This window comes from Copadichromis virginalis, linkage group LG20 (genome assembly GCF_057382275.1).
Source record: "Copadichromis virginalis isolate Kocher_CV1m ecotype Utaka linkage group LG20, C_Virginalis_male_GT1.1, whole genome shotgun sequence".
NCBI lineage: Eukaryota > Metazoa > Chordata > Actinopteri > Cichliformes > Cichlidae > Copadichromis > Copadichromis virginalis.
Window position 1 is genome coordinate 22,910,878 of NC_140637.1, and position 254,313 is coordinate 23,165,190.

Here is a 254,313-nt window from a genome sequence, read left to right on the forward strand (position 1 = left end):
ATGAGCATCAGTAAGAGCAATGCTTTGAAGGGAGGTTAAACGTGTGCCTTTGTTTTCATGTGAACGGTTGACATGCAAGATTTGTGTAAAACTCACCTCAGCACTGGCGTCACCTCTGCTCTCTATCTCAGTGTAACACAAAAAAAACCCGTCTTTACTGCCACAGTGTTACATTCATTGAAATTTGACTTGTTTTACAACTGCCACTAATGAATATCTGCAGAGGCAGTTAATGTTCCTCGTTGTTCAGTGTGTCCTTTTCAGGAGTCTATTTCCTCTCCAGACTCCTGACTGCTCAGGCTGGAGTACATGACCCAGGAGCAGCTTTAGTAGTGTGCAGGCTAATTGCAGCATACATGAATGTATGAGAGTCTTGTATAGACATATGAGACATGCAGTCAAATACAATTTTGCACCACTTAAGCGCCATTTACATGAAGTAACATAAGGTGTTATTTCTGATCGAAATCATCACACAAACACTAATTGTGGGCAATATCGATTACAGCCTTCTCTATCTTTCCAGTGATTACAAACACACACATTTGGGTTCTAGAGATGAATGCTCCTGCACACACAAACACACACACACACCTTCAAGGGAGAGCTGAGATTCAGCAGACTTTTAAACATGCAATAAATGTATCGAAACAGACAGGATAATGACCCTTTTCTACTGGCTGTGTGACAAACAGATCAATGCAAACAGCTCGTGACATTTATCAGATAGAGTCAAGGACCTCCACATTAGCGTTGATGCGCACCTCACTTGTCAAGTGGCCCAGGATTATTGATATGGAGTCCACAAAGCAAAGGACAAATGTAATTCATCTGTAAAACATCCAATGAGGAATTGCCACAGACTGGTGTTGGGAAAATGATAATTTGAGGAGTTGTGTTTACAACATGCACACAGCATCATGCGCGTGTGAGTGTGTGTGTTCAAGTCATTGTTCTAAGCCACACAAAGTGACAGTCCATCTCTCAGCAAATGCACAGTGCAATTTTTCTCATTGTGAAATGATGAACAGTGACATCGTAGATGCTTTTTATTTGGTGGGTAAGAGCTGATAAAGTTTCCTTTTCACTGTACCAAGATCACTTTTAGGACAACTTTAATGGGAAATGCATAAACCTTTCTTTGCTCTTATATTTTCTAATTTAATTTGCAAGTTATCTAAAACTGTGTGGGTGCAATTATATATATATGTATATAATATTTTTAATACTTAAATACAGCAGGTTGCAAAGAGATTCCAAAACACTGCAAAAAATTAAATATCCAATCAAACAAAAAAGTTGGCAAGAAATAACTAATTGCAATTTAATTGATCCGAAAAATGTCTGGAATAAGAGTACCTTTATAGTGCAAGGGTAGGCCTTTATTCCTATTAGCTAACATCATATTATTATACAGCTTCACGTATCATATGGTATTTTATATTATTATATGACCCTTAAGACAATTACAGTAACAGACGAAGGCAATTATGGATATCTGTTTAAATTTAATTGTCTAGAGCACTAGAGAGTTATATGGTCAAGTTAAAAATAACATAACTTGTCAGGAAACAATTCAGCATTAATGGAAGCTTACCTGTAACCATGTGTACCACAGCTTCATAACTGAAGTTTGAAGGGGGGGGAGTGAGGTTTACTCTGAGCGCAGGTGCAGCCCATTGCATCCAAAGTACAGTAAAGTGTTCTTCAAACTTCCAGCTTCCACCTTATCTTTCTGTCAACTGTGTTTGTGCTTGCATTTGTACAGAACTTGGTAATAGCACGGTTTAATATAGGATACTGTTTGGAGTATCTTGCCATATATTACCATTTCTCCTTGGAGGGGCCCCTTGCATTCAAATCAGCGGCTGGCTGCCTGATCGTAGAGGACAGCTTACTAGGACCCTTGAATTGTTCACCAGGAACAATGGATTCCTTTGTCAACGTGTTTCTCTTTCTCTCCCTGGACAATACTAGAGGGTCCTTCTGGCTCTGTGCACTTAAGAAATGTTTGCAAAATTACACCTTTTTATATGCCTCTCAAAACAAGTAGCAGTGCCAGTATAAAAGTGTGGGAGGTTTAGAGGAAAATGCACCGGACACTTGTTTTTTTGTTTTTTGCTTTTTGCTTTGTTTTTCCCCCTCTTTGATAAACCTCATGCAGCGTTTTAAAGGAAATTTCCAGCATTTAAAGATCTATTTGAAACAGTTTTTTGTGTGTTTTATCCTTTTCTTTTCCTTTCTTTTTTTTTCTTTTTTTTGGGGGAAAACCCCGGCGTCTTTAGCTGAAGTGTAATGTGTTTGCTCGTGATTAAAAACTATATAAAACAAGAAAAGAATTAAAATGCAAATGCTAAAAAAATATGAATATTATAAACAAGATAGGAAGAAATGAAAATGCAACTAAAAACACAACTAATACAAGACGCAAAATTATATAAGTGTCATTACGGGGTTTTTCTTGTCGCCTGGTGAAGGTAATTTTTTGAAAACACCCTTTTCCCTTATTAAAGTTATAAACTATAAGCTGTGCATCTGCATAACGTGCTTATAGTGCAGAGCTGCCCACGGAGCAGCAGTGCTGACCTCTCCCTCCTCTTGATGAATAGGCCCATAAGCAGATGCCCAGCTGTGCCTATTCGGGCCTTCAACAGCATTTCGGAAATCGGTATGATTTCCCTGGGAAAGTTGTCTTCATCCGGACTATTTCTCCACAATCGAACTGTTTTCGCTTATTATTAGTATTTTTTTTATTATTATCATTATTCTTATTGTTATTGTTGTTGTTGTGGTTGTTGCTGCTGCTGCTGCTGCCGCTGCTGCTGCTGTGTCAGATTTTATGATGACTGTGGATGTTTGTTTTCTTGCACTGGTCATTACTGCAGGACTTCCAGATGTTTTTTTTGTTGTTGTTGTTGTTGTTTGTTTGTTTTTAAATTAAATTTTTGTTACAGCACAAAAGCTGCTAATTTTTAAATGTTACTATTAGCATAAAAACATGTTTCATTTTAAAATTACATTTTTCCGCAATGTTTGCAAATGCATTCATTTTTAATTGATTTGCATTCTGATTTGCAATTTCGCGCAGAGAGCGAGAGAGAGAAAACTAAACTTCACGCAGCATGTGCATGAATATGCAAAACTGTGTTTGAAACTGATCTATAGCTCACCTCTCTTTGCGCATTCTCTCAGCATTTTTTTTTACCTGTTTGCGCCAACTTAACATAAGTTAACATTAACATTAATAGGCAGTTAAATAAGAGAGCGTTTTGTGTTTTACCTCATAACTGCTTTGAACGTTTATAGGAAAGCTTGCTGCACCTGCTGCAGAAAAGGTCAATATGTTAAAAAGGGATAGGCATTGAGAAATTATAAACAGCACGCAGCATACAAACCGTTTATTTTTGAAACGTTTTAATGGCGTGTTCACGTTAAACTCCACCGCGGCACGTTTCTTAATGTAATTCACATGCACAGGAATATTTTCCCAGCATACCTCAAAAGTCCAGGGGCCGCAGCTCGCACAACTGGGGCCGACTCTCCTCTCTCTTTTGTTGGGGCTATTGTGGGGGGCTCCATGTTGGGATTGGGGGTGTAATGAGGGGGCTGCGACCCCCCGATGGGGGTGCATTTGCTGTCCAAAGACCGTTAGACAGTGGCTGAATGAATGGGGCCTGAATGTCATTGTAATGCACAGGGACAACTCCCCCTTCATTCAACTTAAGATGTGGAGGCCGCTTAGCTCGGCAGAGGGAGAGACGAGGAGGGAAAAAGCAACTGCAATTCAATTCACAATCTAGCTGTCTTTGCTTCTTCGTCCATGTGGAGAGACACGGAGGGCATTTCGTTCACGTTTAGGCGTAATTCCCGCTCTTGTATGTATTTTTCTTTTATTTATTTATTTATTTATTTTGTTAGAGCGTTTTTTAAACCGTGAAGAAAACCTGCGCTGCACAAAGTGGAGAGAAGATATGATGGAGCCACACTGTGGTGCATAGCTGGAGGATGCCAGGAACGACGAGAGTAAGACACTGAACAAAGGATTTCGAGTCCAAGCCGACGTGGATTTATCAGTATAGGCTATATTTGGATAGAGGACGCATCTCCTGTAGCAGGTGGCCGCTGTGCTATATGGGTTATTGCATTTTGGCATCAGGAACCAGCAGGCTTATAGGCCTAACGAATTAGGTGACTTGGGGAATTGACTTGAATTAAAGTAAATGCTGGAAGCTTGTTTAGCGATGCAGATTGCAGCGGGGGCTGGGATGAGTCAATAGAAAGCGCCTGGTAAAATAGTTAATAATTACATGTGCTCGAAAAAGACCACATTTGCGATTCTATGGGCTCAGTTATCGAGAGCAACGCAGCGGATTCTTCCTAAACAAGGCTGACGGTTCTTCCTCTCCCTGTCTTTGTTCAGCCAACAGTGGGAGGTAGAGCCACGCTACGGAAGAGGGGAGAAACATTTGAAAATCCAATGACATTTTCTTCCGGGACAAAAATCAAAATAGTGAAGGATTTCATGGGAATGGCGTTTAAATGTATAATATGCATACGTGTTAGTATGCGGCACTATTTAGGGGACTTGTGTGTTTACGCAAAATTGCGATGAAAACAATCATATAGATTTAATAACACTGTTCGATGCTGGTATGGAAACGGCATCTAAAATAATAAAATAGATCCAATGGAATACAAAAAAGCAGGGAACATTTAATTTGGCCCGAATGATATTAAGAATATTTAAAAGTATTTTACAAATAGGAACTGCAAGATGGAAAGTGAAGGAGGAAGCAACAGGCAAAAATATCTCCTCCAAAACAAGCAAACCAAAAATAAATAAATAATCAAACCTACCTTTAGGGTCACTGACAAATATACACCTAAAAGGCAGACAACCTAACAAGTCAACGCCTCTAAAACTAAAACATAAAAAATGTTTAACGAGACTGCTACAATACTATCAGTCAGGCTAAAGAATAAAATAATAACCACTTCCTAGTGTCTTGTACACCATTTACAGAGTGTGCATAATGTCGTGGAACATTATACACTGCGGCAGCATGTGATGATGGCCCTGACCATCCAGGATCACAGACCGCAGACCTTAGAGGCAATAACCGTGACTACAATCACAGTTTTGCAAACTGGCAAGCACCGATTTTCTGGATAAAACGTTTAACACAGAAAGCTTTACATGCTGTGTGACTGTTACATTTGCAACATGCTAACTCCAAAACCAGTGGTTAGTTTGCAAAGCAGAAACCCCTTCACCGTTTGCCACGGTTAACATCTCGTTAACATCTCCTAATCTAGTCATAATTTAAGATTAGACGCCAACGAGCTGTATTTTGGGTCCCTGAAACAAGCGAAAACTTCATTTTGTTGCTTTAGGAAATTATGCTGAACTCATAATGACAACAAAGTGCTGGTCACGTTTGAGCATGCTCAAATTTAATTATTTATTTATTTATTTTTACCACAAGCCTGAAACATCACATGAAGCAGGAATTGGCCGCTGCGCCTGCATCTGGAAGGAAAACCTTCAAGGGGTTCAGGTGCACACAAGCGACGCTGGACATCCCACGTATATTTGGCTTCTTCGGTAACCAGGCTAACTTGGATTTGTTAGTAAATTCTGGCTATGGACTACAGCTACTCTATTATCTGTAAGCATACACAGTAAAATGCACCGATGCATGCATGCATGACGCGTTGCAGAAAGTCAGGTCGGTGGTTTCAAGGACATTTGGGGCTGATGAGGATTTGGTTTTAATGGGGGGAGGTGAGGAGAGAAGGGGGGCGGGTGGTGGTTTGGGCCCAGGGCCATGACGTCATTGTGCGCCCATGTAATCCTCTTGCGCTGAAGCCCAATCAGCAGAGACTCGCGATTGTCTAGGATGGGAAGAGAGGGGCGCTCTAATCCGGGAGACAGTGGATCACACAGCCCGAAAGAGAGAGAGAGAGAGAGAAAGGGGGGAGCGAGAGAGGGGGCATGCATCCAGGGCTGGATTGTGCCTGAAATGGGTCAGATTAAAAAGACACGAAACGAAAGGAACCGACTGACTCTTGGTAGAGGAGGACATTTCTGAAGATGAAGAAGCCATTTTCCCCTCACCTCAAGCACGAGAAAAGCAGCCTGCCGACTCAACGAGCTTTAGGGATATGCTAGAGTGCTGTAGAAGAAGCGACCTGGGGTCTCAAGATATTCAGTAGCCTATTGTAAAACTAGCCTTCTGTAGTTTGTCAGCAGCAGAGGAGACATCGCGCGTTTTGTCCGAGGGCGTTGATCGTGGACAAGTCGAGGAACTGCACTCAAGCCAAAATGAAATGGAACATACAGTACTCTTCGCACTGGGATGTATGACTTCAAATAGCACTGCCATCGTGGTTGCTTTCTTTTACATTTACCTCTTTGTGTTTTTGGTCAGGCTAATGTAAAATGAGTGGGTTTTCTTTTTCTTTTTTTATGAGGAAGGACAAAGCGAGAGGCTGTGTAGCTTTGAGGTGTCAATCTGCGCGAAGTATCGTGCCAAGAGATGCGTAAAGACTCGCAACCCGCCGAATTAGACAGTGCAAGTGTTTGCAAAAACGTCACGCTAAGGTTTGTTTCTCATCTTTATGGATCGTATTCTGATATGATGGGGAGAGGGGGAGGAGGGAGGAGGGCTCCGAGTTGTGGCGCAGTGATATCAATATTTCTTTGCGTGCAATCTAAAGAGGCGCGGGGGAAAGAATGTGGCGGTGCGCATTATTGCTGGTGTAGGCTACAAATCGGCTTTTAGATCTGAGTGTCCGAAATGCTTGTGCGCGCGCGTGATTGTGTTGCAAATCGGCTTTACTTTTGCCTGTATGTTTGTGCGTGTAAGAGAAAGATAGAGAAGATGCGTACCTGTGTGTGCGTAAATGTGTGTGTGTGTGTGTGTGTGTGTGTGTGTGTGTGTGTGTGTGTGTGTGTGTGTGTGTGTGTGTGTGTGTGTGTGTGTGTGTGTGTGTGTGTGTACACCCGAGCGCGCGCACGGAAACGGGAGCAGTACTTAAATCGCAGTCAGGCAGTCTTGCATCCTCCTTGGCAGAAGATGCTGGGGGTTTGAGCGTGTGGAGGTCAGGCTTTCTTAGAAGCTGCTTGCTCGTCTTCATTCTGCACCCGTCGGCGGGGTGAGAAGGCGACTTCTTAAAGGGTTGTCACTCTGCGTGTTCACAGCGGACCTTGATTTAATGTCCATACAATTAAGGCACGCGGTGAATGCCAAGAGAGGAATCTACACAGCATCATGCTTCACATTTTATTCCTTCGTTATTTCATCAGGTTGTCGGCTTAGAGTGCGCTCCTTTGACCCCGAATGCTAGGAGGGGAGGGGGACAGGCCCTGACTGCCGACCATAGCAGCAGGATAAAGCTGACTGCTGTACTGTCACTCAACGGCGCGTGTGTGCGTGCGCACGCGGAAGCTCGGATGTGTGTGTGTGTGTGTGTGTGTGTGTGTTGCTTTGACTGTATGGACGCAATGCGTACTTTAATAGGCCATTTTGGTATAGAATTGGGATAGTCCAATCTAGCGTTTATTTCAAGTCATTGGTGAGAAACGTATTGCTTTGAAATCCCTGATTAGTCCGGGATGTCCTTTAAATGCAAAGTGTATCTGAAATCTGGATACGCACAACGTAGTTGCCAAGTCAGAAGTCCACCTCTTGGTTTTATAAAACACTCTCGGGAATTATTTTAAAATATGGTCTTCTTCAGCCTTCTTCTTCTTTTAAATTTAGTACTCAGTGAAAGGCTTTCATTTTTAAGTGCGCCAATCCTAAAACAAAAACACAACAACAAACAAACACATGACATTTCTAAACCCAAGCGGGAGATTTGGGACCAATTAAATAAAAAAATAAAATAAAATGTTTTTATATTTGTTGTACTTTTAAAATTAAGCGAGACCGTTAAGCAGCAAATTGTTTTGGTGCACCAGCTCCGAAGCTTGCCAAGAAATCGCCAAACTGTATGTCTGACAGCGGAAACAGCTGTGAGCGCATGAATGCTAAATCCATATCGGTGGGATTCTGTGCTGTCCTTGTGTGGCAATTTTTTAAAGGTATTTTACCAAATGTAACAGAGGCCACCAACGAGGTGTTGTGGACTTTACTAGCTTCAGCTGGGGTTGGCGTCTGATATATTATTTCTAGAGGAAAAGTAGGACAGCAGTTCCACTCCGACACACCTCACGGTGTGGCTGAATCCTCGGGCCCACAGCACAGGCTGAAGAGCCTCGAAGGGATACAAACTGACCATAGCGACAGGGTTTATTCGCACGGAGTCAGCATATAGAAATATAGGCAATTCAATGCCACCTACAGGCGTCCCTCAGACAACGCATCGCGGAAGCTGTTTATCACTCAGGGGGCATAGCAATGAATACTAAATAAGATAAAGTCCCACAAAATAATTGAGTGCTCCTTTTAGACCAGCTCGGATTTCACTCTGCTGTTAAACAGGCCATTGATTTACAACCAGCACTACAGAAGAATAGTGCCTGTGATAGTCCTTGTCTCCACTGGATGCTTTTGGTTGATACCTCGATCAAATTTAGCTCAGATGGGTATGCTTCTAATGATCATCTGAAGGTCTTCAAAACATATTAATAAATAAAAGCTTCATTAGATATGAATAAATGAATGGTCCAACATTACCACAAAGAGCCAAAGGTCGTGTTTTCTGTCATTTTCCAACACTTTTAGTTCAGTATTTGCTGCTGTCATGTAACTTGAAGCCTCAGGTTTGGAGCTTGTGCCACCTAATAAAATCTTTTTTTTCTTTAATTCACTCAGAAAGATTTCCAGCAAAAAGAACTCATCTCATTCTATTAGCAGTTATATAGCACCTTTTGCTGCTTAATCTGTATAGTCTGAAAATATTGTTTGCCTGTTGTTATAGCTGAAATTATATTTTGTAATGATGCAAAACAAATAAAGAATAAGCTGCACTGAGTTTTCTATCTGTTCTTGTAATTATTTTATTACCGATTGTATGCCCTCATCCCAGTTTTGAATCCATGGACTGTTTGCATAAGCATATTTTATAAATGTAGAACTAAGAGTTACACATTAGCAGTCTTGTGATTTAGGTTTTGTTCCACAGATCTTCCCTGATGATCTGGAAAGGATTCACTCATTTGTCCACACATCCTTTAAAATGATCACATTAATGTATATCTAAGGTAGAAGAAATTCTCCATTTCAGAGTGTTTTCACGCCAGATTGTGACTGGAACATCCTACCAGCAGGTCCTTCAAATCAAGAATTCAGCACCACGGAGAGCTCCTGTCAAGGGAAGAAAAGAAAATCTATTGTGGATCAATTATATCATTAACGGAGTTTCAAAACAACTTACATTTACAGCAAGCGAAAAAGACATCTCAGACTAAACAACTAGATTACCCCCACCCTTTTCCTAATTCAAACCTAAAGCCTCTATCTTGTATTATTTTAGAAGCGTAAAATGGCTAAATCAATTTCAATAAATGTCAAATCTGTTTTTATTTTTATTCCAGGGTGCAGTAACTCCATTTGTGCACTCAAATTCTTCTCTAGACTACTTGAAACTGTGGACACATTTGCCTTATACTACAATAAAGTATTTACACTGTTGTCAGCATCATGGTGAAAAACACAAAGAAAAACAAATTGCAGCAAAGAAAACCTTTCAGTGACATTTAAGCTCTGCAGGCTGCACTACAGAGATTTCACTCATTATATAAGGCCACATGTTTGTTTAGTTACTCACAAAGAATTCATGAGATCAAGACGAAGTAATTTCTGAATGGACAGTTTATTAAGGCTTGATTTTTTTTTTAAGATAGAAAACCAAGATAGATCTTTTGAACAAGGTATCGTCACTACAGCTGTGGCCTACAAGATAAGGTTTATTTAGTACTTTGTATTTCATTGATCCTTTAATAAATATAATTTCATGGCTAACCTGACATCCCTCTTGCAGCAAACATTTCCTGACAGTTTACATTAACATGCATTTAGGCCCTGTCCTACAATCACAACCAGTCGCTTCCCGAGAGAAAGACGGCTGTGGCTGCGATGGGTTGGCGGCGGCATCCTTAAGCTTTTCCCTGCCTTTACACTACTTGGTGAGAGCGGTGTTGGTGAAGTTAAACATGTTCACCGTATTGCTTATATCCACCTAGCTATTGATTAGTGCAGATTTAAAATAAAAAATAAAAAAATGAGGAGACAAAGAACAAAGGCTACTGTTAGATGGCAGTTCTCTCAATGATTTTTTTTTTTTTTTTGGGGGGGGGGGGGGGGGGGTTACACTGGTCAGGTGCAAACACACACCTGGAAAATACTGCTGTGAAGCAGACAGTTCAAATGATTTGAAGTACCTCAGCACAGTGCAGCACTTGTGCCATTTCAATGTTTTAACGGTGTTAACAGTCAAGACAGATCGCACAACACTCACATAATCTAACATAATCTGAGAATACAAACAGCTTATTTCCAGGACATGTTTACCTGACATTACTGTTAAGGTGACACGACTTCAGAGAACTGTGAAGTGGAATCTGAAAATTGAATTAGCTCACTGTAAAATCACAACAGATTAAAAATAAGAATTACACAGACGAGAGAAACAAAAATAAAAATCCCTTAAAAGGCAAAAAGGCAGTCATGAATTCCTCTCTTCATCTTTGTAATCTTTCAGTCCAAGATTAAATGACAATCTCAAACTAATCACGAGGCGCGAACCAACTGATCTCACAAATAATCTTGCTGTGAATGCTCCAAAACGGGCGTCTGAACACCCGTCATCACCCGAAAAAACAAGCTGCAGAGTAAATAATACTTCAGCCATCCCCAACAGACTTCCATTATGCAGCTTGCCATGCATGGGCACACACATCTATTAATATTTTTTATTTTTTAATATCCAATCTTTTTTTTCTTTTTTAAACATACCTCAATGTAGTTTACAGTATCATAATCAATGGCTTCAGTCTAGAACAAACTATAATCGCAACATCCAAAAAACACACAGAAACCACATCTCATTCTTCGTATTTTTTTCTTACTTGATATTAAATCAGTTACATTAATTTTTAGGTTATACATTTTTAGGCTTTCTCCATGAATATATAGGCTCCTACGTTAAAGCTTAGCATTATGACCAACATGATAGACTTAGCGAAACCAAATTAAAGGAAAAAACAAAGAAAGGATTAAGACAGAATGACGGTGACTAGACAAATATCGGAACCTTCCCCCTTTTTGTGGAACAAAAATATGATAGCAACAATTGATTCAATGCAGCACTTACATCATTACATAAATCTGATAAAGTAATTTAAGGTGGTGGATGCGACAATTCTCTCAGACTGGGTTGTGTACACAAGCAGAATCTCCTGATGAAACATACAAAGGACCCCTTCACGACAAACATCAAAAGAAAGCAAAGCAGAGGGGTGTGAAGGATGTCAATAGTACAATTTTTGATTTAAATGGTGAGAGTTCTGGTTGTGGAGGACACATCCATTATTTCTTTCCCAGAGGCCTTTGCAATTCCTCCTCTGAAATGTCTCGAGTCCCGTGTGACTTCACACTATCCCTGATTTCTCCAGCAGTGTCACTGTTTGAGCAGTTCTTTTGAGAAGTCACCAATAATTAGAAAAAAAATGTTAAGGCTCCAGAAAACAGGTTTCTGAAATGAAAATTGTCAGTAGTAAGCCAAAAAATAGAGATTTTGTTGATCTGAATGAAAAATAGATAAAACCTTGAAGAAGTTTTATTATCGCACAGTTCCAAGTCCAACATTGCCTTTGTGATCCTCCAACCCTGTTGGCACAGTTAAACCTCTGAAGCATGGCAATGTTGCCCCCAAATGGACAAATAGGGGCAGGACACATCCGTTCCTGATTGTACTGAAATATAAAGTGGCAGATTTATTTTTTCCTCCATGGTGCAGTCAAACCCTGATTCAATTGTAAAGAGGGGGGAGTGGGTGGGCAAGAGAGAGAAAACCAGTCTGTTGAGAGAAGAGTACGTCATGGAATGGGAAGAAAAATGTTTATAAAAAACTGAAATAAAAAGAGTGGTGGTGGTGGTGGCTAGGTAATACATTAAATCAGCTTGTTATCCCTGCACAAAACGTGGTGGTACATGGGGCAAAAAAAAAAAAAAAAAAGCACAAGTGTCAATGATGGCAGATTCACCAGGATTAAATTAATAAAAATAAAAAAAAGAAGGGTTTGCTTGCATTTTCATAATCTTCTGTCTTTTTTAAATCAAGTCCTAGTGTAACTGTTGATCAAGCCAAGGATAGATGTCTTCTATTGTTTATTCCTGTTCTGGCGCTCCTGTTCAGAAAAAAAAGAACAAAAGCAACAAACAAACAAAAAATTACTCAAACATTACTCATATGATCATTAGACAACAACAAACTAAGTGCAGCATTTCTTGGTGAACAGATGTCTGCATGTATTTAAAGTGCTGATCAAACAGCAAAAAAAAAAAAGTCAGCTTTTTACCTGATCCAACCAGGAGCGGTTCTGTATCTGAGCAGGTTCAAAAGTCTGTCAAAAAAGAGCAAAGAGGAGACAGACAAAAACAAGATCAGGAACAAATCAAGAGTCAAATTATCTAAAGAAACTTTCACCAGTTTTCCACTAAAAAGGTACAAAATCCTATTTTTAAGATAACAGAGAGATGACTGTACCCACCTTGCGCACCTCTTCCTCTTCTTCCTGTCTCTTCTCATAATGGGAGAAGTCATCAAAGATGGAGGTTGTGTGTTTGTAGGTGGCAATGATTTTGAGCACCTGCTTGGCCTTTTCCAGGGGTACCTCCTGGGTATCACGGGAGTTGGTCACTGGCTTGTTGTCGTTGTTCTCCAAGCGGATGTGGCGCAGCTGGCTATTAGGCACATCCTTAACAAACAACCAGTCCACATCAAACTTGCCTTTCCACTTGTCCTGTGCCCAAACACCAGCACTGGTCCCATAGTCCACTGGTGAACGCATCTCTGCCACACCACAGAAATGACCACTGCCATTGACACTGAACAGGAGGTATACAGGACCTTTACCATTCATGGCCCGGAAGGCTGAGTCCAGCCGCTTGTTGCCATGCTCAGTGCTGCACCAGATGGAGTACTTGATGGAGCGATGAATATCATCCTCAGAGTAGCTCTTAATGATGAAAACACGGCCATTCTTCAGGTTCCAATCAAAGTCCTTGGGGTTGTAGCTATGGGAGGCCCGCAGCTTCTCCAGCACTGGGTGCGACTCTCCACAAGGTCCTTGGCTGGAAGATGCTTGGGGACCATTGTTCCCACTACCAACCACACCCATCACACCACTACCATCATGGCCAGGTCCACCCTGGCCATAACCTTGGTTACGGTTGCGTGGAGCAATCCAGCGGGTCTGGGGTTGTGGGGGCTGTGTGTGGTTTTGGTAGGGCTGGGGTGGTGGCTGGTGGTGATGGGGGGGCTGGGGCTGTAAGGCCATAGGTGGCATCTGGGGTTGCACCAAAGACTGAGGAGGAGGGGGCTGCATGGGTCCTTGCTGCATGGGGGGTTGAGGTGGCATGGCATGAGGCAGGCCAAGAGGCTGCTGCTGTTGCTGCAGTGGAGCTGTGGCTACTTTAGTCACTGGGCCCTTTTCCCAGGTCCCAATGTTCATGTTGTGTTTGATGGGTGGTGGGGGAAGAGCTCCCCCTGGGTTGGGCATCCCTGGCTTCACCTTAGCTTTTAGCTGCTGTGGTTTGGCAGGCTTGCTGGCAATGGCCGCCCAAGAGGTGGGTTTAGGTGGGGGCATTCCAATCGGCGTTGCTCCGTTTCCTGTGGCTGCCACTGCAGGTCCACCAATCACAGATCCTACAGCCTTTACTGCTGACCCCTGACCAGTGACATCCCCACCGATCTTCAAGCCAACCATACCCTGCTCCAGGCTGTTCATACCAGGGGCTTTGTTCAGGGTGTCACTGTGAAACCCTGTCTGACCATCAGGCACCAGAGTGCCCCCCAGGGAGCTGGGAGGATAGCTATAGCTGCCACCATAGGCTGAACTTTGAGTCTGCTGGCCCTGGGAGCCACTCGTCCCCCAAGCAGAGAAGGCAGGGTTTTCAGGGAAAAAGTTAAACCTGTGGGGATAGATACTGCTTCCCAGGCCCCCTGGCTGGCCAAACACTGTGTCCGGCATGAAGTGATGGTCTCCATTACTCAAGGGTCCATATGGGGTGAGGTATGGAATAGGGGGGTCACCACCTGTGGACCAGGGAGCCTCACTTAGGGGGTATGGAAATCCAATGGAAGGAGCGTAGTAGCTTGGCAAGTAAGGGTCGGTGATGGACTGGTAACTGTTGTTCTGAATGAATAGAAGTCAGAATCACAACATTAGCAAATAACTGAGTTAAACTTAAAAATACCCCACAACAAATTAAATACAACTCTGCTAGTTGTGGATTTTTGATAGGTAAATAGCTAAAGGCTTCTTAACAAATCCCATTTCATTGCGTAGGTTACAAGGTTCACTTTTTTATAAAAAGTGACTGTGCATACATTTGCCATGCTGTGGCATTCGATAATGAATAACATTCTTACAACTCATGTGAGAGAAGCTGAAGAGCAGACTTTACCTGAGTTGATTGACTAGTGAGGTATGGCTCAAAGTCATTGTCATGGACAGTGTCCTTCTGATGCAGTGAACCATTTTGCACTGCAAAAAAACAAAACAAAACATTAATGGATCGTTTAAACTTATTTTGTACTGAGGATGCAGTTATGTTTTGAGGTCTATATAGCAACAGCTTTTTTAGCTTTCAAGATGTAGTGTGTTCAGGGATAACCTTATGATTGTATGAAACTCTTAATATATTTTTACAAAATCAAAAATCAAATCACACTGATGCTGTCTTCGATTTCTCAAACATATTAGTTCTATAAATGTTAGTTTAATCAGTTTTTAATGTCTCTGCTTTTCCAAAAGCACCCCCCCCCCCCCCCCCCAAAAAAAAAAACCCCAAACATTACACCAAAACTGCCAAACCATGCCAGACAACCAGATGTGGATGAGCTTGTGGCCTGCTGCCAGCCAGACCTGAGATGAGCACAATTTAAGACCTGTCTGTCCAAAAGCTGCAGCAGATCAAATATACCAATATCAGTGTTCATGAAGAACCAACAATAATAAATTGCAAGTAAATCTTTCTGTGTAATAATTGGTTGGGATAAAAAAAAAAATGTTCATTTACACAAATCAGCTACAACATTACAGTACAAAGGAGTCATTGTTTTGGACAGCTGCAGTAATAAGAATTTTGAGGCACAGGTGGAGTAATAATGTAATAAAAATGTGATTTATCGTCAAAAACTACATTTTGATATTTAAGGCTCTGAGTACTCAGGACTTTTGTGTTTTACACTGAAAATACCAAGTTTCTGGAGACACAAGTGTGCCCCTCACCTGTGAGATGAGAGCAATTTTGAAGCAACAGGAAGTTCTTATTGTGCCTTCAAAACAATATTAAGCAGGTTCTTTTCAAAATAGCTTTTTCATTGCAATTTTTAACAATTTGGTGGTATGATACAATTCACTCTGATTACAAGGGTTTCTGATTATGTTGGCCCATATGGAAAAGAAATAGAAAAAAATTATAAAAGACTTGCATCAGATTTGGCTTGCTTTATATAGTGAATCATATAAGGCTTATATGATTTACTCATGAAAGTGGCCACTTTCTCATTACTTTCATATATTGTTTTAGGAAGTATCCAAAACATACAGGTTTCATTTATATAATTTTTCAAGGGATTTTATATCTGTTTTCACTCTTGTGTGTTCATACAAGTTTCACACAAGACAGATACAAACTTTATAAGATTTATATATATATTTTCCAAATGGGAGTATTCACTGGAAAAAGACTGTTAATGTGGATGGAAAGTGTGTGAAGGATGTGAAATTTTATCAACATGGGATTTAGGAAATGTAAACTGGAATATAGTGCATCTCCAGTGATTGGAACCTTTATCCCCCCACCCTTTATTATATTGCAAAAATTTGCAGGCAATTTTCTAGGCTATGGGTGTGTGTGTGTGTGTGTGTGTGTGTGTGTGTGTGTGTGTGTGTGTGTGTGTGTGTGTGTGTCATACTGCAGAGATGGATTTGTGCCCTTACTATAAAATCATGAACTAAATAAATGCCAAACCATAAGAGACATAAATCATTGCATTTCATAAATATCAATCTCGTATGTAAACATAAAAATAAAACACGTTCGCCCAAATGCCACATTCTTCAAAAAATGTTACTGAATCCACAGGAAAGGGAGGATGTCAAATTTTACATCATAGGCCATATACACAAATGTAAGGCCACAAATGTAAGAGATCCGTCTGTACAAATAAAAACATTCTGCCAGCCAACTGCCAATTAAATGTCCATCCCCGGGCCGGAACGGGGTCTTTGCCAGACTAATTCTGACCCATGGGCCTTGTGTTTGACACCCCCAATCTACCAATTTAGAGGTTTCTGAAATTTTTATTTTTAATAGCAAAGGTATTCTAATCTAGTATGTCCCTCTGAATGTGAAATAGTACAATATTTTGCCATTTGGCTTTAATATTATTTGTATTACATGTTAACACTTGACTTATGAAGAATAAGAGCATAAATTTTTTTAAAAATCGCTAGCGGAAAGGATATCACCTTTAAATGTAGATATTCATCTACCAGTGTCAAACACAATAAACAATGTAGTTTGACAATCCAATTAGATAATTTTAACTATAAATTTTCATTACACTGTATCAATCTCCAGCATAGTGTACTAATTACTCAGAAATATGGTATTGCACACCACAGAGAGGACAAGGATGCCAATCTCACTGGTTTAAGTAAAACCAGACTATGGTTCTTCGGTCTGTTGTAACACAGATGTTGTTACAGTGTTTTAAGTAGTACCAACCTGGGAAACTATCTCCTTTAATTGCTACATGTGGAAAAGGACAATTTTGGACACTGACCCAATCTTAATCTGCCAAATTCTAAAGAGTTCATCTATGAAAGTTGGCATTTATTCTAAAAAGTGTCTGTGTCTGGGGGGTGGGGGACTGTAAAAACATTGTACTAAAAGATATTTAGTGTTATGATAATGGTGATGGTGCACTGTCCAAGACATTGGTTCAAAAATCAATCATATGCTACTTGTGACATGGCTCTGGTAGCATATAATTTATATTTGAGGGATGAGGGTACTATCATCCAAAAAAGGCCACTGACATCTAATTAAACTTATTCGTCATAGAACAAAGGTGATCTTCAAGAACAATATTGTAGTAATTCAGATACTCTTCCCTCTAAGGTGATAAGTGGACTCAAACCACAACAGCAAAACAGATCCACTGGATATCTCCAGGCCAAGCATTTAAAGTTTTCCTTTAATTTGTCCTGGTCTTTAGATGTAAAAAGTAATTATCTTGATACAGTCATCCACAACTCACCTTTAGATGCTTGTCCCTTTGATCTCTGTGTCCAAGTAAATCATAGGAAAGGGGGGAAAAGAAGACCAAAAAGTTATTTTGAGTCGGCCTGAGATATCACACGTAGCTTGTGAGTACAACCCATAATGTTACCTATCCATTGCCTAGAAACTGAACATGAGACTACTTCCCGAAGAGAGCCATCTGAAACACTTGCCTTACGCTATTCTATATTAAAAGGTGTATAGTAATTACACTTTTATTTGACATATTGTACAATGTAATGGTCTATGATTAACTGTTTATTTAAATAACCAGTTTATGATAGCTCTAATCCACATACAACTTTGCTAACTACCATAGCTCCCTTAAAATGGCTCTACAAAAGCCATCAGACTTAATGCAGCTTTCAGCTTAGTGTTTCTTAGCAGATTCAAATATTTTTCACAGCCCAGACACGAGAAAATATTCCATTATAAAAGTTACTATTTAAAGAATAAGTTAGCCTGAGCCTTTATGTAAATCTGTTGACGTTAACTAGCTTTGGGTTTCACGTATTCAGGTATTGGCTGCTACTTTTTTCCCCGTCCCCAATAGGCAACAAAACATATCGATTCTGTTAAAGATACATCTGACAACAGCCTGAATATTTTCGCAAAAGTGTCATCTTTCTTACTCGTCCAATAAAACATTTAGCAATTTCACGGAAAGTGGCTAACTCGCTAGCTACAAGCACCGGCCAAATGCTAGTGGCTTGCTAGCACTTCCGAGCAATAGCCATAGCCCAATAAATCGTTAACGTTAGCGGGTGAGGTAGCCTAGAAGCTCTCTACAGACGAAGTAAGTCGTCCTTCCTACCTGAGGGTCAATGCTTGTGGCAGACATAATTCATTAAGCAAATCCCTGGATTCTCACAGAGCCTGAGCTTGTGACTGAATTGCAACCCCCGTGATTTGAAAAGCAAGTTCACAGCTCAGTTACAGTTAGCTTTGTGGCTAGCTGCGCCGCTTAGCGTGTGGCTAGCAGTTGTAGCGCAGGCTCAGCTGTATATTTTCCACTGTGTGGACGTATCCCAACTTCCACAGTTCAAGTCAGTCGCTTCGGATACTGCGTCCGAAAGCAGTCAAGTCCCCGGTAAAGGTATTCAAGTTGATGGTACGTGTCGCCGAACGGGCCTTTCCGACCGTGAATATTTTCGGTCGCCTCTTACTTTGTCTTTTTTTTTAATTCCACAGAGGGAGAGAGAGAGAGAGAGAGAGAGAGAGACCTCCTCAGTTACGTTAAAGCCCTGTACACTTCCCCAATGGCTGCTCCATCCGGGCTTTGAGCCGCCGCTGTAGTTCACGTCGTTCCCCACGGGGTGGCAAAAGTTTGAGGCATCCTTACCATCGGCAAAGTGCATCCATGGCTGTGATTTAATGGTAGCAACGAATAAATCCAAGTCGTTTAACAAAAAACAAAATAAAACAAAAAACACAAAAACATAATTCTAGTTCTATAAGTACTATTCCAGTATCACGAGTGCTATTTTCTGCATCCCCTGTGGGTGTAAATAGCGCCAGGAGGTGTCAGCAGACTGCTGGTGGTTTTCTGCAGGCCCCCTAGAACTGACAGTTCAGTCAGACACAGCGCTCATGTGAGACTGTGTGCACAGCGCCACTGGTTTCCCATTGTTATGAATTTGGTATATAATCAGCCTGAAACACAGTGAGGAAAACAGTTGAGTTGTCATGATTATTTTAGTATAGCTAATTTTACATAGATTAGAAATGCAATTGTGCAGTAAATGTTACACCCTTTAACCACTAGGAGGAAGCAACGAGACATACGCAATCCCCTAAACTCAGTCAAAGGTCAAATTTATTTACTGTGTATAGTGTAAATAGATGGTGAAATGTTTGATTATCTATAATCAAATCAAAGTCGCTATAAGAGCTGTTTTATTTTCCCCATCTTGTGTAGGTTATGTTTCGACTTGGCTTGCCTCGTGGCTCATCATCTAGATATTCAACATCCCATATATTATAGACTATTTAGATAGAAGGTCTTTTAATTAGATTTAAATGTACACTTTTTTCCTTCCAAGAAAGAAGATGACACATCTTATTATTTTGTGTATTTAAGCAATTTGTTTTCACATTTTATTGTGCAAGCTCTCATTTTTATTTACCTGTATTCTCATGATCTATACATTAAGTTGTTTTCTGCTATTTTGTTTAAAGAAAAGCATCCTTTTAAAAATTATTAGTTATTAGGGAAAGGCATGCCGCTGAAATGTTTTGCAGTGTTTTCCTAAGAGGCGGAGCAACATGGCATGTTCAGGCTGTCATTCATTCAAGGATCAAAGAGCAAATATTCTGGCATTTGGGGGATTTTCTGGAAAGCAGTCTCCTGTAGGTCACTGTGCAGGCCCCCTGCAGCTGATCACATTATTTTCAACTGGATGTGCTGCGCTGACCTTCAGTGTGCACTCCACTATGGACCGCAAAAGGGATGACTGGCACAGAACAAAAAGGGAAAGGGAAACCTATATGCTACACAATGATGGATGACAGGCAAGCTATGCTTCACATCCTTGAGGAGCCTCAGATGCGAAGAGAAGGAGAGAGACTTCGAACTTTTCACAACTGGCCAGCAGATGCACCTGTCACATCTGGAGATCTGGCCAAGGCAGGGTTTTTCTTTCTAGGCCCTGGGGATAAAGTACAGTGTTTCTGCTGTGGAGGGATTTTAAGATGCTGGGTACAAGGTGATAGCCCAGCCACTGAGCATAAAAGACATTTCCCTGCTTGCAGCTTCATTCTGGGTCGAGCTGTAGGAAATATCCCACTTCAAGCTGACTCCTCAGATTCTGTGGATGGACAGCTTTTGAGTCAGCTCCAGAGGATGACTATGGATGACCAGGGAACAGCTGGGCAAGCAGTCTACCCAGAGATGGAAGCAGAGGATTCGCGGCTCACCACTTTCCACAACTGGCCCACCGAAGCCTCAATCCAACCCGATGTTCTTGCCAGAGCAGGCTTTTTCTACACAGGTACTCAAATGTCTGACTCTAAAGCCTAATAATGCTGATCACCTCTTGTTTTTAACAAACGATGAGCAAAACTATAGTATTTACTCGTATTTGTAAGTAAAATATCCAGCACAGATCTTGTCACTGCTAGAGTGACCAACCCCACTGTGTGAGAGTTCATGGTACAATTGTCCTGCTGACTCATGATGTTGTGGACAGAACAACCTAGACAAAGCTGGAGCTGCTAAAGAGGTAGGATGTGTACAGCTTCAGGCAGTACACAGGGTGTGGACACAATATCATGAACAGCATTCCAAGTAGTTTTGTCAAGACAGTATCAGGGAAGGCTTGATTAACCTTCATTACAATTTGTTCAGGTTATAGTTTTTGCATGTATTTTATTCCTTTGGTGCGTGAGAGATTTTCTGAGTTCGTTCTAAAGCTGCGAAGATTAAGTGGGCGTGTGTCATTGCTCCCTTTTCACAGCCGTCTTATATTATCGCAGGTCACGGTGACAATGTCAAATGCTTCTACTGCGACGGAGGGCTGAGGAACTGGGAGCCAGGCGACGACCCCTGGCAGGAACATGCCAAATGGTTTCCACGGTAACAACAGGACATTTCCAGGCAGATATTGAAACATCAGCTGAATGCTTTTTTTGTGTCATGCCATGGCAATATTTCTTTTTATAACGAGAAATGTGCAAAGGTTTTAGTCACTCTGGATGTCAAAATTCGCATCACATAATATCATCAGAGATGCACGTGATCAGTCCCAAATTCGTTCTGCAGCATGACCTAATTACCACAAACCTACAGCCAGAGTTATCAAGATCTTTCATGTTTGATTTGAGAAATGAACTGAAAAAATAATTAGGTGGTATTATATTTGAAAAGATGCTCTTGGCCAAATCTCTGACATACACATATACACCATATGCATAAATGTGTGTCTGTATATTGTAGATTATAAAGCAGCTTTTGTTTTCAGATGTGAGTTCTTAATCCAAACGAGGGGGCAGGAATACATCAGCAACATACAGGACACTCATTTCCACCTGGATGACACTATGGTGAGACCTTTTGCTTCTTATCTATTTGGAACATTGGAGATATTATAGCTGCACATTAATGAGCTGTAGTTTGTCACTGCTGCATTTAAATCTGTAAAAAAAAAAAAAAGTATATTACTTCTCCAGGGAGGATCACAGACCTCCTCGGGTAGAGATATCAGCTCCAGAGGCGGTAAGTACTATAAAAAACAAAAATCTAACTTTTGCTGAGGAGATATGATTAACAACATAGCAGCCTTCTGCTTTCATGTCTCTAATTATATATGTGTACTCTATATATAGCAAAGATTTAAACCATCAACACTCAGTCTTGCTTGTTCACACAAGAGAGAAAAAGGGGGATCAAACATTTCTGTTTGCACTGCAAGTCACACAAAGAGAGAAAAGAGGTCTGCGGCCACTTGATTGATTTATTCCTAAGTCAACCACTTTTGTTGAAATACAGATCTGATGGATAAAGGCATACCTTTCACAAACTCGATTTAATACCTTAAATTAGCCACTGAGTAGCAGGTCCATTTCTTTCTATTCTCATTGCTTTGGGGGCAGCTGAAAATGAAATTAATGGGCGATCAATTACCTGAGCTAATGTTTGCTCTAAAATTGAAGTAATTAGGGAGAGCTATGGAAGCCATTTGACTATTGCTCATGGTTGCAGGGCAGGCATGACAGGGCAATTATTCCATACAATGAAGGAAGCACAATTATAATCCATAGCAGCTGAAATGCAGAAGGGGTCTGTGCTTTGAAATGTTTATATATTGGCAGACGGAGGTAAGCTTGCACAATTTGGCAATTATTTACACATTATCTTATAGAGGGTAGAGTGTGTGGGGTGCTTAGACTAGTATAAAATTCACATAGTGTCCAGTGAAGGCTGCTGCTTCTCTAATCATCCTGGCATCTCCCTTCCTCTGATCCCCAGATCTGGTAGGAGGTCTGGGAGCTTCATCGGCCATGCTTTCTCCTGTGGTACAGTCTGTGCTCCAGATGGGCTTTGAAGCCAGCCTGGTGGAGAGTCTGGTCCAAACCAAGTACCTTCTGACAGGCCAGCATTACACGTCTGTATCTGACCTGGTTACTGATGTACTGCAGGCGGAGGAGGAAGACAGACAGAGCAGGCCTCGAAGCAGAGGTAGCTGTCATTGTTAGAAAGCAACTAAGTTTATTTACATACATTTTCTGCTACTGTATATATTTCCACTTCACAATAGAAAGGGGGGGGGTGGGGGTTTCTACTTTTCCTTTCACTGTATTTGTTCAACAGCCATTGTATTTCAATTAGAATTCAAATGGTTTTGTTTTTATTAAGGAAAATTCACCATTTTAATGGATCCTTAAGTTCCGAATGTATCTGACTGACTCTTAATGTTCGCATACATCAGACCCAGAGATGAGGCAAGGCTCCAGTGCTGGAAATGTAAGAACACAGACACCTGTCAGAGAGAAAGGTCAGCAGTCAATATCTCAAAGATTTTCAAAAAAGATCAAAATTTTGTGCTTGTAGTAGTTTTATTTGAAATCAACCAATTAAACAGTAAATGTGTATAATTACTATAGGCTTGACTTACAACATTGTGCTTGAACAAATAGTTTGTGTGTTTGTCTTCATCGGTTTCTCCCAACAGTTAAGGAAAACAGTCCAGAGGAGCTGCTGAGGCAGCTGCAGGAGGAGAGGACCTGTAAAGTGTGCATGGACAAGCTTGTGTCCATTGTCTTCATCCCCTGTGGTCATCTGGTGGTTTGTGGTGATTGTGCTGCCAGCCTACGTCACTGCCCCATCTGCAGAGCTGTCATCAGAGGCAGCGTCCGTGCTTTCATGTCCTAAGGCTGTAGTGAAAAGCCACCCCTATACAGGTGTTGCATGAGTGGCCTTGAGTTTTCCACAGGCCCCAGTTTCTGTTGTACTGGAAAGAATAAAGAGTGCTGATTGCTTATTTTGTCAGGGTTACCAGATCATTTTCTACAATAAACAGTTCAAGCTGCCATCATATTTATAGCTTCTGGATTTTATTTTTTATTTTTTTACAAAAACAGAATTACCTACTAAATGACACATGGGACCATCAAAAGAGCACATTCTTTTATTAACAAACACATATTTACATGAGCACAAAGCACAGTTCTGGATAAATAGGAATACAAATTCAGGTCACATCGGGTTGGAGGAACACAGGACGCAAAATTGAAGAGAAAAAGAACCATTTCCACTTTCTATAAAAACAAAAAGTATCTACACAGAGATAGACTCTTTTCAGTGGAAATTTAACAAATATAACATGTTTCAACTAATACTAGTCACCAGGTTAGGAAAAGGCTGTATTGCACTGAGAGGAAGACCTGTTTTACATTAGGATTTTAGAAGCATTTTCCTGTTAATACTGATTATGTTACAATATGAGGTGCTTTGTGTTTTTACTCACACGCTAGCTGGCTTCCCAGGAGTGTGTAAACTTTAAATTATAAAGAAACAATGACACAAAAATTATTGCATCTCTCAGACAGCGAGGTGATCAATCGAATGGAAACAGTATTCAGATCATTTTAAGAATCCTAACAGTTGAAAAACTGTTTGTCTGGCAGTAAAGCACATTTAAGATCACAGAGGACTCTGACACGCACTTGATAGCTGAAGTTGCTGAAAACAGAAATGAAAAAACTTCCACAGAAAACAAGCCAAGTGGCCAACTATTCCAATCAATTAACACAATGCAATTACTTTCAAATGGACCAAATCTCAGTCTATATGATGTAGCATACAACTGAAGGCAAATACAACTATGACAACACAAAAATAAGAAACAAATCCTGGCCAGGGAAAGTGCTAAAAAAAAAAAGGGAGTTTTATGGAAGGTTAAGCATGCAGCAGAAACTCAGTAGCCTTGAAATTTGCACATGAATACTATGAACACCAGGGGGCAGTAGTGATTCACACAACCAGTAAGGCGTGAGCGAATCTGACTTCTTGATGACACTAACAGGAACAAAAGAAGTGCTACCAATCAGTATGGGAGATATGAACTTTTTCATTTAATTTCATTTGAATAATTGTCGTTTTTCTGGGTCAGAATACAAGAAATTTAAGTTGCCAGTTTATATAAAGCAATTTAAAGACACCAGTTTTGCTTTTTACTTATTACTTAATATGCATAAAATTACAAAACAAAAAAACACCCCAACATGCTCTCAAACAATCACAGCTGCGACTATTAACACTGACAATTTAATTTAAACTGCTGAAGTGACAGGAGAAAACTCTCTGATCTATTCATGTATATGCCACGCTACTTCTACACTGAAGACCATACCCAGACATCTCAGCACTGTTGTGCTTAAATATGAACAACGAAACAACTTCTATTGTTTTCTTCAAGTTAAAAATATGCTATGTAACCTTTGTTTGAGTGTGTGTAATGATCACCCTTGGCAGATCTGTCAGTAGTTAGAGGGGGACTGACGTGAAAACAAAGCTTTCAGCGTATCATCGAGCACAAACACCTGACACTTCAGAAACACCGACTTTGTTGTTGGTGAAAATAGTCACAATAATAAGACTCCCGAAATAAAACTAAGACTCGCATGCCATCCTTTGTGTTTGAATGCCTCTTGCAGGCTCACGCTATTTTGCATTCTTGATAGCTCACATTTTCAAACTCTAAATCAAAAGCTAATTTTAACCCTCCCACTTTCATTATTTACATTTTCTATTTTTGACAGATGCCCCTGTAGGTTTGGTGCTTTTGTTCCCTCCCCACCCTCTACCTCTACACTCCCCTGTCTCTTCCTGCTCTGCTTCTGTATTTATGCACACACATCCTGGCCTAAAGTAAACAGACAGCACACAATAGCTCATTCCACAGGCTCCACTGTAATTCAGCCCTCCGGCTAAGATTTGAGCCAAACCAGCAATAATATGCTAAATCAGTGAGTCCTCTAAGACACAGCACCACAGACTGGCAATGATGGGCAGCCCCTGATTACATCCACAATGTATTTAATAGCTGTACATGTTCTATACAGTCACAGTCTGGGAGGGGGGTATTTGCCCATTGTGGGCAGGTTGCAGCAGTGGGAGCACAGCAGAGAAATCAACACGAACAAAATGATTGATACTTGCCCAAATACACAAATACCCCTAAATACATGCTTTGTTTTACTGCAATTCCCCAGCTCCCTAAACCCGTCACGATGGACCCTTACAGAGAAATGTTGGCTTTTCTGGGCAGTACATCAGCAAATTACACGTTTAAAGGACTGAAATCAAAAGAGGGAGGAACGTCTCGTGCACCGAAGCGCACTGGGACGTTTGTGTCAAAGCAACCATTTTGTCTCTGTAGGAATTTGCTGCATCACCTCCCCGCTGGATGTTCTCCTATTTACGTAGACCTGGAAGGGACAAAAAGATAGACAGAAAGGGCATAGCTTTAAGACTTGTTGAACAACCAAAGGAAAAAGATATTTCTATTCACACAAACACACACACACTTAGAAGAATTTCTCCAGGATATACAGGTAACTCTCAGTAGGTTAAGAGGGGAGATGAAAACTTCCTCCTATTAGAGACAGAGTTGATTAAACTGTCAAGAAGCTAATAAAATATTCATTTCATGTTGGCAGAGAATTATTACATTACTTCCCAGGCTTATTTTTATTAATTCCTCTGCACGACTTAAGTGATTAATCCAATTGTAGACATATTTTTATGTGTTTTTCTACCAGTAGCTGCCTGTGGACACACACACTTACGCACACGCACACAGTGCTATGAAAGGTCTCCATATTCCCCAAAGCACACTGACAGGATGTACCATGTTTCAGACACTAGTTTACTCCCCAGACATGAGTCATTTCTCCAGATACTGAGTAAGCAACTCTGTGTAATCTCTGTCAGTAAACGCTGTGTTGCAACCTAGAGATGCTGACACTAAACTCTGGCACGGACATGAAAGTGGAGATTATTTTCTTGCACTTTCCAACGCATGTAAAAGTTTCACGATCACAACTTGCACCAACAACAATGTGAAAGGTCACATAAATATGCTTCCAACGCACAGAGACAAATACACATGTAATGGGATGAGAGCGCACTCGTACTTACGGGTACATGGGCTTTAAGAGGAGATGAGATGATTTCTCATTGACATGGTAGAGTGGGAATGGGTCAAATCCTCCAATAAAATCAACTGAAAACAAAGTATTGAACACATAAATCCCGGAGTAAATCAAAAGACAGACAACTAAAAATACATGCACGATTAAAAAAAGAAACTGAATGAAGAATGAAATGGAAACAAAAAGACACAATGGGAACAAATGGAGTGCACAGATGTTGTAAGGTAGCTTGTGAACAACAGTGCAAACTTTGAGTCTCTTTTAGTTTGACAAAATCTACAAAAGTAGAAGAGAGAGAAAAAACTGTTTTTCATCTGTGCATCTGCCTCAAGCCTAAGGGAAAGCTTGGGAACAGGTGAAAGCTTGCCAGCTGTCAAAATAGCTTAAGCCTTTTTATCGCTCAGAAACAGAGGTGACCTTCAGCCACCAAATTGATCCTCAAACCTTTCTGTTTAATTTCTCAGTTAAGAGTTCAGACTCTAGGCGAGGTGCAGATGAGCGAGCGAGTGTTATGTCATGCGAGAAACAGAAGGACATGCTGGTACCAAAGTGCAGTGTGTTTTTCACACATGCGGAGAGAGGGATTTTTGAGATGGATGGAAAAGGCTTGGGGCTTTTGAGGGGACATAAACGGCAGAGAGGGAGACCGACAGAGAGGGGAGGAAAAAGGAGGAGAGGACGGGGTGCGTCACGCTTGTCGGTCTGACTGACAGGGAGCCAAGGAGATTAGGGAGTCCGTGTGAAAAAGGCCAGCGTGTCCAGGAGCTGCGAGTCTCCTCTAAACACAGCGAGTGGAAGAAAAGTAGAAGCTGCACCCTATTCAGTGGGAAAAGACACCAAATATATAAAGGACCCTAGCTGAGTGAATAACAAAATGAGCACATCTGTTTCTTTTTTGGAACCCAGCACCTGTGGTGGAAAAACACACATACAAGCCAGCCATAGAGACTAGTGGAAGGCCCAATCAGTTCCATCCAGATAAGAGGAGGCAGGGGTGGTCTGCTAAATGCTGATAGGTAGACAGGATGCGCACACCAGCCAGAGGGGTTGTGCTGTGTCACCCCTTTCCTCTGACCCTGTCCCGGTTTCCAGGCATTCACTGTTTCATCTGCACACCACAAACACACACACATGCCACCCACCCACCAAAAGATACAAAGATGCACACACTCACACACACACAAAGCCCTCTCCCCTGCTCTTTTCTGTACGAGTGATTTTCTCATTATAAGCAGGTGGGGATCCATCTCCTGCCATGATAAACCGTGCTGAGGAATACAGCTGGATGATAATCATGGTTGCCATTTTTAGACACGCTACAGCTCGTGGGATAGCAAAGCAATATCGCTCGGTGGATCCCTCCACCAGTCTGTGAATCTAATACTCTGGCTCAGAGTGAAATATCAGCTTGACTACTGGATGGATTGCCACAAAATTTGACACAGATATTCGAGGACTCCGGAGCAGAAATCCCAATGACTTTGGCGATATGTGTGCCTTTCATGTAAAACTACAAATAGGTCAACTTCTCCACTTGGAAAGTATTTGAAAGTCAGATTTCTGTAAAGAATCTTGTGACATATGCACTGACCAACCTAAATTTAAACTGGGCCCGGTGTGTATGATGTACTATTTTGTATTATATCCTTATTTTCTGTCATGTATATACACTGTTAGGATGCTAGTCTCTCTTATTTAGCAAAGCCAGAGCTAAAAATAATAAGCTCGGGCATGTGCAAGCAATCCACATAAGCTCTTTTCACAGTAGTCTTTTCGCATATAATTGCTAAGTAAACACAGGTATTACTAATTAACCAGTAAGATTAATTATGGCTCTGTTTTTTAAGACAGGAAACAGCTGTGAAACACTAAATAGAATGGGGCCGCTTCTGTTTAATCAACCTGAGCTACAATGCTTAAAATTGCTGCTTAGAAAAGGACCTATGAACTAAAAACTAAGGCTTTTACAGTACAGAAGCCCCACCCACCTGCTGTTCAAACCTTTTGTTTACCAGGGACAGCCAATCATAAGAAAGCTGGCTTAAAGGGAGGGGGAAGGGTTGTGAAAGAGATTGTTGCATATAGATGATGAACTGAGGGGCTGTGTCTGCCAGGACCCAAATAAGGATTATTTTGTGTGAATCATTTAAATCTGCTTTATTAAGATTTCAAGAACGAAAGAAAGAAATCCTGGCTTGGGCATAATAGGTTGCCTCTAAAGCTGCCTCTTTTCACTCTAATGAAGACATTCAGTGTGTCAAAACATTACTTTGCTCTCTATTAAATGCTTAATTTATAACCCCGACCTCTATTCCTCCTACAGACTATATTGTTTTTCAGCCAGTTAATTGCTTGTTCCATGTTGAATCATTTCCCTATTAATTACAGCATGCATCAGTCTGATCCTGCTCTGAGGCCGGTCTTCTGTGCAGCTCACTGATTCTTGATGGTTGAGAAATTACTGGAAAAAAAAATCCATATGACTGTGTTTTCAACATTAAATCTAGTAACACCAGTGCAAACAGAAAACCTTTAACAGGAGAGATTATTAAAACAGATACTGGCGGTTTTTTGACACCAACACTGACAGAAGCAAGATCACTTTCTTCCCAGCAGATTGAGCAAGCTGGGTTTTTTCCCCCTTCTGCAGACACATGCAAGATATGAAAGGTATGTAGGTCAGTAGTTAAGGCATCTAAGTAGTGCCCCCAAACAAGCAGGGAGTAATGTAATGTAAAGCAGAGATACAGACAGTCAGCAGACAGTGGTGTGTGTGTGCATGTGTGTGTGTGTGGTGGGTGGGGACAGCGGGGCTTCGCTTGAAAAATTAGACTAAAACAGACAGAGTATAGTGTAAGGAAAATCATGAAAAACAAGGGTGAGAAATGGCAGAGACAAAGACAGAGAGAGTGATAAAAGACTGGACAGCTCATTCAAGACTTCTGTAGAGAGAATCTGTAATGATGGAAGAGGTCAATTAAAAGACAGTTGTGGTCCCTTTCACACACACACTCCTAGCTGGCTCTGCATGTCTGCATCTCTCGCCTCACACACGCAGCCATCTTTGCTGTTTTATGCATTGTTATTCTGCACATAAAAATGTTGGGTGTGTTTGATTGAAAGTGCATTTAAATTTTATGATCCATGCAAAGATGAGTGAGAGTAAGATGTTCAAGGGAGAGATGGAGTCTGTAGAAACTTTGTCTGCATTAATGATGTTTCTAAACTCCAACATCCAGCACCGTCTTCACTGGTTTTCACTGGAATTTGGAATTGCTTGCGCTTATTATGAGCTATTATTATAAAGTCTTTGAAGATAGTATATCATAAACAATTCCATTAACCGTCTAGCTTATGTTATCATAGTATGACCAAAATTATTGCAACTTTGTTCAATGAACTTGCGACTTTGTTGCCATTTTCAAAGGCAGGGACCAGATCTGTGATGATAAATGGGAAATGAAAAGAACAATTCAGACTGATTTCAATGTGTTGGCAATTTGTCTGTACTTATACAGTAATGTGCAAACCTGTCTGAGAACAACTGCAATCACTGGTCAACCACTAACTTTTACTAGTCGCAAAGAGGTTGCCACTGTAATTTTACTTTAATGTGACTGCTGATCCATTAAGCATGTATTGATTTTGAAATTTGCTGACCAACATAATAATATTTGTTTTATTATTATTTTTGCTTCAATTGCTTGTTGGGCAGCTTATAGACAGAAATTCATGCATCTTTGCTGCCTGGATCCTTGATTAGCATATATTATGGGGCTGGCTAATCACCCCGAAACACTTGCTTGTTGGCTTTTTGTTTGTTTTGGCAGATCACCCCCATTTCATTGTGTTTCTGCAAAAGACCCTGGAGAGCACACTTGTCTACTGTAAAATTTGCAATATTTAATGCATTCTCTGGTTCCAGCCTTTCCATTGTTTCTTTTTGTTTTCATATGTCTGGGTATTTGACTCTTAGTTGGGTAAAACAAGACCTTTATATTAGAAACTGATTTGTCATCTTGGTTGACTAACTTAAGTTTATTTGCATAAACATCAGCTATTAGGTCAATGCATCAGTGGAGCGATGTTTGATCCTCCAGTTTCGGGGATCTGATGTTGAACATTCTGACCCAGTGTCACACTGATGAGATGTTCATAGGTACAACATAAACATCAGATTAATATCAGCCATTATTTAGTTTGAACTACAGCAAATGAAAACAGCTTTGGTGAAAAGGGACTGTAGTTTAATTAGCACAAAATCTCTGACAGTATTGATTTCCAACTTGGTGGAATGCCACAGTATCATTAAAACCTCCAACTCTAGTGTCAGCTTTAAAAACAATGCATTTTATAATTCAGTTCAGTTTTTATATATTTTATTGCTGTGATATTTTACTTGTAACCCACCAAGGGACTGCAGATGCAAATTAGCTCTAAGCTAACTCTGATACAATGCTAATGTTAATATTAAACATGTTCCCTTAAAAAACAAACAAACAAACAAACAAACAAACAAACAAACGAACAAGCAAACAAACAAACAAGCAAACAAGCAAATAAAAAAGAAAATTAAAAATTCTTATCCCTAAGCAAAGATCTGGGCTTGTCCCTACTGTTTATATCAGGATACTTTTGATGAACATGTGTCTCTGCCTCACCTCACACTACCAAGCTATGACTGGCTTTGTTTCTCAACCCATCATGAATCCACAAAATATGTTCGATCTCCTCTACTTAACACTTTGCTACTGTTTTAAAATTAGCATGTTTTATTCTTTTGGTCAGTTGCTTTATTTTCATGGCATAAAAAATAAGATGGACAATGAAGTACAGGTACCTCAGATTTGCAATATGAGTAAGTTAAATTTCATTTGTAAAATTGTGATTGGGATACTGTTAAATGTCAATGGAAATTATCTTAACGTTACAGTGTGTAAAATATCATTGCTAGTTGTCAGTAGATTGCAGACTGCAGTTAACCGAGTTCTGTTTTTTTTTGCCTACTTCAAGGGTATAATGGTAGTTATGGTGGCCACTGTTCATCTGTACTGACTGTAGGCTATAAGTCTGCTGTTCACCTCAGCTGGTGTCTACATGTATTTACTCTGAAGCAGGCTGTAAAACTGTGAAGAAATTCTGATACAAGTCAATGAGTCAGTGAAGTTCACTTGTGTCTATGACAACAACACTGAAATGAGTCATTGAGGATATCCTGAACTTTTCTCTCGGTACGTGAAATTTTCTTTGAAGTCGACCTATCATTGTTGGACTCTGACGCTTAGTGAATAAACTCTCATATGATGTGAGAACGTAATCAAACTGTTTATCAGAGGGAACGTGTGATTTTTAGGACACTCAAGCGTAACATTAACTGTCATAACGTTAACTTAAAACTAGCTGTTGTTGTTTAGTGGGCTCATTGTTGAGTTTCTCATCTGCTGACAGTAACTTTGTTATTATCAGGAATAAATCAGCACGCTTATACAAACTTTCACGTGTTAAAGTCCTGATTTCAAGAAGAGGAAGATTTTTACTTCTTTAGTGGGGGGGAGGGGGGGGACCCTTTCTTAGACGATAAAAATATGAACCTTCATATCTGAAGTCTGAAGGCCTTTACTCACCAGGCGTGTAAAATTCATGTGAATATTTTGAAGCTTAAAAATATTTTTCAGACTAACCTATTCATTCATGCCGACCACATAGTTTTGCTGGACCAATTTGTGGCATTTTTCTTAAACCCAGCTTGATTTTCCAGACTTTTCGGATACGAATAAAGATAACGGACCAATCTGATCACTGCCTTTGGGAACAAGTGGACTCGTAGCTCAAAAATGCAGTGGTACAAAATATACAAATAGTAAAATAATACTATTTTACCTCAGACACACAGCTAGACGCTGCTCGAGTCAGTCTGCACTGGGAAATCGTTTTTCTGCGTCCTCAGGTGTGGTCCTAACTCTGCCAACAAGAGCTTAACCTGCTCCACTGACATCCTCAAATATGTACTCCCGGATTAAACCATGAAATTCTCCCTGCTGCTGCCTTCTCATTAGAATTGGATGAACCAAGAATTTCAGTTTCTTCCTTTGCTTGTTTAGAAACATCAGGACCAGCTCATCATCACTTGATGTCGACTTCATATTCTGTGTGTTCTTTGTGAACAGGTTTTCCAATGCCTGCTCCTGTGTATTTTTAATGGATTCATTCAAAGTTCATGAGAACACATCAGTTTGTTGCACACTAATTAATGTATTTTTTTTTATATGTACAATATTATTTTTTATGTATAAAATGACCTCAAAAATGACTGACTGCACTACTAAGGTTAGGTTAAAGTATTAAAAAGGTCCTGAACACGTGCATCCATGTTTTTGAAGATACTAGAACTTTTGTTATTTTGACCTTCTCACACAACTTGATGATACTGCCCCCTGTGCATCCTGCCGTATAGCTCCTCTGTCTGTTTTTAGAGCATTTTCTGCAGATGTGACTCAGCACAGAGGGCGGCAGCATAATTAGCAGACAAGCTAAAGCAAGCTTATCCCAGTGCTAGGCGGCTAACTCCATGACCTACTTTACAAAGAGGATTTTCCCCACCACTCACTCTGCTGGTGTGTCTGCTCACCGCAGATAACTCTGTGTAACAAATTCATGCACACAAATATAGACAATCACCTACACTCAGTCAGTCAGTCACACACAGTCAGCTAAACGCGCACACAAACGCATCCAGGTACGAACGAGTGCGCGACCACGTATAGATGCACTTGTGAGTGACAGAGGGAGAGAGACTCACATCAAAAGGGAGCTCACTCATGCACACGCATACACACTCTATCAGTAATAAAGCCTGAAAGCCATGTCAAACCCTGAGCTGATGGTATATGATGCTTGTTATTCTCCCCATTGTGTCTTCTTGGCTTTTTGCGAGTGTGTATGTGCCTGTATACACGTGTGTGTGTGTGTGTTCATTTTGCTAGTCTTTACGCAAGTCTGAGCACTCAAATCCAACTCAGTCCTGTCCCTGGAGAGTGAAAGAGTGCTTTGCGTGAAAGGAATTCCTCTCTTATCTCCTTATTCATGAAAAGCTCATCATGTCTCTTGTTGTTTGCATACTGGGTCCTTTTTCTCCTCCCAACTTGCTCCCGATAAACACCTCCCTCTGCTCCCCTAACGTATGCCCACTCTTTCTCGTTCTCTCTCTCTCTCGCTCGCTTGCTTCCTTTTCTCTCCATCCCTCCAGAGGATTGTCTCTACCTTTCTTCTCTCAGTAAGGCGCAATCAGCCGTGGAAGTTATTGACCAGCAAGGCGCTTAATGAGGCTGATACAACGAGTGACCAGAGACCTTTAACTTTTTACAAGCACACCTCATTAAAGTTCAAAAGCCAGATATGGTAAAAGAGCGGGGGAAAGAGAGGATTTCTTAAACACAATAAACCTGGGCTATGATATATTATCATTCCCTAAACCTGTGAAGAAACTGGGAATTGAAATGAAGCAAATGAGAGAGAGGAATATGGAAGATATACTTCTGAGTAGGAGGAGAAATGCTGAGACAGCCAGGGAGCTCAGTGGAGAAACTGGCTTTAATCTACACATCAAATAGGAGGAGAAAATGAGCACAGAAAGTGGCTTAGCTGGTGTGTGTGTGTGTGTGTGCACCTGTGTCTGCTCGAACAAACATGTGCATATTGGTGGGTGCGTACAGGCAAAGGGCTGATTACAATAACAAAGAGCTAGCACTTGGAAGCGATGTAGCAGCGTTTCACTTCAACACAGCCTGGGCCAGATAATTAAAACCAATAAAAATCACACCACAATCTTTTTTCACCCCAAGCTTTTTTCTTTTGCCATCCTTTCGCTGTTCGTTTGGGTTTTTTTTATCTCTTATTTTTGAGAGAGGATAACTATCCACTTCAGTTTTAATGGATGTTCTCACTGGGAATGAACAGAATTCAAAAAAGAAGGAGTTGCTGAGGGAAAAAACCCTACTTTTTTTTTTTTTTTTTAAAGCCCTACTTGATAGAACTGGTTTTGCCTTCAAAGCAGTACTTATGGTTGACTGCTGATTAAGTTGTACCAGCTAGAGCTAAGACTGCAAGACACTTGGGTGGTGATGCAAACCCCTCACAGCCTTTGGTATGTGACCACCTAAGAACTGCTTAGACACACACACACACACACACACACACACACACACACACACACACACACACACACACACACACACACACACACACACACACACACACACACACACACACCTCAATTCCACCAAATTACAAGAGCCTGCAGTTTTAATTCAATTAGTGCATGTAGTGTTTTGTTCATTACTCTGTTTTCAAATCACATTAAAAGCAACAAAAGAGACATGAACACAGCCAGGCTCTAGAAATTAGTATTCTAAAAATCGTGTACATAACTATGCCAGTGGTCCATTTAACTACTAAATGATATATTTGTGAGGACAGATTCTCAAGCTTGTGGACAGGCTTGTGTAGCTATGAGAGCTACTGCAGAACAAATCAGAAATTTATGACTACCATTGACCCTTAGATCAAATTTTTCCTGGCCTGTGATTGGCTAACCTCTTGCAGGACCTCCAACCTGCTGCCTATGAGGTCACAGCAGCTGCTGTCAAAAGTGTCCGTCTCTGCTTCCCCCCATCTTCTCTTATTTATTTCATGGTTCCCTGCTGTCTTTTCCCACACTCTTCACCAGCTCTGTGCTTGTTTATGCTTGACAGGAAAAGAATGAGCCTCTCACCCTCAACTAACTTTAACTTAAGGAACTAACACAGATCAGCATACACCAGAAGAAAAAGAGCCCTGAGATAGCACATTGCGAGGAGCCGCTTCAGAGAAGAAATCTAGATGTTTCAGTTGCTCCAAAAGAAACAGGCCTGGGGGGGGGGGGGGGGGGGGGCAGAAGGTTTGTGTTTGTTAACAAGAGCCCCATCTCACCTCTACCAGGTATGAGACGGCTGGAGTGTTAAAACGTGGGGCACACAGAAAGAAGAAAGTGAGAAAACAAAAGGCCACAGTACATTAAAGGAGGGAAATAACAGGTTTCCAACAACAGCAAGGATGACAGGCTGCGAGAGACAAGGCGCCCAGCGTACACGTGAAAGCGAAAGGAGAGGAAAGAATGGGCTGAAGGAGGTGTGGAGAGTAACACAGGGCTCCTTTGGTTCTGGAGGGAAAGAAAAACAAGAGGGCCCAGCTGGTGTGGGGGAGGAAGGAGGTACAGATAGGAGAGGTATAGGGTGGGACAGGAAAAGAGGGAGAAGAAAGATGCAGCTTTATTCCCCTCAACTCAGGCGTTTTCGTCTCCCTTGTGCGAGTGGCTCTGGGTGTGATTCACTCATTGTTGTGAGGCTCCTTTGCAAGAATGAGTGTGTGTATGTGTGTTTGTGTGTGTGTGTGTGTTAAGTCACTCACAGCTGTCTTCCTCCTCAGTGATAGCGCTGACAACATAGCAGGCGTACACGAAGCCAAGGAGCTGCGAACACACAAGCAAACATAGGAGGTTAGACACCACAGACCTGCAAGGCTGAAGTTAAGCTGCTGAGTGCTTTCCTCGATAGACAAAGAGACAATAAAGGAGGAAAATGGGTTTGTTCTCCGCATCCTTAAGTAACTGGTGATGCAACACTGCTCAAAGAGCAGGGTCAAAGCCAGAATAACTTGTTCATTAATTAAATCTTTCTGTGAACAAGAATATCGAGTAATCATTAAAGACATTTATTGAGCAAAAACATTTTAAAAAGACACCTTACAAATTTGTGCTTTACTTCTTCTTCTTTTTGCAATTTTGTACAATTCTAATGAGCTTGGAAGTAAATATTTGGTATGAACACCTTTCTTCTTCTACACAGCCTGAACTCTCGTTCATTTGTCAAGATGATCCCACACTGCTTTAATAATGTTGAGGTCTGCACTCTGATAGTGTTCCATTGTGTATCCACGTATGGCTCTACTGCAGTGCCAGTATGGCGTGCTGAAAAATGAAGCCCTTGCCAATCAGACCCTTTCCAGATGGCGTTCCAGTGTGGCTCAAAATCTGAAAGAACTTTTCTGAGTTCATAATTGAGATAACTGTAGCCCCAAACCGTGACACATTGCACGTAATGCCGAGATATGAAAAGGTTTTATGGTAACAGCTCTAAGGGAATCACAAATATTTGCAAAATAATCTTTTATGCCTGGCAATTTGTGCTATCATTAGTTTAATTGTAGGTTCAACTAAAGAAATTAGATCAAATGATGTTTTTTTGCAACAGACTGCTTGTAACAAAGTGCCTAAAACTGGTTCTTTGCTAAGCTGTCTGTTTATGTGCAGACACAACACTGATTCATAACTTGAGTTAGATCCCTTTTTTTAAATGCTTGAATGATTCACAGGTCAGTATTAAGTGGCTTAACAAAAAAACCCAAAAACAACATTCCTCGGAAAATGATCAGGTACAACGCCTAGACTGAAAATGACTAAATAAGCAGCCAGTGTCCAAAGAAAAACTTTGGAAGACCTCCATAAAGCGTCTTGCTTTATATAACTATTCCTCAAGAGCACTTTAATAAAGACAAACAAGTCCTGCTCCTTGGAAGTAAAGTATAAAGACATGAGAGGTGTCTTAAGCACTGTAAATACCTGCCAAAGCACTTAGAAATTCTCTTTTGATAATGTGATATCCCTGTGGTGAGGAATCCTCAGAGAACTGCCATCTGACTCTACAGTTTCCCTCTGCTCTACAGAGCTTCATAGCGCCTCTCAGCAGTGTGGCTGGAGCTTTACTGTTTTGGACCATTCTTACTGCTGATACTAAATGTTTTTCTTGGGAACCAGGCAGCAACAATAACCTCTAAAAACTCTTTGCCACAATACCTGCCCGGCATAGAAAGGCAAAGTTAGTGTCTGGCTGGAATACACAAAGGAACATTTAGTCAGTAAAAGATACTGCAGTCGAGGGTTTCTGCCAGAAACGTTGTTAAGCCCAGTGGCTGGATTTGGCCCCACAGTGGGAGATTTAATGTTGCACTCTATTAGCACAGTTCTATTCACCAGCTGCTTCTGGTGAAGAGAAAGAGTCAAACACAGGGGAGTTTATTTCCCCTTTCTACCAAGAAACGTAGGATACAGCAGGAGAAAAACACCAAGTCACGGTTTCCCTGAGTACACATTAAACAATAACTGAAGGAAAAAGTGTGTTTAGTCATAACACTTCCCCATTTCTTTGTTTTCCATTTTATTTCTACTAACACTGCAACTCTTTGAGCTTTTAGACACTTATAAAATACATTAAATAACCCAACAGCTGCAACTTTTGTCACCAGAAAAATGTCCCTATGCTCAACCCTGTCCAGGATTCAACCTTGGCTGATAGAAAGAAAAGTTCCCTCCCAGAAAATAAAAATACAAAGCCATTATTATGATAGCATTTCTCTATACTGGCTGTATATGAATAAGTGTGTGTGTGTTCGCTCTAACTGTAATTTGCTTTACTTTGGCCGTAGGTTATGGAGTGTGCATAGAGTGGTTGCCCGTGTCCACAAACACAGCAGAAAGCAGCAGAGCCAGCACACAGCTGACTATAGGAGGAACACACATGTGGGGAAACACAGCACTGGGAATGGCCCGTGGCACTGGCAGATGGCTGTCATCAACTCAGAAATATACACAGCGAGTCTCTGCACCCAGCCACCCATCCATCACTTGGCACTCTGCCATGCCAATTAAAACAGCGTCGGGCACGCTGCCCTGCTCGCACACTGGGTTCACAAACACAAAACCCGAGGGGGTAATGACTGTGCGCGATGATATCTATTTATGTAAGATTCATTCAACATATAACTCAGCTTGGCTGATGTAATTATAGATGAAACAAAGATAATGTGCTGTTCGTCTCTGTCGTTTGCGTTTTTGCTCCATTTTACGCACGCACAAAATCTGTTGGACCTTCACTGAAGTTCCAGATGTAGATTAAATGTTTTATTTATGAGTGAAAAGCAGGTGTCACATTTAGTATAAAAGGGAAGGTCTCTGTCTCTGTGTGGGCTAGATAAGATACTCTTCTTTCTGCTTCGCTGTCACTATATTTTTTCTTTCTAATATCTAATTGCTGGTCTCACCCCATCCATTACACTGGCAGTGAAATGGAGGTGAATTAGCATATGTATAAAGCCAGTGTCAAACACAAGATGGTGTTAACAGCAGGGGGCACACCCCGTTTTTCAATTTTATTGTGTCTCGGTGTGTGTGCCCATGTGTGTTTTGCCTGTAAAAGTGTGTGCTCTTATGAGTTAATATATGCATGAGTGCATGTTGATTTAAACTTCATAAAAAGGGCCCTGATTTCTCCAGTCTGGGGTTGACCCAAACACAGGATAGGCAAAGCATCAGCGTAGAAGGCCAGAGCAGGAAGCAGATGCCTGTGTAGCATACACAAGTGAGTCGAATTAAAGTGCGCGTCGACATAAACTGTCTACGTAAGGTTTGTTGGATAACTGAGCTGCCAGAAAAGCTTTCATGTGCTGCTTCATTGATTTTGTCGGTGTCTGGACATTCTTTCACGAATAAATATTTTGCCATTTTGATTGAATACCTTTGCTGTTATGATTATGGCAGTGAAGAACAATCTAATAGTTCATGGTCAATTCAGCGATAGCAAAGAAAATATGGGCAGTAATTTTAAAGCAAAGCTATGTGCACTGCAGTGCAATTACCCACCACTGCTTTTGCCTAATACATGTAGAAGCAGGTTGCTGGTGGTACAGATGTCTGGCAGATTACACTGTAATGTGAACAGGGTAATTCTAGTGTGTACCTTTTGACAGATGAAAAATATTTCCTGTCTCTTAACAATCGAGAGATGCAAAATTGTGATTCATAGTATCATAAAATGCTGAGATGTTTTGGTGTCTGATATAACAATTTTACTGACTATCAACCGAAGCCAAACACTCAAAGTGTGCCCATCGAACGGTCAGGCATGGGAAATAAATGCTGACAGCAAGACAGATCAAACACTGCATGTTACAGCTGATTTTTATCTTCCATTCCTCTTTTATATGGTTTCCACTAAATTTGGACAATTTAGGAAGAATCAGGTCAGGATATTTTTCCCTGTTGTGCTTTCTCAGATTTAGCACACAGCAGGAAATAGTCTGCTTCAGATGCGTTTGCGCTTCTTCAACTACTCGGTGCGGTTAAAGCGAGACTGCTGCCTGCAGGCGGGAACACACATGATTCCAATTCACAAACAGTAAATGCACAGTTTTATTAGTTGCGCTATTCATGCACTGGTTCAATCCCAACACCACACAGACTTTGCACAAAGGAGCTACTTAATGTCATAAGCCTGAACCAACTCTGTCAGGTGATGTCTAGAAAAGTCAGGACTGCAGCTTTGATTTTATGTGTAAAAAGCCGAATTTTGGTGTCTGATAGAGCTCTGAAACTCCCACTGACAGCAGACCATTTTCACAAAAGCAGTTTGCAAGTACTGACGCGTAGCTCACAAATGGGAAAACTTCATGTGTCAAGAGGCCAAAAAATTCCAGCAGTTCTCCTGTTAACAATTAACAGCTAACAAATTACATCTCTCTTACTCATTCGCTCATAACAACTGGCTGCAGGAAAGTCGGACACTGCATGTTAGAGCTAATCTTAAACCGATCTGTCTTCAAGTCCTTTTTTATATTGCTTCCATGCATTTAGTGCGACAGGAAATGCAATTTAAAAAAAAAATCAGAGACGCGAACGCTGGGCGGCTTTTTGCTGGAGGCAGCAGCCAATATAGGTCGGTGTCCTCAATAACAAGTGACAGAGCTCCACTTATGTATCATTGCATATTAAGCGTCCTTAAATGAAGCTAATAAAATGCCTGTCTCTCTGTGTCTCACACTCAAACTTACACACACACACACCAACACACTCAGTTTTCGGCACCTATGTGTAGAAATGAATGTCATATTAATTAAGCACATAAAGCCCCCGCATGTCCTCGGTGACTTGACCTCAGTCTTTCTGTGAAGACGTGCCACACTAAAGCCAACTAATTTGGCTGCCAATCATTTTTCCTTCTCCTTTGCGCTGTGCACTTTATGTGTCTTTATAGTAGTCACTTTTCTAAACACAGGTCTATATGTTCCTGTCACTCTGCGATCTGCAAACCTCCTCTACTCTCTTTCTCTCCAGCCCTCGGTGATTCCCGATTTTCGGCTCTTCTAACACTAAATACCACTCTCTTCTTTGTTTTCTCTCCTTTGTCTCCGGGGCTGCTGAGCAGTGAACAGTGATCTCCAGAATTAATAACACAGAGAAAGAAGCAAGCAGGCGGACAATTGGATACTATAACTTCAGTTCAGGAAAACAAGTAAAGATGTCCTCCAGTGGGTCTTCATTAAGCCGAGTGAACTAAGCAGGTATTAATAGTATTTCAGTGCCATTTGCATTTCTTCTCTCAGATAATGAGGCCGAAGAGAAGTTAAAGGCTCTGACATTAATGTGTGTGTGAGTGAGAAGATCAGGCACAGAGCTAGAGAAAGGTTACTTTTATTTGCATAGGCTAATGAAGGTCAAGTTTACAATGAATGTGTCTGTCCAGAAAGACACAAAGCCACCTTTGAAAATAGACTTTCACTCATAAACATCAATCCACTGGGCATGCAGCTACTTTGGTCAACCGCTGTAAAATGAATGCAAAGTGCAGCTCACGATGCTCTGGTGTCAGTTTTTCAGGAAACGAATGTCAGGAAATCACTAATGTTATTTAATTTTGATCGAAATCATAAAACATCGAGTTCATCACTTGGAGATTATGAATGTGGATGTTAACTATAAAATCGGACCTGCCTGTGGTTTTCCAGTAAAAAAAAGTACATTTGTCGTTGAGATATTTTAGTCATGCCTGATTGGAGCTGGTAGGATAAAAACCACTTCATGTCTAATCTGAGTCAGACAGTTGTGCTCTCGCATGCAGCTCAGCCAGGTAAAGTTAAAGGCTGCAGTTCATGTGTGATAATGACTTAGGAAGGCATTCGTTAGTTACAGCTTTTCTAACTGGAAGAAATGCTGCTTTACTATTTCAAATAAGTAATTTGATATTCATATAAATGACAAATATCAACAAAGGATTTTGTGAAAGATAATTAAGACTCCACAAAAAAAATATTTGACAGTTTATGAAAATACTGATCATTAGCTTTTTTCGGTCACATTAGAGTAGGTAAAAGGTAGCCTCTTTGCAACTAATGCTGAAATTGTGGTTCACTAGTGGTAGCATGTTGGGAGTCCATGGATATGAGAGGAGAAAACATCTGTGGATGGATAGAGTGCATAAAATATGTGGTAAAACTGGTCTGTGTGCTACTACTCATCTTGTTGTTGCTTTTTCCAGGCGGCTGGGTAGAGAGTAAAGTTATAACACACAAAGAACTAAAGTGAAACCGAGTGTTAAAAACAATGCAAAGTGTCCACAGCAGCCCCTGTTGATACCTTTTTAGTCTTTGATTCTTTTTAAACTTCTTCCTTTCCTGGTGATTTCTGCTGTTGGTTTCTTCCCTGCTCTGGTTCATTTGTCAACCAATCAGCATCCACAGCATATACAGCATCATCTGTGTCCAGCAACGTGCAATTGGGATTTTGAAGGACTTTATGGAAGCACACTTATAATGTTTCAAAACCTCTCTGTATAACGTCCATCGCAAAATACATACGCAAATTTGCACTATTGCGATACTACAAAAAAAAAAAAAAAAAAAAAAAAAAAGGTTGTGGTTGTTGGGAAGCAACTTGTCACCAAACAATTGCAGTCTGCCTTGGAGTGACTGCAGTCACTGCCTGACACAGTGCAGTTTGTCAAAACTATGTATGTAGACGTGCTGCCAGCATGTTGCAAGCAACTGGAGTCAATCTGTGCTGAGGACATCAGCCCTGCAATTCATTTTTCCAACTCAATTAGTTGCCAGCAGGTCATATTCGAGGGTTGCCTGGTATTTTGCTGTTAAATAGCTGTTTTGCAGCAATTGCATCACTTTTTGTGGAGGAATTTCAGTTTCAAATCTGAGGCTCTGGCTGGACTCTGCATTTCCGATGAACATAGACTACAAACGAGTCGTAATTTTTCCAGATTTATCAAAGTTAATCACCATATTATCACAAACAGATTGCATTTAATTGCCAACTTGTTCCCATTCAGCCACAAACTGATAGAAGACTGACTGTCTTATTGCTGTTTTATCACCATCCATCACTTTGAAGACAGCAACTGACTGCAAATGGTCACAGGCCTGACCCCCTCCCCTTCAAAGCAACCATTTCAAAGGCAACAAGATCTCAAGTTGTCTCCAGCCACTGTTTTGCCTTGCACAACTTCAGCCTTAGTTAACAGTTTTAGCCCCATATACTGCTCTTTCCACCATGCCACACTTAAATTCAGTTTATCTCAAGACGTCGTCAGTTCTTTGCTGCCTGGTTAATGCATGTGCTCGTAACGACGGATATCTGGGTCGATCTGACAGCTAATTAACACAGTATTGACTGTGGCTCAGTGTCAGGAGAAAACTCACTGAGTGCACTACAATTAAAGGAATTTGCAGGTAAAACATACCACATGGGAGAAAGGGGGAGGGGATGCAGAGAGGCGCAAAACAGATAGAGAGGTGGTACAGATGTCCTGTAGGTTAATTGCACAGGACTCTGCCTGACAATAAGGTGCCAACTCATCTGCAGAAAATTAGATGTGTGTGTTCGTGTGTAGACAGCTGCATGTTTAATGACAAACCATTATAAGGGAGTGCACAGTCCACATTTATCAATGTTTTCTCCCACATACGCAAGAACACGGGTCTGTACAGCTGACATACAACCACAAGGCATTGGGAAGTGTCTGCGGTGCTTATTTGCATCTTCCACATCAAGTAACTGCACTTAACAGCGTGCTAATGTCACACAAACACAACAGGCTTACCCAAGCAGAAATAAAAGCTGCATAAAGAAAGCAAACACAGGCTGTTCTTCACACGCTGCCCCACACAATAGATTTTAGATGAAGTCTGAGTGAAGGAAGGAAAAATGGGGCTCTGTGGGATAAGAAACGAATGGACTGAAGCCGAAACAAGAAGGTAAATAACAAAACAAGTAGGCGCTCAATGAGCAAACAGGTAAGCGAGCATCGCACTGGAGATGAAGTTAACTCATTTAAACTTGCTTGTGTTTCACTTCCACGTTCTCCTCTGTTGACTCTTCTTTTTGCGCTCTCTCTTAAGTTTAAAAAGACCAAATACTATAATAAGATAATCTTTATCCTTCACCCTGCAAACCAGATTAACAATTAAAGCTCTTGGCCGAGACAGCCTTTGAAGTATAACAGTGACCAGTTGCTTTTTTTTTTCTCCCCTTCTTCTCCTCTGGTCTTGAGGTCGTCCTCTTCTCCGCTTCGCTTTTGGCTGCAACCAAATCAAATCAAATCAAATCAAATCACTTTTTATTGTCACATCACATGTGCAGGCACACTGGCACAGCACATGCGAGTGAAATTCTTGTGTGCGAGCCCCACAAGCAACAGAGATGTGCAAACACAACAACACAAACGAGCAAAATACAAGAATGGCCAACCTGAAACTAATAAATATATGTACAATATATAATAGTGTATGCATTTCTGGATGTGTATACTAAATATTTTCCTACGTGTGTGTGTGTGTGTGTGTGTATACACATTTTTACAAATTAAATAGTAAAAAAATAAAATAAAATAATAATAATAATAATAATAAAATATATAAAATATACAGAGTTGAATATGTGCAAAACAAGTGGCATTTATATACAGTGTGGAGTGCATAATGTTGAAGTTCCAGTAGTGAAGCTGAGGTGTCTATGACGTGTTCAGCAGTCTGATGGCCTGATGGAAAAAGCTGTCTCTCAGTCTGCTGGTACGGGACCGGATGCTGCAGAACCTCCTTCCTGATGGAAGCAGTCTGAACAGTTTATGGCTGGGGTGACTGGAGTCCTTGATGATCCTCCCCGCTTTCCTCAGGCACCGCTTCCTGTAGATGTCTTGGAGGGAGGGAAGCTCACCTCCAATTATCCGTTCAGAGCACCGCACTACTCGCTGGAGAGCTTTGCAGTTGTAGGCGGTGCTGTTGCCATACCAGGTGGTGATGCATCCAGTGAGGATGCTCTCAATGGCACAGCGATAGAAGGTCCTGAGGATGCGGGGGCTCATGCCGAATCTTTTCAGTCTCCTGAGAAAGAAGAGGCGCTGCTGCGCCTTCTTCACTGTTTTGTTTGTGTGTACTGACCACGTAAGATCCTCAGCCAGATGTACTCCAAGGAACCGGAAGCTGCTCACTCTCTCCACAGCAGCGCCGTTGATGGTGATGGGGGTGTGTACTTCTCTGCACCTCCGGAAGTCCACTATCAACTCCTTTGTCTTTGCGACGTTGAGGGTGAGATGGTTGTCTTGACACCAGTGGGTCAGGGCGCTGACCTCCTCCCTGTAAGCCGTCTCATCACCGTTGGTGATAAGACCCACCACTGTAGTGTCGTCCGCAAACTTCACAATGATGTTGGAGCTGTTAGTGGCTGTGCAGTCGTAGGTGTAGAGTGAGTACAGGAGAGGGCTCAGTACACACCCCTGTGGAGCACCAGTGTTCAGTGTGATGGGGGATGAGGTGATGCTGCCCAGTCTGACCACCTGGCGTCTGTCAGACAGGAAGCTAAGGATCCAGCTGCAGAGGGAGCTGCTCAGTCCTAGATCCTGCAGTTTCCTGTCCAGCTTCGAGGGAACGATGGTATTGTGTACAGCCCTAATAACTGCTCACTACTGCATTATAAATCTTTTAATCCCAGAATCTTTATAATCCTTTGAGGCAGAAGCTGTAAAACTTACAGTGCAGCTAAAACGCAGTGTCAATGCTGACATATCAGAGAGGTGCTTTGTGCCATTGTTATACTGGACGATGCACAGCTATTTAATGTTTTTGGAGAAATCCTCCACATGGCTCCCAGTGCATCTTACACAAAAACAGAAAAAAAAATGCATTCCCAGTAGTGCTGCTCAGCACGAGAGCTGGAATAAAGAGCATGGACTAAAGGACTTGCCAGAGAGAGCACTCTGACCTCTCCGATGTATCAGGGGGCAGCCTGGGTGCCCGTGATGTTTTAACGCTGGTGAGCTGAGAGATTCTCAACAGCCAAAGAACACACACAGACCCTGTAGACAAACAGACCCCAGAGTAGTGATCACAGCGGTCTACTCATGCCAACCCTGCTGAAAATACCCATCTAATCAACTGCGGCTGCTTCATCCACCATATTACCCTGCCCCCTGGTGCTAAAGCAAACTGCGCCTTTAAAACAGAGAGTAGACCGACATCACAGAGCTGTCAAAGCGCAAGAGAAAAAGGAGCACAAGTGACACTGAGTGAGCAAGAAATGCATTGTCATCGTTTGTTGTTTAGGTTCTTGTGAATTTGAATGACGTGAAGGTCAAACAGTGCGAGATCTGTTCAGGAAAAAGACAGGAAGACGGGCTGAGCTGTGAGAATGTGATGTGGGAAAAACATGAAAACAGAGGAAATGAGCAATGGAACGAGAGAATGACGCACACTGCCGATTCTCCCGTTATCATCTTCCACCCATTGCGGGTTTCTAGGGAATAGAGATGCAACAGAAGAAAGCATTGCCTGTGGCAGCAATAACCTACGCTAAATGATATGATATCTGCGTGTGTATGTGTGTACACGAAAGCACTTTCTCCGGCTGTTTTATGAGTAGCACAGCATCTCAGACAGCTTTCACTGTTCCCTTTAAGCTCGTAAGAGTTATGTCTACAGATGTAAACTCAATTTCACATCCTGCACCATTTTTCTTTTCCTTTTTTGGCCGTCTTCCTACCCACACTCTACCTACCACACTGGAAATGTTTTCTCAGACACAACTGTTTTATTTACCAGTAAAGCAAGTTCACAGGAGTGAAAGAAGAAAGACGGAAGACGGGACGATACAGAGAGACGACAAAAACAACTGTGGGTTTTCTGCTGACTGCATTGATCTTTTAATGACTCATTCTTATAACGGTACTATGATAACCAAACCCAGTAAACAGCGATGTGTACTATAATATCGATTTAGTGAAGGCAACAAAGAATAGAAGGACAGAGATGAAGGAAAATATCCCTCGCAGTGATAAATGAATAATACATTAACCCAGTTCGAAAAGGTTGCCTCCACTTCAAGCTCATCCTTCAAATCTTGAAGTTCCTTTTTTGGCTGAATGTTGCCTGCAGCAGCAGTAAGCAACAAAACAAGGCAGACTCCCCCTAACCCAAAGCTTTACTTCTGAAGCCCTTCCATCCAGCTTATGACAAATCTGAGCTGATAGATGACAGCGATGCCTCCATTATTGGCCGATGGATCCACATTTTTCAACTTAATGAAACATGCTCCTTGGAGCCCAAACTAAATATTTAATGGTCTCTCACTGCGACCTTGAAACCCTTCTAACAAAGACAAAGGGACACCCCACTTTCTTCCTTTTCTTTTCAACCATCCCTTCAGCTCTTTCTTTTTCCCCGTCTGGCCCCGTTTTCCAGCGAGAGAGGAAAAGGGGACTAACCAAAACAACAGTGGACATCTCAAAAGGATTCAATTTTCCTAAGCAGAGCCCTGCATTTACCCGGAGAGGAAGTGGGGATACAGGGAAAACGATGTCACTCGTGACGCTAAGATTTCAGTACCAATTTCCCTGCTCCTCTAGGGAACGAGTCCCGTGGAGTTGCAGTTGAATGCTTGGTTGAACAATTTCATGTAAATTGCAGGCAAAAGGGTGTTGCCATCTCATGTGGAGTAGAAATCCAACGAAGGCGAAGGATAAACCAATTCACTGTGCATAATGCAAGTAGTAATGAGGTTCAGCGAGAGTGCCGGGGCTGTAAAGTGAGGCCAGCCATTTTATTATCCTTCTCCGTGGGGGCCATGGGATGAATGGTAAAATCCAGTGCTTCTCATGGCTGGGTCCCTTTGCTTGTTTCCAATCTATCAAACTGCATTCACGACACTTTGTAAATAAGTGTTGTAAATAATTCCAGCATTAGATAAAATCAACAGGACTCTGAAACACACTGGTACATCGTAGTTCAAGGCTGACAACATCACTGTGTGTTCACTCTCTCTTTCTGTCTGTCACCTACTGCCAACATTAACTACTCCACATGTATTAAAGTGACAATAACTGTGAAAAATAGGTGTGGGTGTGTCACGGTGGAGTCAGAGGGTAAGTGACTGTTAGTGTGAGTAAATCTGTGCCATTGTGCGTGTCTTGAACCCAAAACTTCCTGCAGAGCTGGTCACCAAGAGTGCCCTGGCACCCATCCAGGATTGGGGCAGTCGGTCATATATGTGTGTGTGTGTGTGTGTGTGTGTGTGTGTGTGTGTGTGTGTGTGTGTGTGTGTGAGAGAATGTCCATGCTGGCAGGATGGGAGTTTTTGGCGAATTGATACAGAGCTTATAAAGAGAACAATAACAGTCCTTCCAGTGTTTGAGTAACCTGTTAGCATCTGGCAAGTCTGAGCCTCAGCAGACAAAACAACTGAGCAATTTTTCATTTGGAGACCAGGGCAGAGGAAGCTGTCCCGGACAAAATAACTTAAGCTTAAAGTAAGACAAAAACATCACCTTCCTTTCTATTCTGTTCACATTTAACTCACAGATATCCAACTTACTGTGATACAATGAAGTCCTGGCCATCTAGACTCAGCGTATGAACGGTATTTTAATGTGCATAATGTCAGCGGGTATTGTTAACTTGTACTCACAGCAACAAGAATCTGTGCCCCACTGTGCATGACCTCAATGTACTGATAGTCCACGAAGCAGCCCATGACAGTGATGTAGGAGTGGCTCTCCGTGGTATGGACCCCAGGAGCCTGTGGCATCTCTCTCCGCACACAGCCGGGGCCATGTTCACTCCACCAGGAATGATGAGCTGAGATGTTAAATGTTAGCAGGTCACTGTCCTGGAAGGAGAAGGAAAAACATTAACTTCTTTGCTAGGACTGTATTCTTTCGTTATTAAGCACATTCATGTATTTTTTATAAGGAATCCAAGGCTGGCTTTCAAAGCAACCAAAGCACCGATGCTCAAAAGGCAGGGAGCTTAACTTTGGAAACTTACAGAAGCTGTTGGAAGACTTTTTATGATTGTAATCCTTTGCTGAAAGGGTTGGTTCATAAAATTACAGACAAGCATCTTTAGACTGCTAATGACTCTCCAAAGCCTTACTTATGTTAGCGCTGCATTGAGCTGGTTCTCAAAACACAATATAACAACATGTTCACCGTCTTTCCTTAGTGTGCTAGCATGTCAACGTTATGCCAGTGCAGCTTTGACTAATAGAAAATCACAACCAGGAAAATGTGGTTTAAAAAACCCTTCAGGCAAACATAGTGGTGACAATTATTACACTTCATCCAGCTGCAGAGCATCTGGTTCATTTGAAGGCAATCCACCAAATAACTCAACACTAACGTTTTAGTGCAAAAATTCTTAAATTTTGACCTCGCTGTAGCATTGAAGGGATTGCGAAGGTACACTCATCAACCACTTTATTAGGTACACCCTGCTAGTACCAGTTTAGACCAACTGATGCTTTCAGATCTGCTTTAAGTCTTTGTAGCATAGATTCAACAAGGTGCTGGAAACATTCCTCAAAGATTTTGGTTTATATTGATGCATTACACAGTTGCTGCAGATCTGATGCAAATCTCCCATCCCACCACACCCCAAAGCTATTGGATTGAGATCTTGTAACTGTGGAGGCCATTTGAGTACATTGGACCAGTGTGTGTGTTTTGAGTTTGTGACATGGCGTGTTATCCTGCTGGAAGTAGCCATAAGAAGATGGGTATATTGTTGTCTTAAATGGAATGGACATGGCCAGCAACAAGACTCAGATAGGCTGTTGCATTTACATGATGTTCAGTTAGTACTAAGGGGTCTAAGTGTGCCAAAAAATATCCTCCACACCATTACATCACCACTACTCTTAAACTTTGATACAATCCAGAATGGATTTCATTTTTTTTATGTCAAATTGTGAAAACAAGCAGTCTAGTCATTCTCCTCTAATCTCTGTCCTTAACTAAGAACAACCTCCCAAAGAACTACCATTCACTAGATAATTTCTCTTCCCAGTACATCAGCAGTTTCTGAAATACTCACACCAGCTCGTCTGGCACCAACAACCGTGTCACTGTGTGTCACATGTCACTTAAATCACCTTTCTTTCATACTTGGATTTGAACTTCAGGAGGTTGTCGTGACCATGTCTGCACACAGATGAACACATTCATCTAATACAATAAGTGACCGTACATCACATGTATGTCAGGTATTTAGTATGAGCACATTTTCATGGCATTATATACTGAGTGGACTGAACTTGTCATACCAAAAAACACATTCTACCACTTAGAAAAAGTGCGATCTCTCCATGTAAACAGTTATTGTTTGCATTATTTTTTCAAATGTCTGCTTCCATCACTATATTTGACGTAAATAAAATAGCATTTATAGTTTAAAAACATTAAAAATGTCATAATTTCAAATCATCTATGTGCCTTTCCAGAAGCTGCTTGTTTCTCAGGATAACTTGGAAACATCTCAGTCCCTTTTTATGGAACTACTTTCTGAAAAAGAAAAAAAAACCCAGCATAAATGATAATATTAATGCCATCTTTCTGTTGACATCTTAAAAATGCACTCCTCTCTCTGGACCTCAATTGTCTTGGGTTGAACAGAGAAATCTTCAGAGGCTTATATCCTACATTTAATCGAGTAAAATCAAAAACAACTGCCGGACTAGACAAATAATATTTCAGAATTTGGCTGAACTAAATATTATTAATATGTGCATAAGTCTCAGCCAGGAGATCTGCTGTTTATGTGAGGTTTATAAATTCTTAAGCCATACTACAGCAATACTGCAGCTTTTGGAGAAAACTTTTTTATGCATAGAAGTCTGCACGGTGTTGCTCAATTTTTACACAACCATATGAGCTCATGGACACACACACAACCAAACACACACACAAATCAATACCCCGATACAGCAATCTAACCTTGCATCTGCCCCTCAGTGACAAGACATGCATTATTAACGTTGCCAAGTGCTGTCAGGAAACATCTGATTCCTATCAACCCCCACTGGCACATACATGGACACATCAACAACACATACATCATAATATAACCAGATTATAAGAGCAGGGGCAGAACTGGCTCAGGAACACCGATCTTCCGGCTCAGGATTCAGATGTTTAGGGGTTCCAGTCCCCAGAAGCTGTAGTCCACATGCCAAGATATCAAATCTAAATGTGCACCTAAGACAGGCATTTGCGTGCATAGAAGAAAGCACAAAAAAAAAAAGTGTGTGAATGTGGCTCGCAGTGTTAGAGCACGTTGAGTGGTCAATAACACCAGAAAAGTGCCACATAAACACCAATCCATCTGTGCAGTCAGTAGCAAAGTCTTCAAGGAGTCAGAAAAATATTAATCATGATGCTGATATTATCACTCTTTCTTCTTGTAGATTACCTATCATCCCCCTCAGTTTCTTATTTTATTTTGCCATCATTCTGTCATTTTCTCAACAGTCACAAAAACAAGGACAGCTGAAGGTCAATAGATAGGATTGTGAGGACTAATGACTTGACAGATGCCACTGATGGATCCTGCAAGCGAAGGGAACCATCCCTATCCCAGCTGTAGCCATGCTCACAACTGCATTACGTCAGCAGTCGATACTGAAGAGGCTTTGGGCAACTTACTGTCAGGAGTGTTATTGTTATGCTTCCAGCACCCCAAAGCAGAAATCAATCCCCCCATATCATAGATTTAAGATTAGTCTACTGATGTTACTCAAACTATTTTCTCTAACAAAAGTCAATAGAGATTTAGAGACAGCTCTGTTAGAGGAATACTAGGAACACGAGGCAGTCTATGAGGCTAAACGTCGAAATGATTAGGCTCTTATTTAATTTGTCGTTTGTGAAATAAAAAGATTAGAAACTATGCTTGAGTGATCGCATTGGGGAAATAAACCTGCTTAGATGCTTTAGATTCTTCTAGTTCTGATTAGTCTCGAATTTACTTAAATTTCACAACCGTGAGCACACACCGTGAGCCGCATATTGATTCATGAGCTGGAAAGAAAGTGCTCGCGGTGGTCTTCTATCATCTCTAAAACACAGTCAGCAGACACAGTGTGTGCTGGGGATGAGTGACAGAGAGAGGCAGAGGGTAAAGTTTCACGCTCCGTTCACACTAAGGTGGATCGGTATGAAAATTTGTCCGAGTTATTGTTTTAAGATAAGAAAATAGAGGAGAAAAAAAACACTAAAAATTGATTTAAAAAAACCAAAACTAATGGGAAGTCGAGGGAGCTCACACACAGTCACATAAAGGAGAACTTAATCCCATTTGACTAACATCTGTCCAATGCTGTAGGAGGAGCAGGGATTTTTGTGAATTGCAGAAGAACGGACAACAGACTGAACATCACAAAAGCTCAAAAACTGTAATTTGTGATCAGCTGCTTTCGTCAAAATAAATTAAGCGATCACAGAGGTAGGCATATTTATGATAAACACAAAAGTAGAGTTTTCAGATTTCTCTACTGTGCAGCACTTTTATTCTTACAGGAAGAATAAATAATTGTCCTTTCACTTTCCGACCAGATAAAACTAAGATTAGGAAAGTATTTACTGTAAGTATTAGGCAATATTAGTCACATGTCAATTTCGGACAGTGTCTGCAGGTTTGGACACTATCTGAGCTGCGTTAAATCTACAGGTTTGATTTAGGCGAGAAGCTGCCAGGAATGAGTCAGGACAAAATGTTTCCTTTATGAGTTAAATTGAACATTACACAGATTTTGTACTAGACATCTGGCTGGCTGAAGTCTTTTTAATGTGTGGTCCAACTAATTTGGACACTGCCATTTTTATGTACAACCCCTCTGAAAAAAATTCAGAAAAAAAGGGTAAAATGTCAATTTTCTGTGAACCAGTGTCTCGTGTGCAAAGCATGAGAGAGAATTAAGACTGTGAATGACCAGGGACTCTTTAAAACAGAGGTGCGTGCAGAGTAGCAGGGGTCTGTCTGTCAGTCTGTGCTGTACCATGGGGGAGGGGATAAGGGATCAATAGGAGGTGACAGAGCATGTGGCATATGACTCTGACAACCTGCCCCCTCACTTTGAGGGTCTGGCTAGCACACACCACTCACACAAACACATGCACACCCTCCAGTAAAGTTCTGTCAACATCACTCAGAGCAAGCCAGATAAAATTAGCTGACGCTGTTTTATGATAAAATGTGTTAGGGTCCTGTGTGTCAAGTTTGGCCATGCATGTGTGCATGGGATATGGTTGTGTGCGTGTGTGTGCTCCATTAGCCAGCCTTTCTCCTGGCCACCATATGCAGAGCTTGGAGCCCAGGCCGGCTCCATCTGTCGGGTTAATGCCCAGCCTCAGCCCCGAGCAGCTGTCCCCTACAAGCCTCATTATTCTAGCAGGAACCATGCAAAAAAAATCACAACCGCCACACGCACACCCAGCGGACGCACAAAGACATTCGCAGTGAGAGACAGACACAATTGATGGAGCCAAGGACTATCACACAATGACAAAGTCGCCAGAGCCTGCCTGGGAAGGTGTTTCTGAAACTCATTTTGGCTGTCTGAGCAGGTGTCAGATGAACACTGCCGACAAGAATTCATTATTCTCAACGGTCAAGCCTGCAACTGGACAAGCTACCCATTAGTGAAGTGGAGTGGAGAGGAGCTGCATTTTCTAGGCTTTATAAGTTTAGAATAAATAAAAAAATATTTTTTTTTTATATATATATATATATATATATATATATATATATATATATATATATATATATATATATATATGTATGTATGTATATCTATATATAGATATCTATATATATCTCTCAAAGGCACAATGAACAAAGTGAAAACACTTGGAGAAAGAGGGAAAGAGGAGGGGGGTAGAGTGAAGGTGACAACCCAAACACTTGCCTTTGTCTGGTTGAATACCAATTTGATCTGTGCTGAGGAACCACAGGGGATCCAGCCACAGAGAACTCAAAAGTATGCATGTGTGTGGGTTTCACACTGCTTTGGGAGGGATTGTTCCTGATTATTGACCTATTACATTTAAGCTTCCACTTGAAACACAGCAGGGTAACCCACAGGTCGACAGAAACGCACCAGCCAAATATAAGAAAACACACACATACATGCACACACACATGCTGGGGGTGTTGCTGTTGTGGGTGAATATTGTACAGAATCCTCAAGGGAGTGATTTGTTCAGAGAGTGGATTCATAGATGGCTGTGTCACACATTCATTATACACTGCAAGTAATTGTGTTTACTCTGCCTTCACTGTTATTCTCACCAAGGCCTTCGGGCTTGTTCAGGCAGAAAAGACCTGGCGGCAATGCATCATATCTAATTAAAGCTGAAATATGTGTTCAGTGCCGATAAAGCTCAAGAAGCCTTAATTATGCTTTTATATTACATGGCAACAATTCTTATAGGTGCAGCCTGCATGGTGCAATAAAGCAACAGCACTGGCACAAGGTCAAAAGGAAGCTGAATCATTTTCAGGAAAACTATTACTTGAGGCTTTTTTTGTGGCTTCTTTTCCAGAGAACCATCTTTGCCTTCATCTGTCCTGGCTCTCAGGACAACTGCACCCTTTCTCTTTTGGAATTTGTAATCAAACCTCAAATTTGAAAACACTAAAAATTTAATTAGCTAGCCTTTCACAGAGATTTCACCCTCTGTCCTCGAGTGGAATAACAAAAATAAGATTTTAAACCTTATCTAAGTGTGGTTTTTGAAAACAAATGCCTTCCAACATGGTTAGAGAACACACCTACCAGAACCTGACAGTTACCCTTACAGGATTTAACCCACTCTCTGCTCATCATATCAACACAGATTGTACCAGACTGAACAACTCAAACTGAACACCTGCAAAACAAAAGCGTCAACAAAAAAGAAATGCAAAAAATTTTAATGGCCTTAAACAAAAGCAAAGGAAAGAAAGCAAGGATTCAAGACGTCCAGGTCTGCACCTGGTAACATAACTAAAGTGAGGCATATGTACACATTATAGCTCATTGTGCAGAAACTCTTGTATTTTCACTTAAACAAGCAGCTGTTTTTTATGTGCATTAAAGCTATATAAAAATTTAACAGTGCAAAAGCAAATTCCTTGCTGACAGTTTAACCAAAAGGCATTTCCAGTGGAAATTGGCCGACATACCCTCTGCATAACCATGTATAATATCCACAAAACTTAACGGAGGTTAAACACACACAATACGGTAATATTATGTTGAAGCACAGTACGTATTAATCCACCAGGCTCCTGACTACGGTAGCCGTAATGCTCCAACAATCCATCAAGAGTTGCAGCTTCGTAGCTTGCCAAAGTCGTATTAAAACTAGTTCTGTCAGCGTTAATCTCATTAAAATGACGTTAACGCCATAAGCGCGTTAACGCAGCAAATCTCCGTTAGCCAGTTAACGCGGATCGGCCCGTGCGTGGGGCTGGATGGTAGGGCTGTGCGATATGACCAAAATCTCATATCCCGATATAAGAATTCTATCGTCCGATAACGATATAAATCACAAAATTGCAACATTTTCTGTAAATTCTGTGAATCTCGGGCAGCTCGACTTGCGAGAAGTGTTTCCAGCTGCGCGTCATGTAGCTGGAGTCGAGTGTTTTAACAGATGCATGAAACTATACATTTCTAGACTTAAGTTGTAGCGGCCGCCGTTTTCTTTGTGAGTATTTATTACACAGCGTGCTGCGGGGAAAAGCCTGTTCTAACGTTTGAGTCGAAGGTTTATTTTTTAGCACCTGGCGGCTCTTTTTTACTTCTCATCCGTAAATAATCTGCTCTTTCACGTGATTCAGTTTATTTTGAAAAGTCTCAACAGGATCTTGAGCTTTATTGTGAAAGGTTTATGTGGAACATAAACAAGCGGACACGCAATGGTGTTACCGTTGTTGTTGCTAACGACAACGCATAAAAACAGGCGCTTGTCCGTCTGTAGTGTGGTTATATAAAATATAAGAGAAAGAGAGAACTTTAAGAAATTAATATAGCCACTACAGTGGCCATCAAAACGATGAAAAAATATTGCCGTAAACAGTTTATTTTGCGACACCACGAAACAAACGATAGCGTAAAATGAAACGATAGACGTTTTTATATCGTCATCCGATATATATCGTTATATCGAACAGCCCTACTGGACGGTGCTAATGCGTTGACGCTGTGCAGCCCCAGGTTTTTCGGCCCGCTTGCATGTTCTACCAAAAACTGTGCTTTGGTGGGTATCTGACGGATGAAAACGAAACCAGTTCCACACTACTGAAGTTGGCACCATTTTTACAAACCAATTGTGGTTCATCTGTTTCATTCAACGATCCGCTTTTGCCCTTCACATTCTCTGTCGCCGCCATGCTTTTTTTCCGCCATGTGCATATGAAAACAAAGGCACTGCGCATGGGCGTTTTACCCATATTCTATGGGTCAGTTATATAAATATATCTGGCAAGTTAACTTGTGATTTTTATTTTTGGTTTATCATCAGTGCTACAATGGATTTCAAACAACACCATCACTCGCATTTTGAATGTATATTCCCGGCCCTTTCTCTCTCATAATTTCGTTGCTAGCTGGCTCACTGACCAGGTTTGGCTACTATGTTACGCTTTTATTTAGTACTCAGAAAGTATTAGGGGTACATCTTACAAGTCACATTTTTTAATAATTAATTAAAAAAAGTGGGAATGTTTCCATCCACCTGCATGTGCACATACATAACAAACATTTATCTCAGGCACAAACAGTAACGCTTCAATGGGACGAAGACACATGAAGGAAGATCCTGAGAAAACAGCTAGGCTGGAATTTTGACATTCTCACCTTGGACAGGCCTCCTACTTCCAGGTAAAAACAGATGATGAAGACGTTCCAGGCTACCCAGATCGCGGCCCATACCGTGTACTGGAGGGGAATAAAAAACTGTTAGTAAACAAAGAAAAGGTTGTGGCCACTGGGCTTTCAAACCTACATAGCTCTATACACATGCAGACACTATACACACACAAATTTATATGGAAGACCTCTTTTTTTTCTTCATGATGCCAGTAAGTTCAGCAAGTCTATCTGAGCCCTAAGGGGGCTGCAGGTTTTTAAGAGCTGAGTGAAGCTCAAAACTAAACCACTTCTAAAATTGTACGCTTAGACAGCCAACTGTTGACAGCTATAGAGTGCTACTGAGCGGTATTCACTAACAGACTCATCACAGTGAAGATTGTCAAATCCTCTGACTCATGATGAACTGTGTATTTAAAATGTCAGCGAAAGAGTAAAGGGCAAATCAGCGCCCCTGTAAAAATGTTCGTGTTAGATCTTGGAACCCCTTAGCTTGCACTCTTCCATTTTCCATCTGACAATAGACAATGGCTGAAACTTTTCCTCCTTCCTCCCCTCCCTTCAATTCCTGCTTCCTCTGTGTCTTCATTTTATCCTGCGTGGCTTCAATCTATCCTCCCCTGCCTCTCTTTATTTATTCTGTTCTCTGTATCTGTTGCACACTCCTCCAGTCTTTTCCTGTCATTAACATCGCCATCTGTGCTTCCACTAATGCTGCTCAGAACAGGCTTTTAATGCCTTAGATGAACGTTACGTTGTCAAATAAAAACCGACGTGCGTAAAAGTGCATTTATAAAGCCTTGTAGTGGTGCTTTCTGGCAAAGTAATGAACAAGCTGCATATGCATTCCACTGCGCTTTAAAGAACGACCTTCTCTGTCCCCAAACTTGAAGCCGTGTATAAATCTGATGAGCTCCTTAGTGGCCCACCACCCCCTCAAGATCCCACCCCCTTTAATTAGGCCTAATTACCAAGGGATTAGAGTGATTTAAGGGTGTCGCACAATGCACAAAAGAGTGCAGCACAACTGAAAAGCAACAACATGTCCGAGGTATGGTACATGCACAGACAGAGAGCAGACGCAAAGTGATGCAAAACCCCCACAAAAAATAGGATTATGTGAGAGACTGTACAGAGTTTCAACTGAACTGCAAGACAAATGTGATTTATTTATGTGCACTCACCACTACAATGTAGCGTGGCCGGTACTGGATAGTGCCAAAGAGGCCGAGGATAACGATGATGATGTGGAAGAAGTTGGCGAGGATGGGGGCCCACTGGTAACCAAGGAAGTCAAAGATCTGTCTTTCTAAAGCCAACACCTAAAGGGTGAGAAGAAGAAGAAGAAGAAGAAGAAGAAGAAGAAGAAGAAGAAGAAGAAGAAAGTCAGGTTAACATGCAATGGAAGAAAACCGTCTTTCTCGAGGCTGCAGGGAACTGCAAGAAATGAAACCTGATTACTTAAATCTGGAAAACACCAACGGGCAATAATTAATAATAATAAAGAATCAAGATAAACACTACGAGCCTGTGCTGCTCTTGGTTTATTGAAAACAACATGTGTCTCCCTCAAAGGAGACACTGAGCCACTTGACATGAACAGCTTGAGAGTTTAGCCTCAAACGATGGAAGCACCCAGGGTGGGGTGGTGGTGGTGGGGGGGCAGAAGTTTTATAAAATAAACAATGACAGATTTATTGATTCAGCCCCTGCTGAGCCATGGACTAGATCACTATTTCCAACCTTTCTGCCAATGCCTGCCAGGAAAGAGAATGCTCTGGGATCTTTATGGGAGGTGTGGGCCTTCCTTAATAATACCACTGCAGTGAGCTTACGGTATGTGCTTACAAACAACAACGAATATTCACATGCACAAGAAAAGTAAAACCATCTACAATTTTTAAAAAAAGAAGAGAAATTCCACAGTTTTCCCAGTACAGTAATCATTCTTAGTCCTGCATCAATAATGTTTTAAGGCTAGTTACGTTTAAATAAAGATTTGTTCTAGTATGATGTCTTTGGTTTTTGCTTTATTTCTTCTTTTTTGTTTGAAGAGGACATCAGTCTCTTTCACCTTTCTTTGTAGCTCCAATCTTTCTGTGCAGTATTTTGTGACATGAAAAAAAAAAAAAAAACACACAAAACAAAGCAAGCTGAACTTTCAAGAGTAGCAGGCCCTATTTGCATCAACGCAATTAGCATGCCATTTGCTGGAAAATACAGGGAGAGGGTGCAAACCGCTTAATTAAAATTCCATTGCCAATCCAATTCCACTCCATTCCCAATGTGTGTGTGTGTGTGCGTGCGTGCGTGCGTGCGTGCGTGTGTGTGTGTGTGTGTCTCAACCAATGATGTGTTTCGTTGGGTGCTGACATGTCATTTACAGCCAAGCGCTTGAAGATGGATGAGAGAGGGAGAAATCTTGTTGCTGCCTCAAAGATAGGAAGAACCCATCAAGCACACACACACACCACACTCCATACACCACGGTGGCTGCGCTCCTTGATGTAATGGAAATGTTACTAGAAACTCAATGAGACATTGTGACAGGGAGGGGAGGGAGAAGATCAAACACTGAGTGATAATTAAAAATGAACGAGGGGAATAAGTCCACAGGCAGGGTGTGAAGTGACAAAAGGGAGAGGTGAGTGAACTGCATCAAGCCTTACCATGCCAAAGTCAACGAACATCCCCACGAACTGCACTTTTCATGCACATGAAAATAAGACAACAGACAAGAAAAGATGGCTGGAAAACTGAGACAGATCGGGCAAATGCTGGGGTCTAAGTCTCTAAGTCTTCTTCCTCAGAAGACTTAGAGACTTCCATCTGCCACTGAAGGTGCTCAAGAACTTCTACTCCTGCACCATCGAGAGCGTCCTGACGGCAAACATCTGCACCTGGTTTGGGAACAGCACCAAGCAGGACAGACGAGATCTGCAAAGAGTGGTGCGCTCAGCCGAACGCATTATTCAATCAGAGCTCCCTGACCTGCTGTCCATCTACACCAAGCGGTGTAAGTCCAAAGCTAGGAAGATTATGATGGACCTCTCCCATCCCAACAATGGACTCTTCTCACTGTTGAGGTCTGGGAAGCGCTTCCGCTCCCTTAAGGCCAAAACAGAGAGAATGAGGAGGAGCTTCTTCCCCCAGGCTATTCGGGCCCTGAACCAGGTGTAGGACTGGACTCTCCCACACACGTCACTATAAGACTGGACTCTCACACACGCACCACCACACATTTCCTATAATCCTATAATTCCTATAATTTATAATCTTTATAATCTTTATAATCTCTTCTGCTATTTGCACATTCTTTACTGTAAATTCCTAAGTTAATTTGTAAATTCTGTAGTAAACTGTAAATTGTAAATATTGTAAAACTTTTTTTCTGTCATTTAATGGTCGGGCATTGTACAGCTACAAGCATTTCACCCCCATGTCATACTGCTTATGGTTGTGTGTGTGTGACAAATAAAATTTGAATTTGAATTTGAAATACATGGTATAAACTCAGAGAGATGGGAAAGGATAAAGGGGGAAAAAAAAAATCACAAACAACATATGCTAATGCAAGACGACTGAGCCTCCCCAACTCTCCTGATAACTTCTGTCTATCCCCAGAATTGAGAAAGCCTGGAGGGAATGAATAAAATCAGGAGTCATAGATCTTCTGGCCAGCTCTGGGTCACGGTTAGAGAGCTAAATAAAACTGATGCATGAGGACTTCAGCAAAAATTAGATGCAGCTATAGGCTGCAGTTAATTTGTTTGAAGTGTTTGCCGGCTTGACCCAGACCCCATTATTGGAGTTATAATTCAGCTATGACTTTTATATGCACGTCTGGATAAATATCTGAATTAATCCCTCCCTATTTTGTGAAGACATAAGAGAAGGTTAATAAGAATCAAGTGCTACTCCTGCATCACACTGGCTACAATCAAACATGAAAGAGACCCAGTTTTAAGCCTGATCAATGATTTTAATGCGATACCTCAGGCCGATCAATAATAAATTTTAAATTTTAATAATAAACTTAATGGAAGACAAGCAAACATGTACTGTTTGTGGTTTTAAAGGAGCTTTTTAAAACAGGCTCTTGAAGTTGATACAGATGACTTTCTAAAAAGCAGCTTTTTTAAATCCATAATTGATTGTGTAATGGTTAAATGAATTAATGCGCTGTACTTCTCATGTGGCAGGATGGATATCAGCTCTAGTTATCCAGGCTTGTGCTCCAGGCCGATGAACACAAAGTCCTGCAGCCAATCACATGCAGGAGTATTGAAGGAGCTGCACTTTGAAGTATCTTGCACTCCTTTCCTGCCTAATGATACCCTGTATATTAGCCCATTGTATGGTGGTGTGAGGTATATCCCATCTCCCTGTCAGCCTTCCTCAGCTCCACAGGGAAAGCCTGACATTTTGTTATACGTTTTTTTTTTCTTTTTTCTCCCATTTCTCTTGTCCTTTCAGTTGAGAGGAAGTTAAGATTGCAAAACTTTTTGCTTTGGTCTGTTTATCCAGTATTCACTTTATATTTGTTCTGCTCTCGGTTACTTGCGCTATATTTTTTTTGCCAGGATTCTCCCTGAGGTTAAAACTGAGCTTTATTACTGTTGCAAGAAAATCTGAAATAAGAACAAATTGACTTCTCATATTTTTCATCTAGTTATATGTTACTCCGAACTCCCCGAGCACCCTTGATCTCAAAATAATTATCTAAGTGGGGGAGTGAAATGTGGGTGGGGTGGAGAAGAAAAGAAATAACGGGAAGAACAGATGATACAGCTCCCCCAAAATGTTGTGCGCTAATCCTGGTGGAAGAAAAAAAAAAGAGATCAAATTCTATTAACCAGCTTTTATTCTCTTTGGCTAGATAAGTGAAAATAGCCCCGGGGTCTTATCTGCGTGTGCTTGGCACAATTTCTGAAAAGGCTAAAAGAATGAGGAAAAGTCACGAGGTAATTTTAGATATTTTCTTCATTAAAACTTAGCGTATCTGTCGGTTTAGAGAACACAGACTGCAGTCAAGTCTACCATCTTTCAGTTCTAAGGTTTTATGCATAACAACGTAAAATAAAAACACAACAAAACCAGGTTTAAATTAGACATAAGATGAACAACAACACATGATAAATGGCTGTGTGTCATTTTTTAAGCTACGCAAAATGCAGAAGCAGTGAGGAAAAAGTACACCCTATGATTCAGCAGCTTGGCGAACCACCTTTAGTAGCAATAAGCTGCTGTTCCTGTATGACTTTATCAGTCTCTCACGTCGCTGTGGATGAATATTGGCCCACAATTCTTTAAAACGTGGCTTCAGTTCAGGTTTGCAGGCATTTATTTCTGCACAGCTCTCTTAAGCTCCTACAGCACTTCAGTCAAGTTGAGGTCTGGACTTTGAATGTGGCCATTGCAACACCTTAAATCTTTTCTTTTACAGCCAGTCTGTTGTAGATTTGCAAACCCTTTGGTTTGCATAATTATCCTGCTGCTTTAGCTGTCAAACAAATGGTAAACAGAAGAGTTCATGATCAACTCAATGACTGTGGCTGCCAAACAAGCATGAATCCTGATGTGCTGTTTGCTTTTCCAGTTGTGGTGATGCGTATTATGGCAAACATCTCCACTTTGGTTTTGACTATCCAAAGGACATTGTTTCAAATGTTTTGTTGTTTGTTCACATTAAACTTTGTAAACCTAAGCCATATTCTCTTTAGAGACAAGAGGCTTTCTCCTTCTAAACAAAGCATATTTGGTCAGTATTTTTCTAATTATACTGTCATAACCGTCAACATTTCACATGCTAACTGAGGTCTGTAGAGTCAGAATTGTTGCTGTTGGGTCGCACAGCGTGCAGTGTTGCACACTCTGATCTTTGGGTGAATTTGCTGACATACACACTCCTTTCTCTCTGTAAAATGATGGACTTGAAATTGTCTGGAAATGGCCTGTTAACGCTTCCTAGATTGACGGGCAGCAGCAATTGCATCTCTAAGATCATTACTGATGTCTTTTCTCCTTGGTATCATGTTAACAGACAGTCGAATGCTCCAAACAAGCAAAATCTCAAAACTTCTGCTTCTATAGAGACGCTCGGGCTTGCTGATGATCACTGAATCAAGTGCATTTAAATAGCAGCATCTGGCTGCTACTTACCCTCTTAATTCCTCAGGAATCAGCGAGAAGTTTTTCACCCACTGCTTCTGCGTTGTGGTTTAGGTTTTGTTAAATTGTTTGTCAGGTTTTATTGTTCATCTGACGCTGTATTTACCTGATTTTAAGACCGGTTGATTTTTTTTTATTGTGTCCTAATACTAAAACCTTAGAACTGAACTGGTGTACTTATCTTTTACGTATAGAAGATGGATGTTACATTTGGGTTTCAGAAGCAGCACCAAACAGAAATTGCCTTAACGCTGCATTTTTTTCTAATGAGTAACAGAGGTCAACTCCTTTGGATTCAGAAGGAAGTCTGATTATATAGAAGTCCATGGAAAAAATACCTCACTGCTGATGTAATTTATAACCTCAGTAAACACGCATTAAAGCTTTCAGTCTCTTGCCTTATTTAGCGCAATGTGATGTTCATGATGTAAAATACAGTTTCATTTAGAGTGAAATAGACAAGAAAGCAGAGTGTGCTTTACCGCATGGCCATCTGTTGTCCGTGACATCCATTTTGCAATGTGGCGCCAGCCAAAATGCTAAACTGTTTCCTAATAATTCTTATCCTGACACTGATTTTTTTTTTTAATATTGCTTACTAATGTAAAAATACACACACACACACACACACACACACACACACACACTGTCCTCAGCACATATGTTATCTGACATGGACTGCTGTCGCGGCTTGGGACAGAAGTCTAGTTAATAAGCATAAAAACCATCCATCCAACAAACATAATTCAGATCCCATGATGTATTTATTACACACAGCCATAGACCTTTTCCCTGAATTATTTCCACCAGTCATTGAATTAAAGATCATATAGGCATGAGGCATGTGTGGGTGTGTGCGCGTTGGTATGTGTCCTCTCCTCTGAGAAGCTGCAGTTGCCCTATCACGCAAGCTGCTAACTCAATAATACACCAAGATGACAACAATCAATCAAGGATAGAAAGGCCTTTGCCCACCCCCAAACACACACACACTTACACAAAAGCTATATAGCACAATTAGCCCACAATTCAAAGGGAGTGGGTTACTGGAGAGTGGGGTGGAATTTGATCAAAAGATACCAATGCTCTTCCAGGAATATTGAGCCGGCTACATAACGGCCCGTAAAAGCCTCCCACTGACCTCTCGCAAGCACAAATGACTCCCTCTTGGGTGACGGAAACTCTTAGTGTGCATTTTGGTTTTGGGTGTGTATATGTGGAGAAGCATGTTGGCCACACATACCACTCCTCCCACTATAAATAACTGCCAATTATGGGATGGGTACGGCAGCAGGATGCAACAAGCACTCCTCACACTTCTACTACTGTCCATTCTGAGTTCTCTCTCTTCTCTGCTTTTTAATATCTATTTAAAGCTGTCAATTACATGGCCATGCAATACCAAATTAGGAACACAGACCTCAGTGCTGCTGCTTCTCTCACTTAGCTGGTAAATATACTCAGTCTCTAGAGGTCTGCATACATGAGCAAACACAAACAGAGCAATAAAGAACACAGCCCGACATTATAGACCCCATTTTCTCCAATATGAAACTAGTGAATATCAAATCCAAAAGACATTTCAATCACCGCCACCTTTTAAATGTGCCACAACAGAAGGAAAGAAGGAAGCAAGCCACACATAAGAGTGATGTGGGGGATCAGAGTGAACCTGTCTGAGGGAGAAAAAAAAACGTTTGATCTGCATCGTTTGAGAGCTAATTAAGACGCGTATGTGTGCTCAAGATAATTGGCTGAAATGAATGAAAGGCAGCGTGCTTTGACTGCGCATCCAACCGGGGTTTCAGACAGAGACCGAAACATGTGTCGCGCCGTCTTGGCAGTTGTTTATGATTATTAACTCAAACCGTGTTGCCGTGAGTTCGAGATATCCAGAAAGTAGGGCAGATTTCTGGTGAGGTGTTAGGTGTGATTTCCACCCCGAGCTAGAAGATAGAGGTGACTGCTGACCCTCTCATTTCCACAGCTTCCCACCTTAGCCTGCAGATACCAGAGATCACATCAGTGTTTCTCTTTCTGTTTGTCCTCAGTGAAATGTCCTCTAATAACATGTTACTAGATGTGTCATCAGGATAGGTGTGTGTGTGCGTGTACGTGTGTCCATTCTTTATGACTTTAGGCTGCATGAGTCAGACTCCTCTGTGTTCAAGCGTATAACTCTGACTCACACTGTCAGGCTGAAGGACAACACTGAGGCGAGCCAGGAGATATGAGGGGTAAATTAAAGACAACTCCTACTTATTCGGCCATCTCCCGTTTTCTTATCTCATTGGCTTTAATGGTTGATTTTACTTGCATAAAAACACACGACTCAGTGAGAGCAAGCCAGATAAAATGAGACTCACAGGGCCAATTTGTATGTAATATTCAAACAGGCACTAATGTTTCACGTGTGTCTTGCCCTCTAACTGGCACTATCCTGCCTGCTGGAAGTTACTGGGAATAGAGACAAAGTCAGCGCAAAGCATGGCAGACTATTAAAAAAATCTAGTCCAGATTCATGCTTGTCTCTTCTAATTTTTTGACTTTTCCACACCTAATAACTGAAATATGAGTTCCTGCATGGCCCCGTTAAAGGGGTTGCCAATTTGGGTATTGAAATACCCCTGAGGGGATACTAGTCTAAGGGGTCTGGACGAGACAGCAAATTAGAAAACTTTTCTGCTGCACATTTTATCCGAAATGTCATTTTCATGTTTTTTTTTTTTTTCTTGTGAATTTCTGGAAGAACTGAGAGACAGGTGGATCAGAGAAACAGGAAATCACCCTTTCCATGTGGATTAGGACAATCCTTAAACACGTTTTTCACAGGTTCACTCAGTCCTGAATAACAAACGAAACAGACCAGGTTTAGAGTCAAACGAACATCATCTTGGGTCTGTGTGTCAATATGCAAATGAACCTCAGTGATTCCAAGAAGACACCGTGCTTAAATGAAGTGCGACCAAACTGCTGTTACTAGAGGTAACTACTAAAATGCTTTACTCTGAGACTAAATAAGGAGCAGGACAGTAACAGGGACAAACCATGAATCAGAGGCTGGCTGTCATATCTTTTCTTTTTTTGCTCTGACTTGTCTTTTATTCCGTGACTCCCAGCAGGCACTAAAGTACTTCTCAAAAACTTTCTACAATCCAATTTTTCACCTCTTGCCTGGGTAAAGTTATTATACTCTGGTGGCTGCCTGGTCCTTGTGTAGCAGTGTAACTAATGGTGCCAATCTCAGTATGTGTGTGGTGGTGGTGGTGTGTATGCGTGTGTGGCTTTGATTGGGCACATGGAGAGTTGGACAGATAGATAGCCCTTGGTCGTGCCTAGTCTAGCAGAGCTGAGACAGGGATTAAGAGGTAGGGTGCCTTCATAAGCCACTTTCTTCTTCACTGTTTGAAATATGGCCTGCACAATGAAACACAGAGAAGCTAGTGCCTTTAAATATCAATTGCTTAAGTGGCAGTGCTAAAGAGAGGGGAAGAGAGGTGCTCGGGGCATCTCTTTTTTGAAGAAGAAGAAGCTATTTCAAGTATATAAAAAATAATCAACCTTATTTAAGATGAAATATGTAAAACCGTAAGTGTTCCTACTACTAATAACATGCTAATCTGTCAGTGCTACTGGGAGCACGTAAATCTGCCCCTCCTGAAAGAAACGTGACAAAAGCCAGCGCTTTGAACTAACTCTCTCTCTGAACTGTGACAAACCACTTTAAACTTTTTGGATTCTGCCCTGTGTTGTTGTGCTCGCTCTCTCATGTGTTTGCTTTAGGATCAGGTTTTAAACATCTTCTGGACTGGAGGCAACAACCAGCTCAGGTAATTGAGCTTAATCAGTTCAAGTGAATCAAGCTTACTTCATAGCATACGTTCACGCTGAGACTCAGAGTTCTTAGCCTGTCTGTCCACTGACCTCATTACGGGTAAAAGTTGTCCCACTTCCATTTCTCCATCTGCTACGAAGTTTCTTCACCCTGTACTTCTTTTATTTTGAGTTTGCTGTACTTTGCTTAAAAATTATTACATCCACTCTCAGAAATCTTTTAGATGGACGTTAAACATGATTTTGATGAGACAGCAGTCAATCTATAATGTATTTAAATCAGTGTTTGCGCAGCAGACATACAAGACATACTGTCTCAACGAAAAAGCAACAACTGTGAGAGACTATCATCAATAGGCATGGAAGATCAGTTTTCTGCATACCTTTATTTCTCTTGGCTTCTCTGGTTTTGAAGTGGGCAGGAATGTGAAGCTGCAATGTTAAAATCACCTACCTAATCTTTGGAAATTTCATGGTGATTACTACTGAAGCCCCAGAGCCTAAAGAAACAGTATTCAGGACATTCCTAAAAATAATTTCCTCAGAACTTAACTAAGACCTTGGTCCCCGTGGTGGAAATGTACTGAGCCCATCCAAAGGTTCTTGGCAAATCTTTAGTTACAAGTAAGGTAATATTTTTATAGTTAACCTTTAATGCATGCAGTCTTAGAGAATGGAATAATACACCTGGAAAAAATTGGCCAGCACTGAGAGGAATTAGCACATGTTTGTCATGAAGCTGACTCGGTGATTAACACTGAGAAATAACCCAAATGTGTACACTGTGACACCAGAAAGCCTTCTCGTTTCTGGTAAATGGCTGTCTTGCTCAATATCTCTTCCTCTTTCTCCTCCTTCAGATAACATTTTTAAGCTAATCAGGGACAGTAATGCTCACGTTATTGAAGGTTAAACGAGACTTTACTGCATCATCTTTCAGGTAAATGTAGCAGCTCTTATGAGTTTAGCCTCAGACCAGAGGTTTAATGTAAGTTTAGTGGGTATGTGTGCTTTTCTTGAAAAAAATGACAGCAGACTGAATCTTACTTCATCTCCAAAAGAAATAAATTATATCAGGTCACGTTAAAAAAAAGGTTCATGTGCAAAAAATATAAAGTAACAACATCTTCTAGGGAGATGATAGAAGAAAAGCACTACAAGAATAAAGTGGTGATTAAAACCCAAACACATCAACCATAGATGGGATGGTAGAAAAAGTTAAGAATGGGAGCAGCTTAAACCAGCCAATCGTCTCCGCTCTTCTGCTTCATCATGTCCCAGATTTAACAAAGAGCTGTTTAGGTTTCGCCCCAGTTAACAAGTAGGCAATTTAGCAGCGACAGAGGAAATTCTCATCAAAAATATGCAGTCAAGAACAGCAAACAGCTGTCAGCAGTTTGCACCCTCCAGCTCTGCTTTCCATAATTGAGTCAGTAATGTTGCTCTTTTCATCATAATACCATCACTCGTAATCTTTCATCCACCGTAGAGGAAGTTACGCTGCGTGCATCCGTGCTGTCCGACCATTTGATCACAAAACACAATTAGAGCAAAAACATCCGTGAAGTCATCAGCTGCTTGTAAAACAAGGACAGGCTGCCAAAAACTGTGGGGGGGGGGAATTTGAGTGGGATGAATATGCATTGCAGCCATTCAATTGAGTATGATCTGTCAAGATAGTCATCCCAGCTGTGGTGCTCCCCAAGCAATTTATTCGATGCCACACTATAACAAATGACACCACTGGAACCACTGGAATGGAAAGAGAGAAATGGGCTTGCAAATAGTTCTAGTTCTATCTCCATTATAGCTTAATATTGCAATATCATTGATGTGGAACACACACACACACAGGCACACTGGCACAAGCCTCTGCATGGATGGGCATATGTGCACGGTCACATTTTCCCAGTCCACGGCTTTCTCTCTAAGAACATAATTAATGGTCTAGTAAATTGAAGACATTAAAATTGCAAATAGTTGTAAAAAGGGCAACAAGGGACAAAGGAGATGGGTTTTTTGACAAACACTCATATTATTATAAACTCACATCCATGAGCAATATCGTGACGGTGAAGGTCATCACCTAGCTGCTTTAATCTGTTAAACATCTCATCACGGACAGAGGTATATTATAAACACATTCCAGTCAGGACCATTCTTTTTTTTTTAGTCCGAATCAGGGTTGCGGGTGGAGGACTAAGACAGCTGTCACAGGGTGAGAGGTACACCCTGGAGGGTTAGGGTCACAGAAACTCACACCTACAGTCAATTCAGAATCATGCATGGGTGTTTTGGAACTATGAGGAAGCCGGAGTACCCAGAGAGAACCACTGCAGACACAGAAAAGCCTCAGTCTGGTCTTGACCCAGGACCTTCTTATGAGGCAACAGTGCTAACCAATGCATAACCATGCCCGCTCCAGTCAGGGCTACTATATTCAAAAGAAGGCTGTTATTGCCATCTGCACTGGTAGCATGGTTATGTACTGGGACCTCCTCATCTTCACATGTGGGGACACGCAACACTGACCCATTAAAAAAAAAAAAACTGAGAAAGCATCAGTAACTGGTGACACAACAGCATGAAGAGGAGATTGAGGTGGACTGCAAAGCGGCTTGCAGAAGCAGCGGTAGGCAATCTAAAGTAATATTCCCTGTAATATGTTAGGCTTTGTCGGTTGAAGGCTATCAGACAAGCCATCGGCTGACGGTTGGCTTGAGATCAGCTGATTCTTGCTCTCAGATAAAGTTTGTGAACAAACCAGGTGGGTCATACTGATTCGAATGTTGGATTTCAGACATTTTTGCGGCACGGTTAGAGGATACATACTGCATGTAAGTAAGGTTATCTTTAGAGTAGGGCTGGGTATCGTCACTGATTTCTAGAATCGATTCAATTCCGATTCACAAGGTCCCGAATCGATTCGATCCACGATTCGATTTAATTCGATTCGATTCGATTTAAATCTGGGAAATTTTGACAGTCAGAAATATAATTCAGATCAGAACATTTACATATTTTTGTATCTATAAAAAGGAAGCTGACACTCGCAAGACTTTATCCAAGGTGTGAGCATCACAGCAGATGCCTTTGTGTCAAAGTAGCTGAAGATAAAACACAGAAAAACATGTAGGTGATTTTCCTGGCCTGGGATTTTATAAAAATATTCTGCAGTACATCGAAAACGAAAGAAAACCATTAATTAATGAACATTACCTCTGACGTTACAGCGGTTTTATTAGAGACACGGCTAAGCATTTTGCATTTTGAATAATTTTAAAAAGTTTCAATTTGTTCAGTATTGAACAGCAGAAATGAGGTTTTCTTTTCGGAAGCATGTAAAAGGGAAAAAAACAGCGGCCGACAGCGCTGTAAGCAACAGTAGACTTGTGCATAACAAGCAAGCGAATAATGAAGAAAGCGAAACTGTTCGAGAGAGGGGGGGGGGGGAGAGAGGGAGAGAGAGAGAGCTGCGCATCGCAATGGAAGCAAAACAGTAAAAGAATTCATGACGATGTTTATGTGAAGCGTTTGGATCTTCTTTTGCTGCTGGTTCGGTCAATATTGTTTGGAGAGAGATCAAACTAACAGCTTTAGAATCAGCGCATAAAGGGCGTGAACACAAAGCGCGGACCCGGATCAGCGAGCTGTCGGCTTTCAGCCCTGACTGTGAGAAAGGCGACATCTAACTGATTCTGATCCGCTGTGTGTTTAAGTCTATGTGCAGAATCCCTGTACCTGCTCTCATTTACTGTTTGGTGGTTCTTGAAATTTTGTGAGATGTCACCAGAGATTCTGGCATTTCGGACAAAATAAATTTATATTAAAAAATCGATTTAGGATTTTAATGAATCGATTTTACGTTATCCAAGCCAGAATCGATTTTAATCGATGAATCGATTATAAAAACCCACCCCTACTTTAGAGTGACAGCTGCCCTGACAAAAGGATGTGAGCCATCATCGTTGCAGTCTAACGCCCAGAGGTTGTCTACTAACACTCATCTCCCTTCTCAGCATGCTAACTCAGATTTGCATCATACATTACCAAGCTTCCTTTTGACAAGCTGGCTTTCATTACCTGCAGGCTCCTCAGCATCTTATTGTATAAGTAAAGGTTTCCCTGGTAACAGCGCACCAGAAAGAGGGCCGGAGAATGAAAGAAAATGAAAGAGAGGGGAAGGGGAAAGTGAAATGTAGAGATCTCAGGTCTCGAGGGTCATGCTCATAATTGGTCTAGGGTGAGAGGTTGAACTACCACAACCGCCCCTCTTTTGACTCCCTGCTTCTCTCCCTCTTTCTATCTGTATGTCTTCCAAATCTCCAGTGACTGTTGCCCCACTGATAAATTAGATGGTAATCAATAATGCAAACATATTCCAACCTGCCCGCGATCCCAGCAGGGGGAGAAAAGAAAACAGGGTGGGTAGAGGGGTGGAGGATACAAAAAGAGGGAAAGAAGATCGCGCAGAGCCTTATTGTCTTTCCACAAAGGATACATGCTAAAGACATTCATTACAGATTCAAGCAGTGCTTCCCATCCCCGAGTACCCAGGTTACATTAAGCTCTAAGGTGAGATGATGACACATTGGAGCTCCAGAAGTCAGCGATGTGACTGTGAATTTATTACGGAGTCACCTTGTCTTGGTGTCTCATTGTAAGCTGTTGTTTAATCAACTTTCCAGCTCAGGTCAGGCATGACCTGTCAGAAACTGCTCTTCTGTGGATGAGGGTTGTTCAGGAATAGCAATCAACAGAGCACCTGGGTCAAGACCACAATCAGCATTGAACACTGGGGGTCTATTTGACAGCACAAGCACAGCACTTACACACATACACCTACGGTACCTAATTACGGTGAACCGCATGACCTTCAAAACGAAAAGAATATGGGCCCATAGACAATATAAGATGAGGTTAAGACCTTCATTTCTGAGATTATCTGAACTAATGGAGCTCTGTGAGCTATAGTCATTTACTGTCAGACCTTTGAGCTCCCCGTTTCACACACAGCAATTTTTGAAAGGAAATAGGCTTCTGCATGTGAACTTTCTTTTAGAAAAATGCTTTTTTCTATTTAGCTAATGCAGTTTGAAGAGCAATTTGTAATGCAGAAAGAATTAATCAATTATAATAGGTTGGGCAGGCTGTTATATTATTATTTTTAAATACATTTAAAAATAATAATGTAATAAATGTATTATTAAGGCCTCATAGTGTGTTCAACTGACTCCAGATTAGTTTGATTTATTAGTTTATAAAACAGGAAGAACACTTAACTACAGTATAGAACAATTCTACATCGGTTGTCCCTGGTCCGTTAGCTGATAGGTGCTGCTCTAGGATTTAACAGGAAATTGTAACCCTCACCCACCTAGTCCACTTCTTGCAAATCTGTTAATCAGCTTGTATAAACTGTATGATACAAGTAGCAATTCTTCTAAGACCAAAGCACATATCGGGACAGATCCAAAGCTACAGTACTGGACAAATGTCTTTAGCAATTCCTCATTTCTTTATGTTTTGCTGGGAAATAATTGCAGCAATTTGTGGACACATGCAAACATATATGGAAATACACTATGACAATATATAGAATTTATGTAAGTAGACTTCAGGAACAATTCTGAAATCTTGTAGAAGGACATTCATAGCTGTTCTTTGGATGTTGGATGTTCTCTTCCTAACAAGATGATTGCACACTGCTTCAATAATGCTGAGCTCCTGGCTCTGGTGAGGCTAATCCATGACAGATAGAGTTCAATTGTGTGTTTTTCTGCATTAGCGGTGTGTTTGGTATCATTGCCATACTGAAAAATGGAAGTAGTTGCCAAACAGATGCCTTCCAGATGGTATTGCATGGTGGAACAAAAACAAAGTAGTATTTGGCATACCTTAGCATCTTCTACCCAATTCCCTTCCATAAGAATAATCACTTGATCTACTGAAAATCCAGTTGCATCTTTCAGATTCTGTGTCAGCTCTTTGCTGGATTACCTACAGCATAACCTGATGTGCACCTCCCCAGAAATGTAACTACATGTAGGGCTGACGAAGCCTGCAACTGTTGAAACTGGCCTATACAGTACTGTCAATTACTCTTATGCATTTCTAGAAACTTTTTTTGTTGAATTTTGTAAATTTATCAGTGAGAGAGTAACAATTATCATCTCAATGTAAGAAAAAAATTAATGCTGCATCAACCAAAAGGACTCACAAATGACAGCAAATTCATGGAGGGACATTGCTGAAACCATTGGAGTGGATGTGAGAGAATTTACAAAGAAGTGGAAAAACTCAGGGGCAAAAAGATTTACCCCCTAAAGATTTAAACAGTTTATACAAGCTCATTACCAGATTTGCAAGAAGTGGACTGGGGGCAGGGATGCATTTCCCTGTTAAGCTTAAGGCAGAGCATGATCACTTATATTGTTTTCAACATCTAACTGCCAGGGGACAGCAGATGTAAATTTGCTATATACTGTAGTAAAGTACTTGAAAAAATGACAATGACTTCAGTTCTGAAGAAGCTTATCGCATGAGAGGTGCAACGTCTTTGAGAAACTTAAAGTCCAGTCACTTTTCTGTCCAAGCTCCTTAGATTACTATGAGATTACTATGACTGACTGAGAGTGTACACAGACCGACCCAAGAAGTCATTTTGCTATTGGTATTCAGTGAATACACAGAGTTTGCGAGGAGTCTAACATACACTGACAACACATTTTGTTTTTGCATGGATAATTCAAGTACAGGTGCTGCCTTAGTCCTCCACCATCTGTGCAAGCCAAAACAAATAGTAAAAAATGTGCTTGTGCCCACAGTGATATAAATCACAGTCCAGAGAAGTTTTATAAAACATAATAGGAGCACCAGAGAGGTGAAGACAATGAGAACGGAGTGGAGCGATAAAGAGCTACGACCATTCATTTTATTCCTGCCGGCCTATCTCCTCCATCAACCTGGCAATGTCAAAGAAATGCAGTTTATTATCACTGATCAGACAGCTACGACTCCAGGTTCACTCAGGCACTCTGTAAAGAAGTTACACACAAATGCACTTAGCAAAACCCACTGAGCAGATGTCCGAGGCATCTGTAACTGGGAAAATTAAAATATTCTAGCACTTGCGCTCATATTTCTGTAGTAAACAGCTTTCAAAACATCACGCCACCAGTAAATTTGCAAGGCACGGAAGGATTACACAGCAGCAGTAACCCTCACACCCTGGTTTGCTGGTCTGACAGCATATAGTGTTTTATTGCCACACAATTTGCTCCAGCTGCAGTAATTATTCTTAATTATAGCTGTGCGACACATCAATATCAAAGCTACAGGCCAAGACCTTCCATGTGTTGTGTGCCCGCTAGCACACACAGATTAGTGAGGAGAGAGAGACAGTATGTTAGAGGCATCCAGCATGTCTGAGATCATGAATATTCAGCAGGAAATTTGAATGTTCGTGCCTCCATAAAGCAGATGAGTTAGCAGAGGAAACTGGGGAGAAACACAACCTAAATCCTTTGTAATATGTAGAAGATGACGTGAAGCTTGCCAAGGGATGATGTTGCGCCTTTAGAGATAACACTCTTCAGGACGAGGCGCTCTGTTTTTCTGCTAAAAAACTTTCTTGGAAGTACTTTGGTTGAACTCGCTTTTCTTCTCTGAAGCTTTCTCTACCGAGTATATTCTCCAGCTTTGTCATCAAAAGACTAGAGGAAAAGTGGGCAGTGTGATGCAAGATGTAACACACAAACACTCACACGGTGCTTGTGGGTAGTCTCCTTTAAAGGGTGAACATGAGGTAAAACTTGCAGTTCTCCTGTGCTGCTGTACCGTGGGTGACTTTTTCCTTCCTAGACACAAATTATGCAGCTACTGTGACAACAAGGACATTGTTTATTCTCCTTGCATGTGATCAAATTTAAAAAATAAATAAATAAATTTTTTTAAAAAGCTTCAATTTTCTTCCTTTGCTTGCCTCGTATCGTCAGAGGTCAAACACAGCTGCACTCGTACGAAGGCTCTAATCTTTACCCACCACTAGACCTAATAACCTATAACTCAAAGTTAAGAATGTGCAGCTGTGACTGTGTGGGTGTGTCTGCGAGACGCATCTGTCAGTGTAGCCAGACTAGTTATGTCAGGGTCAATGTTCACTTCTAAGTTCATTGCCTTTGCCCACTGTGATTGTGTGTGTGTGCGTTTGTGTGCTGGCCTGTCTGCCCTCTCCTGAAAAACCACCATGACCACTGAAAAGGCCTCCTTCATCTATCATCAAGCTCCGCTGAGCCACAATAACCATCAGCTCTATTAAGGACAACCTCCTCGTCATTGCAAGTCGCTGACATTCATATGTCTAGACTGGGTCCTGTATCTGACCAATGGAAGTGCTTTACTTCCAGGTCAAGTTAAGGTCAACACCTCAAAAACCCAACCGGTTGATAACAAAATGAGCTCCCTGGTGTCTCTGAGTACAAACAAATCGTTACACAGACGGGGCTTCCTGCCAACGCTCGCTATTCTCTGGAGCTGATCGGGGTTCTGACAACCATCCAGCACTACTGTCTGGAACAGTTAGGCTGCAAAGAGAAGAGGGAACAGAGGCGTTTTCGATCAATACGGGCTCATTATCTGTTGCCTTCTGTCCCAGAGAGATCAGTCCCAGCACTCGGCCTGTTGATGAGGAAAGCGCACCACAATTCAATTAGGGGATGGCCGAGATGCCAAAAGAGGTTTGATCAAAGCACTCTGCCAGGCTAATTAGCACACAGCGGTTCACAAGGGCTTTTTTTTTTTTTTTTTTTTACATCTGAGGAGCAGAGTATGTTGTTTTGTTAATGGTAGTTTTACCCTTTAATGGACTGGGAATAACCTGGCTCATTTTAAATGCATAGGTTTCAGCCAGGGGAGATTGAGGGTCCCTCTTGCTGCTCTACATACACATGTATATTCATGTGAACACATACGTAGACACACACACACTGCCTGACGACCTTTTCAAAGGTCAGGCAGGGTTTAATACAACCCCTCGCTGCAGTTTAAACGTGTCAATGTGCAGGTGTGTGTATGTGTGTATGTGTGTGTTCCTCCAGACAGGAAGTGTCAGGTCATCCAGAAATACTGCCAGGGGAAAATAAAGCTGTTTCCAGAAGTCTTTGGGGACTTTTTAGGCAGCTAGTTGACAGCTTTATAAACCTCGTAACAAATGGTCAGCCTCCTTCTCTCTAATGAGGCAAGAAGGTCCGAGGACTGTGAAGGAAAAACAGGTGTGTGGTTCAAAGTGGGCTGATAGCCTACTGTATTCGTGCGAGTGTGAGACGATTGTTTGTGTCACCAGTGAAGCAAGTCACATTTTAATCAAGAGGCAACACAAAGACCCCTGTGGCCTAATAAGCAAACTATCAAGAAAAAGTCTGAGTTCCCTGTTCTTCACACTGTGATGAACAGGTCCAAGACACAAAAGAACAGCAAGACACTGAGCAGCAGGAAGATAGCAGGAGCTTAAACAAATATTTAGGAGCTGAAAGAGCGATTGAGCTCTTAGCAGCCTTGCAGTATTTAAAAGGTATGACTGCGAGACAACCCAGCAGCCAGAAACCTAAAAACTGGTGTAAAATGTTGGTTTTAGGGCCAAAAGACTTTACAAATTAGAAGTTGTGGGCTTTGTTATTAAATCCGGATTTTTAAAGTTTGACACCAGCTGATACTTGCTTCCTTTTTGTTTTTAATGCTCCATTTTGAATTCCCTTCCGTGTGGTGCAATATATCACAACTTTCCCATTACACTCTTTGTCTTGAGACGATTTTATAGCTGTGTTTGTTTCTGAAAGTGGCATTTACGTGGGAGCTTATGGTGTGAGCAAGCTGAGTTTTAATGCCATCATAAATAACACTGTCACAGCCTGTCAGGTAAACTTCACTCGGGATAATGGCAAAGGGAAGCTAGCCTCTGAGTCAATAGGAAGCATCATCCGAGACGTATCATCAGTAAAATGTCACAGCCCACACACCACTGATCAGAAACTAAAATCTCTCAACAACCTTTTTCCTCCTCTTGTTATTAAAAATTCGCAAATTACAGCTGGTTAGAATTTCCAAGAAACACATTTCGTAGAAATTAATTTCAAAATTCACAAACTGACATATTAGCCAATGTTTTACATGAGAACTATACTACACAAATGTGAAATACATTAAGTGGCTATATGAACACTTAAGTAACACCAATACAAAGATGATGGTTAGTTAGAATGATGGTTAGTGCAGGTGGAAGATGGGACTCAATTATAATATTGTGATTAGTATAAATTTGCTCTGTCATATCTCTGTACAGCTGCTTAAGGCTTCTGGTGCTCAGAGAAGTTGAGTTCTTTGGACCAACAACTCATGTCAACACAACACTTCTTCACTAAAACACAAAAGTTAGAAATCCACGATTATTCCCAGAACTACTATGTTTAAATAAACTGGATTCAGTAGACATGACGAATGAAGATTTGTTTTAAGTAGGATCCTACTTAAAGTTAAAAATAAATAAATTATTTAACATGTCCTCATCAGTTTTCAGCATCCTCCAACAGAAGCCGAGCTCCTGCCCATGTAAAAACAGACACTGTATTGGAAACTAATTCCTTTGTCAAACACGCAGTGGCTTCCTCGTAGAATACAACTTCTAACAGCTAAAAAGTGCAGAAGTGTGGAACAACTCACCAGCTGTAAAGTGCAAATAAAGATGAGAGTGCATCGTCCGCTGCAGCAGCCCATTGTGTCAGCGGTGAAAACACGGTGACTCTGGGAGGGGGGAAAAGAAAAAGTCAGAGGAGCTCTCGGTGTGCCGGCAGGACTCAGTGTTGATCCAAGCACCGGCGTCCCATTCTTCTCTTCCACCCCGGTCTCTTTTACTTGAGCCCAAAACACGATAGACGAGAGTCGCTCCGGATGCTCTGGATGTGTTTGTTTGCCTCCGCTCCAGCCGCTCGGCCGCACTTGAGGTGACTGACTGGGAGGGTGGTTGCAAGCCGGTGTGTAAAAAAAAAAAAAAAAGAAAAGAAAAGAAAAAAAGGGAGGAGGGGGTGGGAGGTGGTCGCGGTGGTGGGGTAGTAAAACCGAGGCTGAGACAGGGCTGACTGAGGGCGTCAACTGGTTTCTGACTGTGGCAGTCGATAAATTTCGCGCTTTATAAGTCGAAATATTTTAACACAGGTTAGTTTATTATCGTGGCGAATAAAACTCGGTCCCTGTTGGACTAATTAAAAAGAAATGAGACAATTAGATTTGCAGAAATGGAGATTAATCTCATTTGGGCAGTGGAAATTGTCAAGAAGTGCACTTGTGTTTTTAGAATTTCGTATTATTTGTGAATTAATGACGCTAGAGAAACTCGGACGTATATTAGAGCGTCAGGACGGATACCAGGTTACACCGCTGCTATCTGTGAGGTTGCAGTTGATGGAGAACTGGCTCCATCTCGTGGCTGTATGTCGACACACACCCTGGCAAGTTTCAACAAAGACCTACATCACACAAAACATAATTTTCTACTATTTGCGTCAAGGCGTCTCTTTTCATATTTAATAAACCATCGTACTGGTGCTCTTGACAGCTTCTTCACTAATAATTAAAACTATTTAAGCTCCTGTGTGTTCCTTAAATCTTAAGGGGTTCCGTTTAAAGATGTTTTTAATTCCGTGATGTAATTAGCTTAGTTTATTTACGCACAACTTCCAGTCTGTTTTCACTTTACGTGCATCTTTTGTCCCCTTTGGCATCTTTTGGCAACCAGTGGTCGGTATAATTTAAAAGAGAGAGGATCTTAGCAGCAAGTCTCTCAGTCTACCTCTCCCTCTGCAGGAGCGCACGAAGGCAGGTCCCACCTCTCCCCTCACTAGCTTCTTAAATCTTTTACGTGTCTGCAGGCTCTGAGTGAGGGAACACTTCACATCTCATTTCATCACACACTCCCGCGCTCTTTCCCTTTAAAGTACTGTTCCTCTCCTCTCTCCTCCTCCGTGCGCCGTCCTGCCCTCTTGCGTCCAGCCGGCCCAGGAGGAGCTCCTCCCTCCCATCGCCAAAAATAACCTCAGGGTATTTGAGGAAGCCGACGAGCAGGCACGAATCAGGCATGGAAAAAAGAAAAAAGAAAAGAAAAGAAAAACTGAAAAGCTGAAACCCGAGTAAACGTTCTGGCAATCCACCTGCCCCTGTTTCCCAATAGAGTGATGACTTACAGTTTGCGTATGCTCCGGTACTTTTATTTCAGAGAGATAAGCAATGGCGCATCGTGTTACATAATCTCAGCAGGTGAGCATTTACTACATGTTGTACAGCTGGACTATGAATTACTTTTTATTCAAAATTTGTGACGATGGCAATAAATAATTAAAAATCAAATCACTAAAATATGAAAATATTTTTTGCCAATGTATTCTTCCAGGCGTCAGACTGTCAGCCTTATATTTTTTCGCCAAATCACACCACCTTCATCAGCTGTCATGGTGTGCTCGCTTATGTACTCAAGATCCACCTGGTTCCTGTAAACTAACAGCTAGAAGTTATTTAAAGACAATCAAATACATTATAATAGAAGAATGACAGTAATTGCAGTTAATGCTCAAAAGGTTACGGGGACCTGAGTTAGTTATAGCCAGGAAATACTGTTCAAGCTTAACATTCAAGTGATACTGTTTTGTTTTGGGTTGTTTTTGTTTTTGGGGGCTAGGGGTGGTTACTTTCACATTTTTATTCCAAATTCTAAATAGTATTTATCTTGTCATATTTCATTGAATAAAGGTGTTTGCTTGGTTCCGTGTGAGTGATTGCTCTGTTTGCCTGTAGCAGATGGCATGTTTCACTGTTACACATCAAGCCTGTAAGTGCAAGACATAAGTGAAGCTTATTTATTCCTAGGCCGCATTTCTCATGAGAACACGGCTTCTGAACGTGTGCCATAAATCTGTGCTTGTGTGTATTTGGGTTGCTGGTTGGGTGGGAGAGAGTGAGACAGAGAGGCAAGCACAAGGCTGAAATAAGGTCACTGTTAAAAGTTCTGTTGGAAGCCTTGATGGAGGTTCTCCTTGTGTTCTCATTTTGCCTGACACCTCCTATCTTCACAGTCTGCATAATGTGTGTGTATGCGTGTGTGTGTGAGTGGGTGGGTGTGTATCCAGAGTACTTCTTTCATGACAAGTGTGGCCCTCCGGGGCTGCTGTTCTCCATGAAGACACTAATGTGAAGTGACAGGAGAGCCAGTGGTGCACTGCTCTGAGGGGACCTGCATTGTGGAGGAGACCCAAGAGTCTGGCCCACAGTGGACAACAATAGGAAAAGATCTCAAAAGGACAAGGCCTGTCTGTCTTTGAAAAAGCGTCTTAGCCTGTCGCTTTTACTTCTCTTTCTTCTCCTTCTCTCCTTCTTTTTTCCTCACTGATTCTCTTCTCACACGTTTTTGGCGCTCAAACACACCAGTGAGGATTTTGTCCTGCAGCACTCAACAGAAGTCTTTTTCACTTTTATCAAAGGGCCAATTCATCATTTCTGAGACATGAGAGCAAAAGAAATTGAATCCATATAATTACAGCAGCCTGAAAGACTTGATTTCCCCCAAATTATTGTTCTTGCAACAGTAGTTTGCTCACACCAAAGGTTCGCAAATGATGTTATTATTCAGGCAGAAATGAGTATGTCAGCTAGGGGGGGTTAACAAAAACAACACCGGATATTTTTGCAGTGGTGCAACTGAAATACATTACAACCTAACTTTAAATCAAACGCGAAATGAGCTGCTCCCTTCAGCTCTGTGGGAGATTTGTTAACACGAACTAGCTTACACAGCTTCAAATTACAGCCACCGCCGGCTTTCCAACACGCATATGAATGTTTTCTTTATTTAGGCTATGCTCATAAAAGTTTAACGATATACAGTGCATGTGGCGATGGGGGCGCAGTCCCATCTGATTTTTTTCCTTTTCTTTGTTTGCTATTAAAGAGTTCAGAACTCGATAAACAAGGAATACAGAGGCTGCTATAAGGAACACGTCAATAACTGACAATACTTCGGAAAGGAAATATTTCTCCTCAGGATAATTTTTTGAGAAGTCGGTGTTACTCTAACTGCGGTCGCTTGGAGGCACTCTCTGTGAGGTCAGTCTTAATTGAATGGGTGCCTTCACAGGTGCGTCAATATAGATTGAAGCCGGAAAAGAGGTGAAGAGGAACCCCTTCAAAATAAAAGTAATATATTTCGTGCTGGTTAGACTTCAGGGGAAATCACAAAGTTTTCCTAACCAGAGAAGAAATCAGCTTGAGTTTATGCTAAATCAACAGCAGATACTGCTAGAGAGAGATATCAGCCCCACAATCGATTCAGACCAATTTAAGACAAGAAAAGATGAAGAAGGAACTAAAAAGACATAAAGAGAAAAACATGCAAAATCCCCAGATGACCATGTCAAATCTTGTCCTTAATTTTAAACCTATACAGGCCTCTCTGTTGTGTGGTATTAAAAATAACTTTTCCTTAGTACAGGCTTTAATTCTACGTTAATATTTATTAATGATCTGATATGAGAAAGACAGTGTTTGTGGCATTTTAAAAGGACAACAGCGCTAGAGGCATACTTTCCATCACTATTTTTTTTCTAATTTTTTTTTTCTTCTTTTTACTATATTTTATTGCCAGTTCAAACGTGGGATTCATGTTTTTGGTATTCGCTGTTGCAAACTTAACACGTAGCTGGGAATGGATATAAATAATATTTTATATGCAAATAAAAGCATTGTTTACTTTGCTTTTTATTTGAATTAATATGTCGGAGATTAGCTTTGATCAATGTTCATAAATGTCAACTATACTTTATTCTTTTAAATATTCGAAATAAACCTGTCTAATTTTATTTATTTATTCATTTTGCAAGATGAAATCAAATTTAATCTACTATCTTTTTGGTGATTTCTACTTTACTATTAATGGGATTCTTCTTCAGTTTCCTTTCCCCAAAACTTTAGATATAGTGTTTTATTTTGAAGTACGGTAACAGGAAGTAAGCGTGCCATCGCGTGTGTTTGACGCTATTTTCAGTCACATGGTGCTGTCCAACCGAGGGCTGCTGATGGAGCCAGATGAAAAAGACAGGAGGCGAACCCCTCCGGTTGCGCGTCAGCATCCCCTCAAATAGGAATCCGCTTCTGTCACTTCTGCCCTGCACACCGAGAGACGGACGAGAGCAACCCCGAAACAACACCTGAAGGAGAATTTTATTTGGCATGCAACGGGTTTGATTTTCTTCGTTGTATTTTTTTTTCTTTTGTAATGCCAAAGAAGAAGAGTAAAGGGAGGCTGTGAGGAGGCTGAAGCCTTGCAAAGAATGATAGTGAGGATCAAGGCGCGCTGTCCCAGGAGAACTCATCTGAAAAGCTGGCCGTGAGAGACCGGGATGCTCCTCTAAGGCACCGGGGACGAGTGAGTACGACGCATCTGGTCTCCGTCGTTTTCATTTTTGCTTCCACTTTGGCGACATCTGGGCAGTTTTGGATAGTGTCCCTCCTTACCTCTGATTTATGCCGTAGCCACTACTCGATCCCACCTGTCTGATCAATGATTCACGGGCGTCTTTGTAAAGCGCGCATAACCGTGTCTTCACCGACGTGTGAAAGTTGCCCCTCATTTGCAAATGGTGCACTTTCAGCGGCAACTTCATGCACGCAGGCGTCAGGGGTTTGATGTCGTGCGGGTGATTGGGAGGTCGATCGTGCCCCTTTAAAGTTTTGATTAGCGGGGACGTGTTGCACACTGCGGCCACAGCGTCGGTGTTAGGCTAATTAATAAAGCCTTTGTGAGGGGCTCTCCTATCAAAGGCACTTATCATTAATCCACTGATGGCTCGGAGGGCGTGGGTTGCTGTACGTGATGTTAAGAGAAAGGCACCAGTCCCGCTCACACGCTCGGGCTGATTAATTATGGACTCAGAACTGATGAACTCGCTGACTATTAAGTGCCGAGGAGATGCGGGCTTGTCAAAAAGAACCAGTGGCTTTTCAGATCAGCTTAAAGTTGGATTGTCACAATTCAGTCGTGGCATTTGGGCTCTTTTTTTCTTCTTCTTTTTACTCAAAATACAGGTTCGGGCCGTTAAGACACGTGGTGTGTTAAATATAAGCTCGCCAGTTAGAAATGACATCATTTCATAACATCTGATTCACTCAGTAACCTGAAATAAGAGTGAAATCCTTGCTGTGCTGCTAAATGTGTGGGTGTGAGCAGAACTTCTGCAGCAGGCTTAGTGCATGTAGATGAATGAATCGCACTTAACTATGCAATAAGGGTTCCCATCTCCTCTGTGTGTGTGTGTGTGTGTGTGTGTGTGTGTGTGTGTGTGTGTGTGTGTGTGTGTATTTCACCTCATTACACCCATTGTGTTGACTTAAGCAGGAGAGTCACCCCTGAGGCCCGTTCTCCTGCCTTATTGAGGAGTGATGCCCTGAATTTCACCATGCTCGCCCTGATTACAGACGAGGGAGAGGCTTTTCAGCTTACGTGTTAAATTCACGGCCTGTTATTTCGACTGAAGCATCATGCATGAGTGTGACGTATATTTCCTGCCGCAGATATGCCAGTGCATTACACAATCACCACAATGAAGAAGTACCCCCCTCAAAACAAGTGCTTTGTTTTTGAGAGGTGCTTAACTCTTGCACGTAATAGATTTCCAATTTGCTACGGAGCTCCGGCTTTGGTCCGAGTCTTCAGCAATTATATTTTGCAGCCTGCCCACGCATGCTTTGTACAGGAGCCCCACTATTCTTGGTTGTTCTACAAACTGACCAAAAAAAAACCCTCTCTCCCTTCCAGCCCGTGTGCTGCATTTCTCCTGAGGCATTTTCAATATTCTCCCTGTGTATGTATTAAACATCAAGCTTGTCGAACTGCGAGCGCGGGGCCGAGCACTTTAAGGCAGAGTTAGCCTTCTGTTGAGGGTGACAGAACAGTCAGATGGCCCCCACAGGGCAGAGAACAATTCCTGCTGCTGATGCACCCAAGGCGACAGGACTGGAGCGCTCTTTCCTCCTCCCTTTTCTTTCATCCAACCTACATCCCATCATCCCTTCCCACCTTCATCTCAGAGAAATGGAAAAAAAAATGAAAAAGGGGGGGAAAAAAGAGTCTCACTGGTTCTCTTGCACACCTGCACCACGGCGTCTCTTCTCTTTCCGTTTTCCTTGCGCTTCGACATATGAAACATTTACACCCTCCTTTATAAACACACATGCAGACGTGTGCCTCAGGACTAATATTTATGAGTGGCTGCTTAGGTCGTAAATCAGACCTGTTCTCACACACAGCACAGCTCTACTTCACATGTAATACCTACAATCACGTTTTTTAGCATTTTGTCATAATTACATACCCTGCTGTTCTCTACAACACACACATTTATTGATTTATTTGCAGTCAAATGCATTTGTTCTCTTATAAAGTCTCATTTTTATGAGTGTTAAACTGTGTTTGGGTAGAATTTATGTCATAAAGATGATTATGTAAAGGACTGTATTATGTTCAGAGGTGTTTAAAAAAGTACAAACACTTCTCACAATCATGCACCGCATCTTTATCTGCGATCTGTCAACAGCCTCTCAGTACTACAAACTTAAAATGTTATAGAAGAATTAAACTGCAGCGCTTTGTCATATACATGCAGTCAGTGTGTCATAAAGGTAGTATTAGTCACTTACACATATACATTTGCTCATAAAGTCAGGCTGTTTTGTCACACTGTGAGATCAGTCTGATTTGTTGCACAAGCATGACCTTAAACTCACTAAATGCTCACGTAACTGCTTGCCAGCTGGGTAAATTAGCATGCTTAGAAAAGAGATACTGCAAGGCTGTACTGGAAGAGAAAAATCATCTTTGTATAAAATGTTGCTATTCTTGGTGAACAACTTGAACTTAGTGAATTTTTAAGTTCTTCTGCGGTTGGTTTGAAATCTTCTCTGAAACGTAAAGATAGCCAGAAGATACGATTTCTTTCCAAAAAGGCTGCGAGCCAATCAGAAACTGAGAATCTCAACAGCTTCTCTGTTCAGAGAAACTACCCCCTGTTTCAAATAAATGCTCTGCACACTGACACAGATGTAAAGTGCCTATTCACTGTCATTTTTTTTCTTCTGGTACAATCGTACTGACTCATAATATTCATGCAAACAATTATACAACAGTTATAGTCTTTCATTTATAATCTTCCCCACACACTGATGTGTGCCTACATGCTAGCTTTTAGCAGATATCCTTCTGATCCCACTCACAGTATCATGCTCTCTTTTAAAAAGATTTTTTTTTAATCATGCAAACTACCATTCAGTTATGCATACATGATAAAAAGAGGGATATGTTGCCCCGACTTTAAGTAAGAATGATAATGTTTAGAAGAAAAGCCACACAAATCTTCCTTTTTAAAATATGTTTGAACCAAGTGCAATTTTTGTGTCCAATTTCAACTTCTCTCTTTTGTGGTTTGTTTGTTTTTTCTCTAAGTGTGATTTGCCAATGCTAACTTTTGTCAGTTTTGATTTTCTTTAAAAGAACTACAACTGACAGCGTACAGAATCAAAAATCAACTTTTCATTTTTGTGCACTTTTTTTCATAAGAAACAAAGGTGAAGGTGATTTAAGTGTCTCATTAGGTTAGTTGTTAGGTGGTGTTCCTCTGCAATTTAAGTGAAGTTTGTGCCCTCCTCACTCACAGTGAAGAACTTGCTAACAGCCACACCATGGCGACATGTTGGTGTATGGCTGTGAGTGTGCCGGTGACCATTGTGTGCATGTTGCACATCCATGAAATGGGTTGACTCATAATCTGACAAATGTGAGACTGACGCTAAGAACGCTGATTACACTGATCCCAAATCCAACAACGGCTAACTTGATTAGCGAACTAATGTTAGATCTATGTCAACTCTGTTCTTCAAACTGCAGCAATACTGACTCATCCAGATTCAAAATACATTGCACGCTCTGAAGTGATTTGTGAAACCAACACTTTGCAGTTGCAAACTGTGCTTGTAGCAATGGAACAACACAACTGACTTTACAAAGCAGATTACTTTTTGGGTTACATGTTGCCGCTACAGAGTTTTCCCATCAGGATTCTTTATTATTATTTATTTTCCTTTTTTGTCTTTCTGTTATAATCTCTCTGGCAGAGACCCTCGGCAGCACGTAGTTGTTGAGAGCTTTGAAAATGTAAGCCATTGTCAGTGGCTTTTGGTTTGCTTGTTAAGCGTGATGGTAACTTTACAGATCACAGCGTTAATGGTCCATGAATCCTCAAAGTGTGCATGTGCATACACATGCAAGCATGTCAGCTGTGTGCCTAATAGCTCAGGGATCGAGGGGCTGTAGATTGGCCAGTCAGCCAGACAGATGTGCCCTAGCCTTGACTTGTAGTGCAGGGCTTCAAACTGGCCTGCCACCCAGCATTAGTGCCACGGATCTGTTACCAAAGGGCACCAAAAGTTACTCTCAGCATAAAATGCTCTAAATTATTAATTCTGTTGTATAAGGCAGTAAATGGCATTGCAGTGGCCATTCAAGGATAACATATTCAATAGATACATATAATGTGCATTCTAACAAATTTATATCAGATAAAATTACCATACCACAGATCAATACAGTGACTGCACAGCACTTCTCTTACTATTTGCTTAGCCTAATTAAAAAAACAAAACAAAAACAGGTTCGTTGGGCCTTCATCATTTTCACCATGTTTTCCATGAAAAAAGCCTCGGAAGTGGTTACCACGGCTCATCCCCTGAGTCATCACTTGACGCAATTAACTAACAATTATGCAGGATCCTCCCGACTAATTGTCGAGTGCATGGAATGTTTAGTGTCCATTGTCTCGCTGTGCACTAAATATATTTCAGGCTTAGCGTGGCAAAAGCTTGCCATTAGAGTCTGAGCACGGTAATTCATACAGTAAGTATTGATTCATGTCTCAGCGGCACTACAGCATAATGTCCCTGAAAACAAACGCGAACAATAAATAAAGTAAAGAAAAGGCAGTGATTTACATAGTTATGCTTTTAACTCCCCATTATGTCTATTTGTAATGCACTTATAATCCAAACGACATAAAATAATGTACTTAGAACATTTTAGCTTTACTATTACATGTAAGTAATGTACTACAGCCTCTTCTGCTGAACGTGACCTGAGAGAAGTTATTCTCCTCTTTTGAACCTTGAATCAGAATCAGAAGACTTTATTTATCCCCAAGGGGCAATTAACAAACAACAGAGCAGCATGACGTTGAAGATAAGCACAATAAGAACAGGCAATAAGAGTGAAATAATGAATATACAGTATATACAGTTTTAAAATTAAAGTGACTGAAAGGTGAATAAATAACTGTAAGTGACTAAAAGTGAATAAAGTGTCGGTAGTATAAGAAGAGTGTAGTTTATGTTTATGGGTGTGGGAAATGGCCTTATCGGCTGGAGTTAAAAAGCAGAGTGGCTTTGGGGACAAAGGTGGCTCTCCTCCTCTCAGTCTTGCAGGAAATGCAGCGTCGCCCAGAGGGGAGCCATTAGAATGCAGGGTGAAGAATGTGAGATGGGTCGTAGATGATTTTGGCTGCCTGTCTAAGGGCCTGTTGGCTGAAAACCTGTGCCAGAGTTCTGACAGGCAGGCCAATGATTTTAGAGCACACTGATGGAGTGTGCTGCAGTCTGTTCCTGTTCTGAAGGCTGGGGGAGTGGAACCAGCAGGTGATGGAGAAGACCATGATGCTTTCCAGGAAGGCATAGTAAAACGTCATCATGATGGGTGTGCTGACTCCAAAGGAGTTGAGTTTCCTAAGGAGGTATAGCCGTTGGTGGCACCTCCTGAGAATCTCCTCTGTGTTGGCAGAGAATTTAAGGAGGTTGTCAAAGATGGTTCCCAGGTATTTGTACTCCTCAACTACCTCTACTGGTTTCCCGTGGATGGTGGTGGTGACTGAAGCGGCCAGATCCCTCTGCCTACTGGAGAAGGTCACCACCATCTCTTTGTTTTGCTCACGTTCAGTTCAAGTTTGGAGCTGTCACACCACTCTACAAACTCCTGAAGAGCAGGCCCGTGGTGTTGTGAGGGGCCTGACAGCAGTGACAGGAGAACTGTGTCGTCAGCATATTTAACCAGGTGACAGTTGGGCTGTGTGGATCTGCAGTCATCAGTGTAGAGGATGAAGAGCAGGGGGGAGAGCACACAGCCCTGGGGGGAGCCAGCTTTTGGGCTTTATTTTATTCAGCATTACTTCTTGAAGTAAGCAACCTCATCCAGTAATTTGATGAAAAGCTGAAGAAAATGACCCTACTGTAATAAAATGCTGCAGTTTTTACATGTCAGGTTATTTAGGCAGAGGAAACTGTAGTAGACACATGAATCTTCTCGCATTAAACTTCCTATTAGCCGGTTTTAGAAAGTCTGAAACCCTTTAAGTCTCAACTGCAGGCATAGTTGTCAAATTATGCTTTGAGGAAATATTCCTTCCATCTTTAGCTCATACTCAGCATTGCCACTGCATGTGATCCATTATTTCTTTGGTAGGGTTGCATGAAGGCGAACAAAATGCGCTTGTGTGTTGGTTTTTTCCCCGTTGTGGGAACCACAAGTTAACTCATAACCTAGTTCATGTTTCAATGCAAACACGATAAATCACCCACAATAACGATAATGTGATAATGCAACCGTACAGTTCTTTGATACGTGTCACGTAGCAGGACAGTTATTTACAGTAGATCGAATCTATCTGTGGAAATGAGGGAGAATAAAATAACCATAAAGGTAAAAACTGGTAATTTTGTTTGATTTATTGTATTGTGTAATATTGTTTAATTAATTAGCTCTCTGAGTCACTTTGTCCAGCTGTCTGTGAAATGTCCCCTGTGAGTTTCTTCGTCATCTTTCATTCAGTAAGCTCCACCACAAGAACTCATGAAGTAGTAATTCCAGAAAATTAAATTTGGGAATCCACTCAGGACCTCTTAATGGTTTAAAAAATAGTTATTAAAATATTTGGCACTGGTGTAGACCAGACCACTGTATCACATGGAAAGAAGTGCTATATCGGGTTACATAGTTTGTCCCAATCCTAATCATCACCAAAGTCCTTTCTCTTCAGAGTGCCAGACGTGTGTAGGTGCCATTTTTGCCCTACTTTGTACTTGAGTCACGAGTGACTGAGCCTTTTTATTTCTTTAGAAAAAGGGGGGAAAAAATGAATGCATCGTAAACCAGTTGCTCAGTTTGCACAATGTGAATCCACAGAATTCATAACTGTGTGATGCATTACAGGTGCAACTTGAGAAGGTGGATTTTTTTCTAGATGATTAGTCAGATCGCTAAATGAGTCTTTGAGACTTCTAAAATTACCTAAGTAGAGGTGATTTCTGATAAACTCTGTCTGTATTTTCAGACTTTTTTCTTTTCTTTCTTATAATTTAGAAAATGTGGTGTGTCTAAGCATGTCCAGGGGTTGCAGAAAAATCTCTTCAGTTGTTGTGGCCAAAATTGTGAGTAACCATAGAATGTCAGTAAACAAATAAAAATAAAATAAATAGCTGCATGTGATGTCTTGCACAAATGTCCCCTTTTTGTGCGTGAACCGATTTACCATTTGCGACATTTGTGTAGTCACAAAGTGAGAAGTGTGCAAAGTTCCTATTTTTAAATAAAAAGTGAATCTTTTTAGTTTCATTTGCCTAAGGAAATTTGTCTTGGCTCGACCTTTTCCAGCACTCCCGACAGCGTTCTGCTGTCTGCAGTGTTGCTCCTCTGAATGTTCAGGGCCACACTGAAAAAGCCTTACAGCTACAGTACAACAAGTACCCTGTTTCCATGCTGATAAAAGAGGGAGGAGAGTTTTTCATTCTTAAAGTTAGAGTTTCTGACTTCTTGTGGGTGGAGAAGTGTTTATACTGTAAGTTTAATCTGCACAAACAGAGCATATCTTCTTGATCTCATTAGCGAGGATGGGATGCTCTTCTTTAGCTTGCCTCTTGTTTTGTACTGCTGTAAATAACAAAAGAAATACTCCCTACTCTTGGTTCAAGAAAAGAGTGTTACATATGCATTTTCCATGATCAGATTTAGGCTGAGCTAAAGCCATCGTCTATATAGTTACAGAGGTGTTGCATCAGGTGTTTTACTTAAGCTTAATACCGGCATCTGTGCGAGAGACCTCTAGATTGGCTTTGGCTGCAAATAAATCACATTTGCTACCACCATCTAGCAAACATACATGGAGTTAGTTATTGGAGACATTTTTAAGTGTTTATTGATTGCAATGAATATCTGTTTGTGAGTGGACGTCAGCAAAAAAATGTACAAGAGGAAACGAGCTAAAAGTTCTTTGTTGTCTTTTGAGTGCAGCTATATCTTCCCATTGAATGTATTAGATTTGATGCTATTATACCAGCCATCTGTCTCTGTACTTCCACTTATGTCGTATGCATGTTTGTTATATGTTTGTTCTCACTGGCGACTCACACTCATGCGTTAATTTGAATGTGAGGTGTTCCTCCGCCGTAAGTCTCTTTCTGTTAGAGACGCAGACAGTGGGAGCACAGTGTGCACTGGTGGGCGAGTTCACCTTTGCAACAGTAGCTGTTTATTGATTCCTCTGACAGTCACACAGGTGTTAGCGATGGAAGATCAGCCTCTGCACTCAGAGAACACGGTGACAGTGGGGCATTCATGCTGACTTCCCTGTTTATTTATTCATTAACAGGCGGTTTGCTCCTCAGCTCCGCCTCAGAGGACTATTTTCACCCGTTTCACCTCCTGAGGTTTTAGATAGTGGCACATCAGGCACCACATCTGTCACACATGCACACGCATGCACAGTAGCGTCAGCTTCACCCTGTGCTTACCATGAATGAGTGAGCCTGTGGGGGACAGTGAAAGCCAGAGGAAGAATGAAGGGTGGAGTCGAGGGCTCCGGGGACCATGGCAAGACAGATCCTTTATTGATTGGTTTAGTAAGAGAATCCTCAGGCTTTTAGTGGGGCTGCTTAATAAGAGTGGAAAGAGAGATCACATCATCTGAACTCCACTCCAGAGGCTGCCTCTGGCTTTAAAGAATAGTTCACAGCAAAATCAAAACATAAACAAGAGGGGGGCTAATCCGTTTAAATAATGGTTTTCGGCACTCCACAACTTTCAGGATTCAGAGGTATCTCGTTACACAAGAGCTCACATCAGAGTCGTTTACTTGCACTTTCTCCCTGAGGTCAGTTCAGGTTTTCAAACATGCAATATAATGGCCCAAAAAAACTTTTGACACATGGCCAGATGAGTACCCTGTCACAAGCGCGTCCATACATCCGATTCAAAACCTAAAAGGTAGAATTTATGTATCTACCTATCACATAGTACATAGCAGGATCACACAAAACGAAACTTGAGATCTTGCGTTGGGTTTGTGCGCCTGTCACAGCGGGGATGGTGTGGTTTTTTGTGCACTGACGTCTCTTTTTCTTTTTTCCTTTTTTGCTGCACGCTCCCCTATCTGCCTATCTTGGTGTTAAGTCAAGTGCCTGGCTTCAGAGAAACTCTGAGCTATTTAAGGAGGCAGCACATTGTGCTAAGCGAGGAAGTAAAGTGACACAACTGGGGTTGAGATTTCTTGGTGTCTGAAAACCTTGAAAATATCTTTATTTAGTACTCTGCTCCCCCGACACCTTGCAGATTGCACCTAGCTACCATCAGATAATGAGTAGCTATGGAAGCAAGCAGCACATCAAAGCCGGAAGATAAACAACGCATTACTGACAATAGTTCTTTTACATTTTATTGCAAAATGACATTTCTAATCAGAAAGCCTCTTATTGCTATCTTTAGGTCATTTTAATTTTTGAGCAAGTGCTAACAAAAAAAATAGTAATCATCATTTTGACAATTCAATTTATAGATAATTTAATGTCAGGACTGATACAGACTAATGTGACTCCAGTGAATGTAGAACATGTAATATGGTGCGTATATTATTGAAAGAAGGGCTGGGACTATTTTGGGCTGTTTTTGATGATTTAATTTTATTATTTATGTATTCACCTCCACATGAAAGAGCGCTTAGGTCCCATGCGGTTTGTCTTTTTCTCGCTCATGCACACTTTTTCATGCAAACACATGCACAAATCCATATTTATTTAGTTATTTGCTACCATTTGTGCAACTACCATCACCCTTTTTTATATATATATATGTGTGTGTGTGTGTGTGTGTGTGTGTGTGTGTGTGTGTGTATATACACATATCCACATACGTCTGCCCTTTTGCAACCAAGCTGGTGCAGTTCATTTCAGTGTAAAGAGACACATTTGTGTGCTGATACAGTCTGGTGGGTTTTTTCATGTGCTTGGACTTGTTTAATTAAAGCACCTGCTGTTTGTCCCCTTCATTCACCCATTTGATCGATAGCAGGCTGGCTCTGTCAGTGTGGTAGCTGTAATGGAATCTTTGCTAACCCAATTAGCAGTGCCCCTGCACTATATTAACCCTATTTACATCGGTACACATACATCTCCCTGACATGAAGCATGCAAGGCCATGCAGCTGGTCAGACATTCAGCGAAATGAAGTCAAGTGCATAGAACATTTCATATAACAGGTTTAGACCTAATGTCCTTATCACTACTCATACCCTTTGGTTCTTCCATAGCGAGCATTAATGGTTGTAAAATATTAATGGCCTGTAATGTCTGTTCCTTTGTTGTTGTTGTTGTTGTTTTTTTATTCAAATAAATTAAGTATTGGATAATTCAGGAAATAGGACTTGAATATGATGTTTGGTACTTTTCCAAAGTCATTTCTGTTCATGAATGTTATCAATACCTATACTGTTTTTTCTATATACAGAAGCATTGTGACGTCTCCAGTTATGTGTTTTTTTTCTTGTTGTTTTTGTGTTTTGTTTTTCTGCTGGCGACCATTAGTAAGTCGATGATTCCACAGCAAAAACGGCTGGTTCATTATGATGATGTTTGTTTATCCCGTGCTTATGTTAAAAATGCGTATTTTTATTGAACTTTTCTCAGCTAATGCTTTTCATCATGCTCAAAAATTCACTGCAAGTGGAGCTATACATATGATGTCAGCCATCATTGTCTCCTACTGTTAGATGCTTATATAAGCATATTCTGTTTATTTCACTTTTCATTATTTATTTATCTGCTATTATTTGTGCCAATAAAACAAAGAGTTATAACAACATATATGAAAAAACAACTGTTATGACGTTTTTTAGCTCTCATCGTGCTGTGTTTGAACATTATAAAACATTGCCATTAGCAGGTTTAATACATTATACTGTATATTTATGCTACAGAAGTTCATCTGTTTGGCTCTCATTTCGCTTGTTTTTGTACTATGTTTAGTTTAATTAATAATTAAAATGATTAAAATACTCTTGCTGGCCACTTCATTAGGTACACCTGCTCATCCACTTGTTAACCCTAATGTCTAATCAGCGGCAGCAACTCAATGCACTTAGGAATGTAGACATGGTCAAGATGATTTGCTGAGGTTTCAGAGCGGAGAAGAAAGATTTAGGTGAATTTATGTGATGGCTGTTGGTACCAGTCTGGTTGGTCTGAGTATTTCAGAAACTGCTGATCTACTGGGATTTTCACACACAACCATCTCTAGGATTTACAGAGTATGCTCTGAATAAGAGAAAATATCCAGTGAGTGTCAGTTCTCTGGGAGAAAATGCCTTGTTGATGCCAGAGGCCAGAGGACAACAGGCAGACTGTTTCGAGCTGATAGGAAGGCAACAGAAACTATTGGCTTCTCTTCACTGGCTCCTAGACTCTAACTCAAAATCCTTCTGATCACATACAAGGTCTTGAATAGTCAGGCCCCATCTTATCTTAAAGACCTCGTAGTACCACATCACCCCAATAGAGCTCTTCGTTCTCAGACTACTGGCTTACCTGTGGTTTCTAGGCTATTTAAAACTAGAGTGGGAGGAAGATGTTTCAGGCCCCTCTTCTGTGGCGCAACCTTCCGGAGACAGACACCCTCTCTACTTTTAAGATTAGGCTTAAAACTTTTCTTTTTGATGATGGTTGACACCACTCTGCATTTATTCATTAGTTATTATTAATCTCTGGCCTGTCATCCTCCCCTCACCCTAACTTGTCGCAGCAGTCCCTGAGCCTGGTTCTACCAGAGGTTTCTTCCTGTTAAAAGGGAGTTTTTCCTTCCCACATGTCACTAAAGCACTTGCTCATAGGGGGCATCTAACTGTTGGGGTTTTCTCTGTTTTCTGTGTATTATTGTAGGCAACAGCACCTTGTGGAAACAGTTTTTGTTAAATGGAGCTGAACTGAATAACCGTTCATTACAGCCAAGGGATGTAGAATGTTACTGTATCTCTAAATACACATTGTGTTAAACATTGTTAATAACCATTTCACTTCCTTTATGACTATAGTGTGCACATCTTCTGATGGTTGGTTGGAAACATGGCAAGAAGTTCACTGTACTCAAATGGCCTCCAGGGTTTGGGGGCAAAAGGGGGTCCAACCTAGTACTACAGGGAGTGCAGAATTATTAGGCAAGTTGTATTTTTGAGGAATAATTTTATTATTGAACAACAACCATGTTCTCAATGAACCCAGAAAAACTCATTAATATCAAAGCTGAATGTTTTTGGAAGTAGTTTTTAGTTTGATTTTAGTTTTAGCTATTTTAGGGGGATATCTGTGTGTGCAGGTGACTATTACTGTGCATAATTATTAGGCAACTTAACAAAAAACAAATATATACCCATTTCAATTATTTATTTTTACCAGTGAAACCAATATAACATCTACACATTCACAAATATACATTTCTGACATTCAAAAACAAAACAAAAACAAATCAGCGACCAATATAGCCACCTTTCTTTGCAAGGACACTCAAAAGCCTGCCATCCATGGATTCTGTCAGTGTTTTGATCTGTTCACCATCAATATTGCGTGCAGCAGCAACCACAGCCTCCCAGACACTGTTCAGAGAGGTGTACTGTTTTCCCTCCTTGTAAATCTCACATTTGATGATGGACCACAGGTTCTCAATGGGGTTCAGATCAGGTGAACAAGGTGGCCATGTCATTAGTTTTTCTTCTTTTATACCCTTTCTTGCCAGCCACGCTGTGGAGTACTTGGACGCGTGTGATGGAGCATTGTCCTGCATGAAAATCATGTTTTTCTTGAAGGATGCAGACTTCTTCCTGTACCACTGCTTGAAGAAGGTGTCTTCCAGAAACTGGCAGTAGGACTGGGAGTTGAGCTTGACTCCATCCTCAACCCGAAAAGGCCCCACAAGCTCATCTTTGATGATACCAGCCCAAACCAGTACTCCACCTCCACCTTGCTGGCGTCTGCGTCGGACTGGAGCTCTCTGCCCTTTACCAATCCAGCCACGGGCCCATCCATCTGGCCCATCAAGACTCACTCTCATTTCATCAGTCCATAAAACCTTAGAAAAACCAGTCTTGAGATATTTCTTGGCCCAGTCTTGACGTTTCAGCTTGTGTGTCTTGTTCAGTGGTGGTCGTCTTTCAGCCTTTCTTACCTTGGCCATGTCTCTGAGTATTGCACACATTGTGCTTTTGGGCACTCCAGTGATGTTGCAGCTCTGAAATATGGCCAAACTGGTGGCAAGTGGCATCTTGGCAGCTGCACGCTTGACTTTTCTCAGTTCATGGGCAGTTAGTTTGCGCCTTGGTTTTTCCACACGCTTCTTGCGACCCTGTTGACTATTTTGAATGAAACGCTTGATTGTTCGATGATCACGCTTCAGAAGCTTTGCAATTTTGAGACTGCTGCATCCCTCTGCAAGATAGCTCACTATTTTTGACTTTTCTTTTGACCCATTTTGCCAAAGAAAAGGACGTTGCCTAATAATTATGCACACCTGATATAGGGTGTTGATGTCATTAGACCACACCCCTTCTCATTACAGAGATGCACATCACCTAATATGCTTAATTGGTAGTAGGCTTTCGAGCCTATACAGCTTGGAGTAAGACAACATGCATGAAGAGGATGATGTGGACAAAATACTCATTTGCCTAATAATTCTGCACTCCCTGTAGTAAGGGGTACCTAGTAAAGTGTTTGGTGACTATATGTACTAAGTGCATTCAACTAAGTGCTGTAGTTGAATGGGAGCCTCTAAAGTGTGTACGCTATCATTTGCCCTGTAACACCTGGGATAATGAATGTATGGAAAATTAACCAAACTGAAATGACACATAAACCCCATCTTCCCCTTGGTTGGCAGCTCTGTTTGTAAGCCAAAGTGAACAGATATTAGACTCAATAGAAAGGAACTCCAAGCACAGTCAAAATGCTGTTCTTAACATTATTCACACAGGCGAAAGGCAGAAGATAATGATATTCTAGCTAACTGGTATGGGTCTCTGCTTCAAACCCCACATATCATTTTAGATGTAGCAGCACGATTTGTGCTGATAAAATTAGTCATCTGTGGCTTTTCTTCAGTGTCAGAGGCTGTGAGTAGTGTAATGGATGAGCAGGCGTAGTAACTTGGCAGCAGCTGTGCTACAGTGGAGGTGTAAGGTAGGTGGCCTTGGACAAGGAGTGTAAAGAAAGGCAGGATGACTCACCTAGTGAGGAGCATGCAATACTCCATTGACGAGCAACCCACAGAGCTCCCTCTCCTGTCTCTTCTCCATCTGTGGTGTTTCGTAGGACAGTCAGGGAAAGCAGGAGAGTGATGGGAAACATGCATGTAGGTTAACGTTTCAGAATTCACCTGGGGTAATGGTTTTTCCATAAGCTGCCATTGTTGAGGCTGACCTGGCTTTTAAGACTGAATCAAATCGATGGCTTCTCCGTCTGAGGCTGGGAGGAGCGAGGGAACCTGTCTCTGTCTGCACAGCAACGATAACACTGCTCAATAGGCACTAACCACCTTTCAAATGGAAATGTAGTATCCAGTGAAATTAGACACAGTTATCTGGATGGTACTGAGTAGCTATGGGGCTGTGAATGGGAGATGGTAGGGCGACTGTTGAGGGTGTGTCACGCTTTGACTTTGTTGTCCCAGAGCTTAGTTTGTGCAGAACATTCGAGGTTCACGTTTCATGTCTTTGAGGTTCGATAAACACACCCAAAAACACGCAAAAAGAAATTGTGTTTCATATCAAAGGCATGTACGATTGGATGCAAGCTTGCAAGTGCAGAGGGTGACTCACCACCCAAAACCATGGGGGTGTGTGGTACAGACAGTATGCTAAGTTACAGTACACACTCATCACAGTGCCAGTTCGTTCTTCCTGCGTCTCCCCCTCTCTCTCTCTCTCTCCCTCACTCGCCATGTCTTTGCTTCCCACCTCTCTCTATCACTCATTAGCTTGCTTGCAAACACACATGCGCATCCAGACAAATTCAGACTAAGGGGGTGGATTCACAAATTGCTGACATAGAAAGTGAGTGCTGTGATCAGGTTCAGTGCTGGCTCAATCCTGTAAAACCCCCAGGAAAGGTTTAAAATAAATCACTCATAGATTCTGCCTGCCCTGAAGATTAAAGTGGGGGAAGAGTGTGTTTGTGTCTCTGTGTGATCATTCGAAATAAGACAGTTTGTCTGCATTTGTGTCTCTTTTGTTTCTGTGAATTTACGCCATGTGCATGTAGTCTGCGTCTTCGTGAGAGTTACTGACTGTAAAGGTGATGAAAAGAGCCACTGGGTGGGTGTGCTAAATGGCTGCATGAGAGTGTTGGCATGTGTAACTGCTCCAATTGGCTTGCCGGAGTTGTCCTCGGGGAAATAAGGGCACCGGCACAAGCGAGATAGCCTGCCACTGATACAGAGTTATGTGTCTTTCCCATATTTGCAGGTTTTTCTTGTGCATTAAGACTGATGCCTGGAGATGCAACAAATGTGCAGAATGTGCAGATACAGGATGCAGTCATTTACATTTTGTATGCGTGCATGTTCATGCATCTCATATCTAGCTAGACCCATAGAAGTTTTATCTATGAGCCTGGAAATGTCTTTGTTTACATGAACAATATGTCTGAGCATATGTAGACGTACTGTCTGTGTCCAAAGGCTACGTGTGTACAGTGGGTTTAGTCAGGTCTTCCAAGAGGTCCATATGGCGTTAGGGGCAATAAATGGACTCTAGGGGGAACAATCGGCAGCTGTTTGCAGAGTCACCCTGAACCATGACCTTTACCCTCCAGTGTGTAAGGGCGTGTGGTTAAGTGGCTCTCTGCTCATTATAAAGTATAGAGTGCTCTGGATTTGAACCCACCCAGACCACCTCATTTGCACATTACACCCTTTCTAACGACACAGCTGAAGATGCTGCACTGTCGTCCGCTGTTTTTGTCATCCGGGGTTTTTGTAGCCATGTTGCATGCCCTATAATTAATCCTATACAGTGTGCATCATCAGACCAAATCCCATTTATAGCTTTACTGTTAGTAAGTGCTGTTATTTAATAGATTATCGATACTGGTCAGTGTGTTAAGTGTTGATCAGCCTAAAGGAAACTAACTGGAAACTTTGTGATGAAATCAGATTCAGAATACTTTATTAATCCCAAAGGAAATGATATGACTTCAAAATTTAAGGAGTCAACTCTGTCAAATATACTGTCAATACAAGGTCAGATACTTTCAGGTAGGAAATGTTTTCTCACTTAATGTGGTTCATTGGTGGAAAAAGAACTAAAGTGCCATGAATCAGTCATCAAATAACTCAATGACATAAAAACATTCAGTCGTGACAAAATCATTCTTTCCTATTTAAGGATCGGTTGACTTGTACAGCGTGTGTGCACATAACTTGTAGGTTGTGACCTTTCAGAAAGGTCGCTTAAAACGTGACGTGAACACATTGTGTGAGATCAATAATTGTATAGGGTCTGCCTGGGTTTCCAGTAGAGATGGCACGATACCACTTTTTTATGTCCGATACCGATACCGATATCATAAATTTGGATATCTGCCGATACCGATATGAATCCGATATAGTGTTTTTTAATCAACAAAACTGTTTTTTAAAATATCTTGCTGCATTTTGCAAGTCTGCAATTCATACTCAAGTTTAAAACAACAACTACACTAAAGCTATTCTGTTATACCTGTATACAAAAAAAATATTTCATAGTTCAGCAATACTGATCAATCTAATAAACTTAGACCTACACCATCCTCCCTATTCTGGTATTTTAAAGAGTACTTAGCGTAAATATTAAGCAACCTAACTAATAGGGTTCCAACTCCCAGCAACAACAAAAATAAATAAATAAAAAATAGGGAACCACCCCTCACGCGCCACCTCATGATGCTTAATCGACGTAATCAACCTTAATTTGATGCAGTGTGAAAAAAAATGCACAGAAATCAATTATTTTTCAAGAAATATTAAATAGATTCAACATCTTTCTTCAACAAAATTGCAGACTGCACAGATGGTACCTTCCCAAAGTAAAAAGTACTATAGCTTACTAGGGTATATATATTAGACTTAATAGTCACTATGTACAGTAATTGACTTCTATTCATTTTACATCAAATTAAAACTTTGGGTGTCAGATAATTATTTATTAAAAGCTAGACATTTTAAATGAGAATAAGAAAGAAAAGTATGTCTTTGTGCCCCCTTTTCCCAGTTAATGCCCTATCGGCCCCCCTGGCTAAACTTTGCTAGATCCGCCCCTGCACAGTTACCAGCGTCAGCTACGTAGAAAAAGATCCTGGTGTAGAAATTAATATTAAATAAATTCTAACAACAGCTTATCAAGCTTAAACGTGCTGCTGTTGTTCAGCCGCTGGTTTCCTCTTTCTGGCGCAAAGTGGACCAAAAACAAACGAGAGACAGACTCGCGACAGAAAAGCCGATCAGCTGATCATTTAAGCAGTTTCACGATTGAAGTAGCAGCCGGAGAGCGAGAGGCAGTCGCTTGTTAAGCTTAACGTGGGAATGCTTTACAAACATTCAGAGATGGACTTACACACTTGCTTTACTTCTCTCGGGGATAACTTTGTCGGAGATGAAATGCCAGGTTGCTAGCGAAGCTCCACATGCTATCCAGACCACCGACAGGTCCTGCATGCCACAGCCGCTCTATCACGTGATGCATACTGCTCCGACTGCTAACGTTCTGAGGTGAGTTACGGCGTGTTGCAAGTTTTGTGAGGTGCTTTCGTGATATTTAATGGATCGGATTACATTTTTTATTTTTCTCCGATATCCGATCCAGTAATTTAGGTCAGTATCGGACCGATACGTAATATCGGATCGGTCCATCTCTAGTTTCCAGGCTAACTCTATCAGCATAGATGATACCTGGTGCACTGCCAAACATTTCTGGGATTTGCAGTCAGGAATTTCTACTCTGCTGTTGCAGGATTGTGGACATCCATCCATCCATCCATCCATTTTCATCCGCTTTGTCCGGGGCCGGGTCGCGGGGGCAGCAGCCTAAGCAAAGAGGCCCAGACCTCCCTCTCCCCAGCCACCTCCTCCAGCTTATCCGGGGGAATACCAAGGCGTTCCCAGGCCAGCCGAGAGATATAATCTCTCCAGCGTGTCCTGGGTCTGCCCCGGGGCCTCCTCCCGGTGGGACATGCCTGGAACACCTCACCCAGGAGGCGCCCAGGGGGCATCCTTGTCAGATGCCCGAACCACCTCAGCTGGCTCCTTTCGATGTGGAGCAGCAGCTGCTCTACTCTGAGCCCCTCCCGGATGGCCGAACTTCTCACCCTATCTCTAAGGGAGAGGCCAGCCACCCTTCGGAGGAAGCTCATTTCTGCCGCTTGTATCCGCGATCTCGTTCTTTCGGTCACTACCCACAGCTCGTGGCCATAGGTGAGGGTAGGGACGTAGATCGACCGGTAAATTGAGAGCTTCGCTTTTACACTCAGCTCTCTCTTCACCACGACGGACCGGTGCAGCGTCCGCATTACTGCAGCTGCAGCCCCAATCCGTCTGTCGATCTCCGGCTCCCTTCTCCCATCACTCGCGAACAAGACCCCGAGATACTTGAACTCCTCCACTTGGGGCAGGAACTCATCCCCGACTGCCAAGACTGGATTGTGGACATAATTATAGTATTCTGACAGTAACTGTTTAGATAAGATGACGTACCAAACAGAAGTCTCAGACGTCGGTAACGAACAGTTCAGACCGGATACATGTAATGTTACACCCATGCTTGTAATGATTAATTGCATGTTAATATGGAAACATGAGCAGCAGTGCCAACATAACAGAATACAGTGCATATCACAATTATACCAATACCAAACAGTGCAACAACGCAATTAATCGCCCCTTGGCATAGTCATAAGTCATCAGAGAAGCCGTCCTTCGGTTTTCTGCATGATACTGAGGTTTCACTGCGTTGGGCGGAACAGACACCCCCTTTTTAGCTCCAGTTTAGCTTTGGTTCAGCTGAACCTGTGCTTGTTTTGACAGAGCAATCAGGTCTAGTTTGGCATGCAGCTGCGCTTTTAACTCCTCTGGGTTCGAGATTAGCTGGAGCCACTCTAGACCACGGCTAAGCACATCAGATGCTAAGCGACAGAGTAATTGTCCCATTAAGTTTAAACTGGAAAAGATTAGGTGCACTGTTAATAAAAGGCTGAAATGTTATGCTTTATTTCATGAGTACAGCTGCTGAGCAAGAGTACGCGAGGTGGATAAAAAAAAAAAAGAAAAAAAAGCCTCTTGTGCTGAAAAGGTTGAGCGCCACGGTAGCTGAGTTTCAGTTTTGCTGGTAATTCAAAAAATCTTTTTTTCTTTGTAACTGTTGATTGAGCTGTAGAGGATTGGAAGGTGCGCAGTTGGCTTAGAGAGAAGATAAGGGAACTAATTCCTTGCCTCTTCTCTTTCTGCTCTTTGATCCTCACCTCCCGCTTCATATCTCTTTGATTGCCATGTTTATGACAGCTCCTTTTCCTTTTCTCCTCTTGCCTCTTTCCTCTCCTGCTGTGTGGTGTGGCATGTCAGCAGTTCATCTTCTGTTGGAGGTCTTCGCACACACGCGCGCACGCTCCGAATCGAGCATAGACAAGCGCGAGTGGAACACACACTCAAAGGAAGACACACCCGCCTCCATCCTAACTGAGGTAAAGTGAGTGCACCAGCATCCGTGATGAATAATTGAGTTATCTGGCTCTGCGCAGAAATAGCAATCTCCCCACATAAGTGTGAAAACATCACTTGCCACCGGAAACCTGGGAACTGGTGCTGCCATGTGGGTCTACACGTGTATGCGTGTGGGCTTCTGACTGTATTAGCTTATATTGGGACCTTTGTCATTTTTTGTGTTTTAATCTGTGAATATTTTAGAGAGGGAGTCACGGTCTCAACATGCCTTTCATTACATGCTGAGGTGGTGACGTTTGCGTATCTGAGCTACAAAATGAAAACGTATCAAATATTGTGACGTTGAAATGAGAGCATGCCTCCTTCAGCGTGATGCTCCGATCACTCAGGCCTGTGTGATTTGAAGAAGAACTAAAATGTGGAATCTTTTTGAGTCCATCTCCAGTCGTAAGAGCAGCATTTTGATCACACACCCTGCCCATGTAGCTCAAACCTTAAAAATAGAATATTTTGCTAGAAAAATTTAAAGAGATGCACAAACATAAATGGAAATGGAATATATAACCAAAAAAACAGGCTTTGTACACTTCTAACAAGCTTTAAAGTCAAGTAACCACTTTTATTCTTCAATACAGCCTAACTCTCTTTCAAGCTTTCTTGCTATTTCTTTAAGTAGATTTCAGGAATAGTTGTCCAGGTTTCTTGAAGGACATCCGAAACTCTTCTTTGTATTGTCGAAATGATCTCACACTGCTTCAGTAATGTTGATGTCTGGGAGACCGGCACATGAATGATCCACTGGCATGGCTGTTGCTCAGGTGGTGGTGGTTCAGGTGGTTTGATCCTTTGCTGCTCCAGTCTCCATACCGAATATCCTTGGGCAGCATACTAACCCCAAGATGCTCTCTGATGCATCGGAGTGTGAATTTGTGTGAACATTAGATAGAAATACCTTAAACATAGAAAAAAGCACTTGTGTGAATAATGGGTGAGAATGGGCAAACGAGGCCTGTTGTATAATGTATTTTGAGTGATCAAGTAAAGTAGAAAAGCGCTATAAAGGAACCAGTTTATTTACCTTTAAAAAAAAAAAAAAAAATCCAGTTATGGTATGGGATCATAATCAAGCTGAAAAATTAAGCCGTTACCAATAAGATGCTCAGATCAAAATCGATACTACTAATGATCCTTTGTATTCAGTTATAATATATATATATATATATATGTATATATATATATATATATATACATATACATATATATATATATATATATATATATATATATATGTATATGTATATATATATATATATATATATATACATATATATATATATATATACATATATATATATATATATATATTACAGTTTTCCAATAGTACTGCAACATGACATATTTTTCCATAAACTGTCGTTGCTAAATATAGGACACGACCTGTTTCTGTAGTTTGATTGTGGTAACAGCAGCTCTGGAGATTATCGTAGTTGTTTAAATAATCATAACTAGTGTTTTGTGCGGAGCTTAAGCATTCCATCTGTCTCAGAGAGGACTGACCTGATGTAAATCAGCTACAACGCCTGGCATATATTCTCCCAGCGAGCACCTCCCAGGAGCCCTCTGAAGCAGTCGAAACGGTGACATGACAAAGCTGAGGGAGCAGAATCACAGCAAAGTGACAAATAAGGCCAAATCTGACAGGCGAATCCTCTGAGCAGCTCCACATTTTGACAGATCCTTCAGCGGAGAAGCACAAGCCAACGCCCTCCACGGGAGCGCGATTGGTTAATGCTGTTTCATAACACTACGGTGGAAATGATCACGTATGTGGCAGATCACCTATCAGATATGGTACATATACTGTACTGTGTGCTGTACAGTATAAAAGTGAGGTTATATAATAAGGAGGAAACCTTTGAAGAGTAAGTGTTAGTGCTGCAGTAACACAGGCTTGGGGGTGGACTCAACCAGCTGTTGGGTCTAAACACCCGGTGTTCCGTTATGGGGAGACAGCAGCAGATTAAACAGCAATCCCGCTGATCCAGCCCCACACAGTTAGCCCGCCACTCCCCCTCCCCCTCATACACGCCCACATTCATCACGGCGAGGAGGTGCTACTGTGAGTGACCATTTTATCTTCTGCTGGGCTGTAATCTGTTCTGTTCATGTGGCAGTGTTTTGCCATAATAGGTAACAAACCTGAAAAGAGGGCGAGGGTGAGATAGGGTTAAATCTGGGGCAGGCTGTCCCAGGATGGATAGCTTCCACAGCTGTCAGCGTGATGGGGTTTACTGGGAGGGAGTGCAGGGATGACATTATCAAGACACTCAAGGTAGTAAGAGATGATGATGGAGCATGCTGCGAAAAAAATGGTGAGTTTCTGGTGTCATCATGCCGTTAAGCAAGTGTTTGCATATGTTTGACAGCACGCTTGCACTGACATTTACACTGCTGCGTGTGTGAAACTGGGATTTAGCGATAGTGTGCAGTTTGGTTTCAGGCAAAAAGAAGTGAGCCTCATGCCCCTGCTCTTTGCTTCCTATGTGTTTTCTAAGGGGTTAAGAGTCTTTAGTGTGGAAATCGTCATTAATCTGCTCTGTGCAGACGAGTCAAACAGAGCTGGGAATATTAAAACATGTAGGGAGAAGTCTCCCTGGATCATTCGAAATCCTGTTTGGATGTTTCACTACATTGCAGCTGAGAGATTGAGCCATTCCCAATCCCGCTTTACTGCATCTGTCTCACCCATTCTTTGTTCTGGTGTTTTCCTCTCCCTCTTCTCTCTCTTTCTCTGTCTTTCTTTTTTTCTGACATTCTTGCGGCGACTTCTTTTTCTCTAGTCTGCCTGTCTCTCTTTCTCTCTCTTTCTCTCTCTCGCGCTTCTCGTCTTTTTGCTGCCAGCTGGGGAATTGGGAGGGTTCCTCCAAATTGGCACACAGATGAATAATGCATCTAAAGCAAAAGCAGAGAGCTGGTGTTGGATATATCTGTCTGTCAGACTCTTTCTCTGTATTACAGTTATGTACGGAGTTCTGCTGATACTTCAGAAGAGAAAAAGAGACGTTTGACGCACTCTACCCTTCTTCCCATTTACTTTCCCGTCTGTTATTAACTCTTTTATTCTCGGGAAACGTGAGCATGTATGGTCGCAGAACACTGCGGATAACATGCAAGTCGGATGGTGATACATAGTGTGAAAGATTCTTGAATTTTGGAGCTTTTCTTTTTAGTAACAACGCACATACATAATGCATACATAGTAGTTTGATTTCATTTGATTCTCTGTCACTGTATGCATGAGTTTCTCTGCATGTGTGTGTGCGTGCGTTTCTTGCTATTCCCAAACTGCAGTGTTAAAAAGCAAACTGCACTCGTGAGCATAAGCTCACAGTAGAACCATCATTAAAGTAATGAGCAGGAAGTTAGCACTGAAGTCAACCATAAACAGAGAGTTAGAGAGGGAGAGGGGAAAACAGGGAGTGAGGGAGAGAAAGCGAGAGAGATCCCCAATCCCATAAGGACAAATCTTAAATCCTGAGTGTTGCTTCTGACTCATTCTGGTTAATTAAGTCGAGTCAAGTGAGAGGAAAATGGGGTCTTGCCTTCCCTGAGTCTGTAGGATCAGCACTATACTGTATTTGCAGCTTATGTAGTCTCTCACTGGAACTGTCCTCTGTGCACTCACAAAGCAGGAACGGAACAAATTGTATTGAGTCTATTCCTCCTATTTTTATTAGCTTGACCTGCACAGCCTCTTTATACTCAGAAGATTTCACACACACTTCCTGTCAGCTCTGAAATTTACATATACATCAAGAGAAAATGCTCCCATTCAGCATTAGCTTTCAGGCAGTAGATACGCTAATGGTTTCATTTCTCACACTTTATTATTCAACTCCCACCAATTCATGGTAAATGTTATTTGCTCTGCACATCCTGCATTCTGCAGTTAAAATAAACACGTATCCCACCCCCTCCGAAACTCAGAGAAACAAAGAAATCTGTTGAGCAACCTCTGGGATTTTCTTTGTTGTGTTATGGTGGAAAGATTTCGCCATGCGACAAAGGATGAGGCAAACAAGTGAAATGTCAAAACCCTGTGTAACTCTAAAAATAAAACAACACAAGGGCTGCCGTTCGAGGACATCATAGGCGCTCGATCGGGTGTGGAACAGATAAAACAAACAGTTCTTTATACCCAACAGCAACCGGGGTAGAGCTGCCAACTGTCCTCTGGTGAGAATAGCAGAGAGCGGATTTTAGAAATGTTTACCTGTTTAACATTTTAAACCAAGTGCCCTTAAGATTTATAATGGCAGACAAACAACAAGGGCCTTTAATCAGCACAGCGTATCCAAAATGCACCATAATGTGCAAAATATCATTTATTTACATTTGAATTACATAATACGCTTTGTGACGATGTAATACAAATGCTGTGTGATGCAATAAAATCATAGTTAGTCCCATCACAGCCTTAAGGCTAAAGGATAAGCCTGACATTATTCTGTAGTTTCTGTACTCAAAGCAAATCCTATAAGAAGACTAAATCTAACAAAACATTAGTCCGTCCCTCTTCTGACGAATCTTTTAAAAGGCAGTTCTAGATTAGCTATTTCCTATCATGTTCTGAGTAATGTTAGGTCTGCAGGTTTTATCAAACGCTACACAAACAGCATTAATTGGCACGTTTGTCAAGCTGAGAAAATAAACTACACTGTTGATTTTGGACAAGTATGCAGGGCTGTGGCATGGACAAATATGCGAGTTTAGTTCTTGGATGGTGTTAGTAAGTCTGTTAGTAATGTGATGGGTTTTGATCCATGTAATTGGTTAAAAAACATAAATGCAGAGTATCAGTAGATGTAGTAGACAAAATGTAAATATAATGTAATGTGAAAAATATGAAAATCTTTTATTTTTATTCATTTATTTATGTTATTTAACCCCGTGTTTGCGTGGGTTCCCTCCGGGTACTCCGGCTTCCTCCCACCGTCCAAAGACATGCAGCTTCTGGGAATAGGTTAATTGGATAATCCAAATTGCCACTAAGTGTGAATGTGTGAGTGAATGTGAGTGTGACTGGTTGTCTGTCCCTGTGTGTTAGCCCTGCGACAGACTGGCGACCTGTCCAGGGTGTACCCCGCCTCTCGCCCTATGACAGCTGGGATAGGCTCCAGCGCCCCCCGCGACCCTGAAAAGGATAAGCGGAAGCCAATGGATGGATGGATGGATGTTATTTAACCTTCATTTAATAAGGGTAATAGTAATTATACAGATCAAAAATCTCAAATTAGCATGTCTTGTCCAAGATGGAAAGCAGCTCAATTCATTTCACTTCAATGTTATTTGATTTATATAGTGGCAAATCGCAGCAGCAGCAGTTTCAAGTCAAGGACTTTATATTAAAAGGTAGTCACCCTACAACAATAAAGAGAAAACCCCCACAATCAAATGACCCCCTTTGAGCAAGCACTTGGCAAGAGCAGGAAGGAAAAAGTCCCTTTTAACTGTAAGAAACCTCTAGCAGAACCAGGCTCAGGGATGGGCAGCAGTCTGTTTAGTTACCATGGATTACACAATAATGCGCACACAGCAAAACATAAAAAAGACTGTATGTATGCAAAAGATGGACAGTGACATGTAAAAACATACAATATTATAAACTTTAAAGCTACAGAAACACAACTGAATTGTCACACAGTCGTCACAGGTGCACAGGTGAAGTGTTAACATAATACTAAATCGGTAGATTTTTGCACCTGATTCCAAGCAAATTTGAATATGCTCTTTCCTAATTCAGTAAATGCTTTGTAGATACATAAAAGGAACAACGCCTGGGAGCGAAGGCAGTGACTACCAGTAGTTTTATGACGGATGTAGGTCTGTAAATAAAAAATGGATAGCTGAGAGAGAGAGGGCCTTGAAAATAAGACGACACCCGTGGTTGAATTTAGGGAAAGACAAAGCAGACCATTCATCTCATAGACAGATCACCGCATCAGCAAAGTGCGTGCCTGGCTGTAAATTTTTAAATGTGTACAGCAAAGGGGTTTTGAATATGTGGCATGATTTTGGAATTATTTGAATGTTTAATAAGTGAACATATTAAATCACAAGTAACGTAAGGCTTAGGTGAAATGGCAGTTGATGATCTTGTGGTCAACAGAGAAAAGTCATACATTCTGTGCAAGAAAGACACATTCAGCAGCTCAGCAAAGGATAACTGTCAGCAGCAGTGCCAGAGCTGCAGAGCCGGATACTGATGTTCATGAAGTTAGAACCTAACTGAGGAAAAAAAAATTTTTTAATTTTTTTTTGATAAAACTTAAATTTTTTTTTTTTACTTAATTTTTAAAATGTCAAAAAATGTAGAATTTCCCCTCCAAAATTAATATATATATATATATATATAACATATTTATTTATATCTCATAAATAAACAGGCTATTCTGAAACAAAACCAAAAAAACTGACCCTACACTTGCCACTTAATGCTTTTGCTCATTAAGGAAAGTATGCTTAGTAAGCTTTTAGCAGAGTCCAAATCATATTTGTTCTTGGTTATGAGATTAGAACGTTAGTCCAGGACAAAAGCTCAGCAGGTTAAATTCACTTGATCTTTTATGCGACCGTTTGTAACAGGTCACTTCGGGATAGGCATTAAATTGCAAACTGAATTTTCAAGTTCCTGTACAAGGTCTTAGTCCTGTGCCTGTGTGTGTGTGTCCGTGTGTGTTAGTGAGGCTTAGCTGATGGCAAAAATGTCAGAGGGTTAAGCTGCGCACCCCCATCCCTCCACCCCACCTGCCTTCCTGTGCGTCTCTTTCCCTTTTTACTGCTATCTCCCCATCAGTCCATGTTGTTATGCGCAGCGTAGCGGTGTCCCGCGGGGCCTGAGATTGCCACGGACATGATGTGATTCCGCGTCTCCTTTTAGCTGTAATATGCTGCACTACAGGCCTCTGATGAACTTGCCTCATAAGGCATGTTGTCCTCTACACTCTCCTCTTTCTTTCTCTGATTGCCATCTATTTCTGTCAAACACAGATAATGCGTGCTTCAATGACTGATCTTCAAATGGCATTATTGATTGATTTGGAGGTGGGAAGTAAAGAGGACAGACTGTTTAGTTACAAGTCGGTGCTGTGGAGGTGATTTAAGTGAAAATATGTCATATCACTCGATGGGCATTGGTGGCCTGTAACTGATGTGTTGATTTATTGGGAAAGAGCAGTGCTGCACACTCGCTCATTCACAAAGACCCACACACTTACGCAGCAACCCTCATATCTCAGAACTCCATTGTTGCCGTTGATTAATAATCACTTAGTTGAATTTGTCCTAATGTGATGACAGAGGTTGAAAGCTGTGCTCAGGATCATGGCAGGGGCATATCAGCCTTGTCTGGCTGCATTTACAAAAATTGCATGAATGCTGGCTTTATTAATCAAGTGTGAAGAGGGAACAGTGGGGTTTGGGGGAGTCTTTATGTGATAAATTCAATAAGCTTGGGGACAGAAGAGACAGTGGCCAACGTGGGAATTGGAGGGAAAAGAAAATTTAACTCACCTGTCTAGCATTGTAGACAGTTTCGGTTTTACATACTGAGGTTTTGAGATATCCATCTCTGAAAAGGTTATTGGTGCTGCTCAAAGTTACCAAAATACAAAAGCGTTCAACAGCAAGCTGTCAATCAGCGAGTCGTCGTCAGTTTTCATCGTGACTATTTTCAACTGAAGTTGACAGTCATGCCAACCAAAAAAAGTCTCTTTGCGTAGTTTTTGGAAACAAAATGGCCAAATCTGAAACTTATTTTAAGAGAAAAACGATGAGATAAAAAACTTTGTTGAGGTAACACAATGTTTTTTTTAAAACACCAGCCAAACTATAAATAGCGAAAAAAGGTGGAAATGATTGTCATCTATGAATAAAACACTGCATACTGTCACGTGTTGTTACGTTTGGCTTTTACTGTTACGTGTGTGTGTGTAAAAATAGTTTGTGGGATGTTGACAGATTTTCCAGATGTTACAGCTTTACTGATAAGTTTTTAATGTCGAATTACCTGCTAAAACTCTGATACTATTCCTGATTGTAACTATATAGTTACATAAGTAAATTTAACCAAGCAGTCTTGTTAGCGATATCTTAGCTTTTTGTTGTTTTATTATTGTTTATTTCTTATTTGAGCTATTAATAAATTATTACTATCATTCTATCACAAAGTGTTGCCCACAGTGGCTATGGCATCAAAATAACATTCATTGTACAGTCTGTATCTTAAAATATAAAGCGCTTTGAGGCGACTGTTGCCGTGATTTAACGCTATCAATAAAATTGAATTGAAAATACAGCAATAGTTTAAAATGAATCTTAATATCTATGTAACCGAAGATGAAAATACACCCGAAGAAGCTGAAATTGTGTCTTCATTCACTACACTGTGGTGTTAGTTTGTTCTTTAATGTCAGGATTGTGTTATTTAATTTCAATATTGTTTACCCAAAGTGAGTTTCTTCTTCTTCGCTGCAGCTTTTGCTCGCTTTCATTAAGTAAGCTGCATGAGAACTCATAAAATAATAACTCTGGTGAAACTGTTGGGTGTGCAGTTCAGTGACTGCATGTTTTTCTGAAGTACTGATATTTGTTACTACTCTGTCAATAATTGTACCTGAAGAGGAATCATTATAATGTATTGCCATATTAATAGTTCATTCTACCCCACTAATGGTAAGAGTGTCCTTTTTAACTTATAGTCTATTTTTGGATAATTTACTGAAATAAAGAATATGTTTATGATATTACAGTATTTTAATTTATGAGGTTATTTATGGTAACATTAATGTCTTTTCTCATTTACACACTCATTCTTAGTACTGATGTGATATTGGATATTATTATGCTTAAGTTTTAGAATAATAGTTTATGCAGTGGGGATGTAGGCAGAGAGTGGTTTTCCTCTTTGTTTTGTAGTGTTCTGTTTTTCCCCACATTTAGCAAATAGATTCATCAACTTTAGTTAGTGGCGGGCATCAAATCAAAGATAGTGATGTGATTGATGGAAACAAAAAGGTTAATTTCTCTCCTTGGTGAAATACTGTGGTTGTGATGTGTAATCTGTCCAGTTTGATAATGCATAAACATGACAATGTGTGTTACGGTGAGCGTTAATTAACATCTTCATTATACAGTATGTTTTTTATGCTTAATGGAGACCAATGGCAGAGAAGTTGGTGCTGCATTGTCAAAATAATTTAATCAGTAAAATACAAAATAGATTTATTTTTACATAATATTTTTACTTCCATGTTCTGCATTGTGTTTACGCACGTGATGCTCCAAAAATGTCTCTTTCGCAAAGCTTGCCAAATCAGAAACTAAGTAATGTAAGTAACCTTATGTAAGTCGTTATAAGAGAGCCATTCTAGGATACAAGAAGAAGAAGAGCAGCTGCACAGATTTCTTTAATTTTGGATGACTGCAGGGAATCACTGTTGAAATGCTGAGGCGAACCTTAATATACTTAATATATACTCAGACTCCCCAAAGCCGTCCAGCTTGTGCTTTGTGCAACATTTGGCGCTGTTGGTATTGAAGTCATTTCTATTCAGCTCTTCTGCTCTTTCAGTGAACCCTTCATAGGGCACTCATTGAAATACTTGGAAATGTAAAATTTCGACCCTCGTGTGTTATTGGAGGATATGATGTGAGTTAAAATTGTTTTTATTTATTTATTTTTTCTTACTTTTGTAAGCTGGGCGATACAGCCTTAAAATTGAATCACAATATTTAAATGAAATTTGCTTTAATATTTCTGACGATATAGAAAAATAATTACTGAACAACATTTTATTAATGCTTGCAGCTTACAGACTACAGCAAGTGTAAGCAAGTGTGCTACCACCAATGATGACACACTATGTAATTCAAAGAGTGAACGTACGAGATGTCTGCAGCAGTATTACAGTGACACAGCATTGTATTCAGTGATAAAGCACAAATCAACTTAAACAGAAAAGTAGCCTAGGTCATGTTTTCTTTGTAAATTTTAAGTCAAAGTATAAAATAACTGCTCGACACATTAGTTTAACACTAACTTAACCTTGTAACACTTCAGAAGCTGCAGAAGATTGTCAGATAATACAGTTGAGATATATTTTCTACCTTGGATGTTCCATCTTACTTACGCTGAGCTGTTTAACCAGCTGGCTACAGTTATGCTTTTCCACCATGTAATCATATCATATGGACTGCAACTAGTGAGCACAGCTAGTGGCATGTAATATCGCGATGTGACACTTTTATATCACATAAAAATGTACATGATGTTATCGCAGACAATATGATATGGCACAGCCTCCCTTTTTTAATATTTTTATGCTGCAAATCAAGGTCAATTATATGATTTCTCACACATTTAAGGCAAAATAATTATTATTTAGGAATATTTATCTTTACTGATACTCGCACTTGTCAGAAATATAGCACACAGTGCAGTCCTGTCCAGTCATAGGGAACTGTTTCATAGCACTTGGTGAAACTGCTGTAATGTGGCAGCTCTTTAAGCTCTTTCATAAACATCGAATTAAGCATGTGTATAAATCCAAATACAGCTTGAACTATTCTCTGGCATGGTAGTTGATAGTCTGGCACAGCAACATCCTCTTTTTTCCATAAAAGGGAAGATCACAGTTGCAAAAGAAGATTTTTTTTTAAATCAGTATTGATATCCCACTTTGAAGTGAAACTGTAACAGTAAAGTGCAGATCCACTGAAAACAAAATACGTTGACATATAAATCGTAAATATATAACATTAAGTGGTACCACTTAATTTTTTTCCTACACAAAATTTCATCAAAACTATATAAATCCCAATATTGGATTACTAAATCAATTTTAGCTGCACCAAGTCTCACAGCATAAATATACACTAGTATATGCAATATAAGTACGTATAATAAAAACTGCTATAAGGTCATAAAACTTAAGAACGCACACATATTTGACTGTTTGAAAATGTCTATGGGTGAAGTAAACTTCTTACTGTATCACTGTATATTGTTATACCAACCTTTGGCAACATCCAGTGTACTATTAAGCACTACTGTCCAGAGTTATGTGTTATGGCTTACTGAATGCATCTGGTGTATGTCTAAAAATGAACTGGGTGTAAGAATAATAAAAGGCAAAAAAAATAAATAAAAACACATTTTGAGTTTAAAATACTCCGGGCTCATGTTTGTTCAGATCTTTGCTTTTTAACTGGGAGAAAGCCATGTGGTTCTACAACCTCACAGAGAAGCATGGGGAGGCTAATTTTGATGTTAGCATACATGGTTCCCTGCCTAATGAGGGGTTAAAGCTAGCCTTCACAGGAAGCTGACCCAACAAATCTTGACTACTGAAAGTTATTAAAATTGTATAACAACCCATGATGCAATCCACAATTTAAAGAGAAATATAAATGTCATCTTAGAGATGCAAGTGAGCCAGGTTATGTTTATTTTGAAACTTTACAAAAAAGCCCACTTTTGATGTAGTGCTGCAATCTAAGAGAGGTCGGTTCATAGTAAAAAAAACATTGCTCATAAAGTAGCTTGTTGATAATGATTTTTTTAAATATCTAATTAAAGGGATAATGACTAAAAATGCTTGTAGTTATTCATTTGCAGAAACGAGTCTGATAAATTTCCTCTGCTGGTCTCTAAAACAGATTTCCACGCACCTGAAAAACTTGCTGATGTTTTTTTTTTTCATCAGTCTATTTTAAGCAACTAAAAGTGGAATCTATAATTAGCTTTAGTTAAGCAGAGATTGCAAAATCACAAGGCTGCACAAGCTTGCCAGACCCCATTTGCACGTTAGAGGGTTAAATAGTGTGACGATTTGACTTTTTATTTGCAAAGTGATTGTGCAATCCAAATACTGGCATTTGTAACACAGAAATTGTTTTATGTTCTCTGTGTGTGTGTTTGTGTGTGTATGTGAGTCTCAGAGACACACAGAGGAAACCTTCCACCCTGTGGTTGTGCTGCACCGCTGCATCCTGCTTGCTGCTCTCTCAGTTCTGCTGCTTGCATCCGCACCTCAGTGTGTCTTTGTAACAATCCCTTTGACCTCTTTACTCATTATCATCAGTACCATTACCATCAGTATTAGCTACTGCACCTTTCATCATCATTGCTGACATCTATATTATAATCACCAGCAGCGGGCCTCAATAGGGCTATCACCACCATTGTCATCTTTCTCAATATGCTGTTATTATCACTGTCATCATTTTACACGTAATCTTCTGAAATGAAGACAGATGCTGGAATAAACATTCTTGCACCCTAACTGTGTGTCACTGTTGAGCATGCTGCAGGGGCGTTGCGCGTCATGCAGGAACTGCCTCTCCTCCTCCTTCTGAGGCTTGTTCACCACTTGTGAGCTTCGCGTACTGTTAAGTATGCTGCTAGACATGTGCTCCCGTCTTGCATTGTGTTCGCTGGCAGTTCAGAAACACACCCGTCGTATGTGTTTCTCCTCTGAATATTTCAGAAGGGGGCTGACAAAATGCAGGCAGAAACAGACCGCTGATGACCTCCTTCTCATCGACTCCGTTTTCTCCCTCTCTGCGCCCCCCTCCATACTCCCGCGTAGATCGCACATTCTCTAAGGCTTCCACGGCAACGGCATTTCTCTGCTGTCCTCATCCTCCTAGTCTCATCACTCTCTTTTCTCTCTTCCCTCCCCCACTGTTTATTGCACCCTTCCCTCCTCGTTCCTCCTTCGCGTTTGAAGTGCGCTCCCCTCTTTCCCAGTCTTCCCCCCATTTTCTTGCATATCTTCCACCATTCTCCCCTTTCATCTCCACTCATTTGCTCCCATGTCTGACCACCTCTGTCTTACCATTTGCCTTCATTCATTTTCTGCCTCATTCCCCCCCCTCTCTCCACTGTGATGTACTCTGCCTGCCTATCTGTCTATTCCATAAAGGGCTGTCTGAGGCCTCTGCTCTGCTAATTCATTCGCTGTGCATCGCCTCACATATCTGCAGGGTTATGCAGACAGACAGATAGAGAAAGAGAGAGAGGAAAGCAGATCTAGAGAGAGAGAGAGAGACAGATGAGAAAAAAGAGGACATGGAAAAGATGTAGTTTTATCTCCAAGAAACAGGAAGCCAGAGCCAGATCCTGTGGTGGTATGTTCCAGAATCACTCTCTCACACACATTATGTACAGCTGTATACAGCCTGCCATGACCTCTTTCTGTGCACTGTACGCTTTGTCACTTGGATGCAATCCTTAACCGCATGGATGCCATTGTCTGTGTTTCTAGAAGAATGCAAAGCATATAGTGTGTTCGTGTGCCTTATTCCTAATAACTTGGGCTGATAAGTTAGTAATTCCGAGTATATTTGGACTATATTCAGTTCAGGTTTTAGAGATAGATGAAGCAGCCTTTTGCAAAATTAAGCTTAGATGTTCACTTAACGAACTTAAGATATGAGTAGACATTAGTTCGTGTTAAATATTGACACTGATAACTTAACACTGCAGACTAACTAGATAACCATAGCTGACGTCTACGGTTAGCTTGCAACAATGTGGCCCGTTAAAGCTGAAAGACGTAAATTAACACAAGGTATAAATACTCTGTTCAAGTGAAGACACAATATACTTAAAAATAAAGCCCAATCGATATACGAGTTTTGAAACTGATACCAGTGCAGATATTTGGACTTGGATCTCATATATTGGCTGATGTATGTATGTGTGTATGTGTGTATATGTGTATATGTGTATGTAGTATAGAAATAATCTTACTTTGGTCCATCTAGCTCTGCTCGGATCAGTTGGCTGTTGCCTTTGTGGACACACTATGCAACCACAACACTCATAACATGGTTGAAATGTGTTTGTCTCATTTTGTCTTCTTTGCAGTACCAGTATATTGGCAAAGAGCTACTAATAGTCAGCCTCTAGTAAAAAAAAAAAAATGCAAAAAGCAATAATAATAATATCAACATAAAAACATTATACTGGTATGTGTATGTTAACTGTACTGATCATATGGTACTGGTAAAGTTAGTGTTGGCACTAAATATCATTAAAAAGCATCTAGCATTTTTCATTAAGTAAGACATTCGTCAAAAGTGTGAGTCTCTTTTTGAAAGCTAGGCTGTCCTGTAGTAACTGAAATGTAAGGTTCATTTATATTAAAAATAACTTAACTGGGCAAAACACTAAAATATTCTGCTTGGAATAAAACCAATACTGCAGCTTAGTGCACTAAAAGCTAAAGATCATTAGCGTAATTAAATAGTTAGCTAATTAAATATCAGTATCCTTAATAGAGCATACAGAAAGTAGGTTATATCAGCTTGCTGCAATTTCACTGATCATTTTCCTCGATTGTCACTTTGGCTGAACCTAAATATACCGCACTAGGAAACAGACAGGGTAAAAGCACTGAAATATCTGACTCATCTCACCGTGATGTTTGTGTCTCCCCGACACCTCTCTCTGTACTGTTCAGTAAAGTTTATGAATGCAGTCCATCTATAAAAATATATTCACAGAAATGCAATTGGAGGAAGAATTAACTTTTCCTTTACTACATACTGTACTCCATACCACTTTCAAATAGAAGTACCATACTCCCACAAATGCACAGGTATAAAATAAATTCAGCCTAGTTTGTAAAATACTCAATTTATTATAAAAATTGGTCATTACTGCAACCTTGTTGATGTACTATACTTAATAATATGCTGATATTAACACATTTTAACCTGATAGTAGGCAGCACATTTTGGAAAACGAATCTCATTTAAGGCTTATGTAAATCAAATTGAGTGTGTTTGTGAAGTAAATTATATAAAAAGACCTGAAGTGAAAATCCTACCTTGTATGTCGTACACTTCATTATTAAAACTGAAACATTTTGCTCGTCAGTGTTTGAGCCACTTGTGATATGAGAAAAAGAATTCTGCAGGCAAATGGAGTGTAGCAGCAGCGAGCCTGGTCCTTCCGTCAGTGAGGCCACACTCTTGGGAGCTCAGTTGGTTTTTCCTGTTAAACTAACTGCAAGAATCTCTCTGGTTAGTCAAATGAATGTTACGGTATCATTTGAGCTTTTTTTAACAGCAAAAAGAAAGAATGTGATGAAACAAATTTTGGCGTGCTCGTAGCCGCTGCTTTGTAAGGTGTTCTATTTTCTGTGCATTATTCGACTGAGTCAAAAATAGAAACTGATATGTCAGAATGAGACAGTGACAAAGAGCCAGAGGCAAACCAGGAGCACACACAAACACACACGCACATTTTTTCACCTTGTTCTAGGCAGCATTTTGCTTTCTTATCTCTCATGTCACTCATATGTTGTATCGCGTGCTTTATCCTTCTCCTCTATCTTTGCAGGTTTTCCTTAGCAGACGGTGTGAGCGGAAGAGTTTAAGCTTGAGTAAGGAAGTGAGCAAAACGGAGTGGGTGTCATGGAAAGACAAGGGGGCTCTCAAGACAGCCTTACCTACCAAAACCTGCTTCTACTGGGAGCCATTGCAGCAGCGTCTGCTTTCGTGGTCACCATCCTGATCGTCCTTGTCTGCGTCGGCTGCCAAAGGTATGATTTGTGGTCACGTGACATTGAAATGTGGTATAAGTAGGCCGTGGAATAAAATGATGAACGGCCAGTTTTATGATCTTTGCAGCTTCTTGCTTTAGTGCCTTCCCAAATTACTCTCACTATCCCCTCTTTCTTTTATGTGTCTCCGCTTCTTCTGAACTCTTCTCCTCCTTCCTTTCTTTTCACTTCTACATCCTTCCTCTCCATCTCATTTATCCCCTGCTTTGAGCAGAGTGGCGCTAATGAATGTTAATGGCTGCGAGTGTCGGATCAGATGAAATGATGTTTACAGGACACTGACGAGACAGGCCAGAGTCAGAGCAGGATCACGTCATCCCTCTCCAGCAAACTACTCAGCAGGCAAAAGCAATGGGACACCCCACGGTTTACAAAGGATTAGACTCTGAGCCAGGCAGGAGCAATGGAACAGCCTATGACTTTTTTGCCAAGCCCTCAGAGACCAATCAGAGGCACTGCAGTTTTGTTGCTATGGTATACAAAGACAAGCATGTGGAGAGAACCTCGTTTGTTTTATCAGTAGTGTTAAATTGTAAAGAAGATGTAAGCTTCTGATTTTTAAGATGTAAGGTTCTTTTAAATTCCAAAGATTGCAGTGGATCTGACTTTATGCCTTCACGTCATTTTTACCTTAAACCCTTCTGCTGTGCCATGTTATTATGAAAAGCTCCAAGGGGAGCTCTCTTCTCGTGGTTTCCTTGGGCAATGATGCCATATGTTTGAACAAAAGATTTCCAGCTTACTAGAGGAGATAATATCTAGCTCCAGTGACATGGATCTGCCACAACTTCCCGTGGCACCTTTTATATTCAGATTTATTTTAAGCGACTTGCATAATAAGAAGGTGCAGTGTATGGTTTCTGCACCTGTTTGCAGCGCTCTGTTTTGCAGCACAGCAGTAAGAGCTCAGATCTCAGAGATGGGGGTAGAACTGTTGTCACATTTGCACCTGCACCTAGGAGCTCTTGTCTGTCGTCACACTCTCAGCCATATCAACTGTTTCCTATAGATACAGCCTCCGGGGATCCACAGTGCACTCCATACATTTGCTTCACGAGGTTAATGCTAGAGGAAAGTAACGTGAAATTGCAAAGAGAATCGGCACAAAGCAAACAACATATTAATAATTGTGAGCTTGCCTGCTCTTATCTTGAAAAACAAATTGCAGTGAAGGTCATTCTCCACTTTGGCAAAAAAGCCTGAGTCACGCTCGTTCAATGTTTTACTGGGCTCTTGTTATCAACCGAGGACTTTTATGCCCTAACCAGAGTTGGATGCTGATAGTATCTATCTGCTCTGAGTGTGTGTATATTCTCTTTCTGTCCACTGGCTTCTGTTGACCTTCTTCACTTTGATTTTGTGTCAGGAAAAGCAAAAGCAAGCACCCTCCGGCCGGGGAGAAAGGGACATCTGTAAATATGGTGAGACATCTTTTCATTATTCTATCTTTTCCTCCCTTCTTCGTTTCCTCTCTCCACTTCTCTATCTGCCACTGCTCTTTTTCCTCCAAGCTAAGTACAGATGCACATGCATACGTTTGCATGTTTTACGTCTGTATTAACAAGTCCATGTGTGCACGACAGCAGGGTACCCTTCGCCACCCAAAACTCAACTCCATGAGTAAATCTGACACCAGGCTCCATGAGATCAATCGCTTTCCCTGCAATGGAAACTGTAAGTGGTGGCTAACAGCTCTTAAGTGACAATAAATGATATACTACAATAAGCCGTTACACTGTTTCAGCCATGACACAACCATCTCCTTACGCTTCTCCCTCATCTTTCTCTTTTGCGCAGCTGTTAGTAAGAGCCGTCCAGCTAGTATGGACCTCCTGCTTCTCCACAGTCGCCGCTCCCAGACGGATCTGAGGCCCTCCCACGGCCGACAGCTCCCCCAGATCCCCACCAGTCCACAGAGATCTGGCCAGGGGGGAGAAGGGGAAACGGGAGGGGAAGGGGGAGGCGGAGGAGGAGGAGGCGAAGCAAGAGATCACACCTACACTGAGGTGGGCCTACGCAATAACCCCACCCCTACCCACTACCTGGATGATGGCCTATATGAAAGCGTAGGTGTCCGGGAAGGCCCAAAAGTACCCTCTGCCCCACCAACCACATCAGCCAACGCTCCAGCTATAGCCAGGGCTCCTCAAAGCCCCTCTACTCATGCCAGCGGAGCTCGGAGTGGAAACGGGCACGCAAACGTACGTACATGCATTTTAAATAGCTGTAAATATAAAGCAACTTGCTCACGAGCAATCATGCATTCATGTACATTTCTCCGAAAAACATCTGGGGAGGTACATGCACTAAGCAGTTTAACAGCAGCTATTAGTCACGTGAAATAAAATGTGCCGCACAAGAACCAGTATTACAACTAAAATCGCTGTTTGTTTGCATATAGATGGCTTGCATCATTGCCTTGTTCATGCAACATTAGCTTAGGGTGCTTTGCATGTAATTTTTGTGTGTCTGTGTGTGTTTTTGGATGGTTGACGCTAATAATTTTAGGCAATGCTTACATGTTTTCTCTGTTCCCATTTTATATTTTTTACTCCCAGGGTGGCAGAGGGAATGACACTATTAATGGACCAATGACGGGACGAGGTAATGGAGCAAGTGGGGTCAGTAGGTCACCTCTCTCTTCTGTGAATTCCCTGGCTGTTCAAGATCCATCTTTAGCCGAGTATGCATCTATACGAAAGTTTAGAAAGGTAATTACATTGATTTGTTTTTATCAGTGTTTTAAGCTGGTATCTTTTAAAATTAAAGAGGTGGCGTTTCCCTCATTAAAGCTATGAGTAGGGAACTATTCTAAGTCAGTTTAGTATAAGGAGTAAATCTTTAATCATTTACCTGCATTCACTTTAAAACTTCCAGCAAGCCCAACCTGAGGTAATAAAAGGACACAGATTCAGCTGTACATTCATGTATCTTGTTACCTACTGTGACTAATGGAAACTTTTTTTTTATGTATTTACGGTGGGTACTAGATGATAGGTGATGTTTTTGTCATGTCACATGATGTTGTCTCTACAGAAGTATGTGTTTGCGTGACACTAATCAGTCAGGAAAAAGGGTAGCAGATTGTTAGTGATATGATCAGTGGTGGTTAAAGTATCGCACCGTAGTAATGTTAAGTAGTGGAGGTTGTGCAAGTAAGAAAACACACTAACTAAAAATTGGTGTAATTCATTGAATAAAGACGTTCGCTTTCAATCTTTTACACTGCTTTTTAAAATCGTCTATTATATTAAAAACTTTTATTAAAACTGCATATAATGTTTTCAATGATGATTCAAAACCTCAAGGCTGACAAGATAAACAGGAAGGAAAACAACGGCGCCGACAGCCAGTCAGACAGCCAATCGAGCGTGAGTGATTCACCCTCTGCTGGTCCTCCTCCACTACATCGCAGTCAAGAGTTTCCACGGAAACAACTGGAGCCATTTCACCTTCACTCCTTCCCAAAGGTAGAGAAATTATTGAATCAGAATGCTCTATGCGACCCATCATAACGCCCAACTATCCACCCACTTTTCCAAACTCTAAGGCTGTCTGATTACCACCAGGGGGCACTGACCACAAACAAACAGCTTTCTAAAATCAGATTGAAGATTAGTATTCTTGGATTGCTAAAAAAATTTGAAACAACAGCAGAAGTGGTCACGTTCACCACATCACTGACCTCAATAAGTTCTGTTTTTATTGTTTTGTATCCTATCTTAATTGTATTTGTTTTATTAAAATTGTTGCATGTGCCAGTTGGGATGTATTCATAAACACCTATGAGCATGGGGATGGCTATTACTGTGTTTTTAAGGAGATTTATTTAAGGGTGTTTAAAAAATGCATGTGCATGTGTGACTCTTTCCCTCCTTTGCACTTTGCTGTGCAGCGCAGTAATATTGAGTAAAGGGTGGAAAGATAGATTATGTAAGAGTTTGGCAGGCTGCCCAGCTTTGTGTGTATGTGTGTGTGTATGTATATATATTTAATATATATATATGTCCTGTTGAATCTATCAGCAAGTCTGTCTAGAAACGGCTAACAGGTAGCCAGCAGCCAGAGTGGGAATAAATATTGTCCACATATTGAAGCCATTTACTCTGCCCAGGCCTCTATTACTCACTCTGACTGAGGAACAGGAGGAACATATAAAAGTTTAATCATCCTTGATCACATGTGTACACACCACTACATGATTTCTAATTGGTTTTTCATCACCAGTAGTTACTGCGTCCATTTTAGTGTTAGTTTCCCACGCGTCTTCTGTTTCTTAGCATGGAAACAAATAGAATGGCATTGTTCACATAATTTGATCGAATCTATGCAACTGTGAATTCAGTTGTAGGAATTGAAGTTTAAGAAGGTCCTGTAATTTTGTAAAACAGAGATTTTTCTTAGCTGTTTTCCCTAAACTCTTGCTAAAATTGCCTCCTCCTCCATTTAACTCTTACAGGCAGAGTTAAATGGAGGTTGTGTTTTCGGAGGCATTGTCTGTGTGTCAGTGGGTCTGCCTGTCTGTCAGCAGGATGTCTTTGACTGAAGGGATTTGCATAAAAGCTTGTGGAAGAGTTGGCCACACAACAAGGAGAAACTGATTAACTCACTCCAGATAGAATCCATTGCTTGGCACTAGTTTACACCTCTAAAGCATTTTTCAAAAATAACTATACAGCTTATTTTGAAATAGAATTGTTTTTCAAAAGCCTGCTATTTGTTACATGTTGTGATATGTACTTTTTGCAGCGCTTAAAGATTGTAAATGCAATATTTGCCTGAGCTCTTACTTTGATTTTCCTAACAGGAAGCAGTGTTCATGGGCAATGGGGAACAGTACATCTGGAAGCCTCCAGAGGACAACGACATCATCACCTTGCACCCACCTCCACATCACCCACCTGGGGAGAATGAACAGGGACACCCATCGCCTCCAACTGCAAAGGAGGTAGTATGTGTGTCTGTGTATGTGGTGGGAGCTGAGGGAGGGACTACTAAAAAGTAAGGGCTACAAGAAGATGGATAGATAGACAGGTTTCTGATTACTGCTGTGTTTACCGAAGGGGGCGCCCATCTCATATGGCATGCCGTCATAGTACTGCTGCCCTGTGACCTGCCTGTCATACAAGGTTTCTGCTTACAGGCAAAGGTTGCGTGACATGGATCCAACACCCTGCTTGCGTGAACCCTGACCCTAATCTCCAGCCCCTCCCCCCACTCATCTATCTGCCTTGAAAGTATGAGCAGACAGATCAGACATGAGTATTGCTTGCCCTGAAATAATTAATAATCTCTTCACATTCATGGAGATGCTTGTTATATGCTAGATTTTGGTTGGGTTTTTTTCGCTTCATCAATCCAAGACCATGACCTCGACTGGGTCAGCATATGTCTGGTGGGGGAAGGAGGAAACCTGCGCTTTGCCAGTCATGTCAGATACTCCACCGCATGCGTTTCTGCAGAGCAACGCCACCCCCACTTTTCCACTCTCGGTCCCCTGTCTCATCTTTTCTCTCTGCTGGATACAGAATGAAGTGAGAGAATTGCAAGTTGTGTAGGAAATTCTGTTATGCCCGAGGGGCTGGGGGAGTCAGTCCAGCTAGATGGACAGACCCCTGTCTATAATTAGTCTGTGTTTAACACAACTTCTCTTTTTCCATTCCATTCACCAATCTTTTCTATCATCTTCAACAGGCCAGGGATAGTTTCTGTGCAGTAATAGTTTCTTAATTTTGACAACAAAATAAAACTTTCTTGCATTAAGGATGAGGAAAAAAGGATGAACTAAAATAAAGTATGGTTGTATCCATATTGTCTATCTGTAGGCATGTTCAGAACAGTAGAGCAGCAGTCCTGACAAGTTTAAAGCTACTGCTAAGTTTCTTGTCTACGCCTGTGTTGAGCCACACAATGCTGTTGAATGCTGTATGTGGAGACGAAGAGGTTACGTCTCAACTGTTTGGCTTCACTTTAACTCCTCTTTTTGCAAATCAGACTGATACACAGAGCAGCTGGCCTTGAATGCATCCTGCTATCTCTTTTTCTTTTTTTTGTCTTTTACAGACTTTTCTCTCTTTTTAGCGGCTGTTTTTCTGTTTTCAGTTGCCCTAACATGCCGATATACTTTGTATCCTCTAGAGTTTGTCAGTTACAGTCGTCGAAAGGTGTTGGATTTCCACTCCCGACTAAATCTCCTCCTCTTTTCTGGCGCTCTCTTCTTCTGCTCCACTCCATTTGTGGCTATTAGGAGGCGCTGCCTTCCCCAACCAATCGCATTGCATGAAACATGTCTTACCAGATGAATATCAACTGCTAGAAGACTGTTTGGAAACTTGCGCCATATCTGCTATTCATAAAGTTGATCACACACAGATGCATCATGCATATGGCTGTTTCCACTGCAAATCAGCAAATGCAGAAAATAAATTTGTGACTTAGCGAAGCCTCGGTCTAAGCAGAGTGTTCAAGCAATGCCAGAAACATAACAAAAAGGAGTACTGGGTGAGGAAGGAGAAAAGAAAACATACAATGTGCAGGCTTCCTCAACAGCTGCAGATACGAAGCCCAGTTTTGAAATCCCCATCATCTTGTGACTTCCTTCCTCTGCAGCAGAGCTGCAAATTCTGTGTGCACACGTGTGCATACGCTTGCACATACACACACACAGGCACACACACACACACACCACATTGGCTGCACACACTTACACCATACGCTAGGGTCTTTGTTTATCCAAAAAGGTCACAAAAGAGAGATTTGTGGGGGGAGGGAGTGTGCATCGCTTGAAATCTCTCAGAGATAGAACCAACAAACAGAGGAGAGAGAAAAAGATTTACAGACAGTGAAAGTGATTTACACTTAAAGTGTATTTCAAAGGGACGGTAAATATGTAAGACATATAAATGCAAGGTGAGCACACGCACAAAGAGCACTGTCTCTGTGTTCTCAGGTTTCAGTTGTTTGGGAGTGCACAAAAACAAGACTAATCTTGCTCCGCGTGTAAGCGTGTACATGTCTTTGTGTGTGTGTTTGTGTGTGGGGGTGGACACAAGAGTTTGCATAGCCAGTGTTTCTCAGGGCCAGTAGATCAGAGCTGCTGGCCTGGGTGTGAACATGGAAGGTAAACAAGACCATGTCCCACAATCCTCTGCTCTTATGCTTCTATTGTGGGGAATTCTGATAAACCAGTGTCGTGACCTCTGGTATTTCTGTGTCAAAATTGCATAAGACCTCACACATGGCCTTAAGTGGCAAATTCTAGATGTCCGATTTTCTCATTCGGACATCTGCATATGCAGTATGAGCTCACTCATACTGCATATGCAGTCATGCTGCACGCACATGCAGAGCACGAAAAAAAAATGCACATAAGCAAATAAGACAAGAACAAAGTCCATTAATGAGCACAAAGCTTTTTTATTTTTTTTACATTTTTTTTTTGCAAGTTGGCTGTGATCCAGCTCTTTCACACTATACTTCTGTTGCCAAAGCAGTCGTGGTGAAACTTTAACAGGTTCGTCCACTGCACAGTTAATGCTGCCTCTCGGCCTAGAACTTAACGGACTGATAACATAGTTTACTCTTTCTTATCCTGCCCTGTAAAAAAAAAAGAAAAAAAATAGGTCAGGTCACAGCACAGAGCTCTGTCAACACATACACAAACTGTTGCATACGTACACAGTCCAGGCTCGGACAATTATTATTTGTCTGAGCCTGTAGTATATACAAAACGACTTATTCACAAATTATACCTTTATATCTGGAATGCATACAGAAGTGGACAAAAACGGGTAATTACAAAAATATTGGAGCTACATATAGATAACTCAGGAACTGGGAAAGAGGTGACTATTTAAATGCCAGTGCAAGTGTGGTTACGGACTTTCACCAACACATAGCTTCTATTTAAGGAGCTGTCATCAGTGGACTACAGGATAGAGTTGTAGTGCAGCGTTATTAACTAACAACATCTTCCTTCTCCTACTGTGTGTGTTCTCAGATTGCAGACACCTACTCTATCGTATGTAAAACCCAGAAAAAGAAACCTCCTATGGAACACAATGGAGCCAAGACCCTCCCACGATCCTTTGGTGGAGATAGAGGAAACATGGGTTCTCGGGGCCGAGGTAGGGGAGTCCAGAGCCAAGCACGTTCGCAGGAGGAACCCTGCTACGAGCCTGTAGGAGACAGGTCCTGGTCTTCCCCAGTGGCTGAGTCAGACCCTGCATACGCGACTATCGACCCACACCGGAAACGTGAGCAAGGGGGAACCAATAACAGCACAGCTGGGGGTAGTGCCACTCTGAAGAGAAAGAAGCAGCAGCAGCAGCAGCAGCAGGCAACACCAGCAGCACCTCAGGCCTCAGGACCAAGCACCCTTCCTACTAGAGGCCTGCCTGGTGGGGAAAACTTCTATGAGACCATCAGTGATGTGAAACAAGGGGGCAACAGCACTACCACCATCTTTACTTTCAATGATGGCATGGAGATGTATGTCACAGGCCTGTAGCTGACTGACAGGCAAAAGGGCCCAGAACCCACTGGTATAGAGTCTGGAGATTTTCCTGTTTACAGAACAACAGGTTGCTGTACATAGACACAAGGCCCTCTATAGTAAAACAACATGAGGATCCATTTTGTGTTGAAATCAGGTACAAACAGGGTCTTTATCCAGGTTCAGACTTCCTTTGATTGGTCTGTACTTAAGAACCAGCCTAAGCCTAGTCCAGCCCAAATATGGACTAAAATCATTTGAAAAAACAAACAAACAAACAAATAAAACTGGGATAGAGATCTTCAATCTGCTGTGTCACTCACCATAGTCACCTGTTTGTGCAACATTTTCCATAATATCTTTATTTTTATATGAAAACTCTTTAAAGCATATGTGGTGTAACTCACAACCTCAGAAGAACACACTTATATATATATATTATACTCTGTCCTGAGTATGATAAAATATAATATAAAGAAATGTGCATGCATTGTGCAACTAAAAACAGTAGCAGTGAAACTGGCTATATTGTACAAGGAATGTGAGGCACACTGTAACGTATTGTCCACAGTATACACACACAAACACACATGTACACGCCTCCTCTTAAGCACATGGATGTCACAGAGATTTGCGGCGCTATCTCTCCCTAAAATAAACACTCGAAACAGGTTTTCATTGTGCGCCGACCTGTTGCCTGGAAGACGCGATTGAGGTGTTGTGTCCAAATACTGGCTTATGATTTGTAGACCTGTTTAAATGTGAAGGATGTTGTCCTCAGAAATGATCCAACCCAAGCTTTTTAGCAGTTTTTGGTAATAGCCCACTTAATAATCACGACGCATATGTTTGGCTCGATAGTGTAACCTCCACTTGAATGAAGAGATTAGCTAAAAATCCACCTAAATTTGACATCTGTAGCTAGAGGCATGTTGACACACCCCAACACACACACACACACATGCATACATATTTGGCAGTGATGCAGGGAAAAGTGATCAGGTCAGGGGTATTGAATGGCTTGTGCAAGAATCTCCCAAGAGTGATATGGATGATAGATTTCACAATGCAAGACTTTTACAGTATTATTGTGAATACAGAGAGAAAAATATTTTCAAAAAAAAAAAGGAAGTGAAAGAGTGTCCAAAATAATACAGGATGCTTCATCATGCGCAGTTAATGTCATATCTTTTGGGCACTGTAAACATCTGATTTTATGACCATTGTAATTTAGCGCTGGACAGCTGCAGGACTGCTGGGCTTATTTGTGCATTATTGTGCCGTAAAAAGCACAGCTCTGATTCGTTTTCTGGACTTAAGTTAAACCCAGAGCTCCCGGTAGCTTACCAGATTTAAGTCTTGTGGTTGAAATAGCAACAGAAGTCTTGGATTCCAAGGAAAATAAAGAGCTGGGCATAAAAATGACCAGCGAGTGTCTTTTGGAAGTTTGCCCCTCTCCCCACCCATGTCTCCAGCCTCTGTCCTGAGTTTGCTTCCATTATAAACAATGTCTTTCCCATGTAGCTGTGGGGAAACATTGAAGAAAAAAAAGGAACAGAGGGGAAAAAAACAAAATATTTGAGGCTTAATAAATGGGCATAAAGATATGAAGTGAAGAGGGATACAAACTTGCTCGCTGGCTGAGAGTAATAAGATGTATTTGATCTCACTGTGAGACCAAATGCAGAGAGAAGACAGGTTTAGTAAGGTTAGTAAATTAAATTAATAATGTCAGAAAGTATGTAAAAACAAATGCACTCTGTATTTTAATGCACTGTTTATTTTTTCTTACCTACTGACAATTCTATTGGTTGAATAGCTCATACCACTGCCATAAAAACAGTATGTTTATGTTGTTGGTGCAATATTTCCTGCTTGGTCAAAAAAAAGTGCATGCTTTAATATATCGAGATGAAAAATATTGTGGTACATAACTGATCTTGTTTGTTAATCTTTTCTGTTGTACTTTTGTTTTTCTTTTTTGCCATGTGACTCAAAGCAGTTTTTCCAAAGCAACAACTTGGAGGAGCAGAGCAAGAGAGCTAACAGGGAGGAGCCGCTGGGAGTTTAGGGTAGAGCTGTGTTTATTCTCTGCTCTGGGGGAGCAAGAAAGTGTCATGTTGAGGGGGTGGGGGGTGAGGGTGCACACGCAGTATAAAGCTGGATGAGGCTCACTGCAAATGGACACAGACCCACAGGACACTCCTCCTCTTTCTCCTCTAGTGTGTGCACAGAGAGCAACATTCAACCATGTGCTTCTCCAGTTTAGGGGAGGAAGCACATTTTGCTTACATTTGGTCAGCTCTTGCATAATGCTCCCTTTTCCAGCTGTGTTCATTCTATAATACAGACCTCTTTTTCCTTAGCTTCACCTTCCTCCCTCGCTGTGCAGGTGAGGTGTTTGATGTGCTATTCTGAGGGACTGGGAGCGAAATGGAAGTTGAGGAAGAGGGCAGAGGCTGTGGGTCACGCCAACCCCAGTCCGATATCAACAATGCACCCTCGGCTCAACTATTATCTAATGTGAGAAATGGCCAACAGCTGAGACGCTTAACAAGCTCCGCTGAAGCTTCCCTTAAACAATGCCGGCTGGAAGCCGCTATCGCACTTAATCCTTTTTCTTTGGCTGTCACCTAATGTGTCACATTTCCTTTATCCCGAGAGGAAAAAAAAAGCACTGATGGATATGTTTGGTTGTTATACACACATCGAGACAGATGTTCATTGCACAAATACAGTATGATGATGTAAATGTGTAAAATACACTGTTGCTGTTCTGATGTTGTTGCAATGTAACATACAGTATACATTTGTTGAAAAAAAAGAGATGGTTGTCACAGACACATTGTACTTTGTGGATGCAAAATCTTTCATGCTTTCCATGCAGATACAGACCCTGTTTCTTAATTGTCTTCTTATATAAATATGGGCCAATACTGCTGTGACAGCTGTAGCCAATGTTGTATGTTCCTAAAGCACAGGTTTTAGTTTCAAAATAATTCATATATTAAAATATAGTGTGACAGTGCAGATACTGTATGCAGAAGATTGTAATGTTTTATATTAACCTTCATAAAACATTAAAGTGAGTTTTTACTTTTCTAATAAAGTGGCACATCAGAAAGTGTTTGTTTTGCCTGTAGTTTCATTGCTTTGTGACAGCTTTCAAACTACACCTGGTTCCTGCTCTGCAGCGGCCTCTCATTTGAAAGTGCAGCTTACAAGAAAATGCTTTTTTGTGTGAGAAATTAAGCAATACAGCAGGAACAGCTGGGAGGTGTACTGTGTCGTTCAATAACAGGAGCTATGCTGAATGAAGAAAGGTTGCTGAAATCTTTTTTTTTTCTTTCCGACCACACTCAAAAGGCATTTTATAAAAAGGAAGCAGACACATGGACGACATATAAAAATAGAGGAATATGACCTGAAACCTCTCGTGCAATGCAGTGCAAGTCAAGCTTACGCAGATTTGAATTAATCACCATAAATCTGTACCTTGCTTCTGCAAATGACCTTATTTACTGCAGTGAGTTGCAGTGTTTCATGCTACTGTGTCCGGACGGTGTTAGTTTTCCAAAATGCTAACTTTTGAATTAGCATACATTTCCCCATTAATGCAGGCCAAGTCACTTATAAGGAGAAAGCAGTGTATGCATTTTTTCTATAATAACTCGCCTACAATGAGAAGTTCAGGTGTAATAGTTTGCAACTCGCTAAAGTGCTATTTGAATTGCAAAATTATAAATGCGCAGTTAGCCGCTGAGGCCTGCACGCTGTTTTTCCTGTACTCTCTCGACCTCGCCTCCCTCGCAGACCGGCTCAGCGTCGACAGACACCGGCCGGTAAACTGAGAACACGCCCCTCTCTCTCTTCCACCCACAGTACTTAGCTTCGAAAAAAATGTTATTGACAGAGTGAAACTAGCCAATCACCTGCAGCTTTGCGGTGGACGCGTGCCAGAATGTAATGTTTATATATGCAGAGCACCAATAGGAGTGGAGCAGAGGGGGCGTGGCAGCCGTTTGGAGGAAAGAGGCAAAACAATCTTTTATCCTCCTGACCGGGCGGCTTTTTGGGGCAGCGGCGGCGGCAGTGGTAGAAAACTTTACATGTAGGCTAGGATATAAGTAAAGACACAGACAGTTCCCATCAACTTGCGACAATCCTAATAAATGTATCTGACTCCAGCAATTTGCACTAAAATTTCTAGAAAGCTGGTTTTCTTTCTCCTGCTCGCCTTGTCTGAATATGGAGTCCAAATATATTGTGGAGAAGTCGTCGGTTGGGACAGGAGCTGGCGGTGCGGACTTTAACTGTCGGACCGGCCGCTCGGTGCTCCGCGACACCCGGGTCCCTTCGGTGGAAAAAACCGGTTCCATGTCGGCGTACACAAACGGGGCCGTGCCGTACAAAAACGTAATGGACGGCGGCTTGGCGGCGGAGATTAAAAGCGAGAGGACCCCTCTAAAAGGGAACGGGCTGTCTCTGGGTGGTCGGCTGTTGCACGACGTGGAAAAAGTAAGTGCAGTTGAGATGTTTTACGCGTGTGCGCACGACTCCATTAGCCGGTAAAGTCCCTTCATATACCCGAGTTACCGCTCAAGATAATATCGCCCACGTAATGTTAGCGTGTCTGCAAGCTATGTGACTTCAAAGTTTTGACATTTTACGCCATTTTCATGTGCTGTTATTACGTTTTAACGGTTGCGACTGTGAGGCTTATACGTCACTACTGTGTCGTTATTTTTAAATAACTTTTAAGCGCCCGTTATTTCAATTCCTGCCCGTTCCTATCATTATTAACTCCATCGTACTGTAACCGCTTTTAATGGCGGCTCACTCTTTGCAAAGTTTACAGAAAAGGGGGCAGGGACGTCAAACTACAAGCCCAACCCCCCTCCCCCATAACTTAAGGGTGAAGCTACAGTTTGGGCTTCCTGGCGACATGGGAAGGCCCGACTATAACTACACATACGCCACGGACTTAACAGTAAAGACACGTGATATATTGTTGTTGTTGTTGTTGTTTGCGTCGGCCTTGTACTTGCATTGTGTGTGCCTGTATTTAATTTGTGAGCCTTTATGCAGACAGCAAATAAATCTCATAATAAATATGCCAGTTACTCACGATATTAAAACCACGACATCAACTTATCAAAATAATCTCCTCACAATGTAACACTGCTGGGAAATACTGGGTCCTGCCATTCATATGAATGCGGCTCTGACACTTGTTGCCGGCTGGAGCATTTTTGCAGACCAAGCACACCCCGTAACAGTATGGGCCCTCCCCGGTTGCAGCAGCCTCTCTTTAGCAGGATAGTGCACCCTGCTACCAAATTCCCAAGATCGCAATCTGATTGTCCCAGCAGAACAAGCCAGAGCCACAGGAGCCCCACCCCACAACCCACAAAACCCAATGGATACTCTGCATCCCAGTGGCAGACACTATAGGACAATCCCAGAGGTCTGGTGTGCGTGGCCATGCCCTTATTTCTGTCACCTCAGATTTAAAAACTTTTTTAAATCTGAAAAAAGCATGTGGAAAGCAGTTCTGGACTGCCAAAGTATATTTGTAACATTTTATAAAGTTAGTGGTTAATCAGTTATATAGATAACACAATGAGGCATATAGTTACTTTTACACTGTACGTGCTAGTTATTTTCATATATTATCATGTAATATTCAATAGAGTTTCCATTTGCATCGCAGAATACACAAAACTGGACACTGGACCTGGCAGTTATGTGTATTTAGCAGATTTACACAGCTACTTTTCTAGATTTGTGTTGTTTTGTAATTTAGGTGGCAGGAACAGAAATGATAACCATATTCTAACCCAGGATTGCTTCTGTTCTGGTTGGTTCAGCAGCGTTCATGTCCAGTGGAGAGGACAATAACCTTGGGTTTATTAAGTGAGAGGAAGGAAAAATTAAAGAAGATGCTATTTAAGGCAAACGGTTACACTAAAAAACACCATACCCTGGCTTGTGTATATATATATATATATATATATATATATATATTATAATTAGAGAAAAACAGTAATCTTATGCTCAGTTAAATAAGAACTTAATGGTATTGCTAGACTTAATGTTTTTAATCGAGGCCTGATTGTAACAGAGATAAACTCACTGTAATTTTTTCTTGCTGCATTTTCTAGAATGGCCTGTTGGACCAAAAAGACACAGGTTCCACGGGGATCCTGAAAAGGGCAAGCCCCACTCACTGCCTGGGTGTAAACGGGCAGTTGCCAGGTGGCTTTATGCATTTGGACATCAGAAACCCTGGGAAGCAGCCAGACCCGACCAACAACTTCAGAGTAGCGCAAGGGCAGATCCTACCACAGACAGAGAGATATTCCCTCTCATCATCCCACATCCCTGTCCCCAGAAACAGGTATGGAGAGGCTGATGTCATCTATAGTCATGGACACTTGGTGAATCTTTGGTTTTCTTTTCTCTAGTGTTCCTTGTTGCATGAAAGAGAACTTGAAGAAATATAGTTATCTGATGTGTTTCCTACTTTTATCTTTGCATTCATTCACAAGCTTTGGCATATGTGAATAGATTGTAGCTATAGATTTATGCAGCACATTGTAAACAATCAAACCAGATTTTGTGCTCTTATCTCTATTAAGCCCCTATCCCACTACTAGTTTGGCACTGAATATGTGGTGATAAAAGTGTTGCAGGCAGTTTTCATGCACAGCTCTGGACTTCTGTTCCTTGCCAATGCTTCGACATCTGGCTAAAACTGTACAGTGGTTTGGGCATGAATGGTGTGGGGGCGTGCTGGTTAACTGACTGCATGTTTGGTATTTCATCCAGAATGGTTTCGAAACTCGTCTTAAAAGAGCCAAAGCTTTATGAGGGCCAGGATTGCTCAAGCGCTTGACCAAGTGAAAAGGAGACTGCATGAAATAGTGACAGTGCAGTTCGCTGATAACTCCACTATCTAGATTTCGGAAAGTTTTTTTTTTTTACTACTCGCATGTCTAAATGTATTGATTGCACCTAAGCTCAATGCCATCTTTGTTGACCCTCTCTTGACGGGCTAGTGGATATATCAGCGTGATGTGTTCACTGTATGTCAGGCAGTAAAATGCACCTTTGCTGTGTGTGCGAGTGAGTGTATTTTATTAGATGTTTCATGTGCATTGCAGTTTGCTTTTCCTCCAGTTGTTTCACACTATTTTCACACAGAGACACATGAGTATTCCTGCCCAGAGCCTTCTGTGATTGGTCTTCGTTAAACATACATGCAGAACGTGCACCCTGAGACAAGCCTACTGCACTAAAGTGATTATGTAACAGTTAAAGCGGACTGGGAGAGGCTGTAGGTGGTGCCTAAGAGCATTTTCCTTCTTTTTATACAACTGCTGGGGTTATTGTCCGTGTCCAAAAACTGTTTGCCTGTCAGACTGCACTTTCACGCTGAAATACCTGTTAGCTGTATAAAAACTGAGCACCTTCTTGTTGAATATGTTTATATGCAAATGTCACAATTCTTTAAGAGGTTCTGTATGATAATTTCTGCAAATGTAATAACATTCATCGGTACAAATAGTAAGCAGGCATCGTTTTTGTATGGGTCTGGGGGTTTGCACAGCGCACGTTTACTGTTTTCCGTCCTTCTCTCATCATCACATGAATTTCACGTGCTGCTGGTCATGTATGATGTGAGGGAGTGTCTCCTGGGAACATGCAAGACTGAGCGTGCGTTAAAAACCAGGGTGATAGTGTTAAACAAAGACAAAATGGCTCTTTTTTTCTTTTCTTCTTCTTCTTCTTCTTTTTTTTTTTTTTTTTTTTTTTTACTGATCTGTTCAGTTTAGAAACATTTATGTTTCTTTTTATCTCCACAAGGCACAAGAACATAGTCTGGGTTGACACTATGCAGTGGCTAAAAGAGGTTGCATAACATTATATAACTGCGCAGTGATATTAGCGAGGCCTCTTTGTTGCTCCATTGACCTTTCGGAGTAACTTCTAGTCTCTACTCTGCTCCAACTGGTTTTGCTGGTGATAGAATCTCCTTTCTCTCTCTCTCCATGAAATTGTTTACCTAGTCATTATTCATATTTGGATTTAAACTAGGTCTGTGATTGATTCATTAGTTGTTTGCTCTATAAAACATAAGAAAGTATTGAAACTTGAACTTCCAGCTCTCAAGATAATATTGGTAATATGAAATTATCAATATTTTATTGTTTGGTAGCTAATACATATATCTCTACGTAAAATGAATTTTGTACTGATTCTAGTAGGAGAGCTCATAATGCTTGTTTGATTTTCTTGGCTCATCTCAGCTCTCTCTGTTACCCAGATGTGCATGCATGTGGTATTCATCACAAATTATAAGAGCACTTTAAAAGGGAACTCTTATTGCCACACAAACCCACTCACAGTAATTTGGTTTTGACAAATCTGGCTTTGACCTTCACAAAGTAACAGCACTGCGCTGCAGTGTAAGGTACCTGTTTTTTCTGCTAGTGTTGGCCACAGTTGGAAAGTGGTAGTTGTCTATGTGGGTGTAACTAGGGCTGAACGATTATGGAAAATAATCTAATTGCGATTTTTTTGCCCCAATATTGCGATTGCGATGCGATATGCGATTATTTTTTAAGGTCTTTGTCTTCTGTATTATTAAACAAAGACAAGCAATACATCATATAGTATGGCCAATACTATATTACATTAATTTTAAACTGTTCTTTCCTGGAAGACAGACCTCTGTTATGATGACATGAGGTGATGCATGAATTGATGACTGACATTTTTATTTAACTTCTTCAATCACAACAGTATATTTGAACATACACAATAGTTTATTTTTAGCTTACAAACATCTGAGCATAAAGTGCTGACAAGGAACCCTGGTGTAAACATTAAAATGAAAGTCAGTACAATGTGCAGATTGCAGAAATATACATAAAAAAAATCAGTGGCTTTACCACACTCAGTTTTTCGACATCTGTGAACTACTAGACAGTCATTCAATTAAAAAATAATATTAAATAAATAAAACTAATAAATAAAAAATACACACATCTTACTGATCTCTGCAGTCAGTAACATTACACATAAAGTGCAAACATAATAGCAATTGTATAAACACACACACAAACACGCCTTTAAAATTTAAAGGCGTGAAATTGGACGGTCTAGTTCTGATTAGCGTCACCGCTGTCTCGGTGGAGTTTAATAAACTCGGCCGTCTGCTTCTTGCTATCTAAAATATAACCAGACACTGGCGTAAATTCTCGACTGTCTCATACTTCTGTTTAATAAGTTTTCTGTTTGACGTTTAGTCAGCTGTGTGAAAACCAAGGAGGAACCCACCCGGGGGATTAATAAAGTTTTATTTTATCTAATCTAATAACTTTAATCTCAGCCAAACCGATTTACTCACGAACAAACAAAACACTGAAAAAAGCCCAACAATAACATTTTTAGGTTGTCTAAGTGACTTATATATTACGTTTAACCCGAGCAGCGAAACTCCGCGGTGATCTGAAAATGATGTGCCGGGAGTTGTGCCGTTCTCGGCCGCATCAGTAATCCTCGAGCTCCCGGCTAGCTGTCGAGCTGGTGGGTAGCAGACGCCTCTGAAAACGTCGACGCACTTTTGCAAATATGGGATATCTTGATAAACCGAGCAGATATTTGATGTTTAAACAACTACTTTCTCGCCTGAAAATATGTTAAAAGTTTATTTTGTGACCCAGAAAGATTAGTATGAGTAATTTTAAAACTTAGTAGCGGCCGCCATTGCTGGAAACTGGAGTTTGGCTGGGCCGCGCTATGAATTCTGGGATATGGTAGTAATTTGGACAGCCTTATAATCGCAGTATAATCGCAGCCTTTGCGGTTAGAAAATTGCACTTGATCATGTCGCGATATTATCGCAAATGCGATATATCGTTCAGCCCTAGGTGTAACCCCCAGTGCATTTGTAGCACTCTTTGCCTTGCGTTAGATTATGTCAACAAAGCCATTTATTTTCATTGGTTCTCCACCGACTTGGGTAATACCGTCAGTGTGGGACAGGATTAACTGTGTTTAAAAAGAACTTACTTTAAAGATGTCACTCAGTCCTCTGTGTGTTTTATATTAACTGCTTTGTCAGTTGCATATTGTTTCTTCAATACGACTTGATACTTTTACACCTTGTCTTGTTATTTTGCAAATGCCGCAAAGTAGGTCACTATTCCTTAGACAAGCCTGGACAAAGATCTTGCAGGAAGGAAGAGGAAGAATCAGCACATTTACTTGGGCACAAATGGTTATGGTCATCTAAACATAGTCAAACTGCAGCACATTTTTAAACATTCCCACCTGTCTTGTCAGCTGCGGTCTTAGTGTGTGTGTCTCCTTTTAACTCTCTTTTTTATGTTCGCTCTGCAAAGTCTCCCTTTCACCCACATCCTAAGTATACCACGTCAACCTGTCAGTAGTCATCAGTGTGAGATCTAGTACCCTGATAACAGAACAAAGACCAGTTTGAATGAACATTAAAAGAGCTCTAAGAAGTGAAGGGGGCGGGGCTGTTTTGTTGCGATATGAAAAGCTTTTCTCTTATCGGTCCTTGGTCAGGTACACCGTTACCACAGTAGGGTAACATGAATGGAAAACATAGAATCAGCATAAACAAGACACCAGGAGGGAAAAACAGGTCTGTTTTTAACATAATTACTGACCGGCCTCTGACTCAGTCTGTATAAGAATCACCAGCAGGTTTTAGGTCTGGCGAGCAGGCAGAATGTAGTTCATCACCTCTCAATCCCCCTTCATCCACCTCATTACCAATACACTTCTCCCAAAGGAGACATTACTGGTGATTGTTGAAGGTCAGAGGAACATCTAACCCACCCCCACTGTAGTGTGGAGGTGTCTAACCCACATTCAGGGTGCTGACATTTCGTCCTGATTGAGGGAGATATAGTTGCATAGTTGCCTTGAAATGACACTTTAGGGTTTCCAGATTTGAGATTAAAAAAAATTACCGTAATGTCAGTGTTAAAGTGAGGAAAGTGACGACCGTTATCAGTATTATTGCAGTGCTGTTAAAACACATAAAAAACACACATTACACATGCAGCAACAGGACAACATGTAGTGTTGGTTACAAAGATGGCTTCAGTTTATATCGCTGGCAATGTGCTAACAAGTCAGACTGGCAAACTGTCATATTTCCCATTTTTGATTCTTTTTAAATAGTGGGAAGTACTTGTGAAGGGATTTCCTTCCTGTCTTTTGCAGACAGGGTGACAATTTTTAATCACATCTTTCTCAGCACTATGCTGAAAAACGAAATACGACCACACTTAAAAGTCAGTCCTACTGTTATAAAGCTAAAAAAGATATCTGCCCTGTCTTTGGGCCAAACAAACTCGCTGTGCTGGTTCAGCTGCATCTGTTGCTAAATTTGGTTAATGGTGAATAGTACTGTTGTTATTTTTTCAAAATATGGCAATCAAACATGATTTCATTTATAATTAGGACTTTAAATGGTAATTGTATGTTAAAAATGTTTGTTTTTTCATAAAATCAATGTCTGAAAAATCCCTTCTGAATTAGAAGGTACATTTTCATCCTTGCTTGTAGCCTCCTTTCTTCCCTCCAGAGTACAAGAGGTTAAACCTCTTGCACTGATAGGCAGGGGTTAAAGGTCATCTTCAATGAATGGAGTCATGCAAGTGGGGAGGGTCAGATCAGGACGCAAGCAGGCATCTGGAATGTCTGCTAGGTCAGCCTCAGGATCTGGGTTATGAGCTACATAGGTGATTTATAACCCCAGAGGATTGTAGCAGACAGCTTATCATCTAACTATGCAGCTTTACTGTCTACTGATTTGGAGGGGCACGGAGGAATGAGGATCTACTATCAAAGTAAAAAGTTTTCAGGGTGCACCTTTGTGGCTGTCTCTGAATCACTCCTTCTTTAATACTAATAAAGGTCTCTGGAAGAAGCGCAGACTAATGGGGGGAATCTGCACTGTGTGTGTATGTGTACAGAGCTCTAATGAGACATTAATCATCTCCTGATATGCGGTGAAGAAGAGAGGCAAAATTTCATTTCAGTTTCATAAGTGAGGAGGAGCGTAGGAGGCATGCAGGAATGTTTTCTGCAAACAGCGCTCTGTTGTAAAAACACTGCTCTCTATATTATGTGTTGGATACATGTTCAGTTAAAAGGCCTGGATTGCTTTTTCGTGTTCGCTAGTGTATATGTCAGTTTTTATAGTGTCCTCGGGCAAGATGCCTTAAGGACAGGGAAAGAAATGCTTATCACGAGGGAAGGAAACTCTCATTGCGCAGCTCTGGCAAGGCTGCAGAAAAATGCTTTATCGCTTGCTCACACACACTAATAGATGCTTACATAACGCCTCCTGTTCTGCCTCAGCAGCGTTTAAAGATTCCAAAGTCAACTATCTCTCCTTCTCCTCAGTCAGTCTCTCTGTCCTTCTGCCCAATTCTTTATACCAACCACCAGCTGTGCAATCCCCTCCTACCCACCGACAACTGCCACCTTTCTCTTTCCTGTGTGTCATTATATCCTTCCCTTAACTTTGCTTTATCTAAACAACTGTTATCATTCCCTCGATATCCTTCCCTCTTGAGTCATTAACATTCTCTGTTTCAGTGTTGGGAAGGTTACTTTTGAAGTTTTACAGATTATTTATCATTCTGTTATTTTTTTTTCAGAAATAAATCCCTTTTAGTGTTTATTCCAGCTTTATTAAGACATCTTCAATTTTTTGCCATACAAGCATAAGGTTTGTCACAACTGTTATTGTTCCTATCAACTCTTAGTCAGGTGCAGCCATACTTTCGATCATTTAGATCTCTGCATCCTAATGTCTATGTGGCCCACACTACTTGCACATAGACTCCCACCAGTTCAAATCAACAGAGAGGAGTGTAAAGCAAAAACAAATCATCTGCAGGCTGGAGAGAGGTAGTTTCTGCTGGAAGAAACAAAAAACGCTTTACTCTGTACAGTAATGTCAGAGGCCTTTCCTTATTTTGGTTGGAATTTGAAGCTCTGAAAGACATTCTTGTCCCAAGACATGGCCACCTGCCTTGACATGGTCAGCTGGTTACTCGCATGACAGACTCTGGTTGGTTCAAGTAATGCATTTTGACATGCGGGCGGAATCAGAAACAAAATGCAAAAAGATATATCACCATTGTGGAATAAGTGGACACTGCATCAATGTAGAGACAGGTTCTTGAATGCTTTCTTGCACTGATGTTTGTCCCAGGCCTTTGCTCACCCGCGTGATTTGCAAAAGGGCCAATAGAAAATGCAACAAAAAAAGAATAACTTCTGTATTCTCACAGAAGCGTTGCATGGGACATAATGTATTTGGATGCAACCCAATATTTTTATTTGTAACTAATTTATTTACTTGTTTCCCCCGTAATTGCACCAGATTACAATTACTGGTATGTGCATACCATACTGCAGCACTGTTTGGTCTACATTTGCTGTTGGCTGTGAAAGAAAATGGTAAGAGTGCTTTTCTAAGTTGTTATTAGTGTCTAAATGTAAAAAAATAAAATGAAATATGATTTTAGCCCATTGTTTTGTTGTTATTCGGCAGCATCATGGGATTATAATGTATCCATCAGCTTATATGGACAATTGGATCCTTTTGTAATGTGCTGTAGATTGATAAAGTTTTTTTTATCATGTTGCTATCATGTTATAGGGTGGCTGTAGCTCAGGTGGCAGAGCAGGTCAGCCACTAATTTGAAGGTCGGTGGTTCGATCCCAGGCTGCCTCCTGGCGGCATGCCAAATATCCTTGGGCAAGATACTAACCCCATGTTTGCCTACTGGTGGTGGTCAGAGGGCCCGGTGGCGCCAGTGTCCGGCAGCCTCGCCTCTGTCAGTGCGCCCCAGGGCAGCTGTGACTACAATGTAGCTTGCCATCGCCAGTGTGTAAATGTGTGTGTGTGAATGGGTGAATGACTGAATGTAGTGTGAAGCACTTTGGGGTCCTTAGGGACTAGAAAAGCGCTATACAAATACAGGCCATTTACCATTTCTAGGCAACATGATGATTACGTAATATCTGACATAGATAACAACCCCCAGAGATTTAAGATGCACTTGGTCTCGCAACTCCTGATGGCGTAGGAGGAATTAACAGATAAAGAAACAAACACAGACAGTCAGAGAGATCAAATCAAGTCAAACGCTCATTTGTTTTCTCTCTTTGTGCAGTTTGCTTTTGTAGATGTGAATACACAGTCGGATATGGACCAAAACAGTTTTACTAAAATTCTTTGGACAAGGTGGTCTCAGCCTGCTTTCAAACAGGCTCCAGAGAGGTTTGTTTATGATCCGACCTCAATCTGACTCAGTATATGCTGCAAGTTTTTTGAGCTAGCAGAGCACTATTGATTGTGTATCGTACAAAACCTGCACAATATTACCAGGTAAATACGAATGTTAAGAGTAAATTCTTCATGTTATCCACTTGTTCAGACCACAGCACCTTCCTCTCGTATTTACTTTGGTTGCTCCCTCCCCTCACATATCCGGCCAGTAAGCGTACCAGACATTCTCACATGGTTTGTAGTGCCACATTTTGGATCGCTTGGAGTTTTCTCTCTGTGAAAAGAAGAGTTTACCAACTCCTGAGCTGATTCTCCCCCAGAGGAAATGATCTATAAGTGTGAAAACACCCTTAATAACGTAATTGGTAAATGGACTGGTTCTTATTTAGCAGTTTTCTACTCTACCTGAGCTACACTACCAAAGCTCTTTACACAACCTGCCTCATTTACCCATTCATACAAGCACTTTTTTCGGTGCTTTTTCCATTTAAGTGGTTTCTATCTAACGTTCACACACATTTATTCTCTGATGGATGCGTCTGAGAGCAACTTTCCCAAGGATATTTGGCATGCAGACCAGGGATCAAACCACCAACCATAAGGTGTGGAAACGATGGCACACTCATCACTGGAATTTTCACATTGTTTTTGTTGGCATTGCAGTTGCAGATTTGCAGACTCAAAAGCCAAGGAGTGATTTTGAGTAGAAAATGTGTTTACTGGTGTGCAAGGTTAAAAGTTTTTTTGTTTTTTTCCTCCAAAGCATATAGTCTGACAGTATTATACATTTAAATTGTAAAAATCCAATGGCAAAGCTAAATATGCCAATTTTACTACTCCTTCCTGTGAAAGATAGATTGGCACAACACAGCAGGAAAATGAAAATGTTCTGAGTATGCTGCGTAATGCTTCGGTGCATTTGCAAATGGCACCCAAAACCAGCTCCAGGATGGCTGACAGCAAGCCACATTCATGGGTTTTCCTTTCCCTTGTTTCAAATCACAACACTTATAAATACACACACAACTCTATCGAAGTCATCTCGTTCTGCTGACAACAAGGAGTGAAATTCAGACAGTACTGCAAACTTAAAAGTTTGATGGACTCTTACTGCGTACTTTGCCCTGTGCAGAGGGGGGGTCTTATATTTGTTTAAATTACTGATAATGGTTTTTGGGTTTGGTGATGTCACTGCTGATAACAGTTTTTAGGAAATAAAAATATTTGTAAAAAATCCATATGTTGGCTGATATTCTTTGTGGTACTTTTGTATTAGCACCCCCCTTTTTCCTTGGCAGGATGCTTATTTAACATTTCTTTATCTGTTTAACTAAAATGGTGTGTCCTTATGATGCTTTTTCTTGATAGCTTTTGGCCATTACTGAACTTAGAGCAGAAATTTCTACACATAATGTCAGAAAATTTTCCTCTTCTTTTTTCCTGTCTCTTCTTTGTTACACTGGCTATCTGCATCTCAGTTTGGTAGTATGCAGGACATGGAAAAAGCTTATTTCGGGTAGTGTCCTGAAAAATGTCAGGTGAACGTGATCTCACTTGTAGTAAACAACTTTGACAGCCCCGTCTTTTGGTTTAGTCAAAAATTCAGTTGTACTGGGCTACTGGCATTTCAGTCGTTTTTGTGTTGGCACTGACTTCGCAAAGTGCCAGGAACTGCAATTCAATACATCAAAATGGGAAGAAAATACCTGGAAGCACTACATAGACTGTAAGTCTTCTCTTCAAAATAATTTTCAAAGATTAGGGCTTAGATAAACAGATTATAAAAGCTACCACGCCCAGACTCCAAAAAACCAGTGGGCCCAAATCCTCACAAGCTTCTAGAAACCCCCTACGCTTTGTGTGTATCCTTAAGTGTGTGTAGACATGTGCATCCTGAACAAAAGAACTACAGTATACAGGCTTTGATAATCACTTATCCTCATGCTGGTGGACAAGATGAGCAGTCAAGCAACATGTGAACAGATGTGTGTTTTCCTTTTTCACCCCCCTATTTTTCTCTTTATCTCATCAATATGCACATATGTGCACACACACACACACACACACACACACACACACACACACACACACACACACACACACACACACACAATCGTTTTCATTCTGTAGCCACAGTGAGGTAGTCAGGTTTCATTTAGCACTGATCTGCCAGTAAGGCTGTTGTCCTCTCACCTCCAGGTTATTGCTTCATGCGTCACACTGTTTGCTCTCCCCTGCTAAGCTATTCAGCAGTATTTACACACAAGTCAGTTATATGCACAAAGTCAAATTATAGATGACTCCATGATTTAGCCACATGATACACAGATGTTTCCATATTAATGTTTGATAAATGTATGTGTGTGGGTTGTGTGTAACAGAGAAATAGAAGGGAAAAGAAGTGGTGCTTTATGTGCATATTGTTTGCTTTTTCACCTGCTAACTTGGGATCTGTGCTCTCCACTTGACTGGATTGATTTTTTTTTCCACACACCCTTTTTTTTTGTCTTTGTGCTAGCTAAATCTTATCAGTCCTATTGAAGAGAAAGCACTTCACACAGCCCATATTTCCAAGTTTTGTTTGTTTGTTTTATAACTACAATAGTATTTTGCTTTATTTGAATTTAATTTTAGTTGCTATTAATAACACATGAAGATGGTTATAAGCATTTATTTATTTATTTATTTATTTACTTTTTAGCTGAGTACTCTCAGGAACACAGTGACTGGACTCCTGACTGCTGCCAAGATAATGTGGAGATTTCCGGCCTGTGGAGATGCAGAAAGTAACCCCTCTTAATCTTAGTGGCTTCCAGCACCAACATGCCACTGCACAAAGCAGTGAGTGTGTGAAGCTGTTCAGTGAGGTGTAAAGTACAGCACCGATCACTTCCTGACTAACCTGTAGAACTTTCATAGCTGTTCCGAAGCACAGAAATACTGAGAGATTTTCATATTCCTGTTAGTCTTTCTTTTCAGATTTGCTGGATTTTCAACTCTGGCTTTTATCTGAAACTGAACTTTTTTTTTTCTTATTTTTTGGTTCATATATGATAGATCCAATGGTGAAGTCTCTCCAAGCTCAGCATTTTTCATCAAATCTATCTTGCTTGCAACCTCTTTAGAGGACAAGACTGGGCTGATCACAAGTCTCTTGTCTAACACCTTTTGCTCTGTCCGAATTGCCGTGACCTGGCTTGGGCCAAGATTCAAAACAATGATCAATATGTTTCACACTATATTTTTTCACCACAGTTGGCCCATGAGTAAACAAGAGAGAGAGAAAAGAGAGGAAACCATATGCTTAGTTTTTATATAAAATTTACACCAAGGTTTCTATAGAACCTGAACATTTGTGTTTTATGCTTTTTGCTTGCTGTCAAGGAAGTGACATCCTCAAGAAGATACTAAAGTAATTGTATAGTAAAATTACCAAAAAGAAAAAATAAATAATATGCATGGAAATATAAAAATAAAAAATAAAAGCACTATGTGCAGGAAGTTGTAATGTGTAGGAGTAAAGATTAAAGTAAAGATTTTTACACATTTATAAGGTAAAAATAAAAGCCAAAAGTTAAAGTTGTCATGGAATTGTAGATGTTAAAATTTTTATGCCTTGAAGCCTGCTAATGTTTGTCATTAATGCACAATTCCCATATGTAGTTCTAGAAATTATGTGTGTGCATGTGTGTCCGAGTCTGAGACCCCAGAGACTTGGATGAAAAAGATCTGAATGTCTGACAGAAAGACATCTTGCTTGCACAAAGCATGACTTTCACTGGGCCAGAGCTCCATCGGGGCAAGTTCTCCCATCTGTTTGTTTGTCTGTGTGAGAGAACGAGTCTGTCCTAGTCTGACCAACCACTCGGCCTATCCTTATTGGAAAATGCATAACTCTCAGAGGGGAACCAGCATTTGCATTCAGCTAGTCATACTCCTCATCATATTACATCCAACATTCATTTTTCAGTGAGCTGCTAAATGTTTTAAAAAACAAAACAAAACAGAAAAAGCTAGGAGGCTGGACCAGCAGTGAGGTTTAATATTATTTCAATAATCTGTGACAGTTTTATCATCATCACTACCATCTCTCTAGTGTTTCCATGATGTGCTCTTATTGCTACCATTTATCTTATTAACTATTCCATTCCTGACGTGGCAGAGTGATAAAGGGACCATTTTCCTTACCTTATTCCCAATACTGTCATAAGGCCAGAAGCTCCACAGGGAGGCTTAAATTACCAAAAGATATGGTTTATGGCATTTTCCTCTATATTAGTCACTACCCGGTACAGTTTGGCAGGATTAGCGAGGAGCTGAGAGTAGGATGATATTCAGTGAAGATCTGGGTTGAGTAAAAAAATAAAAATTTTTGTTACATATAATACAAAATAATATATAACAAAATGAGAGTCTGTTTTCATGCCATTTTTATAATTTAATCTATAGATAGTTATCCAATCCCTGTGCAAGTTTTTAAATGTATTTCTGCTAATGGTTCAAATACATGTCGCGCAAAAATTAGGATGATCATTATAGAATAGAATAGAATAGAATAGAATAGCCATTTATTGTGATTGTACATTTACCACGAAATTGTGGATTTTGTTGTACATTAAATCCACAATTATTAGTTTTTTTGTGCATGCTTATCAGTCCACCACGAAACTGTGTCAAAGGTCGTCCTTAGATGACAAACATAACTCCTAACACATCTTTGCTTTTACTGCACAGTAAGCAAACAGGCTGTAGACAAACATTCAACTTAGAAGCCAGGTAATACTTTTGCTTTTAACGTCTTGCTTCACATTCATTTTTGTTTAGTTATTTTTTTATTTTTTTTAATTTTTTTCAAATTTTTTGCGAGAGTGCTTCTACTGATGTGCTTCGTACAACCCCTATCTTTTTTAGGGGTCAGTTTATTTTACTGGCTGGAGTCTTTGTCTGTCTGACGGTGCCCTGCAGATATTTGGCTTTATAGGAGTAAGTAGAGCAGTGTGGCTTTGCAACAGCTTTGGTTTGCCTTTGCAAAACACAGGAAACCAGGCAAAGGCCTGCTCTGGCTTGTGATGGCAGACGAACAAATCTCAGGAGTAGGCAAGTGTAGGAGTGAGAAGTGAAGAATTTAAAACAAAATAAAAGCATGACTTCTTCAGGAAGAGAACTTGACCGTTATTCAAAGCCTTTTCACCATTTCCACTAAGTAGCATTTCTAGTATTTACTTAGTATTTTGCCAGTTAATGTGAGTACATTGAGTGACTGGGTGGTTTAAATTAGTTTGACCCATACATGTGATATGCACTGATGACTTCTTACTACATCAAATATAGATTCATATTTGTTTTGATAAGGAGTAGAGGTTTTCAGGCAGAAAGGTCTTTTCTTGTTTACTTCCTAGAGGAAAATAAGGGCACAGGCCAGAAGTGAATACCCCACATTCCCCCTAGCAACAGCATTGTTATTGGAGGGAACTAAGTTAGTTATGAGAGACATTAACACTATTATAAAGATGTCTAAAAATAAAACTACTGACTAATTGTAGTATTTATTACTTTGTAATAATATTACATGTATAAGCAATATACAGCTATAATACAGATTTAATGTCTTACGTGAGGTGGTAGTACCCTAAAGTGTGGCTATGGAAAAGTGACTGTGGATTTTTTTTTTTTTTTGTATTCATTGACGAGGTGAGGTGAGGTTTAAATTCAACCCTTCTTCACTCGGCGTCTGGTTGCACTGGACTGTGTCAAGCTCGCACTGTAAATCTGATCACCTACGATTACCCCATGCACAGTTTATGAGCATGGTATGCAAGTCAGGCAGTGTGTCATGATCTACTTTGTCATCATCCTTTTAAGTGCTGTTGCTGAGTCAACATTTTCTCACTGAGGCATGTTCGTCACAAGCACCTGTGTGATCCTGAAATGGGATGTGCGGTTACTCGACACGAAATAACCATTATTCACTGAGGTTTGAATCAATGCGAGCTTGTAGTTCAGCTGAAATTTGTAGATATCATCCTCTGTGTTGTGTAGTTTATGACATCTTGAGTGAATCGCCACCGCCACAGAGGGAATCATGCCTTTTTCTCAACATCTAGCCGGTATTATTTTGCCAGAATAAAGCTATCTGTTGTTTGTGCTTCTCCCTAAGGGCACAGATTGCATTCTAGGATCAAGAGAGAGAAAGAGAGGGCTTTTTGTCCCACCACTGAATAACCATCACACTCACAACCCACTTTAAAGAGACACGGCTCCTGTCTGACAGCCTCTCTCTCTCCGGGGGTTCAAAGCTCGGAGACTTACGTAAGCGGCAACATGTGTATTGAATGGACAATAATGGCGGACTTAGGAATATACACACACATGTGTGGTTACATGCACAATGATAATCATACTTAATGCCTACCCACACTTCTATGTTTATATACTTCACATATTTTTACATTGTATTCATTCAGTTCATACAGTGCATAGTACCTTTACATAGAAGTGTAAAGCAGGAAGCCTAGAAAGAGGCAGAGTGGACACTAACACCAGCTTGTGTTGGGTCAGGGATAGAGTGTGCTAATCATTACCATCTGCCTGCAGCAAAAATAGTGAGACAGAAAAAGATGAACAGAGGGCATTACGTAATACTGTGGAGTCAAGGCAAGATGATGAGGGGCAGCGAGAGTGTGGGATTGAGAGTAGTGGGTGTGGGTGTGGAAGGGGCAGCTGTCCGAGCTGCACCCCAGGCAAGAGGAACATCAACAAAAGCCTGGTCTTTTCTAATAGCCTCTATTGTCTTAACGTTACCTCATTGGACAGAATATCCCAGTTAGATGACATTTTGCTGAATGTTCTTCATTTTTAGACAACAGTCCTCATTTTCTGAGGGCAGCATTTACAACCCTCTTAGTCTGAAATAGACTGAAATCAAAAAGAAAGAAAACACCTATTACAGCAAGGGAGGAAAAAAATATGTTAGCAACACACTTTGTGGCTGCCATCTATTTACCTGTCAGCCTCCTTCACAGAGTGTGTGCATGAGGATGACTAATGCAGGCGGAGATATTACCTTTATTTTTGGTGTGCATATCTCTCTACCCCATGTGCATTTGGATTTGTTTGTGTTCAGTAACGATACCTCATAAGAAAACAGGAAAAACACCAGTCAGCATATGCTGAATGTGTAGGGTTAGGTTCCATGATGACTCAAACAGAGAGGTGCTTCAAAGTTTATTTTACTCGTGTGATTGTGATGCCGTGTTTGCTGTCTTTCTAACTGCCAATCACACGCAAGCCTCTGCCAATTTAAGGAACGTGCACCTGCTTTAAATATGAGGAAGTCAGCACACATACAGCACATACAGGCACAAAAAAGCTATCTGATGCCTGTTTTGGGGATCATGTTGAACACATGATCACATTGGACAGATAAGTGCTATTTAAAACCTCCACCACCGGGGCTTAGGGGAAGATCAGAGATTATTGTTGGCAGTGTGTTGCTCCAGTAAAAACTGGACCTGTCATACTGAAGTGATACAACAAACGATAAATATTACAAATACTGCCAAGTCCCTGTCCCTCTGCCTTAGGGCTGTTCGATATAACGATATATATCGGATGACGATATAAAAACGTCTAACGTTTCATTTTACGCTATCGTTTGTTTCGTGGTGTCGCAAAATAAACTGTTTAGGGCAATATTTTTTTCATCGTTTTGATGGTCACTGTAGTGGCTATGTTAATTTCTTAAAGTTCTCTCTTTCTCTTATATTTAATATAACCACACTACAGACGGACAAGCGCCTGTTTTTATGCGTTTTGGTTAGCAACAACGACGATAACACCATCGCGTGTCCGCTGGTTTATGTTCCACATAAACCTTTCACAATAAAGCTCAAGATCCTGTTGAGACTTTTCAAAATAAACTGAATCACGTGAAAGAGCAGATTATTTACGGATGAGAAGTAAAAAAGAGCCGCCAGGTGCTAAAAAATAAACCTTAGACTCAAACGTTAAAACAGGCTTTTCTCCACAGCACGCCGTGTAATAAATACTCACAAAGAAAGCGGCGGCCGCTACAACTTATGTCTAGAAATGTATAGTTTCATGCATCTGTTAAAACACTCGACTCCAGCTACATGACGCGCAGCTGGAAACACTTCCCGCAAGTCGAGCTGCCCGAGATTCACAGAATTTACAGAAAATGTTACATTTTTGTGATTTATATCGTTATCGGACGATAGAATTCTTATATCGGGATATGAGATTTTGGTCATATCGCACAGCCCTACTCTGCCTTCCTCTTTTTTTTTTTTTGAACTTCTAAAACTGGAGTCAAGTGAGGCACAGTTTCTTTCTTGGTAAACAAGATAGATACATCAATGTAGTCTCATTGACATGCAGGAGAAGCCCTAGATAAGAGGGGGATTGTTGGTAGTCAGTTTTTATAAAATGAGTATATTCTTTGGCAGACAGGTGAGATACATCAGTGGCATTACATGAAGAAGAAATAGCAGATAGAGAATCCTAAATAGAAATCTGTTTTACCCCTCTAAAGAGCAAATCAACAGTTGAAGTGGGAAATACATGAGCCAATCATAGATAGGGACAGTAGAGGTTCACAGCAGTTTTAACTGTGTAATAGCAGCCATATCTAGTTGTTATCTTAGACATGAATTTATATTTACTGATCCACAACAGGAATTTGTATAGATTTGTACAGTACTCTAATGGGACATGTAGTTTTTATGTCAAAGTGAGAACCTAATATAATAATTGGCCTTGTTCCAATTATTTGACAGAGGCTTCAAAATAACTGCCCAAAGGCATTACCAAGTAGTGAGACACTTCTAGAAGCACCTTGGATACACATGCAATTATCAGATTAGGTTGGGAAAAACTCAGATGAAAGGTGTACTTTAGAAAAGCCAATAAAGTATGACAAATCTTCAGCCATATACACAGTGTATCGCTTTTTCAGTCATGTGTTTTGTAGCTGTTGACCTGGATCTTAAGTGGGCTATCGTTCTATAAACCAGGCAGATCCTAGGGATTTTGACTGGAATGGTAACTAGAGCAGAGGTGATGTGTTAAATATAGTGGGGAGGCCCTGTCGTCTCCCCAACAACAGCACAGAGCCCACTATAGTACCGGCTGGTGGTGCCAAATCGTAACTCGGCAGTATCAGAGTCCTCAAGTGTCCCCTTAGGAAACTTGGAAAAACCCCATGTTTTCCACATCCAAGTAATAAAAAGTCAGCTGGAAAATCATCCCACGGAAACAGCCCGCTCTTGCCTGGCTTATTGCAGTGCACATTAGGTGAAATGGTCATCTTTAAAACGTAACTGTTTTTGGCACACAATATACAAATATACACATCCTTGAACTCCCCCCCCCCCCCCCCCCCCCCCTCCCTCCCCGCCCTTTCCATAATCACACCTTGTTGTTGCTGCCTGCTTCTTGGCTGGGCTTTAAGTGGCAGTCTCTTTCTCTCCCTCTCCCTGTATGTGCCTGGGCCTGGCTTGTTGATTTTTAGCTGGTTGTGTTGTGCTACTGCCAGAGGGGAGTGTTTTTGGCCCAGCCAAGGCCAATATAAGTTGAGGAGGAAGGAAGGTAAGAGGTTGTGTGTGAGCGAGATTGAGTGAATGGTGTTGTTTCTGCATGTACTTAAGTGTGCCAAACGCTTCAACCAAACTAGATGCAAAACACACACACATGCAAGTACTGTAAAATAGAGTTAGAACTTCCCAACTGATGTATTACCTGTCTCATAAAAGAGAGTTGTCAATGGCACTGCTTGTAAATTTAAGAGCTTCAATTGCAAATTATGTCATTATAGTTCAACAAATACCAGAGTTACCACATAGTATGTGCCTACACATGTTCATCTGCATATGTGGGAGGGTGGAGGGCTGCTATGTTTATCATGTCACTATTAAATTTACTGCATGCCATAAATGCACCACGGATAGCCTCAATGGTTCGTGTAAACATCCTGGAAACCAAAACCCCATATATACCACACACAGACCAACTTTGTTGACAGCAATCGCTGTTCTCTCTTTGCCTCACTCTGGGCACTAAATAAAGACATCCCCAGTTTAACTTGCTCCAAAATAAAGCCTCTCATAAGAAGATGCAGACAGATTTACGGCACATCAATGCTGTTGCTCTTTCAGCTGTCATCCACTCTCACCATGTTTAAAGGCTCCTTAGTTAGTTCACAGGCAGATGAGAAGTGAAAACAAGAGTAGCAGGCCGTGTCATTTAGTGTGCAATATCTGCTTTAGAGTGAGCGACAGACAGGGATGGTTATCTCTCTAATCTGGTTTTTATAAAATGTAAAATGTGACAGCTGTCTGCTTCTAAGTTGATGTAAACATTGATATCAAAGTCTGTGTGATATCAGATTAGCTCTGCTGCTGTCAGCAAGAATAGAAGTCAATCAACAAATGCCCTTTTTAGAAAAGGTTTCTGAAGGAGGCCTTTACTGTTTTGTTTTTGTTTAATCAATGCACACTCACACACATTAAAAACTTGAACCAGATGCAATGAATCTGTGGTGTAGTTATCATTGCTTTTTCTGGTAAGGAGGAAGGAAAACACTCAATGTCAGGAAATCAGGGTGGGTTGTAGGGATGGGTATTAATGAGTGCTGGGGTGTGCTGGAATGGGTGTGTCTATATCAATGTGTACGAGAGGGGAATATCAAAGTTTGAATGAGGCCATACATCAACTACAGGGATTGTTGTCCTCCCAGTTTGTGTTTGTTTTTCCTAATCTCTCTTGCTAAGGCCACACACCAGAAAACAGACATGCATGACTGTCAGTGGTATGCTATCAGAGTACTGCACTATATGAAGGCCAAATGGAAGGTAACCAAGAGCCCTAACACAAATTTTATAGATGGATTTTATTAAACGAGAGATGGAGGAAAATCAGAAGTATGTCCCTGGTTGGCCCGAGTTATTGCTGAAAACAAGGCTAATGACTGCAATAGGACACAGCTAATCTTGTTATCTCTTTATCTCTTGTCCTCTGTGTGTGTGTGTGTGTGTGTGTGTGTGTGTGTGTGACCATGGCTTCTATCTTGGCAGTATTTGAATATTATAGAGTATATCCTACCATTTTTCCAAATGTCTGCGTTGAATTCACAAACACACACAAGTTTTGGGATGCTGGAGAGTAAAACCAACAACTTTTGTGGGAGCACATTTGTGCTCAGACTGGCTGAAAGATTCCTCCGTATCGGGTACATTCCATTTTGATCTGTTTGCTTCCTATCCGACGCATTCTCATCAGCGTGGGAGCTTAGGCACTTTTTAAACTTTTTTTCTGCGTGTGTAAAATGTTTTAGAGACTTCTCATTTGAAAATGTGTGTGAATGTGCGCAGATACACGTAGACTTGCTGATTTTGAAACGTACTTCTCTTGTTTGTTGATTCCAGCATGAAGTTTGTGTTTTGTGTGTGTGTGTGTGTGTGTGTGTGTGTGTGTGTGCGTGCGTGCGTGCGTGTGTGTGTGTGTGTGTACGCGCACCGAGAATTCAAGAGTGGATCTCTGCCAGGGCTTAGGGCTTGGCTGAGAAAATGCCTCAAACCAGTTTACTCTGGTTGTGTAGTGAAGAGGTCTGGGGCGGGACTAGAGCTCTTAAAGCTGCAGACTCTATTCTCTATGAGAATATGAGTATGTGTCTACTGTGTATAGCACAGATCGGTAAATTTGGATTTATATTTATTTACATACATATGGTACGGACACTGGTATATCTTTTTCAGGATGTTACATGAGAATTGAAATCTGTTTATGTGTGTGCAAATGTGAACAACTGTGTGGGGATGAACGCTTGGCCTGGCCTCAAATAGTTTTCCCCACATTTTGCTTTCAAGGACAGTAGAAGTCTTAAATAGAACCAACAGGAATAATAAGTGTGTGTCTGAAGCAGATAAGCTTATTTGTCTTTGCAGGATCTTTTTTCTTTTCTTTTTTTTTTTAACAAGAATGCCTTATGCCAAAGCACACTGTTTAGGCTGTCTGTGCCTGTGTTTGTGAATGTTTTCTGGTGTCAGTTCAAGTGAGTAGTATGAATAAGATTTAAGATGAGGTTGGATTGCTTTGCATGGGGCGTTCTGAGAAGGAACTGAGCAAAAAGCATGGTTCTCCCCTCTAAGCGAGGTTGCACAAGCTGTGCAGAAACACACCACAAAACACTTTCACTCTAGAGGCTTTGTCCCCGTGTTTGTATATATGCACACAAGCACATATTTGAACACACACAATAGTAAGTTGTCTAAGATTTACTGTACATGAAATTACATATCTCTCTGTCTTCTGGCTGCTTGTTGGACTTGTTTACCTCCTAATGTAAATTTCTTCTAACATCACAGTTTGTATTTTGTGGCTATATAGAGAATTGTATGTTTCTCTGGGGACAAGGTTAAACTTTTTTTTTCCTTAAATATTTTCCAATACTCTGAAAAACAGACAAACCTCTGTTTAATAGAGCATGGGGTTGGTTAGACAAGAGTACCCCTTAAAACTACACCAGATATGTTTCTTGTGCTCAGTGTGCATTTTTATTTTTCAGGAAGCCGTCAGGTCACGCTGATAAGGAGGTGATGGCTGCCACCGTCCTGACCTCACTGTCCACATCACCTTTGGTGCATTACCCTTCGTCTGCACCCACAGGTAACACCATTGGCTCGGCATCAGTTGCATTCATGCACCCATGCACCTACTGCTCCTTGAGTGCAAGCTGCTTTGTCACACACTGACTCATCCACTGTGTTTAACAAAATCAAGGACATTCACTTTGTGTTGCTCGCTGGGGACGGTGCTCATCACAAATCACTTGATGTTAGTTTACCCTGACACAGGCTGAGCTGCTGACTCGTTGATGTGTTAACATGTATTTATCCCAGAGAAGGGTCACGCAGTGTTATTAGCACTTTATTCCATCATCTTTCCATGCATGTATGTTTACCCAAGCCCAGCACTTACTGCCAACTGTTTAGCCTTGACCATTTCACCACAGCTCCTTTTGCTGTTTCCAGTGTTGCTGTGGTTGCTATTACCATGCCAACCACCAGACGGTCAAAGTCCTGACAGCTTTTTAGCTCAGCGCTAAACCCGGGCTGCTGGTTTTTTGCTCTCAGGAAGAGCTTCTATAGTTTTTATCTCTAAAGGCTAGAAGCACCCTGTTGACACTGCTGCACCATTTCGGACATAATAGAAATAAACCAAGAACTGTAAGCTTTCATTTTAGAAATGATCTGTGATGCAGTCATTAGATCAGATCAGAGGATGCTGTGAGTTTATGATTGCAATGCTTGATGAAATGCTTATTTGACAAAATATTTCAGAAAGGGGGTGTTGCTTGATTACTCTGTGGTAAATCACAGTGGTGCTTTTATAAAAAGTATCCATGGCTGTATGGATCCCTGTTGAGATTGGATAGTTTTTCTTTTATTTAATGCAACCTCCAAAACCTTTCCTTATATTTTTATAACTTAAAAATTAAATTGTTTATTTATTTATTTGTTTAGCTCCTGGTGCATTTGGTTGTTTAAAAAAGTGGCAGGTTTTTGTTTTTATGAGTTGAGACAGGATTGGATATCCTATTTTTATTTTTATATTTTTTGTGTGAAAACACACAGTCCACTGAAGCCCCTTGATAATTCTGAAAAATAGTTTGATAACCCTTATCTCTTTATATTTATATGGGAAACAGTTATTGAATTGTAGAAGGTCTCTCCAAAATGTATGATATTAGTCCTTGCTCTGTGTTTTTCACTATAATTTGCCTGATTAAAAGTCAGATAAAGCCATTGTGATAATCAAGTCTTAAAGCACTATATAATTGATCAACAAATTAACAAATGTATTGAAAGGGTTTCTGGGCCTACACACTGGAAATCGTATAGTGTTTGTTCTGGGAAGTAAAGAAAGTTTGGACTCAATGGTTGAAGTTTCAGTATACAGTAGCTAAAAAATATGTGGTGTAGTAAAGAATCCATTGTTTTAGATATTATATAATTTGTGGAAATAAGCTTCTAAGGTTTACAGATTAAGACATATGTTTTAATTATTTTGTGACATTAGAATTGGGATTGTTTTGCAAGAGAGCCCCAATATTATGTTTCCAGTAATACAAATTTAAAATTGAGAGGTATTATCAAAGAGTTCTTATAACAGATCAAGTTAAAATTGGTTGTCCTGTTCAAGGCCATCTTCTTGTGCACCCCCTGGACTGTTGGTTGTTTTTGTTTTTTTGTAGGGCAGCTGTCCACTTAATTTGTGTCTGCGATGGCCACTGAATCTGGTCCAGTGTGCCAAAACTGCTGCCCTTCAATTTCATTGTTATTTTTGGGGAATGGAGAAAGTTGCAGGAGGCAAATCTAATGAGGGGCCCATATGGTGAATGAAAATTGTTATGTTGTCTGGCCAAAAAAACTCAAAGTGCTCTGAGCTGGCACTCTGGTATGCAGCATGGTCAGAAGATGACGGGAAGTGATTTGAAAATACCAGCTGTGTTGGAAGCTCAAAGCTGTCTTCTCATCCATGAGATGGCCAGATTTAAATGAGCTAAGTTTGCTGTTTTTATGGACCTGTTCTCAGAACTTCTATTTTTTTCTCATACCTCACTGGTTCACATTTGGCTCTTAGTTCATGGTCAAATTTGTATGTCTTCAAACATAAAACATCCTCATTTCAGTCACGTCTTGCCAATAACAATAAGTTGTTGTGTTGTATAAACTACAGCCCCCGAGCCGGCCGGCAGAGCTTGGAAAGAGGTGCTGTCAGCTAGCTACAGCAGTTCGACCAGCGGCAACTGGAGCTGGGATGCCAGTGACCATTCAGTCCCCTCCACTCCGTCCCCACCACTTTTAAACGATACAAACAAGAGCTTCCCGCTCTCGTCCCAGGGTGATGATGGCAGTGAGGATGTCACAGAGAGCCCGCACTTCATGTTTGAAGACCCCATACCTCGGAAGCGAAAGGTAAAGATAAACGCTTACGTCCTGACTTTCTTTCTTAACTTGGGCAGTTTTGTGGCATCCAAGCGGCTTGAGGCTTGAGGCAGTGGTGTCACACCTCTGCAGCTTGGACTTTGTTTTGGTCTCAACAGTTTTTTTTTCACCTCACTACACCTTAGTACACCTGATGATTACAGTTTGTGTTTAGATTTGGTGTAGGCTGCTGGGGGCTTCCAATAGTGCACTGAGCATTTCTTCTTCTTGACCTTTTTTTCACTCTGTGTTTATACACCACACTGTGTTTCCACAGCATGTATTTTGTCCTGTCTCACTCCTCTCACCCCCAGCTGATTGCAGCAGATGGCTGCACTGAGGTTGGTTCTGCCAGAGGTTTCTTCCCATTAAAAGGGAGTTTTTCCTTCCTGCTGTTGCCAAGCGCTTGCTCTTAGTGGGTCGTCTGATTGCGGGAGTGTTTGCTGTATTATTGTAGGGTCTCTACCTCACAATATAAAGCCCCTTGAAGTGACTGTTGTCAACTTGATAAAGTTTCATAGAGAAGTTTAAAAGAGGAAAAAGCAGATTCAATTTTAGTTTTGAATAGGAAATAATCAGTGGTTCATCCACCCATCTGTCCATCTATTTTCTTAACCACTTGTCCAACTTAGGGTCCCAGGGGCCAGGAGGCTATCCCAGCTGTTATAGGGTAAGAGCATTTAACACATGTCTAGGCTAAATATATAGAGTACATCCTGAAGATAGTAAATCAAGCTGAGCTTGTATACAAACAGCTCTGTACCTTTCTAATTTTTAAGTACTAGGTAGGAGATAGAAAATCCACAACACAAACAGTCAAACATAAGCACTAGGCAGGTTAAATAACCTCTTACATATGGCCTGCCACTCTCTGGTTGTGTGGACGATTGATTATATTCTTGCTTTTACTTCACCACCTCCGTTTTGTACTACAGAAGCAGTCCAGAACAGCAAAATGTTTTTGCTGTCAAGTAGCTTCCAATTGCCTTTTCAGTCCTTTCAGGGAAAGAGGTGGTAGGGTTTTATAACAATGAAAGAAAATCGGCAGACTGTGTAGGAATGAACAGCAGGAAGTAAGCATGCAAGGGATGCATAAAAATGAGGGCAGTTGGAGGGTATAAAGACGGAAAGGAGAACTGATGCACAGGGTAGCAGCAGAAGGAGAAATCAATCTCAATATTTCCTCCGGCCATACGGTGACAAAGGAGAGCTCATATACTGTATATGTGGGAGTTTGCAATTGAGCCTCCCTGGAGTGAGGCAGCAGTGAATATATGAAAACCATAGAGACTCCAAGGACATGCCATTCTATAGATAAGCAGACAGGAAATTAAGTAGGATGATGCTGGGGCAAGTATAGAAAAACAAGTTGTGTGGAAGTGGGCTTAAAGGTTGGCTAATTTGCTGGTTAGCTTTGTGTTGTGACATAGCTGTCACAAACTCTTAACAGCAACTACCCCCACTGGATTTTAGGCTGTCTGATTTTTGTGCGGGCATTGAATTAAGAGGATTATTTAACATGACATTCACTAGTCTTAATGTTACTGTGGTAAGAGGCAAGAAAAACACTTTGAGAATTAAGTGATTTGTGATTGTTTGTAGGATTACAGATTAGCTTTGCTGTGTACTTTTTGTTGCAAACAGCTTCATAGGGTACGTGCATAAAGCTAGCAGCAGTCAAAGAGTTTAGGAGTTTGGCCTCTTGTGTTTTTGAAGGGTTTAGGGGTAAGTGTATGCTGTAGGAGTCAGTGAGAAGTAGTTCAGAGGAATAGCGGTGCAGGAGAAAGTTAATGTAACTATTGTTAAAAACCTGCTTTAAACTCGTTTCTCTTGCCCTGCTTCCTCTGTCTCTCGTGCTCCCTCCCTCAGTTCTCTTCTTCTTGCCCTTTTTTCTCCAGAGGCTATTGGAAGGTAATAAAAGCACACACCCACTGTCTTTCACCCACTGTCTTTCATTAGCAGCAATGCAAGTCCCTGCCTGCTAAAGGGACAGCTGCCAGGGCCTGATATGTGGAAAAAGAAAATAAGTCAAAATAAAAAGTGGCAATCTATCTCTCATCAACTAACAGCTTCCCATTTAAATGAACTAAGGTCTTATGTTTTGTTCTTTTGTTGTTCTTTCTTTTGGTAAAATCACAAAAAAAACAAGAGGATCAGCTATGAGAAAAATTTCCAAATTACACGTCTAGTTTTGTGAGAGGTCTTGAATGTTTTGTTAAACAGTGTGACCAGCCTTTTATGTAATCACCGAATTATTTCCTGTGCTATATATCCCCATTCCATCCCAAAGAGTTCCCACTGTACTCTTACTCTTTCTCAACAGAGCAGTTCTTATTGAGGAGGCCACACAGGCCATCCCATGCATAACTGAGTTATGCAGAAAATGTGTTCATTTATTTATTGTTTTAATTGCAGCTTGATTCTCACTCAGAAACCAGAGCACAACTGCTAAGATTTTGCAACAGCCAGCTAACTTTAGTTTTGTTTTTGGTAAACGTCTCTTGCAGAACTCAATGAAGGTCATGTTCAAGTGCTTGTGGAAGAACTGTGAAAAGGTCCTCAGCACCTCCTCAGGGATCCAGCGACACATCCGCACCATCCACCTGGGGTTAGTTGGTAGTCATCACAAAGTAAACCCACACAGTGTTGAGTTACTGCCTTCGGGGCTCAGCAGACTGTATTTGTGTAAAATATGACCAGATTACAGCTGCATATTCATGTTGTGCTGTCAGATGTTTAAAAAAACGATTAAATGATTAGAAAATTGTAGGCTCTCAAAGATAGTTTTTTTTTTTTTTTTATATTGTGTGTATCATGCACTTAGCACCATGCTTTTCTTAGCTAAATACCTAAACATACCCATGCCACCGTCATGTGTTTTATAATCTCAAGAGATCACACGGATATTCTTTTTTGTGAAGCTGTCATTGTTTAAAGCTGTGTTTTCTGTTTGTGTTAGTAATCTCTTTTCTGCAGCTCCAGATAATACTCCCATACCTTGTGATTTTAAAATAGTGTGGTAAGACAAGAAAAGTGACACACATTGCCACAGTTTGGATGGTGTCCAACTGGGCTATTGAATTACTGTGCCTCTGCACAGGTGCTCACAGGCACATTTGCTATCAAAAACCATTCAGCCATGGAACGTATGCAAAGGTTTACAAGTAAAACATTTTCATTTTCTGGCATGAATTTCTAACTGCTCAAAAATAAGATTTTTTTTTAAGGGGATTTAGACCTGCTGTGCAGATATAAATCCTGAAAATACAGGTGTTTAAGCCAAGAAGCAAGTACAGCAAAGATAAATGATCTGTCTCAAAAGATAGAAAGACTAAATTGATTACACCAAAAAAGGCAGTGCTTGAAGGAAGATTCTACATTCTTAAGCAAAGGGCACATAAAAGGTTAGGTGAATATTACAAAAGGAAAAATGTATTCACATTGTATTCACATCACAAGTTTATGGAGGTGAATAATTATGACTGCAACTGTGCATTGCCCAGTTAAGACCAATTTTTCTCAGCTTAACCCATAATTTATTACAGTGCATGGAGATGTTGTTTCTTTTGCAAGACATCACATTATATTATATATGGTCAACTGGCATTGATGAGTCATGCTGTGGCTGTTTTTGCTGTGCAGCAGGTACGCCTTGGGTAATCAGAAATCACTAACAGAAGGCTTGAAAGCGATTTCATACCTTTATGCAATTCTAAGTTAAGAGAAAGAGACACTGTTACTCGAAGGATTATTTTCTCTTGTGGGCGTTGTACTTAGTTTTTGTTTTTGTTAGTTTAATTCCCAGCTTGTATGTTTAAGGACCTTTGCAGCACACTGGGTTATACTGCCCCCTTCTGTTGGAGAGAGTACACTTTTTTTTGTTATAATCAACAACTTGTCTATCCGTATTTATAGGTGTCTATCTTGATTCCGTCGTAATGTATTGAGAGCCTGTTTGTGGTTTCTTATCATTATCACTTGTATGTTTACAGTTTTTCTTAAAAAACAATTTAAATGTTTATTTTAAATCGGGAATATATAACCTTCCCCTGTAGGCGAAGCAGCGACTCTGACTACAGTGATGGAGAAGAGGACTTCTACTACTCAGAGATTGAGGTCAACATGGACAGCCTCACGGAGGGCTTGTCCAACCTCACACCCACTTCCCCAACCACAGCCGGTCCGCCGCCCATCTTCCCTCCACCGCTCACCGATGTCCCTCACTCCAAGCACATCAACATGAATGGTTCGCAGTGCCACGCCCCTTCACTGCTCAGTCAGTCAGCTCCCTCCACACTCTGCCACATCCGCACTGACCATGCCTACCAGGTAATTCACATTCAGCGCGAGACAAGACACACAGAATAGCTGAAGCTGCATTTAAAAAAATAATAAATAAATAAACCAAGACAAAACATTAAACATTTGGCAAGTACAGCAAAGATAAATCCAGGATTCAGTATTCTAATATGTGGAATGTGCAGAGGCAGTTTTCAAATCAGTGAAAACAAACAAACAAACAAACAAATAAATAAATGAATAAATAAAGAGGCCAGGGTGAGTTACTTAGCTCCTACGCCAGTGTGGGAGTATGTAACAAGGAGAGAAGCAAAACTTTCTGGCAAATATTGACAGAAGTTCACATGACGAATGAAGTCCGAATCCAGTTTTTGCTCATTTTGATATCAGAAAAGTTTTAGTTATTAGATTTTCAGATCATGGTTAAAGTCCTGTGTAGTCCTGTTTTAGGTGTCTATGCCTTCTTAAACCTCTTCTCATTGGCCTTCCTTGCCTGTCTATGCGCCGTTTCTATTGACCCGTCCTTGAAGGTAAAATTACATGGTGTCAGCTGGAAGTTTGGTTAAAGTTTAAATACTTTAGGAATTCACAGAATTCAGTCCTTTTCATTGGCTTCAGGCAGGATCACACTTTTAGTTGCCATGACAACTGAATACACATATTAAAGAAACAGCAATGTTTCTTTTATGCAAAGAAACTGAATAGGACTACTTCATTTTCTCTGTATTGTACTGTATGCGTACTCTTTTATTTATCCTAACTTCATATTCTTCCTGCTATTCCTTATACTGCCGTTTGTGCAACATTTTGCAAGTGCCTGCCAGTTTTGGTTAACTAAAGTTTTCACTCAAATCTTTTTATTTGTGTGAATTTAAAAATATTAGCAGTTTTGTTGTACATTTGTGATCAGTATTTAGTTTAAGGCACCTTTCAGATTAAAAGCTGAAGATATGCCTTCCTTTCTAATTTATACAACCTATTCCCTCTGTGATCTCTTATTTTCTGTTTCTCTTTGCTCATTTCCCATCCCTTCTCGTTTCTGTTGTGTCTTCTCCTGGCTATGTGGGGTGGCTGTCCATGTTCCAGGCCACCGCTCCAGTGAGTATCCCAGTGGGTCCTGAGCTGGCTGGGATAGGCAGTGGTAATGGGATCGGGCCTGGAACTGGGACTGGCAATGGCATCAGTGTGTCGTGGCAGTCCCCTCCTGTCATTTTTAAAGGCATCCCGGTGAGTGAGGCTTTATCTCACAACCCTTTTAACTTCATCTTAACTTCTCCACTGCTCTTTTCATGGAAGCTTTTTTCACTTTTTTGTTTTTCCTGTCCTTGCTTCTTTACGCTATGTTCTTTTTATACAGAGAAGTGTCAGTCTTTGTTTCTGTACCTAAAGCAGTTGACGACTCTGTTGGTTTCAAATGATCATTATCTAATACAATTTGTTTGCTCAGTGCAATGGCTATAACATGATACCAACAGAGTTTACCACCACTTTGAATGAAGGCTCGATTGCACAACCAGCAAAAGAAAAGCAGATTTCTTTTGTCTTCCACTGTAGATAGTGGTAGTTTTCCCACTGGTAGGAAAAATTGGAGCTGGAAGAAGGAGCAGAGTAATTATGGAAAGGCAGTTTCCCCTGTTTTGTTACGGTTGTGTTGCAGAGAACTTTTAAGTCATGCTCGTGCCAGTGTCTGAACCAAACAAATGCAAAATTTAAATGTCATTTGTATATTTGTGATAAACCTGTGTGTGTGTGTTTTATAGGTGTTGCACAGTACACTGCTCCACAAAGTGATCTTGTTTCTCTTAGTAATCAAAAACAGTGAAAAACATAGACATAAAAAAATGACTTTTTAGATTGGTATTTTGTTGTTGTATTTTTAATTTCTTTGGGTATATCAAATGAACATTAATTCTGCATTAAAATGCAAAGAAAAGACTGCTATTTTTACTTTTCACTTCAGAAATATATGTAATTTGCCAAAGGGTGCTCAGACCACTGAACAGTATGTTCACCTGCCACTTCATTAGGTACGCCTTGCTAGTACTGCGTTGCTCTCTTTTGTCTGTAGAAGTGCCTAATTTTTTATGGCATAGATTCAATGAGGTGATGGAAACATCCCTCTGACATTTTAGTGCATATTGGCATGATGGCATCCTACGGGTGCTGCAGATTTGTTGGCTGCACATCCATGATGTGAATCTCCACTATATCCCACTACCTCTATTGGATTGAGATCTGATGACTGTGGAGGCCCTTTGAATACAAAGAATTCACTGTCCTGTTTAAGAAACCAGTTTGAGATGATTTGACCTTTGTGACATGCTGCATTATCTTACTGGAAGCAGTCATGATAGAATTGGTTCACCAGAATCCTGAAGAGATTGACGTGATCAGAAACAATACTCAGCAATACTCATGTCATGCTGTTTTAGTTATGATTAGTATGATTAGTTTGATACTATGGAACCCAAGTATAGCAACACACCATTACACCATCAGTAGCAGCCTGAACTGTTGATTTAATATTAATATTAATAATTTAGATTTGTATAGCACCTTTCAAGAAACCCAAGGACACTTTACAAAAGAGTATAAATAATCAAAAAGTCTAGAGGTTGAAGGCTTTGTTGAAGTGATGAATTTTAAAAAGTTTCTCAGGAGTCCAGTGATAGAAGGCGGCATGCTTTCATGCTTTTTAAGCCGAAATCACACTCTACGATCTGCAGGCAGCAGAAATTGGCAATCATCAGACCAGCTGACATTGTTCAAATCTTGTGTTATCCAATTGTTCTTTTTTTGTCCTATTATTAACTAACAGGAGTGACACGATGTGGTCTTGTGCTATACTAAGGTACTGTAGTTCATTAAGACAGGGGCAGAAAAATCCAGGTTGTGTCTTTCTGTTTTTCAGCTGTCATCATTGTGTGGTTGTAACTGCATAAACATCATGTGTCTGTTCAATCAGTATTTGATATCTGATCATTTCTCTTGATGAAGCTGGTCTGCTCTCTGTCAGTATGATTTTGAGTATTGACTTAATGACTCTTTTACAGGGGGCAACAACTCATGTTCGTACAGTTAGCATTGGAGAAAAGCGGCAGCCAGCACCTAGCTCACACGCCATTGTTAACAAGAACCACCCACTGATTATGCCATCGCCTAAATCAACACAAGGAGCCAGGTATGCATCCACAATTTACTTAGAGTGCTGATTAAGTCTGCTTGAGTCAAAGTGCTAAAAGTACTTTTGCTTCATAGGAAGAATGTTTGGGATTTTAAACTGTTGGTCAGCTGGTGCTTTTCTGTGTGAAGTGTGCATGTGTGTTCTAAAGGTGTTATAAATTGGTTATAGGTGTGGATGGGAGTGTGAATGACTGGCTCTTTCTCTCTGTTTGCAGATTCAGCATTTGATATCAAATGTGAAATCTTTTCTTTCTTTTGCATTTTTTTCTTACTTTTGCTTACAAATATATACAGTAAAAAGCATCTACGTAGCATCTGGGTTATAAAAATTAAACCTGCATTCTATCTAAAGGCCACCAGATGGCGAAAGCTGTGGTTGCTAAAAGACTTATGGTTCTATAGAAATCTATGGGGAAATGACTCTCTGTTTTGACCTTTGTAAATACTTTCCTGGTGAGTTTATGGGCTCACTCACCTGTTTTAGCTCATACTGAAGTAAAAAAATAAGATTTTGAAAATCTTGGCCATACTGTAAAAAATGGAGCATTATCAATGGTATGAAACCGCGTAGTCATTGGCTAACAACTTGTAAAACACAAGTCAATAGCCGACAAAGCACATGGTTTCACAGTCAGACGTGCCCCTCCTTGTCAGATGGCAAGAAACGCTCATTTCGAGGGTGTAAAACTGGACTTCAGAAACCAGTTGGTGACGTCATGATACCTGCGTCCACCTTTTTTTAATTGTCTATGCTTTCAACACACTTCCCATTAGTTCCCTTAGAGGAGTCTGCAGGAAGTCCATGCAAACTCCTCAGGCTGGGAACTAAAATGAAAGATTTTGGCTATTGTAGCTACAAAGCTATTATCATTTCAGTGGGTCACAGTAGGTTAAATGAATAAAACTGCTGCTTGCACTAATATACTTTCTGAAACGTGAATGTGATTACATTCGTACCTGTGTGATGTTATTGGGCTGGGTATTTAATTCTGCTGATAAGTAGTTTGACTGTTTTAAATTCTTATAATGGCGTTTGGATCATATGTGTAATTATAATTGTGCACCGCCAAAAGCCTGTGTTACTCTTCAAGGTGCTGAACCATGTCAGATATTACATGTGTATAGGTATAATAATATCGGCCTCTTCAAAAATGGTGTTCTTGTACTGAATCACTGAATTATTTAAAAGAGAGATACTGTACCTACTCACCTTTAAGCACATTGTACGTACATGTTTGCCGTTTGCCCATGTGTGTGTCTGGATGTCTATGTGCATGTCCTTATGCTGTCACATCTGCTGTTACCAAGGAAACCCCGTGGGGAGGCGAAGAAGTGCCGAAAGGTGTACGGCATGGAGAAGAGAGACATGTGGTGCACAGCCTGTCGTTGGAAAAAGGCCTGTCAGAGATTCACCGACTAATAAAGTCCCCTTCCTCGGTCTGCGATATGAGCTCTTCCCCTCTAGGAGCGACAGCGAGGTGGACACTTCCACTGAGGAAATAAGGGGAGTCTCTTCACAATGGAGTTCTCAGCACTGCTTCCTCCAGCCCAGCAGTGGGTTTCGCCTTCACTCTTTTCCGTTTCCAAACACAAAGACAAAACAAAACTGATGCTTCAAAACAAACATTTTAAAAAAACTTCTCGAGAGAGAGAGAAAAAAAATCTTTATGCAGGTTTGGATACTTTGTTCTAAGACTGAAACATTTTCACTCTGTTGAGTTAAGGAAAAAAAAAGAAACATTTAAATTCGATTATAAGCCTTTTGATTTGAGTTTTTGTTTTCAAATTGCTTCAACTCAAGGCATTGTTTAAAGACTACAAATAAGCTTTTGGGCATGCTCTGTTGTTTATCAGAAGAGCATCATGCAAGCTACTGTTTTTGAGTCGGATCATGGGTTAACACCTGATGTGCTTTGTAAGACCTCTGTAGCATATCTGTTTCTCAGTGTCACTGTTTAAGGGACTCCAAACCTACCAGGTGCAAAAAGCCTGTTCACTTACAGCCAGCAGATTTGGCGTAAGCTCTACCATCTCTGTCTTCAGCAGTCTGGCTGACTGCATGTCGAAATGCGTTTTGTCCAGTATCAAACAACTAGTTTGTTACACAGATTCAGAGTAGCCAAACAGCTATATTTGTTTTGCAAAGCTGCACAAAAACCCTTCACACTAAGTGGTACAAAAATATTTCCTGTGATGCACCAAAATGTTTTCAAGATATGTATTTCCCTCTGTTCTTCTCTCTACTTTTAGAAATATGCACCTTCTTTTAAAGTGTCACGGTAACAAAAAAAAGTGGACATCTGTTTCTTATACTGTGTAGTTTATTTTCAGCAATGAGTTGCTGACGCAACAAGTAGATTCACTGTGCAATTGGCAGAGTTGCAGGATTGATTATCATCTGTCTTGCTTTGTGGTTGAGTTGAGGCTGAAAGGCTGATAGTTTTTTCTTCTAACAGCTGATGCTCTTAAAGAGATTGTTTACCACGACGATACGTGAATGAGAACTGCCCTTTGAAACTTTAACTTACAGTCTGACTTATTATCTGACTTGATTGCCACCTGATGATGACAATCAGGCGCTCTAATTCATATTCTTACAGTTTTAAGAGGACAGGTTACTCACTCTGCCATATTTGGAATAGTTAGCATTAACCAGCATTGCACACCACAGTTAATTTCATAGGTCTGAAATTATCTTTTGCTCTGGTGTAACATTTGGAAATAAATAAGCAGGATTAAGTCAAGTCAGTGCGGGGCAGGGTTTTTGTAGATTGACTGATTTATGTAAACAATTAATGTAGCAATATTTTACCAAAATGAAGTCTTACTTTTCAGATTAGGCCTATAAGAGTAAAGGAGAGGCCAAGGTTTCCATGCTTTAGATAAAATATAAGTGGGAGATTTTTAGAAGGTTAAATTCTTTATTGTTCTTTTTTCCCGCTCAACATAGCCCCTTTAAGGACGTTTTACATCACTACTGGAAATTTAAAGTAAATGGTTACGTCTTAAAATCCCATTTATCTGAAATAAGCAACAGAGAGCAAAATAAAAACAAGATATTTTTTAGGTTGTCCCTGTTTAACCCTGGAGGATCTTAGAAAAATGCATACGCTATCGGACCTAGAGCCACAAATCGACCACGCCCAAAAAGTGCTATAAAAAATTTATATATTAATATTTTATTCCACTTTAAATTAGCCAATCTTTTAAAACTACTTCTCCCTGAACTATCCATGTAAAGTTTTAATTATATTTCGGGGGTTTTAACCCTTTTAATCGCAGTTTAATTACATGTGCGCACCGTTTTTTTTAGCCCCCCGAAACAAAACGAAATATTTAAAAAAAAAAACATTTGAAGTAATATTTGATTGTTATTATAATTAGGCCTTTAGATGGACTAAAGATTGGCACCAACCTTCATTTCGATCGCCTTTTATTTTTTTTTTCCGGACCAGAAAATGGTCTCCAGGCGGCAAATGCTCCTCCTCTAGGCCGGAATCGGTGCATGCTCCCGGGTTGACTCGCGACGATGACCGGGGCATGTTGCGTCGGACCCCTTTTTCCAACACACACATCCAGTACCACGTCACAACAAATACGTCATTTCCTGTTGATTAAAAAAAAAAAAAAAAATCCAACCTCAAACGGTCCTGGGGCCGAAAATTGTCCCGCCCGATCAGCGGGCGAAGCCGCTGCAGCACGCCGGAAATGACGCTTCATTCCCCGCAGGTCTCTTTAAGCAGCCCGCTGTTTTCCAGCCCCGGGTCAAATGTGGAGCAAGGGCGCCACCCGGTGGACAAATAAAAAAATTACAACTCTAAGGCCAGTACTGCAAGCGGAAGCATTACCGATCACGATCGATTTGACCGTAATTTTTTTGCCGTGAAAAATAGCGTTTATAATGGGTTTCAATGGGGCACAAATCGACCACTAGGTCCGATAGCGTAAGTTTATCGATAGCTTAGCCACTGAAGCTAATTTCCGGAAGTCATACTGAAATTTTAACAGTAAATGTGACCGAACTTTTTTTTGCAGACTTTCGCTATATTCCATTCAACACTGTGCAAATGGCAGGTAATCAAAATTTGAAAATAGCCACAAATCGACCCAAGACTCTCCAGGGGTTTTAAAGGTTAACTAGCTTTAAATTGTGAGCTTCAATGGCAAAAAGCACTTATAATTGACAAATAAATGACATGAGTAATCTATGTAGTGATCTGTTTTTGATATTAATTAAAAAAAAAAAATCAGGAACAATTGTTAAGAGTGCATTATTATTTATGCATATTCCCCTTCCCCGTTCATAGTGTACATCTCTCATCAGGTTTCTCAGAGCTGGCTGAGGTATTTTTTTAGATTTAGATGACTGAGATGAAAGATAATCTTCTAAAGATACTTCCCATTAACCATTGAGCCAAATAAAAGTGCCGACATTCTTAGTGACAAAATAAAGGTTTCTGGCAAAACTTCACCTACTTTCACAGAAAAGAAGGTGAAGTCTGAAAGTGAGTAAGGCGTCATGAGCTCTTGTAGTTGACCCATGTGTCAGGATGTGACTGTTGAAAGTGTTGCTGGATCTTCTGTGTAGTTTGTAATATCTCCTGTTCTTTGGACTGCTAATTCTGATACAACCCAACTCCATTAGAAAGAAAAAACTTTTAACTGGTAGCTTTTTTTTCTCTCAGAGACATAAAACAGATATATATTTTTCCTTTTCTTTTTTTTTTTTTTTTGAGATTCAATTCTGTGTTTATTGTTAGCAGATTTTATATGCAGCTCGGCAGCATGCCCTCGACTCTCTAAGCGACACTGCCTTTACCTGATCTCAGTAGAAATGTATGACAAACAGAGTGCCTGTCCTCCGTATGAGAATGCAATCTTTGAACTGTCTCCTTGACTGAGGTACAGGATGACTTCAGACATTTGTCGCCATAGAAACACCTGTGCTGTCCTTTGTCATCGCAGAGTCGCATGTGCTGTCTGTTGTTGGTTGATGCCACATTAGAGTGAGAGAAACAATTACTTTATCTCCTGAGTTCACTCACTTACAAAGAAATGAACAGATTTTTATGGTAGTTACATTTTAATGGAGACAGACAGAATATCAACCAAAAAAACCCAACAAAAAACCCACATTACATAAAAGTTTGCATGTAAAACATGACTTAGTACTCGATGGACAAACCCTTGCTGACAAGCACAGCGGTAAGACGTTACTTGTAGTTGGTCACCAGGTTTGCACACATCTCAGGAGAGATTTTGGCTCACTCCTCTTTACAGAAACTCTAAATCCACTCAGTTTTCTTGGCCTCTGTTTGGCACTTTAAAGCTCAATTTCAGCTTCAGTTCCCTCCACAGATTTTCTCTAGGACTGAGGTCTGGAGACTAGCTAGGCCACTCCATTCATTTGTTGCCTTGCCGGTATATTTTGGGTCATTGTCATGCTGCAAGACTCATCCACGAGCCATCTTCAGTGTTCTGGCTGACTGATGGAGGCTCTCTTCCAAGATTTTACAGTACACATCCTTGTCCATTGGCCCCTTTAATGCGGTGAAGTTGCCCTGTGCTCTTAGCAGAAAGACAGCACCAAAGCATAATGTTTCCACCTCTGACTGTAGGGATGGTTTTCTTTGAGTGATACTCAGCATTTCTGTTCCTCCAAACATGACAGGTTGCGTTGATGCCTCACTGCAGCACTTTCTCCAAAGCCTGCTGTGAATCACTTAGATGTTCACTGGCAAACTTAAGATGGGTCTACGTGAGCAGGGGGACCTTGTAGGTGCTGCAACATTTCAGTCTATTACAGCGTACTAGTGTGTTACCAATGGTATTTTTGGTGACTGTGATCCCAACTGTCTTCAGATCATTAACAAACTCTTCACGTGTAGTTTTGGGCTAATCCACCACCTTTTTCATGATCATCCTCACACTGTGAGGCAGGATCCTGCAAGGAGCTCCAGACTGAGGGCGATTGAGTCATTTTATATTTCTTCCATTTCCCAAAAATCACACCAGCAGTTGTCACTTTCTCACCAACCTTCCTACTGATGGTCTTGTAGCTCATTCCAGCCTAGTGCAGGTCTAGTGCAGCCAATCAGTGGAGATAAAGGACTATCTCTAACTGATTGGCTGTAATCTGTATGCCACATGGGCACATAGCCAATCTGTTGGAGCCTGAACTCTGGCTGGGTTGTAGTAGATGCTTATTTCACTCACTGATTGCAAATAAATTTATGATGTTTATGTAATGTTGGTGTTTTTGGGGGGGGGGGGGATTTTTTGTTTTGGGTTTTTTTTTTTGGTTGGTTGGTATTCTCCCTTAAAAATTAGCCACTGTTTATTTCTTTGTAAGTGAGCAAACTTGTAAATACAGCAAGGGATGAAATAATAATTTCCCCCACTGTGTATGGTAGCACTTCCCCCTTCTAGCATTAAACACACACGAGCACTTATTGTTGTTATTGAACATTAATTTCCCCACCTTTTAAAAGAAAAGCATTATTCCAGTGGCATCTCACATAAGCTAGGTCAGCAGGCCTCTAACGTCAGAAAATTAACCATTTCACCAAGTGCCAATGAAGAGAACACAAAAAGGAAAAGATATACTGAACTAATCAAGTTGCACTAGGTTGCACTGTGCAAAGACGCGTTTTTATAACTGAAAATTTTATATACGAAACTTTTTAAGTGAAAGGGGTATTTTGTTTTGGGCGGGGTCGTGGGTGGGAGGCGTATCGTCACTGCCTGATGGAATAAATGGGGTGTCAGGGGCAGGGGTTGCGAACCTCTGCGGTTCCCCATTATTAGCACGTGATCCTGAGAGTCAGTGTCTTGCACTCTGTGTCAGAGTTGTTGTACTAAACACGGCAGTGCTGCCAGCTTTAGGAGCGTGGTACTGGAAGTACAGTGAGGTACTCGGTAGTCACTTTGCCTTTCCTTGGAAGAGTGCCAAGGGATGAACGCAGCACCAGCCTTGTCTCAGTGATGGGAAAACACCAGTTTTAGCCAGTAGCTACACATTATCAGCTTGATAACAAATGCTTTACAGTGTTTTATTGCCTGGAGTTTCTTTTCACAGTACAATTTTTATCCACAAAGCTCAGCCTTGTGCTTCCTTTACTTAAAAACAAGTTCCTGCTTCTTTACATTTTGCTGAAAAAAGTAACATGTACATATGTTATTAGTGCTGGATACCACTTTTTTATTTTGTATCCTTCGCTGAGCTTTGGGTTAGTGTCAAATGCACCCCATTTTAGCTCTTTCTCTCTCTCTCTCTCCTCCCCATCCGCAGTGCAAGCACTTTCAGATTCCACCAACGGTGGTTACAGGCCAGCGCTTTAGCAGGCAGAGAATGGGACTTTTAGCACCTGTTAAGCTAGTATGACCCTCTGCCTGCCACAGAGGCAGGTTTTTTGTTTTTTCTTAAGTTGCACTAAACTGGCGTGTGAGGGTAAGTCCCTAGACTTGTTTTATTAGGAGTTTTGTTCTTTGAGTGAATCTTGGGTAAAAACATGGGAACAAAATTGCTCTTGTGTTAGACAAGAGAACATTTGTGGTGACAAGATCAGCCATTACCCCTTTTCAGCTACATAATGAGAGATGGAGATAGAAGTTGACTGTTTGTGGGTGTGCACATTAGCAGTAGATGGAAAGCAGTGACGATATAGATGGTTTTGTGCATTTTCAGGGCTTTTTTGTACATATGCAACATAAAGAGAACCGTGAGGTTGTTGTGGGTTTTTTTTCATATATCGCTTTTCTTTTGTTTGTTGTAACTGTCATATGAAAAGGAATTTTTTTTTTTACAGTACCGAATGTTTTTCTTTCATTTTTAAAGTTGTTTGAGAAGTTATAGTGAACAGATTCAATGTATATTGTAGCTTAGAGGCAAAGGGGAGAAAAACAAAACATGTTGAATGTAAAACCTATAAAAAAAAAAAAAGTATAAAGTCTTTTTTTTTTGTTTTGTTCTTGTTGTTGTAATAGTTGCTGGCTAGTTGGTATTGGCCTGTAGTGAACCTTTAACATGTCCTGATTTTTGGTATCCAAATCTTTAACACCCACAGACAGCTGTTGCCGCAGTGCTAAATCATATAAAATGGCACGACCTTGCAGTATTGCTTTACTATCCTACTTTGTGCAATGAAACGCTTTACAATGGAACAAGAACTAACTTGCTTTTTGGTGACGTTCACACTGTTGCTGTTCTTTTACCCTGGCATTTTTTTTTGTTTTTCTGTGTGGTTATCATTGTCAGAGGTGTTGTTTGTGGATTTGATGTTAAGTTTTTTGTTAGGCAGGATAACCTTCATCATGGGGCACCATGGAAATTTTTGATCCTGCCTTGCACATTCCAATAGATGGCATGCTTTTAGTGTCTTCCAACTTCTCACATAAAAACAAACAAAAAACAAAAAAACATATCCTTTCCACTTCCTTTTTACTACAGCGATTTTCCCGATCACCTTTTCCACTTCCTGTTCTTGTCCTGTCCAGCTTTATTGTGGTCACACCCAAGCCTTTACCCAGTATATTAAGCTAAACTAAACCCTTGAAATGTGCATCAGAAAGCCTTTGTTTTGCTGTTGTTTTGTTCTTTTTTTGTTTTTTTCAATTACGTCAAAATTGATGTGGTGCTTTTGTGAATGTCGTCTGTAAACCAGCAGCAGCAAAGCCAATAGATCTCCTTCCAAATCAAATGTAATGCATTGCAATGGCAGCTCTACACAGTTCTCTGCTTCTTCTACTACTTTGCTGTGTTGTTTGTCTGGGAGTTTACTCCGTCTGTCACTTCTCTCATCCGATGACCTATTTTTTCCCCGTACCATCTCGTGTTTTTACTGAGCCTTACGCTGGCTGGCATAAAAACCAACCTTTGCTTTTTATTTCTCGATTGATTGATTGATTGTCTGGTTGAGTTTGAGGTTATTTTGCATGTCTAGTATCGCTCATTTCCCCCCCTTTTTTTCTTTTTCGTTAGGAGATACAACACTGAAGGGTTTTATGTGTTAGATTTCCCCTCCAAGTATCCAATAACCCAAGGCTGATGTAGTCTGTTTTTCACCAGATGTAAAAATGCTCATTGCAACCCATAACACACACAAACACACAGTGCTAAGAGCATTTTGTGGGAAACTTGACGTCAGTCTTGGGTCTTCACTGGAGGGCAAGATTTCTCCTGTGTGTGGGCTTGGCCTCTGGTCCTCATCAGCAGTCCCACGCACATGGAGGAAGCACTTTCTGAGGAGTGGTGCACTCAAGGAGTATTTGTGTGAATGTCAAGCTCATGACGAGAGCTTGGAAAGATGGATGAAACATGTATGATGTCGATAATGTGATCTCTGTGATGTAATGTGACAGAAAGGAAAATAAAACCTAAATGGAAGCAGCCTTGTCATCGGGTTCATTTGTTTATATGAAGATGACTATGACTATCGAAGTGTAAGCTTCAAAGGCAACAGTGGATTCATTCCTTCTGCTTTTGCTACCTCGGCTGTCTTTTGACTTGTGTATTCCTCCCCCTTGTGGACAACAGGTGGTGTGACAGCACCATTGCTATTAGCTGTGTTCATGAAAACAAAAGGCACAGCACACACTGGTCACTTCTTTACAGCAGCAATTTCAAAATTTATTGAGACTGATTGGTTTTTGCAAATAATAGTCAAGCTAATTCTTCCACTAAACATGAATTAGAAAGAGGCTTGGACGGCTGGCGGGCCTGTCCCAACATCAAAACAGGAGGCTCATGGTTGACTGTAAAAATGTTTTGTGATCAGTACTATCAACCAAAAAAATATCAGCACAAGAGCACTTAAAATCTGCCCAAAACAAAACAGGTGTAAAAACAGGACAGGTTTTTTTTTTGATTATTTAGCACATTTTGTTACAAACACAGGATTATGATAATATAAAGTCAGCATCATATTGAACAATATTCCCAATGAAAATAAACAAACCTCAAGCTTCAAGTGCGACCTTTTACAAATCAGAGACCCTCTGAAACTTGAGGGAGAAAATAAATAATATATAATAGTAATATAAATTTATATATATGAAGGTATACACACATCACTCTTAGTAGAAGAACAAAATCTAAAGTAAAAAGCGCCAATTTTGAAATATAGTATAATATAGATATACCCATATCTATGGCTTCATGATTTGCACGTGTGAATCAAGCTATACAGGCTAAATGAGGATTGCAATTTGTACATGTCTAAGAATACCCATATTCATCTGCAATAGAGCAAAAAATTCCAGTTTTGCATCGTGTGGAATGAGACAGTTGTGTGCAGATGCCGAAGATGCCGCTTTGGTATGACAAAATGAACATAGGCATGCAGTTAAGACCACAGAATCAGGGCACAAAAGGTCATCAACACACAGTGGGAAGGAGAATCTGGTCGCCCATCATGATTTGTCTCTTTGAAGTTTTCAAAATCCTCGAACGTTTCGGCCCTCTAATCTGATCGGTCGCATCTCGATAATCTCTATCCATTGAGTTACAAATATTCAGTCGTCTCTTGGAAACAAACACTCTTGCAAGCACACAGGTGAAATGTCATTGAGGCACATATTGAGGGGTTGATGGCAGACGTTTTCCTGAAGTACAACCCAGAATGAGGAAGAAGACGTACAGTACAGATCGTGAGAAGAGCGCGGGGGCCGGGGGAGTCACACATACATCCAGATGCCTCTCAGGGGCCAAAACAGCACCACAGGACAGAGATTTGCCACCGATTATGGGCTCCTTCCACACCCACCATTGACATTCATAAACATATTCTACCCCATTGTCTTTCTTCTTTTTTTTTCACCCCAGAAAAGTACAACTGTTTGATAAGTGGGTCAAACAAAAGCACAATAAATAATGCAAATAAAATAAAGATATCTGTCAGACATAAAGAAAGCATCACAAATCTCACTGTACTGAGAGTCTCTCAGCAGGGGCTGATGGGAAGTGCAGTCCATGGCACCTACAGAAGAGGCCAAATGTGTGCGACCAGCACTGGCAACAAAATGTTTCCCAGAGTTACTACTGCAGCACTCTTTCCCTTTATGTAAATGAACTGGGGTCAAGCCAGGAAAGCACTGACATATAGGAATACAGCATGTGGACTCAACGCTCTACTGTCCGATAGACGTGTTTCGTCTGCACATTGCATTTCTACTTGATTGCGTGTCATCAAAGGCGTGAGACACAGCAGTAGCCAGAAAAAAGAAAGGAAAAAGAATCAGCCTGGTTTTAGGATGCGGTCTTCAAAAGCTAGCTGGTCCTTTCACACAGCCCTTCATATTCACAATAATACCATAACGTGCACTTTTTTGTTTTTTGTTTTTCCAAACTGTGACGAATAATGACAGGTTCAAAAAAATAAAAACAACCCAACAACAAAACTGTTTACCACAACAATAAATCCAGAAGCACCTGCACACACAGACCGTGAAACAAAAGCACTTTATGTATACAAATTACTAGATTGTTTTTGGTTCGATATTAATCAATTAGTGTACATTAGTGATGCAAAAGCATGTGCTGAATACATGTTTCAATCAATATCTAACAGAGATGTTTGACAGTGAATGTGTTTTCCCCCCTGGTAAAAAAAAAAAAAAAGAAGAAATAAAAATAAAAGCAAATACGACAGAGAAAGCATAAACTGGCACAATAAAAGATTGATAAAAGCCCCATGGCTTGCTGTCCACAACAAGGCAAAGTATAAAAGCTTTTTTTTTCTTATACAAGATATAAAATATCCAAAAAAAAAGAACACACCATAAAGCTTAGCATCCAGCACTTAATAATAATTAATAATAGTAACATCAACGACAAGTAATCATAGTTCTGATATTCATAATAATAAGACATGTCATCTGACTCACTTGAATTGTCAACTTTGCCGAAAACAAACAAACCAAAAAACAAAACAAAACATGGAAATAATCTTAAGAACTGAATATAGAATATCTTTTGGCCACTGGACACTCATCCTTGCATACAAGCAGCCATCCTGTTCCACTCAACACGTACAGAGAGGGCGAGAGCAAGGGAAGGACTTCTGAAAATTAGGAATCCACAAATAAACAAACAGGTTTCTCAATAAATAGGTGTCAAACAAAACAAAGTCAAATTACACTCTCTGCAAAGAGCAAACTCTGAATTTCAAGCACAATTCTGCAATTCTTCTTGTTTTTTTAACCTTGCAAAGCCAGAGAAAGCATATCAGCAAAAGAATCGTGGAAAGAGTCTGCATATTCTGATTCCAGCAAGTGGAATTACATGACTCACTTAAAACGCGCACACGGCAAACGAACAAACCAAAAAAAAAATTTACACAAAGGCAGCTCCTCCTTAAGTGTGAGAGACTTAGCTCTCAGGTCCTATCGTCACAACCTCCAGTGTGAGAGAATCTGGACCAGAGAAAGCGAGAGAGAAGGAAAGAGTTATTAGTGTAGAGCATCCACTGTGTGCTTGAATTGATTTTAAAAACAGGAAGCAGAAACTGATGTCCACTCTGTGGGTGAAGACGGCTGAAACGCTAAAAAGCATCTTTCGGTCTCTCTGTCTCTCTCTGTCTCGCACAGCCTACAGCCCCTTTTAAATTTCCACCCACCCCCAAAAAAACAACCCCAAAACCAAAACAAAACTTTATGTACATTTCTCAAAACTCCAGTATTTCTTGGAATGGATCAATAGAAACCAGGCGGTAAACTTAAGTGAAGAAAAGATTAAGGACCCCACTGAAAGGCATAGGCTATATAAACAGCAATCTGCACAAAGATTCAGTGATTTCTATTTCGTGATAACAGTCAAGAGGACATAAAGTATATCCTTAAAGGTAGGTGCGGTCACCGAGTTGTTTAGGTAAGTAAAGATCAGATCAAAAATGTAAACCACGGGTTCAGGGTATTGATAGGAGTCAGTTGTCATTAAAGTGCAAGTCTGTGGCAGTAGGACTCAACAATGTGCCATTGGGCTGCCCGGTCCTCTGACACACGTAGCTTTGCAATAGATTTAGACCCCCCCTTCACTCATAGGGAGACACTTTTCCCAGAAGCATTATAGTCATAGTTATAAGACCAAGACAGCCTTCCTCCTGGCTATTTCCCTACACTGTCAGTGATCCTTGATTTCCATGATGATTGTGATGGCAAACATACATAGCAGTCTGGCGTTGGCCATGTCCTTGGCAGCGCCGCCATTGATTCCTGTTTTGACAGAGTAGAAAACTACTGGACTCTGGCCTGAACCCTCGAGAAAAATAACACAAAAACACTGCATCAGAATTAAAGGAGGTAAGCAGAAAAAGCCTTGCACTGAGCCATCTCTTCCTCTACTATGGCAGTCAAGGTTGAGAAGAGCGTGCGTGCGTGTGTGTGTGCGTGTGTGTGTGGTAAAAGTGTGTGCATGTCGGTATGTGTGCATTTGAGTGTTACTCGTAATGGTATTAGATCATTGTCGCGCATCACCCTACAGCATTTCCACTCAAAGGAAGGCCTGCCCCAAGTGGGACGAATGGGTAAAGAGAGCAGAGGATTCTGCCTGAGAGATCACAAAAGATCTTCAGAGATCGGTCGATGGGTCACTAACAGGAGCCGGACAGACTCTATGAGATCCAGGCAAAGTCCTTCTCGCTCCCATTCTGCTGTTCCCCCTCCTGTGCCGAGGAGTCACTCTCCTCTTTCTCATTGTCCAGCGTTCCGTGCGTCTCAGCGGTCATCCCTGAGTCCTTCCACTTCCCTCTGTCTTCCTCCCCTTCTCCCAGCATCTCTCCGTCCCCTTCGACCATCATCTCCTCCTCCCCTTCTCCATCTCCATCACACTCTGCTTGGTCATCGTGGAAACGGTCGCCAGGATACAACTCCTCCTCCGGAGAGATATCGCCACCCACCTCACCATTGTGGTCCAGGAGTGCGGCCATGCCTCTGCCAGAGCAATCAGCGCAGACGCCGTGGCGGCGGGAGCCATGCTTGATTCCAACACTGGCTGCTGACATGAAGACTCGGCTGCAGACTTTACAGACGTACTTCTTGTCTTTGCTGTGGACCTGTGGGATGGAAACACAACATTTTTGCAAAATTTTTAAATTCCAAGTGGAAGAGCAAAAGCCTGCAACTTCACAGCTGAAACTGAATGTGAATCCATTCAAATTACAATTGCAGCAATATGCTAGTGACAGAATAAATAAAGAGGAAGAGGAATACAATTTATTTGCTGGCAACAGGTGACTGCCAGGGGGGTCATTGACCAGTCTGCAGACCTGTGTGCATGGGGCTTTAGCAATTTTCATTTGCCATCAACCTCCAGCAACCACTAATAACAAGTCAGGAAATACAAATATTTTCACTCACGATCGGTGATTATGAGATGGTTTTGGACCACTCTTTAGGTCTCTGTGACTGGGGCCTTGTTTACTTAAATTGTGAGCTAGGTTGTGACCATGATTGTAACATTTCCGGCAGACAAGCTAACATCATTTGATGGATGGTCAAATGTCTGTAAAACCTCAAGAGAGATCTAGGGCCTCCTAATTTGACCTCTGTAAACACTTTCCCACAGAGTTTATACACTCACTGTGTCACTCGTTTTGGGTCACACTGAATAAAAAATTCTGCTTATTTTGTAAATCTTGCTCATACTGTGTTTCGAAATTGAGTATTTTCTGTGATGACACACAATAAATTGCTAAGAACAAGAGAGTGGTTTTAAAGTCTGCGGTAAACCTCACATCACATCCAGTATTTTGCAACAAGATGGCGATGGTAGAAACGTTAATCCCAAGGCTTCAAAAGGGGCACTTCAGAACCCAGTGGTAGCTATGTCCATCTTTTATACTGTCTAAGATTGCTTTGAACTAAGTAGCTGGTGTCTGTGAATGCACTATAGCATCTAAATAAGCTGGCCTTTTGTCCAAATCACTTATGGTAATAGCATTGATGTTAAATCAAAGCTTCTACACAGGAATTAACAAACGAGTCGGTAATGTATATATAATGTTTTGTCTGTCTCTTATATATAACATCTTTAAATCTTCACTTTGAGTAAGGTGTAATTTGCTACCTCCTACATGTAAATGAAGGCCTGCACTCACCAGTGTGTGCCTCTTCATGTGCTCCCTTCTGGTGAACTTCTTGCCACAGATTTCACAGGGGTAGGGCCTCTCACCAGTATGGGAGCGCATGTGCCTCTTTAGGATGCACTGGTGCATAGCAGAGAAACTGCAGTAGGGGCACTTGAACTTTTTGCGGATCACCGTGAAGTCATTCACTGAAAGGAGAGAGAAAGGGAGGGAGGATAGAGAGAAAAAAGGGGGAGAGAAAAAAAGAATTGAAGGTTGAGTGAAGCTTGTTTAAATAAACCAACATGTCACTTTTTAGTTACTGCATTTAATTAGCGGCATGGTCTAGAAATGTACCATCAATTCCCATGGTCACCCCAATCCCCGTCAAAGCTACGGTTGCCCTGGCAACAGCTCTTCCTCTATACTAAAGTAATAAAGGCAAAGAGATACTATAAACACATAACACAACAGCCAGTCTGCCTTAGTTGCACTAGAGGGTCTCTTCTATGGACAGCGAAAAACACAGACAGAAAGACAAACACAGACAATGACAAGAAAATAAAATCACCCACACAAAGAAGGAATATTGAGTCACACAAGGGGAGGCAAAATACAACAAATATTAATACCATGTCTTAGTGTTGTGTCGGGGTCTGGTGAATCTTTTATTTAAAGTCTAGATTTAAGTGGTAGCTTAGGTAAAAGACATCGAAGTAAACTGTTTCTCTGTGTTTGTCTGTTTCTAGCCACTGACACAAAGCATATGACTCGGGGAGACTGGAATTGGATTTACGAATACAAAAACACAACAAACACTAATCACGTATAGTTGGGAGTCAAACATACGGTAGGGGTTACAAGCTTTTACAATATATTTACCTCCATCTGCAAATCGACTTCTGCTCTGATTAAATATTCAAGAAGCACATCACAAAAAAAGCATGCAAATACACATGAACTGCACAACAGTTTTGTTTTGTTTTTTGGTTAAAGTGCAAAAGTAATGAGAGAAATATTGCAGTGTGTGTATGTGTGCACATGTGTACATAACACGGATAGCTTCATTGAAGAATAAAAACGGCAGCAACGTTTAAAAATTTCCATCATAGTTTAATTACAGCATAAAATCTACAAGTAGAATCTTGTTTGAAAAGTACAGCTTTTGTACAACACAGGGATGTCAATGAGAAAATCTAGAATGTAGAACAAAATATCTTTCAGTATTTTCACATTTTGCAACAGCACTCAAAAACAGCCTTTCAGTATTTTTCATTTCTACTCAGTGACTGGCTCTGACTATTTCCTGACTTCTGCGAGCCTGCTGCTCTGTCCCGGCTGCTGGCTAGGACAGGGCGTGCTACCTGAAAATGTGGGATTCTGTGGTAGAAAGGATTTGGCATTTAGGAATTCCCCACAGGATATGCACACAACAGGAAGCGGACAGATTCCCAATTGACACCAGTTCTGCTATTCTAAGCACAAAGAAGTTGCAGCTCAGTGTGCTCAAGTGATAATTAGAAGTAAACACAGGTGAATAGCTTCTCTTTGGGCATAGTAATCACAGTATGCGTATACACAATAAACCTATTTACTGTAATTGGGTTTTATCAAGACAGTATCTTGTTGCATGTTAAAGGCCTGCTGTAAACGAAAGAGCGAAAATTTTGGCAGAAATTGGTGTGAATTTACATTAGCAATGGGTTTCAAGCCAGTGTTCAAGCTGATTCCAATAATCCTGCTTCTGCCCATCGACATCCTCCACCACCTCTCTTATTATTCTCCTGCATTTGCCTACTTGTCTCTCTTGATCTCTCATTTTCTACCCCGTGCGCACAACCACACCATTATCTATCTGCAGCCGTGACATCACTAAGATCATCCAGAATCTGCCCTTCATTGCCCACTTCCTCTTCAGATGAGGGGTCAGAGGTTAAGAGGGGCCGGAGCCGTGAAGGACCAATTACTGTCCAGCTCCAACCACACTCAGCCGTTGCAAGAATTACAGATCTGGGAGAGAAGAGATGGACAGAGAAAGAGAAAATGACACCACCCAACCCCCCCTTCCTAGCTGCTACTGATCTATTGTTTTAGCTGGCTTTGTCTTGTTCAGCACATCCCCTCATCTGTACCGATATGACAGTCTTTGACTGAAAGCTGTCATGTCGCACTGAGTTCAAGATACTGTGCTCAATAGCGGTGGATTTTGGGGTCAAATTCTCAAATCGAATGTTTTTGTTCTGTGTTTCAGTTCTTTTATGACAGTTCCTTCTATCAGCTGAGGCGTACTGCCCCTGGCATCAGTCATATTCTCGCCTGGGTTTTTATTCTGTCCTTATGATGCAATGCTACAAAATTCCTGCAGGTGGTGTGGTTGTGTGGGCTGTGACTCAGAGTAATGCCTGGCAGATATCTTTGAATGTCTTTGTGCCCCTAATGCAGGGGTGGACAGAAAGATAAAGATCTCTCTGCCTAAAAAGGAGAGAAGAGTTTAGTCAGACTGGTGGCTGGCGACAGAGAGTGAGACAAGTGGTTAAGGTCGGGGAGGTGGAAACCCCCATCCCCCCCCCAAATCTCTCAACCCGGCACTGCAGTGGAAAGTAATTCACCTGTTCATGGGTACACTCAGTGCTCACTAAAACTATTCGCTCAGTCTAAAAAGACCACATATATTTTCAGTCAAAGGTTTGTTTTAAACGTATCTCTCTTTTTTTTTTGCATAGCAGTTGTGCAGTTTTGACACATTAGTCGTCAGTTTGAGTCACCATTAAAAAAAAAATAGTGACATAAAACTTTGCAAGCAATAGAAAAAGTCCCTAGATATTTATATCCATAATCAACAGACATATGATTTTAAAAGGAACTCTTACTTTGTTACTGCGATGACACCACAGAGTATTTTTTGGCATGAACGTAAAACACATTTGAGGATACACGACTAACTGATGGGTAGGAAATTGTGTAGCGTGCTGCCTGTAATTCCACGCTCAGTTTTCCACATTGATACTGTGATTGTGATTGTCAACCTTCATCTGTTGCGTTACTCGCCACAGTGGGTCTATAGTCCCACCCTGAGACATTTCCATTCCAATGTTGCCTCCCAGTATAGCTCCTGGCACTGACCCCACCTGGCAGCACACCTTTACATGTGTGGCCAGGTTTTTCTGGGTGCTAAAAGCCTTGGCACAGGCAGGGCAGGTGTGCCCTCTCTCTTTGGAGTGAACGGATGACAGGTGCCTGTGTAGGTCTGTGCGGTCTCTAAAGTGTTTCAGACAGTACACACACTGCATCAACTTCTTCTTGAAGTGGATGGTCTTCTCGTGTCGGTCCGCATTAGATTTGAGAGTGAAGCTGGCGGGGCACTGCGAGCACAGGTACCGCGCCGGTGCAGGCTCAGCTACCGCAGGCCGGTATAAAGACTGAAAGGGAAAAGGATGATTTTGCGGATGTTGATGGGGCTGGGTTGGTTGGTGGTGCGGACCTTGGATGCTTGGCCAGTCAAGGGACAAGGCCATCAGAGATAGGGTGTGGCGGTACTCGTGCTCCCTGAGATGCTCCAGGCTGCGGAACAGCCGTTTGCACAGGGAGCAGGCGAACCCCTGTGAGGGCCAGGCACCGTGCTCTGGCACAACCCTTTCCCCTAATCCAGCCTCTTCACCCAGCCCAAGCAGCCCTTTAGTCCCTCTGCCAACCACGGGCACTGACGCAGGCACAGTCAAGCCACCCGCACAACTCCCCTCGCCCATCTGATCCCTCTCGACAGGAGACTGGTCACCTTCCAAGGCTGAAATAGTGAGAAGGATGGTGAGAGTGAAAGTCAGAGAAATAATGAGGTACAATAAGCACAAGCTTAAGTTATCACGACTATTAAATTGTGACAACTTTTATAGCATACTCCATACCTGTGTTGTATTCTTTCGTGTCTTCTTTGTCTTTCGTGCCCTCCTGTAAGCGCAAAACATATCGTTATGTCACACAGGCATATTTATACAGCCTGTATGGAATGTTGTCTGGACATGCAAGAGGAAGGAAGATGGTACAAGCTGTGAAGGCAAGCTTATTTAAAAAATAATTGTAAGAAATGGAGAAACAAAGACATGGAAGCAGAAAATTAAAAAGTAAAGCAAAACAAGGTCATGATTATTCAACGACTTTGAAACTGGAAAGCAAACAGAGAAAAAAATAGTGAATCATTTCTGGATGCTACAGCTGTCTCATGGGCACAGAATGAACAGTTATGCTGAGCTACAGTGTTAATAAATGAATTACAGGAGAGATACTCATAAACTCAAAACTCTCTTGGGTGTAAGCAAGGTGCACCTAAACACCCGTCCCCACACTTTCTTTCCTTCGGCAACTAAACTAAACTCCACTCTTCTTCTTCTACTCCATGCTCCTGCCATTCCTTCACCCCCGCCCATTTGCTCAGCCCCTACACTCCTCCTCCTCCTCCTCCTCCTTCCTCCTCTCTAAGAACAGAACACCATGCACTGGGCAAACAGATGGCTTGTCCGTAGAGATAGGGAGGCTTGTTGGGAGGCAGGTCCACTGAAATCAAATGCTGCTCCTAAATGCTCACCCGCACACACAGCGCACACACATAGACTGGCACAAAACTCACTGCTACACATGCTCATATTGCCATGCTCTCTCTTACACACACACACACACACACACACACACACACACACACACTCTCTCACTCACACACTGAGAAGAACAAACAATCTCCTGGGCTGCGAGAGCAAACCTCTCATTGTCTACTTGTATTGATTCTACTCACTCTCATCACACTACCTTGCCTGTTATCTGCCATCTCTAAGCACACGCTGCCATTGTGACTAGACGTGTCATCACTAATGTAACTACTACGGACTACATTACCACTAATGTTGAGCAAAGACATTTCTGGCTTGAAGGTGAATTCAAGTCTAACTATATTAAAAGATTATTTGAGAAGGGAGACATGAGCGAAGAACTGGCAATCTGAAAGGAAGAGAAAAGCAAACAAAGCATACAGAAAAGAAAGAGCAAACAAAGGAAAAAAATAGCATTTCTTCTCCAGCGAAGCAGGAAATATGCCAAATTCCACAAAGAGAATGAGATACAGAAAGGAATTGAGCAATGATGTGCTAACATTTTAAAAAGAACTCTCTCTGAAATAAGGGTAATATCCCCATTAACCCCCAATTCCTTCTTGCAAAAACTCCTAGCTTGCTCCCACCACATCACTTGCCACTTCCTACCCTCCATCACCTCTCAAACCCCTTCGGTGTGTGCGTGTATAGAAACAGGGTGATGCTGCCCCCTGGATACTTATCTCCACTGTTAGAACTTTTATCTGAGTGGAGTAGCAGTGCCCAGAGAGCAGCCTGTGCCCTGGAGCTGAGCCAGGCTCTGGTACACTTACCTCAGGCAAGGTGGAGGGCTCTGGGCCCTCAGGGGCCTCTTCAACTTCCATGTCCAATCTCTCTGAGTGCAGCAGGGGTGCCCCAGCCCTCAGACCGGGGGCCTCCAGGGGCCGAAGCTCAGAGGGGTGCAGTGGTGTGGGTGGAGTGGGTGGGCAGTATGCTGATGTTGATGTTGTTGATGATGATGATGATGGCGGTAGTGGTGATGATGATGGTGGAAGATGAGGAGGAAGAAGAGGAAGAGGAGGAGGAGAGGAGCCAGCCCCCTGTTTGTTATGAATAGTGGCCCCCGTGGCCCCTGGCCGAAGCGTGCTGCAGTAGTTGTTGGAGTAGAGCCCTGAGGAGCACAGGAAACGAGTCTCACCCACCCACTCACGTACAACTGCAACTCTGCAAGCAGCTGGCCACCAGAACACAACGGGAGAGAGTGGGCAGGGGGGCACACAGAGGCTGCCAGTGCTACACTATCAAACACTATGCAGAGGGGGAGGAAGAAAAACTCTGAAGTTTCACTTTCCACCAGCCAAGGGGAAAGGGTTAGGGCTTCTCTTCTCTCTTTCTCTCTCTTTTTTTTTCTTTCGCTCCTCTGCTCTCCTTCTCCTTCCACCCACATGCGTGCGCAGAGGATGGCAGCGGGTGTGTGTTTTGTGAGTGTGTATGTGCCATGTTGTGTGAGTAAAATGCATATAAGGAGAGGGCTTGAGGATCCTCTGTAGCGTGGAAGGAGATTGTTTTGGAGAGGAGCCATCTTGCAGCTCAAGTGAAGATTTTTTTTTTTTTGTGCACGCAGGGTAAAGGACGACTACATCGACCATGTAAGATGTTTACCAGCAACAAGTTAAGACACGCTGGATAAAATTTCAATTTTTTTCACAGAACCTTTAGCTTTCCACAACTATTCACACAGAGCCTTTTTTCTGCTACATTAATATCACCATTAGCTGGTACTGAGAGCGCATTTCTTTTTTTCTCTCTTTCTTCGCTTTGATTAATAGTGTGTATTAATCAAAGCATAATGTATCGCAAGATTCTCTAGACAGTGCGTGTACGCATGCAAGCGTGTGCAAATGTGGGCAGCATTTTGGGGAATGTCTCCAGAGTTATGCAGTGGGTTAGCCATTCATTGCCCTCCTCTGCACAACGGACAGAATCACACAACCATGAGGCTCGGCCGTGGATGGATTCCTGGAATGTTAAACTACCGCACCCGACACTCCCCACTCCCACTCACTGAGAACACACACAAATGCTTAACTCCCCATCTCTTCTTCCCCACCCCATCAGTGACAGGGGAAACAGCATTAACAGCGAAGAGGAAGTAGAGACCGAGAGTAAACGGATGAGATACAGGTGAAAGGGAGTAGCTCATTAACAAATGGTGTTCTGGCAGTAGACGGTTCTCAGGAAAGGGCTTTCATGGAATAGTTAATCAGTTTTGGTTCAAGCCTCTTGCAGAAATGCAACATGTAACTGAATATATTACAGTGTCGTATCACTGAGTTTAATATTTCAGTTGTGTCTGGCAAGCTTTAAAGTATGCAAATAGCAGTCAGCTGACTGCCTGCACAGCGGCAAGAAAAAAGAAAGACAAGAAAAAAGTAAAATAATTGCATTACTTAAACATGGCTCAATAGGAACTAACATACAATCGTCATCCCTTTCTTTCACCTGCCATCCCAATGGAGTCTGTACTTATTACATCTGTTTAGGCTTTAGGGAAGCAATTACTGGAAGGTGACTGACCAAGGTTACTAATTAACTAAAAAGCTCTGTAAGTTTGTTAGGTGAAAATAGCAAGATTGGATTGGATTTTACCTCTCTGTAACCTCACGGAAAAAGGCTTAATGACACATGGCTAGTCATAACCTTTGGACAGTGTTGTTTACTTTTTATTATTTGAAAAACTATATGAACAAAAGACCGTGCAGGTTCGGGTTCATGGCAGCTTTGTGCACATCCGCGTATTAGATCCCTCCACTTGCAGGTAAGACCTGTTGAATCCAAAAAAGTTGATATATAAAGTAGACTCAATTTGAAAATCCAAGTCTGGATTAGATTCATTTCCATCTGCTTTTTGAATTAACCCTCACTGTTCTTCCTTTACAGTTGCAGTACCAAAAAAAAGAGAGAGAGAGCCAGAAGACAAGCTATATAGGATCCATTTGTTAAATTTGGAACAAAATTTGTGTCACAATCATAAATAAATTTTGAAAATCTCTTGGCAGTAGCTGTGGAATGAATGGTAGCTAGTGCACAGAGGTGAGTCAATTTTTAAAAGTAGATGTGAATTGATGAGAGCTGGCAATGGAGGGAAAAGTTCAATAATGTCAGTATAATCTCTATAGTTAATTGGATGTTCCTAACATCCTGTACATGGTGGCAGTGTGGGCAGGTGTGCAGGGATGGTTTTGCAAAATCCATTGTCTGGAATTGACTCTGACGCACAGAGGGGTAGTGGGGCCAAATCCCATTGATCTTAATTGGATTTTGGAGGTTGATTGACATACACACTGATTCCACTGTATTTTGGCATGTGGTCCGTGACCCATGCAAAGGATAGCAAAAAGAGAAGCTGTGCATTTTAATTCCATGTCCTGTCAACAAGATGGGGGTCGAATCAGTTTGACTTGCTACATACAGAGAGAGATATTTCCAGTATGATCTTATTTTTGGATGCGTGGATGTTTAGCAGAAACCCGGTTTATTAAATCGTCAGTTATGTCGGGGGAAAAAAAAGAATGAGAGAAAGAGGAACAAGATGAAAGGGTGTGGGAGGTGGTAGCTCTATGTCAAGGCCTTTTGCTTATATGCAAGCCTCTCTGGAATTGGGACAGGTGACCTTGCTCTGCCTCCTCCGCGCCTAGATCAATACTTTCCCACTATTTTAGACCAACATGCTTTGATGCTCCACAGCTGAAGTAAAAGAGGGGGGGAAGAGACAAGAGTGAGACAAATATGGAGGAACTGCAAGAGCTGGCCAAAAGGGGAGGGAGTGAGGGAGAGTGTGAGGGATGAGTGTTAAGGAGGGGTGAAGGAGAAATAGATGGAGGAAAGGAGGGACGGATAGCGTGAGGGGGAGTACAGGAGGGAAAAAGGACAGGAAGGATGTTAAGATGGGTTGAAGGAGAAGCGGGAGGAGAACAAGAGGAGGGGAGGGGAAAGGGCTGAATGGAAGGAGGGAGGCAGGGAGCAGTGATCTGTCAAACCAGGCAGACTTATCCTCCGCCCAGTAATCTGAGGTACAGTGTTTGTTTATTTTCTGTCCTCATTTAGACACAGGGACAGACCTGGGGAGGGAGGGGAGGATGTTGGCCATCTCGACAGGCCCATTTCCCCAACCCCTATTGTGTAGGGAATAGAAAATAGGGTTTGGCTAACCAAAACCCTCCCTGAGGTTTCTTTGGTGACAACTAAAATACAGATATAGTGCTCATTCAATGTGTTTTTTTTTCCATGCACAGAGCAAATGATTAACATTCTCTGAATTCTCCAAATCCCCTATTCATATAGTCAAGGCTGAGTGTATCTGTAAAGTCTGAGTGTGTATCAGAAAGCCTCTTCTTCTCTTTTCTGAGGCTTGTGAGGCTGTCTATCTGTGCTGTGACAGCATCCGATTCTCCTCTTTAAGCCAACAGAAACATCTCAATCCCACACACTTAACACTGACACAAAAGGAACGATGTGATGTGGCGTGCATGTGCGAGCGCGTGCAACTGCGAATGTGTGTTTTGGTCTATTAAGTCTTGGCCCTGTCTTTTATTTTGTAGGTGAGTGGGGCTCAACTGAAAAGACATGACTAGGCTCAGAGTTGTACCCTTCCTTTGCTTTTCTTCCGCTCACAAAAACAGGCAGAACTCGGGACAAAAGATCCAATTACTAGACTGTAAAAGCTAAAGAAACAAACACACGAGTTGAATACACACATGCGCGCGCACACAAATGTGCCCACGCGGACGTGGACTCAAGCAAATGCGTGCTCACACTGGGACACACACACACACACACACACACACACACACACACACACACACACACACACACACACACAGTTTAACACCCTCATTGAAGGCAGAAAAAACTGACAGAACAAAGAAAAAAAAATCTCTTGTTAACACAGACAAATTAAGCACCAATGCGGCCGCTTATTGATCTATTATTGATATGATTAGGAAATGATTTATTACAGTGTAACAGGAAAAATTCTGTGATTTAAGAGCTTATTTTACTAATTTTAGCTGAGCATATCAGATTTTAAAGAGAAGAATAATTATTGGTTGCTCGGTCGTGCACAGATATATAACAAGAAGCAAAGATTTGTAGCGAACAAATAGGTGAAGATCACCTTTTTATTGCTTGCTGTAATTGTGTTCTTTGTTTATGACATTTGGTGAGTTTGGATGTATTTGTTCATTTTGAAAGACCTTCTAACAGCTTGCAGAGATTTATATATTGTAGTTGGAGCAATTCGGTAAGTAAATATCTGAACAGTTGCTGCTGCACTGTTGTGTTATTTTGCTGCGGTGAAATACAGCCGTAGACCCACTGATACCCACAAAGAAACTGTCACATAAAACCAAACAAATTTTCTCGAGACAGCACGAGCGATCCCAGCAAAATGTTCTCTCACTGAGTCACTGCTGACTAGTCATCACTGGCATTACCACACAAACTGGTTACACACTCAAGTGGCACCACACACGCACACACACACACACGCGTGCACCAATATGCACACACAATTGCACACACAGGGATTCAGAGTTATCCAGATAACAGTGGCTGATGAGGGAAAGTACTACAACAGAGGAGGCGCATGCCAGAAGCAGTCACGCCTATATGTTTTATGTATCGCAGGTGACTACGTAAGCAGGTAGTCAAAGATAAAGTAGTAGAAAATTTGTGTATGTCTAAGTTATATTGAGGTGTGTGTGTGTGTGTGTGTATGTGTATAACAATCAGGGTGAGTGCAGTGTTAGTAAATAGTGACTTACAAGACAGGGAGTGTCCTCCTTTGGGCAGGTACTCATACAACAAGGGGTTATCATCTCCCATCATCTCAGCCCGCAGTGACAGCAGGCTGTTCTTACTCATCAGCGCTGCCTTCAGATTGGCTACAGATGAGATTGTTCCACCCCCGGCTCCTCCCCCGGCCTCCTCCAATTCGTTGGTGCCCAGGAAGCTGGGCTCTGTGGCAAGAGGCTCTTCCTGTTTGAGGAAGAAGTCGAGGCGTTCGCCACGGCTGTCTGAGCTGTTGGGTTCAGTCACGTCTGCCCCTGAATAGAGATGAAGTAACAGAAGACGGGTGAGGTTCTTGTGTCCTTATACAACTAAAAATGAGTGACATTAAAATGCTATTCAAGCTCAAGCTGGTGTTTTAAATCACTGAAGCACTGTTTTAATATATTTGAGGGATTATATGTTTCTCTATAGGATGAAAATTCCATCACTTTTGACACTGTGAAGCATCTCCAAAGGGGATAAACAGCGATGGCCAAACTACAAAAAACAAGAAAAAAAGTTGACACTTTTAGGTTTCACCTGACAGTGATAACAGCCTGAGTGAAAGCACAAAAAAACACCATATTAAACCAATCCTTTCAACCCTCTCAGCCAAGTCATCGTTTACACCCAGTGTTTTTGGTAGCGACTACCAACACGTCACCACTCTGATTCATCCCTCGCTCTCCTCGACTCCCTAACATACCTCATCATCGCCAGTCAACAAAAATACAGAGAGATCATAAAGAGACAGTGTGAGACCGAATGGCAGACACAGACGTGATCCATGTGTGCGCGCGTGTTTATGCGCTATGCCTGTGAGCGTGTGTGCTTGAGTGTGTGTGTGTGTGTGTGTGTGTGTGCGCGTGTGTGCATTTAGCCATCAGACTCGTTGAAAGCAGAGAGAAGCTGTCAGCAGTAGACATGTCGCTGGAGGTTCCACTGTAGATCTACAAGACTGTCAGACCACACTGCTGACGACAGCTCTGCTCAGCACACACACACACGCAAACAAAAACACACACAAATACAGACACAAACACACTTTTATTACCTCCTAATTGACATTTAGCTGATGACAGGTTGCTTTCTCCAACAAAGAAGTAGACAAAAATACACACCAGGCACATCACTGGCTTAGAGTCTTTGAAAGAATGGCTTGTCTACATCTAAAACAAACACAGAGACTTCTGAGAGCTAATGCAGACTTGAGTCTTGCCTTAAGGAGAGGGGTGTGTGTACATAATTATGTGTGACTGTTCTGGACAGAAACCTTCTGACATCCTAATATATAAGTTTACCGTTGCACAGCGCCCATGCAGCGACAGCTGAAATCACACTCAGAGCTAATGGGGAATAAACAGAGTGAGGACAGTAACTAGGGTGATGCGGGGGCACTGAGAACAGAAACGGGTGGGGAAGCAAAAGAGGAAAGAAAACATGAAAAAATTTAATGGAAGCAAGAAAACAAAATAGCCCTATTGTTCATTTTAACTACAGTTGGGCAGTGTTAAGTGTTTCCTGTGCAGCCTGGTGGCCGTCTGCTGCAGGGGAGTCAAGGTGACAAAGACAGTAGTTTGGCTCCACGTCTGGAATACCGATGGGTATACAGCTTTTTCTCAGCTTACTAGGTCAATGCTGACCACCCTCTCTCTCTCCCTCTCTCACACACAGACACAGGGAAACTGTCAGTCATTTTTCATGCTCGGGATAGATAAATGATCCCAGATCAGATGGATGGATACACGTTCTGTATGCATGGCTGCACATATAGATCTGAAAGGTGTAGAGAGATATGAGTGAGATATTGAGGATGGGCCGCCTCAGATGAGAGTGATATACATACGAAGTAATCAGTAGTCATCAAACGGCTAGCTAACGTATCACAAGATATAAAAAAAAAATAAGGGTAGGGGGAGTAAAGAGGGAAAAAAAGAGGAGGCATGGGCAGCGTAGAAAGAGATAAAGGAATAAAAAAGGCAAGGGAGTGTAAAAGCGGGGGTGTTGAGCTGTGGAGGAAGCACAGATGATACACACAAGACACACATGCGTGCATCCACGCACACCCCCGTCCCACCCGCACACACACACAAAGTTAATTAAGGAGGGGGTGTAGGGGTTGACGCACAGGGCATGAGGTGCAGGAATTCATTAGAGCTCTGCCCCCTCCTTCAGTGGGCAGCCCAGCAGCCACAGGAGTCAATCAATAACATAGATCTGCTGTTGGCCAACAACAGCACACACACACACACACACTTGCACAAATACACACATATATGGAGAAAGAAGAGGCAGACAAATGGAAGGAGAGAGGGAAAAGAGGGTCATCTCTGACCCCTATCTCCTTCCACTCATCTGTTCATTGGGTGAGTGAATGACCCCAGAACGGTTTCCCAGCATCCCCTTAGACACGTGCATCTACAGATGGAACATATCCGCACTCCTCACAGTCATACAGTAACAATCCTTCAGTCACACATTGTAGATTGAATGGAAGGGTTATGGAAGAGTGATTGCTTCATGGTCTCCTTGCAGATGCCGGTCTAACTTCTGTCTTGCACAGAAAAATGTGTGAAATGAATTTTTGTATTTGATGCATTAGTGAGCCACTTTCCCTTGCCTGCAACATGCAGTGCCATATCCTGTTTTTCTGAGGATATACTCACATATCCGGGACTAAGCGGGAGATATTAGAAATTAGTATTCAGCTGATCGCAAACAGGCTTCCTCGCTAAATAATCGCAATATACGGTATAATCCGCCTTTACTTATGTAAGCTTTATCGGGCCTGCGTAGATGCTGTCTTACTTAAACCTCATCCTGTTCTTACAGATAAAATCATTTACCACACCAGAACCAGTCGCACCTAATCCCATGCGCGCAGCTTATGGATTTCATCATACATGTGCCGGGTTTGGTTGAGGATTTGTAGATACACATATTGTGGTATCTTTCAAAGGCAATAGGTTTATCCCGAGTTTTAGAGACACTGTGGTTACATCATTCCTTTGTGCACATATGCTGAGTGTTAACGTACCGGTTGTCATGAGGCAACCTATGAATTTCAATGGCGTGGAATATGGCTTTGAACTGCGTGGTCAGATACAAAAAAAAACAATAGCATTTTCCTCGTCTTTTTTTCCCCCTCCTCTTTTCTTCTGCCTTTACAGTGCAGCGGTCTCTGTACAGTGAAGGGAATTTTCATTTTCCCCTTCATAAAAGAGTCCGAATAATTTAGATTTCTGCTCTCTGAAGAGATCTTCCGTTTAATTTGGTTGCCATGGTAGCCGGGCACCCTTGGCTTCAACATTTATGCTAAATAAAACCCCCTTTTAAAAAGAGAGACACATATGTGGAAATGGTGGGTTCTCTTTGTTCATGTGTGTGTTTTGGGTGCATGTGCGCGCGCATGAGCGATGCTGCAAGCTATGCAGGGGCTTGAGTGGGAAAAAGCAAAGGAGGAATAAGACTTGCCTTGGAAATAAAATAGGTGTGCGCTGAACTATACTTCAAATGTGTTATGAGGAATCCTGAATTTATCATCCATTGAGCGAGTTACGGCTAATGGATAGAAGATAGAGTTTTATGCGCTGTGGTTGGAGGCTGCACTGTATCTAAGTGATATGTGTGTGTGTGTTTCACAAGGGGAGTTGTGTTACTAGAGAGCACGCTTTGACGCAGTAAAAAGGAGGAGAGAGAAGGCCTGAAAAGGGAGGGAAGGGTCGGGTGACCCAGTTTGACCTCTGATCTTCTGTTCTGATTGTGTGTGTGCGGGCGGGTGTTTGTGTGTGTTTCGCGCTACAAATGCCTCCCTCTTCTCTAAATGAAGCCTGACACTGTTTTGGGAGGGAGTTTCCATTTTCCAAATATAAAGATTCTAATAGATTTAAAAAAAAAAAAAAAAGAAAGAAAGAAAAAAAGGCACAAAACTCCCCCCAAAAAGATTTCTACAGGTTTCGCACTCAAGCGCACATGACCTGGCTAATGATGGACACGCTCCTTCAACACCTCGAGTCACAAACACACACTCACATAACTCACCCCGCCTTCAAATCAACAGAGACAGTAACCAAACACAATGGAGAGAAAAAGTCCTGGGTGGTTAAGCAACGAGTTACTGAGGCTTGACGACCACAAGAGAGCTGTCAGAGAAGAAAGTAGGGCTTGTGTGCATGTTTGAGTATGAGAGAGCGCAAACAAAGGAGAAAGACTCTCTCAATGTGTATCTCTCCATGCATATATGTGCGCATGTGTGCGTGAGAGACAGCGGAGGATACAGAAAGAAGCCTTGCCCCAAGTCGGCCCGGTTAATGGCTTGACCAGCCTGAGGTTGAAAAGGACAAGGCATTACAAGAGCCGTGTTGCTCACAAGACTGTGAGCAACACGCGCGCCGCCGTCACAGCGTCAAGCTTCCAAATGAGAAAATGAAAGTCTCTCCTTCACCTTTTATTACAAACAGTTTCGTACGCTGAACCTGTGATTAGTGCCTGTTTGTCCTCGAGTGGACAAAGAGGGGAGGGAAGGTGGAACTTGCTTCCTCAGCATGCCAGAGTTTGAGAGGGTAAAAAAGTAATTTCAGCTAAGAAGGGGGAGTGAGGCACTAAAACAGCTCAAGAATTCAGAGGCAATTTAAAAAGCAGTGTGGGAGAGGAGAATGAAAAAAATGCTGGGTTAAAAAGGAGGGAGGATGGAAAGTAAAAGAGGTTGTTATCCTCTCTCTCTCTCTCTCGCTGTTGCTTTCTTTCTCTGTTGTTTTTAGGGACTAGCCGGGCCACAACCTCCAGGAGAGATAGGGAAGGATGGGTGGGTGGGTGGGTGGTGGTGGGGAGGTGGATAGGGAGGGCAAGCATAAATCAAGCAGTGCCTGAAGGCTTTAGAGGAGGGAGGGACAGAGGGAAGAAAGTGGTAAAGGACAGGAGAGAGAAAGAGAGAGAGAGAGTGAGATGATGGTGCTGGTAGTGATGGTGGTACTGCTGGGGGCTCGGAGGAAAAAGAGAGAGTGTGGGTGGAGGGGAGGAGAGGAGAAAAGAGAAGAGGAGCACAACGATTGCAAGAGTGGTGGGGTGAGAGGTGGACGGTGGGGTGATGGAGCGTGGGTGGGTGGGTGAGTGAAGGGGAAGCGAGGAGAGGTGAGGGGGAGGTTACAGAGGCTCCGGGAGGGAGGGTTGGGTGGTGACGGTGGGGGCGAACGAGCGAGTGTGAGAGTAGGCTACGGAAAGCCAGCTAAATTTGAAAACGCTTGCCTTTCTCTGTGCTTTTGCCCGTGTCTACATGAAGACGGCAATGCTAAACAACCACAAGATGCAAGCATGTGGGCAGAATTAATCAGGATGTGATCTCACGTAATCTGGCTACGGTGCAATATCTGGCCACGGTTAACCTCCTCAAGTGTTTTTCCAGTGCATTTGTATTCACGAGGGGGATATACGTGTATTTCTAGGTAGGATTTATCCCTTTTTAAAATGGCGGTCACACTTCAAAGCAGTGCAGCACAATTCATCGACACATCCGTAGGCCCACCTACCCGCAGGTGTCAAGCTAACAGCTAACACTTCGGCCAGCCTCTTTTGCACTTATTCTCGCTTACCGTTTCCTTTCTGTGGCTTACGTGTTATATAAATATCACTGAGCTGAGCATTGTAGATCACATCATTCAACAGGGAGTGACTTAAGAAGAATAAGCTGTCCAAATGAGAACAGTTGGATTTGCTTGATCCTTAATGGATCAGTGCTCTAAGTTCCAAGAAGTTCTCAGACTAAATATTCAGATTGGTTGCTCGTTAGCGTCCATATGGGAGGTTTAGCTCGTACCTTCTGAAGCCTCCCATGTAAGTTGTGGCAGTGGCACAAACACAAATGACTCTCAGCCAGGTCCTCTTAAGTGTCACTTTTACTCGCAGTTTGATTTTCTTCTTGAGGTTGATAATGGAGCTTGATGAATGATGTAGTTAGTGTTAGGAAAATGTCATGGTTGAATTGCAAACTTTTGCAATGCCAAACACACATAGGGCAGGGCTCCATGCTCTGTTTCTTAGGTGCCACGTTTTTCTACGTATACAAGTGACAACCCTGGCATGCATTTTATATCTACTTAGTCACATGCTTCCCTTTAAAATGGAAATGACCTTGTCTGTCATTTAATACACTTTCTTTAAACACACTAAATATATTTGTACCTTTAACTTCTGCCTCGCACCTGTCTGCTCTTTTGTGGACCAATCTGTATTCTGACAGAATAGATTCAATAAAAAAAATGTCAGAACACAGCATACGAGCAGCACTTTTTTTGTAATGACCTGATGTCCCTTTTCCTGCCCTTTTAAATGCTGGTATGCACAGGACTTTCATCCACCAGTAAAAGCATAATGGAAAGTATGTGAACCACTAGTATCAGAGATTTCTAATGACATACAGGTAAAAGGTAGCGTCAGTTCAGTCAAACAATCCCAGCTGGTGGAGGATATCATTGTCAGCTGACGTGGGGTTATGGCTCAGCTGATATCCTTCTACACATCCAATTAGAAAATCTCATTTAGGCCATGCTGTTTAGGCAATTTTCTGTTGATTTGAATGCTCACCATAGTGGAGTTTCGTTTCATTTATAATTCTAAAAGGCTGAATTCTGAAGCATTTTGATGAGCCTTTATCGTTAATTTGCTTTTGTAAAACTACTGGCTTGAAGGACCTCTGTGTGTACAGAAGGCCTAACTAAGTATTCACATCTGACTCATCTTTGATGGTCTGTGATCACTGTTCTTTTTTTTACTTGGCTAATTTTTGGACAGTAGAAAGAGAAAAATATCTAAATTAGAAAAAGAAATTGTATCTTAAAGACGGCTGTGTATGCCTCTTTCCTTAACACAAGTCAGTGAGGCACAGTTCTGTTAAGGCCAGTGGACTAGAGATCTATTTTTCTACAGTTTAAGTGTTTGAGCGTGGACAGAGATCTTCACAAAATGCCACAAAGCAGTTGTTTATCCACACTGTCAAAATTAGCTGTGGACGTAGTCTGAGTGAATGACTGAAGGAAGGGAGGGAAAGAAGAGCGGGTGAGTGCGTGGGGGATGGAGGATTGCAGGGCTCAAGGTAATCTGGGGAGTTAATGCAGCTTAGAGGGACTGAGAGGAGTGGGAGGGAGGTAGAGAGAGGGAGAGAGGGGGAGTGATGGCAGAGAGAGAGAGAGAGAGAGAGAGGGAATATAAAAATAATAGGGTCAGCAGGGAAAGAGAGGGAGAGAGAAATAAATGAAGATATATCAGAAACAAAAAAGCCAAAGCAACTGAGGGGGTAGACAAAAAAGAGAGAGAGAGAGAGCGGGGAGTGTACAAGCTGGTGAGATAGGGAAAGAGAGAGAGCGATCCGAGTAAGTGCGTGAGATAAAGAGTGGGCTAATGAAAGGTAGGGTGAGGCTGAGTGAGTTGGCGGGCAGGAGGGAAGTCGACAGAGAGAGAACGAAAGAGAGCGGGGGAGAGGTCTGCATGGGGAAAGAATGCTGGGTGGGGAAGGAAGGCAGACACGCAGGGCTTTGTGCTAAGAGCAAAAAGAGAGAGATTGAGAAAGAGTGAGAGGTTATGTCTTGGATTTATACATGGGAGAGGACCCGGCTCCAATGCCCCCGTCCAGCCCAGTCAGGGTTGTATTTTGAAGGGTGAGTTGGGACACGGAGATATTGAGAGGAGGGATAATGGAAAGTGGAGGAGGAAAATGACAAACACTCAGGGTGGGGATGGTATAGCCTGTGGGTTACTGGTGTGTGGGTTAACACAATATTTGACTCACACTGACCAACAGAAAAGCTCGAGTCTAACTATCCAGCCGGTATAATCTTTTTACTGCTCGGTGGAAATAAATTTAAGACAAGTTTAAGAAGCAAACAAAGTTGGCAAATGTCAAAAATATTTCCAGCTGGACATCCTGGAGCAGGTTGTGGAACTATAAATGAGATAAATGGCATATTAATGTCCACATATTCAAGAGAGTTCAGTGGTGAGGAAAAATGGTATATTATATTTTCTTAAAAATATCTCACCTTTCCACAAACTCACCACATAGTTGTGATGGAAGTTTCTGGAACTGATTACAGATACCACTGCCTACTTACCTACTTAAAATTACAACAATATGATTATTTCATTTCATTTCAGAAACAATTAGTCATGAAACCAATAATTCAAAACACCTGATTAACGAAAAATCATTAATAAATCATTTGCACTGGACCCAAGTGTACAGAGACTCTTATTTAATGTTTTTAGATTTCTTCAAATTTAGCACTCGGTTGTGTGCAGACAATTGCATTTAAATTCATTTGGTTAATGTTTTATATCCAAAGAACGGCAGCTCGAATGCTCCCACCAAGTGACTGCCTGACAAATGTGCAAACACACAACACAACACATGCACTGCAGTCATACAATACAGTCACAACAGGTGAGCGGGGAGCGGGCGACCAGAACAAAAGTTACTCCACAACCCACCAGTGTCACTGTGCTCCATCCACACAGGAACACTTCACAAAGTGGGAAGCATAGGGAGTTACATGTACTCTGGAGAGCATTAGCTTGCTGTGGAGCTGCCCAGTGACCAGAGAGGCTATTGCCCCTCTTCCCTTCTCTCTGCTCATCTCTCCCATCTCATAACATTAAGACTGTGCCTCTGTGCTTGTATCCTTGGCAACCTGCCTCCAACAATGGAGGCAGAGAGCTCTGGCCTCAGCATGGGAGGAGTATGGTGCCATGGAGAGGAAAAAGCAAGGGCGAGGAAGATAGAGGGAGATGGAAAGCTGGCACGGTGACTGCAGAGAAAGGGAGAGTGAGGGAATCACTGTTTGGCTCATATACAGACATACGAATGAAAATGAAGGAACAGAGCAAAGGGTTAAACAGGAGAAGGAAGCGCAACAGATGAGCTATATATGAGCATATACACCTGTGCTAGCTGCAAGCTTGGTGCTAGTGGATCAGGGGGGATCTGTGTCACTCCTGAGCTGATAAAAGCTAGATGGATCTCAAGATCAATCACGACAGATCTGGACCTTGAACCTCGCACTACTCCACGAGCCTGTCAGCAGTCTGAAAACCAAAATCGACGATTATCTGTCCTAATGCAGCTCTGAACTGTGGTGCTGTAACCAGCGTGGAGCTGATTACACACTAACTGTGCAAATCCAAGTTTGGCTTTCCAAGTATCAACTTGTATTTTTATACTTGACTCAAAATTTTGCTAATCCATATAAGTGATTCATATGTTTGCTAACCTTAGACTCATTAAAAGCTTTTCAAACCAGATTGTGAAAAAAGGAAAAAAAAAGGGGATTTAGTACTAATATTTGTCTGCAAAGACAAAATTTGCTGGGGTTGTTCTGCAGGGGAAATCACAAGGGACGACATGGGAACGACCGCAACAGCAGAATCCCCACAGCTTGTTCCCTCTATGATACAAATATAAGGGATAAGAAGTGTAAAAATCACACTGCATGGACGGAGGGGAAAACCAGAGCAAGGGACGCCTGCATAAAGAGGACTGAGTTCATTTCTCTTCCCCCACTGCACCCGAGCTGAGCCATTGAGATTAATTGCTTATGATCAAATCAGCAGAAGCTGTGCAAATTAAAGAGCCCCCACCCCACCCCAGCCCAGCCCCCCACCCGCACTACCCCCCTCCCTCACCTCCAAAACATCTCCCACCCATCCCCGTGCCAGACCCAGTGGACACTGCGCGTGATGAGCTGCAGAGCTTATTCGAGGCTACAAACGTGTCATTTCCTCTTTCCCCAGAGAGGAACAGAGAGCAAGGAAAGGCCTTCAAATGGAGCAAGGGTCGGTCAAGTAGCGCAGACTATGTGCGCGCACAAATACATGTTCAGCTGTACGCACAGCCTCGTACAGAGACACACGCACGCGCACACATGCACACACTGAGTCAGTACCCCAAGCAGAACTGCTGATATCTCACCCCACTTCTCAAAAGCGCTTCTCTCCCTGCTTCTCCCTCGTTTTCTCTTTCTCATTAAGAAGCCATTAGAGGAAAGGGCAGCGTGAGACCACATGACCTCTTCCTAACCCCTGTAACCCACCCTTGAAAGGGAGGGAGGGAGGAATAAAGCGAGGGGGGAGAGAGAAAGGGGGCAAAATATATAAACAGAGTTGGACAGCAGAAGAAGGACACAAAAGAGTGGAATGAATAAAAAGAGAGGTGAGCAGTGAGAGATGAGACAAAGAAACCCCACTGCAACAGAGTGATAGGTAAGTGGCAGAAATACCTGAAAATCTGTGAGAGGTCAATTTGACTTAATATTTGGCCATACAGTAAGCTTTTATAGTGATTTTGGTGTTTTTCGGCTTCTATTAAAGCAATCCTAAGAGTGATGCAAGACATAATCTGAACTTGTGTTTGCATTGCAAAACAGGGACATTATGTCACTGTACCACCAGATCTTTTTCACTTGTTCTAGTAAAACATTTTACGCTCACTGTGAGATGATTAGACATGCTGTTTGCACCGGGCTCAGTGGAAGGATGGAGAAAGATAGAGGAGGTATGTATGAGTCAGAATGGAAGAGAGAGGTAAAGAGGTGTGTGTGATAAGTATGTAGTGATTTTAGAAGAAGGGGATAATTTGGGAGTGGAGGGGAAGACGGCTAGGCTGCTTCCTTAGTCGGACACAGGAATGTGGAGCGGGCGGATCCCAATGTGTGTGTGTGTCTTTGTGTACGCATGCATTTGTGCTAGACAGGAATCCCTAACCCCCACAGACTTCGGCTCCACTTATCAAGGTCTAAACAGAGGGGTATGAAGGGGGAGAGAGGGAAGAAGGGTCTGGGTGTCCTCCGCTATCAAATCTACCTCTCACCCCCGTTGCTCGCTTTCTTCTTTCCTGTACAGCACACAGACACACACACACACACATCTACAAAGACACACAAAACTAAACCTTGAAGTTGGATGTCTCTGAGGCTAGATAAACTCCGGGAAGGCCAAACAGTCTAACCACACAGAGGGGAAAAGAAAAAAAAAAGCCAGGGTCACAATTACATTTCCACCATATACAAACTTTTCTCTATCTCTTTGTGCCCTCCTCAAACACATGCCCACTTACATATTTACCACCATGTTCCACTGCCTAATTTCTCATTCACTCTGACTTTATCAGAGAGGTTTAACCTTTTTTTTATGGTCACTCAGGCGAGGTGTAGTGTCAACTGGGGGATTTGATGAAGGGAAAAAAAAGATACGGGTACAGTTGCTGGGGCCCACCTGAAACAAGCCCGTGACCCAATTCAGATTCAGATTTACTGACATATAAGAAAGAAGGTTTTGGGGGTGGGGCAGAAAAAAAGATAGAGAGGAGATTAAGTGGATCAGATGAAGTTATTGTTTGCATGCTGCTGCTGGAGCATGAGGGTAGCGAGGAGGAAAAAGTTGCGAGGCGAGAGGCAGAGGAAGGTGGAAACAATGAGGAGTGTGGGCAGGCAGGTGATCTGGGGCAAAGGGGTTGGGGAAGAGTGGGAGACAACGGGAACAAAAGGAGACTGTGGCCTCCTTTTATCAAACTATGTTAAGGGACAGCAAGGCACAGAGGATACAGAGACCTGGAGTCCTGACGTCAATTCTGGGCTAACCGCTGTTCTAACAGGAGAAATATGTCGCCGTAAGTTCGTCAGAGAAAAACCCATCGATGTTACACAGAAAGGCAATGCTAATACAAAAATAATGAATATAGACACTTGGGAAAGGAAAGACTGGCCTGTGTTTGTAACCTCTGACAAACCACCAACAGTGTGACATCACTTGTTTTTTTTCTCTCTGCAGCTTTTCCCTGATGTGTGTTTACATGTGAAAGAAGTCACACAGCAACTAAAAGCAGGCCATTTATAGGTCCTGCTGCTCTTTTATAACAATATATTATATTGCATTTATTGTAACTGAGTGAGAAAATTTAGAAATGAACATTTTAGTATGAATCATGTTGGGTATTTTTTATGGCGCTAGCACTGATTTGTGTTTAGAAATGTAATAGCACATGTGTTATCATCATGGGATGATTATATGAATTGTATTGAATAGTGGAGTGTAAAATCAGGAGGAACTGCTTTCAAACTGCAGTGAGGCAAGGCAAGAGGAGTTTTTTTTTTATATGCAGTGGGGCAAAAAAGTATTTAGTCAGCCACTGATTGTGCAAGTTCCCCGACTTAAAATGATGACAGAGGGCAGTAATTTGCACCAGAGGTACACTTCAACTGTGAGAGACAGAATGTGAAAAAAAATCCATGAATCCACATGGTAGGATTTGTAAAGAATTTATTCGTAAATTAGGGTGGAAAATAAGTATTTGGTCACCTCAAACAAGGAAAATCTCTGGCTCTCACAGACCTGTAACGTCTTCTGTAAGAAGCTTTTCTGTCCCCCACTCGTTACCTGTATGAATGGCACCTGTTTGAACTCATCATCTGTATAAAAGACACCTGTCCACAGCCTCAAACAGTCAGACTCCAAACTCCGCCATGGCCAAGACCAAAGAGCTTTCGAAGGACACCAGGAAAAGTATTGTAGACCTGCACCAGACTGGGAAGAGTGAATCTACAATAGGCAAGCAGCTTGGTGTGAAAAAATCAACTGTGGGAGCAATCATCAGAAAATGGAAGACATACAAGACCACTGATAATCTCCTTCGATCTGGGGCTCCACGCAAGATCTCATCCCGTGGGGTCAAAATGATCATGAGAACGGTGAGCAAAGATCCCAGAACCACACGGGGGGACCTGGTGAATGACCTGCAGAGAGCTGGGACCAAAGTAACAAAGGTCACCATCAGTAACACACTACAACGGCAGGGAATCAAATCCCGCAGTGCCAGACGTGTTCCGCTGCTGAAGCCAGTGCATGTCCAGGCCCGTCTGAAGTTTGCCAGAGAGCACATGGATGATACAGCAGAGGATTGGGAGAATGTCATGTGGTCAGATGAAACCAAAGTAGAACTTTTTGGTATAAACTCAACTGGTCGTGTTTGGAGGAAGAAGAATACTGAGTTGCATCCCAAGAACACCATACCTACTGTGAAGCATGGGGGTGGAAACATCATGCTATGGGGCTGTTTTTCTGCCAAGGGGACAGGACGACTGATCCGTGTTAAGGACAGAATGAATGGGGCCATGTATCGTGAGATTTTGAGCCAAAACCTCCTTCCATCAGTGAGAACTTTGAAGATGAAACGAGGCTGGGTCTTCCAACATGACAATGATCCAAAACACACCGCCCGGGCAACAAAGGAGTGGCTCCGTAAGAAGCATTTGAAAGTCCTGGAGTGGCCTAGCCAGTCTCCAGACCTCAACCCCATAGAAAATCTGTGGCGAGAGTTGAAAGTCCGTGTTGCTCGGTGACAGCCCCAAAACATCACTGCTCTCGAGAAGATCTGCATGGAGGAATGGGCCAAAATACCAGCTACTGTGTGTGCAAACCTGGTAAAGACCTATAGTAAACGTTTGACCTCTGTTATTGCCAACAAAGGTTATGTTACAAAGTATTGAGTTGTATTTTTGTTATTGACCAAATACTTATTTTCCACCCTGATTTACGAATAAATTCTTTACAAATCCTACCATGTGGATTCATGGATTTTTTTTCACATTCTGTCTCTCACAGTTGAAGTGTACCTCTGGTGCAAATTACTGACCTCTGTCATCATTTTAGGTGGAGGAACTTGCACAATCGGTGGCTGACTAAATACTTTTTTGCCCCACTGTAGCACCTTCAAACACTACAGCAATTCAAGCAAGTACAAGATTTTAATAAAAAAAACCTTTATTACAAAAAGGTATCATTGAATTATTTGCATTATTACAAATGTGACTATGCACTAGCATTTCTTCTTGCTTTTTTAAACTTTTGGAACCTAACCTGGAAATTCTGGTTTTACACAAGCAAACAAACTGACACAGATCCTGCTGATGAGGAGGAAGTTTAACCCACAGCTCTGCCTTTATTTGAAGCCCATGTACTCAATCTGAAACCACACACACACACACACACACACACACACACAAACGCACACACACATGGCCGCGCACACACACACAAACGCACAGCACAAGAAGTGGCTGTAGCTCCAGTGTACGAGATGAATGAAAACAGAAGTGACAGCGTAAATTGACAGGATGGTTAAAAAAGGTCCAAACAGACGGAGGGAAGGAGGGATAGAGGAGAGAAGAAGGGGAAGAATACTTGTGAAGGACAGATAGTGGCTTCCAGGACTGTTTTCAACAACGTCACTGTAACTATCAAACCCAAAAAGAACCGCACACAAACACACACACGTACACAGCCCAAGCCATAATTGTCCCCTGTGGTGATTTTGGCCTCTCCCTCCTAGTTTCTCATTGCTGTTGGCCAACTCTTCTGTATCTTTAACACTTTCTTTTTTCCTTTTTTTTTTTTTTCTTTTGAAAGAAAGGCAGAGGGGTGGGAGGTGGGGGGTGTCACAAGAGAAGGAAAGAGGGATGAAGGAGAAAGAAAGGTCTAAAGGAAGGAGGTGTAGAGGGGTGTGACAGCGGAAAGGGGGAATGAAGGGAAGGAGGGAAAAAGAGAGAATGAATGTGTAAGAGGAAGGGAGACTTTGCCCTCCAGCGGGAACACTCCCACGATTGTGTGTGTGTGTGTGTGTGTTTGTGCGTGTGCACGCTTGAGTGTTTGTGTGCGAGTTGTGTCACAGCCAAACCGACACACCCACAGGCTGTAGACCTCTATATCCTGTTCGGGTTGTCCGTTTGTCCAAACATCATGCCCTCCTCCCCCTCCTCTTCCTCATCGCTCCCCTTTTCTAACTGGTCGGACAGGGGTAGAGGCTGCTGAGGGAGTGGGTACAGTAAATAGAACAAAGCCACCTTTCTAAAATAAACAGACTGGGAAAGAGGAACTTCACATTGACTGAAAATGAGAGAGAAAGAGAGCGCATGCATTTGACTTGATGAACTTACTGTAAAGTACTTTATTTTAAGGTTAAACTCTTTCCTAAAGTTGCAGCTTCTGCTTCTACATGTCCGTCACTATGTCGGCGTACGTGTTTGCCCCTCTTTCGCTCTCCCCCACACTTCAGTATCAGTATCCTCCCTGCTTGTGCTTGACTAACTCTTGGTAATTTTTGGGTACCATGTCACACACCATGAGCTAGCAGTGTTATCCAGGCTCACTGACTACAAGGACCATTACTGGATATCAGATCACTGGAGGAGGGAGGCATCCTAGCGCACATCACATCACATCTCATGTGTCTAAATCAGGCGCTTTGTCATGGATCCTCCATCAAAGAGTGGAAGCAGGAGCAATCACTCATGTGTAAAACCAATTTGTTTTTAACATTAAATTGCAAGTTAACAAGTTAATTACAAGTGAAATTATAGTTTGTTATGTTTCTTACGCAGTTTTGTCCTGTGCCTGGCCTTCTGCACAGCAGCACCTTGAACTTATTCAAATGGAGCATTTCATGTGTGAAAAAATGTTACCGTATAAGGAGAATGGATTTACAGTAAATAAGTTCCTATTGTGGCAAATTAGGATCAGAAGTTCCCAAATTTAATTTTAACTGTAACACTATGACCCTGTCAGTTATCTTGCAACACCTTGAGCAATTCTGAAACCTGTGCAGAATGATGGGCATGTTCTGCACACCCAGGCATGATACAGGGCAACTTACTTCTTACTCATTCTATCATCATTATTGATAATCCATCAAAAAGAAATGCCTTTAAATCCACTTAGAAATCACAGGACCAAAGTGCATTAAAAACCACACGGCTATGTGTGTCTTCACCACAGACATCCACGTGTGCACTTCAAAGTGTAGCTGCTAACTGCTAATAAACCGTTACATTGCATCAATTTCCCAGTAAATAATAAGTAAATAAATGCAGCCCACATTTAACTTTACACAATACCCACCTTCTGTGCTGCCTACCTTCTATCGAGCATAACAAAGAGTCAAAATCCAGTTGTAGTAACGTTCTTTCATGTTGTGCTTTCATTATCTTGATATTTTTTGTCTTTTGTCTCTCTCTCTCTCAGACACACACACATGCACACACTCACTCACAGACACACACACGCACGGGCGCGCACAGCAATGTGTCTGAGTAGTTAAAATGAGATAAGGTAAGTGATAGGTAAGCAAAAATAGAATGGTTATCGTGAGGTGTGCTTGCAAGGCAAATACTATTTAAAAAATCGTGTTTGACACAGATTTTGGTATTATTGATTTTTTTAGGCACCGAACAAGTAGAGTAAAACAAGCTGTATGCGGTCATTGATATGAAAGGAAAAACGCGTCTCCAAAAGTCAACAGGAAAGCAAAGACAAATCAGTAATCGTCTTCTTTTTTAAAAGATGAACCTGAGCGTTAGAACAAATAACTGATAACTGAGAGTATAACAAATGTGTCGTCATGTCTAACTTCATAGGTGTGTGTTTTTGATCCGCAACCACAGACGTTAAATTTATCTTCCAAAGAAGTTTGAAGAGTTGCGTGTGGATGTGCCGGGGCCATGTTTTAGCTGTGGGGGTACTGCTATGAATGTTTAACCACAGAAACCTCTTGACCCACCCACCCCTGCATCGTGCCAACAGGACATCCTGTCAGGATGCATTCTGGGTAGTTTAATTCTGAGACCTGTGTGATCAATGCCAAGATGTTTGTGTGTGGTGCGTGTGTGTGTTGGGGGGGTCTATTTGGCCACATTTTGAAGTGAGATGTTGGGATTATACTACAGAACATTTTAGAAGACATTTCCAGCTGCTGCGTGTATGCGTTTACATACCCGCGCTTTAGTGGGTGAGAGTCTACAGGTTGTGTGTGGGCTGTGGTTGACTAAAGCACACGCGCTGGCACGACCCAAGTTCACTCAAGGTGGGATGGCTAATCTTTAACCCCCCCTCAGCCAATCTCCAACAACACACACACACACATACGCAAACTATATCCTTCCCTTCTTCTTCTTCTTCTCCTCCACCCAGCAATCCTTCTCTGGATTGTTCCAGGGGCAGGAGGTAGAGAGGTGGGGGGTGCTGACGTTCTGGAAAAAAGCCACGGTCAGGAGTGGGGAGGGGGCAGCTTCCTGTCCAAAATGGTTCTTTTAAAGCCAGAGAAGTATAAATAGAGCAGGTGTCAGTATTGAGAACTCAGAGAGAGAGAGAGAGAGAGAGTGCTGTGAGAGAAAAAGACAGACAGCAAGAGTGTGAAAAATTGTGTGAACGCGTGTGTGTGTGTGTGTGTGTGTGTGTGTGTGTGTGTGTGGGGTGTGATGCCGTGGTGGAGTAGGAGAAGGGGCTTTTAGCTGGTGGACTGCCCGTAATGTCCAGCAGGATGTGAGGTCATATGACAAAGAGGGCTGGTGGGCGGTGAGAAACGATTGGTTACCACAGTGATAATGGAACTTTTTTTCTTTTTAAATTTAGTGGGGACTGAAAAGGAGATGGAAAGAGCAAAAGGGGAAAAAAGAGTATTGCAGTGTTCTGTCACAACTCCCCAGAGAACATAAAAGACCATACAAGGGGGCAAATGAGTTTGTGTATGTGTGGTAGCAAAGGACAAAAAGGGGAAGGAGAGGATGGAGGGGAGAAGGGGGAAACTGAAGGAGGTGGGGTGAACAGGCCGTAGAAGTCAATAGGATGGGAGGAAAGGTCCAAAATCAGCTATGCAGTCAGAGAGGACAAAGCAGCAGAGCAAACAGAGGGTGGAGGAGACAGAAAGAGGCATAGAGAGAGGTCTGCAGTACAAAGGCGCAGAGAGACACAACTGATAATAGAATGACGGCGGAAAAAATGAGAAAGATGAACCAGGAGGCACGAGAAAAAGTGAACTGGAGTGAGTGAAAAAGTGAATCGGGGGGATTGACAAGAGAGGCCTCAACATGATGTAGTTATCTAACCCGTCATGTGTCAAACACTAAGCCATGAAGAAAGGGGTTAAAAATTAAGTCTACACAGTCTAAAATATTAAATCTATTTTGGTTTTTAATGAAGGAGGAGTGAATTAGGGACGAAATATGAGAGTAGATTATTAAACCATGAGCGAGGAGATGGGAGAGGAAAAAGTGGAGAGGTGTTCGAAGGGTGTGGGGGTTGAAATCTGTTCATGGTGTTTTAAATATTAAACCTATTTCAAGTTTAATGAAGTGCAAATACTATGGGGAGAGTCTTAACTGGAATACAGAGAGGAAGGGGGCGAAAGGGGGATCCGATTCATTATTTCAAGTGTTCACCTTTAGACTGCCGAGACTTGGGGAGAGGAGCGCAGGGAGACGAAGAGGGAAAAAAAATTAGAGAAAGTTTATGCGGAAGTGCAAAGTAGAGGGCAATTTTGAGAGCACCTGTCTGCGGGCCCCCGAGTGGCTCCAGGAGGCTCCGGAGCACGAGAGGATGAAAATGTGAACTCGAGGACGCCAAAACACGCAGCACCAACTGCAACGCTTAAGAGCTCGCGCGAATAAACAGGATGAGTTTCTATGGAAAAACGATTTCACTCTTTTTAGTGCATCTTTGTGGGTATATGTGTGAGCGAATGTGAATAAGTGGTTTAGGAGGGGAACTCTGAGGCCACAGAGCAGAGAGGAAGAGAGTCAGATAAAGATGTTGGATTTCAAAAAAGATTCTCGATGTAATCAATGTGCAACAGCTAGAGGGAAATGGAAAGAACAGCCCACGTGTGATTGAACTGTTCACGTCTACATAATCAGATGCTCTAAGCTGTGTGTATGTGAGCGTGTATATCACACCGGCCATTGCCAAAATCCCCCAAGCTGCCATTAAAGGTCACTGTGTGTGTGTGTGTGTGTTTTAATACCAGCAAAAACACACGCAAAAAGTATTTCCAGTGCCGTTATTATGTGGGATAAAGATCAAGTTTGTGTTTGCCCCAAGTATAAAAGCAGCAAGAATTTTTTTTTTTAATCAATCGTTAACTCGTGTTTTCAGCAGCTCTGGCTTCTTCTCAGTCTGAGGGGGCAGGTTCAGAAGAAAGGGTGACGTCTGCCTCCAAAATGTTATATCCACCAACCAAAGAAGTGACTCCTACTTTAATAAAATAAGTAAAATGAGCACAGACGGCACATAATGTCTCAAAATGACACTCATATAGTCACAACTTAGCCGTCTTCCTGATATCTGGCGATATCTATAAATACTGTATGAGATTGTGTGTAGTGTGCACAATCTTACGTTTCATGAGTTGCCAAGAATATTATCGCTCATATGCACATTTGAGGTTCACTTTCATGGTTAATAAAAAAATATTTAATATTGTTTAATCAAACGAACTGCACTTAAGTAGCAGCTCTACAGTCTTGTGGACCACTCACAGCCGCATCCACTAACACACTGACACATCGAGGGCAGCCAGGGCTGGGGTTGAGTTTCTTGCCCGGGGACACTTTGACATGCGGACTAGAGGAGCCGGGGATTGAGCTACCGGCCCAAGATTAGCAGACTACCAACTTTACCTCCTTTAAACACAGCTACCACATTCATCAAATTGATTAACTGATTGCACACCCTGCGTGGATTACACAAAGAGAGGCTGACTCAAGGCCCCACAGAAGAATATACTAAACTGATTAAAAAAAATAAAAAATTGACTCCTGATATTCAAAACAATGTCTTTGATTTGCTGGAGCTTTCTAATCCAGGTCTGGACGAAGCAGCGGGGGCCAAACTAAAAATAATCTTGGATAATTATTCAAAGGTTTGAGACGTATGCAGGCAAAAGAAGTACAGACTATTAAAAACTCTCTTCCTCAAAAATTGTCACCTCTAATATAGTGTTGTGTAAAAAAGAAACATACACATGTTTCAGTTCCCTGAGATGTAAGCGCGGCTGGTTTCTTTTCTGGCTTCACGTGTGATGTTTCAAACATTCGTGGCGGCAGACAAGGTGAACGTAAGAAATGCGGAGATCAAGCGTTAGCACGGGAGAGAAAAGGATGCTGAGTGCTTACTGGCCTCAATAATGACATCAAGTGAACAGAGCAGATGCTTGCAACGGAAGGGGATCTAAAGAAAACAAATCCTAATTCCCGCAGCTGTTTATGTCAACATGGGCACATGGCATTTTCATGCACGCTAATACACTGAGCCTTTACGCAGCTATACATTATCCTTATATTAGAGAATGATCCAGTGAAATCCTCGTGGTTGTGCGTCATATAAGCGTTTCTAATAGCAAAGCATAGACACTGATTACAGATGAATGAATGAGAGAGAGAGGGAGAGAAGGAGTGAGGGAGAGAGTGCGTCTAGGCACTTCTCATCAATAAAGAATGAAGCAATTAAGCTAATCTAAGACTGAAGGTGCCCTTTCTCCTGGATACCCTTTATGACAAGCAACAACTGGACTTCATGAAACAACACCCTCACCACACTAACGAACTAACTCTAAACCGTTAACCTACCACCTCACAATAAGCACATTTAGCAGGCTTTGTTGTATTAGTAACATTTATTATGTCTGCATTTTTATTTCAACGTGACTGATTTAACGCCTGCTTGCAGTGTCTTGGCTTACTGTGAGAGTGAATGGAATGAATCATCATCATTATTATGCATACTTGCCATGTATGCTTTTTCTTTTCAACTGATGTGACCATTCAGAATGATCCCTACAAAAAAACAATAAAAAACAGCCTATAAGTCAATCAGCAGGAACTCAGGCAATTATTTGGAAAACTTGAAAATCGTTTATCAGGCAAACATTAAATGCGCTCTGATTTATATAATTGGCAGTAGGATAAACTGCGTTCGATCCCACACGTCAGTAAAACTAATGAAGTAAAGAATGAATGACTCAGTAATTACAGACTTTATTGCCTAAAGAATACAGTAGCAGACCTGCCATGGTCACATCATCAAAATAATGCAGCGTGGGCTTTCTATTTGTAGGGATAACAATCGCAGCAATAGGCTGTGTATGTACGTGTTTTACGTTTGTTGGGTCTGTTTGTTTTCATCTTTAAATTAATATTATTTATGTGTCAGCGGGAGCTTTTAGTGTTCCATTATTATAAGCTCTTTATTTGTCAAGTAGCAGCAAAGAATCTGTCATAAAACAGACGTAACTCTTTGCCATCGCTGTAACGCTTTCTAATATTATATTTGAAAAATCTGTAACAGAATCATGCATCACTTTCTAATTCTTTGGCATTTCCATACAGCTTCACTCCTGATTGTGATCTTTGCCTGGAGGTGACAAAATCCTGGACTTAAGGGGGACTTAGGACTTAAGAACACTAACTCTCATAAGCTCACAGACATCCTGTATATTTTTAACCCTGACTTTGTCAAACAAACTTGTGGACATTACACATTACGAGCAGAGGAGCACTCCCACAACCAAAACAATTCACCACTCCCCGTACAGGCTCCCTGACTAATATCAGGCCACTAAACTTGTCCAGCAATCCCCTAAACTTTTACTGAGCACACAGACACCACCCACTGCAAACGGACTCAATACACAATATGGTGTCACACATCCTGATATAAACTGCCGCTGTTAAATCTCAAATAAGCCCACTGGTAACATGATGTTTTACTGCTAAATGGCATCCAACTGAAGGAGACCCAATCCTTCCATTCTTCGCCATGCTGAGCCCAGTCCCAAAACCCGGGTGAAAGCGAGGATAAATGGTTGCCTTTTGGCGAGCACCAGGCGAGTCTACACCAGCAGCAACACTAGACTTCCTCTAACCTTTAGGTGAGACAACACCTTTCTTATTAATGGCTGCTTCACCACAGGCAGGCTTAAACTCTTCTTTCCACCACAGCTCAGAACCATGGTTATAGCCAAGGGACTTAATAGAGCCATTCAGCTTGTGAGTGCATGTGGTTCTGGCACCGTACTACAATCACAAAATCAGGGACCTGGGACATTTTTATTAATTTAATCAGTTTACTTTTTGTTGATTTCCAAAGTGGGTTTAATTAGTTTTAAAGGCCTTTTTTTATTATAACATGCGGTTGTTTACCAAGGGCAAGAAATTAAGAAGAATTCTGTCTCCTCATGCTTTTGATCAAATTCAATCTTTCTTTAACTTAAACTTCTTCTTTCTGAAGTATAATTTTTAATTTCCATTTCAGTTTGTGAAAACATTTTTTTGTTTTTCATATCCACTCCCGGTTTTAGCTTTAGTAACCGCAATAACCTTGCTTAGAAGACTTTGAGATGCACAGCCTAACTCTCGTAAGCCCGGTACGATGCACTTTCCAACGTCCGTTTCTTTTTGTCTCTGTCGTTTTTCCTTCTCATTACCCCTCTCATCTGCCACTCTCTCTTCCTTTTCCCTCCTCTCGCCCTTTCCAGAAGGTCCTTCCCTAAACCCCAGAGAGAGGGGAGGAGCTTGGGATGGCGAGGACGCGCTGGTAATCCGTGCAGTGACCCAGGTCAATTCAATTATCCTGTTTTCTTTCGCTGCGCGACGCGTGTGCCCATTTCACAGCCAACTCCCTTAATGCGCCCAGGATTAGCTTCCCTTACTTTTAATGATCTACCTATCGACGCCTTGGGCTTCACATAGACACACACACACGCTCACACTCACACAGAGGTGAACGAACACACACACACACACACACACACACACACACACACACAGACAGGTAAGTTTTTCATGTATAAGTTTTAGTCTAAAGGAATTCACTAAACACACAAGGCCGAGGATCAAGACAGGCTTTCTCAAAATAAATATGTGTTCATGAGTGTGTTTGCATATGCATTTGCTTGTTTATGTGGGAGTGTGGCTTACATAAACTGCAGTAAGGAGAGGATTTCATTATCCATCTGCATTTACCCAGGCTTCACCTCACACCTCCAAGATTTGAGATAATCATCTTAGGCCTAACACGTTAGTGTATAAGCTCGCTAATCTCAACCCCGGAGGAGGAAAAGAGGTCATTTTATACTAGTAAACTGTGGATAGCTGACATGCATTGAAATACGCATGCAGGAATGAAAGTATTAGGCACTAATGCACCGTATTGTAAAGTGTCATGCACACTCTAATGCACATAAAGTCAACAAGGCAATTTAATTGCTCCAACACATCTACTGGTCTGTTGGTTAGAAGATGGCTTTTAAAAGATAAATTAGATTTTGCTACAGTTAGGTGTTAGGTGACACTCTCACCCAATTAAATAACCTGATCTTATTATTTCACCAGTAATCACTAATTACATGACTGGATAACTAACTAAGTAGGGACCAGCATTGTAAAACTCTAGCAACTCCAGGACACCCTAAAGCCTCAAAGTCATCAAATCAGCACCACAAAGGGCTTTCTTTGGCCTCCCTCCATCCTACCAGTTTTGAGAGCCTGTCCAATTTAATTCCATCTGCTGCTGTTCTGTTGACCTGATAATCTAAAGACCACATTTCTGACCTAAAGACACCCGGTTTGTTTTCACTATTACTGCTTTTAAACTTTCCACAAATAGGAGAAAGTGTTCTAAGCTTGTCAGTCCTACCTGGGATATCCTGCCCGTTGTAGTTCCATCCAGCTACAGCCAGCATGGAGGGCAGAGGAGATCCAGGCCTACTGTCTCTTTCTCTCTCTCTGTCCCGCTCGCGGTCCCAGTTCCTCTCAGCCTGCTGGGTAATATGTCTGACTGTGTCCTTGTTCTTCCTGTTCTTCCTTCGCCCTGATCCTGACAGAGGTTGCCAGGGCCCTTCTCCACCTCCTCCACCAGGTCCCCCAGTCCCTTGCTCCGCCTGGCTTTGGGCTGCCCCCCTGGGAGTGTCCCGGGGATGAGAGGAGGAGGCAGGGGATACCTGTTCCTCTTTGACAGTGATGCCAGGCCGATAGTCGTGAGGCCATGCAGGCTGAGAGTCATGGCAGGCTTCTTCCTGGCTCTCATGGCTCTTCGGTGGTTCTTGGTCCTCCTTTCCATACGTGCTGCCACCCTCATGGCAGCTGGCGATGGCTGAGTCCCCAGAAGAGTTGGCCGGGCTGGTCCGGCGAGCCAGCCAAGGAGAGGTGCTGCGACCAGACATGATGGAAGCAAGGGCTTCAGACGCCATGCCCACTATGCCCCCTCCGCCTCCTAAACCAGCTCCTGCAACACCCCCTGCCCCTGGTAGACCAGCTCCTCCTCCACCACCTCCAGCGCCCCCGCCTCCACCTAGGCCAGCAGCAGCCACAGCGCCCATTTCAAAATCGGCCAGCTCATCAGCCATCTCTGAGCGGATGCTGATGTCTAGTGCAGCCTTGATGAAGCTGTGGCAAGCCTGGACAATATCTGTCATCTGCAGGTAGCTGGCAGCTGACATGACCTCAATCACATTCTTACTGGTGAGAGCAAGGTGCGCCGAGTACATGAAGTCCAGGATGGCTTTGAAGCCTGTTGCTGTGACAATATCCAGATGAGTGACAGTAGTCTGGTGGTGAGGCTCTGCCCCCTTTTTAACCTGGAGGGTTATAAGAAGGAGTATTAACAGCAGTGGTTTAAAAAAAATATTTACCTCATGCTATAAAGGAAAAATATCTGTAAAAGATCATTTTTTTGCCCCAACGAGGTCTCTTACCTGGCAGTAAAGAGTCTTAAAGTAGCGTGACGATCCCAGGAGGACATTCTTATGAGCTTTGAAGATCTTTCCGTCCACAATGACACAGGCATCGCAAAGGATGCCATGCTGCCTCTGCTCATTGAGCTCTCTGAGGAGCTGACGGTAGTGAGACGAGATCTCCATGTCCTCCTTCCTGTTGTTCATCTGTGTAGTTGAACAAAAGCCTCTCCTCCAAACATCTGCTGGAAAATTAAAGACGACGTGCAATCAGTCAACTAAATCTGCAAAACATATCAAAATATTTTAAGTGTACCATTTCAAATGTACAGTACGGACATCTGGTTTCTGCAATGCAGAGAAATAGATAAATATGTATATATAGCAGCAATAGAATCTAATCCACTTTTGCAAACCTTATTTAATTTTCATGTAACGAGGGGAGAAAAAAATTGAATTTAACTGAACCACTCTTTTATAGATGAGCCAGGGTAAGGATATATCAGTAATGACTGTGACATAAAAAAAACAAAAAAACCTGACATCAATGGAAACCACATCTCAAATGCCGTAGTTTGATGTCTAAAAACAGCCCAGTAACAAATAGTCAAAATTCTCTGTGTTTAAACCGTGTCTGACAGGTACATTTATGTGTGTGTGGGAGTGTGTGTGGCTGCGAGTGTGTGTGTGTGTGTGTGTGTGTGTGTGTGTGTGTGTGTGTGTGTGTGTGTGTGTGAGTGAGTGTGTGTGTGTGTGTGAGTTTGTGTGTGAGAGAGAGAGAGCATGTGTAAGCTCATTAAAAATGTCAGTTAAAAAGTGTAACACTTTCACAAAACAGTTGTTGAGGGAGCAAACAGACTCATTTAGTACGGACCACTTCACCATTACATATATCAATAAACACAGCCTCGGTTCCTATTTGTTTTATTTTTATTTTTTTTCTCGTTTCCCTTTGACTATGAATATTCAATCAGCTGTCTAGTTAAGACAGAAATCCACTCTTGAACCTTCACCTCAGTGTTTGTGATCTTGCACGGTTCAGTCAAGGTTTGCGAACACTGAGGGTTTTTTTTTTTTTTTTTTTAAACTACAAAGAAAGGACCCTTAATGACAAATTGTGGAGTGGCTTGACTGTCAGGGAACAAAGATCTAACTTTCATGGTGGTACAACCGGAAGACTGTCATATTTTATTGTTATTCTTGCAAATTAAATCCCATAAAAAAGCTCACGACTTGAATGTTTACAATCTCTTATCTCATAAGAGAGATTCTACTTTTAGCCACACAAATAACAATTTCTGATTTGTCTTTTTGTTTTTTTGTTTTTTGTTTTTATCATTTTTTTCCTTTGAATGTAGATGAAACAGTATAGCCTGCTGTGCACAGGTTAGGTGACACATAAGATGTACTGTGAGCTCAAACACTGGAGAAGCGCTGCAGGAAAAGGCCATAGCGAGGGGAGTGAAGAAGGAGACAAAGGGAGACGTGAACATCGTTATGTTGAACCAGGGAATAAGGTGGCAGGAAAACAAAGAGAAACCACATTAAGATTTTTCAAATACAAACATGTACATGCACACAGAGAGAGGGAGAGAGAGGGAGAGAGAGGAAGAAGAAGACCCACACATGCAGGCAGTACATTAGCCAGAGCATTAGCAGCCGCCGCTCCTGCTCTTGTCTCGGTGAGGGCTAAATCGTGGGGACGCAGAGTGTTACCAAACGCAGCAGTGATTTGTTTTGGGAACGCCACAGCTGTCAACTCTCATGGGCCATTCTAAGAGATGACAGCTCGGGTTGGCCAAGGTGACAGCAGCGTTTGCTCGGGGGCCGGCACACTTCAGGTCATGTTTAGCAAAGCTCTGCTCAACCTGATGGCTTGTAAGATCAGATAAATCCACAGTGTCTCCCACGTCCACTTGGACAAACACACCTCCTATGAACAGCAGTGGACAAGTGGATGGAGTGATGGTGACAACTAGTGAAGCCTGCCTTGCACAAGTAGAAAAAAAAACAATCAATGCAAAGCACGCTCAAAACCTTTCGCTGTGATTGGTGTTCGTCAGAGAGAAAAAAAAACTGCGAGGAGGAGGAAAGTTGGATGTGAAGGTAGAATAACAGTGTCCCTCAAAGTCTCAAAAGGTACGTTTTGACGCAATGCTTTTATCCACCAGCTCACACATTTCTCAGAAAAAATCTATTGGCAGTTTAACCTTGAAATATTTTTTCCTTTCTGCATTGCTCTGATAGAGGTATTGAGAGTCTTCACCTCTCACCTCTGAGGACAAACCAAGCAGCTTTAAAGACATAGCTGTTCTGCTCCTCATCCCTCTGCTCTTCTTCTCTCAGGGCCACTGGCACATCCAATTGTATAGACAAGTCTATAAGATAGACTTGCTCTCAGAGCCAGATAAAACACAAAAGGAGTCATTTATTCACTGAGATATCTTCCTGTGGTTTCTGTGCCTGGCGTTTTTTTCTCCCAACCAACATGGATGGAGAAATAAAGGGTCACTGTACAGCACACACACACACCGTTCAGCAGCGGTCAGCACGATTTCAGACATAGATTTGTTGGTAGTTTAGAGGAAGTCAGCTATAGCAAGTCATTAGGTGGAGCAATAATGTCTTCGCTCACACATTTAGGATCAGCCAGCTCTCTGTTTCCGTCTGTGTTACAAAGATGACTGAATGAGTAACGTGAAAAAAAGGAAAAGAAATTTAAAAAAATTGTGTTTCTTTGTCACACTAACCAAACTTTCTTTGGGTTTTAAAATCAAAGTTGGACAAAGGACATCTTAAGAATCACCTTGGACTTTCTAAAATTGCACTATAGGAATGTTCATTATTATTTAATGGTGTGTAGAGAGAGGGATTAACGTCTAAGTTGAAAAAGCCGGCAGATTAGCAGGTGATGAAAACAACCATTAGTTACAGCCTGTGCAGGAATCAGTTTGTAACAAAATTCATTGCACATCTATAACTGAGAGAAGTCAGAAACGTCTGACACAGATATCGTGCATCAGTGCTACGCACCACGAGATGAGGGGGAAAAAAATGTGATTGTAATTTGATCTGACTTATTTTAAATACAGCTTACAATCCTTATCAGCGTATAGTTGCGACTTTTCATATTCTGCTGTGATGGGTGTCCATAGATCTAATGATAATGGCCCTGTGGTAGTGCTCTGATACAATAGACCAGGTACAAAAAAGGTGTCATTGAGTTTGGTTGAACATAATGTGAGCGCGCAGCTAGAATTGCACCCCAAAACATGTTAAATGATGCCTTAGATTTACCAAAAGCAGCAACCAGTGGAGTGTAAAACAAGAAAAAACCCCAAACAGCAGTGACTGAGAGCAAAAGAGAAAGAAAGGGAGAGGTATAATCAGATTTATTGCCTCAACAGACTCGAGACATACTGAGTTAGTCGTTAGGTAGAGAAAAGCAGCTTTAATGGAGAGCGCTTTGACCTCTAAACTCTTTGCTTGCCTAATTGGCTTGTTTAATTTCAGCATGTCCAAATCCCTCCAGTCAAAGACTCCTTTTCCAGAGGAACCAATCCTGAGCTACACATAAACATCGTGTTCATAGTAGCTTCTCTCTTCCTTAAAGGTCTCCGCCTTTTTACCCCAGAATCACCAAGACCAAAACCCATCCCTTCTACAATATGAGTACAGCCTGCAGTTATATTAAATCATTACTTTTTTCAAATATACTGTATATATCTGATGCAAGAATGGAAGGCAAGGTAAAATGAACTTGTCAAACAATCAGCCATACAGAGAGCGAGCCAGAGACTTTTGCGTCTCATCCAAAGCATTAGCAGTCTCACCAAGGCTACAGAAACTAAAGCCTGCTTTCAGGCTTTAATGTTTGTCACACAGCAGGAAGAAAAAGCTTTTCATCCTTCTATGAAATTTCACTGCAAAAGTGAAAAATAAATAATGAAAAAGAAGCAAGGAACAAGTCATCAGGAGGCAGGCTGACAGTCTGTGTGCGCCTGTTTGAGGTCAGAGAAGATTGTTTCAGTAAAGCATGCCACTGGAGCTCCAAGTCCCTGTCACCCTTCTGAGGCCAAATCAAAAGTGACTGTCCTCCTTAACCCCTCCTTTCTTCACACACACACACGCGCGCGCGCGCACATACAAAATCAAAAGCACCGTTCCCCTCAAAACACGCACACACATTCAGTCCCTGCCCCTAAATACACAATACACATGCAAGAACTAAAAACACCCACGTTCACACGCTTAGCAGAGCCGTCATGGCATCACACCGGTTTGTCCTGGTCACATCACGGCAAAGTCACTTTAGGCCCCAGCCAGACGACTAAAGAGATGAGACGTGTGATGGAGTGAGAGAATGGGGCTTCCTCCTTCTTCTGTTTCTCTTAATGCAGCCTGTCCCTCTGAGCCACTTCTCTGCCTCCTTGACCGCACAGGACCGAGGGGAGACGGAGCGCAAGGTCCTTGTGGATCAAAGGCAGAGCGATACTTTGTTTGTACTAGGGTTTAACACAGAGCTTTCACGGCAGGCCAACGCTGAGATTCCACGAGGGATTCGCACATCACTCTGGATGAAGAAGTTACAACATGTGCAACATCTTCGCACAGGGTGATAATATGGGATTGCACGACATATTTTAGCAAATACAACTCGCTCAAAAGCACACTTTTACTTTTGGTGTTTGTTGATTCAGCCGTCATTAACATTCCTGTCAGCAGGTACACAGATTAACTGGCTTTAAAATTCCTTCATGTGCATGTTAGCAGTATCTGGGCAGTTTGCAGTTGTATTTATTTTGAATTAAAGGATTTCCAGTTGGTCAGGGCAAATTATCATTAAGTGGCCAATGTGCTGCTCGCAAAACCGCCACCCTCAGCTAATCACTCCAAATTCAAATTGTGGCCTTCTGCTCGACAAATGTAACAATTCAGCTCATTATTTGATAAAATGAGTTCGACATGTCAAACCGAGTGAACACAGAGTTCACACAGCCCCCATTTTGAGTGGCCACATAAATAAATAAATAAAGCCATTAATAAATCAAGAGAAAAAAACACAAACTGATCAAATCATGAGAGTGAAAACATTTTAAAAACATTTAAAGTACAGCGTGAACTTGTTTTTGCGCGTATAAAATTTGTTTGGTTCATTTACACCACTTTTCTGTGTTTTGCATTTACATTGTTGTTTCAGATATTTCTTTCAAGAGTCTATGGAGACCAACGGCAGCTAAACGAGATCGAATATTAGACTTATGTTCAAAATAATGAACATAGCACAGCACGGATTACAGAATACATGCCAAAGGGCACAGTGCTGCAATAGATCTCTTATCTTTACTAATACAAGATCAATTCATTTAATTCATAAACAAAAGCAGGCCTTATTACACTGAATTCCCCCCATTTAACATCCCTATCATTATCTTGGCGCTGTCTTTGACAATCAGCAGGGGAGGATGCAATAGAAACTGGCCAGAGATTGAAGAAGTGAATGAATATAAGGAGGTAGGCAGAGGAATATCAAAGCGGGACTCGGTAGCCAAGAGCTGGCATTTATGCTGTCAACCACCCCGGCTTCATGCCTGAGCTACAGAATTTTATCAGTTAAGCTAAAAAGGCAACACGCTCCTTTTTGCATATTTTCTAGTACTGACTTGCACCATCACCCTATCATATCAGAGGCAGTTTCTGTGGAAAAAGGAACCGAGGTGGCAGGTCTGAACTGAATGATTATGTGCTGTGTTAACCTTTCAAACAAAGTAGAATAAAACTAAGTTGTTTATATTACGTGGCTTTTTGACACTAATACCGACAAAAATAAGAGGAAGTAAGAATTTGTTTATTTGAATGTGAGTGGACTCTTTTTTTCTGCGTAATGAGAGAAAAGTACTGGAACAAATTAGAACATGCATAAAGGGAATTAAAATGATATTCGGCTGAACAATAGAGGCACTGTTCTTACATACACATGTGGCACAGGGCAGCTGTTACTTTCTAGTTTCAAATCTACTGCTTCCACTACTTAAAAAACAAAACAAAAAAAGTTCTATTGAATTTCAAGGTTTATTATTTTCAATGTAAAACTGAATGTGTGATGAGTGTTATCGATGTTCACCGAACACTTTACAAATCAGGGTCCTACAAGAGGTCGCGTTGAATGCGGGACGAGGTTACGCGAAAACGGAGCAAGGTGAAGAATCAAAAGGGAGACAGAGGGAAAAAAACGTAGAGCTGGAGAGATGAGAATGGAAGAGATAAAGACCACTGAAAAACAGAGAGAAAAAAAAGAGCTAGAGCAGAGAATCACAGAAACGCCAAGGCTAGAACGATGGAGAGAGAAGATAGAAAGAGGGGGAGACAGGAAGAGAGGGGAGAGTGACTCCGGCAGCCAATATTTTTTAAACAGCTTTGCTTCCACTCAACTGGGCATCAAGGCCATTATCCCGGGGTTAATCCCCAATCCGACGGAGCTGGCAGCCTTCCGGGACAAGCCAGGGTGGCAGTCCATCAACAAGGCGGGCACGAACAAAAATAACACACACATACTCAAACACATGCATATGACACAGAGCCAGGCCCAGGCAGGCATGCAAGCAATTAGAAAAATAAAAAATAAAACAACAAAGCTATTAGCTGGCTTGTTCTTAGCTGCTTTTTCCTTTATTGTCAGTTGAAAAAAAACTATTGCTAATCTCTTGTCTGTCATTTTATCTCCGTTTCTGACTTCTTTAAATCTCCCTGTAGGTTTTCTGTGTTTTCTCCCCTTCTCCCCTTGTTTCTTTTATCACACGCCCTCCATCTGTCCACCTTTATTTTCTCCACCTTCCCCACCAGCTCTAATCATGCCACATTTTGCACCTCTACCTCACTCTCCCTTTCTCTGCCCACTCTCTGTTTCACTGGCCGGCATCCAAGGAGCCAAGGTGGAGGAAGAGATTGACTCAAAGAAGGATAGCCATGTCATGTGGAGAGGGACCAAAGAGAATCCGGGAGGCTTAGGGAGACTTAGCAAAACTCCCTTCATCCCTTGCTTTTCCATCCTTGGTCACACCTTGCACACACTGACCAAAAACAATACCCGCACCTCCCTTATTTTCACCTGAAGACTTTCATGCAGTTACCTGTATTTCTTCTTATTGTTTTGGGTTTTTTTTTGCACATCCAAAAAGATCAGCCTCTACAACCCTCCCATCATTCCGTCCCACTGATCTATACGGTTAAGCAGCTCCAGACGTTTTCCAGCACCATGCATTCTCACCTTCAGCCAGGCAGGTGTTAAGCCTAGAGTGATCTAATGGAAATCCGCTCATAGTAAGGATGGACTGGGAAAGAGGTGGGAAAGAGGTGTGACTCAAACACACTGGTGTTGATGTCCTTTACCTTAAATACCCTGGCTGGGTTTCAGCTTCACCTTAAATGCCTTGCAACCTGTGACACTACTTATTATTTTAGAGTTTTAAAAAAAGGGTGAGAAGATCCATGTGACCATCTCTCTGTTGTCTTTTTCCTGTGTCTTCCTCCTTCACACTCCAAGATGTGTGTGTGTGTGTGTGTGTGTGTGTGTGTGAGTGAATGTAGTTTCTGGGCTATCTTTCTCTCTAGGCCCCTAAGCCTGCTATGTCTCCCATGGTAACTCCCTGACTGACGACCCGGGGCTTAGCCTAAATTCTCCCTCTATTAAAAGCTGTGAAATGCAAATAATGAAACATCTCATTACCACTGTCGGAGAACCCAAAATGAAAGGGGGGGGGAGTGGGAGGGAGAAGCGCAAGGCTTGGGGGGTTGGGGGGGTGGAGGCAGCAGCCATGGACTGTAATACAACGAAAGAGGGCTATACCGGAGGGAGGAAAGGTGAGAGGACAGGGAGAAACAAGCGAGAGCTGGAAATAAAGGAAGCAAGGATAGACAAAAAGGAAAGGGAGGATATAGGATATGAAGCGCGTGAGAGGATGAGAGCAGATCTCCAGACAGTGCGTCGTTTCTTCCATACACGCCGTCATCAACAGAAAGGGGACCGGGACTAGCCAGACAGAGGGAGCACCCTGATAAATAAATTGCTGCAAATGAGCAGGTTTCATTCAAATATCTAACAGCCAGTGCTAGAATCTTCCACAATCACCTGCAATGCATGTGCAGGTAAAGACGGGAAAAGGCTACTGGTTTGTGAAAAACGTTTGCGGTGTACGTGGAAGTGAAATCACCAACAGGAAGTGTTCGTTTATGGTTTTTTAGGTGGGTGGAGACAAGTGGTGTAAGTGTGGCATTAGAGATGGGGGTGGGGTGGTGGGGGAAGGTCACTTGTGAGAATGATCACATCACCTTATGTGGTCTGTTGGTGTGAAACCCAAGTTTCATGACTGGAATAGTTCAGAGACTCATCTGCTGATTCACAAACCCCTGATAGTCTGAGGAAATTTATGGGACGTGCAGGTTTTAGCGTTTGGCATTGTCTAATAGCAGGATTAGTCCATGGCTTCTTGAAATCTTTATTTAAGAAAAGATTCCAGAAAAACAGCCCCATTTGTGATCCATTCTGATGGATCACAAATGCATCGTGTCTTTTACCTTCCTCATGAGGGAGAGTAGTAGATTATCTGGACTGCTGGAACAGATAAATTCTCCCTCTTTCTTTATAAACACCAAGGTTATTTCTGTATTTTCAGTCCTATTGAAAAAAATTACTTTACACCCATCACTGCAAAATCTCTACATGTGTGTCATACAGGGGAAGGAACACAAGCTGAAGCAAAAAAAAAGAAAAAGAAAATTATGCAGACGAAAACTTGAAGACAGCTTTTGCTAACAGACTTTCAAGTTAAACTTTGGCCAACTGTACTGCATAACTGCATAAATATGTGGATGCCAGATCACAACACATGTAACATTAATAGTTCTTAGTGAACACCTCAGTCTCCGCTTTACTGAAATGGCTTTCCACATGATTTTGGGAACGAGCTGCAGGGATTTACTTCCATTTGGTAAAAGAGAATTTGTAAGGTCAGTTACTGGTGATGGGAGAAATTTCACTTTTTTTGTGAGGGGGGCATTGTTAAATATTTGCTGTGGTTCAGTCACCAACTCACTCCTGTCACTGCGTCAGTATACGGTATACTGCAGTGGTTATTTCCGGCATGTGTCCCTCACTCTGTCGTGACCAAGAGGTAGCCTATCTGAGGCTCTCATTCACCTACTAACTCACCAACTCCATCAGTCCTACACTTCTGGCATTTCCCAGCTCTCAGCCCCTGTTTATTCAATGTAAGCTTATCCTCTTAGTCCCAGGTTTAATTCTTAGCCAATCATATGCTAGCTTACAGCATGCCCTTACATGCATCATTGGCTGTCATTGGCCATAGGTGGTGAGTGACGCTGATTTGATTTTATGTTTGACAGAGAAGTGGAAGAAAAACAACGAGTTGCTTGTGCAGTAAGATGAATGTAGTGAATGTATAATTCTTTTTGGAGATTTGTTCCCTGCAAACAAATGATTTGCGACCATCACGACACTACCACTCCCTGTTGAAGGTTAAGCTCATCCCAAAGACCCTTTATGACTTTGAATTTAGGGCTCTGTTAGTGTTGGGTGCTTTTTTTGAGACTTGATATTTGTTGTTTATGCTTTTGTCTCTTTATTCTGCCGATCTAGCCGCCTGCCTCTTGGTACATACCAAACTTGTAAAATGCAACTGCTGAATAGCTGCGCAGTGTCTCCTTTTTGTTGTGTCGAGCTGCAGTTGTACACAGACGCTGACAGATTGAAAGCGAGATTCTGAATGGCAAATCTAGTGCAGCGGAGACCTGGCATTGTATAGTACTGCAGAACAAAGAACCGGTGTGAAAGTCTCTGTTCTCATGTCAGACAAGCATGTGAGCTAACAGAAGCAACAACTGCCGCACGTTACTGGTTGGAGATATTGATCATTGAATAACATATAAGGTTGTATAGTTAAAGTGTACAAAGATTCCTAACATCTTATAGCTTCCACTTGGACCCCCAAAGCTTACTGGTTTTGTCCAGTTTAAAACCAAACAAATATCTGAGAGGAGATTTTGCTTTGATTACAACAAGCAAGTGCATATGGGTGTAGGGGTTCCCTGCACACACACACACACGTACACACGCACACGCACGCACACACACACACACACACACACACACACACACACACACACACACACACACACACACACACACACCACATTCACACCTTTGTGAATATATTGGCAGTCACCAGTTTTTGAACTGACAGCACCCACCCAGTTGGAAACATTTAACATATCATCCAACCTAGACTCTGCGCAGGGAGTTAAGTACTGTACTTCCACATCAAACATAGAAAAAGAATAACAAAAGTGGTGCTGGGTGCCGTAGCGTTAACCCTTTCTAGGGCACTCGGTGAAATACTTTAAACTTCAAAAATCCAACTATAGAGAGTTATTGAATGATATTATTATTGGACTTTCTTTAACTTTTGTGACTTGTTCATTTCAGTGATATGTTGCGCATCAAGTTCCCATATACAGTGGGGCAAAAAAGTATTTAGTCAGCCACCGATTGTGCAAGTTCCCCCACCTAAAATGATGACAGAGGTCAGTAATTTGCACCAGAGGTACACTTCAACTGTGAGAGACAGAATGTGAAAAAAAATCCATGAATCCACATGGTAGGATTTGTAAAGAATTTATTCGTAAATTAGGGTGGAAAATAAGTATTTGGTCACCTCAAACAAGGAAAATCTCTGGCTCTCACAGACCTGTAACGTCTTCTGTAAGAAGCTTTTCTGTCCCCCACTCGTTACCTGTATGAATGGCACCTGTTTGAACTCATCATCTGTATAAAAGACACCTGTCCACAGCCTCAAACAGTCAGACTCCAAACTCCGCCATGGCCAAGACCAAAGAGCTTTCGAAGGACACCAGGAAAAGTATTGTAGACCTGCACCAGACTGGGAAGAGTGAATCTACAATAGGCAAGCAGCTTGGTGTGAAAAAATCAACTGTGGGAGCAATCATCAGAAAATGGAAGACATACAAGACCACTGATAATCTCCCTCGATCTGGGGCTCCACGCAAGATCTCATCCCGTGGGGTCAAAATGATCATGAGAACGGTGAGCAAAGATCCCAGAACCACACGGGGGGACCTGGTGAATGACCTGCAGAGAGCTGGGACCAAAGTAACAAAGGTCACCATCAGTAACACACTACAACGGCAGGGAATCAAATCCCGCAGTGCCAGACGTGTTCCGCTGCTGAAGCCAGTGCATGTCCAGGCCCGTCTGAAGTTTGCCAGAGAGCACATGGATGATACAGCAGAGGATTGGGAGAATGTCATGTGGTCAGATGAAACCAAAGTAGAACTTTTTGGTATAAACTCAACTCGTCGTGTTTGGAGGAAGAAGAATACTGAGTTGCATCCCAAGAACACCATACCTACTGTGAAGCATGGGGGTGGAAACATCATGCTATGGGGCTGTTTTTCTGCCAAGGGGACAGGACGACTGATCCGTGTTAAGGACAGAATGAATGGGGCCATGTATCGTGAGATTTTGAGCCAAAACCTCCTTCCATCAGTGAGAACTTTGAAGATGAAACGAGGCTGGGTCTTCCAACATGACAATGATCCAAAACACACCGCCCGGGCAACAAAGGAGTGGCTCCGTAAGAAGCATTTGAAAGTCCTGGAGTGGCCTAGCCAGTCTCCAGACCTCAACCCCATAGAAAATCTGTGGCGGGAGTTGAAAGTCCGTGTCAAAACATCACTGCTCTCGAGAAGATCTGCATGGAGGAATGGGCCAAAATACCAGCTACTGTGTGTGCAAACCTGGTAAAGACCTATAGTAAACGTTTGACCTCTGTTATTGCCAACAAAGGTTATGTTACAAAGTATTGAGTTGTATTTTTGTTATTGACCAAATACTTATTTTCCACCCTGATTTACGAATAAATTCTTTACAAATCCTACCATGTGGATTCATGGATTTTTTTTTTCACATTCTGTCTCTCACAGTTGAAGTGTACCTCTGGTGCAAATTACTGACCTCTGTCATCATTTTAGCTGGAGGAACTTGCACAATCGGTGGCTGACTAAATACTTTTTTGCCCCACTGTATGTTTCCTTGCACAAAAGGTTAAGCTTGGCCAAAACTCGACATAAAAGAAGCAAGAGATTCTGCTGTTTGACTTCTACCCATTAATGAGTTGGACTACAGCAGCTACTAAAAAACAAAACTACAGTAGGGTGCTCACTGGGTTGAGCAGGTAAAATATGTGCTGCAGAGGCCAAGATTTGATTCTACCCCGAGCCATTTGCTGCGTATCTTCACCCCGCTTAAACTTTCTCGTCCACTCTCAAACCACCCTGTCCCAATAAAGCCCAAACGAAATAAAATTACAAAATTGATGACTCAAGTTGTTTAAAAGGCATAATTTTCATTTATTGTACTCTTCTCCCCTGGGCTTGTTTTTATATCCCCTCATCTCGTCTCCTCTAGTTTCTCTTATTTTGGCAAATCTCAGTTCTGTTTTCAAAAGCACCAAATGGCTTTGTGGCCAGAGCGATGATGACAATATAAGGCTACGGACTGGCTCAGAACTCACATTTAACACTTACTCTGATCTCTCTCTCTCTCTTCCTCTCCATGCCAGCGAGCCACTCGCTGTGTGTGTGTGTGCAAATGTGTGTGTGTGTGTGTGTGGTTGTCCAGACCCTCTCATAGGTCTTAACACAAAACCTGTCACAGCAAAAAAGCAACCTGTCACGACTCAGCTAGACACGACTGTACATGACTGCACCACAAAGAACACAAGCAGGCTGTTCCCGAGCTGTTAAAACAGTCACTGCAGCCACCAGCTCCAAAGGTCTCAGGCAAGAACACACACTAGGACACAAGCACACACATATACACACATAAAGCAAGTGAACAGTGAGGAGGAAATGAGACAAAGGGTTACCAGGAGAGGAGGAAGACAACGTAAAAAAAAAAAGAAAAGAAAAAAAAATCACGTTGTATAGTAGGCCTCAAGGACTACATGTCTGAAATGTCTGACAGCTGAAAGCTAATTGTTGTTTGTTGGAGTGTGTGGTTTTTCGATGTACAGCTGAATGACTGAATGATGGTGACTCACTGCTGGTGGCCAGTCGCTATCTGGTGCCGAGGCGGGCGTCCAGAAAGTGTGTCTGTGTGTGTTAGGGTAACTTGGTGAGACTGTCGCTCTGTCAGACAGCAAACAGAGGCATCTTTCTCAAATCCACACTGGGCCACAGCTTACAATGAGCTCACGCAAAGAGGGGAGCAAAAAAAAAAAAAACCCACGACAGCTTAAGTGTGTACTCACAGGTTCAACAGGCATACCCTGCATCACCCTGAGCAAATATTACGAGACTTTACTCCCTGCTAATCTTATTCACAAACACTCTGGAGCGCACATAAAACTAAACATTTAAAAAAAAAAAACACACATCATTGTACTGTATTAGCTTAGCACTCCACATACAATATTCACTCGTGACTAACACTCCCAAAACTAACTGTACTACTGAGCAGCTCTGGGATTTACATATAGTGAGCGAAGCGTTTATAAAAACACATTTGTATATAATAGCCCGGGGCTGTGTTGTCACTCATCAAGCTGATCAAAAAGCAGCTGCTATACAACACTGATGAATCTTGGAGTGCTTTTGCAAATCTGTCCTTCAACGGCAGAAAAAAAAAGGAGGTGAGATAAAGGGAGAGAAATCAAGGGGAGAGGAGAAGAGTATCTAAATATAGAGAGACTCGCATTTTGGAGTCAGAAAAGAGACAGTGAAGGGTAAGAAAGAGGCAGGGAGACAGGAGATGTAAGAGAACGGAAAGAGAGGAGGAGAGACAGGGAACTAATACAAAAGCAACAGAAATGGAAGGAGGTGGAAAAAAGTAGCCTTCAAGCTGCAAAAGAAGAAGGAGGGAGTATGGAAAACCGTCAGTATAGACTCATTAGGTTTCTCATCTACTGCACTGCTTAGTGGACTTCTGGAGAACTAAACACTTAGTGTTAAGTCCACAAGACTTAAGAGTTTAGTACATGACACAGGGTATCACCACAGGCATTAGTCAATGCATAGCATCGATATGGAGGCTCTACCTCTTCAACAAAAAGGCTGCAGCTCCTCTTCTGACTAAATTCTTAGAGTAATCAGCAAAGATACAAAATCAATTACACTCGTTGTCTTCCTTGTTTCGCTGCTGTGCTGTGCATGGAGTAACTGCTCCATTTTAATGGCATACCTCCGAAAGCTTCTGGCAAAAAAAAGAAGTGGATTTAAGGTAAAGTTTCAAGTAAAGTTTCTTTTGTTGGAATGTAATTGGTTTTTTGTTGTTGTTGTTGTTGTTGTTTTTTATAAAAAAGGGACTTTTTAAAGGACATTTGCATTGACGGAAGAGTGGCTCAAGGCCATTATGTCCACTGTGACTGACGAAAAGTGAGGCTTGATCAGACAAACGCTTCACTTCAATCCTCACTTCGGTCCTGATACCTCATTTTCTGTCACCCCCTCCCTCCTTATCTGTCTGTCTCTTCACTCAGCCAGCGTTAAGTTGAACGTGACGCTGACTGTCACCTGTTGACTGCTGCCATGGCTTGCAGGCTTTTGGAACTACTGCTTGCCCGCCCACCTCCCCGACCCCCAGACAGCAATGGAAAGAACTGTAAATTCATAAAGAGAAGAAGGCATAAGAAACACAATGAGCGAGGGAAGGACAAAAGGACCACTGTGTAAACTCTCACCATGGTGCTCACCATCGCTAAGGACAACACCCACCACGGAAACCTAATTTTGAAGAAGTCACACATTCCCACATTGTGAGCCAGTGCCAGTATCAGGTGTCTGTCCAAACCACCAACCACCAATCAACTGCCACCCCCTTCATGACACACCAGCACACACACCAAAACAACCAGGAGGGGGGAGGTGAGATACAAGACAGGAGGGAGGGAGGGAGGGAGGGATGCGGGGGTGAAAAAGATAGAGTAAAAAAGATGAGGGCACGGGGATAGAGCCAGCTACAGACAAAGGCAGACAGAATGGCAATGAGTGAAAAGAGGAAGAGTGAGGAAAAAAAATAGAGAGAGGTGAAAAGCTCAATGCCATCTCACTGTGCTAGAAGAGAACAAAAAGACAGCAACAATGACGCTTACATATGCATGTTTCAGTTAGTGTGTGTGTGTGTGCCCGTACATGTTTGAAAATGCGGTGTTGGAAAGAGTGGTGACAGGGCCGTTGGGGAAATTTGCCCCTTGCCACCGAAAAAGGGATGTGAACCTACTCACTTCTGTTCCCATGTGGATTGGCTTCACCTCTTTTGTTCATAAAGGGAACTACACTGACACCGAAGAGCCCATAAAATGTACGGCCACTATGACAAAGGTCCACTTGTTTCGTTGATTTATGAATTTCACATGTAAACACACAAAGGATGTGGTTTTGGAACAACAAAAAAAAGCTTTGTTAAAACCTTTCTGAAGTGAAATAACTTCCTCCAGTCCTAACAGAAAACTTACTGCAAGTTGAACGGCTTATCTTCACAGGTAATACCGCATCTGAGCTAAGTCTGTTGGTGTATTTGGCAGAAAACTGGACCCTGCAACTTTTCATATTAACAGAATGTATAAATATGCGCTAGGGTCAAGGGGAAGGATAAAAATGAGAAAGGGAACAGAGAAAGGGTAAAAATGAGAAAAGGAGTAGAGGGAGGGTAAAAATGAGAAATGGAGTAGGGGAGGCCACATGAGGCACCTGGCCCACTTACAGCAGAGGAGGGGGTGGTAGAGGAGAGACGGAGGAGGAGAGGTGGAAGATTAAGGAGTGGGAGGGGAAAAAAAGAAAAGGAGAATTTGGAGAAGGAGGAGGAAGTGGAGGGAGAGGATGAGGAAGAAGAGGCCTGGAGAGAAAAAAGTCAGGTTGATACAGCTGGGACGGAGCAAGGGGAGGTGGGCGCAGGGACGACGGGGGGCTAGGGCAAAGTGAAGGAACGCAGAAAGGTTAGGAGAGAAGAGGATGTGAGATGAGAAGGCAAGAAGAAAAAAATAGGAGATGAAATAATGGGAAGGGGGAGAAGGGCACAGGGGGAAGTGAGAGCGGGAGAGAAAGAGAGAAGAGGTGGAGGCTGGAGACGACGAGGTGGCCTTGTGATGTTGAGAAAGGAGGTGGTGTGCGCAACGAATCTGTGTGCGTGTCTCTCTTTGTGTGTGTGTGTGTGTGGGTGTCTGAAATTATGACGAAAAAACTAACACCTCACCCAAAGTATGAATAACCGACCACAACAGGCCAACGTAGGTTCAATCTCTTCTCCCAGCACATTCGAGCAGCCTGCCTATACCACTAATATCCCACTAATACCACCCACAGTCCTCGCTCCACCTCACATCAATGAATATTTCATGTCCTGATGGCACTTTTAAAGCAAAAACTAATTAGCAAATCCAAGTTGATCTGGCATTAGTCATATCAGGCCAATTAAAAGCCCAGTCCTACTGTACATGTTAATGGCAGCGAAGTGGAATAATTGTATGTTGAGCAGGGGAGAGAATGTTAAACAGGCCTTGTTAGCAGCACTTTAGCACTCTAGCCTGAGTCCATGGCTGGATTACAAAACTCTACAAAGCTGAATAATGTTCGTCAGAAACACGCACACACATACGGAGGCACACACACATCTTTGAAAGCGTCAAACGAAAACTCTATCCATTAATTAGAGTGTCGCCATCAATTCCATGGGTCTGATACTTATAGCTAAAGAAGAGAAATAGTTCCAGGGAAAATGATGGCTCTATGCTACAGTACTAATATTAAACTGAGATCCAAATATTGGCAGAAGCTTACAGGTCAGATGTTATTCAGTATTAGTGGGAGAAAACCATTCTCTGCTCCACACACTGTTTCTGCGGTCAGAGCCAGTCAACATAAGGTTGTAGAGACAGTTTTTGTGTGCTATTTGAGTACAGAAAGGTGCTGGTTTGTATTTGAGTCCTGCCAACCTTCCTTTCTGCGTGTGTGTGTTTTTTTATGCAGGAGTTTAGATTGAGACAGACAGCACTGACACACACAGACTAAACTGTGCTGCACAAAAAAAAAGCGACAGAATAACAAGGGCTAGAGCGCTTTTGGAATGAATGTCTGTTTCATCACCACCACCACCCCTCCTCCAAGACAGTCACCCCCCTCTCCATTCTCTCTCCTTCACGTTCCCTCTTTTCCTTCCTCGCTCTGCCTCCCCTGTCTCGTTCTCTCACCTGAGCTTTGATATGGAAATCTCTCACCAGCCAGAGCCCGAGGCTAGTTGACTGTTTCTAAAGATGTATTTGCTCAAAGCCGCTCAATTTCTCATCAAATGCTCACACTATGTGTATAAAAGACAAACTCTTTCACTGGGAAAATAACAACTAACAACCATGTACTTATATGAAGCTTTCAACAGTCTGCAAACTCCAGACCTCAACAAAGAGGTTTTTCTAAGCCCAAAAACCTTCAAGTTTCTAATGGCTTATATAAATTTGACTAAGGAGATGGTGACCTTTCTGCAAAGTGGAGAGACGAGGACGCCAACTATCTTGTTGATAAAATAATTCAACTGAGCGAGCGCGCTCGTGCAGACTGTATTTTCTCACTGGTTTACCAGTTCATCCACGCCAGGTAATGATTATGCATTAAGGACGGCCTACCCAGCATATATACATATGACACTGAGCCAAAAACAGTGACAATTGGAAATATTCAAGGACGAGTAAAACAATTTGCAAAAGAGGCAGAAATCATTTAATCATCTAGAAAGAGGTAAGAAAGTCTGGGTAAGATAAAATATGTTTTTTGTCAACAAAAGCAAATCATGCGAACAACAACGCTAATCAGTCCCATGTCAGCTCATTACTAGAGAGTGGTGAAACAGTATCACAGGTTCATAACGCAGACGTTGTTCTTGTGTGTCATTCTTTTGCAAATTACTGTGATCAGTCCTTTTTTTTAAATAACTTGGATGCAAAAAGACAGATTAACTCTAAAAAGCTGATTTTTTTCATACTTCCCACAGAGATATAAAAGTTTGAGTCAGAATATCCTAAAACATGGGGTAATCTGTAGCTTAACACCAAAGGCGTTAATGGAAAAAAACATGAAGGGCACAGTTGCTAACTGCCTGAGACGGAGAAATATGTAGTGTAAATAAGCAAGCTTAAAGGGATAAGAAAACAGATATAATTTCTGTTTTGTCTCTTGTTTGTTTATTACCAACAGACAGAATGCTAACTGGAAGATAATATGTGTTTGTTATCTAACCGGCCTGCATTACCTGACGTGCAAAACTGCCATCTTCACTTCACTTGTTGCAATTTTGTTTTGACAGCTTCCGAGCAAGTGAAAACGCACAGAATATTAAAGCAACAATTAGAAGTGCGGTGACGAAATAATGGAGAGGATCTGATCGGTTTTCACAAGCTGGCCCGAATGTACGCATTGATGCAATTGATAACTGCTGTTAGATAATGTTGCCAATTCCAGAAAATTGCTCATGAAGCTGATAAGCATTGTGTGATGATGGCTCCCTGGAAAAAAAGCCGTTCTGCTCCACATTCCTAAATAAAAGAAAAACACACCCTGGTGAGAGCACGCAAAGTGAAATCCGTCATCTGTTTTCTCAGGAATGTGTGATCCAAAAAGGTGTTTTGCAATATCAACAGCTCCCAAGCAAAAATTTTCAAAATTCCCTTGCATTTATTTTTAGCAGCAATCAAATTTAAATTTTCCTTCAGGACTTCAATCTTTCTTCTGAAGTGTAAAAGACAAAAAAAAAAGATTAAAAACTGGAAACGACCTTTTAATTTAAAATTCAGGGACAAAGTAACGAAAGAAAGGAACTTAACAGATTGTTATTTTCATTGACGTCCTGTGAGCGCAAACAACGCTATGAAATATTAAGATATATGTGAGAGGTAGGGAGTAATTCTGCACATGTGTGCGGGTCTGGGGTGGGGATGGATTAAACTCACCTGTTCTCTCTGCTGGGAGCAGATAGAGTATGTCAAATGAGTAGAAAGGGAAGCCAGCTGTTACACACAAATACATGGACGCACACACATCCCCCACAGCATCCGTGTAACCCTATGGGGATTAGGAACACCTGTATTCATCCCTGCACAATGAGCTATAGAACCAGTTAAGCTAAAGGGCCTCGGGAGCTATTACGAAATGGGGGGATGGAACTGGTAGAGATATGGGTAGGGGCAGGTGGGGGGTTAATATGTGCCAAACTGTCTAAAAATGAAATAGATGTGAGAATTATAATATCCACGATGTAACAGGTAGGAAACAGAGTTGTCACAAAACTCCAGAGAGATGTGTTGTGTCATGTAAGACATGTACATGCCAGAGTAAGTGGTTCATTTTGCAGTGAATTAACCAAACAGGTGTTCCCATTAACAAGTAAGCTCTGAGGGGCAATCGGGTTGAGAAAACTGGCAGGGAGAGATAGAGACAGGGAGATGAATCAAGTACAAGGTTGTTAACAGGGACAAATGTGTCTTTGTGGAGCACTGATCCTTCTATCTTTTGGGAAAATGTATTGTAAATTAGATAAACTTACTGTTTAGAGTATTGCCACACTGTTTATATGAACACACGCTTGATGTTGTGAGGGTGTAGTACACTACATCCCCAGGGTCTGCGTAGCTGAAGTCGACCAACTCGCTACCACACAGTTCAGCCCACAACCTGAGCACCACCTACACAGCTACAGGCTTGCATTCATACACACACACACACACACACACAATGAAGAGGCCATAGTTTTGAGCTTCATACCTGACCACCACCCAAACCAAGAGCCCTCCTTCTCATTTTCTCACCCTCTATTCACACACAGCCACACCCTCACCGTTTCCCACAGATGTCCAAAATCTGCTGCGGCGTGTGGATATTATTCAGTGCAACAACCTCCGCCAGCCTCCAGCAAACACGATGGGAAACTTTGGTTTCAACCGAGAAAAAGACAGAAAAGTCATGCTGATGCACTTAATCTTGTTTAATCAACTTCAAAAGGTCCATTCATGAGAGAATGCACAAGTGTAAAGTGCTTCAAATCCTGCTTTGCAGTCCCACAAGAACACGCGCAGCTAATATTTTTTCCATCTTTCGGCCGATCTCGCCTACACTCCTCCTCCACTCATCCTTGTAACTGTTGTCTTGGTCTGTATTATATTCTCCCCGTGGAACACACAGATGGAGGTGCAGACACACACACACACACACACACACACACACAGAAACACTGACATTCACTGTTCTCAATAATGATACTACACAACCCCACTTTAGGGAAGCAGCCCCACTGGGATGTCATGTCAGGACCCACAGACAGGATTGTGGAAGAAGCTAAGGTGACAGTATGGATGGCATATTGAAATGTGTTTGAATGCCAGAACAGCTGAGGATTGTAGGCATTAAAAGAAGATAATTAGGCTTTCAACTCCTCATGAGGACTTTGCAAAATGTGCATGGCATGCATGCAAACACACAAACACACACACAGACAAGCCTACAGTAATTGAATTACTGAATAAAAGACTTTGGAGGATTTATCATATTAAGCGCCAACTCTTAACTGAGTAGTAGGAAGGACAAAGTAACCAGACAAATCCAGAGAGAGGCCTAAGACAATTTGGAAAAATGGCTTGATGGTCTCTTAATCCCAGAGATCCAGTTAGATGATGTCAAACAGAGGAAAAGACCTAGATCTAACTGGCATTACAAAGCTATAAGCCAAAAGGGCACGATTTAAATCTGCAGTGTTTTTGTTTGATTTGTGTTAGCACAAAAAAGCCCAAGTATGTCTTCTCAGCCTTCTCTCGCTGACTTTTGTAACTTGTAACTTTGCTTCTGCCTATTCTGAAAAACAGGCTTTAACAGATGTAGGTTATACATAACAAGATGAAACAATTAAAATAATCTCATGAGGAATAAATCCCAGCGTCAGTCTAAGTTTGTCCTATGTTATATTAAAGTTTGAAATCCCCTGTGATAATGGACAGTGATTAGAGCAATGCATAGATCTCTTTGCTGAGCGCTCACCTGGCTGTGCAGGGGATGCACAACAGCTAGGGGCCCACCGCCGTTTTCTTTACAGAGCGTGAATGAAGTGGGGTTGTTCCCCTCTCACATGGTAAGCATGGTAGAAAATGGAGGAAGACGGAACTGACCGGTTTGAGAGGGCAGACACAGACAGCAGACATACACTGTACCCACAGCGCTGGAGACAGACCGAGCGGGAGAGACGCTTCAGCTTTAATAAACAGAAAACACTTGACGCCACTCTCTTTTCAACTCTCAACGCGGATCAGATGATGATCAGCTGTACCTCAACAATTACAAAAAAGAAAAGAAGAAGAAAAAAAATACCCAAGAGCACCATCTGCAAACAAAATCCCCCCTCTGTCTTGTCTGGTACTCTAGGGTTGGGTGTTGACGCAGCAGAAATTTCCAGCTGGAGAAATCCCCCAAACGGAGGTTAATCGAGGGGAGAAGGAGGAGGGTTTAAGCCCTTGTCTTCCAGACTCAGAGCGCTTTCATTTTGAATCCCCTCCAGACGGCTGTACGGAGCATCACTCGTATTTTCTGGTACGGCGTGTGCGCTTCACAATCCTCCCACACCCCAATCAGTGTGGCGATATCGTGTCATGCTTTTCAAAACTTTGTAAAAAATTTCAGCAGGATCCGGTGGTTTCGTCAAACTCGAGGAGCTGACACGAACCCCAAGAGAAAAATTACGTATGTGTCGGCAAGTGTCACATACACCTGCCTAACCTAAAAGATGGGCTTTTTCGAAAAGTCAAAAGGACACGTTTGACTAAGTGGTGCATGGTTTTTATTCAAAACCAGTCGTAAATTACGCAAACTGGAAACTGCATTTTCTTCCTGCGCGCTAACAATGAAAAAAGTATATTTTACTACCCATTTATACTAGTAATATTCATTTGGATTTGAAGCAGTTTGGTAGTATATTCAAACACATGTGGAAAAACACAGCAAAGTGGACAGGAATAGATTTTTTTGGTCTATCTGTTTAATAATTCGCCGCCTAATGTGTGGAATATGGCTTTAATATGCGTATCCATTCAACAAATTACAGCTTCTCCAAATATCAACAAGCGCAATAGACAGCTGGCTGTCACGTATGGAACAGGTAGGCGTACTTTCAGACTGTTGCCTGCTCACTCGGTCGGGTATATCGCTGTCAAAATGCACTCTGCGTGGCTAACATGATGCCGACGGACTAGACTAAAAAGCACTGAGAGAGAGAAAAAAACAGAAAGAAATAAAAAACAGACAGACAGGCCTTCATACAGTAGCTTTTCCGATGGCCAACTACTATAGCGCCACGATTTGTGAAGAGTTGCATTGTGTCATGTCTCCAACCTGTGCGCCCACCAACTATCAGCTGTAGACGCGATGGCTCCGTGAGGCAGAAAACTAATTGTTGGTAAGATAGAGCCTGAAGCCATGGAAATATTGCGATATCCGCCGCGTCTCAATGAAATCTTAAACCTGTTACCAAAGGGAGAGAGGCTGAACGCTGTATTTTTTTAAAGGGCTACTAGTAATATAAGGAAGTCAGACATACCTGTTACCCCATGGGGTCTGGGGTGGACGTGGTGTCGGTCCTTCGGAGTCCAATCTGGTGTGACAGCCTAAGAGAAGAAAGGAGGGGATGTCCAAAGCACTAGGTACTCTCCTTCCTCTCCTCTGTATGCTCTCTGTAAGTCTTATTCCCCGTTTTCTCCAACTCCCCGCTCCTCTTCCTCCACCAGCCCCTTTTTCTTTCTCTCTTTCCCTCCCCTGCTTTTCCGTGTCTTGGTATCAGGAGCCTCCCCCTCCTCCTCCTCTTCTGTGCATGTCTATCTCTCTCCCTCTCTCTCGCTCTCTCTCCCCTTCTCTCAGTTCTAACCCTACACACACTCTCTCTCTCTCTCTCTCCGTGTCCCCGTATCTCCTCTCGCTGTCTCTCTGGACAGTCAGGAAATGAGACAGCGTGAATGCACTGTGTGTAGCCTATATCCATTTAATGTGAAATGATTCCGAAACGGATTCCGAAACGATGATAATAATAATAGTAGTAATAATAGTAATAATAATATGCGTTATGATGTAAGCAGTGGGGCTGTGATGAGCCCCCGTGGGTCTTCTAGCTTGTGCGTCTGTTGCCATAGGGCTCAGTAGTGACCGGGGGATTATTGTAACTTACCCCCTCTTGTGGCAACAACAAGAAAACACCGATCAGTCAAGATTTTAAAAACAAAACAAAAACAAGAGTGGCTTTTGCAGTTTGACACAGTTTGACTGGAAAACACCTATGACAGACATGTGATGCTCAGGCCTGCAAGTGTCTCTTTTTTGGCAAAAAGTCAGGGGTAATTCCACTTTCGGCCTGAGCTCTCCTTTTCACACATGATGGATTTTTTCTTCTTCTTCTCATTGCATGCCTTTAAGTTCTGGGGAAAATTATGAGGTGGCAAACATTTAACACAAAAGGTAGGGGGGACATATGTGAGAAGTTCTGTGCTAGTCCAAAACAAACAGTGCATTTATTGGAATGTAGTGTACTTCCCGTTAAAGTACAGGTCTGTATCGGTGGGTTTAGAGTCAACAGATGGACTGACTGAACAGATGAAAATTCTCAGACACGGAAGAAGGACTTTTTTTGCTGTTGTTATTGGCGTAAAAACGTCAATAAAACAATGTAAAAATACTCTGTTACTACTAAAACAAATTCATTCAAAATGCAAAAGCACAGATGTTGCTATTCTGAGGAACATACTCTTAGGAGGTGGGGCTTGTTTGTCTATTTATTTATTTATCTGAAAACTCTTGTTTAGTCCAGCTGGACCTGGAGTCAGATGCTTCCAAAGGGTGTTGAGATAAACTGCAGGTGTCATAAGAACAGGCAGGGCATCGCAGTCCAACTTGTGCTGGCCGACTGGCTGACATGTATTACACTGACTTTCACATTCATAGGTGTGTAGATAGCATTTGGTACAATACAAACTCTGAAACCTGACACTGTGTATTTCTGCTTCAGTTATAAGATTCATCCCAACATCTTCCACTATTCAAACATCCTTTTCATGTGGTATTCTATGCTGTAGAGCTACAACAAACACAAGAACTGTTTACATCGCATTTTACTATAGACTCACTAATCGCTTTATTAAGTACTGGGTTGGACGCCGTTTTACCATCAGAACTGCATAAATTCTTTCCAGCACCTAGTTGAGTCTTAAGTAGCTTGAACAAGGAGGGAAGGTTGCTCAGAGAGTTTTAGCCCAAGAGCAGCAGATTTGTCATCTGTGCATCCATGATGTGAATCTCCTGTTCCACCTCCTCCCAAAGGTTCTCTGTTGGATTGAGATCTGGTGATTATGGAGGCCAGTCGAGTACAGTGAAATCATTGTCATGTTTAGTTAGATAATCTGAACGTTGTGACGCGGCGTGCTATCCTTCTGGGACCAGCCATCAAAACATGGCTACACTTTGGTCATATAGGGTTCGTCATGGTCAGCAATTGGAGATAAAGTCTGAATTTCAGGAGTGGGACCAATGTTTCCAAACACACTCCTTCCGGTTCTTATCTATATATGTTCCTCCAGTTCTACAAGCTGTTCATTCTTGTTTACATGCCCCACCCACCTCCCCTTTTCAATTCTTTAACTTCTGCACTTCTGTTTAGTACATGGGGATCTGTCAGGCCCGGGAGCAGCCACCAGTCCCCTTCGAGGCCTTCCCCAAACCGCAGCTCAATTCATGTCCAAGCCATTCACCTTTATCTATTAAAATGCTGTCAAACCTAAAATGAGGACGTGGGCCCAGCTGGTGAATAACACTCAGGTAGACTGCTGTGTTTAAATGACACTCAGTTGGTAGTAAGGATTCCAAAGCGTACCAAGAACATAGCAACCACACCAGTACACCACCATCAGCCTGATCCAAGCAGGATCCATCCACGCTTTCATGTTGTTTATGCCATATTACTTACCTACATTCTGAAACTACCATCTGAATGCCACAGAAAAAAATCATGACTCAAACCAGGCAACCTTTTGCCAGCCCTCTATTGTTCAAATTGATTGAGCCGATGGAGCTTAAGCTTCCTGTTCTTAGCTAACAGGAGCAGCCTGTGTGGTTTTCTGTAGCTGTAGCCCATCTTCCATGTGTTGTGCAATCAGAGATGCTCTTCTTCATATTTGTAGTTATTTGAATAGCCACCTCCATCCCCACCCCACCCTCCCACTCCAGGTTGATGGATGGATGGTTATTTGAATTAGCATTGCCTCCCTGTCAGCTTGAAGCAGTCTGCCCATTCGCCTCTGACCTCTGGCACCAACAAGGCATTTTTATCCCCAGAAAACTGCTGCTCACTGGATATTTTGTAATTTTTTGGACCATTCTCTGTAAACCATAGAGAAGGTTGTGCAGGAAAATCTCAGTAGATCAGCAGTTTATGAAAGCAGCCCATTTGACCCAACTACTACGCCACGTCCAGAGTCACTTAAATCACTTACCTCATTCTAATGCTCACTTAGAATTTCACCATAAAAGCTTAAATGCACAGAGCAGTTGCCATGTGACTGATTGATTAAACATTTGCATTAATGAACAGTCAAACAGGTGTATAAAGTTTCCAGTGAGTGTATAAGCATTTGCTATGACTGGTCCCTTCCTTGATGTACAGAAATCCAGCAGATGAAGGAGTAGCATAAAATAGATGTACCTAAAATAAGTACAAGTATAAAAGTAAACAAAGAAAACTGAGGGGAAATGCATATTAACTCATAAGGAAACTTTAATTATTATTAATATTTTAAATATAGAACTTGTCTCTTTATTCGGAACTTTTACAGTGTCAACAGACTAAAGTTTGTGTGTGTCACTGATTATAGTGAACTTTGTGTGTGGATGTATATAGTAATGAGGAACTGGGTATGAGCCTATTTCTTAGGAAATAGAATATATGGGCTATGACCAGGAATCATTTTAGGTTTGAGGAAGTGGGGACAAAATATGGGGAAGAGAGCGAGTAGTACAGCAAAACATGCACTGTGCGTGCATGCACGTGTGTGTGTGTCTGTGGAGAGTGATGTGTGGCGTGGCGCAGCAGGGGGTAGAGCTGTATCTCCATCAGTCTGGTAGTTGGCTGCAGAGGGCTGGATAACAGAGGATGTCAGGCCATGTGGATTAAGGCTGTAGGTCTGTAATGCCCAGGCACAGATCCCTCTCGCTCTCTCACACACACACACACACACACACACACACACACACACACACACACACACACACACACACACACGCTCTCTCTGTGAGTAGGGTCTGCAAACACAATCCCTCTCTGAAACAAGCTGCTTTACTCAAAGCTGTGCTCCCTCACGCCAGCGTGGCCTTCCAATCCGCCTCTCACGACAAGCATGACCCTGGCATCCCCTCCTCAACCCCACTCCTCCTGTCTCTCGCCCGCTCTTTTCTCTCCCCCTCTGTCTGCTCATAGATGGGTTTAGGCGTCATTAGGCCACTTACACATGTATTCACTCCTAGGAGCACTCATCAAGGCAATCCACCCAGGAGAGAGCGAGTGGTGTGAGGGAAAAGCGGGATTTCGGTATTACAGTGGGTTTAGCGTGTGAGTGTGTGTGGTACTTATGTTTACAAAGAGTCCTTGAAGCACAAGGTGATGGGTGTGTTGTGGGCTGCTGTTTACCCAAAGGGGCAGTCACTGTTCTTCTGTATTCTGCTTTTCCCACCTAAGTTTTGCTATTAAATAATGAAAGTAAGCTTGTTGTTTAGACTTTAACAGTTTGTTGCTGAGGCAGAGAAGAAGTTTAAAGCCAGACACAAAGAACACACATGATCTCAGCGCAGGAAGTGAGACCAGGTCCCTTTCTAATGACTTGTATTTGAATCAGAGAAAAAACAAAAGACAAAAAAACAGGATGAAGAATGTAAACGCACTTTAGGAAAACTTTTTGAAGTCAAGTATTAATTTGCTCTCCAAGCTCCCCTGCTGAGGATCGCGGGAGCATAATTGGTCACATTGAATTAAACAGCAAAAAAAAATCTACAACTGTCACAAAAATAGCACAAGGCGCTTTCAAAGCCCCATCCACTACCCTTCACTATCAATTTACCAAGGGGAACAGCTGTGTGCTGCTTGTGCCATCCTAGCCCTGCTTGTATAGAAGGCAGAGCCTGCGGCTGAAAGAACACTATCTCTACCAGGTGCAGGCAGGGGATGGGGGAAGGCTTTACAAAGGAATATTTGGCACAAGGTGTGAGACAACAATATGTGTGAAGGTGCAGCTTAGTGATACTCAAATCAGTATTGGGAAACGACAAGCCTTTTATAAAGAGAGTCCTCCCTCGGAGAGAAAGGCCAAATTAAGAGTATGGGACCCAAGTCCACTGATGAGAGGATGGGAGGGAGGAAGGAAAGGAATGAGGGGTAAGAGGAAAGTAAGGAAGGGTAGCATTAATAATGGAGGAGAAGAATCCAGAGAATGAGCTGATTTGTCAAAGAAAGTGTAAATGAATGAATTACAATGTAGAATGACACCAGGAAAAGCAGAATGAATTGAGGTTATTGGATTTAAGGGATGCATAATCATCTGGAGGATTCAGAGAATGTGTTTGTGCTCGCTGCCCACACATTTTGTGCCAGCGTGAAGGCACCACGTGGAGTTGGGGGGGGGGGGCAGTGGAGCTGTTCACCACTGCCTGTCCTTGTGTCACCCGTAGGAATTTCTGTCCTCCCTAAGGCCTCAGGCCTTGGTGACTATTGTATGTATAAGATGAAAAGATGCCCCTGGACAAGCTGCGCATCACCACATCCAACATCGTGGCTTTCTTTGATAACAATTGCTCCTGGCTGACCTCATGCTGTCCATCGGCATGTGTGGACAAGGAAGATGTATTTTACTCATTTCCGAGCAAGGAGGATCTTCTTCCCAAATGAAACTGCAGGCAGACTCATATTCAGGCTTTTCATGCCCATTTCTGTGGCATCAGCCCCTGGCTGCCTTGCTCTAACCCTACTATCCACTTTACTTTAGGGGAATTCAGATCTTTCCTGTTTATCATATTCTTCTTCTCTGTGTTATGAATCCTACATTAAACAGCCCTCTCTCCCTCTGCATCTTTCTTTCTTCGTCTTTCACCGTCTGCATGTCTACCCTCTTGATCCCTTCCTCCACTATACTACCCCTCCAAATCTCATTTACTCCAATGGAAGTAAGTAGAAGAAAAAGAGAGAGAGACAGAGAGGAGTACAAAACGACCTTCTCTTCCCCGAAGCAAGAACATCTTCTTATTGTGGAGGTCACCGTCTCAGTTCAGCCCCACGCTCTGAACACTACTCTGCTTGTTTTAATGATGCACAGAGCGGAAGAAGAGGGAGGGAAAGTAAGATAGAGAGAGGGAAACTAACATAGTATTAGAGAGTGAGAGACAGTGAGCAAGAGACGAGTGTCGGGAGTGGATGGAGATGGGAGGATTGGGCTATTTTTTTTCTACCGACGCGGCTCACCCCCACCCCCTCTCCTACCTTCCCTCCCCCTCTTCTGTGCAGAAAGTGCACCTCTCTTTCCACATCCATCTTGAAAGGTTCTTCTAAGCTGTCTAACCTCTCAGCAATATTATATATTATTGCTCGCCTCAACCCACACTGAAACCTGGGTTGCTATGCTACAATAATATGACCTCTCATCTCTTCTCCTCCACTACATTTCCTTTCTCGTTGCTTTCTCTCGTTTCAGCAGGGAAAGGCGAAGGAAGGGGTTAACAGCCTCCCCCCATGCTGCTTGTCCCCATCAGGACACTCTGCCTCTTTAATGACCTCCTCGAGTTCAGCACTGCTACTTGATTTGACTCTGCTGACCATGTGGGGTCATGACCCCATTCCACACCACAGCAATGATCTTTGACCCTTGCAGAAGAAATAGGATCTTATTTGTTGTATCTAGCTAATTATATACAGCATGTAATGACTATCTATCTATCTATCTATCTATCTATCTATCTATCTATCTATCTATCTATCTATCTATCTATCTATCTATCTATCTATCTATCTATCTATCTATCTATCTATCTATCTATCTATCTATCTATCTATCTATCTATCTATCTATCTATCTATCTATCTGGTACCTCAGTCCCTTGTAGGCATTCAAATTAAGAAGTATTCCTTATACATAATGGCCTTTAATAGTCTTTGTTATTGGATCATATTATTGGATTGGTTTGAATCAGATTTTAATGCACTGCCGGGTAGTTTAATTTATTTTAATTTACACCAATGGACCATATGCTGTTCGAAACCAAAAAAGTATTTCCCTCTTAAATGAAGCAAAGTACAAGTAGAAAGTAGCAAGCTGGAAGCTGGAAGAAATACATAAAGTAAAGGTATCCATATGCATTGCAGTACAAGAGTACTTGTTTAATTCCCCCCACAGCTATCAACCTACCACCACTGGCTTCTTTCTTCCTGCACAAAACTAATTTCAGTATGATAGAGAGATACAGATATAGATAGATATGAACTGCTATGAGCTGCTGGTTCTGAAATTTTCAACCCAAATCATAATGCACAGCCAAAATTCTCTGTTACATCATCCATCTCCAATCCCTTCCTCCTCCTCCTCATTCTCTCCCTCCACCATCCTCTTCTTTCTCTCTTATCTCTGCTGGCCCCGTCTCTTGGGGGTCGTTCGTTTTTGTCATAATCACCTTGGAGATTGGGGACTGGTGCCCATGGCAGAGCTGAGCTGAGTGGAGGAGAGGAGGATGAGAGGATGAGAGGATGAGAGGATGAGAGAAAAAACATTTTGATTGGGGGGGGGGGGGGGTGTTAAGATGAGCAGTGGAGGACAGTCTTGCAGGGGGGGGGGATGACGGCTTATCTGGCTCAGCCCCGGCTAATGTGAGGGGACAGCCTTGGCTATGCCTTAACCACACTCGCGCCGTCGATGCCAGGCAGAGCGGGGAGGAGAGAATAGACGGATGAAACGCTTTCCTTTTCAGCGCTGCCTTCTCCCGCCCGCACTGACTGCATTCCGAGGCGCGTGGGGCCCCAATGTCACACCCTGTAGGTGTTTAAGCTGCTTACTTACACCAACAAGAGAAAGAGATGAGGCAATAGAAGACGGGGAGACAGAAAGGGAGAGGAAGCTACAGAAAGGATGAGAGAGGGAGAATGGGGAAGAATTGGAAGAGGTTGGGGGCGGAGGTCACGGTTGTAGGAGGTTGTAATGTATAAGTATCCCAGTTAGACTGTCTTCACATCAAGGACGGGTTTATTTTATGTGAGGGGGATACTCATCAAGCGTTACGCCGGTGCAAATTGCACGTATCTAGGTGTGATGACTAGAACGCTGCATTGTAAGTGGGAAGAGGCAAAGTCATCAGAATGACAATATGATAAGTGTTTTTTCTCCAGCCCCACCCTGCTGACTCTCTGTCTTTCTTTTTTTTTTTTTTTACGCTCTTCGATAAGGAGAGGCTGAATGGGAAGGCGTGGGATGCACCAGTCAGGAGATGGTTTCATCACGAGCGGGAGCCAGGGGGGTCGCAGTGTGCCGTGTGAGTTTTTAAAAAATCCTATTTTGCTGTGAGGCTTCGTTGTGTTCAAACCTGTGTTTATCTCACTGGGATGTGAGGGGGTGATGATGACATGTGTTGGGGGTGGAGGGTGGGAGGGGGTTTAGCGTGAGGTCAAAGAGTGATGGGCACAAGAGAGGCTTCTGTTGGGATCATTTTAGAGGTGCTACACAAGGGTCAAAAGGTGATAGTTTGGGCAAAGACGCCTCACACCAACAAACATGTTTGACATTTGTACTCGTGCTCTTTTTCTCTCAGTGTGTTGCGCTAACTGTTTTAACTTGTATTTCTGTCCTCTCAGCAGCCTTCTTGTTGATCCATGCTGGTAAGGTTCTCAGACACTCCCTCCTCAGGTCACCGGCTCTGTTTGTCCTAGTCCACCTTTCCTTCTACCCTTTTCCCTCCCACCCCTCCATCTCCTCTCTTCCTCTCCTCGCCTGACCAGTTCCTCTAATTTGGTTTCTAATTTTTGTTCTGCACCTCATCTCCTCCCCCTTCGTCTATGTGGGGGTAAAGTGCAGCCCCTCCCCTCAGCGGTGTTTGTGTTTTCTCTGTTAATATAATGTGTATGCGCACTGTGCCCATGCGGGTTTGTGAGTGAATCCCCTAAAGTACCTGAGGTTTTTAGCTGTGCGGTCCTTCTTCAAAATGAAGATTTAACACTGGTGGCCTTTGGGAAAACACGCTCCACATAAGACTCCTGGTTAACACGCTGGGAGAAACATGTTGGTTTATATCATGTGCAAAAAACCCACACATCCAAAAGTGCACGCAAACACAAAAATGAAGAAAAAAGTCAGACTGAACAGACCAATAAATAAAATGTGAGCCTGACTATGTGTATGATGTTTTTTTCTGTGTGTGTGGGTTGTCCAGATGTTACTCATGTTGTGGATCTGTTTAAGCAGACACATAATGGGGGTATGTCTTGGTTAGGGAGTCCCAATGATGTAAATTATTAAACTGTACAGTGAAGACATTCACCGTATTTTAAGTTTAGCATAAGGTCAGTTTAAGGTGAGGGTTAACCAAGTACCTGCTATCGTTAAGGTTAGAGAGAAATCAAAGTAAAGTCAGTATATATCTGTAATATGTGTGTTTGTGTGTATGTGTGCGTTTGCTGGACAGAGAGAAATTGTGCATAGCGTGGTAGTAGAGCTTACAGTAAATGGAGACATTTAGGAAAGCAGTACACAGACACAAACACGCGGATCAAAGAGGTTTGAGCATTACAGTACACTGGGGAACAAAAGGAATAGAGAGAGGGAGAGAAGAGGATGTGAGTGAAGGTGAATAGAAACTCCAATCAATATGGCATCCAAGAACAGCTTGAGCTAACGAAGGAGCGCAGAAAGCGGGAGAAAGCGAAGAGAGAGAAAAAAGTAGGTCAGATAATGAGTGGAGAGGGTGAGTGTTTGTGTGGAGGACAGAAAAAGGGAACAGAGCTGTGATAGAACAACACTGGGGGTCAGGACAGAGAGGAGAGACCGTGAATGAGGGAGTCACGAGCTCCTGACCCATACTGACCTCTCAGCCTGGAGGACCTGAAGAGCTCAGGGCAGGGGAGGGGATGAGGTGAGGTCTTGTGGGAGGTTTGGAAAAGGAGGAGGTGATATTGATGTGGCCAAAACATCAGGGGAGGGAAATGATGGGAGGAGGAATGAGGTTGATAGTCAAAAGGGATGGGGGTCAGCTGGCAATCCAGGAACAGTAGGGATTCCTCTTTTTGCTCTCACGAATACTGTACACAACTCCGAAATTGAGTTCACCTCAATACTCACATCAGCTGTGTGTCTCCTTCATAGGCTGTTCTGGTAGCGCACTCACATTTGCGCATGTCACACATCTACCTGGATAACAGGAACATTTATTTTCTTATCACTAACATGTAGCAAAATAAACAACTTCACATTCCTAAAAGCTCCAAATGTGTGCCAGGATAACTGGCACACATTTTGTTTGTACCCTAGGATCATTGGCTAATCCACGCGACCCTGTCTTGAGGATGATTCCCTGTTCAAAATCCAGTTTAGTCCTTTGAAAGAGGAAACACAGGGCTCAACAAATGAAAATCTTTACTACTACTGCTGCACAGACACTGAGAAATATTCTGTGCTGAAAAGGGATTGCTAGGCAGGTTTGTCTCCCAGTGCCCCTACTGTAGGTTTTCTCATGAGAAGCATTTTCACATGTTTTCACACAAATCAAAGATGGTGGATTTCTGTTTCAGTTTCACTGCTGTACAAGGATCAGCTGTACTTTTCTTTATAATGAGTTAAAACGGCTGCTCTGAAAAGGCCTCTTGTGCTTTTGCAGACAGAGAAGTTGCCCAGTGGTGGTATTTGTTGTAAAGGAAATGAATAATGGACCCAAAGCAATTCTTTTTTCTTTCTTTCTTTCTTCCTTTTTTTTGGTGCTGCACATACACTGAATTTAAATTCTTGAAAGATAATAATGCAGTCAGCGTGGTCGGGTTGGTAGTCCATGTATGCAACCAGTAAATGAATGTTTCCGTGACACGTGGCTCTTCAGACATCAACGTTGTGCATCGTGATGATTTGACCTTATTTAGCACTGCACTCCTGTAACATTGTTCAGTCATGATGTATGGGTTTGCAAACAGGATCAAAAACCTTGCAGCAGACTAAGAATTAGAATATCTATATATTTCTATTCCATACTGTTTTTTCCTTGTCAAATCTTGGCATCTACATTAGCTACTATGCAACTCATTTCTTGGCAGTTTGCTCAGAGATTTGGGTGTGATCTTTGGTTGGGCCTCCAGCCACTAGCCTCAAGTAGAGATGAAGAGCCAGCTCACCTCTTTCCACAACTGGCCACAACTGATACTGAGTCAAGGAGCATCACTTTAGGCTGTCCATAGCATGTTTTCTTTCTTCTTGTCCACACTGCACGTAGGCATGCAATCTACAGAAATAACCTCCCAAGATCTGTAAACACACCTCGGTGTGCAAATCGAAGCATTCCACCCCGTAAGATTTCATTCTGTGTAACCGTTTGATATAGGCTTAGGACCAGTGTTGCATGTTATTCTGCTGTAACTATAAAATAAATATAGGATGAAATTAGAACAAATTTGGTTGTCAGAATTGACAGGGGTTGCAGAGCACCAGCCATGTTTGTTCAGCTGTGAAAGACAGAATCAAAGTGTCTGCAGTGGCAGAAAGAACCTTGAATTTTGGAACTTTTTGTGAAAATTGCATCTTGATCTGAACGTGCACGCAGCAGTAGTCAAACATGGAATATGCCATCTTGATTTTTTTTTTTTCCAGAAGGCTTTCTAATACCTCAGAGTGCTTTCTGTGGATTGCAATGGATCGGGAAAGATTCATTTTGGTCTCCGAGTGAAGAACAAACTGCTTCGAAATTGTCTGTAAAGATATTTATTGTAACTTAAACAGTAAAATCAAGTAAAATTCTGGAACCACTTATGTAAAATGACTAAATAGCGAGTTCTCCTCCAGGCACGTATGAACACTACAGACTCTGCTGTCACTGCATGTAAATAATGAATTCAGATGATTTCAGTTAGATTGTACTCATATCTTGTGAATCTGAGTCTACATGCCCTTCATTGCATTTTAATATATGCTAGTAAAGCAAAGTGAGCACAAGAATAGCTGTGGGATGGCTTTGGCAGCCTATCATTATGTATATGGAATTTTTTCTTTAGCACAGTTCTTTCATATATATATAAAAAAAACACAGTAAGTGAATGTGGAGGCTTTGAGATGCACGTCTTTTCTTTATGCTCACATAAGCTTTTACATTTATTGTCTCTCTATCAAGTGAAATCGATACATATTGCCGACGCTGAGTACTACCATGCTGTAGAAATGTTTATGACCATGAGCAACATTCCTCCTTCTGTTGCTCTTTGTGTACCTCCATCCTGTCTCCTACAGCCTCAGTTCTGGCTCTCCATCCCTCCCTCCTCTCTTCTCATCCCTACTGCCTCCTTCTTGCTTTCTCACACACATGCACGCACACACACCCACAAACACACACGCACACACACACACACTCTCTCCCTTTCTTCAGCCTCCTCACAGTCCAGATGGCCTAACTGCCCCCACACTCACTCCCCCACATACACTCAGTCCACCATGCGCTCCACCCCACTCCTCCTCTCCCCCTACGGGAACAGCACTCCCTTTCGAGGAATAGACCCCCCCCCCCCAAAGAAAAAACAACACCACTACCATTGTTCATAATATATACACACACCTCTCTCTCCCCACACACATACTCTTCCACACTGTCCCTCCACAGACCACAGGCTTATATACGCCCACACAGACACACATACACACACACTGACACAGAAGATCTCGTTCACAATTCTCCTCTTCTGCAGCATAATGACTGATGGGAGCATAGTAGGAATGCTGCTGCTGTAGGTGTGATAAGGTGGCATAAAGTGAAATAGATCAGAACATGACTGTGCTTTGTTGTGGTTGTTTTATTGGTGTCATAAATCCCATAAAACAGATCATTTCATCTCTTTTGATAATGGCGAGTGTTGGAGAATCAGCTCACCGACATCTTTCATCGGTGACTCAGCTGTTGCTAAGCACAGACGGGATCTTTAGAATGCCTTTCAACGAGCTGGTTGTGCGTCTTGTTTGTGTGGTTAGATCACGAGCGCAGACCTACCTGCAGAACCACAGTGGCTCAAACAGAAGCGTGCCTACGTACGTTCATCCTAAATCATCTTCATGACAATTAACTGGTCCGGGGTCAGAGGCGGACCAGGCCAGGGAAGCGCAGAGATGGTTGCCAGGGTAGAGTCGAGTTCAAGAGCAGGGAGAGGTATAAGGGAAGAGGGCTATTGTTGGAGAGTGTGCGTGCGTGTGTGTTCATTGGCCAGGGAATGAAGGATAAAGAGGGGAGAGTTGTGGATGTTTTCTAGGGCCTGCTATGGTGGTGTGTGGGGGTGTAGGCCAGAGGAGGAGGGTGTGGTTAACGGTTCTAGCACTCACAGGAAGCCGTGAGGCAGGGAAAGGGGAAGTGAACCACCCCCACACTGTTCCAAGGTTGTGGCCGTGCTCTCCTCGAGGTCGGAACTAACTGACCTCAGCTTACAACTCCCACCACACCTTTAAACTCTTTAACACACATACACTCACACACACTCACACGCAGAGATGCCCGCAAGATTGGTAGATGATGCACGGTCGCGTACTTTTATACATAATGATTGATTGTTGAACTACATGCCAGTGTTGTGACTGTGCGTTCTACGTTCTATGGTTGTTGTTTGGGGTTTTTTTTTTACAATGTAGCAAAACACTTAGCCAGCATTTTTATAAATAATTATATTCATAATTGTGTTTTACATCCACGTTGCTGGAGAAAATTGCTGTAAGTAGGATCACAATGGTGATGTATGACATTTGGCTCTGCAGCTGCAGAGCCGATGATCATCAAAGTATTGCCAGCCATTTTCCAAAGCCTACTACAGGTTACTAGATTGACTACCTCCTACACGATGCACACAATTAAGCACAATGAACGCACAGAAAAATATGGAAACCATCTAGCGATACACTGAAAATTAATTGTTAGAGGCAATCAATCATAAACATTCATTTGCTTTGTCTATTAAAGAAAAGTTACGCACAGTATAGTTAATGGGAACTTATTAGAATAAGTTTTAAAATAGATGCCTAAAATGTTAGACACATTGTTATAAATCCACTCTGCATGACGTGATTTGGTCACGAGTCTTATGAGAAGATTAAATTTAATGAGATCATATAAAAAATGTAATTTTCATTGTCGATTTTCATCGCAAGGTTAAGTGTATTTTTGAAAAAATACATTATTATAGATTTGAAATCTTTCTTATCATTTTATATACTTTTTATGCAACTATAAATTAACAGGAAATGTGTTTTACTTTATTTTTTGCCCTATACTTTCATGACACGAGCTGACCTAAACCCCTCCTCTGACCCTCAGAGTTCACTGTGTGCCAGCCAGCTCGTCTCACACTTGGCCACCATCTTCTGGCTTTTCATTCCATACACACATTCATTTCCAGCCAAATGACCACCAGCAACATGGCTCAAACTCTTCAACTCTGGTCGGCTGACTCACAGACAGAATGCTGTGGGGGAACACAGGTTAAAGCTAGGCGAGCCAGCAGGAAAACACACACGCACATCCACACACACTCAAAGAATTTTTTCACTAAGGTTATGATTGAATTAAACATTTATTAATAATTCAAATCAACAAAGCCAATTTTACAAAATACAGACAACAAACATAAACACGTTCTCACCTTCAAGATTAATATATGTGTCAGCGTTTGCCAGAGTGACCCTTGTCATCACCAGTGTTCATAGCGTTACCTTGGTGACCGCATTTAATCTCCCCAGAGACTTCTATCCCAATCTGACCCTTAACCCGGATGAAAGGAATGTCAGTGAGGTCACACACTCCTCCAGTCCATTTTGTACATGACCATTTGCCTCTGAAGGGATGCTTGCAGAATCAGTATTCAGGGATAATAAAATCTTGCATTTTGCATATTGTCCAGATACATTTACTGCAAAACTCTTCTCTCCTATCCCGCCAATTTATTGGCAGTTTGCGTTAAATACGATTTTAAAACCACCTCCTCGCAAAAATCATGAGAAGCCCCGAAAAACAAAAGAATTCTGCTGCTCTTTAATGAAAGTAAAATTGCCAAAAATACAGATTTTAAAAAGGCACATCAATTTTAATACATCATTGTACGTGAGGAATTTTTCACGCTTGTATTCTGATTTCAATTATAGGTTTTTTTCCCCTATAGGTTTTAGATCAAATTACTTATTCATTTCAGTAAATCAGAAGATTATAAAACTATGAAGGCGAGTACATGGTACTGTACATAACTCACAAGAAATACATTTAATGTGGTCATTTTTAAAAGATGTGTGTCCTGCGTCTAAAATATCCTCAGTGCAATTTCCCATTAAAAATATTTTTAAGAAATCTTATTTTATTCAAAGTTTTAGAAATGTGCAAAAAAACAAATGAGACATCTCAAGGGAGCAATCTTACAAGCTGAGTGGAGAACGATCTAAAAAATTGGGGGGTTTATTGAATTATAGATTATTAAATTGGGGTACTACATCTGTAGTAAACACGCTGGAAATGATACAGTGAGTAAATATCTTAACTAATTTAAGAGAAATAAATCCTTTTTAAAGACTTACATATTTCACTGACAGTTTCCAAGTCCAGTTACAACTAATTCATTTTATTTGGGCATGTTTAGTTTAAAATATTACAATATTTTTTTTATATTGTTGATCGATTACCGTTTCGGTTAAGATTCTGCTTTAAGCAAGATGATTCAGAACGTGCTGAACTACATTTGTGTGCCAAACAGGCAAATAAACTATTGAGTTGGTGCACTGATTTGTCTTCAGGGATATTAGCCACTTTACTCACTGTATCGATTATATAAATCAAAATCAAAGAAAAGGGAACAGTTAGATATTTTTTGTAAAACAGTAATAAATATAATTCTACTTTAGTTACAGATTCAAAGTGTTTTTAATGTTTTTCTACAGAATTGATGACAAAAAATATTAATAATGCAAAAAAGGTAAGTGCGGCCTAATTTTTTTTTATGAGCTTGTGCAACCCATTTACAATATGCAGGCATCACTTACACTTTGAATATAATTCTCAAGTTTTTTAAAGCATCTTTTACATTTCTCAGCCATGCATTCTCTTTAAAAAAATCGGAGACAACTTGAACGTTAACAGAGATGTCAAGTCGTCGAACAAGAGGAAGATTTTTTGCTTTATCGGAGCAAACAAGATTCTAGATCATTCTGGATCATCAGAGGTGGATTTTTCTTCAGTATTTTAGAAGAGAAAGCACATGCGCTTACATTATTAATAAAACATGCTGAGAGTATATTTTACTTTGGGTCTAATGCTATTTGACCATATTTGAAAAAAGTGTTTGTCCTCAACATTTAAAGAGCAACAACTACTTCATGAAGACATTAAAACAGAATTACTGAATAGGAACATTTAGATTTGATTAAAATTATCATTCTTAATACAATTTCCACAAGAAGCAACAGCCTCTGGTTTTTGGTTACTGTGTACATTGCTCCCTCTACTGGTTAATAATTACTGAAAGAAGCTGTTGTATTCTGTAACTCAACATTAAATATTATGACAATATATTTCTGTTTGAGGAAAAGTGACCTGTCAAACCATCTTTAATATAGCTCATAAGGGGTTTCTTTGCTGTTAGATTGCAATATTCCCGTTGAGTTAAGAAAACACGAAGGATCTTTGTGTTTTTCAGTTTTTAGCCATGCAATAAAGAGACATAAAGCTTGTGATTGTCAGCGTCCTCAGCAGGTAATTCAAAATCTTGATGCGGGAACCAAATTCCAGCACGGTCCAGGAAGGTTTGGGCTCTTTTTGGTGTTCCTTCTCATACTTTGCTGAGGCGAGTTAGCATTTCATGGGCTGACGAACCTGAGATTGAGCCTATAATCACCATTCTCAGGTTGGACAGTCCTTGAAAGGACTACTCAAGATTTAAAGCGGGACCGGATGTGTTGTTCAGGCCGCTCTGCGAGCCGCCGCATGCAGAGTCCACGCTGAAGGCAAATGTGTACAAAAATAAAATTACTTGACAAAGAAAAGATGAGAATGTGTCTATGATAACACTCCACATGTGATTACACATCTGGAAATATACACCTGTTGATGGATATTCTAGTGAGCTGTTTTTCCATAATTCGGAGGCACAAATATCTACTGTATGACCTCGTGGTGGAGAGCTGAAATCATATTTTGCAGCAATAATATTTTGACCACCAACATTTCTAATTGCTCTGAACTAAATATCACCCAAAGGTAGTTTTTTTTTTCTAAAGCTAAACATAAGAATTTCAGTACAGCAGGTTTATTGATTGGATTCCATTTTGTGGTGTTGTTCTTATTTCCTGCAGGATTATTAAATACATATGAAATAAAATCAAAAAGCAACTCCAAAAGCAAAACCAAACAAAGATCTAATTGAAAATCTAAAAAGTAAATCATTTGTTAGCCACCTGTATAGTTAAAGGGTGTGATTTTGGCGCCACAGGCAACCACCCAGCGAGACTAAAACTGAGAAATTAAAAAACGCTTGAAAAGCTATTAATGGAAACAGCATCACATTAAGTTTATTGAGGTTACACAATTTAATTCCTGTTCTTGTGATCTATATATGTTATTGTGTTTAAAGCAGCGACGCATACAGCGATTCATCATAGCTCATTTCGGTAGAATACAAGTTTTTAACCTGATGGCAAACACTGCCACAGTGAAAAGCATTCAAACAACATATCTGCCTCACATTTGTGCCATTTTCTCAGTCAGAAACTCCAGCCATAGATTAACACCACATCTGGCCCCTGTTGTTAGCTAACTTGCACTAAAACCACTCAGAGAGCAATTAAACACTCAGGCAACGGAGCTTAATGCACAAACTAAAACTCATACTAAAAACAACTAAATCACCCTGGCCTGACTTTATGAGGACAGTCCAGTCTCTTAGAATTTTTACTCTCGTGATAAACTATGCAGATGGAGAGTGGAGGGGAAGACACACACACACAGAGCGAGAGAGTGAAAGGAGAAGGAGGGAGCGAAAGGGAAAGACAATACTTTACCCTCTTCAACAGACTAATCTAAACCCTCTTCACATGATTCAGAAATACTTCATCGTCTGAATTATTCATCCTCTACTCTCCGCATTAAGCTACTGCTCTGTGCTGGCCTACTCACACCATCTCTTCAACATTTACAACCCAGACGCACTCTCTGCCAGATAACACTTTAACCAAACAAATAACAACCATGAAAAAAACACGGTTCCTTTCCACGATTTCTCAAGCGTAATTACAACAACTTTGGAAAGTCTCATTGTGTGGAAGAGCTTTCATAGTCTCCTCTGTGCAGTCCTTACCCACATGGCAGACTCCTCAGACCCAGTCAAGCAAGACAGGGAGGCAAGCTTCATCTTCATTCAAAGTCAAGACCAAAAGAAGGCACACAGGAAGAGAGCACAGCAACCTGGAGTTAGAAGCTGGTGGGTGACATGAGGATGAAAAAGAAACACAGGTCGCTGAGTTTTAACGGCCACCCCTGCTGTCTCTACCAAGCTGTGACCTCATCATGCTCTGTACTACCAATGGGGATGCAACTCACACACGCACAGACGCACACATAGACACACTACCTTCCTGTTTGTCAGTGCTGGTGGTAAACTTTCCACTGACATCTTCATTCAGAGGACCAATCTGAAGTTTTCAAGCATTTAGTCACGTGGAATAAAACACATCTGTGCCGATTTTTTAAAATACACTTGTCATCATCATGATCAAGCAGCAGAAAGGACCAGATTGTTTCAAATTTAAACCAGTTTAGCACATTAGCTCATTTCAGAGCCTACTTAACCTTTGCTGAAAACCTTTAAAATCGGCTGATATTTTGAAGAACCAAACAAGTATACAAATGTTGCTGCTCAGCTTCTTGATATTTGTATCTCTTGCATGTCTTTTTACTGTCCTCCTGCCTTCTAAAAAAAAGAAAGAAAGAAAACACGATGCTTCATGTGTGTTGATATCTGCCCAAGAGGCTGCTGATTTGTAATTGTCCATCAGCCTCATGAAATGCACGTCAATCACACTTTACTGCGGCTGACATCTTGACAGCTGTCAGAGTGATAATTATGGAAAGTGATGGAAGATATCAAGGTTACTTTCCATGAGA

At 41.7% G+C, this 254,313-nt stretch overlaps 6 protein-coding genes across 12 annotated transcripts; 3 read left to right on the top strand and 3 right to left on the bottom strand.

The window, feature by feature from the left end:
• Positions 1 to 9,803: 9,803 nt before the first annotated feature.
• LOC146684831 (YTH domain-containing family protein 1-like) lies at positions 9,804 to 18,922 on the bottom strand. Of its 2 annotated transcripts, none has more exons than XM_085444872.1 (6): positions 18,871 to 18,922; positions 17,506 to 17,530; positions 14,640 to 14,719; positions 12,722 to 14,368; positions 12,530 to 12,574; positions 9,804 to 12,358 (listed from the first exon to the last, which is right to left on the bottom strand). In XM_085444872.1, the coding sequence occupies exons 1-6, from the start codon at positions 18,871 to 18,873 to the stop codon at positions 12,332 to 12,334; spliced, it is 1,827 nt and encodes a 608-aa protein (XP_085300998.1). In that variant the 5' UTR covers positions 18,874 to 18,922; the 3' UTR covers positions 9,804 to 12,331. The 2 variants fall into 2 exon arrangements, with proteins under 2 accessions (XP_085300998.1, XP_085300997.1); XM_085444871.1 differs by lacking the exon at positions 18,871 to 18,922 and adding an exon at positions 18,343 to 18,407.
• Positions 18,923 to 19,174: 252 nt separating this feature from the next.
• Positions 19,175 to 23,556, top strand: birc7 (baculoviral IAP repeat containing 7). The gene is made up of 7 exons (XM_085444873.1): positions 19,175 to 20,518; positions 21,003 to 21,102; positions 21,488 to 21,569; positions 21,696 to 21,741; positions 22,495 to 22,704; positions 22,955 to 23,020; positions 23,198 to 23,556. The coding sequence occupies exons 1-7, from the start codon at positions 19,978 to 19,980 to the stop codon at positions 23,395 to 23,397; spliced, it is 1,245 nt and encodes a 414-aa protein (XP_085300999.1). The 5' UTR covers positions 19,175 to 19,977; the 3' UTR covers positions 23,398 to 23,556.
• Positions 23,557 to 23,637: 81 nt separating this feature from the next.
• Positions 23,638 to 77,755, bottom strand: nkain4 (sodium/potassium transporting ATPase interacting 4). Of its 2 annotated transcripts, XM_085444875.1 has the most exons (7): positions 77,452 to 77,755; positions 57,915 to 58,052; positions 56,719 to 56,799; positions 48,508 to 48,708; positions 36,126 to 36,186; positions 26,668 to 26,752; positions 23,638 to 25,955 (listed from the first exon to the last, which is right to left on the bottom strand). In XM_085444875.1, exons 1-7 carry the CDS (start codon positions 77,503 to 77,505, stop codon positions 25,946 to 25,948), a joined length of 630 nt encoding a protein of 209 aa, XP_085301001.1. In that variant the 5' UTR covers positions 77,506 to 77,755; the 3' UTR covers positions 23,638 to 25,945. The 2 variants fall into 2 exon arrangements, with proteins under 2 accessions (XP_085301001.1, XP_085301002.1); XM_085444876.1 differs by lacking the exon at positions 26,668 to 26,752.
• Positions 77,756 to 81,835: 4,080 nt separating this feature from the next.
• On the top strand, positions 81,836 to 129,146 carry LOC146684834 (uncharacterized). Of its 2 annotated transcripts, none has more exons than XM_085444007.1 (9): positions 81,836 to 82,198; positions 117,276 to 117,477; positions 118,865 to 118,919; positions 119,082 to 119,172; positions 119,296 to 119,699; positions 120,057 to 120,209; positions 120,807 to 120,968; positions 122,306 to 122,446; positions 125,498 to 129,146. In XM_085444007.1, the coding sequence occupies exons 2-9, from the start codon at positions 117,350 to 117,352 to the stop codon at positions 126,005 to 126,007; spliced, it is 1,644 nt and encodes a 547-aa protein (XP_085300133.1). In that variant the 5' UTR covers positions 81,836 to 82,198; positions 117,276 to 117,349; the 3' UTR covers positions 126,008 to 129,146. The 2 variants fall into 2 exon arrangements, with proteins under 2 accessions (XP_085300133.1, XP_085300134.1); XM_085444008.1 differs by having other exon boundaries at positions 119,085 to 119,172.
• An 825-nt stretch (positions 129,147 to 129,971) lies between these two features.
• On the top strand, positions 129,972 to 172,218 carry slc2a4rg (SLC2A4 regulator). 2 transcript variants are annotated; one of them, XM_085442947.1, is made up of 9 exons: positions 129,972 to 130,510; positions 132,157 to 132,392; positions 152,926 to 153,026; positions 155,100 to 155,338; positions 157,855 to 157,955; positions 159,403 to 159,676; positions 160,733 to 160,873; positions 162,700 to 162,827; positions 164,138 to 172,218. In XM_085442947.1, exons 1-9 carry the CDS (start codon positions 130,241 to 130,243, stop codon positions 164,247 to 164,249), a joined length of 1,602 nt encoding a protein of 533 aa, XP_085299073.1. In that variant the 5' UTR covers positions 129,972 to 130,240; the 3' UTR covers positions 164,250 to 172,218. The 2 variants fall into 2 exon arrangements, with proteins under 2 accessions (XP_085299073.1, XP_085299074.1); XM_085442948.1 differs by lacking the exon at positions 160,733 to 160,873 and having other exon boundaries at positions 129,973 to 130,510.
• A 210-nt stretch (positions 172,219 to 172,428) lies between these two features.
• On the bottom strand, positions 172,429 to 235,795 carry zbtb46 (zinc finger and BTB domain containing 46). 3 transcript variants are annotated; one of them, XM_085443039.1, is made up of 9 exons: positions 235,487 to 235,792; positions 212,854 to 213,077; positions 211,797 to 212,736; positions 188,291 to 188,572; positions 183,299 to 183,636; positions 181,791 to 181,833; positions 181,547 to 181,672; positions 177,922 to 178,097; positions 172,429 to 176,877 (listed from the first exon to the last, which is right to left on the bottom strand). In XM_085443039.1, exons 2-9 carry the CDS (start codon positions 213,037 to 213,039, stop codon positions 176,437 to 176,439), a joined length of 2,532 nt encoding a protein of 843 aa, XP_085299165.1. In that variant the 5' UTR covers positions 213,040 to 213,077; positions 235,487 to 235,792; the 3' UTR covers positions 172,429 to 176,436. The 3 variants fall into 3 exon arrangements, with proteins under 3 accessions (XP_085299165.1, XP_085299164.1, XP_085299163.1); XM_085443038.1 differs by lacking the exons at positions 172,429 to 176,877; positions 177,922 to 178,097 and having other exon boundaries at positions 178,106 to 181,672; positions 212,854 to 213,074; positions 235,487 to 235,795; XM_085443037.1 differs by lacking the exons at positions 172,429 to 176,877; positions 177,922 to 178,097 and having other exon boundaries at positions 178,106 to 181,672; positions 235,487 to 235,795.
• Positions 235,796 to 254,313: the final 18,518 nt, after the last annotated feature.

What these genes read in the sequence shown, in the direction of transcription:
- LOC146684831 (XM_085444871.1), bottom strand. Translation starts at nt 18,369, where the DNA reads ATGTCTGCCACAAGCATTGACCCTCAG. An exon ending in CCACAAGCATTGACCCTCAG is followed by an intron (nt 17,531 to 18,342) that starts GTAGGAAGGACG and finishes ACTTGGACACAG; the next exon opens with AGATCAAAGGGACAAGCATC. An exon ending in ACCGCTCCTGGTTGGATCAG is followed by an intron (nt 12,359 to 12,529) that starts GTAAAAAGCTGA and finishes TTTTCTGAACAG; the next exon opens with GAGCGCCAGAACAGGAATAA.
- birc7 (XM_085444873.1), top strand. Translation starts at nt 19,978, where the DNA reads ATGACTGGCACAGAACAAAAAGGGAAAGGGAAACCTATATGCTACACA. An exon ending in AGATATCAGCTCCAGAGGCG is followed by an intron (nt 21,742 to 22,494) that starts GTAAGTACTATA and finishes TCTGATCCCCAG; the next exon opens with ATCTGGTAGGAGGTCTGGGA. An exon ending in GACACCTGTCAGAGAGAAAG is followed by an intron (nt 23,021 to 23,197) that starts GTCAGCAGTCAA and finishes TTCTCCCAACAG; the next exon opens with TTAAGGAAAACAGTCCAGAG.
- nkain4 (XM_085444875.1), bottom strand. Translation starts at nt 77,505, where the DNA reads ATGGGCTGCTGCAGCGGACGATGCACTCTCATCTTTATTTGCACTTTA. An exon ending in GGCCACGCTACATTGTAGTG is followed by an intron (nt 56,800 to 57,914) that starts GTGAGTGCACAT and finishes ATTCCCCTCCAG; the next exon opens with TACACGGTATGGGCCGCGAT. An exon ending in GGGCACAGATTCTTGTTGCT is followed by an intron (nt 36,187 to 48,507) that starts GTGAGTACAAGT and finishes GTGTGTTCGCAG; the next exon opens with CTCCTTGGCTTCGTGTACGC.
- zbtb46 (XM_085443038.1), bottom strand. Translation starts at nt 213,039, where the DNA reads ATGAACAACAGGAAGGAGGACATGGAGATCTCGTCTCACTACCGTCAG. An exon ending in TTAAGACTCTTTACTGCCAG is followed by an intron (nt 212,737 to 212,853) that starts GTAAGAGACCTC and finishes ATAACCCTCCAG; the next exon opens with GTTAAAAAGGGGGCAGAGCC. An exon ending in CAACGGGCAGGATATCCCAG is followed by an intron (nt 188,573 to 211,796) that starts GTAGGACTGACA and finishes ATCTCTATTCAG; the next exon opens with GGGCAGACGTGACTGAACCC.
- LOC146684834 (XM_085444007.1), top strand. Translation starts at nt 117,350, where the DNA reads ATGGAAAGACAAGGGGGCTCTCAAGACAGCCTTACCTACCAAAACCTG. An exon ending in CTTTCCCTGCAATGGAAACT is followed by an intron (nt 119,173 to 119,295) that starts GTAAGTGGTGGC and finishes TCTTTTGCGCAG; the next exon opens with CTGTTAGTAAGAGCCGTCCA. An exon ending in CTATACGAAAGTTTAGAAAG is followed by an intron (nt 120,210 to 120,806) that starts GTAATTACATTG and finishes CAAAACCTCAAG; the next exon opens with GCTGACAAGATAAACAGGAA.
- slc2a4rg (XM_085442947.1), top strand. Translation starts at nt 130,241, where the DNA reads ATGGAGTCCAAATATATTGTGGAGAAGTCGTCGGTTGGGACAGGAGCT. An exon ending in CCATACCTCGGAAGCGAAAG is followed by an intron (nt 155,339 to 157,854) that starts GTAAAGATAAAC and finishes CGTCTCTTGCAG; the next exon opens with AACTCAATGAAGGTCATGTT. An exon ending in AAATCAACACAAGGAGCCAG is followed by an intron (nt 162,828 to 164,137) that starts GTATGCATCCAC and finishes GCTGTTACCAAG; the next exon opens with GAAACCCCGTGGGGAGGCGA.